This window comes from Plectropomus leopardus, chromosome 21, assembly GCF_008729295.1.
Source record: "Plectropomus leopardus isolate mb chromosome 21, YSFRI_Pleo_2.0, whole genome shotgun sequence".
NCBI lineage: Eukaryota > Metazoa > Chordata > Actinopteri > Perciformes > Serranidae > Plectropomus > Plectropomus leopardus.
This window is the reverse complement of record NC_056483.1, coordinates 12,640,140-12,928,497: the sequence shown is the minus strand read 5'-3', so window position 1 is coordinate 12,928,497 and position 288,358 is coordinate 12,640,140. Positions and strand designations below refer to the sequence as shown.

The 288,358-nt window shown below is 40.1% G+C and overlaps 5 protein-coding genes across 8 annotated transcripts; 4 read left to right on the top strand and 1 right to left on the bottom strand.

Moving 5' to 3' along the window:
* Positions 1-1,915: 1,915 nt before the first annotated feature.
* Positions 1,916-82,151, top strand: neto1l (neuropilin (NRP) and tolloid (TLL)-like 1, like). Its single transcript, XM_042510658.1, has 11 exons — positions 1,916-1,966; positions 3,318-3,374; positions 3,481-3,615; positions 4,005-4,253; positions 55,374-55,415; positions 55,686-55,813; positions 64,992-65,074; positions 65,916-66,061; positions 75,049-75,162; positions 79,524-80,148; positions 82,064-82,151. The coding sequence occupies exons 1-11, from the start codon at positions 1,939-1,941 to the stop codon at positions 82,149-82,151; spliced, it is 1,695 nt and encodes a 564-aa protein (XP_042366592.1). The 5' UTR covers positions 1,916-1,938.
* A 4,492-nt stretch (positions 82,152-86,643) lies between these two features.
* timm21 (translocase of inner mitochondrial membrane 21) lies at positions 86,644-90,347 on the top strand. The gene is made up of 6 exons (XM_042510664.1): positions 86,644-87,217; positions 88,543-88,605; positions 88,700-88,797; positions 89,017-89,090; positions 89,230-89,335; positions 89,900-90,347. The coding sequence occupies exons 1-6, from the start codon at positions 86,890-86,892 to the stop codon at positions 89,990-89,992; spliced, it is 762 nt and encodes a 253-aa protein (XP_042366598.1). The 5' UTR covers positions 86,644-86,889; the 3' UTR covers positions 89,993-90,347.
* Positions 90,348-91,490: 1,143 nt separating this feature from the next.
* si:dkey-118j18.2 lies at positions 91,491-105,399 on the top strand. The gene is made up of 5 exons (XM_042510373.1): positions 91,491-91,829; positions 92,097-92,199; positions 93,320-93,479; positions 99,431-99,563; positions 102,643-105,399. Exons 2-5 carry the CDS (start codon positions 92,180-92,182, stop codon positions 102,861-102,863), a joined length of 534 nt encoding a protein of 177 aa, XP_042366307.1. The 5' UTR covers positions 91,491-91,829; positions 92,097-92,179; the 3' UTR covers positions 102,864-105,399.
* Positions 105,400-127,610: 22,211 nt separating this feature from the next.
* Positions 127,611-274,216, top strand: sema5a (sema domain, seven thrombospondin repeats (type 1 and type 1-like), transmembrane domain (TM) and short cytoplasmic domain, (semaphorin) 5A). Of its 4 annotated transcripts, none has more exons than XR_006107011.1 (24): positions 127,611-128,110; positions 167,446-167,657; positions 179,160-179,259; positions 182,561-182,606; positions 194,187-194,249; positions 198,199-198,297; positions 201,931-201,963; positions 205,700-205,913; positions 208,453-208,738; positions 210,456-210,591; positions 216,336-216,540; positions 220,978-221,185; positions 222,982-223,099; positions 226,963-227,144; positions 228,776-228,919; positions 234,040-234,187; positions 243,993-244,218; positions 260,960-261,169; positions 263,656-263,826; positions 264,080-264,235; positions 266,574-266,618; positions 268,285-268,496; positions 271,400-271,630; positions 272,796-272,853. XR_006107011.1 is itself a non-coding variant. In XM_042510743.1 (24 exons), the coding sequence occupies exons 3-24, from the start codon at positions 167,510-167,512 to the stop codon at positions 272,913-272,915; spliced, it is 3,270 nt and encodes a 1,089-aa protein (XP_042366677.1). In that variant the 5' UTR covers positions 162,064-162,073; positions 162,702-162,703; positions 167,446-167,509; the 3' UTR covers positions 272,916-274,216. The 4 variants fall into 4 exon arrangements, 3 of the variants coding, with proteins under 3 accessions (XP_042366676.1, XP_042366678.1, XP_042366677.1); XM_042510743.1 differs by lacking the exons at positions 127,611-128,110; positions 271,400-271,630 and adding exons at positions 162,064-162,073; positions 162,702-162,703 and having other exon boundaries at positions 272,796-274,216; XM_042510742.1 differs by lacking the exon at positions 271,400-271,630 and having other exon boundaries at positions 272,796-274,216.
* Positions 274,217-281,485: 7,269 nt separating this feature from the next.
* Positions 281,486-285,004, bottom strand: LOC121960844 (heavy metal-binding protein HIP-like). The gene is made up of 5 exons (XM_042510722.1): positions 284,670-285,004; positions 283,361-283,528; positions 282,749-282,916; positions 281,957-282,073; positions 281,486-281,860 (listed from the first exon to the last, which is right to left on the bottom strand). The coding sequence occupies exons 1-5, from the start codon at positions 285,001-285,003 to the stop codon at positions 281,577-281,579; spliced, it is 1,071 nt and encodes a 356-aa protein (XP_042366656.1). The 5' UTR covers position 285,004; the 3' UTR covers positions 281,486-281,576.
* Between the last annotated feature and the right edge of the window lie 3,354 nt (positions 285,005-288,358).

The following is a 288,358-nucleotide window of genomic DNA, read 5'->3' as shown; positions in this document are numbered from 1 at the left end:
GAGAGCCTGCTGTTCACTTTCATTATGAATGTAGAGCCAAACCATAATGTTTTTCTCCAAACCTAACCACTCGTGCCTTTGTTAACCATGGTCTTTTGTTGCCTTCCTGGCATTGATTGCCATGTGTTTTTGTTGACATACCGGCATTGGTTGCGGCATACAGGAATGTTAACAGCAGTTGCAGGAGGATACCTAGAAGCAAAAGCCCACTTACAAAGCGGAGATATGTGGCGATTTTGGATGAGAATGTGTTGCAAATAGCTAATCGAAGCAGCAGTTGACCAGCAGCTTCCATGTTCAGGGAACTACAACTGTTTTTCTCAATGCAGTCTGGCGACTTTGACAAGAGTGTAGATGAGGAACTGCAGCTGTTAACGGCTTCCCCATTGGAATGGGCTGTCTGACAGAAAGGATAAAGTAATGAAAATACTCTCAATATAGCACACACTTAAGTGCACTTGATATTGATTTTTTTAAGGTAGCTTTAATAAACATTGTTGCTTACCCTCATGCACAGTTGTAGATTGCATAGGGTCCACTTTGGACTCCAGCCTGTTTCTCCAAACTGGGGGATGCTGACTCACATCTGCTGTATGTAATACACTGACTTTGGCTAGATACCTCTAAAAAAAAATCCCTTTAACTCTGTAAAAATTGTAAACACGGAGAGGCAATAGATCATCCATGATAACCTCTGACTGTTTGGCACTTTTGCTTTATTTCAGGGTACATCCCAAATATGAGAAATACATTAAAATGCTGGTAAAAGCTTAAGCATTGGATGGTTTTAACCAGAAACAAAGCTCTGCGTATGGATAGGCAAAAGCAGGATGAAAAACGTGCTTTGATGCTTCTTGTTTATAGATAACAGTGCTGTTTTTCTCCAGTCTGTTTCATCCTGCAGCTTTTCCCATGTTTGATCAGGCTGATAAAACTCTCACGTGTGTGCGTTTGCGCTTGTTTATTTCATTTCATATCTCATTGCTTTTTTTCTGCTTACCTTTCAATTTTTCCATTGCGCGGCAGATCTCCGCGAGCTGAAATGAATTCTGCGGCGCTTGCTTATTGTTCCAACACACACTCATTTACACACATAAAAAGCGCTTCTTTCTCTACTCTTTCTGGTGCGTGTTGGTGCGTTTGTGTGTGCGGATCAAGTCCTATCCTGGAGAAGTTTTCACTGCGTGCTTCAGAAGTACGTGCGGATTGTGGCGCATTGGACGGCTGTAGTGTTGAGTGAGCGGAAGGAGGAGGGAGATCATACATTAACTCCTGCTGGCTGCGGGGACTCTCCAGTTGATAGAAGCCAACACAGGGATGGGATGCGCTCAGAACAACAGTGACAGCTTTTGGAGCAGAAGGGACAAATGAGACCCAAAAGAAAACCTACTTAATTTTTTGCTTTCTTTTGGGCAACCCCGTGTTTTCCAGGGGATTTTACGCAGCGCAAAAAGAGTGGAGAAAACGCCGCAGAGATGAGTGTTGCGTGGTTTTACATGCTCCTGAAGGATCCCCTCTCCTGATAAAGGGACCAAAGAGGACAAAACAAGGCTGTCCATGATATTTTCCCAAAAAAGATTGCAAAGGTGGAGCGATTAGAGAAGGGCTGATGACGGGACTATTAATCCTTTCAGTGCATCAAAAGCACCAAAGGGTTTTAGAAACGCTTGGATGGAAATCGGGCGAGTGTTTAGAACTGTTTTTGGTTTTGTATGAAACTGGTGATTAGTTCATCTGCAAGGATCATTGTTTCCCACTGAAGATTTTACTAAGGAGTAAATTTGCTTTTTTTTTGTTTCACGGAGAGGTTGTATTGTATGAGCGGTTTCCCGGTGTGAATTTTCAGAAACTCTCGTCTCAATCTTTTTTTCTTCTTCAAGTATTCCCAAATCTAAATGGAATTAGTTGAGTCTGAAGCCGTTTGTGAAAGGAACAGACATGGTACATGGGCACAGCTTCCATCACGGTAAGACATCCGTGTTCATCAGCTGAAGCACACTTGCTCAAAGCTCTTATTGCTTAACGAAAGAGAAGTATAGTAATCCTTTAATCGGCGTTAAAGGACGCGAAATATCAGAGCAACAGATTAAACTAAATAAAAGGAGCAGAGTGGCGACTAAACAAATATGATGAGGTGACACAGACACACTGCATCTTACAACCTGTGAACTCAGTTGAAGGTCACACTGTAAGTTGGTGTAGGTTTTTCTTCTTTCTTTTATTGGAAATACATTTTTATTGAAAAAAAAATGTGACAACTCATGCTACAGATGTTTTGGCAGTCTTTCTTTATCATTTTTAAAGTTATTTTTCATAATTTGTGTTGTTTTTTTTTACATTTTCTATAATGTCTGATAATTTCTTGGTCATTTGTAAAAAAAAAAATGTATTTTTTTCCCCCTTTCAAGTTTTTTTTTCATGTTTTGATTATCTGTAGTCATTTTTCATTTATATTTTTATCATTTTTGGGTTATTTTTAGAATTTTTTCAGTCATCTGTATAGTTGTTTATAGCATTTGTGTTCATCTTTGGTTTTATTTTTATCCCTTTACATCTAGTTATTTTTTTTTATCATTTGCAGTCATTTCTCGGCATCTTTTAATCATGGTATTATTTTGGCTATTTTTAGTCATTGTGTGAGCATTTGTAGTCCTAGTCCTATGTTATTTGCTGGCATTTGTTATCATGCTATGGTCATTTTTGTCATCTTTTATTTTTTAAAATAAATTTTGATCATTTTTAGTTATTTATGCAATTTTAGTAACTAATCATTTTAAGTAATTTTTGGTAATATGTTGATAGTTCATTGGTTAAATTTGAGTTATTTCTAAAAATCTCATCATGTTTTTAAGCACTTTGGTTAAAGCTTATGGCTGATAAATAGTAGAAATCGGAGCCATTCAGACTATGTGGTTGCCCAAAGTTACAGTGCAGGCCTATAGAGGTTACGTTTAGAGCTATTTGACTCTATTAGCATTATAAAGTCTTTTATATTTTTACATTACAGAATACATAAATCACCATAGTTGGCAATATGCTGAGAATTCCCTCTTATTCTAATTGTTTCAGATGTTGTGTGCTGGGTTTTTTTTTTTTTGGTGATTCTTTAAGGTTACAGTCAGGCACAGTTTTAGCATTAGCATAATGCTGATGTACAGTGCATGAAATCCAAAACCTGAAATGTGTTCCTCGCTGACTCAACCCTCCCTCAGCTGAAATCAAGCTGTGCACAAAACAAAGGAAATAAAAGAAAATAAACAATATATCCATGTCACAGTCCTCCTTCAAAAATGTATTTGTCTTTCTGTTCTCACCAGTTGTTGCAAGTCTTCTCATACTTGGGTTGTCTGGGGCAACAAGGAAGGATACAGCAGGTAATCTCCATCACTGCAGCTGCACATCTTTACTCCCTAAATATCCTCTCTTCAAAGCTTTAATCTCACACTTTTTTTCTTTTCTCTATGCTGGGTGTTTTTCTAGTGAAGAACAACTCTGGAGTGAAGCCTGCAGGTCAATGTGGAACGTGGGTGAAAGAACCAGAAGGAGGTCTCTTCACTTCTCCCAATTACCCAAACAAATACCCCCCAAACACAGAGTGTGTTTACATCCTTGAAGGTAAATATTCTCTTTTTTTAAAAAGCAGCGTGATTCAGTTATTTGTTCTCTCTGGGCTTATCCTGAGGGGGAAATCATAGGGTCGTCTCAGAGGCTGATGAGATGCGTCGTTTCATTAGACAGGCTGGTATTTTTCACATTAGGTGGTGGTATATTATTGATCAGCGCAGATAATCGGGTTAATAAAATCACCAAAGTGAACGTAGAGGCTAATATCTTTCACAGCTCTGGTATTTTAGAGATGAATTGACTCACAGCCAGGGCTGGAGGTATTGAGCGTGTGGGCGTGCTGATATTGAAACAGGTTGAATGTTCATCAATGGAAGCATGACTAATATTTCACTCCCTATGGTGTGCTAGGTGGTAATTATTTTCATTGTGTCCTCCAGCACCTCCAAGGCAGTGTATTGATCTACACTTTGAGGAGAATTATTCAATCGAGTCCTCTTGGGAATGTAAATTTGACAACATCGAGGTTCGGGATGGACCGTTTGCCTTCTCCCCGATGCTCGGACGGTACTGCGGTCAGCACAGCCCGCCTGATATCAGGAGTAGCGGCCGATATCTCTGGATAAAATTTGTTACGGATGGTGAACTGGAAGGAGTGGGATTTTCAGCAAGTTACAACTTCACTGCAGGTACATTTTTTAAGTTGTTTTGCCTTACTGCTCTTGTCAATTCACTTCTTTCTTTGTAAGCACTTCCCTGCTTTATAGCTCTAACTGCAAGGCTCCAAATGAATAACAAACATCATCCAGGGAACTCGCCCTTGTGGGAGCCTCTTGCAGTGTTATTGATTGTCTGTCTGCACACACTCAGTATTTCCATTGGCAATATACTGTCATTGGCTGAGACACTCTTGTGATGGGGCTAGGCTGCTATTTCTTTTCTCTCTATATCTGGAGCGACGTGGAGCAGTGTCAGATTTTAATTCAGTTCAGCAGCACCACTCCACTCTACAGCTTACAGCGCTCGAAGAAGCTGAGAGAGCGTAGCAAACTAATCGGTGTTGTCGAACACAATTGTGGCAATTACGGTTGTGTGTAAAACCTTGGCTTTCTTAATTTGCCTCATCTTAGGTTGAGATCCCATTACTGAAGCAACGTGAGGATTGATGACAAGGAATCAGGGCATAACCACGATTTAATATTCCTTCACCTACACTCGACTGGGTTTAATAACACTGTCAACTTTTTTAGTGTGTTTGAGCCTTGAAAGGCACAGTGCCAGGAAGCACGAGCGCTATGCCAATTTGTCTTCACATCAACTGCACCTTCAGGGGCATTTTTACCGCTGGAGGTTTGAGTGTGTCATTGTTTATATGATGAACACTTATACAGTACATCGACCTTTCTTCCGAAAAACATGCTACTAGCTATAGGCTGTTAAAAAGAAAGCTATCGAGGTGAAGAGGGACTGCAGATTCATCTCCGAAGGCTTTTTGTATATGCTGTTATCAAGAAATCAGGATGGTGAAGCCCTTCATGGGAAATTGCAGTGAAGAGGTGCAGTCAGTAGGAATAAAATCTACAGAGGAATCAAGTGAAGGGCTTCATACCATGGATTGTTAGGCAGAGAGGCTGCTACTTCTCTGATATTTCCAAGTAGAAGTTAAATCGCTTATGTAAAACTACACTAAGGTAAAACTGCTCAGTGCATTCAGTGTAAAAGCTACAGAGTGTTACACTGTCAGATCCGATAGTTTTCATCCAATTCAGAAAGGAGTTGGAGGGGGAAAAAGAATAATAAAACATGAATCGACACAAATTTCAAGAGAGTGCCAGGCTTGGATATGTTCTGTGTTATGGAGGCTGCTGTCTGCTGAGGCACGAATCTCTTATCCTGCAGCTGTTATACACATCAGCTCTATCAACTTTGATTAAGTTGTACTATTTAAAGTACTGCATACAGTATGTGTTACTTGGTGCTCTTCAGCAGCAAGGCCAGTTGAGTAGCTGAACATTTTCCAGACAATTATGTCATTGGATGGATGGCGTTTTAATGCATTTTAAAGGGACAGTTCACCCCAAAAATCTAAAATACAGGTTTCCTCTTACCTTTAGTGCCATTTGTCATTCAAAATTGTTTTGATGTGCATTGCAAAGTGTTGGAGAAATCAGCAATAGAGATGTCTGCCTTCTCTCGAATATAATAAAATCAGATGGAATTCAGCATGTGGTGCTCAAAGCTCCAAAAAATACAGTTGAAACACTCAACAGCAATGTGTCTTTCCAAAAATCATGACCTGGTTACTTAAGATAATCCCCAGACCTTGTGAGCAGATTCATGCAGGAACTTTTTCTTTCTACCAAGCTGCACCCACCAACCGAATCATTACGCTGAAGGAAGCGTGCATCTATTCATGGAGAAGAGGCTTGTGCTTGTGACAGATGTAAATATTAATGACTTCCTCCTTAGCTGAGCTGTAACATTAATTAGTTTAGCGATGCCAGGTGAACAAGCAATGCTGTGCTACCATTAAAGAAATACTTCAACATTTCTGAATTGAAAATTTGCTATTTTTCTAAGAGTTAGCCTGTTTGAATCAAACCCTTACTGCCCAAAGGGGAATGTGCTTTTGTGCAAAGGCATAAAAGAGTTAACAATAACAACAATACATACCCTAAAAACAAACACTGGGAATTTGATGAAGGACATTAAGTTTAGTGCCAGTTGCAGATCAGGTGATCAAAGCTTGCTCAGCAGCTGAATGCTGTGTGGAACAAATTCTGATGCCTCTTTTGACTCATATCCTGGGCATGCTATACCTGCACCCTGAAAGGATGCAGTGGATCTGCTTTGATCTGACTCGTGAGTGTCAGCTGCAGAGAAACTCATCCATGAATTTGAAGATCGATATTGATATTCCCCTATTCTTATTTTAAAATTGTCAAATACTGCCACTTTGTCAGTAATTCAGTGTAAGATACTGGTATGATTCACCTTTTGCGGTGTTATAAAACGCTGCCGGTTGGCTGGACAGCACCTGGTGCGACAGTATAATACGCTGATGGGACAGAACGTGTCATGGCCATATCACACACCACTGGATATTGTCAGGTTGAAATGCTGCCGATTACAATGTAGTGTAAGGAGCTGGAAGGTCTGCGTAGGTAGGGTGGGATGGGTGGTGGATGGGTCCAACAAATCCAGGACCCAGGAGCCCAATGTTTGCTTCCTATATGAATGTAGAGCGAAACCATGATGCTTTTTTCTAGACCTACCCACGCACCTTTGTTGCCTAATCCTAACCACCAACCTTTGTTGACGTTCTGGTGTTGGTGGATAAAGGAGCTATCTGGGCTTCATTAGATAACAGATGGTAACAAAATCTGCCTACCAGACAGGAATTTTTGAATCTTCACTTTGCAACATTCAACCTTTTGAACAGTTTGTGTTGATTCCCCCTAAAGAGCCCATATACCAGCTGCACAGTTGGTAGCTAGAAATGTACACACAAAACCTTTGTTTAATAGTTTGTGCGATCTGGCTAAGCAGTCTCTCCAGGTTTTTAAGGGGTTGTTTTTGCATTTGTTTTGGCCTGAAATGCCTGAATTCACAGCAGCTTTTTCTAAAAAGTTGCATTGCTTACTTGTACAAGTATCAGTATCAGTGCTTAAGCATTTTTTCCAAAATGTTGCACTATTTCTTCAATAAATATGAGCATTTATTATAACTTTATTTTTATGTTGACATCTACATATCATGCTTACCCTGATGTAGTTGGGGACAGTCTCCAAAACTGTCTTCCCTGAAGGATGGCAATAAAAAATTTAAGCACAGAATAATAATGCAAGAAACATCGGTAGAAAAAAAATACTTGGATAAAAATACATGGAAAGGATAATTTGTTATTTCCAGCCCTTGATAGTCAGAGATAAAGAACCCAGACCACATTTTCTGTAATGTGTAGTTGAAGTATTGTTTCCTCTGCCTGCTCCTCTTGGGAATCTCATTGAAAATTTGCTGAGAGGAAAGAAAAAAGCCCTGCCTCTCGACTTGATAGGAAATATCTGTGGCATATGATTTACATAATTAAAGAAGATAAAAGTCCTGAATTCACTCGACTTGATACTCTGAAATCTGGCAATGTGAATAGTGCCTCACATCTGCAGCTGCTCTGCTAACCGTGCTAATTCACACAGCCCTCCTCTGATGAATGGGAGAGAGAGAGACTGAAAAAAAAGCAACAAAGGTGACATGAATCAGCTCCCTTCTTTCCTCAGTCATTTTCGGAGCGGAGAGATAAAAACTCACATGCCTCTCCTTCACATTCTGCCAGTGTCCTCTCGGAGGCTCGTGCTCTTGGTGACTAATGTGGTTAGTACAGCAGCCAGTGGAGAAAGCAGTGACTCGAATCTCACAATATCCAGAGTCACATTAAATGTTCAAGTACTTCAGTGAAGCACTTGAAGTCTGCAGATGCTATGTATTCACTTTGTATGTGGCACCAGAGGAAGCAAGAGACGCTGGCGTCTTAGACACCAGAGATTCACTCAGAACAGTGACTAAATGAAGTTGGCTGTCTCGGTGATGCGATGCACAATTTATTTGTCAAACAAATTACACCCAGATGCCTCATGATTGGTCTTTTCTTGCACCACAGAACTTCTGCATCAGTTTTTTTTAACTGCTGCCAAATACATTGTAGCTTATTTTTTCAAGAGTTTGAAGCCTTTTCAGTACATATTTGGAAAGCATATATGTAAATCTATCTACTATTGAGATGATTCAGCTACAAAGACACACTTTCAGCGATGACTGTGCAACTGTGTGAGGATCAGCACACGAAAGCTTACCAGGCCGTGGAGTCCATCTGGCAGGCTGATTGTGTGACTCACTTTAGTTACCTGACTGAATGAGCATATCTTACGCTGCAGTGAGGAAATACCTCTGCCCACCACACACATTTCAGGTGAATCATAGTTACAGCTTATGCAGCCCAGTGTAAGGACAACTTTATAATACTCAGTTCAGCAAAATAAAATTATTTGTTTTATTTGCTAAAAGTTAGATGACAAGCTCAATACCACTTTACATCTGAACAGTAAATAGAAAGCTGCTGCCAGCAGCCAGTTAGCTTAGCTTAGCATAAAGAGGGAAAACCTGGCTCTGTCATATAGCCAAATCTGCCTACTGGCACCTCTAAAGCTCAACAACACGTTTTATCTCCTTTTTAAAAAGCGTTCATCCAGTTAAAAAAATTTTACAGACAGTTTTACTTTTTAAGACATATACTTTTCCCCAGATAGTAATTGTTCTTTGTACAAATTAAACTAACAAAACATTATATGTTAAGTAGCGGGCTTTGCACCCCGTTAACACCTTGCATTAGGGTACAGTCTGTATGTGAATATTTGATCAGGATAAGCAAAAACGCATGTTATAGCAAAGAGTTAATGCACACATTGGCATTGGAATGCGATCAGACCTTGAGGTTGGGGTTAGGATCAAAGACTGGGTAAACAGTTTTCTGACAAAAGTTTTTTTAAAAAAAGTCCTAATTTGAAAATACACCCTGCTCCCTGCAGCTTCCCCCTCTCGGTCCTAAGCCGCTAGACAAGCATAAGCATATGCACGCGCTTTCCAGTGTTTCCCATACAGTGATTCACTTCATCTTTTTTGATTATAGAGGTGCGTGCAGCACATTTTCTTGCCCAGCTTTAGCTTTCTCTGTTTATACAACAAATGAGACTAGAATACAGTCCCTTCAGCTCGATTCCTGCCGCTGTGGACTGAGCAGCAGTCTGGAAATGGACCTTTGGTCAGCATAGACAGTTGTTGTCAATGCTCAAATAGCAACGTTTTAAAACCTCATTGATATTTCTGAGTTGAAATACTGTGTAAAAGAAATAGCCATGGAATATTTAGCAGAAACCTGCATTAGCCAATGACAGCGAGCTGACCAAGAAGCATCACCAAACATAAGTAACATAGGTTACGATTGTAGAACAGCCCGAGTAAGACTTTTTGTCTCTGTAGAATAGGAGGACAAGCTTGTGGAATTACAGCAACAGTATGAGTGCTTGTTTAAACTACTAAGTATATACGGTAAGTGTAAAAACTGGCATCTTGACTGAATCATCTGGTGTGTGCATTCTTACAGTTAAAACATTAAAAAGTGGTCATTATGTCTGCGGTCTTGCACATTTTATAAAACCAGTTAAAAGTTGAAAATCCTCTAGTGTGCACCGGGTATCATGAGTCTCTCATAAATGCCAATATGCAGTGCACTTAACCTCAACATATTATCCTGATGTGACTTTAAAACGTCATGCAGCGTCTGTAGTGTAAGTGTATCATTGGGGTCATCACGTTCTATTACTCCACACTCATGTCTACATATAAAAGGCAGTTCAATCGATTAGGTGGGGAAAGCCGGGGATGGAGCAAACCACCCATGAGAGGTGTAATGAGGGAAAAAGGCAGGAACTCTTAGGTATGTTTGGATTTGCTAAATAAAGCTTTGGAATGATTTCTGGTTTTGGTTTTTTTTTATTTTTTAAATCTTTATGTTAATATTCTGCCCAAGATATTCATGGTGGAATGATAAATCAGTTGAAATAGTGGCAATTTGAAAGTAAAAGCGTGATGTTTAGCCGCTGTCTACGTGCTAATGTGATGTTGTGAGGCAAAAAAGGAACATAAGAATAATGACATTGAAATGAAATGAAATTCAGCTGTCCGTCGTTAAAGCCCGAACAGTTTCTTATTGTTCACAGCACATGTGAGGTTGCCTCCTGTAAATTCACATCATCTCTGGCGGTCAGCGACAAAGCTAAGGTGTTATATTGTGACAGACAGCCCTATAATTCACACATAATATCAAATTGCAGGGTGAATAGTTGAATACAGCATGTGCAGCAGGGAAAATTACAGAGTGGAGGTAGCATGGTGTGCATATTTCTGTGTGTGTGTGCAAGGCTGTTTGGGGATTTGAGCAGCATTCTGCTTTTCAGGTCGTCCTAGGGCGCCGTGACCTTAGAACCCTGTGGACTGGTAGATTAAGTGGTGTTTCAGCACCTTAAGCCAAAGCCAGAGCAAATAAAAGCTGCAAGTTCTCCCTGTCTTGCGCTCTGCTCTCTGATCGCAGACTGTATGCCGAGCCAAAACCTGGTGCTGAGGCAGATGCTACTCTATGGAGACCGCTCCATGGAGTATTTGTGCATTTCCTTGACCCAAGAACTAGTTATATACTGTGTCTTTACCTAAAATATTGTGGGGATGTGTAAAGAATATATATACAACATACTCATGTGGCCCATTAGGTTTTCTGCCGCTGTGGGTATGAGAATACATTTAAAGATGAAAGATGAAGACTTTTCTGTGTTCCTTCAAGAAATATTAAATTCTATATTGACTTTGTGTAGTTTTTACGGGATCATTTAGTTTTTTTTTAAGTGGGGTTGTAAGTACTACTTATCCATGGACAGCATATTACTGTAGCGTACCTGTCGAATTAAACAAGCCTGGAGTGATGGTCTAATGTAGTTTATTTTGTCCTTTATGGTGACCATAGACCAACGTAAGAGCTGAATGTAAATTAAATAGCGTATATGTTAGACTCCAGCCTGTTTCTCCAAAGTAGGCTGAGTCTACTGTATGTAACTTATTTTATGAAGTATTTTTCATCATATTATTGGTTGTCAGGTGTGGACGTGGGAAAAGTTTGTTAAGGTTCCCCAGACCTTTACTCAAACATTTGTGCCTAACACAAACACTTATTAACTCTAGTGAAAAAAATGTATTCATATTTTTCTCTGATGGATAGAAATGGCAACCAGTCAGCATGCCATTCATCTTCGCATACTACTCATGCACCTTCAGTGGCACTGCTACTGTATGTTTTCTACTATTAAGAATTCAGGCCATGACTAATGTATCTATGATCAGGATGACACTGATTGATCTAAGTGCCTTATCGCCCCAACCAAGCTCTAACTGGACTGAGAATCATTTTGGAATGAAATGAGTCAAATGGCATTTAAGATTATCGCTGGAAGAGGATATATGGGCCTATCATAAAGGAGGCAGGGCCATGAGATTGAACCTAGATGGACTTAAACTGGAAAATTGAAAATTGAACCATGGAGATCGACTCTTTGCTCTTGGAAGGAAGGAACTGACTTTGGCAGCACCATGGCCAGGGTTGGAAAGAAAGTTCAGCAAATCCCAGTTTCACATCTGCCTCCAAAGTCATTCGCCAGTGGCAACATTCGACATTTTAATGTTTGAGTAGTTCAGTTGCATCAACTGAACTCACAGAATGCAATGTCCAAAGACACTGACATTCAGCAGATTGGCAGAGGGTATATTGTAATCCATGATGATTGTCATATACTGTATTTTAGGACAGAATTGAACATATTCCCAAGCCTAACATAGTGAGACAGAAGTAGCTTTAGGTAAGCAGGCCAATGCATAGACCAAAGGGTTAAATTAGCCAAGGAGATGATGGATTAAGATCTGGGGCTTTTATGTTTTATAAACAGTCAAGATATGGGTGAAAGAGCAATAGAAAGTGTCAAAAAATACCATATACGGTATAAAATAATGGCTGTAGTCACTGTGATGTCACCCATTGCTTCATGGACTTACTTTTTGAAGCCTTGAGTTTGGCATTTTGGCCAAATCACCAGCTTGGATTTCAGAGCCAGAAATGACCATATTTGAATAAGAAAGTTAAACTGACCCTGAAACTAGCTGCTGGCATAGTTGCATTAACAGCTATGGTTATTGGGGTAGTGCGTCCAGCCCTTAAATATATGCATGTTTTAGCTGTAATGAAATGTAAACAGGTGAATTTGCTGCAAATTTGGGCACTGAAACATGGAAGCCTCTGTGAATTTACTCTGTTTTGGAGCCAGTCTCAAGTGGCTGTTTGATGAATTGCAGTTTTGGTACTTCTGCTTTGGCTTCATTTCTCACCTTCAGAGTTTGCTGCTTGCCCTCTGCTCTGCCTCTGCTCCTAGTGGAAACTGTTCCTGTGATCTGTGGTCCGGCTTTTTCCACTGTGATACCTCTCAAACTAAATCCAATAAAGACACTGTCAAAGCTTTGTCCCACACGGCTACAGCACCTAAGGCACTGGGAGTAAAATTTCATTTTCCATGGCCTAACACCGGTAGGGATTCAGATTCAAGGAGCACAGAGAAATGGTAGATGTAATTCATGAGAAAGAAATCTCCTGTGGTGCATTTTCTGCTGTCCTCCCGAGATCTCAGTGAAGAGCGTGCTTGCCTGAATGAGCTGCTTGCATATAGTCACTCCTCCATGAATCAAAAAAAAAAAAAGAAAAAAATATCCCAATTGTTGTTGGCAATGTTTTGCTCTAATGCTTATTGTCATCAGTGCTCCCTACAGTGCAAGTCACATTCTCTTGGAGTTTTCCTCCTGATTGTTCACTGCTGCCTACTGTTTCTCTGATTGTTATGGGCCTGTCTTTTCTCAACTGGGAAAATGTGTAGGTGTACATTGCTCACTGCGAAGGTATGCTCCTCATGTGTAATGCAATTTCTCCAAAGTAATAGCCAAAGGGACTTTGGCAAAAAGAAAATGAGCAGGTCTGTGTTTGTGTTTATTCTTCAGATGACTCATTTCGATGTTAGAAAAAAAAAGCTGATAGTGATCTAGACAAAAAAAAAACAACCTGTGTTTAGAGAACAGGCTCTCTCTTTTAGTTTTCCCGTGGAGTCCCTCATCTGGCTCTGTGTTTTTTAGTTCTGGCTGCCCACATCAATCTCATTTCCAAAAGAACCTCCTATGCTCGCATGTGGGTGAAGAAGAATGACAGTTGCTGCGTTTGAGCTCAGCTGAAGACACCCGTCCCTCGACACTGCCTCTGTTTTTAGCAAAACGAGATGGATGGAGCGAGTTAGCATTGCAGGCACACCTCTTGCAGCTGTGGAAGAGAGCGGTCTCACCCTCACTCTCCTCACTCATCTCTCTGTCTCTCCTCTTTTCAGCTAACACTGCCTCTTTTCTTCTATTCTTGCCTCTCTCCCTGACATGCCTGGCTCATGCTCTCTGTGTGTTATGTACCAGATTCATGTGAAGCGAGATTTCCCATTTACTCATCCTGGCATACATGTTTTACACGATATCTGTGGTTCAGCTATGCAAACCCCAATGTCCACATTAAAGGATACTTTCAGTTCATTACAACCTTATTATTATAGTTTGCCCATCATTTCTATCTGCTATAATAACATTGTACTTCAAAAACATTCTTTGATAAAGATTCATCACAGTTTTTCATTTCCAGTTTCGACTTTTGTATGTGCACAGACTATACTCTTTCACTTTTTCCTTTTAACCCTTTAAAACTTCATTTGACATCACTGTTCTTGATGTCTCCCACAAGCTATGTAACCCCTTAAAACCTGAGCAATTTGGTTTTATTTCTTTTAAAAACTTGTTGAAAAAAAGAAATGTCCCACAAACTTTGAAACTGCAAGATATTACGTTAAAAGGTGCTTATTTTCTGGTAATGTTTTGTAGGTTTTTACTCATTTCGTGCTATTTTTTGGGCCATGTGGGCCAAGCATACATACACAGACAGAGCCATTTTTCCATTCTCTGCATTCATTTGTCCGTATTTGTGCTTATTTCCTGGAAGCTTCTGGATTCGGGTGAAATGGAGCAGTACCACTGGAGATTGTGTGTGCAGTGTAGCATAGTTCAGGTGTGATACAACCATAGGAGAAGACAAAGACATCTAAAAAATGGCGGAACCAAGTGAATCAGTAATATAGTGAAAAGAATTCTCCGTCCACATGTTGCAGTGTATTTAGTGGCCTCACAAATCACTGCGATCTACAACGCCGCCTCTGTTAAAAGGTACATTATTACAACCTCCTCCACCATTGCCTCATTTGTTGTATGAAACTTTTGACCCTGTCTTTTAGTGCCATGTATTGGCTGTGTCTGTGCTACCTTCGAGGACACATGGAAGAATTAGGGGGTTGATGTTTAAAGCACATGTATTTTTGTATCAAAGGGGTGCATAAATGAGCCTGACTGACCAACACAAGCATGTTCCCAGCTGAGTGGCAGGTTAGCAATTAGCCGGCGAGCTGCAGTGGTTTACCTACCAGTCCTGCAAGTTGTAAGTATAAAAGTAAATTTATATAGATGAATTTCATTTCACAGTCTCTGGTGTGTCTGCACTTTTATTCTTTTTCCTCTCCTATCTGACATCACACCTCAGCCCATCCGGCTCAGCAGAGAAGTCCCAGCACAAAATGTTCACCATCTAATCAAACAACAAGCCTTCACTCAGGGGACAAGCAGTCAGAGATCATCACCTAGTGGAACTTAACTCACTATCCAACAGGATTGTTGATATTTACGTCCTTTGGCTGTTTGAGCCGCTCCCAGCCAATTACCCTGCAGATCAATCAGTGGCTCTGCCTGCCTCCTGCCTCCATCCTCTGTGGCACTTTGTTAGCCAGGCCTGCTGTTCAGCTACAGATGCTGTGGGGGTCAGGGCTCCGCTCTGTTGTAGCTGGAAGACTGCAGTCGTGTAAACCATGCTGGCTGTGGGGGTTGATTTGTGGCTTGGTTTGGGGATTGGAGTGAAGCATTTGTGTGTGTATCTACCGTATACACACACCATATGTATCAATATCTGTGTGTACATACAGTATGGTGGAACATGTGTATTTTTCTGTGTGTTTACACCGTGCATCTCTCCAATCTGTAACTGAATTTTGGCTGCCTTCCTGTTCAAACCCCAGTGTCCTTCCTGTGCTACAACCACAATAGAGCAACCTATTGTGTATTCACGTGGTGTCTGCTAGATTGTACACATGATGCATATGGTTTAAGCACTCAGACCTGCATTGAAAATTAGCTGGGTTGTTGTAAGTGTGTTTTCCCCCTCGCGCCTGTGCTCTGTAGGCATAACAGCTCGCCTAGGGCTCTTTGTTTCATTAGCCTATCACCATGGTGGATCCTTGGCTGTCATGCTGAGAGCCTGACTCTCTCCATTATGCTGTATTAGGCAGTGGTGAGATTGAGCTGTGTGTTTTATCTCTGCACACATTAAGGCCTCAACCCATTGAAAACGTCTTGGAGAATTATTCTCTTAAGAGTTGATTGAAAAGGTCTTTTCATTTTTGGAAGGTGAACCAGTTGCGTTTGCTCATCGCTCCTGATTTGTACCTCTGATTTTCGAAGGACGTTGCCGAGCAGATTGCCTTCCATGCTTGACAAGTTTGTTTTCATCTCCTCGTCAGTGAGATGCATCCTTAGGGAGTTCCTGTATTAACATACAAGGATGAAAAAGTCTAATAAGTCCTTCAAAAGGAGCATGAATGATGAATGGTCTCGTCTGATTATCTACACGTTGCTCCCCGGTTTTCTTACATCGTTTTTGGCAGCGGGTTGGACTCTACATTCCCAGCTTATCATCTAAGAGCAAATGTCTGATTCCAAAGGGATTTAAATCACATTTGGCATCAGGGTAATCTAATAGGTAATGGCAAGCTTTTGTTTTGCCGCTGGGAGAATGATGTCAACGTTCAACAACAAAGGAGGGCAAGACGGTGATGGGATTATGAGATGTGGAATTTGAGTAATCCTCACAACAATTCAGAATGATAAAACTGTTGTAGATTCAGGCATACGCCCACAACAACATATAACACTCCCATATAGGAAATGACAATAAAATGAGTTGATGGGACATTTCATGAAATGAAAGAGCCACTTGGGTCATACACTGCTGGGACTGTGTTGGAGTGTTAATGCATATCATTACCATTTGATAGGCTTATAGAAAAGCCATGACAAGTGGTTTATGGTTGACAAACTGACTGTAATTCTCCGGCTCTTCTCACTCCATCATGTTTTATTTATTTGCAGGTTCCCTGGGTTCAACCAAGGAAGAAATATTCCAATGTAATAATAATGGAATAAAATTTTTATACAAAGCAGGACAGAATAGTGTGCATCGATGTGTATCTGTGCCAGGTTTGGAGAGGTTGTTGAATTGATGCTTGCTCATTCATAACCATAATGGCCAAATTTCGAGGCAGGCCAAGGCAAAATTTTCCACAGAGGGACCTGCTTAGTTCACCTGCCTGCTCCCCCGCCTGTGTGAAGGATTACTATTGCACCCAGAGGATCTATTATGTGAGCTTGCAGGCTGCTAAACGGCTCCTAAAGGAAAGACCAGGTTAAATTTGAATGTCTGCCGTTTGTCGTCTTAAAGGTGCGCGCGACATTTGGTTTTCTTGCGGCTGTGAAACAGATTGCACGATGTTCTATGCTGGTGTTTTCAGTTCGCTTTGCTGGAGGTGTCAAGCATGTCTTTGGCTCCGAAGCCTTGAGTCACTAAAGCTGAAAGAACTATCAGCGTCACAAACATAAACACGTTCTTCGGGAGGTGTTGGTTCCCATCAGCTTTTCTCGCACATTTTCGTCATCTTTCATCCCTGTCAGAAGCTTGAATTGCTCATCCATCTGTGATTATTGAGGTGCTGGGGGATCCGAGAGAACATTTTTATTTCCTTCTCAGACCACTGACTGAACGCTGATGTCCAAGCAAGTCAATTAAGGCCATCGTCTTCCATTGGGCATTTGAAATCTCTCTGGCAGATTGCCAAGAGCAAGGACCTGGAAAAGTCAGGGACTCCATCATGTGTGTTCATCTCTTTCTTCTCTCTCAAACAAACACTAACAGCCTTCTGAACAGCATGGCCTTGCTGGCATTTCATTTTCCATTTGGCAAGCTCGATTAATCACAGAACTCCTATACAATGCGACGCACATGACCACCCACGACTGCTGGCTCTCATTATTCCCCAACGCTGGAAAATGCACAGCTAGGGGAAGCTTAGGTGGAGCAAGAACGACGAGAACGCCATATACTGCCGCATGTATGGAGCGAGGCAAAGAGACAAAGAGGAAAAGAAGAATCCAGCGATACACAGAAGATTTGGATTGCTCTGAATAGCTTACGACCACGCTGTGAGGAAGACCGATAAAAGATTGGGTCTGCTCCATGTCCCCTCAAGGCTCTGCCTCTATCTGAATATTCATTGAGCTGACACTGGCTTTTCTCGCCACCGTCTATAAAAGGATGCCAATTGGCTTTTACCTTGTGGCCACTAATAAGCCTCTGTGCCTAACATGCATACAAACGACTCTTCATGATACACAGACGCGTAGTGATTTCTGCACTACACATAAACAGCCATTGCCCTAACAGTTTACTCTCTGTGTGTTTAGATTGCCGTGCATGGAAAACGCATTACTAAACAGCAGTTTTTCTGTGACAGTTGCTTTAAATCTCTGGGATTGAAGTCAAGATGTGCTGACTTTATATTTCATGCATACACTATGATTATTTCATTCATTCTGTATATATATATATCTATTCTGTAATATCACATCTGCTGCAGGGGGATGAAGTTGTTTTGTTTTGTCATCCATATAGCACATTTATATATTTTTTATTCAGTTATGATGCACCATAGTCATGTTTGCAGTTATAAGATTGTAATTTTGCACAGGTCAGATGTATTCTTTGCTGACAATCTGTTTTCTGGAAAATCTGCAGATACAACATCCTGCAATGATCACCCATGAGTCCGGCTGTGTAAACAAGAGTTGAGTTCACTTGTGGAAAAAGACGGGTTTTTTTTTTTAACATATGCTCACTGCGCACATGTATAGATTCATGCAAAATACAAGGCTTCTTTTATTTCTGTGTCTTCATGTACGGAGAGGACGCTTCTCATCCAAGTCAAGCTGGATTCTAGCTGCGGGAAACTACTCAAATCTGTATGCTACTCCTAATCCCTGCGCACAAACACAGACGCACACACTGGACCTCCGCTGAGCAGCTACATCTGAGCCCTCAGATCAAAAAATCCTTTTCATTCTCTACTCCAGTTTGTTTGTAGAGGTGACGTTGGTTCGTATGCTGGCTGTAAAAACGGGTTTGTGAGGTAGAGAAAATAATATCTTTCCAAATACTTATTCATAACCAACCTCACCATGTATAGCAATCTTAAATATTCAGGCATAATCCTTTTGGGGCTCTTCTGGTAAGATGTAGAATTCAAGTGAGATTGAAATCACCATCCCGTCCCTAGATAGCTGTGTGCCACAAGGACATAATTTTCTTTTTCTTAAATTAGAAAAGATTAGGTTGAATCTTTGAGGCTCGGCTGAGAATTTTGTTGCCCTCTGGGCAACACTTTATTTCCTAGTATCTCAAAAGTCTGCTAACTTTACCTTCTGATTTAGTTGATATTTCGCAGTCTCCCTCTAACTCTGTCTCTTTGTTATAGGATGTGAAAATGTGTGCTGCTTGTGCAGGTGATTCATATCAGAGAAAAACAATTTGTCTGTGTGCAAAATGAACTTCACTTATCATTTCAAAGACCTTTGACGTGCTTGACTCTGGTGTTTGACATGGAACAAAATGCCGTACTATTAATTCTGTTTAAAATCACACGCAAAAGGCCTTTCCACCACACGCATGGAGCATAATTTATTGTGTTCGTAATCACACATCAGTGAACTAATCTCCACTGCCACCACATTTATTTCCCCATCGCACAGAGCGAGGTAAGAGGGCCTGAAACAGAATCCCAGGGACATACATTAGACAGAGAAATAAAGAAAAGTGTGGGGTAGGAGATGGCGGCGGGATTAGCTTGAAATCACCCTAAAAAAAAACTCATTGTGTGTTTATAGTTTATAGGAGATTGACTGATCAGGAGTGAAGTTGAGTCATTGATTTTATCGTGCTCTGCCTCTGAAGAGACGAGGCTTTGTGGAAATTTAGATTGTGCTAGAAGGAGCTCAGTGAAAATGCTTAAATTGAGTGTGCAGAGAGGAGGGCTTTGGTGTGGCTTAAATATTCATTTGCTGGTGGCACTTGCTCTGGAGTGAGGTTTTAGCTCCTAGCGGTGGATCTCTTGACACGCTACTTGTCAAACATCTGTGATTTTCAGCTGACACAAAGGTGATTTTAGAAAAACTGGCATTTTGGTTGCTCAGTTGCATTTATTGTTTTTCTGTTAAAAGTGAGGAAGGCCTTTTAAGGAAGGCCTCTCACGAGTGTGAAGCTTGTGAACATGTGTGGTCAGCTCTGATTATTTTCTGTTGCAGCTGTACTGTTGCATAAAGAAGTAGTTAACTTCTCAGCAATAGCTCAGTAAACCTCTATTATATAGAATAGGGAAGCTATGAACCACACATTTCCACATTTGTTTCAACCTTTGAAACCTAAGCAAATTGGTTTTGTTTCTTTCAAAAACATGGGAAGAAGGCAATGAAGGCGTACAAACATACAAGGAAATGACCTCAGAAAAGCTCTTAAAGGTTATAATAATTCTGTGACGTGATTTTAAATGTTAAATTAGGAGAGATAGAAATATAGTTATTCCTTTTTTATTTTTTCCCTAGACATTTTTCCTTGTTTTTTTTTTTATAGAATTTTGTAAATTCATGTATTTCTTGCAATTTTTGGAACAAGTCTTACCAAGTTGCTCACTGTCTTTTTATCTATCCTTTTGAACGAAATCGCACTAGGTGTAAATACCTGTGAAAGCCGTCTGAAATCAGCACAAGAAAACTGATGCCACTCCAGGTTTCAAAGGGTTAAAGTACTTTTTAGAGTTGAGTTGCAGTAAAAGAAAACAGCCGGGCTTTTGTTTCCTAAGAATATAAAAACAAGTGTGATTGGTTGTCACTCCCACACTTTTGAGATGTTATTTTGAGGCTCCATTCGCATTGACTGACAGCCTGCTGTGCCTCGAGTGTTTGAGGCTGTATGTAGCAGGTTGACACCAACCATCAAGACACCACCCCCTCAACTAACCAAGAGGAGTAGCTAGTGCAGTGCCAAGTAAGTGATCCCGCACTGGCTTCCTAAAATTTGATCACAATCACTTCTGTTTGTTGAAGCCAAGCCTGAGAGCTGATGATGATGAACTGTGCCTTCACTGTGCCTCTTATAAAGCTTTATGTGAAGGTTAAATCAACAACTTTCCACACATCGTTGCCTTCTTGAGTATTAAGGGCAGTTTCCATAGGTGCATTAATATTACTTCAGGCCCTGGGGCTACACATGTTTTTGGAAGCTCGTTCCTGTCTTCACAAAATGTCGCTGCAACAAGATTTCAGAACCTCCCGATCAATGGACGGCAACAAACAGTAGACAGAGTGCCCCCTAATAAGTAAACAGAATATGAAACTCATTAATGGCAATACATCAACAATAAGTCAAGACAAAGCGAAGTTATCAGTAAGAAGGCCTGTGTACACAGCTGCAACTCGAGGAGATCAGTCTTCTAAGTTTAAAACTTGCAGTCATCACAAGCAAAGGACTGGTATAAACACTGTTTTAAAACCGGCTATTTTCTTACCTTCAGAAGTGTTTTCTCTTGGTCGTCTTCACTGCAAATTCCTTAGTTGTATCTGTAACCGTCATAAAAACCGACTGGGGTCCCTGTGGTGCCCAAGGATAAACTACTGTAAAAACTGCCCATTTTTTCCCCCCAAAAAATTAGTTATGTTATTAATGTTAATGTGGGTGAAAAGAACAAATTATTGTAATTATTTCATGACAGTTGCAGTGAAGTTACAGTTAATTTGACTTTTTAAATCTGGTTTAAGCTCATGACTGCTGTGGCCCCTGGTACTCAGGCAGAGGCCTCAGGATTTAAGCCCCGGGAAGCCCATGCTTCAAGGCACCACTGGCAGTTGCAATTATGTTATAATATCATCTACAGCAATGATGGCAGCTGTTGACTTGCTGTTAGAGTTTTGCAATTTTGCTGCTTAACTGTGCTAAAATATTGTTGTTTATTTTGGGGGTGGGGGGGGTGGGTGTTGGGGGGGGGTGTTATCAGTGAAGGTGATAATTCTTGGCACAGCTTGTGTTTTGTCAACACCTCTCAAAATCTCTTTTGGGTATTCTCGATGCAGTACTGATTGGGATTGGGGTTTTTCATTTCATTAAATGTGAGAGGGATTTCATCAGCTGGAGGCAACAGCTTGCCTCTGGTTCAGATGTGTGAAGCAACAGAAATTACAGTATTTCCCTCCCATAAACTAACAGATGGGATTATGAAAGAGGTTTTAGATATGAAGTGACAAAAGAGTTTACACAAGGGCTGAACATGTCCAACAATGAGCCTGTCTTTTGTGCCAAAGGTTTCATTACATGTTTCATAACAGAGGAACAGTGCATCCATCTTAATCACTTTACCACCTCTGTCATTGCACCCTTTTTTTCGCTTTGAGCGATCTGTGCTGCAACTCGGCCGACATGATTAGCCAGCTCACCAAAGAGCAGCGTTTCATTACATTGGAGTGAGATCTTTATTTGATCCTACTCTTTTAGCACATTTCCCTGTTAATACCCCTTCTGATGTCTGATTAAAACTCTCACAGTAATGTGACTACAACCCCCACACACCCCCACGCACGCATGCACACACACACACACTCATACACTCACACTCCTTCTATCAGACACAAAAAGCCAATTTGAGAAAATTAAAAATCTTTTAAAAGGATGTAGTTATCTCACCCTTTTCCAACCGACATTTTTATGTAACTCAATTGATGCATGACTGCTTCCATTAACTTCTGATCCCTAAGTTGGTATAAATACTCTTTTCAATTTAGATAGTGGCGAGTGGTGAATGGGGCATTGCTTTGCCGTGCATGTAGAGTACCGACCTCCGTCAGACTTCTTGACGAATCATTCATTCTTTTATGATGGAGCTTGTGTTCGCTTACCGCAGCTCTGCTGGCACATTCAAAGAACCAGCTGTCTCCGGTGACGTGGCGATACACATCTCTCAATCTTTTACGGCGACTAAGGCCTAAAATTGCATATGTAAATCTTTTCTAACACCACCCCCTGCCACTATCTGATTTTTTTCACTCATACTGAGTAATCTCAATCAATTTAACTTCCCTTTCTATAAGCATATGCCAGTTATTTATCTTCTCTGTCATCCACTCCTTCACTCACTTACTCAGGTTTTATGCAGTGCCGGAGCAACCTTGTATTTTGCCCTCACACCCAATCCTCTGAGGCTCATAGCTTGTAAGTGTGTGCGCGAGAGAGAGAGAGCGAGAGAGGGAGAGAGATAGCGACACTCTAATGGGGTTTATCAAAGTCAACCTGAATACTCTAACAGTCTGGGCCTGAACATCAAAGCCGAGTCTCCACTCCACTGCCAACTACTCTGGACATCCATCAAACACCCAGGCAGGGGAAAGCCTAAATTGACTAAATTGGATGACGGAAATGTTTGCATTGTAAGGACAAATACTCTGATGGTCTAATCCCAGCGTGTCAGTGGGACTGTGATAAAACCTGAAATTGTGTGGGGGAGTTATCTCGATGGTGTCGCAAGAAGCTCCTCTCTATTTCAGACTGTGCAAAAGAATGAAGAAGCAGTCATCCTCGTCAGTAAATTATGCCAGAATGCTGCAAGGTCTGCTCCAACATACTTTATGACATGCTATCGATTCAAGAGAAGATGAAAGGAAATGCTGTGTGATTTGATTTCTCATTCAGGGGTCTTAATTCCCCCTGACACGCATTGAGAAACAGACGGTCCTTTTGATTGCAGCGAATCTGACCAACAGGGTTATTCTCTCTGGGAGATCAGAGTGTTTCTCCCCATTTTTTATTAGACTTCAAAGGTTACATACAGAAATAAATGCAGTGTATATACAGTATATATATTCATCTTTTTGATAGGTTTGGACACACTTTAATCCATCATGAATCTGTATGTGGTGTGCATGTGAGACTCTGTCCATCTGGATTTAGAGTAATGTTTGCATACTCTCCCGGCAATTATAAATGAAAGTATATTTTTCTCTCTCACACACACACACACACACACACACACACACACATACACACACACACACACACACACACACACACACAAACAAACTGACACTCTGCACAGTAATTCCATGTAAGGGATGGAAATCCATTATGTGAATTGCACTTTACATTCTCCACTGGTCACAGAAACAGATATTTGCATAAAGCTGATCATGCCTCACTTTGAATTGCACAGTTACATATCATCTTCAGCCATATGTTGCCACTCTTAAATGGAGCTTTCTGGTTAGGACTGCGCACCATATAGAAATGGATTTTGGTATTATGCTGCTGTGCCGTAAGATTACAGCCCCCACTTTCTGGGTGTATTTATGGCCATAGTACTGTGAAAAGAGAAGTTACAGATGAGATAAAGGCACCATATTGACCACGTGCTTTGGTTTGTAGCCCAGTGGAACAGCAAACTGCACGGTGTTGATGATAAGTGATGTAAAGTGTCCTAATCAATTAAAGTGATTTCCTATAAGTGCTTACAAATCAATGTCAAAGAACAGGCATGGCAGTGATGCTTCATCATGAAAATGTTAATTCACCTGTGTGCAACTACAGGAGTCTACAACAATGGTAGCAGCTCTGTGAGGCTGCACTTAGGCACAGTGGTGCTTTGAGCTAAATGCTGAATTTAATGTTCACCATGGTTACCATGCGGATTTGGCATGGTGGCATGCTAACATGTACTAATTAGCCCGAAACACAAAACACATCTGCGGCGGATGGGATTGTCATTAGTTTTCGGTCATAAGCCGAAAGACACGAACACATTTGGAGCTGATGGTGATGCAGTGTAAAGTTTAGGGATCACCAGAGTTACAATTTATCCTGAAAGGCGCATGAAGGTATGCACCAAGTGTTCACAGGATGAAAGGTAAAATGTCAGTGGAAAAGTCATTTTGATTTATCCTCTGGGCAACATGACCATCTGTAACAAATATCACCAGTTGTCAAGTTTTTGTTTTTTTTCCTAAGAACCAAAAACTGTCAACTGACTGATGATTCTAGAGTAAAAGCCAGAGGAGCACTAAAATAATAGGATCATCTGCTGGGGACCCTGAATAGTAGCTGTTAATGTTTATCGAGTGCTAAATCAGTAAATCATCCAATATTTGATTATTGCAACAATATTGGTATCAGTGTATATGTTGTCTGATAAAAAACAACAAATAGCCGAACTGAGGTGCCATTTAAAAACAGTGTCACTATATCATAGTTTGGCCACCAGAGAGAGCTGACAAGTTGTTGTTTTTTTACCGTAAAATGTCCCACATGGACTCATGGGTAGAACCCACTTTCATTCAGATATTTGGAGGTCAAAGGTCAAGGAACCCCTGTGAAATGAGCATTTAATATTTCCATAGCCAAATTTATAACGTTGTTATTCAGCCCCTTACTGAGAAGCTAGAATGACTTTGTTGGTACCACTGTATTCCTTAGATCTGCTATCATCACTTGTACAGCCTCTTAAAGACAGGAAATTCAGCCGGCAATTAACATGATCAAGAAAAAGTAACACATTATGTATGGACCTTAATTGCATCGTGACTAACACATTAACGCTGACAGCCTTAATAAATATATAATATTGTCTGAGATTTAGTTATCTGTTGTTTTTTCTCACAATTTGCTGTGGAAGATTGTACTAATTGACAGTAGACTCATACTAAAGTAATCCCACCCAGTCATCACTTATGACCCGCTAGAAGTGTGTGGCGCTGTACATATTTCCAGAGACTCTGCCCTCCTCCTGGATTTTCTTATTTTCTTCTTATTTTGTCATGTTCAGGATGATTAATGGCAAAACACACAGGTCAGGTTAGGATTTTATATTTAAAATGTAGCAATCAGGCGCCGGACTGTAAGCAGTACGCATCCAGGAAGCTGTGAAAGTCACAATCATATAGTGACCCCAAATATAGCAATTCTGTTGTAGTACTTTTACTTTTGCTAGCAATACTGATTACAAAAAGTACTCAAAAATTCCTGCGTAGAATACATGTCAGAGATAGCAACATACATTTGTATTTGCCCCAAAAAATCCAGTGATTGTCAGGCATGCTCACATGTATATATCATTCATATACCATATGTTTCTACCAAAATGAAGCGGTGTCGATGCAGTGTAAGCAAACTGCAAAGGCCAATGCACCAGTGACACACATACACATGCACACACACCTTAACTGTATAGTTATTGATTGCTCCTCTCTATTTTGCTGAGACAGATGCTGTTTCTCCCAGGATGGTACTAGACCACTTGGCTGGTGGCCTTCCTCTCTCCCCCTCTTCTCTTCCTCTCTTCTTGCTAGATAGCTATTCTTCATCAGCAGCCACATGCGCACATACACATACACATACACACACACTCACGTCAAGTCATCACATCACTACTAATCACCTGCCTCTCTTGCTTGAATTTAGACAGCTTGCAGTCCTCCACATTTGTCTTTTTACCCATCTCTCTCTGCTTCTGTCAGCCTCTGTTTTGCCCATTCCCCATCACTTGCTTTTTTTCTTCCATTTCACAATACTGTTTAATAGCATGTATTCTTTCACTTTCCTGTTTCTCTCCAGCCCCTGCCATTTCTCCACCATCTGCTGTTTCCTTATTCTCTTTCTACTCCAAAACCCCCCTCCATGTCTCTGTCTCTCTCGTTGTCTCACTTTCTCGACAGCCAGGACCAATTTCTCTCACCCGTGTCAGTCTTTGTGTGTCAGCCTGTTATTCCTGCCATTTTGCAGCGGACAGGTTGTACCCTGCCTCCGTCTCTTAGCACCATGCTGGGCGTCTCACTGACTTACCACTCACCCTCAGTGAATACTGTCTGTGTCATACTAGATTATTTACAAAGCTGCTGCACTGTTTATCTTACTTTTTGCTACTTTACTGCCAAACTTCATTATAGTTTAAAAAAGTTTGGAAAAATACTTTATTACAAATGATGATTGTTTTGTGCTGATTATTGACTAAATAAGGATGCAACTCACGGTTATTTTGACCATTGATTAAACTGTTGATTATTTTTTTAAATCATGCAATCAATCAATAAGTCCATAAAATGATTTCATTTCCTTGTAATGTCCTACCAACAGTATTACATTTCTAAGATATTCAGTTTCTAAAGACATAAAACGGAAAAGAAGTAGTAAACTCCACTTTTAAGATGTCTGAATTGGAAAATATTTGATATATTTCCCTTGTAAATTACTTAAATGATCAATCAGTTATCAGCTGATTCATGATTAACACAGCCATAAATGGTTATGTGTCTCAGCTGTCGACTTATGTTTAGATCAATGAAACACATGTAAACAACAGGTACAAAAACAGGCCCCATGTGACACACCAGGCTTCAGCCAAGCCCAGTGTAAACCCAATTATGTCATTATTATAATAATACTAGTATAACATAGTATAAAGAGCACGAAAGTCTGCTTGGGGATGGGTCCAACAAGCACAGGACTTAAACTCAGGAGACAGTTTTTTGTATCCTGTGTGAGTCTAAAATCAACATTGAGCTTTTTGTCACATCATTTGTTAGTCAGTCTTAAGTTATGTTAGTTAGCTGATGTGACTAACATCTAACACAATCTTTTTCATACCCCAAATTTGTTGCCTAAACCTAACCACGACCCACTGCGTCAAAACACATGGAAGATACTGCCCCCGACATCACTGCCCAAGCATCAAAATATAACAAGGACGCATGAGATACATTGGCTCAGCTACAGCAGCCCTGTGATCTATGGAATACATGGAAAGTTTAGATTTGTGTTCTGGCAGCACAAAGGCGTACACAAGAGTACAGGCCTTTGGGATGCAGGAGTGAAAACACCACCAGTTTTTGTTCTTGTGGTTTGTTTATTTTTTCCATTAGGCTGTTTTTGGAGAAATTAGCTGTGGAGGAAATGGAGCTTCGTAATGAATTCAAATGAATATTGAATGCTGTTCTTTAAAAATTGCATTTAACACAAGAAAGCGGTTTCAAAATTTAACCTCACTAATGCAGCGTTAGTGGGATTTTAATGAAGTCACAAACAAAGTGCACACGGCAAAATGATGTTGCTGCAGAACCATTCGGCGCGGATAAAACTCCTTATTAAAAAGTCGCTGTTAATCTTAACCATTGACAGAGCTTTAAATGATGTTTTAGGCATCCTTCTCATTCCCAGAAGGCTCCCTTGTTTTTCGAACAAGTGAACTGTGACCTGTTGAGTAATTTGGTTGTGGGAACCTCAGTCAGAACAGCTTAACAAGCAGTAATCTCCTCATCTGGCACTATGCGCTGTGTCAAGCACAAGTGGGCTTTATTTCACTTATTCGTTGGCACCCATCAAAAATAGATTTAACTATTTTTAACTTGGCACCTGTGAAATAATGCATGTGAGGAAAGGATAATGAATGATCATAGCAGGTGTCAGAAGTATTCTGGTTTAAAGCCTCTGGGCTGAGAGGAAAATTGGACAGATCTTGCTGTGTTTATTTATTCATGCTCGAATCTGGCAGACATGTAGCAAAAGCTATGTTGCGGTACAGCCTCCCTGCTGCTTAGACCCCTACAGCTAGTGCTGAGAGCTAGTGTTTGGCTAGCGTCCTGTTGCCTTCTTATTGTGCTGGTGGCAGGCGAGAAAACCACTGCCAAGTAGGCCTTATCCTCCCTTAAAGCTGCAAGTATTATTTGAAAAAAAAAGTACCATCACTGGTTATAAATGAGGTTGGAGAAGATTTGAACTCCTTCAGATTCAAATTGTTTCATCTTCAAAAAGAGTGTAAAATCAAATTCTCTTTACAAATTATACACTTGTTAACTTTTACTTGTGTGTGTTCTCTGAGCTCCAATGAACTCTTACTTCAAATAGCAACTGCTAACAAATTTGAATTTCCATTGACAGTGAGAGCGGCCTAATTTGAATTTATGAATGTTTTTAACCAAATGCTCAAGAAAGCCTAGGGAGGAAAAACATTTTAGTTGTACTTGCCCATTAGCTTTTCTCAGCTGGCAAATAGCTGCACTTCTTTTTTTTTTTCTGTTGTACGCCCTACTACTCGCCTCACAAACAAGCACGCACTGCACACACCTGCAGTAAAACACGCACAGGGAGGAGAGCCTGTCACAGGAGCCGCATCCGCATCGGCTCTGACAGAAGGCAGATATTTGCAGATCTTGTGTTCGTAATGATAAAATGCATGTCTCTCTCAGTGGAGGAGGTTGTAAATGTTTTTAACTTCAAATAGTTTTTCCCCGGGATCTCTCCAGTGGAGGTCCAGCGATGTGCACAAGGTGCTCCTATGTGTTTTGAGCAAGAGCTCAGAGAGGAAACCTTAAACTTCAAGCTGATGTTGATGTGGAGAGGGGAGCTGGTGATGCATTTAAATGGATATTCACAAACAAACGCCAAAAGCTCGGTAAATTCATATCCTAAACTAACCAGCTTTATCTATACGGCCACATTGTGTGCATACTGTATGTGCTGTTAAACACACACAGATGCTCACGCTAATGCCATGCAACAGTGCTTTCCCATAAAGCCCTCACAAACAAACGCTGATATAAAGTTGCTCATTTACACTCCGTGCTGTACTCTGCGGTGAAATTGTAATGACGTGCAAGAATATCTATATATACATGTTTAGGTGGACTTAATTGGTCTGCGAAACACGTGCAGAACAATAACGCACATCCGTTTGATCTAAGAGAATTTGCCATAGCAGGAAACTCGAGGCACTTCAGGCGAGTTATCACCCAGTGTTTGTTTATTTTTAATTTTAATTTCAAAGGCAATTTCTTTTCTTTGTGAAACCCAAAACAAGCAGTTACAACGCACCATAAAGTTGCAGCAGAATTTAAGCTGCCATCTGGTTATGACAAGAGTGTGTGATAGTGCGACACTGTGGTTTGCGATGAAAAACATGATGTGATAAACACACTCTCATTGTGAGATGAAGATATATAGACCTGAAGGCAATAAGGAAGAGTCTTCATGGTTTTGGAGGTCATTTGAAAAGTGTGTTGTTGATGCAATCTACCCACCACCTTCTGTGAGCTACTAGATGAGAACTGCAGAATCAAAGATCTAAATTATTTGCACAGATACAGAACCTGTGAGGACCCACAGGAGGAGCATGTAAGGGGCACGTTTGCCTTAATTTGGATTTTTGTGCACATTATGTTATTGCTAAGCATTGTGTTATGATTGTAGCTTTATTTTCATTCTCATTTTTTGTGTGTATAATCACACTTCCATAATTGGAATTAAATTGCAAACAGCTAAATTGTCTTGACAGTTCAGCCACTTACCCTAATGAAATGGTCTCTGCTGATATAAGATTTAATTAAAGGTGCCCTGTGGAGTTTTTGACCACTAGTTGCACTGTGTAGCGCTTTCATGAGTAGGTCCCCATTTTATTGAATCATTTGCACATGAGAACACATGTGGGAGACACACATCCTCCTGTTGTTTTCATGCTATTTGACTCATCAAATTCACAAAGTTGGAAAAACAGAATCAGAATTTAGGAAAAAAATATCTTTGCAAACGTTTTATGAGACAGGAAATTCATTTGACACATTGATTATACCTCAAGGGTACATACATTACGATTTGGTGAGTAACACTAAATGTAAACATTACTTTTGTTTGCTTACAAGAAACTCTGCAGGGAGCCTATATAGCTTCTATACATGCAATTTTGAACATCAGTGTCGCAGCAAACCACTGTTGGCTATGTAAATGTGTAGCAGAGAACAAAGTCACGCTACGCCTGTGTGTGTTGTAATCCGAGCTTCTCTGTTTTTTGTTTTGGTAGACAGGCCAGCTGCAGAGATCATGACAATACAGCGCTCTAATACTAAAATTCAAATAAGAGAATAACAACTTTTGAGTCTCCTTTTCTATAGAAAATTTAATTTACAGTACTAACTGTTGTGTGCACATATACAGTTTATATAGGCCCAAGCGCATATAACATCTGATGTTTGGGTGAAAGTGTTAATGTTTGTATGACTTAACTTTAAAAAAAAGAAACAGCCATTGCACCCTGATGCATCACACTGACATTGTTGCTCATTAAGTTGCTTCTCTTGACACAGATGTCACATCACTAACAAGGCAACATCCCTGATTCAAAGTGATACCAGGCATGTGTGCGACATGTCAGAATGATGCAAACCTCAGGGTGTGAGGGTTGTGTCTTTGTTTTTTGGCTGTCACCACTCTCATGAGTCCAAGGCTAGTGACCTTCGACCCTCACAGTGACAGAGGAGCACAGGGACCACAGATGCAGAGACCTAGATATTGTTTATGTCTACCCCAAGATGTTGGATTTGGATGTTAAACAGTCACCAATACCACGCGTGTGTCGGACACTCGATTTGATGGGTGGAAAATTTGACAGTGTGTCACACAATGGTTCAGTGACAGCCGGTTTGACGTTTCTAACACAAGAGTGATGGGCAAAGGCTGGAAGATGAAGGAGAGGGAGGGAATGAGAGGCTTTCCTAACCCCTCTCTGTTCTGCACCATGGGATAGAAAGCAAAAGCGGGGAGAGTTTGACAGGACAGGAGAGAGGGGAGCTGGCATTTTGACAGCTCTGCTCTCTCCCTCATACACACACACACACACACACACCCACACACACAGTATGCATATACGCTATACATAAACAAAAAAGGACTGATTTTAATACAAAAATCTGCACTGTCTAACAACTGTCAGGGGTCAGGTGTACAGCCCTTTTCATCTAATTTGTTCAAAAAGAAGTTGGTGCCCTGTCAACACTATCACCTTGACAAGTGAACTATAAAGTTAGGTTTTAGGATGCAAAGTGTGCGAGGAGCTCCCTGCGGAGCATTGTTAAAATATTGTAGCTGGATAACATTAAAAGTGTACTGCAGGAGCTGATAGAGGGCAAAGCCATCAAAAAGTCTGCATAGCCACTTTAGAGGATCTGGCAAGAATTATAGTCCTTTTTTCATTGTTTTCCAGATTAAAATCAACCAAACCTTTACTGCAAAGTGTAGATGATAAATAAGTAATTTGTGTTGTTTGTGGCTCATAGCGATTGAAAGGAAATCCAAAATGTGTAAAACAAAAAACAACGAAATATAGCCTTGAGACCTTTTTTTTTCATCTTTTTAATGCAATTGTGTTATCCTATTATAATCTGCCTCCATGGTATAAGCTACAGTAAAAAATCTGCAATCTTAATATATTTGCACATACAGATTACTCTATTGATAGCCACTGCAACAGTTTCTCTCCTTTTATCCATAAAAGAAGCGGATATTTCAGTGAGGTGTCGGGGGGTGGGGGGTGGGGGTGGGGGGTTCAGTTCAATAGATGGATACTGAGGAACGAGGCCATGAGAAAAAAAAGACACAGGATATGAATAAGATCCAAAAGAGACAGAGCAACAATTCAGTTATTAGACCTTTCCCCCTTGCTCTCATCCCTCAGAGTGCTCTGAGTGTCCAGGCATGATGTCGCAACATTTCATGGACATCCTAAGCGCCAGGGACACATATAGATTAGCCCTCAAGGGCAGTCTCACACTGAGCCCATTGGTACTGACTGATTATAGATTCAGCCTGACTATTCTGCCCCGGCATCGACTAAGGATATCAGTGGAAGGGGGACAGTGGCACTGGATACTTCCTCAAGTCACAATAAAGATTATAGAGGATTTTTCACTAAATGCTATCACTGGTGTCCCACAGAAACTTTAATTCACTATTGACCCATTTTTCACTTTCAGTAACACCCTACTTTACATGCATACATAGTTATAGAGATTCCCCCATTGGAAATGCAGTCTTCTGCTGTTTGCACTGTGCAGCTCCAGTTTGCACTCTTTGTCTTGACATTGCTTCCCCTGTGGAAACAAGAGTCCACAGCTGTGTGCTTGCAGCTCTGTAAGACTTAGGCACTGCAGTAATTTGAGCTAATGCTAACATCAGCATGCTAACATGCTCACAATGACAATGAGGTAGTGTTTACTATTATAACCATAGTTTAGCATGTTAGCATGCTAGAATGTGCACACTAACAAAGCTGAGGCTATAGCATTAGTTTTTTTCTGGTATTTCAGCCCATTCTTATTCCCAGGTCATCAAATACATTAAATACATTGGGGTCATTGTCACGCCCCCAGCATCTCCTGCCATCACAACACACAGGGCAACCTTTAGTGTATCTATTTAAAACACACTGTAAGACATGTTAAATGTTGTGAAACAATTTCGGTTAGGTTTAGGCAACAAAACTTCTCGGTTAATTTTAGACTAAAGATCATGTTTTTGGTTAAAATATGTATGTTTGTTACATAATATAACATGGCATTCAGACATCACATGATTGAGGCCAGTGCGCCATGACCATTTGTAAATTGCATAATGTTATATTTAAGCAACAGTGACTTTTGGTTTCACACAGGACACAAACTGTGTTCTCCAGAATGAAAGTCTGGCTTTGTTTGATTTTTCCACCTTACTTACTTCCCATCTGCCCTATGCAGACTTTATTGCTCTTAACAATACATCAGTTGCTCTTGCACCAAGTTTTGTCATGGATGGGTGTACATGCAGTTACTTGAAAGCCCTGTGCATCACATAAAGAATCAAGAGGGTGCTTTTGGCTTCAATATGAGACCCTGAGGGCTGTGACAAACTGGCATTTGGGCCAGAAGAAGGCACTAGTTTAGATATAAACAGGTCACAAAATTATTAGGCAATTTATCCTAGGGGGGATGTGGATGTGCTCTTTCATGCCAATCCATCCAGTAGTTATAGGATTCATCCTCTGGACATCATAGATACCGTGTATGCATCAAATTTCATGGCAAACCATTAAATAGTTGAGATTTTTCATTTTGGAGCATGGCTGAAAATGTTTCCTTCAAATGGTAAAACAAGCAAACCGTAATATATAGTGAGAAATATAGTGAGAATATTGGCCCCTATATAGTGAGAAATCGGTGGACTATGCTAAAGCTGTGCCTGCATTTCATCAAGGACTCTATTTTAATTTATTGCTCTCTTTGTTATTCCAATAAGGTTTTATTCTTCTTTTTTCTCTTCTACATGGAGGTCAGACTTAAGGGTCAGCAACAAAGTGGCGCATGTTAAGAAGCTTGCAGCGCCTTGACCAGACACATGACTTTAAACCCCTGCCTTGTAGCTCTTCATTATACACTGTGAATTTTCTGCCTAACATCAGCAATATGCCAACTACTATAGAAATTAAAGGAGAAAAGGTATCATCATTTTTTTCTTTGTGCGAGTGTTTATCAGATTGTCAGACAGGCAACACTGAACAGAGCTGGATGTGACTGTCCATCCGTGGTTACAGTGTGGACTCTGGCAGCAGTCCAGTCTTATTAGAAGACATTTCAGTGGCCTTCGCTGGCTGAAATGATGAGCCTGTCACCAAAGAGCTGTCCATGTGGGCGCATGTCAAAGCAATCATGAAAGCACTGATGGCAAGCAGTGCGGCAAAATGGAACATTTCGACATTCCTGCATGAAAATCTTGAATATACACACGTAGTGTAGGTAATAATGTATGCACAGATAGTCCTCACATGTACATACATCACACATACAGATAAATACAGAGCCCTCCATGAACTCTCCCTCTAGGATCTCAGTGTGATCGACCACAACACCATAACAACCTAATTTCTCAACCTCCTCAATGAAATCTGTCAGTGCCGCCAGTGATCAGTCATGTGCCGGGATGAGAGTGGACTGAAATTTACTGTGTGACACTGAAGCTGCTCTCCCTTATAGCATGATGAGGGAGAGGCTGCAGGAGACGGACACAGCAGTGTGGATGGGTAACAGTTGATGGGTCATCAGTAACTCAATGTGCATGCTGATATTTGTTGCTTTGCCAACAGGGACTTAATCAAGTGTGACTCATGGAGGTATATTTATGTGTGAACCTATTTGTGTCTGTGTGAGAGAGTGGAGGGATTTAACACCTTGTTTTGCAGTTGCGAATAAATCTAACTACAAGAGAAGAGTGTTGTTTCTAAGGAACAGTTGTATGGGAAATATGCTTATTTGTTGTCTTGTCTGAACAATGACTATGAAGCTGCAGAAAGCAGCTGATTAGCTGAACTTCAGCAGTTGAAAGTAACAAATTACATTTACTTTTGGACTGTACTTTTGTTTGTACTGTTTTAGTATCTGCATTTTACTAGGGTGTTATTTTTTTGGAAACGTATTGCTCCACTTTATTAAAATGACAGATATTTTACTTTTGAATCCAACTATATTTCTATGAATTATCTCATTATTTCTTACATTTGCTTTGACGTCTCCATACTGGCAGACACTGATAGCCTGCTGTTACTATTGAAAAAGGAAACCAGAAGATCATCCTGACACTTGATAGCCACAATCCGGTGTTGAACAAAGCATATTTACCTTACCCCAGTGAAGAAGAAGAAGAAGAAAAAGAAGAAGAAATTTGTTTCGACCTCACTTCCTCTTGGCTTTAGCCATTTGTTTACTTTCCTGATGTTCATTTCTCTTCTCTGGCGCTGAGCTGAACTGTAAATAGAGTAATTTGATTCACCAACGGGCTCTGCCTTCTCTGACATCGATTCAGCATGCTGAATCGGTCACATCACAGTGACTAGGGCAACAGATACTCACCAAAGGCCCAATATTGACCGACAGCTGGCCATTGGGTTGGCGTGTCAGGGCCCTTAAACATAACAAGGCAAGCTGTTAATGCATTCTATAGCTTACAATGGAACTAAACACACATTCACACTTCACATAAAATATTCATTGTATTTTCAGTGACACAGTATACGTGTACATGCATGTGTGCATTTGTGCACTCACTGACTTTGAAGTGCTGATATCTCAGTACCGAGTTATTGACTATCGGCTCCCAGTGCCATCAGTAAGTGAGATTGCAGTCGAAGATGAAAGCAAAGAAACCATGATTGTAAAAGTATAGAAGTGCTGAGCTTTTAGACCTGGATCAGTATGATAGAGGAATTGACAGATACTCAAACATTCTGACCTGCTCTGCTCCGCTGTGAGTCCGCGTAGGAAATGCATTACTCAGCTTCTTTTAAAACACAGTAGCAGCAGTGGAAGAAGTCTTTTCCCTCTGCGTTTATGTTTTTTTTCCTTGCGAAACACCTGCTGGATTTTGAAGTCCCCTTGGGAATGAAGCAACAGTTAAGAAAGTGTGCGAAATGTGGGAGTTCTACTGTTGCTTGTTTATTTTATAGTGTCTCTGCTGCATGGATTGGCTCTCGGTGGACATTTAGCACATACAGTATTAATCTCAAGTGAATTTGAGATGAGGTGAATGCATGCTTGAGAACTTACTGTTGCTCTAAACCTGCCTGGAGGCATAGGATGTTGTACAGTAAGGTGAAACAAGAAAGATTCCTCATTGCACAGAAACTTTGATGACAAATTCTTTTGTCAAATCTCAAGTATTACCCGTTAAATGGGATAATGCAAAGAGGAAAATGCAAATAATAGCGGGGTTGAAATTATTGTTATACTTAAGGGTGTGGATTTCTAAAGCCACCCCCATTTCATTTCAGTGTTAAGGCATTTCAGCTGTTTCATTGTTCCCAAATCGTTGGCGAAATGAAGTCCAACACTGCGGTCACCCTCCATTACCCTCTAGTCTACTCTGCTGGGAGTTGTTTGGAACAGTAAAACCTGAGGTTGCAAGTGTAAATGCAGCTTTCAGTGTGCAGATAGAAATTTAATTTCTATTAGTATGTGACTACAGTGCCCTACTCTCCTCCACCATTGCTCCTCTCTCTCTTTCCCTGTTGATTGCATTTACTTATTTGGATGTTATGGCCACAGCTTGAAAATATGCTGTGCTGCAAGGAAAGCACTCAGTGGGGGTATTTGCCATCATTATGTTTAACCACTCTGGGTGATTACTTACCTGGCAATTTCATGCGATTTCATACTTAATGTAGCATTTTGGGGAGAGCTGACACAATCTTTGATGTACACAAAGTGAATTTTCTTTCTCTCCAAATAACATCCAATGAAATGAGCATTCTGGTTGGTGTGAAGCCAAATTCAGCAGTTTGCTGCCAGTCACTCTGTCAAGCAGTCTCTCCAAGAATAATTTGCTGACTGGCGTAAATATTTTTCTGCCTGTTATGGCCTTAATGCACAATCAGGATTGGTTGGCTAAATTTAGCAGGAAGGGTGTTTTGGAAATAGACTGCAGAGAGAGAGGCGGGGAGGGTAAGAGCAAGAGAGTAGGGGAAAGACAATGGCAATGAACAATGACTACAGTATATCACTTTTACTATGAGCTTATGATTTTGTAGAGAGGATATGAATCCAACAAATCCAATTCAAACTGATCAAACCTACTTTTATTATCGAGGACAAATGATTACGTAAAAATACTAAACACAAAAGAGGAAATTAATCCAGTTCAGTTTGATCAAATGTGGAATGATTCAACAAGAGAGTCAAAAATGGCCTCATGTATCCCTATACAGCTGCTGCTTCCAATACTGGTTGAAGAGACACCAGCCCTGCATGGATTATCTCTGGGCTCAATGGAGAGAGACTCAGTCAGACCGAACACAGGTTGCCCACTACACTGAATATTTCCATTCTGATTCAGCTAATTTAACACCCGGTGTATCCCAACAGACAGGGGTCAAAGTAAAGACGACAGGAGATCGAAGCTTGTGGGTTTGTGCACGTCAGGGTCCAGCAGCCAGCTTCACTTCATCTTTCCCCATGACATGCTCGCTAGGCCTGGTTACCTGCAGTGTTTTTGTGTTCACAGAGGCCGCTGTTGGGGCTTTGAAAAAAAGCGGCATCTCCTTGGTGACGACTGAAAGCAGCAGCCTGCTGACATGTGTGAAGAAAGTGTGGTGGTTATTAGTTGTGAGTCATTAGAGGTGTTGCTAAGGGTAAAAAAAGTCCCTCACAAGCCTTGAGGCAGCTTAACATGAAATCAGGTGGGAAGAAGCTACAGTATCGGCAGAGGTGGGGCTGATATATAGCTTGTAGAACTCTTGAATCGATCTTGATCTCAGGTGACATAAGGAATGTTTTCCAACCTGACTGCAAGCTATACACAAGATGTTATCCTTGTTTTGATGTAGTGTGATATACAGCTAAAGGCCCAATTTGATTTCCAGTTTCATTGATACAAAAAATTTCGTCATATACCAATGCATTTTTTTTTGTTTCTTGTATTAACTCTGCATGCCTTATGTAATTGTGATACACATTCTGTCTATATCATCTGTCTGTGCTTTGTATGCATCTGCTGTGGAAAAGCAGTTCTTCTTTAAGCTATCTACCTGTATCTGTCTGTCTGTCTTTTTATTCTAACAGTTGATCACATGACTAAGTATAGGGGTCATTTGTAATGATGAACTCACATATTCTGCAGTTCCCTCAGTTCTACCAAATATTTCAGCATCTTTCAGCTGTTGTTTTTTCTCGGTCACAACGTTACTGGTTTAGTCTCTTAGCGCCAATATTGTTTACAGCAGACATTTGTTATTAGCAAAAAGGCTCTAAAACTTACTATACACCACCTGCCCATCACCATCTAGCACATAAAGTTAGAAAGTTAGCACCTAAAATAAGTGAATATTGAACTTAAATATATTAGTGGTGCCTCTTTTTGCTGTCCCAAAGTAGCCAAAAAAGGTTGTCAGGTTTAGAGGTTTACAAATGAGTTATTTAGCATTGCAAAGGTTGAAGGTTTTGCAATAAAGAATTCATGTAGTAGAGGCCAAGATTGCCCGTATTTTAGTATTGATAAAGGATAAGGGCAAGGTCTCATGGGAGAATATTTGCCTCTCGTTTACTTTCATTAAATGTGAGCAGAGGGGCATATAAAACATTGCTTCTGGTGGCAAAGCAAATTTGGAAATTTGCATCATCACATCTTGTGAACTTTGGTGAACTTTGACTGGCACAGTCGGTGCCTCAACCAATACAAAGAATTAGCCTATGTGTGGAGGAGACTTTGACTGTTGCCATGTCTAACCAGCCAATAATTTATGGAATTTGGCAAGGAAAAATACAAACTGCCCCACATGAGATATGCTGCCTTGCTGGCAGATAGTCGGGAGATAAGCAAGGAATGTAAGAAAATGGAAAATGTACCAACAACATCATATTCTGCATTGTTAATTGACGTATAGCAAGCTGGCTTTCTGTGTTCATCACACCCAGCACTGCCCACATGATGCATTTAAAGCAGAAGAGAGAAGATAATGTTATCTCAGAGCCTTACAGTGCAAGTCATTTCTCTTCTGTGCTGCTGCATCATGTCCGCATCTCCCTGTACCAAAAACTAGTGTGAACGTCGAAAGTGCACACCCCACAGCAAATCTGGAGAGCAAATTGTCCTCAAGCGTACACTACACAGCACACTGACAAGCAAAAGCAAAAACAAAAAAGGGACTGCTTGACTTAAAGCAATCTAGGTCAACAGAGGAGTCTCTGACTGATGATTCGACTCTCTGACCTTCAAGGGGCAGCACTAGACTTAACAAGGGTTAATAACTTGGGCTTGATATAGCTCTTTTTATAGCCAGAGAAGACAATACCTTTTTTCACAAGCTGACTATGACTTGTGAACTGACTCTGCATTAGCCAAGTTCTTAAAATGTTACAATTTAATGTAAGAAATGCGTTTCAGTATGAAAGTCTGATTTGCTGCAGCTGGTCTCAATGATTACTTTAGCTTACTCATTGATCTATTCTCCAAAATGCTTCTAGCAATGCAGATTTTAACAGCAATTCTACAAAGCCAATGTCAAATTAAATCCTCACATTCTTTATTGTTTTTTTTTTTAAAGTCAACATCTGCTGTTTTGTCAAGTGCTCAACATTCAAAATCTCTTTGATTACTCCTCAAAGGAAATGTGTCACTCAAAAAATGGTCCACTTGTGTACAACGGTAGTAAACTGCACTCCATACTGCCAGCCTTGTTCCAGAAACAGACATTAGAAGTAGCTGTAGTAGTAGCCCATGTGTTGTAGGGATTATGTTATCAAAGGGAACATGAATGTTGGAAATGTATCCAGCACAGCTGACAGTTGTGATTGTTACCAGAACTGTAGGTTTTATAGCTTGCTCTGCCTCTGGTCTAATGACCAGCTCCCCATAGAGCTCTTGTTGTGCTACACAGCTGCACTGCTGGTGTAATATTCTTAATGCAGCTGTAAATCCTTTTACAGTACTTTTCAACAATTTGTCAGTCACTTTAGTGATGGAAAGTGAAAGAAAGCTTGGAGCTCAGAGACCAAAGTCTCAATCTGCATCTATCCCCCTGTTTCTTAATCTCTCTCATAATCCCTCTCTCTGCCTCAAGCCCCGTAAACACTGTGCGATTTTTGGCTGTCTCAGACGAAAGAAAACGACTGTGGCAGAAACGTATAGCGATGGTCGTGGCTCTAAAATGATGGTCCTATGTCGCACAGTAAGAGAGGGTGCAAAGACAGCCGTTGTCTTGGCCGGCAATCAAAGACAGCCTGGGATAAATATGACAGTGTCGTTTGGGATGAGTATCTCACAGTGCGACTGCTGTTACGACTAACCAGCCAACAGAAATGCAGCATGAAATGACGCACTGACCAGTGCGACACTACTAAACGCTTACAGAGCTAGAGCTCTTGTTGCAAAACTGGTGTGCCAAGTTGGCCTTTTTCCCCCAGCCATGACCGTGTCCACATTCCCTTCCTCCTCCTCTTCTTTAGATTTTTCCTGACACACATAAATGCCGCTACGGCAAAGATTCGATTTGTTTGTTTTACATTTTTCTCTACAACTACAGCGGCGTAGATGAATGACGCCCGCCGACAACCCTCTGTTGTTGATGCCGATGGACGTGGGTCGTAGGCTGCGATTCAGTAGGTGATATCATCGCACAGTCTGCACACATCAAACTTGATGTCGTACCCATTATTAAGATCCATGTCACACAGTGTGGCTTGCGCTAAATTTATAAGCTTGCAAAAATCTCACAGTCTGCAGGAGGCTTTAGTCAGTCTCTCCATTTCTCTCTATAACCACAGATTTAAAGACCTTTCCCCACTCACCCCTTTATTTATCCTGCACTCCCTGATTCAGTGTATATAAAGGCTAATATTACCCACAATTTCACCTTGAAATCACATTATTTCAAATCTAAAACCATGTTACCGTAACTGTTACTCTGCTAACATGGCAAACAATTTGTTCTGCATTCTCCCCTTAAATCCACTTGTGTTTGTATTGGCCACTAGCTAAAGTGTGTTTGGCTGCAGTTTATCACCCCACTGGGTCAAATTGTAGCCTGTTGTTGGCATAGGAAAGTCTGTGAGCCATTGATTCCCCCCTGGGCCCGCTGGAACAGATGCAGAGCGGCAGTGAAAATTGAAACAGGAGCCTGCTACCTCTCATAATTCCATGACAGCGAAATGAAACACTATCTCAAGAAAGCAATCAGACTCTCAAATTACCTTTCTTGGGGGTGCATTGTTTGCAGATCAGCAGATCTGTCCTCGCTCTGTCCCTTTATGTCATTGTATCTCTCTCTCTTTTCCTCTCAGACACTCGGTGTGCAGTAATGAGTGGCAGAGTGGCGATGTTGTGTTGATTTATTGCATGGTTGCCCAAATGGAACCTGGATGGAATGTGTCTGTCATTGTGGCCTGAAACACCTGTGATGCCTTGGGACAACTAACTGCTCCATCAGGAATGGGTTCCCGCCCGAGCCATCAGTGCACCCTGCACACACGCGCACACAGAGTGGTTTATACAGATACACAATCGAATGCACAAGCACTCAGAACAAAACGTGTGCTAATCTGCTTCGACAAAGCTGCACAGTCATTCTCACAGATTGGCTTGCAGTCAGATTTAGCTGCTTATACAGTATACCAGAGGTGTGGTGGTGTGTATAAGCAGAAGTATAATCTATGGCATTGATACAGTATTTCACCAGTGAAGCACTACAATAATACAATGTCTGACTTGCAATAGACCTTTAAAATAACTGTCAAAATAGATGCAGCAATTTCTCCATTATACATTCTTCTTGTCCACATCTGGTGCCTCCTATTACCAACAATGCAACTTAAGTGCTGAAAGTTCAGAAGGACATTTGGGTGTTTGATGCAGCTAAGGGGTAATGTAGCCTTGAGTTTTAAGCACAGTTGTGCAGCAAGCCACAGATGTCCGGTAAACTCACTTCTTTCAAGCTCAACACCCATAGATTTTTTTTTTTTCATTTGCAAACTTGTAGACCTCAGCCCCCACTGATGCTGCCTTAAGTGACATCGCTTGAGGCAATCTATCAGATTTTGCACATGTTCTATATTTTATGTTTATTGTGTTACGTTTATTTCACTATAAACGTTTTACACAATTTGCAAAATGAAGATCATGATGTCTTCAAGAGGACTTGACACGGGGGACTGAGATAATAACTCATTAAAAAAATGTTTATTTAGGTAAGAAATCAAGTATGAAGTAGGGTCATTTTCTCAAAGATTTGCATGCAATCAGACCCCGTTTTGCAACCAGTGGAATCGGCCCCTGCAGGCAGTTAGAAAGAATGCAGGTTTTAAGACTCTTCCACATTGACTTCATGTTTTAAACCCTGAGATAACCCCTTGACTTTGATGTGCAAATTCAGTGTTGTTCCCCCTTAGCTGTGGATAGGAGACTTTTGTTCCCAGAATTTCCCCTTTCAGGCAGTGCCTCCGTCCACGCAATTGTTGTATTGATTGAAGTGCTGTCTCCTGAATAAACTCAAGAATGACACAAGCGCGCTATTCCTGCACATGCTCGGTTAAATATGAAGCCAGTGCACCAAAATGTATTAATAATTAACTATCTGACAACTCTGACATTAACAACAAGCTATAGGAAGGAAACCCAGATGGAAGAACATTAGTTAACAACTCTACACCAGCAGCTGCTGAACCACAGGATTTCACAAGTGTTGTTGATCAATGCCATTCATCACACTGTTACCCAAACATCTGCTGAGATTTTAAAATGTCTTTATATGAAAGCTGCCTCTTTGCTTTGGTCTGTGAAAACACAAGAGGTGGAAAATGACTACATACAAAAAATATGATCTGCTTAATGATGCACCAGTACAAATAAAACTACCAACATTAAACTCAGCAGCATACCCACCTACCAAGACACCCCTACACAGTATACCAATAGTCACACACGCACACACACGTAGGATGAGGTACATTGTTCAAAAGTGCTGGAGTAGCGTTGCTTTGTGCCATTGTCATTGTTTCCCAGAGGCATTCTGGGAGGAAGGAAGGAGGAGAGAAGGAAGAGAGCAGATGTAGGTTTGACCAGTAAAAGAGATGGAAGAGCTCTCTCTCACACAACTGTGAACACACACACTCACACACACACACAAAATATGGACACATACACACACACGCAACCATAAACAGATTTCTCAAATCCATCACTGTGAATAAAGGTGCAAAATGAAGTGAAACTCCATCCCAGCGAACAAATTCCCTGCTTGCCTCTCAGAGCAAAAATCTTGATGGACGCTTTTATTCAACGTGGCACACAAACAGTGAGTGTATCGGTAACTGCAGTGTGCGCTGTATTCTGACCCGCAAAAATGAGCAAAGAAATGAGCAAAAATGTATTTGTGGACATAGAAATGGATTAATTGACTGTTTGATCAAGCTAATGAATGGATTGGTTTTTTTCTTGCAAAGCCAAAATGTTCAATGGTCTGGAGACAAGAGTGACATTTGATTCAATGAAATCAAAACCACTTAAGGAAGTAAATGAACAAAAGACATAATTAAGGACATTATACCACATTGGTATATCATAAGAGTGCAATATATTTTACCCATATGGAAAATTATTTCAAGTATGAAAACATCACATTTGTAATGTATTTACATATACTAGAATACTATATATGCCCCTATTCAAAAATTTGAACAATTTAATATATGTACATATACAGTATGTTATACTAATATAGATATCATGAAAAAGTATAAAACATACCTTATGTGTCAGTTTAGTATATATTTTTTTGAACTATGCTTTCATACTTTTTACATTTTTCATACATTTACTAATATACACTGTATGACAGTGATACCAAAGTACATTTATTTAAAATGTTTTTAACAATATGCTGTTTTTCTTTGGGGTTCAAATCTTTGAATCCGTTCACTCCACTGGGTTTAACAAGTTGACAGTTTTTTTTTTATATATCAGGCAACATTTTCTTGTATTTGGCAGATGTATCATCCAACAGTTAGACAAAATATATATATTTTAACATTAGAGATCATGAACTTTTGTGAAAAACAACTGCATTTCGGCAGAAGACATGCCTGTCAAACCTCTCAGCTCTTTCTCCAGTTTGTAACTATGTAACCATAGCAACACCTGACGCACGCTAACAGAGGGGGAGAGAAAAGACTCCAGTGCTATCGCTCAAGTTTGCCTGTCCATCACAATTATAATTAAACTGATTCATCTGTTAACGCTATTTTTATTTGGATCCTAAGAGGTCAGAAATTCAGAAGAAACTCATTAACTTGTTTTAGTGCAGATACCGTTAGACTGTAACATGGTGAACGACAGTATTTTGACACCAAAGTTTATATTCAAGGAAACAACGCAACTCAACTCAACTGTTTTGCCATCTAGTATTAATCACTATTGTCAAGACCACACACACACACACACATGTTCACACACAAGCCAGATATGAGCCCATGTAATTTTCAAAAACATTCTCAACTTCTCAAATACCAATGCTTTGTGTGGTGGACCTACACGTCAAATGGTGATGCTCAAGGTACCCCTCCAGCACTAAGTCCTACAGTATAGGGAGGTGGATTCTCACCATCTGACATCCTTTTTCTCTTGAGTGATGGCAAATTGCACGCTGTGTTGCACCTGACTCCCCCCTGGGCATTATAGTACATCTACATCTTTCTGTGCTCCTTGATGATTTTGGAAATGTGTGCACGGTGTCTATGCTGTCTTTCCACCCCGGCAAGGTTAGGCTAAAACTCCACCCACCCAGTTCAGTTGCTTACCACGGGGGTTTGCTTGGGCCCACCGCTTCTCTGCTGCTTTAGCTGGTCGGGATCAGTATGACTGTGTCAATTTTACATCGTGTCAGGGCGTTCATTCATCAGGCTCCACCCACTTTACACAACAAATCCATTAGAGGGAGGAGCCTGTGTGAGATAGAATGATAGGATATTGTAACCCTAGTTCTGTTAGCACAGGTGGAGCTCTCTACCTATGGGCCTCATTGCTCCTACGCCTTTCATTGAAAGAGTGTCTGATGGACCGAATCTGCCTCTCTATAGACTGTAGGGTCTGCTTGTATTCGGGAAGGCATGTCCTGATTGGCTGGCTGCGTTTATGCTTTTCTCTGTGTACCAATGTGTGCCTGTGATTAGAGCATTACTACTCAAAGAGTCCAACAGGGGACTCCACCTGTGCTAACAGAACAAGGGTAACAGTATCGTATACTTCGTTACATGCATTGTGTCCTTTCAAAATAAACCCCCATTTTCACAGGAAAAGTACAGTATCCGCTTATTATATGCGTACAGTGTCTTTTTAAAATGAACTGTAAAAATGGTAAAAGTCTTGTTTTTAGGTTTTCTTTCTTAGGTGCAGGCAATATATGTACATGGTTAGGTTTAGAAAAAAACATTATGGTTTGGCTTAAAATATATACATTTGTAACTAAATTATTGCCATTTAATGTGACATACTGTATGTTACTAGCACAAAAGCGGTCTCACAAAATCCTGTTGTACTATACATTGTATTATTCTAAATTATGTATATATATATAATTTATCAGTCGTACACATCAAAGTCATATACAGTATATATACAATATAAATGGGAAATTGTAAAAAATATCAGAAAGTAACAGGAATCCAGTTTCCAGTTGAAATTATGATGTTACTATCTACATTTACATACTGAATATGTTTGGTGTTGATGGAAGGGTTCTTTATTTCATCTGACGGGTCTGTGGGGGTACATCGTGAACGACTGGTTTAGAGATTAAAGATGAACCAGATGACCCTGAGTGTCACATGTTTGCCCGGCTGAGCTGTCCTTGAGCGAGTCACTCTATACCCATCTGCTTCAAGAAGTGTCCTATAGCTGCTTTCCTTATGGAGATCAATAATGTATCGCATGAATCATTACTTCACACACAAGGGCAGAGATTGCACATTGCACACAGATTCTTGTAATCTATCTGAAATGCTGCGACAGTCCGTCCTCCAAGCTCCGACAGATGATCTCATTTTTTTTTTAAAACTGATATTTCTGGAAACTGGACACCTCCACTGGGACATACAGTATTGGGGTTAAGTGCCTTGCTCAAGGGCACTTGAACCATTGATGGGTGAGATAGAAGTTGAGATTACTCAGCAGCTTTTCCCCACTGACATTCCCAGCTACACACTATATTTTGCTTTCAGTGTATTATAGTTTTGGTGGCCGCTGTGATGAATACAGGTCAGTGGGAGGCTGTATTACTTCCTGTATTAAAGTGGAGCAATGTGAGTTATTCTTCCTTTGATAAACAGACAAATTGCAATCGACAAGACACACTCCCTTTCTCCTTCTCTTTCTCTATGCATAGTAGTTCAGTGCAGTTCATAGCAGGATCGCTGGTGTGTAGCTGGTATTGCTTGTGGCGTGGCGGTGGGGGTACACATCGCTGCTAATCGCTGTTCGGGGCATGGACCCAGCTCACTGGCCATGACACCCAGGGTGTGGTGAATCCTATCAGTCCCCAGCAGATCCTGTGGCCTCCTGATTTCACAGCTACTGTCCTGTGTAGTTGGGCTGTCATCCGCAGGGTCAACAAAGCCCTGTGTCAAGTGGGTATGAGCTATATAGCTAATCTTTACAGTGCCATTTGATCGAAAAGAGGTTTTCACAATAGCCTTTTGTTTGCTCAGGCAGTAATTTTGAATAGTCATGTATGTTTGTTTTGGGAGTTGAAAGCCGGATGACTTGCTAGATTGAAAACTGCAGACTCGCACTCAAGACAGGGCGCTGTGGAAATATGACAGAGACAATCACCTCTGCCAAAATTGTGCTTTAGCTGTGATTGAAAGAGCTGCAAGTAATCAAACTGTGGAAAAGGCTTCCTTCTCCTTCCCCATCTCTCTACCTCTTCCCCCGTCTGCCTCACCAACTTCATCCACAGCTGTGCCTGGTGTGATTAATGACAGCCATTCATTAGCTTGATCAACCACTTTAGCAGAGATTATTAATCAGATGCTTATTTAAATGTCACTGCCGAGCAGCTGAGAGGAAATGAGGCCACTGGGAAATTGAGTTTTTTGTGTGTGGGCTGCTTATGTGTGTGTGCATGTTTGTGTCCTTTGGTTCCTGGAATGTTGCCACACACTGATAACCATGAGCCTCATTCATATGCTGTTTAACATACATTGGGCTCGGCAGTTAATACTGAAGGGAGGCAGCGGAGCCTAATGCTCAATTCCGAATGAGACCTAGTGTGTCTCATTAATAAAACATAGTGTTGTGCCTGTATTATGAAGAGCAATACGGTACTTTTGGGACTGTACAGTTACTAGAAATTTACATCTCCTGACACTTCCGCAGTGTTCTGCTCCATTTGTGTGTGTTGGTGCTTGTATAATATTTCCCACTACAAACAGAGCTAATCAGGGCCTACTCATCATTTGTTTCAGAATTTTTTACCAGAACAAATTCCTAATGATTATTTTTGTGTCTGGCTGCCAAACTGAATTACCGTCGCCGCACTGCAAGCGTTATAGACATGTTTTTGAAGCAATGTGTTGAGCAAATTTAAGCTGGCATTTGCAAGCTGCTCGTGTTTGCTTCCGGAGGCATTTGCACATAACTTCTGTAAATTCTGTTCTGTCTGTGCAGCTCTCTGGCTTTCATACACAGTTATACACCTGCTGTACATTGGTATGAACATTGTTTCGTGTTGTCGGATGATGACAGTGTTTTGTGTGCATGAACTGTGCTGCAGGGCAACTTAAAGTCTGAGTCCCAGGGCTTTAAAGTGAGCATTTTCTGTGTTGCAAAGGGTAAATACAGTAAGCCCCAGAAGATTACACTCTTAGTCGAGCTTTATGAAGAGAGGAGAGGGTGTGGCCATGTGTGGATGTGCTCTGAATTCAGCTCAGTCAGGCAAAGCCATTTATACGATGCAGTGGAGAGAGCGTGCAGCTATAGAGGAGCTGCAGTGTGAATACAATGGCAGCACGTCAGCACATACTGTGGTGAAATTTCTTTTTGTGCTCACCTTGGTACGTTTTCATGATATTTATTATTCATCATAGCAACATGCAGCGATGCTTTTGAAGTTTCATGTTCATCCTGTAATCAAATGTTACACGTGTCCAGCATCCAGCATATAAATAACAAGGTGAAATCACCGCTGTGGAAAGAGTACACGTACTTTATAGTTCATCCATCATCTTATCAATCCATGTAATTGATTGGATCAATTAATCAAGGAGGGCAGCGAAGGAGAGGGGGTGATTGATGGCGGAGGGGATGGAACTCACCTGATTGAAATTCAGGAGCCGGAGTCTAAAAAGGTCAGGGGTCGCAGGAGAGGCATTTATAGGCAGAGCAGCCTCTTAGCGCTACCTTTGTTGCCATGTTAAGAATAGCCTTTATCAAAAGTGTATGTGCGTGTGTGTGTGTGTGTGTGTGTGTGTGTGTGTGTGTGTGTGTGTGTGTGTGTGTGTGTGTGTGTGCACGCCTGCATACATCATGCATCTATTCCTCAGAGGTTTCTTGGCCTTGTGATCGCGGTGGGTTAAGTGATGCCGAAGCCCAATAATAAATCTCTGGCGCAACCAGCAGAGATGACCTGAAGGTCACTGTTTCATTAACTGTCTTCCACTTTGATTTTTTCTTACCTCTTTCCTGTCTGCTTCCCCGCCTGGCTACCTGCTCACTACACACACCTGCAGTAAACATTTCAAGGAGGGTAACATGGATAGACATAGGAAGGTGACTTAAGTATAAGGTATAAATAAACATGCTAACAGGAATAGGTTGACATTTTTAGGAGAAGCTAATTCACTTTCTTGCTGAGAGCTAGATGAGAAGATCGATACCAGTATTTAATCTATATGCTCAATATGAAGCTACAGCAAGAAGACTGTTAGCTTAGCCTAGCACAAGGACAGCTTCTCTCTGCCCAAAGGTAAAATCCACCTACTAGCAACTCTAAAGCTAAAAAAATGACACATTGCATCTTGTTTATTTAATTGATACAAAAACTAAAGTATAAAATGACAGGTTGTAGTTATATAGGAAAAAAGCAGTTCAATTAATGAGCTTTAAAGATGCTGGGAGGGATTTTTTTAAATTCTTCTTTTCTGTTAAACTCTTAGACAGAGAAAAGCTTTTCCTTTATTTCCACTGTCTCCTTGCTCTAGCACATAGACTGTGTTTTAAAGATGGAAAACATTTCAGCATTTCAGTTGGTGTATCTATGATCATTTTGGCTTCATTTTTGTACATTTCATCTTTATATACAGTGTACGGTCTATTTACCATACAGATATGAGAGTGGTATCAGTGTCCTCATTTGATTCAGTTGAAAAGAAATTAAGATTTGTCAGAATGTCAAAATATGCCTTCATTAGGTTTACAGCTAAAATGTTAAGTCAATTTGTCAGCATAAAATGAAATTACAACTCTTAAAATAATCAGTTAATCATTAGTCAAGTCTTCGTTTAAGCTAAAATTCTACATATTTCAGTGGGTCTAGCATCTCGTGTGAATATTTGCTGGAATTATTCATCTTTTGTAGTATTAAATTGAACATTTTTCACTTTTTGTACATTTAGTGACTAAAGTATTAATTGCTCAATGGAAAAAATAATTAAGATTAAGCAGATTAAGTAATCAGGAAAATAATTTTCAGGTGCATCCCTAACAGTGGCGTTTGTGCTGCCTCACTCAAATATGCAGTCCGATGTGTTCATATAGTTACACTCATGAGTCACTTTTAATCAATGAGTGACATCAATATTGTCTCATCATCTGTCTGTAGAAAGTAGCTAGACAAGTTTCATTTACCTCTTTGAAAAACCAATAGACAAGAAATCACATTAGATGTCTGTTTTTTACTCTTGAAACAACAAAAAAATCACTTTCCATGTCGACATTTACAACTCACCAGCTCTCCAGATGGAGAGCGGCTTCATGGTTGAATTTGCTTGAGTTGTAGCCTACAAGCAAAGCACTGCTCTCCCTAAAGACAAATAAAATGTTGTCACTTTCAGTTAGTTTTCCAAGGACAGAGGAGCCATGTGTAATCTTAAAATGCACAGTGTTCCCCATTCAGCTTTTTACAAGTCGAATCATTTGAGTCTTAGTTAAAAGCAACAATTAATCATGAGGGAATTGTAGTGAAAGTCTTTTGAGTGGACTCTTAGCACTTCTCCTGACTGCTTTTGTGTTCACATGAATGTTTTACTATGTCCCTGTTTAAAAATGCCAAGGAGAGAAGGTTTCTGCAGTGCTGCTAGATTTGTCACAGGTATTCAGTGGGCTCTCCTTCTTTCCACCATAAGGGGAGTTTCACCTCTTCTGAATCCCCACTAGAGCACGGCTCAAATCGGGCCAAGAATCTCTCTCCTTTGATTATAGGTTTTATGCAGCAAGTGTCATCATCAAACCCACCGAATGCTCATCCTCTCTCACCCTCCATTTCATTTACTTTTTTTCATGTGTTGTTCTGTCATCGCTGCCAGGTATTCAGGGCTTGCTCCTCATGTCCAGCGTACACACACTGAAGCTCTGACTCATGTCTAGACAGAAAAATTAGGGCATACATACAGACAAAAAAACTGTGACATTTAGGCAAGGTGTTCATGCTGTGCAATCAGACCTCATTTTCCACACTGAGCTCCGTCTGTGGTAGCCATGTCTCGATTTGGCAAGGAACAATCAGATTTAATGTGAAGCCTTTTTTGTGTTTCCTATTTCCGCAGGCTCTGTCCTCAAATGAATGCAGCCCAGAGCGCACAGCTAAGGGCATATCTTTGAAAGCACAACTGCTCTGTCACGAGGCTGGAATAAAATGGTATCAGCAAGGTATTGAATGTTGAGGATTTTTTCTGTGCCAAAGACAATGCTGTATGTCACAGCATGGCATCACGATGACATGCTGTGTCATTATAGTGAAATTCTTGCTCAAAAATGATTCTAGGGACAGCTATCCTATTATGGTTTTCTGTATTGTGTCTTAAATATAGTATGGAAAACTTTAGGTTTCCTACAGTTCCAACATCTTTTCTACTCTGGCTTCAGCATTATATTAAAGTGTGCTAGATTTTATTATATTGTCATCTGCTCCAGGCATGCATATGTAAGTGTTGACATTATGCAGCCAACATTTTTCCCGATATTTGATCATATTCCAGAGGAAACAGTTGTATTGAGAAGCTCTTGTCTGTGATTTTTTACAATAGAAACTGTCACCATACTCTGTTACGGTCATTCCCGAGCTGCAAGTAAACAGCAAACATATATGTGGCTACATGCTAACATCAGGGAAACATAAACTTGGTTGCCGATGTCTTTAATGTCTTCCAGATTTTAGATCTTATTCCTGATGGAACATGTCTAGTTTTGTTTAGAAGCTTATATTGGTGATTTTCCATGGAAAGTGTTTCTATTTTACAGTACCGTCATTTTCCAGCTTCAAATAAACAGCAAAAGTACATGTGTTACATGCAAAAGTAATGGGATAATGTAATCTTGGTTGCTGTTCTGTTTCTCCCTGTTTGTGGTTCATATTCCTGCTGGAACATGTCATGGTAGAAAGTGCCGCTCCTGTGTTACATTTATTCCCTGGCTGCAATTAATATTAATAGATTATTGGACTGCCGTGATGGTGAAGAGACACTAATACCCCTTTCCCACTAAATATTGCATGTGCATGCGGGTTTTTTAAATATGTGTAAACCCACAAAATATAAGTGTTTGGCTTCATTGTCCCTGCCACCGAACTCACCGCTGGAGAGCGAGTTGTCCTTTCTGTCAGCTTGTGTGTTACATGTTGTCTTGTGGGTGTGTCCATGCGACGTCACAGACATGCAGCAGAACAGAAACACACCAGAGAGCAGCAGGAACAGAGGTCTATGAAAACTTTTCAGGGGTTTCTTCTCTTTATGTATCTCATACTTATGAAGTCCCCCTTTCAAACTCGGTGCAGATGTATTCGGATCGGTGTTTTAGCGCTGTTTAGGAGGAGATTGAAGGTAATTAGTGACTGCGTATCATTGCATTTTGCTGGTTAAGGAGCAGAAATTAACGCATTCACCTGGGTGTTGTATTTCTATCAATGCCGAAACCTGTGTCTACGGCAGGCATTTGCCCCCGATGTGAATGCCGATTATACGCATTCCTGTTGCATTTAAAAGCCAGATGTTAGCAGGTGATAGTGTTTTTTTGTGCATTGGAAATGAGGTTTAAAATACAGAGGACATGAAAACACTAACCAATCAGAGCAAATTTGTTTTTTTCTGGAGGGCAGCTTAAAGAGACAGGCGCTAAACAGAGCGTGAATACAAAGACAAAGTGAAAAGGTGTTCCAGCACAGGAAATATGAGGACAATAAAAAAAGTTTTACCATTAAAGCATATAAACATGTTGTGGTACACTGGATTCAAGAAAAACCTGAAAATGAGCATAATGGGTCAGTTTTCATCATGACTTCACATAATACCATTCACAGCTCAGACGGAACAATAAGGAAGTTTTGAATGAGTGACACGAAGGCTCATAACAAGAATCAATCCTTTTGTCTTTGTAAAATTACAATTCACCTTAACTTCAAAGTCATTTATCCCTTAGTCACTGCTGATATATCTGAAACTGTGCCAGAGTGTGGTGAATAAAGCACACAAACGTCCCTGCACAGCGCACACACAGAAATGATGACGTGAAAAGAACAGTAGAGATTGTTCAAGAGTCGATTTCTGTCTTGTGTGAAGTCATCTGAGGAGTGATATTGAATCTATGGGGATAAGAGACGAGACTGTGATGTTTCACTAGCAAGACGAGGTAACACACCTCAGCGAGGACGGGCCTGTTGATGTAATTTATTGCAACATTATACAGAAAAAAAAAGTGTTCAAGCTGACTTTCAAAACTTCACCAGACACTTCCCTTATCTTATTTAGCTGACAAAACGTAGACTATGGACCCTGCTTTGTTGAAGTTTCTGTTTTATTCTCAGTGTGTAAAAGTTTCGTTGAGGATTAGATCCACAGTCCCCTACGGTCTGCTAAAATTTTCTGAAACCTCATGGATATTTCCAGTGTTTTTGCTTTTCCATTTATCTCTCTTAAGCTCCAGTTCTTTTTTTGTTCTGACTCTGCAAAAGGGAACAAAGATAAGACTTACACTTAGCCTATTTAGTGAGCTCAGAGGAGTTTTCACACATATTCTGTATGTCAGTCCCAAAAACATTATCCCTGGTGTATTCTTATTGAGACTGGTGTAATCATACCTGTAAGTCAGCAGTGATGTGACAGTGACATTGCCTTTACTTGAATAGCTGTTATTCCCTTCCAGAAAACAACATACTGAAGGTTTTCACAGCTACTGTGTCTAAGAAAATGCATTTGGTCTTATTATGCTAAACCCAATTAAACCAAATTACTGTCAGAGTTGCTGTAAAATACAGCTGCACTTTCTAGTGATTAGCATGTTAAATGAAACCCCACAAGAGCATCTACTGCACAAGAGTTTGACCTTGATCCTCTAAATTTGCTTGCAAAGCCTTAATTACCAGTAAATTTGGTTGATTCCATATTTTGACAAATATAGCTCTAATGAGGGTCTTTTACATAATTTTGGAAAAGTGGGGCTTGCTGTGGTGAGCTCATTCTCTTCATTTGGTTAGCATAAGAGCAAATTAGAGTTGTCGCTTTAAAATGTGTTTTTCAGTTAATGTAATGTACTTCAACAGACTTAACATAGAGGAGACTTTTGTGCACATATACCTCAAGTATTATAATGCAACTAAGAAATATAGGGTTTAATTACCTCAGTAAATGCATTCAGTACACATGCAAAATGTCACATGGAGGTAACATTTTTACCATGCTAGCATCAGCACTTTGGTCCAGGCAGTGGCAACCCCAAAGAGGGGCAAGGAGGGGCTTGATCAATTTGAGGCCAACATTACTGTTTTTATGAAGCTGTTGTACACTCGTTTTTTTTATTAAGCACAATAGTGATGGTGTGTTATGAAACTCCATTGGTACCAACTGTGTCGGTAGCCCCTTTACCATAGCTTGAAGGTAACAACATTTTGTACAGGAAGCAAGAGGCATGGCCATCTCCAAAGCAGTCTCTTGAACTCTCATTTCAAGATAGCAGAGTCAAAATGGCTTCTATGGCTACCAACAATTCTCCCCTAAACTTGAGAAGGCTGGTTCCCAGTAAATGCAAAAAAAATAAGAGACCAAAGTACTCTATAGCAGTATGTGATTCCTTAACTGTCATGTTGACACTGTTTTCAACTGGCCTTATGTAACAGCATAAGCATTTTCCTGAAATTCAGTTATGGCTTTTGTTTTTGGTGTGCCGCCCCAAGATTTTCAGTGGCCCCATCTTGTTACCCCTATGACAAGTTTCTGTGGGTACCACTGAGTCCAGACTCAAATATCTCAACAACTCTCAGAGGGATTGTTATTAGATTTGGTACAGACATTGATGCCTCTCTCATGATCAGTTTAAATAAGTTTGTTAATCCTCTGATATTTCATGCAGTGCCATCATTGGAGTAAAAATTGAACTTTCCAAATATTTTTGTTTAAGTGTGTACTGTACATACTTGAAAAAGTAATGATATTCCCATCATCCTGAGCTGAGCTGAGGCTAAACAGAGATCATGATCACAGTAAACATTGTATCTGTTTAACATCAGTAAGATTTAGTTGGATAGAAGGATTTTGGTAAATGTGTAGTGCAGAGATGTGTTTTAAAAAAAAGCAGCCTGCCCTCTCTTTTGATGCACCAATAGTCCAAAAGTGGGCCATTGGACACACACTCTGGTAACCTGAAAACAAACACGTATAGCTCCCAAACAGAAGCACATTGCTAAATATTATGCAGAATGATGGCTAGTACTTGTTGCCCTCAGTGGCCGATGTTGTTAGATTTAGACTTGAGGAGTTAGATTGGCTTTAGGATTATGGTTAATATTTCAGTGTAAGCCCCATCAGAGGTGAAGTAGGGCGGGTCTTGTCTTTGCCATAGTAGGAAGGTCCATTGACACAATTCTTCATTATAATTAGCCATGTGCTCATGTTTGGGAGAGTGCCATTGGACAAATGGGCCATCAGAACAATGCATGTTTGTTTTTGGGATACCAGGCTGTCAGACAAATGGGCTTTCTGTCCAATGGTACAGTTTTCCACTACTGGGCCTTCCAAACTATCAACCATGGGAACAATTGCATGGCGCTGTTCAAAAAATGCAACAGTCATGCATACGTTTAAATGAAAAATATCACACTCAGAGGCTTATGGCCCCAGAAGTTTGTACTTGTGGCCATCACAGAAGACGACATGGCCAGCAGCCAACATGCCAACTGCTTTTTTTCAAGCGACAGCAAAGAAAAGAGAGTAGCAAAGCATCTAAGAGTGCCAAAATGATTTAGGAGTGAGCTCTGCAATATGTAGTTCCTCGGCACATTGTTATACCTGGTTGTTTTTGCCTTTGTGAAGATCCTGATTTTGTAATCATGTATTAAAAATGAATGCCCCCTCCTCTTCTGCTCTCTCCTCAGATCCGGACTTTGCAGACTTGGGAGTCCCCCCACCTCTGCCCTGTAGGTATACTCCCTCCCTCTCTCTCTCTTTCTGCCTCTGTATCTTCCTTTTTCTCTCTTTGTCTTTGTCTCACTTGCTCTCACATTCACTCCGTTTTATCTTTACAAATCCTCTTTATATTGTGCTTTCTCCAGTGATACACGGTCTAAAGTATGTATTTGTGTGTCACTCTCTGGTATTTGTGAGTCCATGTGTTTTCTTGAAGCCCATTTTTGTATATACGCATGTTTTTGTGTTTTTATGTTTTTATGCATATGCGTGTGTTTCAGCCTGTCAGTATGACATGGTTGGTCCAGAAGGTATCGTTGAGTCACATCAGATCACCAGAGACGGGAAGGCTGGCGCCACCGAGGCCGTCGACTGTAAATGGTACATCCATGCGCCGCCACGCTCCAAGGTTAGTGACGCTAAGCTACGCTCCCATCCAACTGTGAATTAGATTTACTGCCAAATTTTGAAATGTCACAGAGAATAAAGTGGAAGTGAAATTGTGTTCCCATCAGCTGGGTTGATGACAGCAGAGCATAGTTACATCTTACAATAAATCAAGAAAAACAGATGCTGCAAGATTGTTTGTCTTCGCTCCTTGTGAAATGTAAAACCCCAGCTTTGAGACTGTGTTGCGATATTGAGTATTTTTGCCTATTAATTTGGTGTTTCAATTCAGCGTTACCGCACGCATGCAGTCAGATCAGGGCGTTTCATCAGGAAGCTTTGATATTGCATGTGGGTTTGTCTGCAGCTGTCAGCAGTATCCCAATGTGAGTGCTTGAGGCTGTGAGAGGGACTTGTTCCTCTGCTAGGGTCAGACAGATAGGCAGAAGGGTTTACTTGGGGTCAGGCCCATTTTTTTAATCAGCAAGCTGTTGCCAAGAGGAATAGAGGGATGGAAGGAGAAGGAGGGAGGGAGATGAGTGAGGGCAGACCGGACAGACAGAGAGAGAGAGAGAGAGAGTCAGTGCTGATGAAATAGCATTGCCATGCAGTTTGACCCTGAGGCCTGCTGTAGCCTGTGTTTGTTTTCTCTTCCAGTTGCCATCTGGCATGCATAAACATATACTGACATGCATTCACCCACATCCACACCTTTTACATACTCTAAAACACACACTACACATGCTTCCTTATCTACCAGAGGTACCCCTGCTGTAGTAATGCTACAGGATTAAAAGTTTCCCGAGGGCAGAGCAGCAGTGCAGCAAAAGGCCACATTTTATAAACGCTATAACTTCTCGTATAACTCTATATGGTCTGATCATATACGCAGGCACACAGTCCAGTCCATGACTGCAGTAAATCTACTCCTGAAATAGTGTTGGCTCTCTTCTGAGAACGTTTGCTGAGTTTGATTTAATAGAATAAGGCCACATTTTTACTTTGACTTTTATGGTTAGAACAATTCAGTCAAGGGCAGAAGGTATTATGAGGCAAGCATTTTGAAGATTGAAAGGGTCCGGTCATATCTATCACTGTAACTGTAATTGGTGATGTAAAATAAACCTGTAATTTATGCTATAATGGCTTAAGGATGATCAACGTTTTACTGCAGACAGTTTAGCTTATGTGACAATTTCAAACGTACAGAAAAACCACATGAAGTCAGTTTATATGAAACAGTGATTTAGGCCCAGCTCCAGTACAACCCTTGACCCTACTACAAAGCCCTTACCTCCAAACGTAGATTTTTCAAAGGCATGCGAGTGTTAACAGAAATCATCAAGATGGCTGCATAGGCAAGAAAAAAAAACACTGATTAATTTATTTTTGTTAATAAAGATTAAAAAAATACAGTAACCACCATATTATCTCAGTTTAATGTTGTTTCAATGTATTATGGTCATTTTCTTCACAACAAGCATAACAAAAAAAAAAAAACCCAAAACATCAATGTCTCAGTAGCTAGCTAACATACATTGTAGGGTTTCCTACACATTCATTTATTTTTGGCAGCCTGCCATGATAACAACATCTGCCACCAATTATTGATTTCTTAGCTGGGAGCTGGCATGTTCATTAGGACTGCTATTGAAATATATACAGTTCGGTTATTCATTGCACCAGACCCTCAGAGTGCAGAGCATACTGTGGGCACAGACAGCAACAGAACATCAGGCACAGTAAAACTTAACCATTCACTGTACTGGGTCTGAAAGTTCTCTTCCAATCACAGCAGCTGCTCCTCTCATCCATCGATCTGATACGATCAGCTCTGAATTGATTAACTTATCAGTTATCCACCCTGCATCTCAAAAAGAGCTGCTGAGGGAAAAAAAGAACTTATGGATAGCTCTGTGCTGTGTTCACTGACCTGCAAATACCTCTGAATTTATAGAGGGGACACAGAATGATACAAAGGGACACACACACACACACACACACACACACACACACACAGAAACCTGAAAAAGTTTGCTGACCCCTCTCTCCCCGTGTCATCAGCTACTGCCACACATAGACTATAATTCGGTTGGAAATACTGCACTGTTGGGGCACCCAGTAGTTCAGTTCGTAGAGAAAGTGCCCCATATACAGAGGCTACGTCCTTGCCACAGCGGCTGCGGGTTCAATTCCAGTCTCGGCCCCTTGCTGCATGTCTTCCCCTCTCTCTCCCCCCTTCATGCTTTAGATGTCCTATCTCCAATAAAGGCAAAAGACAAAAAATCTTAAAAATACTGCACTGTTATTGCTGATTTGTACAAAATCCCACATTTTAACATATTTCCATGTTGTGCCCCGTCACAATGGCATATAACGCCCGAAATTTAACTAAAGTCAAACAGTGAAGTTACTGTAGACTCGCAGGGTATGAGCACAAGCTGCTAACATTAGCTAACAGAGCACAGCTGATGGTCTTGTCTAAAAGTCTGCCTGTAACCCATGTAAGAGAAAACACCACAGTGCAAGGTGCCAATATCGCTATGTCTGGCAGCACTTGTCGTTTACATTAACAGCAGCATACCGATGACGTATTAGGGTCTTGAGTGGTTGTCTCATTTCATAGGGGAACTTTTCAACCCACACCTCTTGTTTCTTTACTCTGAGGGCAAAGTGGTGCTCAAAAACATGGGGTATGGATAAAAATATGAAATGGGATTTGGCCTCAGTGTATCTGATTTTATTACTGGGGTTCAGTTCAGTTCAGAGTGTGTGCCTTCTCCCAGGAGTGAGATAAGGCAGCTGCAATGTCAGCTCAATGGTGTCACTGTTTGTTTCACTAATTCAGCACTTGTTAATGTTACAAGATGTTATCCTTGGCCACCATAGAGAGCTTTTTAAAGTCATACACTTCAAATTAGGGAAGCTATTAAACTTTGTTCCACCCCTGATGGAGAGTCTGATGTGGTTAACGGTACTTTTTCATGTAGGTTTTTCATATCATGCTGCCAGCTCTTACACTGTCCACACACACACACACACACACACTTGTGATCTGCCCTGATGATAATATTGGTGCAACTGTGATTCATGGCCACTGCAGTTTCTTAGCTCTTATCTGACATATTCTTCAGGTCGCACTTTTCCAGCTAACGCCCTTGTTTCCCTTCAGAGGTGTCCTTCGGATACAGCTACTTAAAGTCCCAAGGCCACAGGAAGTCAGAGACTGCGTCATCCACCTAGAGCCATTCTCTTCATCATCAGCACTCATGTGGAGCCATACAATAAATGTAACTTTGGTATTAGGAGGGACCCTGGCCTCGGTTAAATGTTACGGTCGATGCAAAAAAGCAGCATTGATTCCTCAGGCCCTCTAAGTGGAGTGCGTGAGTCAGCCTCACGGCTAAAAGTGGACCATAAGTCAATTTTGAGTGTGTGGCATGCATGCATCCGTATGTGTGTTAGGCTGAGGCTGGATGTGTGCATGAAGGAGCGACAGAGCGATCAAGCCTGGCAGTATGATGTATTTTCCTTGGTCTGAATCAGTGTCATTTTTTGCCCTGCAGTAGTGTCTCACAAGGCAAGTCATGGGCCAAAGGCTGACAGTCATTGGCATTGATGGACAAGGCTGCAAATAAAATTTTTAGCACAAATCTATCACCCAGTCCTGAAGCTCCCACCTTCACGCCACTGTTCACACTCACTTATACTTGATACATAAAACTTATTGTCCTCTCTTTTTTAACATGCTCACATGTTACTGCAGCCAAGGAGGTGCAGAGGATGCCACCCACCGCATCACTGTGCATGTGCTGCGTGCTTTCATTTCCTTATGCTGATACAGTACTGCACTGTGCCCAGTGTGCCAGAAACAGCAGAGAGATAATGACATCCTATACCGGAGGCTCTAATTAGACTGCACCGGAGCGCTCCAGAGAGAAGGGAGGAGAGGGGGGTACAGAGGAGGAGAAAAAATGGGAAAAGGAGGGGATAAGGGAAATATATACTTAATTATGCATTTTATCAAAGATCTAAATGTATAGGGAGAAGGTTTAGGGGTGAGATGGCAGATGGCAGAGAGAGGGATGGCGTGAAAGGGGAGACCAACTGAGAGATATACCTGCAAGTAAGCAATAATGACCATGTGTTGTTGCCAGAAGTGACAGCACTGCACCAATTTTAAGGCCATGATGTGATTGCTTTACACAACCATGTGTCATTTTAATTCTTATGCCTCCGCGACGGTGACAGCCTTGGCGGGAGGCATTATGTTTTTAGGTTGTCTGTCTGTCCACACATCCATATGTTCCTTTCTTGTCTTGACTCGACCCGAGTGATTTTGAAATGTCTAATTGGACTCAGCAGTGAATTTAATTTGTGGAAGTGGATTTTAGTAGTGATAGGTTAAAGTTCAAGGTTAGTGTGATCTCGTCTGTCTAATTGTTATGACGGTGATATCTTATCAAATTGAGGGCATTTTTTTTTCTAATTTTTCACAAATATCCAACTCAGTGATAAACGGATTCGATTTTGGTGTATCACAGTTCAAGGTCACTGTGACCTTGCCTGTCTTCTTCTCATGAACACGAAATTTTAGGAATTTTAGGAAGTTACATCCAAAAGGTCACTGAAAAAACAGAGATTTTATCCAACTTAAAAGAATTACTTCACTTGGCAACACATATGAATTAAGTTTTCTTAACTCAATTTCAAAGCAGTTGTGTTTGTCTAACTTGATAAAAAATGTAATTCATTTGCGGGCTACCGGTTGAATTATTATTTTAAGTTGGTTAACAATTCTTTTGTTTTTTTCAGAGGTCAAAGGTCTTTTTCTCATGGATGAAACTGTAAGTGCAACCTGACTGGTTTGTGGAAGCATACAACCACGAGGTGGTCGTTCCTTTTTACTATAAAAAGATTTTGCTTAGACCACCTTTAATAAAAAATAATTAGCTTTTACTGGTATCCATCATAACATAAAAAACAACAACATGTAGTTAGTGGCAAAGCAGTGCAACACAATATCAGCTTTTATATACATACATAAAATTACAGCTCTCGTCAGCTGCATTCTGTGTTGTTCTAGTATCATTTCTTCTTCTTGGCATTTCTGTTTGGACAGCTGTCTGAGTTTGGCTGACAGCTGTTAGTTGTCGGGGAATATTTTCAGTTGCCTCGTTTTGACTCATAACAGCAACTGCATTTCCCACAGACATCATTTGTGTCTTGTCTGTTTTACACTGTCTGGATTTTTCCACCATACCTGTCTGACACCCTCCTGCCTGACACCTTCCTGCGTCTTTTCACGAAGATAATGGCCAAAATATGGACCTTCATTCTGACTGTAATGAACAGCACATACACGCTTACAGGCACCTTTTAGCAACAGGGAGAACATATTCTTCCCCCAGTCAGTGATGGATTCTGCGTCATTATTGGGCGCTGCTGAATCAATGAAGAGGCAGCCTATTTTCCTGCTGGAGCCAATCTCTCGCCTTACAAATTGGTGATTGTATCTATCTGATCCATTGCCGTCATTTGGCTTTGGGATGCCATCTGCAGTCTGATTTTTCTTCATCATTGGTCAGTTAGAAGAGTTCGGCAATGAGAGCAAACAGCTTTTATTTATGTAGCTGTTTGTTGATGTCTCTCTCACATAATGAGGCCTTATGATGGCATTTCCAGTCAAATCTAGCGACTGGCATCCATCAGACATTGCTTTAGTGAATGCAAAAGTAGTGCAAAGATAACACAGGCATGAAAAATTGCAGTTATTTTTCCATGCTTGAACTCAGCAGGATGCATATGAGTGAAATGGGAACAACTGCAGTCTGCGATACCATTTCCACCATTTCATGTCGTAAAAACCATACATTTTGATCCAAAACCATAAGGCTGTCATCTTTTACAGCATAAAAGGGTGTATGTGACAGTATGTTGTAAAGGCTTTTTCTTTTATCTTCAAGTTCGCCCCCTTCCGTCAAATAACAATCATTGAAAATGCTTTTGTTTCTTGTTTCTTTCAAGTTTACCCTGCAACTATCAGCACTTACAATGGTAGCCATGTCCAGAGGCTGCATTTCTATCTGTCCTGCACTAGTGTTTCAGGTTTTACACTTTACACTGGCAGCAGGAAAACAGCTCTGTAGTAGAATTTTTGGATACAGCAGTGCATCGGTGGTGCTTATCATCTAGATAAAGGGTAAAAAATAAATAGATTTAGTGAGCTGTGCTGTTCTTCCAGATATAGTTCAAGTGCCAGACTGGTTTACTTTGCATGAATACATTAAAAATGATCATCTCTTTGTCATACTGTTCCTTCAGCACCACAACGCCATTTTACTAAAATCATCCTGGAAAATACATCCGTGAAGGACAAAAACATTAGCTGCTTTATCATGTGGCTACAGCAAGAGGAGAGTCCTAATTATTCTTATCTTTTTTTAAAAAAAGAATAATTATTACCCATTAAGTTCATGTTAAGCTGCATGAGGAGTCACCAACACCTGCAGCTCATCACAAATCTTAATGCAAAGCTCTTATCAGCTGTTAAAAGACCTTGAGTTTAGTCAGATGGATCACATTTGGCCTTAACTGGTATAGCAAGTAGGCTAATGCACTGGTGCATTAGTGCAGCTCTGAAATATGTCAAGATGACAACAATACCAAGTGTCAACAGCCACATTAGCGGGTCTGTAACACTCTATAAAAAACAACAGTGCTTGGAGCTAGATGCTAATGTTAGCAGTCTGAGATGCTCACTGCCAGGCTGGTTGGAATTTTATTATGTTTTGTTGTATTTGATTATAAACCAAAGTATTGGACAAATCAGAATTACACAAAAAATATACATTAATAATTTTTGAGACAGTCTTTGTGTGTAGAGATAAAACTGAAAGGTCCAGTTTGTAGGATTTAGGGGGAAATATTGGTTTACTTAAGAAAGTATGTTCTTTTTAGTGTATAATCACCTGAGAATAAAAATCCTGGCACTGTCATATTTAAACAGTAGCCCAGATTGGACAAAACCAAATACTGGCTCTAGATAGGACGATTCTTGTTTTCTTGTTTTGTTGTTTTCTCGTTTTCTCATTTTCTTTTATAAAGCATAATGCAAATACCCTAGATTCATACTTAAGTACAGCACTAGAGTGAATGTAGTTACATTACACTACTGGGCATTGTACATTTATGCAACCGAAGAATTTGTTCCATTTGCACATTTTATTTCATATCAGTGTTTCTCAAGAGACGTGGTACTGTATATGAACTGACTTTGTCATCAGGAGCAGGATGGATGGTGGATTGCAAGATAAACAATAAAACGAGTTGTGTGTTAGTGAGTCATTGCTGTGTTTCCTGTGGCTTTTTAGTCATTAAAGTGAGTGTTTTTTAGCAGCCTGTTGTTGTTTGTCCTGCAGCTGTTAAGGCATCAAACATTGGTGTTTGGCAAATTGCAGCTGTGTTTCCAGCTGCTTTTTAGTCATCAAGGTGGTAGTTTTGTAGTAACATGTCTCTGTTTTTCCACCGGGAATAGTTAGCACTTTTTTACAGAGACATTGCTTAATTTCCTGCTGTGATAATGCCATGAAAAAATGATTGTATTGTGCACAGGCATAGCTGCCTTTTAAGTGGGGATTTTGCACCTAAACCTTTGTATTATAAGCTTATCTTTTCCTAGACATAACCAACTGTAACCACACATCTTCCAGAGTATTGCTGAAACATACAGTTTTAATGTATCCATTACATACTAACATGGAAATGTAACTTATCCGTGGTTTGCAGAAACGATACCAACATTTATCTTGGCGATTGGTTTGTACTTCCTACATTGTCAAGTGATCTTCCTCTCACACCGCTGAGTTAATCATCATGTCTGTCTGAGTTCATCCAGTTTGGCCAGAAACCAAATTTTATGTCCACCATCTCAACATTTCAATTACATTTAAGAGACACTGTACTGGAAATTCATGCAGTATTCAATAGACCACAACAGCACTCCACAGTGACGTCTGAGAAGAAATTATCCTCAGAGCCTCTTCCGTCTTCCAGCCCTTACTGTAGGGATCAAGACATTAATATCAATACAAAGCCATACACATAAATTATAGGAAAGGCATATACTCCCCATTCACAGTATATGTTTATATACATTCATCTTTGCATTCTGAAGCCCGCTGTGACATTGAGTAGTATTTCATTCAGTATCACAGCATAGAATACAGATATGCCCTGATTCTTATGACAGAGCCAATACAGCCAAAAGAGTAGCTGAATATGACAAATCTTTACTAGATGGAAGATTATTGACACCTGTATGAAATCGCAGAGGGGGATTTGCTAGCTTGTTTTCCCCCTCCGATCCATTTCACTTGTCATGTTGTTGGAGCTGAGTTGACATTGCGAGGTCCATTATCCTGCTCCATCTGTAGCTTTCGTCTTTGGGCATTTGAAGCGTCACATTTCCCTGTCACAGTTCTGGAGCGGCCTACTCATTAAACATAATGATGGCGAGTGCTGTGCCCAGCCGACCGGAACCATAGCTGTGATTGGGCGATGTTGGCCTGATGAATGAGTGACAGACAATGATGCAAAGGCAGAAAGGAAGTGTTAGTTTCACCCAGGATAGCTGCTGTGAAGAGTCAAGGTGGGTAGCAAGGTGGATATTTCACTCAACAAGGGATTGTTAGGGTAATAAAATAGTCCATATACCTGTCATGGTTTGAAAGTCTTTGTTATCTACTTTAGTGTTTGGAGTCCATGAATTTCAAAGGAAGGGTCTTTGTGTAAAATAAACTATAAGTGGGTGACATTTTGTCTCTTGAGCATTCAAAGCTTGTGGCAAAATGTCCAAGGTCTCCTTAAAGTATAACAAGGTTGTAGGTTTTGTGTAATGCTTTATCTCAACAGATATGGATAATGAGTCTAAAGCTAATAGACTCTGTCTGTCTCTGAGTCCTCATTTGATATGCGTGTGTAATGACTTTGTACAAGCTGCAGTCTGTCAGTCTTATTTCATTACAGAGCTGCTATATCAGGCACTGGGATAATGAGTAAGATGCACAGGCCATAATGGGATAGAGCTGAAATCTTTTCTGTTCACCTTTTTCTTATCTGTCAAGTCCACATCTTTAACTATCCTCATTTGATGTCTTATATTTCTCTCTGTATTTCCCCTCCTCTCTGCCAACGGACAGATCTACCTGCGTTTTCTCGACTATGAGATGGCCAATTCCAACGAATGCAAGCGCAACTTTGTGGCAGTGTACGATGGTGGCAGGTGTGACATTTTAACCTTTCATTTTGCCAAATTACACAGAGGCTCCAAGTGGCTGTAATGAGTTATTATTTTTTAGGCCCTTTATCTAATAATAATGAATAAATCATCCCCTTATCTTGAGATAACAACTTACAATTGTGCTTTTAGATACTGTTCCTTTGCCCTAGTCTGTCCATGTCAGGATGGCCTCACATGACTTACTGGGTAACACACTGGGAACTAAAGACCAATGTCTCAACTCAGATCCTTCTGTCAGGTACTGACAGAAGGATCTGACTCTGCACCTGGCCAAATAATAATCAAACACAAACATAACTCTGTGTAAAACCACAGCATGACGTCTCTCCACTTGTTTTTTGTATTGATTAAAAAATAATAATAATAATGTGTTAATAAGGGAGCTTATTCAAAAGTAGTGGGTGGGTTTAGTTACCTTTGGACAGAGTCTTGCTTGCATTTTTCTCCTGTCTCCAGAGTTAATGTTAAGCTAAGCTATTGAATAGACAGATATTAGAAAGCTATTGATCTTTTCATTAAATTTCTAAATCACACTATTCCTGCAAAACAGCAACTTGATTTTATGTCCAGATAAGGAGATACTAAAATCTCAAAGAAAACAATATTCCATATTTTGAGATAAGCATATTATTAAAGTATTAATGGTATGCTTTGAAACAAATATGAGCTCCCCAGCACTATAGTTAATATCTTGTGATAATTTAGATATAAAGTTGTGATCCCACGATAACAGGCCAAAAAAAGAGTACATTGTGGATTATTGAGATTCACAGCAAATGTTATTTGATAATAAGCTATCTTATCTCATCCTGTCTCGTCTCAGTTCGGTGGAAGACCTGAAGAGCAAGTTCTGCTCCACGGTGGCCAATGACATCATGCTGGTTTCCACGCTGGGTGTCATCCGCATGTGGGCGGACGAGGCCAGCCGCAGGAGCCGCTTCCGGATCCTTTTCACCACCTACCAAGAGCGTAAGATATCTGCCCTCACACATGTGCTTTTTATCATAAAGAGGTTTACTGCAGCATGACCAACCAAGTGAAGGAAACTGATTAGCTTTATTAATAAGGCTGCTACTCCGTGACAACGACATTGACGTCAAAATAAAACAGGTCTGGTCTTTAGTGGTTGCCGTTAAAGGAAGATGGAGGCACAGTGACCACGTTTATGGCAAGTTATATCCAATGTCGTTAATAGAAAAGGTGCTGTCAGAGGTTTCCATTTAGTTTTATGAGCATTTAAACAGAGACAAGCCGGAAAGCAAGAAATGTGATTTCCATTATATGGAATATTGCCTGTGGGTTATTGTGAATATGACAGTATTGCTGGATTTTTTTTAGTTCAGCTCTGCAGCACTACCTTAATAGATAGATAGAAAAATGGAGTGAGAGACTGAGACAAAGGAATATCTGGGTGAGCTACAGTATGTTCACAGCTACCCATTTTCTTTCTCCCGGAGAGATTTGAATCCACACATACACACACACATTCAACAGAATCACACCTTCTTCCTCCCTCTCATTCAGCGGCTCCTCATTGATAGAGCTTGTAGCCTGACAGGGGTTGCAGAGGGCATTCTTTGTACCAGTGAGGTGAATGGAGCTTGTGAGTATACAGTATGTCAGTGTCATTCAGCATCTTTTAATGCCACACACTCACACACACATACACACACTGCAAAACTGAACATTGCATCTCCATTTTTGGAACTTTAAGAGGAATCTCTCGCAGTAAACTGGATGAGAAAGAAAAAAAACTCTAACAATAACGAGCAGCCTAAAAACTGTATTACATAAAGTAGATAGAAGAAATGTGTTAAATTAATTCACTGAGTTTGCAGTTAGGCCCGGTTCCAGAACAAAACGACATAGGGTGCATCTGAAATTAGTGGAAGTGAGTTAGTAGCTACAATGTGGGCTTGAAACAGCACTAAAAACAATAGAGAGTATGAAATATAAATAATATATTTCAATCAAAAACTCAAAATCAGCACACAAAAGAACATGTATGGCTAAAGCAGGGAAGTCCATCTGTATTGATCCATGAATGAATGTATGTGATTCTACAGAATTTGTTGTCGACAGCTGCTTAACGTTGTATGACAAGCTTCTCCTTCAGTTCATGAAATCCCTGCAGCAACTGAAGGCAGCATGATTGATATGTTGATAAATCTGCAGCCTCTGAGAAATGCCATACCAGAGTTGTTGTGTCATAGTGCACGAAAGTTCACTGTGTTTGCTTTCATCAAATCACCTTAAAAAGAAACTTAGGTGCTACAGTATAGTTACACAGACCTCTACACACTATTATGCTTATGAATAAGACATGCAGTTATCAGGGCTCTATCAACTCTTATTATCAACTTTATTTACAGCAAAAGTACCTTCTCGTGTTTATCCTTGAACACGCAGTGCAACCACTGTTGTGTACATTTAACTATGTGACTGTGTAAGAGATTAGATGGTTGTATAAAAGTGTTGTTACTAATTCAATATATCATTTTAAAGGTCCAGTGTGTAGGATTTAGAGGAATATTTTCGCAGACATTGATTATAATATAATAAGTATGTTTTCTTTAGTTTATAATAACCTGAAAATAAGAATTGTTGTGTTTTTGTTAACTTAGAATGAGCTGTTTATATCGACACAGGGAGCGTTTCCTTATATATGGAAACACCGCCATGTTTCTACAGTAGCCCAGAACAGACAAACCAAATACTTGCTCTAGTTGGAGCCATTAGCGTTCTTACGTTTTTGTGTTGACCATCTTAGTTTGAAGCCCAACTGCAACGAGAAGCGGCAAAAAAAACACTGATTTGCTAGTCAAATTGCTTCATTATTGCTTCAAGTGTTTTTGACTGGTTTAAATCACTGGGTCTGTTTGTTTTGGAGAGAAGGACCTCCTGTAAAAACCTCCTGAACAATGAACACTAAAGGAATCTTCACCGGGAGAAGTTTCAGCTGGTTGCAATCTGCAATTCTCAGTACTGGACACCACCTAATCCCCCTAAATCTTACACACTTCGCCTTCAAAACTCTTTTTGTGCCCTGCATGATAAACCTGTCCATGGGCACATCCAATCAATATGAAGTTAGTTATAAGAACATTTGTAGATGCATTCAGTGTTGCCCCTATTACAGCATTAGAGGTCAAATTCTGTTGTCCTTGTGTCATGAAAATGTGACAGGTCGATAGATTAAGCTTTACAATGATACATGACGACATGATTTTCTGTGAAGGTTATCCACTTTTTAACTGGCTTTATGTGTAAAATGGCAAGAAAAAACTGTAATGATCAAGGGATGAAAAATGAGTGATAGCACATAGAAAGCTACCATTGTAGCCATGCTATCATGCATTTTCCAACACTTTGGACCTTTTAGAAAATGCATACCAACATACTGGCTCACAGACTAATTACAATGATTACTAAAATAGCATTGGTTCTATATAGTCAGATAAACAGTTTCACAAAATCAGTTTCTTTCTTTTATTTTAGTTTTTATTTCTATAGTTTCTATAGTAACTACCTGATGGAAAATCATACTCCGTCTGTCTTTGGGGTGCAGATTTGTAGGGATGTGTGCTCATGTTGTGATGCTCTGAACCATCCTGACATTTCCTGAGGTAAAGCTTTCCATTTGCTGAGCTGTCATTATCATGTTTAACTGTAATTGGCACAGCTGTTTCAGAGCTATGAAACCACTGATGAGGGTATTTAATAATCACCACACCCGCTGATCTGTGTTCACCTTCAGCCAGACCTCTTGCACATTGCGCTGCTGTGCATACATAAACCTAAATAGAAGGTGCACTCACAGACGCTCAAACAGTTCATGTGCCTAAGACCTACCAATCAGTTGTCACTCCTTACATACCTACAACATGTCTTCATTGGTTGTGTGTGTATATTGTACTGATAAGACACTATTCCACAGAATAGGCGACAACATTAGTGGTGGACCTGTTTGTGTTGTGAAGTCAGCGTCCCCTTTTGTAAGGCCTTTTCACCAAGCAGAGCCAGGATGTGCTGTTGCCGGGGCAACGCTTCTGCCTAAGTCACTCAGGCGATCCCCAGCCAGACCTCAGCCTTTAGAGCAGCATCCACCACAGCTCAGCAGCACTGCACCAACCCAGTCAACACAGTGAATGAACAGGTGTACCAGAGAACTGGGAAGCAGCACAAACAAGTAATTCAGTCTAGTGTTTCTATCTGAAGTTGCTGCTAGTGCAAATCAACTTGTTTTGAGTAGTTTAAAAAAGTAAAACTCACTATCGTACATTGTTAATAGTGGAGTAAGGCAGCTTATTTAAGTCTGCAGCGTCATTTTATCACAGGGTGAGACTTGTGTTCAAATGTAATGACATGTAAATCTTATGTACATGGTTTTGACTACATGTGTGCACTATTTACCTATATGCACAAAACGCTGATATGATGAGAATTAAAAATAAGCTGACTTTATTAAACAAAACAAGTGCATTAAAAAAAGAAAGGCTACAGTTATCATTTGAAACTCTAAAAGCACAAAACAATCATGAGTTCCATCTGCGCTGCATTTCCAGACCCACAAAAATGTCAGATTTTAGAGAGGGGACACAGAATGATTAAACAACTGGACACACACACGAAAAAACATGGAATATTGAACCTGTTTTGAAAACTACGAAGTTGGCGTGTAAATGTGATTCACACAACATGAGGTTGTATTTCTTTTTAAACGTTCAATAATTTCAGACGAAGAATACTGACTTGGTGTCTATCAAACATTCATTTGACTTAGCCAAATAGAAAAAAAAATGTGTTTTTTTCACAGCAAGCATTGGACTTTGTTGGTTCACATACCTTCTATTTACTTGTACCAGAACAAATTTGGGAAAAAGACAGAGTATGTAATGCTGAAGTACCTCTCGCACTGTGTGCTACAGACACACAGGAAGTTAAGAAATTCCTCTTGTCAAGTGAAAGAAAGACAACGTGTAACTACTTCGAGTGTGTGTACTCTGTTACAGGTGCACTATCAGGGTTTGCAGCTTATAGGGCAATTTTTACAATAAGTGTTCCCTTGACACAGTAGATCCCAAGCCTTTATATGTTTGTTCACAGCTGCTGGTTCCCAGTGGGACCAACAGCTTTTAGAGAACTATTCACAGCTGCTGACTCCCAGCGAGATGCTCCGATGGGGAGAGCGATGTTCCCAAACGCAAACATCCACCTTCATCGCCTGTGCTGGGTTCACACCTGCTGATACTACTGATCTTGTGCTGTTTTCAGGCTCAAACACATACAAACACACACATGCTATGCAGAACTACAGTGTACGATTACCAATGTGAAGTATAAGAAAGTGAAGCCTATCTTTACCCAAGAAGCAATTATGTCTTCGGTGATAAATGTGCTTGTGTGACATCTTGGCTGTCAGCATTGTTCCGCCTCATCAACAGATACCCGTCTCAGGGGTTGCAGATGGAAATTTGCTTCACTATACACATCACTTCTCGTTTCTTACAAAGCTTCTTTGCTGAATGCATGAAAGCGTTTGAGAACAAAACAGTATGCTAATGTCTATCAGCATATGGATCTTTGCTAGGTCTTAGACCTGATTATATCATCTCTACACACTTGTTATCTTGGTTACTTTGGGATTAAAGAGACTAGTGTGGGGATATTAGATTGTTGCATAGTACAGAAACGTACAGTGAGATAAGAAGCATGGATGGATGGATGGATTGATGGATTGTACAATATCCCGGGTTTTGAAACTGGGATTTAATTACATAACAAAAGTAGAAAATGTAATCCACTTAATCATCCTACAAAGCCCGCTGTTTTTGCTCAGTGTATTTAGATTACATACAGTATTGCAATGCTTAGTTTAAATTTCTCATGAGAACCACTAGGGTTTTGACTAAGATGTGTTAATTAAGTCAAGGCAATTATATTTAAATTGAAAGTGTTTAACAAAGAACTTAACAAACAAAATATAAAATGCAATGCAATATTTTCGATGACAATAAATAGGTAAATAACAGTAAGAGACCAAACTAAAATACTTTTAAAGTTATATCTAAAATTAATGGTCATTTGCAAAAAGATGGTTCTTTAGCCGGTATTTAAAAGAAGTAATAAATCAACCCCACTTCTGGGATAAATGTTGGCATTGTACATTTCTGCAAACCACAGATATATATAATGTTTGCACTTCAATATGCGCAGATATATTGAACTATACCTTTCTTCAGGTTTCAAAACGCTGGTCAATGTGTGGTTTCGTTTAAGCACAAAAAAACAATTGTTTATGGTTAGGAAAAAACATGCTTTGGCCTAAAATATGCAGTTTTTTTGGTACAATCCCCGCTGTAAACACAGCAATGGCTCGCTAAAAAAGAACTGGTTTTCGTGTTTGTTGGTCTTGAGCAGTGGTCTGCTGCTGTCTGCAGCCTGGCAGCAGTTTCATCTTGGTGTGACACTGTCCATCATCCCATCCACTTTCAGATGACAAAGTCAGCTTATATGCATGTAATCAAAACTAGGTCACTAAATTGACATTGAAATGCTACATAATAAAATGTACAAATGTGGCATGTTAGTGCTTTGCAGAAATGTACAATGCCAACATTTCATTCTGGTCACTGGGCTGAAGAAATGGGGGAGGAAAAGTAGTAAACTAGCGACTAAAGATATACACCCTTTACATATCAAAATAGATACATCCATTAAACTACACTGTCCCCACAATCTCTGGTGGTACTGCTCTGTTTTGTTCGTATCCATAAGCTTTCAGAAAACATGCACAAATACTAACAAAATTAACACAGACAAAATGCCTCATTAGTCTCTGTCTTTTTGATATCAGTCAGGAACACTTTGATTGAGCTGCAGGCAAGATAGGGATGATGGACTGACTCCCACATTACTGTATTTAATATCAACCATATTATTATAATTCAGCATAGACAATGATGGAAGGAGGTTATAAAATATATTGCCAAAAAGGGACATTATGATCAAAGACAATAATCATGAGTGCAAAACCAGTAACTGACAGTAATGTTCCAAATTAGGCGAGTGATTACATGACTGCAGGTGTGAGCGCAAAAAATAACATCACATCAGACAAAATAAAGAATCATTCTCATCTACCAGACATAGCCTAACTACACCCCTGTGCAACAAAAACACAGCTCTAAAATTGTTTTTTGATGACAAACATTGGTGTAAACCATGTGTTGCTTCTAGCGCTTCACTGCAGAAGAGTCTTCACTCTCGGAGCCTCTGCAGAGACACCCAGACTATTTTTCATCAGCCACTCATTTAGGAGTTAATTTATGCTTCCAGCAGTGAGTTGGGGATGTTTCTGTGTGGGCAAAAGGGCACTTTTATCACAGAATGTCTTGAAAATTAATTTCGTATGAGATTAGTGTGGATCTCACTCTTTATATCGTCTGGTCTGTGGTGTGTGAAGGAGGCAAAAGGAGAAGGAGTGAGCTCCCTCTGCTGGCTATTAACAAAAAAAAAAACAGCGTTACATCTTTGGCATATGGTGTATGAGAGAAAAAGCATGAGAAAGAGGGAAAGGGGGAGAAAATGGGAAGAGGAGTATCAGAACACACACAGAGAGCCAATATGACTCAGGAAATGCTGGCAAAGGCCCAGGCAGGACGGGATACAGAGAGAGAGATAGAGATAAGTCACTCTAATTTGGTGTGTTATTATTCACTTGGGATGAGTGCTGGAATGAAAACAGCCATACATCACAGTGGTAACACTGTCAAATAGTCCCCAGCTCTGCCATACCACTGGCAAGCTGCTTTAGTACCCAGTGCCAGTGTTATGTGTGAGAGGAGAGAGACTGGGAGATAAAGAGAGAGGATGAGAGACACACAAGAGAGAGAGAAAGAGAGAGTGAGAGAGAGCGGCTAAATAAAGCCATTTGTTATAGTCACACATCTGTGGCAAATAAGTAACGTTTCGAATGTCCAGAAAATGAAAGTGGTCTCAAAATACTTTTACTATTTATATACTTGTCTACAAAACTGTGTGCATAATGGATAGTCTGTGTACTGATGAAAAGCACTTACCATGGGTAATTCTTTAATTCCAGTCTGCAGTCGTGATATAATTAGTTAGATACATTTTCTCAAGTATTGCACTTAAAGGGACAGGTCACCCCAAAATGAAAAATACCTACTTTTCCTCTTACCTGCAGTGCTGTTTATCCATCTAGATACACGTTGTAAAGTGTCAGAGATATCAACCGTAGAGAGGCTTCACTCTGATATAATGGAACAAGATGGCACTCTGCTTTTTTTGCTTAAAACACCCATAAAATACATTAAAAAAAAAAAAAACTACCAGCCATGTCTCTTTTCATAGATAATGATCAGGTTACTCAGGATAATTCACAGTACTTGTTGAGCAGTTTCATGTCGGAACTATTTTCTTTCTACAGAACTATACCTGCTAATTGTATTACCGCTAAGACGGAGGCATGGATCTACTGCTAGCTAACCTAGAACCACTGAGCTGGCTAATGCTACAGCTCAGCTGAGGAGGACGCCATTAATGTTTATATCTTGCGCTGTCAAAAGCCTCTTTTACATGAGTAGATGCACACTTCCCTCTGTGCAGTGATACGATTGCCAGGCATAGATCAGTGGAAAGAAAATTGTTCATATATGGAAAATATTACTATTACACTCATACTATATCCAGTACTTTTACTTGTGATGGAGTATTTTTACCTTGTGGTCTGAGTACTTCTTCTACCACTGTTTTTCTAACCTTGTGAGTGCACATTTCTTCCTTGGACAATATTGCAACTTCTTTTACCAAAAAAGGTGTTTCATATGGCAATATTGAGTAGTACCTTGATTCAATAGATTTTTTAGAAATACTATAACCACATGGGAAAATTTATATTTTGGCCAATAAAATATGTCATGTCACATTGATGGAAATATCCAGTGTTGCCACATTTTTGCCATTGTCTGCAATGTCCTTGTATAATACAACCAAGGATATAAAAGAGATATCTTCTGCTGTATACAAAGCCTATAATAAAACCTCTATTATTGCACACTGTAGATTGAATGGTACAAACTGTTACCCTGTCGCTAGCTTGTTGTGGCACTCTTTCTCTTTGTAACTGACAGTAGGAGGCAGTGAATTGGCCAATCAGCGGGCTTATGCATTAGTTTGATTGGTTGTTGAGAGCAAGGGCACCTTGGCTTTAAATTATCTCGCTCCGTTGTCATGCTTATATACCATGGAGCAGTAACATTATCACACTGGTTTTACGATCATGTCTTGCTGATGGGTGACTCTTCTTCTTGAGACGTGAAGGCAGTGCTGCGTCTCAGGCCACACTGGGAGGTGCTGGTGCCATGATGAATCACATGCTAATGTTTATGGCCTGGTTTAAATTTCTGTTGACAAGGCCTGTGCACCAAGGAGGAATAAACAACATCTCGCATAAATAGGAGGAATTTGTTTGGGGTTTGTTATGTGAAATGTCACGGCTATCTTTCTGGTCACCACACACACGCACACATACAGTACAAACACATTCTAAGAAATGCATTCATATCCACAAGTTGTCTGTGCAAATGTTTGAAGAGGAGGATGAGGATGAAAATTCATGAAGAACAGATGGGTTTGGGGGGGATAGGTCTGATTTGAGTAATGCCCATCCAAATTTATTTCCTCAAAATCTGGCGCACTGGAAGATCTCATCAGCCGTACTTCAAATACTGATTTGTGCTGCAGCATCTCTAAAGGGTCCTACACATTTTTTGTTGTTAACGAGCTGGAATTCACTGAAATGTACTCAACTGTTTCTGTGGCTTCTGATTAGATGCAAGTGAGTAAGTACAAGATAATGATTTTAGCAAAGTGAAGACATTACTGCAGACATTTAAAGTAACTTTATGTTTATTTGCTTCATCCCTTTCTAGCTCCATGTGATGCAGATGCCTTCTTCTGTCACAGTAACATGTGCATAAACAACACACTGGTGTGTAACGGCATGCAGAACTGTGTCTACCCCTGGGATGAGAACCAATGCAAAGGTGAGATGTTACTTTTTAGCATCATCAAAAGAGACACAAAGGTTTCATTCATGTTTGAAGTGACCCCAACCTGACAGATCTCTGCCCCTAAACAGTTCACATGCAACCAATATAGCGAAAGACGTTCCATTTGCCAAACAGGCATTTGGGTTAAAAATGGACATACTGGTACAAGTGAATGATCGCCATAATTGGAAGGTCTGATAATGTCATGCTGCATTATAATAGCCATGTGCTTCTGTTTGAGAGAGTGTGTAGCATAATTTCGGAGAAATGCCCTTTGAGCGATGGGCATTTGTTTTCGAGATAACAGGCTGTAGTGCCAATGGACTTTCAGGCCACTTACTCTATTAGCAACTACTGCTTGTAGTTCTGTGGCGAGAGAGTAGGTGTGAGAGGAGTTGGGAGTGGTGGGGCTGCTATGTGTCAGGTTACATGAAGGAATGGTTTGATTGGGGGAAAAAAACACATTTATATGCCCACACTATTCTGAATAAATAATAATCTGTGTCACATTAGACCAAAAAAACGTATATGGGACAGATGTGTTTGTAATGTGAACATAGCCTTGGAGAGACTGTGTTTGAAAGTTTCAGCACCATGGAGAGCGACAGGGAAAAGAGTGGGTTTAAACAGTACTGTACTTTTAGTATGATCATGGTTGGAAAAATAGTTATGGCATTTGTGTCTGTGCACCAATCAGGATTTTTTTTTTACTGTGATTCATAATGATTTATTCTACAATGGTTAAGATAAATATTTAAAAAATAAAAGCCAAGTTTTCATGGGCTTCATTTGTGTGTGTTAGTTTTATGAATTAGAAATTCCCAGATTAACAGAGCAAATTAACATAATCAGGATTACTTTGTTGACTTGTTGTGTTGGTTTTTGTTACTATTTAATCATATTGTATTAAGATCTAAGCAAATGGAGAAAACCAAATATCGCAATATTTTTGACCAAATACCTCAATATCACTGTTTTAGGGTTGACCATTGGTGCTTTAATATATATTTAAACAACATTTTTTTGATACCTAATAATCCATAATATGGATAAAAATGATTGTGTGGGTAAAAGCAAATAATAAAAGATCTAGAATACTCTGGTAAGGTCAGAAAATTACATCATTTTACTGTAATGCAGCATTTAATACCAGAAAGAGACAACACTTACTATTTTAGGATATTGAAATTTAAGACGATATTTAGTCTCAAATCACAATATCATATAATATCAATATATTGTTCAGCCATAGTTGTTAGATAATAAATTGTATAATATAGAAAAACAGATTTTATGTGACTCAGCTGATCCTGTTCTTGGTCCAGGTTCTCCGTTTCTGTTCTTTCAAGGTGCCTTACTTTGTTTCCATGCCTCAAGGCAAACAAGGTCCTGTGTATTCTGTCAATTTCTTCATTTCCTCTATAGTTTGATCCCTCGCTGCACTGAATTTTAAAGCCACTCGATCTATACATTGATCCCCGGTGTCTCTCTACTGACAGCTCCATAATTTATTACACCTCTAACGCAGAATTTCTTATTGAAGCATCTTCGTACGGTACATGATGCCATTCCAATAATTAGTGGGGACGTGTGAAGGGGACTCTGGGGATGAGCCAGTTTTTCTCTGCATTATATTGCCAATTAATTAGTCTTCTGTTCCTCGACCTTTCATCGTCCATCACTGTATTTCAGGCAGATAAGATGAGATCTATACTGTAACTCCCCTGAGTTGAGCCCTCTAGTATTGAGACTCCCACATCAATAAATACAATGTGTTTTTGATGTTCATTATGCTGTTGTGCTTGGCTTGCAATTAAGATCTGTTCTAGTTTTTCCTTTTAACATACACACACATACACACTAACTCTCCCGCCTGCTTCAGTTTCTCTTCAGGTGCAGTTAGCAGGAAACTCCCAGCTTTGCAGATAGAAAAGCTGCACACAGATATGCCTGTTCATTCTGTGTGCACAGTACTGTAACTCTCTCTGAAACAGCGCAGATGACATATTGCATCAATTAATTAAACTCTGCATGGTCTATACCTCACTCAGACTAAGATACCTCTCACCCCGACAGTAAGAGTTTGAAAATGTGCAGCGCTCAGCAAGAAGAAGCCATGTTTCTCAGCCTGTTAACTCCATCTTCCCGCCTTTTCTCTGCTCTAGTAATGCACAGGGCCACCATAGTGCCCACATTTGTCCTCATTAGTGGTAAAATGTCAAGTTTTATTCCTTTCTCCTTTACCCTTCTCAATGTAACAATTTAACTGTCATTGAAACTCCGTGTGCTGTGCTACATGTTCATTCAGCATTTAAATGTCACAGATCTCCCCACAGATCACCTCACTACACACACTTAGTCAATGCTACTCATTGTTTTCCCTTGTGATAAATGGACTATAGCTATGACCCAATGTGACCTTGTATCCATTTCTTTGATAGCTCATGAAAATGGTTGCCTTAATCTTGTACATGATGAGGTCCATCTGTTAGAGATTTCTTTACACATGAGCAATGGTGTCTCCTTTGAGCTGTTGCTAAGGAAATCTTCATGACCATTTGCTAATCCTCAACCCCCGTAATACTGTTGCTATGCCTTTCTAGCTTTCCATTCTTGCATGGCATATGGCATGGCATATGCATTTTACATGTAGCAATGGTGGCAGATTACCTCATTCTGTTGAATGTCTGAATTATGGGCCCCTGATTTCAAACAGGCATAGACAACAGCAGGCTTTTCTCTTTTTTTTAATTACCATAGATTTTGTTGGCAGAAATTAAACTGTCATGACATGAGTCAACCAAATTTATTAAGATAACATTAGCTTTATAAGTTGGGTGTAAACCCAGTGGCAAACTTCGGGACTGAAAAATTAGGCTAATACAGAAGTGTCAGAAACTGCAGTTTCTCAAATGGCCACCTGAGCCTGGCTCCTGAAGTAAGTTAATCCCCATAGACCCTCATGTTAAAATGCCCAACAGGAGATATAACATGTTTATAGCCTGGTGCAAAAAATGTTTTGGCTAGGTTCTTGAATGAGATCCACCCTTCTCTCTCCCACAGCTGTACCACTTTTTGCTCCAAAAAAGAAGGTAGAAGAAGGTAGAGGGTAGATTTATTAGTCATTGTTTAAAAAGTCAATCTTTGAAGTTGAAGGGTGAGTTGATTAAAATCACCAGCTACTGTGAAAATTCTATCCGGTTGCTTGGGCATGTTGGCTTCATTCCTTGCAGTGCATTTTTTGAATTTGCATCAGTTTTGTGTCCTTATGGCTCCCAACAAGGTCTGCCAATCCAGGGCAATAGCTTGATCCAGGATGATAGGGGTTAACCATGTCTCCGTCAAGATGTGCGCAGAGAAGTCCCCAATCTCATCCACTTTATTCTCCTGCAACCGGACATTAGCCACAAGAAGGCTTGGTAGAGGAACAGCTCTTGGTCCAAGTCGGATCAGCCTTGCCCTGATGTCGGCTCTCCCCCCTCTCTTTGACTGGCACTTTTGGTTTTATTTCTCTGCTCTGGTCTAACTTGCTGCTCGGCATATGCCATTGATGGGGATCCTCCTGCAATCTGCTGTATTCAGTCCAAAACCCACACAACTTTTCCTGATGTTGATAAATGCTTCTCTATTGTAGAAAAGTCATGCTTCAGCAGAAGCTGTACATTTGAAAGTTTTTTTAAAAAAAGACACTGTGCATATAATGGGCATGAAAGTATTAGGAAAACTGGATACAGCATTGGGCCCCTTTAATTCCTATTAAAGATTCTCAGTGGCACATGATGCCAAACAAAATTTGATTTCTCAAGTGTAAAATTACTTAGATCATCCGCATCGTTGGGCCAATGGAGCAAGCCCACAACAGACTTTCCAAGCCGAGGGGCTAACTTCCGCCGTCCAAGTGGCTTACTTCCGGTCTAGCACTCAGCTAATTTGAATGGGGATGAAATTATATATTATATAATTTGTTGGACCAAATGGTTCAAATCACATTTCACAGGGGGTGTGATGCTAAAAAAATGCATCCTCTGATTTTTCAGTGTGAGTGTATGTGAAAAAGGCTTTTGGGGCCCAATGGCATCATGTGACAGAGCCAAAAGTTGTTATTCCACTGTTTGGCCAGAACAAAAATTGGCTTCAAACCCTGGCGCACTCCTTGGGGCTTGGCAGTAAGCAAAAACTGATTCCCTCTCCCCAAGCATCCAAAACTGACGCTAAAGGGGTACCGAGAGTTTGGAGTGTAGGGCCACTAACCATGTGTTGGTATTTGACGAGTTGGGAATGAGAATATGTAGCGAGGCCATATAGTTCATATTCTCTTGTAAGTTCCCTGTCTGTTGTGCTGTCTCTGTGTACAGAGAAGAGGAAAGCCAACATCCTGGACAACCTAAACAACACAAACGGGACCATAATTGGTGTCACCTGTTGCATTGTCCTCATCCTCCTCATCGTGTCTGTCATCGTCCAGATCAAGCAGCCACGCAAAAAGTACATCCTGCGGCGTGAGGACTTTGACCCTACCATGTTCCAAGAGGTCTTTGAGCCGCCTCACTATGAGCTGTGTACTTTACGGAGTGCCACCACAGCTGCGGCGGCCTCAGCAGACTTAGTCGACCTGGCGGAAGACTTTGAGAACTACCACGCCCTCCGTCGTGCCTCCTCACGGTGCGTCCACGATCACCACTGTGGCTCCTCTTCCAACCCTGGCTCCGCTCACATATCCCAGCTCTCACTCAGTGGCCGAGGAAGCCGCGGGAACTTGAGCAGAGACGCAGCAGCCGCCACTCTGCTCACAGACCTTCCACAGCCGCCCATGGCAGTGCGGCCCTTGCTACCATCCACTGGAAACCGCAGGAGCATCTTGGTCATGAAGCACAGCTATTCGCAAGAGGCAGCGGACAATGGATGCGACCTGGACGACGACCTGGAAGAAGTTCCCACCACCAGCCACCGGCTTTCACGCCACGAAAAGGCAGTACAGCGGTCAGTATCCATAGATTTCTGATGAGGAAAGAGCAACAACTATAGAGTTAACTATGGGGATGTTTGTGTGTGGGATACTTAGGCCTACATTTATTTTTGTTTTCCTCTTATTTTAGCTTTGTTCTTCCTCTTCCTCTCATTATTTTTTTAAGATTATAATAAGCTTCTTTTTTTGCATTGACCCTTGTTCTTTCTCCCCTTTTCTATCATTACAAACTTCTTTCACAAAGGGCTAAATTATGATTGCCCCCTCTTGCATGCTCATCCTTGAACATGTCAAGTGCCCCACGCTAGTTTTCCCAAATTGTGCTTTAGAGCTTAAATCTATGAGCTCTGTTGTCCTTTGAGGTTTGTCAGAGCTCTTTAAGCAAATACAGACCTCATTTTAAAAGATATTAATTCTGTAATCAGTCCATTTTTGACTGTTAACACAAGGGCTTGAATTGGTGCCTCATAGAGATGACTAACTTCATTGACATTAATGCAAATTATTATAAAATATGCATTTCTATTCTTAACTGTGATACTAAAAAATATATGACTTATATTCTATATAGCTCCATATTTTGGCATGAATAAGATTTTCTATAATAGAAGAGTATTTTACTGTGTACTTGCACCTTGACTGCTTGAAAAGTAACTGTATATGTTTACAAAAACACCATGTGAAGGTACCAGAGTACATTTTTGGAGAAAAATACTTTCCTGCATGCACTTTCTATGTGCTCTTTCCAGAGTGTTCTTGACTGTTTATTCATTTTCTACAAGATTGCATGCGAGGCTCCCAGAGACTACGCACTAATGAAGTTTCACTGCTGTTATGTAGCACATTATGCATTCTGACCTCTCTATGCAAAAGGAGTTTGATATTAAATATAAGAGCCATGACATTTCAGGTTCTGCCTCATTGGCTCTTTGAGCAAACATGAATCAGAGTACAACACAACTAGGGTCTAAGAGACAATCTCAAGGTAAGCACCCTTATCCAACAATCAATTATATGTTGTTGTGTAGTCATCATTTGCCCAGTCAGTATATATTTTTATGTAAGTTCTTTTTTTCCTTTTCTGTGATCTTTGCGCGGGTTTATATTTTGTTTGTTTTTTATGTTTGTTTGTTTTTTTATTTGTTCATTTTCACCAAGATGGTTTTCTTGCTTGCAGCCATCTTGCCCTCCTAGTGAGTTTGTTTGAAGTGTTTGTGATGCTCAAGTTTACTGTATGTCCCCTTGGGGACATATTGTATCACTCAGTGGATATTCATTAGCATGGACTTTTTCAATCATCTTTAGTTGAAGCTGTTATCAGATAATGTGTCTAACCTCTGCACTTTTTTCTCCCAGTAGGCCTACAGCAATTCATAATAATCGTGTAAAGACACTTGCTAAGTCAACGTAAAAGCACAAATTTGAAGGCAGACACACTCCCACGTTTTTTTTTTTATTGAATTAAATCAGTGGGATTTTTTTTGCACACATTTAAAAAAAAGCACACTGAGATCATTTAAATCTCTGTCATTTACAAGTCTTAACTGATGACGCACATACAGAGTTTTGCATGATTTATGTCACTTGTAGTATTTGATTTTGTGTTTTGTTAATTGTGAAGCATAGTATTTATGCCTGTGTGTAACAATTCATGTGTATGCTCCAAGACTGTGCTTCCATGAGGTTGCCATAAGCACTTAAAAAAATTTAGACAAATAAATTTGAGATGTAAATAAGTGATGAGAGCAACTTGTTCATTAAAAAGTACGTTGGGAAGTTCACGCCTGCAGCTTTATGCTTGCATATAACGGAGCAGTCACATAAAGTGCTACCCATTGTTTTGTCTCTTAGTGTGAAAAATGTGCTGTCCTGTTGTGTGTGTGCGTCTGCTTATGTTCTACATTATGTTGCATTGTCTCCATCATGTAGACTTCTTGAGAATAGTGCAATCCTGGATCAGTACGAACGGGCGTCACTGACATATGAGAAAGCGGAGCGGAGATTTACACCAGCATGATGCTGATGATGATGATGAAGGGACACTTTGACGAAAGGATATTAAATATGTATTCATGTGCAAAGATGAACACAAAGGACTAGATGCAAATACTTGATGCTGTGAAACGTACGCTGTACGTACTGTAGTCAATCCAGATTTTTTTTGTCTAACTGGAAAGAAATGGACCTTTAGAATGATCATTATTATCCATTATTAAACTTTAAATCGGAGATGTTAGTCAGAAACATCTGTCACTGTCTTAGGTTCCTCACTAATAACAAAATTATTGTGATCCAACATATTTAAGTTATTTTTTAAGCATGTGAAGCATACATATTATGATTTTTATAGCAAATTATAGATGCTTGCAGTTTGTTAAATGTAGGAAGATTTATTTTTAGAGAAAATTGGAATTAATTACTAACCTCTAAATTAAATTTAATAAAGTTGGAATAACCAGAAGCTATTTAATTTGGATAATAGCCTGAGACCGAGTTGTATGACTTGTGCATGCTTCTTTTATATCCATCAAAACATCAACATACTAACATTAAAATATGAAAAGCCCCCATCTACTAATATATAAGTCATAGGACATAAAAAAGTAGTGCAAAAAAAGCATCTCCAGAATTAGCATTGCATGCTGTGCTTAGCAAAATCATTAGGTAAAGAGAATTGTGCAAATAATATCACCATTTTCATTTTAACACAAACTGTTTAACTATGCTGACTAACTTTTTGACAGGCATTTTTATTTTAGAATATGTTTTTTTTTTTGGCAAACATATTTACTTAAAGTCTGTTTGTCTTCTAACTCTCTTCTACTGTAGGGGCTTAATATCTTTGTATTAAAACAGACTTTTATACTAGGGCAAATTGAAAGGATGACACTTTTTACAGTTACTCAAATTATCTTTCAGGGCTGATTTTACTGATGCTTTGTAAAATAAATAACAATAAAGCTTCACCTTTTTTTTCTTTGTTTTATTGCCTTTTGGTCAGCAGTTCCTCTGTCCTTTTAGTGTGTCTCACATTCATGCATTTTTAGATGTCTGTTTATTTGTTGTGGCTGATTTGCTTTAGAGAAGGACCAGACCAGAACCAAAAGGATTTGTTTCACCAAGCAGGACAATAAAATGAGTCCTGGATGGTTCAAGTAATCGCAGGTATCTGACAGCCAGGTTAATTGACTTTTTGTGTTTGTCCTGATGAGATTAACCCCATGTATACTGCAGGGGGGATGGATCAGCCTCACACTCTTAATCACACTCACTGTTGGCAGACTGCTTTTGCAGGAAAAACAACCTGCAATATGAAGAAAAAGAATAGTATATCAGCTGTGAGCACAACGACAAACAATTCACGCACACGCTCGCATTTTATAGGGCTGGGCGATATAGAGAAAATCAAATATCACAATATTTTTGATCAAAAACCTTGATTTGTGACTGTACTATAGGGTTTACTCATGGTGCTTTCACAAAACATTTACACATTGACATTTTTTCATATTTAATTATCAATAATGTAGATATAATCACTAATAGCTCATTTATGCCAAATGTTAGATACATACATTGACATGGATGGAGCCTTCTGTCAATGCTCTGTGTACATTTTCTAAAAGCGTAAGGATACAGACAAAACGAAGCAGTACCATCTGAGATCATGGGGGCAGTATAGCGTAGTTCAGGTACGATAAGACCATAGGACACCTTTAAAAATGACGGAAAGGAAGGAATCGGACATATGTCAACATAAAGGACGCATGGAGGTATGCGGACACTGACGGTCACAATGTTTGAAATTACGGGATTTATTTTTGTGAGTAAAGGGAGTATAAATGAGCCTTAAATGGTTAAAGGAAAATAAGAGACCAGCTAGAACAGCCTTTTAAAGACTTACATTATATTACTGTAAAGCAGCCCCCTCAAAACTAGAAAAAAGACAGGACTATATCAAAAATCTAAGATGTTACCTACTCTCATATCCCGAAATTGATATATTGCTCAGCCCTTCTTACATATGATGTCTTTTTTCATATGCTGTGTCACTGTGAGTTTCTGTTTTCTTCTCACTGTGTCAGTTTTTATGGTATTTACCATCTATGTGTACATCATTTTCTGTATTCAGTGTCATGTATGCATTATTTACAACCATGCTCTCCACTCTCCTTTTCTTACACACACACACACACACATACACAGACACATATCTCTGCACACACTGAATAAAATATGTTTCTTTTCTATGCACACACTGCACTCATGTCTGTGTTGTCTCTTTGCTTTACAGTTGTCCCGATGCTTCTGTTATAGATCTTTCAAAACAGCTCACACAAACACTCATCTCTTCCTCTCTTTTCTCTCTCTCTCTCCCGCTTGAGCACACACACGCTCACACACAAATTCACAAATTTATCTGCCAGTATAGCGATGGAGGCAGACGCCTCAGTAATTAAGTAAGTCTGAACCAATTCGGTCGCAGGCAGCCCAGGCAGCAGATGAGAAAAGTGTAGGGCCCAGAACAGACTTAAAGTAATAGTGTTTTCATTTCTCTGCAGATACATCAGACAGATGCATCATTCCTCTGCATCTTGCCAAGTTTGACAGCATTCGGAGCTAAGGTTTCTCTCCCTTGCATCTTGAGTGAACTGTTGCCCTGAGCAACTTTACCAATGTAGAGTGTTGTGATGAGAAAAATTTAAAGAAAAAAAAAAAAGGTTTGTGGTGTGACGCAAGTTTTTCTTCTTTCCTTTGGGACCGCAGAGGTGCATTTTCCCCACTCTGTACCTGTGCTCCTCAAGTGGCCGGGATTGATGAGCCATGGAACACTGATAATTTCAGATACGGGACTGAAAACGTTGGTTTTTGAAAAATAGAGTACCTTTAATGTAAAGTTGTTCTTGGAAGAAAAAAATAGAATCAGGTTTTTTAAATCATTTTCATGTAACCCTATCTCAGCTGCTGATTTCACATTATATTTCTTATTTTGATGTCATTTCTTTACAGTAGAGTATCAGGTTGTTTTTATATCCAAACAAGTACAGAAAGCCTTGTTGAGAAGACAGAAACGCTGAATGTTTGAAATAAAGTGATGTTAAACTTCAAATAGGTGCATATACATGATTCTACTAACCCATCAACTAATGTTTTATTCCCACTTTCACCCATGTCTGAGCATTATTTACTTACTTTCTCTTTGTCAAACTTCTTTGAATTGTGGTGTTTGTTTTTTTTTAACCTGTTTGCATATTTATTTAATAACAGAAAATGCTGGACAGAATGTTTTCAATAAACTAATGTTTACTGATTTTATTGGGATTTATTTTGTCAATAACGTGTAATTTTCTATTCCTTTCAGGGCTATTGAAGATGCTAAAATCATGTACTTAATAATTCCTTTGAGGATGTATAGATCCAGTTATCCAGATATATTGGAAGAAAGTGAATAATAAGTATGTTTTATAATAACTTAAAAAATAAGAATCACTGTGTCTTTGTTGCCTTAGAGTGAGTTGTTTATATCTACATAGGGAGCGGGTCCTTTTCCTTGGTGTTTACCATGTTGTTCTACAGAAGCCCAGAATGGACAAACACTAGCTCTAGCTAGGGCCAATTGCCTTTTTTTGCATTAGCCACTGTATTTTTATACACTTGGCAAATGGGAGAAGTTTTAGTTGGTTTCAATCTGCAACCTCAGCCACTAGATGCCACTAAATCCTACACACTAGACCTTTAAAAAAAATTGGGGTGATTTATGTTAAACAGTTTCAACAATTCAAAACCACAGAGTGGATATTTTATGTACATATATAACATATACAGACCAGGAAGAGACTCAAAATAATCACAATGAGATGCAAAGGAGCTACCAAGAGACACAAAATAACCATTAAGAGAAAACAAAAATAACCAAGAAAAGACACAAAATAACACAAAAGCACAAAGGATGCATAATGACTCAGAGATACAAAACAACAACAAAAAGGTGGTTGGGCCTTTTGCATATCTGTGCCCAGGGGCCCATCATTGCATAATCCAGCCATGCCTAAACCAGCAAACAAATAAGTGAAAGGGTGTGGTATAACCCCACCAGAATTCGTAGCAGTGAAGCACCCCATTTATATTGGAAAATAAAATTTACAAAAAACAAAATTGGTAGAGACTAAAAACAGAGCTAAAGGACATCAAATGTACAAGTAGCCGACATGACAATGAACACTAATATTGCTCAGATTCTTCTGATTGTGAAACACTAGATTTTCATATCAACTTAAAAAGTGTGCTCTGACTCAAGAACATGTGTAAGTAAATTATACCTCTCACCATTTCAATGTTACTAACAACTAATAATAATACAATGAATGTCCTTTTTCTCCAGTCTGTGAACGTGTACCAACTGTTTTCTGCTTTATGGGCATGCTACGTTTGTTTTTGCATTAAAAACTCAGTCACCCATGATTCCCATCATAGTGTGACGACAACAGTAGGCGCCGCAGGAATAGGAATACAAAACACGATTGGCTTTGCTTGACACGCCGCCCGTGCACGGCATGTCAGAGCAAATAATATAATGTTGTGAGTTGTAAATTCATAAGTCGCTTTATATTATTACCGCCTGCGGTACGTTACTGTATGTTAGTTTTAACAGCTTTAACAAGCTGTTGACCGTGATAAAGAACGTGCTAACTCGGCTAGCTAGCTGTATGAGCACAGATAACTACATTTCAAGCTAACCCGCAGAGGACATAACAATGGCTTACATGCAGATATTAAAAGCTCTGCACCGGAACCTACAGCAAACGGTGACACAGTACAGCGCGCAGAAATGCAAACTGACACCAGTGAGTTTGCTCATCCATACACACAGGACAGCGTCCACAGTGTCCAGACTGACCGTCCACAGAAGAGTCGAGCCCCCTTCATGTTTCATGCCAAGGCTGAGCTGCTTCATGCAGGCACACAGTCTGCGGGGGATTTCACTCAAATCCACGGCCAGAAACCAAAGCAACCCAGAACAGAGAGACAAGTCTGTGTCCAGGTACCAGAGCGGGAGCCCAAAGCCCTCAGCTGCACAGAAAGGTGAGCAAACACTAAAATCCAGATGAGTAGCGTCCTCTCTATGTGCTCTCTCCTCTCAGTGCGCCAAACTGCATGATCACAAAAGTTACAATGTCAAATGTCAATGTCAAACAGACTATTGCAATAAAAACTCAAAAAACAGGTCGACTTTTCGCAAATGCTAAGTAGAGTAACGCTCGAGACATGACATAGTTAACCCTTTGAAACCTGAGCATTTGATTTCTTTCAAAAAAAAAAAAAAAACACGAAGAAGGCAATAAGCAATGAAAGGAGAAATGACCCAAAAATTGGTAAAGAAAAAGTAGAAAATTTCCTGAATTAGTAAAAATAAGCACAGAAGAGAAAAAGCTTGAATTTCTAATACATATGTAACAGAATTTTGAAATATGTAATTATGATAATTATAAATATAGTTTTTCCTTTTTTCCCCCTTGGCATTTTTAAATGTATTTTAAATCTAATAATTTACTGCAATTTGTGGAACAGACTTTTTCTCTATGTTTTTGAAATGAATTTCACCAATTTCCTCGGGTTTCAAAGGTTTAATTACTTGTGAAAGCTGAGAGTTTAATGTAAAGAAAAGTGTTGTTGCTGTAGATGTCAAAGGGTTAAATGAAGCAAGACAATTATTACCCGTATTTTATGGATTCATATTTTACTGTTCAGTAGGTATTTTAGATCTTTGAAACACTGTCTTAACTATGTAATTATTACAGCAATACTTTGTGCAATTACTCAACAGAGAAATACTCTTCATTATCCTAATTTATTCTTACCAGCACAACTCTTAAATGTATCTGAAATATGTTTCACATAATTTATTTCTTATCCTTATTTATGTTTTTGTACATATTGTGTTGTACATTGTTGCATGATGCACTTTTTTCTAGGAATAAGGTGCCTTTTTATATTTCTACATTTTTACACACATACATATCTCTTGTTTTTCATGCTGGTGACACATAATGCACATTATATATGTGTACATACATATGTGTATATATCATTTCATTTCAGATTTTTACTTATTTCTTATTTTCATACTTCTTATTTATACAAAAGTAACTGTAAGGAATCACTATAATTATTGATCTAAAATGATATCTGAATCAAGACAAATCATCATCACAAGTGACCAGAATCCAATACAGTGTCTATATATCTGATCAAGGAGCCAAATAACGCATTAGTTATTTATTGATTAAAGCATCCCCTGGTTGAATTTGTAAGCCTGTAACCAACTCATGTCTCGTAATTCTACGATTGCAGTTGACATTAAACAGTTGACAGATTGTCTAATAATTCCCGCCGTCAATGTCTTCCAGTAAAAGAAGCTGGCAGAGACTTCACCTATTTGATAGTTGTACTCATCGGGCTTGGAGTGACAGGTAACTACAAGATTTCAAGCAGATTTACCATCTCATCACAACTCAAATATTGGATATGAGCACAAATATGTGTTGTTCTGGGTGTGTTTTTCAGGCGGGCTGTTATATGTGGTGTTCCAGGAGCTGTTTTCTTCATCAAGTCCAAATAAAGTTTATGGGAAAGCCTTCAACAAAGTCAGGTTGGACCCAGAGGTAAGACTGAGATCACAGATTGCCGACGAGGTCAAACATTATCTCTTTTCTTATGTCCTAACGACAACAACTTCAACAGTTCGTGACTTTACTCTCGAGTGTGCAGCATTACCCTGAATGCATGAGTTTAATGTGTAATATTTGTTGTATTACCCATTCCACACTTAGTTCAGTGCAAATATGAAGATAAGATAAACATTTTATTTATTGAAAATGTAGGTGATTGGTGCATTTGGGGAGCCAATCAAGTGTTATGGTGAGACTACCCGTCGAGGAAGGAGGCAGCAAGTCAGGTGGGAATGATGTTTTTATATCCAAATAAGCAGTTGATTATTAGTACATAAGGTAATGAATATTTTGCACCTTTCTGTCCAGAGTTTTTAATTTTATTTTTATCTGATTTTGTGTGTGTGTGTCTTTTTTTCATCTTAGTCATCTGGAGTACCTGAAGGATGGACTGAAGCACATGAGACTTAAGTTTTACATTGAAGGCTCTGAGCCAGGCCTCAAAGGAACAGTACATTCAGAGTCAAAAGAGGTTGGTATTGTCTTTGTGCAGTTTATAAAATGGATGTGACATTTCACAGCTGTGCTATTCATGCTTGGCTATCCCAGTATTTAAACAAGGTTTCCACAATCATGAAAAATCTGGAAAAATCATGCAATTAGCAAGAATCGTTGGAAGTTTTGCAAAAGTCATAGAATGATGTTGTGTGTTAAAAAATTGTTGCATTCATTTTCAGTGAATAACCTTCCATGGCAAATATATGTGCTGAAGCTGTAACGTAGCTCTAATCTAATCTGATGCGTCGGTGTGGGACGGTTTTGTTTACCATGAAGTACATTTCACTTTGCTAGCTAGCTGTTACATTTGAATAGAGTCAATTTAATATGTTTGAAAACTGTTAGTAGGGCAAGAAAATGTATCTTATCGTGGGTCCTTGAATAGTCATGAAAAATTCTGATATTTTCTCAGGAAAATGTGTGGGAACCCCTGTGAACCGTGTTTAAATACACAATTTCACATGAGACAGCAGACAGAAACTAAATGCACAGTGGTAACAGACTGTACTGAAGTACTGTTTAATTTGTTATTTCACAGAATCCTGAAACTGGAAAATATGAGTTTCGTTACATATTTGTGGAAGTGGACACCTACCCAAGACGAACCATCATTGTGGAAGACAACCGATGAGAAAGATAACAGACTCAACCGTGTCAATTCGCTGCATGGTGAAATATGTGTTTGTGTTATTAGAAAAAATAGCTGAAAATTCACTGTCAGTGTAACTGTAATTTACCATGATGAGCTTTTTATGATAAACATAAAGAGTTTGGGCTGATTGAAATGTTGCCACAATAATGTAGCATTTGGTGAAAAGCTTTGCAAAGTGCAGTGTGTTTCACAGAAAATGATGTTAATGTGTCATTGTTTTATAAATAATACACATGTACCACAAATTGTTTCTTGACTAAAAGTCTACTGGATGACCTGAATTTTGCAATAAACTACAATCAAAGATGCTTTTAAATTGTAATAAAAATGTTTGTTATATGCAGACATACAGAATGTGTGATTTTTCTCTGAGAGTGATAGATAGAAACTATGGTTGTCACTTTGATTGATCTTTCAGCTGTATCAAATTGGATGTTTGGTTTAATTGAGGCATTAGCAGTTATTTCAACAAACCTTAACCCTTAAAGACTCTTTAAAATACTATATCAAATCTATCTCATATTACACCTTTAAAATGTGGTAGATTCCTTTTGTTCTTCTTAGAAATAAGCTCAGTCATATTCACTTACTGTGCATTTTCATAGGTGTCCTTTCCTTGTAAATTTACATATTGATTTTTCGTCGTACTGCACAAATCTGTATTTGGTTGTCTTTTAGACTGCGTTATGGCACTATGACCACTGGGTGGAGTCAAAGAGTCGATAGATATGAGCAACCTGATATGACCTTTTAGATTATTTGTTATCATTTTCATGTATTTACTTTACTATATGTATTAAAATTTACATTTTGCAGAGGTTTTCAATACGTTTTCGGGGAAATCAGAGGGGAAGAGACCTTTAAAACTCAACATTAACTGAAATCTAATATTAAACAGTTCACACCGAGGTTACTCTTTGAATAATTTCGCCTCTTAACATGTTTTTGACGCGTTGATATACATAAATGGTATAATAACACCATTAAAATGGTATTTATTTGGTAACATTTTTACCGTTTTGTGCGGCGAACCTGTGCTACCTTCAAAGACCTTCGGATCAGAATTGTTGATGGACCTCAATGAAACACCTCAACAATAACCTGAAAAATGGCAGTTTTGATTAGATCTAATCTTCGAAGTGTTTGACAACTTACCGGTAATTTAAATCATTTGACATTGCTACTTTTTACGATGCTTTTTTAAAATGAGAAACACTATTTTGGTTCATAAAACGTCAACTTAGAACCTAACTGGAATGATCTTTCTAATCTCCGTTTTCCTACGGAAAAGCAGCTCCGCATTGCTTGACTTTAATAAAACAGCAAACACATTATTCATACGTTTTTCTGTGACTGCAACAATAGCACTTGAACGTAAAAAAAAAAAAAATTGAGCAATTTACGGGAGGCAAGTGAAGGCACCAGTCCCGTGAACCCGCCCACTGTTAAACCAAGGAGAGCGTGAACGCGCAGGGGTGTGCTAAGTCAGTAAACGCTAGCTAGAACTCTGTAGGACTAGTTTAGTTGTTTCTTCAATGTTAAGTTAACGAGTAGCGTGTCTTGTAACTAGCTAGTAATCTTGTATATAACACCAAGAAGCTATGTTCCTAAAGCGAGTCTGTTTTAGTCGTTGTTTTGTTCGCGGCGTGGGTAAATAGAGAAGCGGCTGTTGTTGTTGTTGTGGCCTGCTACACGTTAGCTTAGCTAAACTAGCTGTAGCCTCAGCTGGTTGCTGCAGCTCTACTCATCTCATCTCCGAAACGACAAGGGAAATGACACATCTTCCAGCTATCTAAGGCTGAGCTTTCGCTTTATAGTAAGTAAAAATTAACGTCGTTGTGTTTGCACTTAGCTATACAGCTAAATCAACTAAGGAGCTTTCGTGCTAAACTTACCATCTGTTTTAAGTTACCGAAAGTGCTTTAACATTAACCTATAGCTCAGGCGGTGAGATGCTCTGAGCTTCTGGGTTTATTAAAGCGATCTGGTTGTTGATTCTAACATTTGTTACATTTGTTTGAATTGAGCAAAATAAAGATTGCCTTTATGCGAAGAAATTGCTCAACATGTTTACTGTTTTCAGGAGAAGTTGTGGTTTTGGCCAGGGATCAGCAAGTAGTTCCCCAGCTATGAGAACCTCCACTCACTGACTTACATCTCACAAAAATGGAGCTGTACTGGTACATGTGAGTACAACTTAATTCAGTTATAATTACAATACAGCGCTAAAGTCTTAGGCTATCATGTATGTTATGTTAGTAAGGTTGTAATGCGGGTATATACACATTTATTTATCAGTCTCTTTGTTAAGAATAAAACAAAGAATATAGAGAATATGTACTATGTATTAAAACACCAACAAAAAAAGTCAGAACAAACCTCTCTGAAGTCAATCTTTAGTTGTAAAACATGGAATTATACAACCATAACAAAAGGTAGCTCAAACAATCAATATTGAGCTTTGGGCATGTCTTGAATGCAACCTGGTATAAAAACACCAGAAGTTTTGTGTTGTAAATCTCATGTTGTCAGACCAGGAGAGTTCAAGACATGCTAAGTGAAAAGGAAGGTTACACTAAAAACGTACAACTTTAGCCTGTTAAAGTAGTTTTATTCTCAGATGTTTGTGTTTTTAATACTGCATACATATGCTCTATATTTTCTGGTTGTATTGTAGTATGGAGATTTCTGAGAAATAAATATGTATGATTATTATAACCTTGCCAAAATAAGAGTTTAAGGTGGCCTAAGGCTTTCACACAGTACTGTTATCTCCTGTATTTATTTATTTTTATTTTATGTTTTGTAAAAGTAGAGTTAAAATCTTATGACTTGGGTCTTTTTTCCACACCTTCCATAGTATTATCACCTTTTCCCCATAATATGTATTAATAGCATATAATGGCTGCACAAGCTGTTATGATTATTTACCATCATATTAACATTATTATAAAAAATGTTGTTGTATTATCATTTTACTTTAAACTATTTTGTCTTTCAGTTGTTTTTCCCCTTGCTCACACACAAATATCATAAACATGGGTGCCATATTTGACAAATTTAAAGTGCTTTTAAAAGATATTATAATTAGATTTTTGTCATTGTTTATGTCCTACACATGTATATTATGTTAAATTTAGTATGTCTCCTTGTCTTTCTTTATGTGTCCTTTGATCATTTCCCACCTTTCATATCATGGTTGTACCCATAAATTCACTACTATTAAAAAAAAACAAACAAAAAAAAAAACCTGATGTATAAAGCTGTCCATCCCTGTCTTATCCTGCTCTCCTCTTTACTCCACAGAGTTGTTATTATATTCATTATTATCAAGATATTCTTCTATGTGTGCTGGTACCGATCAAGACAGAGGCAGCTGGCAGCATACTTGAGCAACCCACGCAATGCTCAGATAGTCATTGTCGGAGGAAGGGCCTACCTCCATCAGATGTGTGAAAGACAGAGTGTAAGTGCATACCCCCACATACACACAAACACATCCTACATTTGAAACGTATAATCTAGCTGTCAGCTACTGGAGTGGTTTTGCGCCTCCGGGATATGTCTTTATTATGGAGTATAAGGTTTTGGTAATAAAGAGAATCTTTTTATGTTGGCTGACTTCAGTATGGTACACTGAGCAGAGAGAATTTGTAACATAGCAGCAAAGTCGTCTCCTTTCAACAAAATTGGCCGTTTTGAATGAAAAATGTGGTACCTTTGTGATTTGTGTACATCCAAAGAATATTCTTTCATCTTGGGGATAGGGAGGGTGTGCGTGCTCTTTCAGGGCAGACACATTGCACTTTAAAACACAACCCTGCTTGACTTCATGTTTGCTTTGAAACTGTTTTCCATTGCTGTAGCTTTACATGTTGCTGTTTAACTGAGCTTTAGTAAACAACCGTGTTCAAATTGAGCTTAAAGAGCGACTACACCCTCAAATTCTCAGAATCAGAAATACTTTATTGATCCCAGAGGTAAAATTGTGAAAGAACTGCTAGAATCCTCTCTCTCAGCATATTTAAGTGACAGACTGTGACTTTTGGTGGTGTGGTAGTGTGTGGTCAGCGAACTGGGGGACACCGACCGACTGACCACCACCCGATACATGAATAGAGCTGGTAATCAGAGCTATCAAACCTTGAGAAGCTGCTGTCACTCTCTGTTTCTCTGCTGGAAAACCTGATGTCTCGTGCACCTTTGAGATGAACAAGAAGCACATTTATGGTCCTTTGAGAGAGTCAAGGAGTCACGCGCACAAAATATTCAGTTTTTTGCTCTTATTCTGAAAAAGACAATATTCCTACTAAGATGTTTACATGTCTAATGAAAATGAGTATTCCACTAACACTCCTGTGTACATGCAGCCGTGCATATTCCAAATTATGTGCCCTGATGTGCTGCGTATCACATTCACATATGGAGAAGTAGGACAGCTGGAGACGCTTGTCATTTTTCTTCTTTGCATCAAAAAAGGATTTTTTCACAGTTTCCTACCGGTGGCTAACATGTTCGACTCCCACTTTCCTTACTTCACCTTCTTGAAAAGTTGATATTTTATCAACCAGAAATGTGGGATTTTCTTTTGCGTGCATCTCTACCCCACAGCTTTGCAAACAGTTGGCGAATTGGTTTGTGTACCACGTACCCTTGACGACACAGAGCCTACCGTAAACAGTAAAAACTACAGTAAAATCCCTGGTTGAGGCAAATATTCCAAATTGGCTGTATACATGCCCAAAAAATGCTCCTAAAATTCAAATAATACCAGCATATCCCATGTCTTAATCGGAAAATGCAAAATTCAGAAAACAGGCTAATTCGGAATATTTAAGGAATATCATAAGGAATATGCTGTTTCCATCAAATTCAGAATATTTTCATAATAAATGTGAAATACGGGTGTGCATGTGGCTGTAGCCACTGTTGAGGTAACAGTGTTGTGGCTGAGCTAGTAGCAGCTCTACGATAAGAGACTCCAGTGTTGTGGGGGAGTGTCGGTACAGTACAGAGCGTTACTGTGCTTTTTATCACAGTTAACACAACTGTCGTTATAATATCTTTTTATATCTTAACATACGTAATAGACCTCGGAGTCCTTCCTATTTTGTGACAGTTTGGTGGTTGGGAATTCAGCTGAATCAGACGTTAAAATCCAAGTGGACCCCACAAGCTAATTTTAAGCAGAAAAAGCAGGTTTTTACATAAACAGTGTGTTGGAAAAATCAGTTTAACACCATATGCCAACAAGAATCTGTGTAATAATTTGTACTGTGATAACAACCATTTTGCATGTAGTTCCCCTTTAACTTCTTCAGTATTTTTTGGCCCAGCGGCAGACACACTGAAAGTGGTGCGTCACTAAGCGAAGTTCAGCCCTATTCTCAGAACTGTCGCTGTTTTTATCCAATCGGAGTATGCAGCCCCGGAGTAAGGGAAAGTCAAATAAGGTCACAGTTGTGTTACATTTTTGCAGAGGAGTTGTTTGCTCTCTCGAGAGAGGACATGTGGTTTTCAGTCACTTTCACTTTGAGTAGAATGATGAAAAAGGCTACATTCCACTTTCAGTGACATGCTGAGCGAGTTTGTGGACGTGTATTAATAGCTACACATTTCTGGTTTGCATGTGTCTGCTTACATTTTTCTGTTAAGTTGGTTTGACCTTGTTGACAACAGATGTCTGGCAGGACAGGTTACAGCTTGACAGTTATTCAGTTAATAGGCTTTTTTGAACAAGTTTGTAAAATTTCAACCATGCATGTGAGATTTTTCTGTGCAGATATCACCAGTCAGGCAGAAATGTATGAATCTTAGAAGGTCTTGTATTTCCTTTATCTGACAAAGTCCAGTTGTCAGTCACTGATGTTCTTTATGCTGCCCTTTTTTTCTTGAAATCTCACAGTTTATATCTTTTGTCCCATGTGACTCATGAGATAGATTGGAGAAAAAGAATGGTCTGCCCTGGTGTTTAATTTTTTTGAGATTGTTATGAGTTTATGTGGTTAGTTCGAGCTGCCCTTAAGAGTAATTTGACACTGCTATGACCTTCGTAGTGTTTTTCTGTTTGCTTTGAAACTTTCTGCATATTGCTGACACACATGCTTTTTATACATATTTGAAATTGGCTACAAACTGCAGGCTTATCTTTTATTGTTCCCCTCAAGTGCCACTTGAATTTACCAACATTATTGTGTTTATGTTCTCAGTGGTATGTGTAGAATAGTAATGCCTTTCCTTGAAATCAGTTTGTTTGGAGTCTTTTCTGTGGGCTAAGCCACAGGTTTAGACAGCCATCATGATCGTGCTTCCCCCTGGGCCTTTCTGCTTTACTGCCTCTCTAAAACACCTGGAAGCAATCGCCATGATTCAGAACCATCCCAAAATATGCTCTGTGAATCATATAAAACAGGTTTCTGTGACGTCTTTCCAACTCAGATCCAACTTTTGCCCACTTCGCCCACTTCTTGGTAGATATTGCAGAAAATACTGCAAGAATGAAAGCGACATCCACACATTTCTCAAAGAAATGATTCATTTAAATGGAAGTCTGCATTAAAATTCAGTTTAGTCATTTCCCGATACTGCCCCAGTGTCTGAGATATTAATCAATGCAGTGTTTTCATCTAAGAGGCACAGATGTGATATTTTTAGCGTTGTTTGGAACATTTGTGCAACAGGAAATGCCCCATTTGTGAAAGAATAAGTAAATAAATGATACAGTTGAAACTGAGAGTTGCCAGGACTTTTGACCTTGAGTTTTCCCCAGACCAGTTATAATATCCTGTGTTCTATGGGAAATGCTGTCTGACTTTAAGAGGAAGTCCGGTCAAGTTTGATATCACCATTCTCAGTGTGTATACAATTGAGTCCACTCGGGTTGCAGCGATATACTGGTTTTGAGGTATACAGTGATATGAAATTTGACTATTATCATACAGTGTACATTTGCTTATCTAGGTTATGTTTTTAAAAAATGCAACTGGATTTATAATCTCACCTTTAGTTAAGTTATTTTCAAAAGGGAGACTTAATAATTGTTTCACTTCTTAATTATAGGGATAAAACATTTGTTCGACCAAAACTAAACCTTCTGTTTTCATTCTCTCACGGGTCACTCTGACTGATAATCATAGTAATTCTGTAATACCATGATACCATGGAACTGCAGTATTTTCTGAGATGTCTACATACCGTGAAAATCTCATACGGTTTCAACCCTAAAGTCCACACAATTTGTGAAAGGCTACCCTAAGCTGGTTTCAGTGAACCAGTTAAAAGGCATCGTCACCAAATTCTGACAGTGTATTTAACCTTTCTGACCCTCTGAAAATCTGTTCTTGTGAATAAAGCTGAAATAAATGCCCTTCTTGGCTATTATTTTGAAATGATCTCTTATGGACATAGCATACATGCTTAACACAAGGAATGTATGGTAACATGAAATATGTAGAGTTGTAAAAAAATTGGATTTTAATGTCTCTTGCCTCAGTGTATTTACATATATGTTCTTTCTGCTTTACATACAGGCTAGTTACATGTCTAGTACAGAAGCCCTTGTACCTCCTCTTTACATTTATCTTTCTCTTTTTCGGTCTTCTACCTCTCCCTCCTCCCCTCCTCCAGTCTGTAATCTGTCCTTATTCCACAGCTTCTCTCTTTGCTCCTGCGTTCTCTCCTACGTCCCTCTCTCTTCCCCTTTTTGTTTTTTTTCCCTTCCCCTCTTCTTTTCTCTTTTCCCCCCGTGTTCCCTCTGCCGTCTCTGGTGTATAATGTTCCCTGTTTAGATTTTAATGGAATCTGCAGCAGGGAGGCCCCACGGTCATCCATAACCCGGCACCCTGAAAGTTTTCTGGAGAGACGCCAAGACAACTTGAGTCCCGGGCTTAAATGAATCAAACATAGTGGAGAGAAAAAGTCTTGATGTAGTATCACTCACTAAACCTCTCGGACAGTCTTATTCACGGCTACCTGAGAAGATAAAGTGAAGCCAGAAAAGCAATGAGGGAAAACTTTTGATACATGTAGGCCCTAGAGAGAGATAGAAGAGATGGATGTTTATAGATTATTTGACATCATCTTGTGTGGTTTAGCTTTTTAGGCCTACAGGAATAAGGGTGATTATTATAGGTTATTTGTGGTTTTGTGTTTTAATTAAATGAATGCATCATTCTCCATCATTACCACAATAACAGGATGGCAATTTTAAGTAACAAAGTACTTTGCAGTTCCCAGTTTTTGCACGTTCTCAACAAGTATTTGTTCGTAACTACAATAGTACAAGTAATATTCTATGAGGAGCTGTTTTTAGTTAATATGCTGCTAAGAAGCCAGCCAGATCACTCAGGTACAGCTCCATTGTTCAGAAGAGATCATACTTTATGATGTTACTCTATGATGTGTCATTTGTGTCCTCTGTTGGAGCTTTACGCAAAGATATGAATCATTCTTTAAACCTATAGGCTATCTAGTGTTGTCAAAAATATGGATTTTTAATTTTTATTTATTTATCAATTCTGAATATTTGCAATAATTTCAGTACTCAATTTCCACAGTATCAATACACCAGTACCAGTGGCGCTTTCTCACTCTTATTATCAATATCTACAGAAGTTATTATGCTCTTCTCTGCTACTAACAAAGGAAAGAAAAGTCGCTGTCATGTTACAGCCTTTTTATATTTATCTTTTAAGAAAAAAGTTAGGTTTTATGCCCTCAATGTCAGTTTGTCCCTGTGGTATCGAAATTGGTATCAAATATCAATATTTTTCAGGGTATTGTTGAGGCTAGAATTTCAACACCAAACACTAAGGCTATCATTTCAGTCTTTCTTTTTTTTTAAAGGAGCTGAAAGTAGAAATATATATTGGAAAATTATATTAACGCAGCGAGTGTTACAGCCTAATGTAATGTAGAAGACCACTGCCTATTTCTGTGGTTCACTGGCAGACTGCTCGCTCCTGCGATTTGTGTAAACGACTTTATTGGGGGGGGGGTTAACATGGATCATCAACTCTGGGGATTAAAATGTTCCATGCTGGTCGGAAAAACACATGTTGAAACACAGAAAAGGGGTATAACATGGGCAGCTCGGCACACTTACAGTATCATTAATTCCTCTTCAAGAATATTGTCTTGCTGTTTGTTTTTTGATGTTTGCACTTCAGTGTGTGTACAGACTTGCTTGTCAGTCTTGAAGCAGTGAGTTAACAAGAAGTACAATATTATCATAAGCAGCAATGTCTTCTTTGGAAATGTGTACAGTAAAACCAGCATAGTTAGTATCCTAATAGTGCTAGCAGTGTTGACACTTGTACTGTTGGCTTTTGCTTATTGATTTATGAGCACTTGTGTATTTACACATGTTTCTGCTTCTTTTGTGTGAGTCATTAACTCTGTGTCTCCTTCCTTTTTTAGCAAACGTCTGTCTGGCCTAGTTGGTATGGTGTTCAGGATGACCTGTCAATAGAAGAGCCCTCCACAGCTCTGCCACCAGCTGCATCCTTCTCCCAATTGGACATGCCACCACCATATGAGGCAGTCTCTGGAGGTAGCACACACACACACACACACACACACACACACACACACACACACACACACACACACTCTTTCCCTTAGTGCGATACACTTTGTCTGATGCTTCTTTGTTCACCCGGCGGTTGAAAAGTTCAGCAAGGGGGACATTTTTACCCCTCTTCTTCGTCAGTCCTGGAAGCCACAGCTTGTGGGTGCTAACCACTCATATTATTTCCTCTCAGTTGTTTCCGTCATCACAGCACCCAGTAAAGTAAAGCTTGATGCAAAGGGTTAACAGGAGTGTCACTGCAAATACTGACGTTGTAGGTTGTGATTCAATGTCGAATTTCGCCCGTGCATAGCGTGACCGCAACACTAAAACAGCGTATCAAATGTGTGTTTAATTCACATTCCCCACAGTTACTACAGTTACATTTTTTCATTCACTGTGTAACGAGCGTCAGTGGGGAAAGTCCGCCTCGTATTGTCACTGAACATTCCCTGCGGTTGTGGTATTTACATAGTTTCACTTACTGTGATAGAGAGCAGAGGTCAGTGTGAGAAGGTTTGCAGTGGAGATGGTTTGCAAGATGTGTTGCTAAGAAGGAGGCAAGAACCGAACCTTAATTTAAATATGATAAATAGCTCCTATTGTTATCATTTTCAGGATCATGTTTGTATTTGATACTACAATATGTATACATACTCTGATGTTCAAAAACTTTGAATTGTCTTCATACTGTGTGTGCTGGGAATTCAGTATTTACCCTCTGTCTGAAACACTTTTTATCGCCTGTCTCTTTAAGCCCCTCTCCTGAAAAAAGCCCAGTCTGCTCTGATTGGTCAGTGTTTTCAGGTCTTTCACATCTAGGCTGCAAAAGAATGCAACCAAGTTATATGTTTTGCTGACCTTAGCATGTAGTGTCATGTAGTATTGTAGGGTATGCACTTTGAAAGCAGATGACAGATTTAAAGAAATCTGTCACTATCTGATGCTAAAGTAAAAAAAAAACATTCAGAAAGAGTGTTCACAATGGTCCACGGCCTGTGCTCTTTGCTTAAAGGGACTTCCTTAGCTTTCTTCCATTTTTTCCCCCGTTATAGGGTTTTTTGGGGGAGTTTTTCCATAGTCAATGTTAAGGTCTAAAGACAGAAGGATGTTGTATGTTGTAAAGCAATCTGAGGCAAATTGTGATTTGTGATAATGAGCTTCAGAAATAAACTTGACTTGACTTGACTTTGGCAAAGTTTACCATGATCATCTCACACTGAACAATTTCTACGTATAGTAGCAACTTGTAGGAAAAATACAAGAAACCTTAAGTGCACATCAGTTATGTTGTAGCCTACTGCGTGACACAGCCTATGCACACTGCCATTGTGGGTGCAGCGAAACCCCCTAACACAGAAGTACAAGTCCACCTAAAGACTAAAACTACCACTCCTTTGCCCTAATCAACATAAAACCCAGTCACTGATAAGAGTACAGTTAATTCATCCAGTTATCTGAACTTAATGTGCACAGGTTGAAACTACTCCTGACAAAAACTTGCCATCGCACCTCTCTGACTGTAGGGGTCATTGCCACGACCAGCAAATGAACACCAGATGGAGTCTGAACTGCTACTCTAAAATGTAGTACTTCTATCGATAAACTTGTCTCTTCTGATTAAAATGAGCTCACACATGTACGCACACGCAGAGTACTGTTTGCTCTAAAAAGAGAGCGTACACTGTGAGTCAGTAACTTAATCATAATGAAAGCCATCGCTTCAAGGTTTTCTTTTTATACCAGACAGACATGCCTTGATATGTACTGCTCATGTGTCAGTCAAGTCAAGAGTTAACTCATTTCTGTTGTCTGTTTTTGGCAGAGCTGGTAAGGGAAAAAACAAGTCCAACTCTTTTCACTAAGAGTATGTACTTAATGTACTACTGGTGCTTTAGGAGCCATTATGAGTTTCTTTATTCTATGTTTCCCCATTTATGTTTCTCATGTCATTGTGAGTTTTTGAAAGATGAGAGAAGCTAGCAAGGTCAGGTGTTGAATCTTCCATATCAAGATTCAGAGTGTCCTCTTTTGCGAGCGGTATCTAATTTGATCTGAAGGGCTCTTTCTGTGTGACAGCAGGATGTGGTTACAGAACGCAGAAGTAGTGACATTTCAGCTCTATTTGTAGTACAGTACACAATGTTGCATCCTGAGTTTTTGCCCTCACATATGAAAAGTTTTTCGATCTGAGATACCAGACGGTTTCTCAGGGCTTTCTGTTCAACTGTGTTCATGCTTGAATGTATACTTAGTGCTTTTGGTGAAGTCTTACAACATTGAGTCTTACACTTTCCTCATGTGTCTACGCAGACACAATTTTGCATACTGTCGTTATCAAATTGTAATTGTGCAACCATTAAGATATCAAATATACAATATTAAAAAAGTCACAGTCCAGTGCTCATGCAGAACTTCTAAAACAAATAATGAGGGTACGGCAAACATACTGGAATTGCGAAGGTGATTTGGGAATGTGAAATTTTGTAACGAGAGCACGGCAAACAAGGAATATGGATGAGCGGACAGTAAAGAGACTACGATAACACCTTTGCGACAAGAAGATGTTTGAAAGAGAAGAAGCGCTGCAAACATAATTTTTTATTTGAGAGCGACGAAGAGGATTCAGGATTCCACGACTCTGGGTCAGTTTTTAACAACATCGTTTTGATCTGTACTTCCTCACCGTCACTGGGTTTCAGGGATTTTTACACGTTTTTGTTGTTTCTGGAAAAGGGTGTTGACTTCCACTGCATTTCGCTCCTGAGTCTCTCACACACCTAAGATTTATTGATATTAAGGCTTTTTTTTCACGTGGTGTAGCACACACTTTGGTGATGCAGCTTAGGGAGAAATTGTAAGCATTTGATTTGATGCAGAGGACCTCAGTGTTAGTGCAAACATGTCAGAATCATTGTCACAAAATTTGATTGCAGTTCGAAGTTTGTAATCTTGTATTGATTCGTTGTACAGCCCCAATGTTGAAGCTTATGTAACATAATGCTCATATTTCTTAAACTGCTGGTAAACTTGTTGACCTGTTTTCTCTTTTTCCTTGCAGAGGACGATCTGAAGCCCCCGCCCTACAGCGAGTGTGCTCACAGCGACGAGGCGGACGCTCCTCGTCCCTCCCATCACCCTCCTCTCATTTCTGAGGGAGGAGACACCATTAGCGTAAACGAAGCCCCACCCCCCTACACGCCATCTCCCCCGACACAAGTCAGTCAGCAAGACGTCTCTGTTAGCCACAGTGAGCCCCAATCAGACAGCAGGTCCACCTAATCAACCCCCCAATGCCAGTTTGCCTTTTCCATGCACTGCCTTTCTATATTCAACCTCAGTGATCGTTGCCAGCCTAACTCTCATCACATGAGAGCAAATGTGTATTTGGATGTGAGTATGAGTGAGTGTGTGTGTGTGTGTGTGTGTGTGTGTGTCTGTGTGTCTGTGTGTGTCTGTGTGTGGTGGTTTTTAGATCCAAGTTGTTTTTCTACTTTGTATTGTTTAAAAAAAAAGTGGTAATCTGATGAGTTTGGCAATAACAGATCACATCAGCAAGCCTGTGTGCCTCAGTCAGGACCACAGAACTGCCTCCCAGCTAGGATGAGGATAAAATACCCTTGACCTCGAAGCTCAAAGAGAATCAGTGAGACGCAGACAAGCAGAACGACAGATACTTAAAAGCGTGTTGCTCCTGATGTCCGAGCTCGCTTCCTTTCACAGATCTAATTTAACTGACCCGTTCTACAAGCATGATTTGGGGAAATGAGAAGTTTTTAGTTCCTGCTACTGTGGTGGATAAAACGTGGGAAATTACTTGGTCTGTGTGTCTATAGACATTTTTCTGAGCAAAGCAACTTAATAGTGCGTGATGGACAATTCATAGTGCAGACAGTCTAATTAGATTTCAGTGTACCTAGCTGCGTTCATATTGAATAAAAAGTTAAATGTTTCAACTTCTGCAAACTGTTATTACTCTCAACGCCTCATTAATACTGCACGTGAGTTATCTGAAGACAAAGTATGTTGACGGAGAGCTATTTGATAATGAATGCTCTAATTGTCTTAAATAATTACCTCATTAGCATAACTGGTTATGTTTAATATATCACGGTGATTATACGGAGACATTAGGCAATTCAAGTGCCTATTACATCTGTGAATGGAAGTGAGAGAGGACAAGCGGAACAAGTGAGTGGAATTAATGAACATTTTATGGCAGCAGACAAGAGATTGTTCTCTGTTGATTTTCACCTCTGCTGCTGGATTCTGTCTGTGGCTGCTTTACAAGAGCACCTATATGCCAGAAAGCAGGACTCTGTGCGAACAGTATGAACCAGAATTTTGTTATTTTTTCTTTAAAGATATACTATGCAGGATTTTCTTTAAAAAAACAAAAACACACAATCTCAGTCATCACTTATGACCCACTAGTTATTTGGCGGTGTATTTATCTGCAGAGACTCTGCCCTCTAGCTGTATGCTCTTATTTTCTGAGTTTGGGAATGTTATGGGCGTGTACCCCACCAGTGCTCAAGCGAGGTCGGAGCTAAACAACAAGTAGCAACCAGGTGCCAGACCGTAAGCAGGAGGCATCCAAGAGACACAGCGTGGAAAAAAATGCAAGAATAGCGAGGCAAAATGCCAAAGGAGAATGAATTTGGGGTTGGCTTTTACTTTCACTTTCTCTGGCACACGTGTTTACAGACAGTAACTGACAATCCTGCATAGTGTACCTTTTTAAAAAGTTGTGGAATAGGACAAAAGGTCTTCAAAAGAAGTCTGAGGAAAAATCGTTGCGCTGTCCCTCATCAAGTATGAAAACATTTTCTCTAGTTTTAGATCCAGCTGTGGGATAATCAGATCAGTTATAAATGGTATTGTTGAGTTAAAGGCTTTAATTGAGTGAAATATCAAATGAAAACTGTAAAACAACCCTGAAAAATTACTCACAGGGTTGTGAGGCTCAAACTATTTCTGGAGCTGAAGGCTTAACAGTCATCAACAAACTCAGTTATTACTTTTTTTTAATTGTTGCAAAATGAAGACTAACCAAAAAATATTTTTTAACATTTGTGTCTGTTCTTTGTTATCTTTATGTTAATCTGCCACAAGCAGGCAGACGTCAGCCAACTTCGTGCATTTCTTGTGTTTGTTTCTGATATAGTATTGCTTTGGGAAAGCTTGTTACTGCGCTTTCTGCTCTTTTTGTATCACTGCATTTCAGATAATCTGTGAAAAACACTGTAAGAAGATGCCCCCAAATGATCCACCTCCTGAGTTAGTTTCAGCAACAATTTAATTATTTTACACTTTCTGAACATTCAAAAAACTGAGAGAAAGATAAACAAAATGACTGCATAAATGACACTGCATAAATGTATTTGGGGCTTTTAGGAAAGAATATGCAGAAAAGGGTCTGGTCTTCATTGGGTATCAGAATTAAAATTGTAATTTCTTTCAATGATAATCCTTCGCTGTGAAGACAAATCGAGGAGCATCCGTCACTGATGCCTTTAAAGAATCTAAACTTTGGATTTAAAATCTAAAGGATGCTGCATGGTGCAAATCTCATGTAGCTTTGAACTCTGTTGATATCACTAACATGGCAGATGCATGATGACAATTGACTACCCGAACCACAGTGTTACAGGCTCCCACTGTAATGTACGTTCCTGTTTGTTAACTTCATGTTCATTCCCATGGTGGGTGACATATCAGATCTCTCCACTTCGTAGCTTGTGAGTTGGGGGGAATTGACTTATTGTGTTTTGATTTGGCGGAAAATCCGTCTTCTGTATTAAAATGTTGTTCATAATTGTGCTCATGTTGTTTTCTTTCACTTTGTGCATGGAGTGGCTTATAGACAATGTCCTCATGCTCTAGAGGAACAATTGTTGCACTCTGGTTCCAAAATACACTGTCTTTACCTAATTTAAAACTGTTAATAGTTATTCCGCTTATATTTTTAAGCAGAGTTGAAAACAATTTTCTGTTTTATTTTTGTTTGAAGTCTCAAGCTCAAACTGAGACAACCTTGATGACATCATCAGGGTTATTTCTAAAACTTTAGAAACCACACAACGTTACGTCAAGTCAAGTAAACAACTGCATGTCTAAAATAGAGTTAATAAAATGTACATCAAAGTAACCCTGTAGTATTTTAAGTTTTAACTTTTTGCTACAGGTAACATATTAGACAAGTTTATTTGAAAGTCTTTTTAGTAAAAAAAAAAAAAAAATCGCCTTATTTTTTAAAATAACAACAGGAGGACAGTGTTGTCGTACTGGAGATCGGTCTCACAAGCAGCCTCCAGACCGCTTTGTGATGGTCTCAACCGTGTCTCGCAATCAACCTAATTTTTACTCAGTCTTGTCTCAAAGAAGACCATCTGGACCACAACGGCTCGGATTTTACTAATTTTCCGTGAGCACAAAAGGACTGTTGAATAAAAATGGTTACGCTGATTTTAGTTCCTAAGTGTTTACATTGTTTAAACATGGAAAACAAAGGAAAATTCAGGTCTGCAATGCCTTTTGATTATTTTATATCATATATATATATATTAAAGCACAAGCATATATCAAGGTATCTTCAATGCCTTCTGTGGGTGGTTTCTATGGAAATGCAGATCTTTCAGATCAATTTGAGGAGTGTCTGGTTTGCCTTGTCCACATTCATTAGTGTCATGCAGTGTTGCAATTGTCCTGCCTTGGTCTTTCTCTCTGTTCTCAACCCCCCAAAAGTCATGGTTTTGTCTTGGTCTTTCCTAACTACAGTACTGATAGAGGGACACACAAAGAAGACATTTTGTAAAAAAAGAAATTAACTTTGGATGATACTTCTTTGATATGTCTAACTAGAGAGCTGTACTGCACTGATTTAGTCCCCCAGCTTTTGTAGCTGTAGAAAATCTGTCATGAATTGAAATCTTAAATCTGTATAGACACAAGCATGGGTAGATTATGACACAATGGGCCCCTTAGACATGCAAAAGGCCCCACTGCCTCTTTTGCATCGGAGCAAGAAACATAGACCTTCAAGTTGTTTAGCCTCTGGTTTTGTGGTTTTGCATTTCTCTGTAGTCATCACACATCTCTGCAGTTTTGTATCTCTTCTTCATTTTTTTCTCTTGGTAGTCATTTTCTGTTCCTTCACCAGATGCTTTGCATTTCTTTGTTGGATTTTTTGGGTCTTTTTTATGGTATTTTTAAGTCTCTGTGGTTGTTTTGCCCCTCTTTGTGGTCATTTTGAGTCTTTACCTTGTCAGTACATGTCTCTTCAAGTATCATTTGCAGAAAAGGGCCACGGGGGGGCCAAACAGTTTGGGCTGCTGGACTTGTGTCATGACGTCCTGTTCAGGAATCACTTCATGGACATGAAGAATGATACAAAGATGAAAAACTGTTGAAAGCACACAGTAACAAGTGAATATTGTTTTGACACAAACTTTTTAAAAAGTAGTCCTATGATGTGCCACTAGAGAGCAGTGTTGCACCATTTCAGCCCCATGTTTCAGGACAGCCTGCACCTGTTGCTGAGCCGTGTGCTGACGGCAGCAATGCTGTCAGTTGGTATCATTCCAGTATTGATTGATGGCTTTTATTACACATTTTGTGACAGAAAATGGCACCGACATTTGCTCCAAAGTTTCATGCTTTAGATGGAAAAAAAAAATAATTGGGCTCGATCAAGATCAATTGTACAGCCCTCTTGTGGAATGTATAGCAGAGTAGATACTCAAGGACATTCATTTTTCACATCCTAGCCTCTCAGCTGCCGCATCACTAAGCTGCATACAAATCAGCCGAGCATGAACAATTCGCAATGTGTGTACTCTTGATTACGAACCTTTTTTGGTAAGCGAAATATTGTGCATGAGACAAATCAGATCCATTTGACAGCCGACTGCAAAAACAAGCCACGAAAGGGAAATAAATAAATGTGGAACTATTGGGATTATGATAGAAGATGTTCTCATTCTCCTGCATTAAAAAACATTTATTAGGAATTATAATGTACCTGTCTGCTATATCGACTGTATTATTTATTGTTTTTGAAGCCGATGTCGCTCTACCTGTGAAATGAAGGCAATCCATCAAGAATACAGCCTTCATTCATTCATGTATTCATGTGCAAGAGTCTGTCGGGTGTCAGTGTTAAATATAGTTGGATAAGCTCTCGGTGTTTGTCACTCCTGTATGCAGTGCACTGGTTTTGCTGTGAGTAATTGATGCTTTCAGGGGAAATATTTGCATTTTGGGAAACAGGCAACAATCCATCATTTAAACTGCTTTACTAATCATTACATCTTGGTATAAACAGTTGTATAATGGATACAACACAGAACACACACTCCTCAGGGATATTAACTGAACCCCTTCCAAGATTGTTGGGGTCTTCGAGGCTGTTCGAGAAGCAGAATAGACAGCTCAATAACCCGTTGTTGTCTGTCAAATGTCTATTGCACTTCCAAGCCTTGCATATGTGCCTATCACATGACTAGTAATCTGAGGGCAGTATGCATGCAGTGGTCATGAAAAGGAAAAACGCTCCACCTTTTGAATTCAGCAAGAAAGGCACATTCCAGGCATGGGTGAGGATGGATAAGATGTCAAAACATATGCCTGTTATTGATTTCCAACCTCAAAGTCATTTCAGGAGGGGATACCCGTCAGCACGCTGACTAAAGGAGTTATTTTACACTCTTTAAATTTTTATCTCCCCACAAATTCATATTGCATCCTTGTGCGGGCACTGTATAACATCACAACAGAGGGAATGTTAATGAGTTTTGCAGGTCATTTAACGGCTAACAGATTACCCTCTTTTCTGTGTTTGAACACCATCACTTTTTGTTCTAGTTTCTTACTTGTTAGTTTGGTTCAGTGTGATGAAGCCAAATATCCAGTTAACTACAGTCTATAATACATTTAAAGTACATTAAATAATATGGAAATGGAACCACGTCTGCTGTAATTATATGTCGAAAGCTGAGTGTGCCTGATCAGCTTCAGTTCTTCAACGTCGCCTCTGGCAAGAGGCCATCTTCTTTAAATCGTATTTGTTTCAGAAATGTAGTTTGTGGGTTTAATAGTAAACAAGATTTGTCCATTTATCAGCTGCCGTGACCTGTTTACAGAGAAGGTGGTTTCCCGCTACGCATCTGTAAGGTGTCCAAACATGAACATCAGCTTGAATAAGATCAGAAATCACAGTGAATGGTGAATCATGTCAGTGTCTATGCATGTAGCATGTCAGTTTAAATGTAAACCGCCCACTAAACTGTTGAGCTGAACAGTTCGTCTGGCATTTCAATGGCACGCAAAAGCAATATTAGCATAGACGTCTGTTTGCTTTTCATTTGAGGGATTTGAGTGATGATAAACAGCAGTGAAAAGTGACAAAGTACATTTAATCAAGCACTGCTCCTAGATGCAATTTTGAAGTATTCACACTTTAGATCACCATCTTATCCTGCTTTATACTTCTATTCAAGTACAAATCAGAGGGGAACATTTGACTCTCTACTCAACTGCTGACATATGGTTTAAAGTGGAAATAAGCACAGTTATTTGCTTAATTTATTAAGCAATTGTTGATTGCACAATGTTATGGCAATAGAATGACACCATCAGCATTTAGATATGTTCTCTATAAGCCTCGCTTTCGCTGTCCAATTCTGTCTAACACCATTTATGTGTGTCACTGCCCAGTCAGTACCAGAAACCCAATATGTTCTATGGATGTGCAAAGATGGTTGGATGTTTGGCATTGACCTCAAATAGTTAGGGTCAGGACAGCCCATTGGTCTGGGGATAGGCCATGAACCTTTCAGGTTTCTGGTACAGATCAGCCTGTGCCAACAATTTCCAGCGAAAATGAAGGCTTGATTGATGGCACAAAATTGTGCCTCTCAGATGTTACATTTGAATAACTGTCTGAGGTTCAAAGAGGTAAAACTCAAATATTTCACAAACACACAAAAAAGCAAATATTAGAGAATATTCCAAAACATTATCACAACTTTTGTGACAGAACTTTTTCTTTTTCCCATACCATGAATCACTTTTTATACTCTAAAAGTATTTAGCTGACAGTACTTCTGTCTATTAAATTAGGATTAAATTCAAGCCCTTTACTTGTAACAAGGGCTTGAGACCTTAAGGTGTCAACCAAAATAACTCAGCCAGTGCTAAACTCTTCTTGTCAAACGTTATTCTTTTTGTACCCCGATCTGGAAAAAAATGACTTATTTGTGTGCTTTTACTTGTAGCCAGTTACTGCAAGCGTTGTTTGATTTAATGTGGCTTGTGATTGGCCCACAACCAAAGCAGTCTGTGGTGTGGTGAAGTGGAGTGCAGTAATTCAGCGTCTGGAGATGCCATCAAAATGTTCAAAAGTGTGGCTATACTATATGCCTGTTGCATCTGGTGGCATTTTACACAACTGGATGTTTCCATTCACATGACTGTTATTGAATGAGGGACCCTTCCCATATTCTACAAAAGCAACTGCAACAAACTCTCCCTCCTTCCAACTTCCAAAGTTCTGCTCAACAAGCAACCTGCCCGATTTTAGCATTTTTTTTTTTAAGATTATTTTTTGGCATTTTTGCCTTTATTAGATAGGACAGATCAGCAGTGTGAAGGGGGGAGAGAGAGGGGATGACATGCAGCAAAGGGCTGCGAGCTGGACTCGAACCTGCGACTGCTGTGGCATGGCAGTGCCATTATGCATGGGGTGCCTGCTCAATCCACTAAGCCACTGGATGCCCAAATTTTAGCATTTTTTATGGTTCTAGTGACCCTAGTAATTTTATCTTCTTGGTGTGCAATTATTTAATTTTATTATTTCCTTGTGTTATTCACTGATATTTTTCTCTCCCGGTGTAGTAGCTATGCTTCTTTTAAATTATATTGCTGTAATTGTTGTTATTTTACCTCACTTTATCCTTGTATAACAGCTGCTATTTTGTATTTTGTTATTTTATCTCGCACATTATTCATGCAAGACATTTCCATTATTTTTTACTTTACACTTCTTGTCATTATCATTGATATTTCTTTTTTTTTTATCCTTGTGCAATTACATTGCTCTTAAGAGGCTGATGCAATATTATAGGGCAGGTGCAATCCATATGAAGGCCATATAACTTTCCTTCCTTATCCATAGGTAATATTTAATTTGTGTCATCAGTGAAGACCGTTTTTCTGTGTGTGTCACCTCACTGTATTGATTGATCATCTTTGTGGTATAGCTGTAATTGAAGCTTTTGTTGTGTTCTGTAGCCAGAGACAAATTTCCCTCAGGGGTTCACTAGGGGTTATCTTAATCTTGAAGTCTGGAAAAAAAGTATCAAAAATTACTCTGTTGGTTATTGGTATCACTTTAAAGGCAATGGTATCCTAAAATGACACCCAACCCTACTTGTGAAGTAGTGTTTTTACATTGTTTTATTGATATTTTTCCCATAATTTCAGGATGTGGGTACATCTTCCTCCACTGATGAAAGAGACATGTTGGAAAAGTGTGATGTTAAATGAGGTAAACCAAGTTCATCAGAGGCCTGAGCATATGTTTTGCTTCACACAGCTTTTTAAAATACTGCTGTCCATACTAGCTTTCATTAACATCAAGTGTCAGCAGCGTGATAAGCAGGTTCATCATGTCTCCTTGGCCCACCACTACAGATGTAATCTAGAGGGCAGGGACAGGTCTGCTCATGTGTCTGTGTGATGACAGGATAAGTGAGGGTGTCTGAATGTCAGGAAAGAAGGATGAGCACCTGGTGCAGACAGGTATTTGTTTGGGCATATTGAGGTGGCAGTTAGGTTGTTAAGTTTCAAGAATTTATTATAACCTGCTGGATATAATCATTTTTAATGTCTCCAGTAGGTATTGTAGTCGCACCAAATGCCAAGCAAGCAGTGCACTCTTCCCAGAGGTAATTTGTTGGTCACTGGATTCAATATGTTTTGCATTTTTAATCTTGGAGAATTTCTCCAAATGGAAAGCTGTCATCCAGGCAAGTGAGTTTGTGACATATATCCACCGCTGGCTTAATCTGAACGATGAAAAGTGAAAATTAGAAACTCTCTCCTCAGCTGAGAGTTGGTGCAGAAACACTTTGGAAATATTTATCTGACTTGCAGAAATGTTGTAATACTCATCTGCAGTCAGTGTTCCACAGTGTTGCATTTGCCCTTCAGCATATTGGGTTTGACGTGACGCGCACATTTGCTTTTTTTTTTTTTTTGGTGAAAGTACCACGAATCGAAGAAGTGTGTCAGCTCCTTGCAAACAATGTCTCCCCGCTTGTGCAGTTTGTAGAGAAACTTCAAAGGTGCAGGTGCAGACCAGATTGAGTTTTTCTGGGAGCTGTCAATACACCAGACAAAGACCTGCAATACACAGAAGATCAGTGTTGTGCAGGAAGCAAGTGAAGCTGCGAGGGAAACAGCAGTCTGTAAATCCCTCTGAATGGTCCGAATTGTGCCGACCTCCGACCTTATGTTAATTTCAACTTTTTTCCTGCCAGGCCTTTCTGCTCACCTGCTGTCCCACAAAACAACTTCCAAGGCTCTTTGTAAAAAGACGCCTTCCGTCTGGTGCCTGAGAAACCGAGAGGACTGTTGTTACCGTTTATCAGCTTAGCCAGAATTTACATTTTAATTGAATCCTGATGTTTGGGCCAAACTATACTCGCTGAGTAACTGGAGCTCCTCCACAGAAAACAACTCACAGGCTTGAAGCGTGAGTCCACAGAAGATGACAGGCAGTCAGACCCATTCACATTGACTATGCAGAATTCAACTTCATGTGCCAAGATTGCTCATGCTGCCATCACCTGGAATACTCTCAGATTGTGTGTGTGTGTGTGTATGTGTGTGTGTGTGTGTGCGTGTGTGTGTGTGTGTGTGTGTAGGAATGTCCCAAAACTACATCTGGGCTTTGTGTGCACGTATTTATACATCAGCATCTATGTATTTTAATGAGTTTGAGTGTGCCAAGATTTTTCATGCTTTCATTGCAGGTATATAGTTGTGTACAGACAGCAGTAGGGGAGTCAGAGTTGGGCCCAAGGTGTATAAGCGTGTGTGCGTTCTCAGATCACTCACAGATCAGCTCTCTATCATACTAATTAGGACGGACCCGTCCACACCTACACTCCCTTTGATGTGGCATGTTGGCCAACTCTGCTGATGTTGGAGATTCAGTCTAATAAGATATGAGATAAAACGGTATGATTTGTCAGCACCTGTCTTTGTTTGGTCCAACCTTTTACATCTAATTAGAATATTATATCAGACAGGAAGGGGGTGCATGATGCAGAGCCCTAGTTGATTTTGCAATGCCTGGTGGGTTAGTGGTGTTTACATTATTAGACTTGTTGTGTATTAACAGATCTGCTGAGTTTTGAAACTCATTTCAGTTTGGAAAAGTTCATTCAAGTTTGTCTTTAATAAAATTTAAAAAATATCAGCTTGGCCAGATTTAAAAGTAAAATGCAGACTGCATGTCTTGAAGCTTTTCAACAGCTAGATTAGAGGGCTGCAACTAACAATTATTTTCAGTATAACTCATCTGCTGGTTAGTTTCTTGATGAATCAATAATAATTTGGTCTTCTAATCTGGGGCGGGGGAGGTTCAGGCTGGGTTCATACTGGACCTGGTATGGTCGCTAAGTATGCTGGTATTCAGTGGAGTGCCAGCTGTTTGCTTTCAGCACGTGATGAGCCGCAAAAAAATCTTGCAGGAAAACAAACTAAATACTTTATTATGACACCATATATTACATGTGATATATATGATCTGACCATAATAACTGATAAAATATGCATCCAGTGCTTCCACAATGCTTGTAGGTTGTGTTTTATCACAGAAGGAGGGGGCAAGCAGACACACAGAGACAGACACACAAGCAAGCAGGGACAGTGAGACAGGGGCAAAGCTCTCCATGTGATTAGAGAGGAGCAAAGACGCAGAATTGCTACTGACTGGTGTGGAAAGATGCGTTACTGGTGTGAACAAGCAGGTGACTGCTGTCGGGCAGCTGCACATCTATGAAAATATCAGGGTGCTTCTGCGTCCAGTGTAATCCCGGCATCAGGATGCATGCTCCCTGAGGATTTTTTTTCCTGTTTACAGCCGCTAATTTACAAGCCACTTGAGATAATTTAATGCCCTAAAAATCTGTACATCATTTGGAAAAAGAACATGATCGTTGCCAAGGAAAAATATCATCCTGTAGAGTCTTCATCCTGTTTTATATCTAATTGTTGTCCGGCTAGCTTCATCATTTTGAAACCATAATGAATGTTTAGGATGACTAATTTTCATTCCTGCCACCAAAGAAGAGGCTAACATTGTCTGATGTTACTATTTTAAAGTTACAGGTAGGGAAGGCATTTAGCATACACAGCATTACTAATCTTGAAAACCCATTTTTGTTTAACTATGTATTAGTGGAGTTCACAGAGGGAATGTTTAGACAAATCTGCTTCATTTGAGTCAATGCCATAGTTTTTTGGACTGCTCCAACAGCAAATCAAGGATCCCCAACAATGCCAAGTAAATATGAGCTTCATATTAAGCCAACAGAAGAATATTTACTTTTTTCTTGAGGGAATAACATAGATTCAGGGGCTTTTGAGAATACTTTTGGGGCTAGAGCCCTGGAAATCACACCCTGTTACCTTGTTTTGTCTCACCAACAGACCAAAGGCCAACGATCTTCAATGTACTCTTATATGTGACACAGAAAAACATACTCATAGCAGCTATACTGACATGCTGCAGTCTAGCAGGTAAAATATTTGCCATGTTTACTATCTTAGCTTAGCATGTTAGCATGCTAACATTTGCTAATCAGCAGATATGACAAAGTTTAGCTGGAGCTGATGGGAATGTCATGAGTATTGCAGATATTCAGTCATAAAACAATAGTTGGACAAACTACATTTTTGACCCAATCAAAGCACTTAAAGAAATGTTGCTGTATCACCAGCTATTATTGATTTCCCTTGAATTTACTCTAAATACATTTTTGCCAACTGGTTTTCTGTGAGGGGCTTTGTGGTTAGCACTGTTGCCTCACAGCAAGAGGGTCCCTGGTTCGAATCCCGGTTGGAACGGGGTTCGGTCCGGGCGGGGGCCCTTCTGTGTGGAGTTTGCATGTTCTCCCCGTGTCCGCGTGGGTTCTCTCCGGGGTCTCCGGCTTCCTCCCACAGTCCAAAGACATGCAGCTCAGGTTAATTGATGACTCTAAATTGCCCTTAGGTGTGACTGTGAGTGTGTATGGTTGTTCGTCTATGTGTCGGCCCTGTGATAGTCTGGCGAACTGTCCAGGGTGTACCCCGCCTTCCGCCCAATGACAGCTGGGATTGGCTCCAGCCCCCCCTTACGAGGACAAGCGGTTACAGAAAATGACTGACTGACTGGTTTTCTGTGAATCAATCGAAAGGTTCATAAACTTGCTTCACTAAGGCTATTAGCTTTTTATCATGGACCCAATACAGGGTTAGCTTTAGGGTTAGCTTTACCCTCGTTCTCTTGTCTAAAAGCCAATGGGATTTTTCTATTGTTTTTTGGAACATTATAGAAAATAAAAAAATAATCTGTGGCAAAATAAGGTTAATGATACATTTTGTTCAGCAAGATAATCTCCAAACTTGAATACCACTTGCAGGGTTTTTGAAGCCTAAATGTAATCGGCAAAAGTGACAATCTAGTCTTTTAGGCTATAAACAAACTACACTATAGTCACACAATTTAACAAATCCACCACAACAAGGTTGTAAGGCTGTGCTCGCCGCAACTCAGCTTGATGACATTCTGTAGTCTCCTTTAGCCACTTGTGAACAACCTCCTTTTTAAAGACAGAGATTAAAGCTTCTAGAGTGGGGTATTTACTTATGTATTTTATGTTGTAGAACAAAACGGGAAAGTCTTTTAAGCTAGTGTTAACCATAGCCCTTATTTCAGGCATCTAACCAAAAAGCAATACAAAAAAACAATGGACTACTTTGAGACAAGGGAACTTGGGGGGCTGAAATGCTTATTCATTTCTGGGTTATAGGACTCATTCCTAGGGTACTCTGTTACTTTAAAAAAAAGAAAATTCTCTGTTCTGTCTTTTGTCTCTTTAAGTCTTCTGGTATTGCGAGGCCTAATATCAGCTGATTTCAGTCATGTCTTAATAGTTGGAATGAAGCTGGTGCAAACTCTGTTTACCCTCTCCCCTTCAAAATTGAATCAAGGCATAGTATTCTGTTTGAAAACATCTGCTCTTCCAATTTTCTAATTAAACTAGTACCAGTACTATTTCAAAGGCACTGCTGTGTGTTTTTGCTGTCCACACAAAAGACCAGGTAAAGGACCATACTTACTCTATGTCTAATTTGCACTGGTGTGGACGGAAGCCCAGCCCATTACAATGCAATTAAAATGCATTAAAATGCAAATTTCAATTGTTATTATTACACTATTTCCAGACTGTGGCACCTGCAGCTTCCATCCAAGTGCTGCTCATTGTAACGAGATAGTGATTAACTTCTGCATTATCGCACTGATAAAGAGCAACTGAAAAGTCAAGAGCATAAATTGAACGACAGGCTGCCAGCGCCAGTTTCCAAAAGAAGTCATTAGGATTCTGACTAATTACATCTAGTCTGACCTTCCAGTCTTATTGCTTCAACCCGAACAAATAGATGTTCTTCTCGCTGCTCGTACCTCGTGCATATGGAAATTAAAATAAAGTTGTGGCAGTAGATGGCAGCAGCATAACTTATGCTTTGGCGTGACACTGGAAAGTATTATCATCGTAACATTGAAGCAGATAAGAGTTAATTAACTGATAATGGCACTCTATTCACCGAGATGAAAGTCAGAGAATAGAAATGAAAGGGTTGGAGTCAAAGAGAAAAATGGACATTCTGTAGATCTCAAAGAAAAGCAGATAATTTTATTCCTCCTGATTAAGTTTCACATTGAGATGGCATGAATGCCAAGAATGCTGAGTAATCTTCATCACAGCTGCCACAACAATGCGCTAAACCAAAGAGTATGAATTTCATCATGTCTATTTCTATACAAATTGCACGACAGGCTTCTTGGAGGAAAACACTACACCTGTCACATCGGAGACTTTGATCTCTTGATGATGACCTCTTTCATTCACTCCCACTCTTGTTCCAAAACCCTGCAGAAGACAGCAGAGCAAATCAATAGCTGCAGCACCAAGAAACCCAAATATGTACTGTTTTGGGGGAAGTAAACTAAACAAGAGGGTGAAAGAAACGCATTTCCTCCTTCCTGTGTGCACCGCTTTTGATCAACTTTCCAGCTGGGCAAGTCGGCGGGTTTTATCGGCTCTATCCTCCTCTCTCACAGATGAGAAACAATGTGCTTTATTCCATTACACTGTAAATCCAATCTCATGCTTCACGCTCTGCAGAAGAGTAGCAGAAAGAGGGAATGAATGAGACGGCATGGGGAAATGTTGACACAATCCCACAATCCCTAAGGCGACACCAGCCGGTCATCGGGGTACAGTTGAGGGATTTGAAGCAATTAACCAATCAATCAGGGCGCTGATGGGGCCCCGTGTAGCTATTATGGTAATACATGTGTCGATGAAGTGAGAAGCGTGCACTTGGCTCGACAAAGTCAGGCTGTTTATTCATTTTGGTGCCAACCAAGAGGTCACACTTGGGAAATCAGTGCCCCTCCTGAGGGGAAGCTTTCAAGTATACAATTAAGAAATAATTAGCATTTCAATGCTTAAAATGTAGCCTTGCACAGATAAAGTCTGTTTTGTTATCACCATAGAGGACATTACAGTACATCCTGGTCTTATAAAAGCAAATGAGAATATCTGAACATGGTAGGCTCGGAAAAGAACGTCTGCGTTTCTGTTGTTGAATCTCGCAGACATCTGATGAACGCCGGAATTAATAATAGATCGGGAAGAAATAAATATTTAATCCTTTAAATCTGTTGCAAACAGCTTGTAATATTCACTGATCTATCTTGTGCATGATTCACGCAGCGATATAATACCTTTAAAAAGCCCAGAAGCTACATGCCTTCGCCACTCATGAAGACCAGAGTGGCATTCATCTCCTGGCATCAGTTGACAAAATGTCTTGCATATGGAACAGACTCCGTAAGGTGTTGCGTGCAGAGGAAGCTGATTATGACTAATTGCTGTAGAAGCTGTTATCTCTGCAAAAAAAAAACCTGCTCAAGATCTAATATTGAATATTGCAACATAAAAGCAAGCTGCAAATATCATCCAACATAATCGACATCTTCGCTGATTGATGCCACCTAACTCGCTCCAGGGTTTAAACTAATTTTTAAATATTGGAGACTGTGGGCTCGAATGTCTCTTCTGTGGTTAATCATATTTTGTAATTACACTGTTGATATAGTTAGTCTGCGATGTTTTAATTATTCAGAAATTCTTGTTGAGGCTGAGATCTCTAAAATCTCAACTATTAGGATGTTTTCACTCATCCTGTGAAATATCTCAACATGCAGATGGGGGATTGGCGCAACATTTTGTACAGACATTCATGGTTCCCACATGATCAGCCCTGATGACTTTGGTGATCCCCTGACTTTTCCACTAGTGCTACTATAAGGTTGACATCTGTGGCTTTGAGTGAAATTTCTCAACAACTATTAGAAAGACTGTCATGACATTTGGTCGAGGAGTACATGTTCCCATCAGGATGGAGTGTGATCACTTTGATTCTGTCACTTTTCATCGAGTGCTTTCATCAGATTTGAACATGCTAAAAACTTTTGTGTGTGATTAAATACCTGTAAAGCTAATCATATTCAGCCTCAGCTCTATTTTGAGTTTAGTGCTTACTAGCAAGTGTTCACATTTAGACATTAGCATTTAACCCTTTGAAACCTGAATTATCATGCTACATTCAGATGCTTTTCACAAGCATGACAAAAGCAATCAGTAACTTAGCATGAATCGTCTCAGAAACTGCGAGAAAAAGACAAGAAAATGATCTGTAAAAAAGAGAGAATCATTATTATCATTTATTATTATTATTATTATTATTACTAGGGAAAAATATAATTCAATTTGTTGGTCATTTCTCGTTCTGTTACACGTTGCTTTTTTTCAGCGTTTTTTTGGGGGGGGGTTAAAAATCAAGTCAATTAACTCCAGATTAAGTCATACCATCGCTACCTACCAACTGCTGAGAGAGAGGCAAAGTCCCTCTCCTTGCGATGTCCCTTGGCACCTTTTTACCATGAATTACACGTTTGTCAATTTAAAAGAATGTTGAAGTTTGTTGTAGATCTATCAAAGTACTATTTAGTTTAGTGTGAAACCACACAGTGAACTACGTCTCTCATCTTGCACAATATACACACCTTCACCAGCTAGTTTGCTAACTGTTCCCTGCAAAAATTTTGCAACTTACTTGATGTGTTTGATGCACTGACTCGTGTATTTTGTCCAATTATATATTTGAACAGTCTTACACTTCAACAGTTTAACAACAAACTGTGTATATGCAATATTATTTTTTAAATTGAAAAACATCATAATTATCATCAAGTGGGTAATTCATGGCAGATTCAAACAGGAGTTATTATTTTTCTCTCCCCAGTGACTACCACGTTTTGTTTTACAGAAATAATGTCCCATGTTGGTCCATTGGAAGGAGAGAGACCTTGCCTCCCTGTACAGCTCCCAGCCAAAGATTGGACTCAGACTAAATATAGCCCTGCACTGAAATAATACAGGGGCATGTTGTTTAACCCTTTGAAACCTGAAGCGACATCACTTTTCTTGTGCTGCTTTCAGAAACCTTTCACAGGTTATATTAACCATTGAACCCTGAGCAAGTAAATGCAATTTCTTTCAAAAACATGGGGGGAAAGGCAACGACCAACTTGGTATGAAATGTTCAACAAATTGTAAGAAATTAGCAGATTTAGAAAATGATTTTTTTCTAGTGAAAAATATTAATAATTATCATAATTACATATTTAAAATTATGTTACAGAATCGCTATAATTTTTTAACCAATCACAATACCTCGCATGTTTACGTAACCAGTGACATCACCTGCCAATTACCAGAATTGATAAGTTCCGCGACTTCATCAGTAAGCAGTGCGTATTGCCTCTGCCCAAGAGAGTATGTTGCTTTTAAAAATCTTCTTCCTCTGTGTGATGATGCGTCTTCAATTTAGTGAAAAGCATGCAGTCTGGCCAATACCATTAAACCATTATAAACTGTCGGTAGTCTCTTGTTCTCCTTTGAATTCTTGCTTTTAGAGGCACTTTACTTCACATGAGCTGTCTCCATATAGTTTGTCTAGCGTACCCTGACTGAAGTGTTCAGACTTTTGCTTTCATCTCGTCCAAAGGCATGCCTCAAAGATGGGAAAAGGTGAAAGTGACTCCGGGAGGTGGGGAGAAAAAAAAGCCTTGTTCAAAGCCGAAGCAAAACAGTTTCTTCCTTTTTGCCGAGTGGCCTAAATTTCCTGAAAACAAGCAGGTGCTTCCATCTTCTAATGCCATTTTGACGGTTCCCGTTCGACTGTGTGCAGACAGCTAGACTCTCATGAGCTCACTCTCTCATATCAGTAGGCAGAGCAGCTCTTAAGACAACTTCAGAGAGAAGTGTGTCTAAATATACTCCCAGGTAAATCGGCACCTTGGCGTAGAGTTATGTTTTCTTTGATAAATGGAAAAAATAAATACCAGACTCCTCCACACAGCCTGGTCCGGCATTGACATCTAACCTCCAGCTGGAGAGCTGCCAGTAATTGAAATTAATTAACTTGTCCAAAGTGAAGCAAAAACAATTACCCAAGCACCCCCTTGCTTGTCAACAAAGTTCGTTTCTCATGAGAAGAATGGGCAGCGTGTTGCAGCTCTTTGCAGTTGGCCCCTACAGGAGACGTGCAGGGATGATGGATGTGTGTGTTTCCGATGGTGCCTTCTTTCTAATGAGTTCCTGAGCCATATTGCAGGCTCATTATATAAAAAAAAAAACAGGATCTGCATTACTGAGAATAATAAGAAACGATAATATCCCGGTAATGAGTATGATTATTATCAGTTAATGCAAGTTTTGGTTGCTGTTGTCAGCCTCGCTGCTTATTTTCCTTCCTTTAATGGGGCGGTTTATGAAAGTCAATGTTATGTAAGGGATATAAAAATCAGCTCGGGCCCACAAAGGCAGTGATGTGCTACATTTACCAGGAGCATACATATTTTAATGTAAGTTAAACATTTCTTTTTCAAAGCTGTTCAATTTCTTCACTCTGTGTGCATCTGTTAGACTAGCAAACTGTGAAAGCCCCTTAGATTTTTTTGACATTTTTCCTTTTCCCTCTGCAGACCTAGGAAGCACACATAAATCACGGTTTTCAAAACTCCTGAGATAGAAATGCAGCCTAGCGAGAAGACCAATCTTGATTTCCTGTGCACACCTGCTTAGAGTGCATCACGGTTCATGCATATATGAACTCCCTCTATGTCTGTCGCTTTCCAAGCGTCGCTCTGTTTTTGTTTGCATGCGAGTGTGAGACAGAAGGACACAAAGCATCTCATGCACATTTCATTAATCTAGTGTTTGTGTAAGTAATATTGGAGTGTGTGATGTCTGTGCCCTCAGTTATTGGGGACACTCTTGTGCGTTGAGAGAACAGACAGCACCATGCGGCGATAGGCCAGTGAAGTCACCCTGAAACACATGATGGTGTTGAAAGAAACAAATTGCTTCTGCTGAGTTAGAAATTGGGGGATTTATTCCTGTTTCCTACGACAGTTTGGGCAAGTGCTGGTGAACAATCGCTTGTGTCCCCTGTGGCCACGAAGAGCAGTGTGCAGTTTATTTGTCTGCTTAATCTGGGATGTAAACCTCCACTGACTATGAAGTGGGAAAGTGGCTGTGACTGCAGGATGATTTGCTGCAGATAAGGTGATATTTTTAGCTGATAGCATTGTCATTTAAAAAAAGAATAACACACAACACAGTGTGGTGGTTTATGTGATATGACTGGACAATTTCAAGCTTTTTAAATGAAATATGAATTCTTTAATTGAGTGGTACTCCCCTTTTAACTCCGGGTCTGCCTTCAGAAGATTACAATGCGCAGGAGATGGTGGTAGTTTTCCCCACTGTGGCTTCTCTGGATTATACGCGCCTTGAGTACTTACATAAGTGGCTTTATTTTTCTATCCATTTAGCCATGGGTAGCTTTTGCCTACTTTATCTACACTTAAATTGCTTTTGGCTTCTCAAAATTACTGACTGGGAATAAAATATCTTCTTAACACAGAGGAAAATCAGCCGACTGCACTCTTTTCTGTGAATGGCGAACACCATGCCCAGCAGTCACATACATAATTGTCCTCTACAGCCTCACCCTCTCCATTTTGACATTAATTAATCTGAAGCAATCTCCAAACTGCCCATGGGGCCAAGACCTCACGCCTCCAAACCTTCAATTCCCATGATTGAATTTCACAGAGTTCATCTCTCCAGCCCTTAACTTTGCCACTTCGCTAATGGTGATCGGAAAAAAAGAAGACACTAAAAAAGAAGAAGAGCTGAAGAAGAAGAAAAAAAAAACTCTCACCATCAGCCATATTCTTTTTGCTATCCATCATGGGCCATAGAGGGGAGGACAAAGACAAATACAGCCAGCCAGAATCTGGGCAGAAAGCGAGAAAGATGACCCCCCTGGACTCTGGTGCTGCATTTCATTATCTCCTGCAGTCCATTCATTCACAACCTCTGGATGGACTGGGCCCCAAAAACACTCGATCACACCTCTACACTGCACTGTAACGGGCTTGATCTGAACTGTGACCCACAAGAATGAGATAAAGATGGAGTAAACGTCCATAATGATGTTAGAAGTGAGAACAGGGAGTATACACTTCACTCTATTTTACAACAGACTCTGACCTTATTTTAAATTTAAAAACAAGAGAAAGACTCTGCAGCTACAGCTCTGTAAGGCTGTACTTAGACACAGTGGTGCTTGAAACGGAATGCTATGCTAACATGCTCATTATGGCAGCACTGACATGAGATGCTAAGATGTTTAGCAGGTATAATTTGGTAAAGAAACGTATTGGAGAAATATGTTTTGACTTGATGATAGATGAAAAGTGAATGGATCACCAGCGTCAGGGCCGGCTCTTGGCATAGGAGATATAGGCGGCCGCCTAGGGCGCCATCTGCTGGAGGGGCGCCGCCACGCCACCAGTCCCCCTTGGCCTCGAGGGAAAATAATAATAAAATAATAATTTTCTATGCCCACTGGCGCCCTCACTTAGTGATTTCTGTCTAGAAAAAAATAGATATATTAACATTACAAATAAATAAACAGTGACATGCTCCTAAATTATGTGTGAGCACGTGATGTGTCGTTATTGGGTGCGGAGGTGTGGGTTAGGGTTAGGGCGCCTAGGGCACCAAATTGGGTAGAGCTGGCCCTGACCAGAGTTGTTATTATTAGGCCTAATACCAAGAGGCCAAGAACGTGTGCACCTACCATCATGGCAATCCATCCAATAGTTATTGAGATATTTCTCAAAAAAACCCAAAATATGCATCTGCTGGTGGCGCTTGAGGAAAAATCTGGGGATCATGAAAGTCTAAATGAGTCATCATCTGGTAGTCGTGAATGTCCTTACTTAATTTTGTGCTGATTCAGCTAGCAGTTGTGGGCCGGCTGTGGTTCAGGTAGCAGAGCAGACCATCCAGTAACAGGAAGTTAGATCGATCTCTGGCTCTTCTGCTCTGCATGTCGATGTATTCTTTCACTTGGGATACTACACCCTAAAGTGCATGTGAATGTTTAACTTTGTAGTGTATGGTAGCATTGCCACCTGTATGTAAATGGTTAAATGTGACAAGAAGTGTAAAAGTGCTTTACTTGGTCAGTAGATGATAGAGGTGCTATACAAGTGCAGGTCCATTTACCATTCATCATGTTGAGATTTTTCATAGGCTCAGTGAAAACTTTTGATCTGCTGGTGGTTCCACAGAAAAGGTCAAGAGATCACCAAAGTAATTAGGATTCACACTCTGAGGACCATGCATATCTATGCCAAATTCCATGGATATCAAACCTATAGTTGCTGAGATTTCAGTCTGGACCAAAGCAGTGGACTGACAGTTAAACTGATCCTTAGAGATGCTACTGGCTGAAAAAAGTAAAGGGTCAAAGTATCAATAAGTATTATTTCAGGTCTGATAAACTTCAGCCTCTAAATAATCCTGCTGAGTCTGTCACCTCCAAAACTGCTGTCCCCGCTGTCGCAGGCATACTTCCTCTGACACTGTGACAGTAACGGCATCATTGCCCAATCCTTCCTCCTGTGGAGCGTGGCAGGGAAAGTAGACTTTGTGGAGTCCTGGCACTACAAGGCCCTGGATGCCACTGCTGCAGGGGCGCAGTAAGGCTGAGTAAGCCTGAGAAATCGCATGGCTTTGGCCCTGCTGCAGCGTGGGATGGCTCATTGAGTCTGCAGGTATGGAGCTCAGAGTGAGGAATGACTGCAGTCTCTCACAGCTGGCCAGCTTTCCTCTCTTTCTCTCACCCATGCTATCTTTTCATCTCCTTCCTCCCTCCCAGGCTCCTTTGCTCCTGGGAAACGAACCACCCTCACCTGTGCTCTCACCTCTCGAAGTCACTCCGTCATTCCTGCACACTCATGTGAAAACAGCGCACTCGTATCTCAACCCCCACATGTGAAAATGTTGCATTTATGTGTCAGTGAGCGTGTGTGTTTTGCGTGTCCCAGTGGCTGGCTGGTTGACTGCCTGTGTTTGCAAGGTGTGAGCTGACCTGAGGCTGGAAAACGACAGAGAAACTGCATGACAGATGGCCTGTTTGAGAGAGGGATTTGGGGGCTCGGCTACAGTCAACCGAGGTTTGGCACCAAAGCAAGAGGGCTTGGCCTTCTGTTAGCATCTCCCCTCCTACCATCACTATAGACAGACACACATGACATGCAAACAAGCAATTACACATTCAAAAGAAGCAATCACAGCACTAAATAGACATGCCAGGAAATACTCTCCAATTAGTTTTTTGTCCTTTCTGGTAGCTTTATTCCCTCTATGGATAAAGGTTGGCCTTCAGTTTCTTTTACTATGACATTACTTTGAAAATATTATTTGGTCATTGCACTTAGTAGACTAAAAAGAATATAAAAAATCCTATTTCTTCAAAAAAGCTGAGAGATGAAATGCTATGCAAACACACTCACACACAGGGACACACACCAAATACACCCTACTGAGATCTTATACAACCAGGTGAAATATAGGAGGCTCCTTCTGAAACTGGATTTTTTTGTGGTTGCCTGGCAACTTGACTTTCTTTTGCTTGACATCAAAACAGGAATGCTGAGCAACAATGGTAGCCACACATACACACACAACAGAGGAGACTTTAATGTCAGTGTCGCTTTGATTCATTCTGTCTCAGGCCTCCCATCATGAACTAATGTACTCAAAACCATCCATCACCAGCTCTGATGGCTCATTCGGAGACATTGCATTTTACTTTTTTACTGATGAAACTTGCTTGCTCGGCACAGCTCAGGCAACTGAAGCCTCGCGCCGTCTGAAGCTTAGCTGGAGCTCTGTGGGTTACGCTTTTGAAACATCTATTGTACAGGAGAGCAAACCGTGCAGAGTAAAAGAGAGTCTGCAACTCCTGAAGCGTGGAGGAAAAAAAAAGTTCTGGAGGTCACAGTGCACTGTCTGTGGTTGAAACTGTATTTGATGATTTCCTAACTAACATTTGAGAACTTGGTTTGTTTTGTCAAACTGTGTCACGGCCTTTGGCGTGCTGTACCTTCATCCAATCTGTTCTGATATTTTAAGAAAGCTCCCTTTGCGCAGCAAGAGAAAAGAAAAGGTTACCCACGCATTTCCCAGAGTTGCATGGTGGCCACTTGAAATGTAAATCTCAGCTTTACCCCCCCCCCCCCTTGTGGGTAGCTACATTTTTATGAAAATTACCTGATTTGAATATAGATGTGGGTATACAGGAGCCGGGGCATTCACGGAAGCACGTTCCTGTTGAACGCAGAGGCGTATGAACAGGCTGTTGTTGACTTCACTACGTGTCTGTCAAAAAGACAGACAAACACTTGCTGTCAAAACCCTAAAGCTGTGTATGACACTCTTTGGGCTTTTGGAGCTTTATAGAGGCTGACTTCATTCACCGAAGGATAAACAGGTAATTGAACTGAGGATGTCACTATTAAAATACACAAAGGCACAGAGACACAGCACTGTCGGTCTCTATCTAGCTCCCCACTCTTCACGCACAAACACAAAAACACATCTGACATGACATATATTTACTTTCTAAAAAGCAGTGGTGCCCCCATAAATGTTTCATGGGGGTGGCCACATGGGGCCACTGAAAATATTGAGAGGCACACCAAAAGCAGAAGATATAACTGAATTTCAGGAATTCAATTACGCTGTTTTAGTTTAAAGACTAGTTGAAAACTATAGACTTTTTTACACAGAGATTGTGCTACAAGGCCGCTTCGAAGTCCTTTCTTTATGCTGCCTCTTTATTTTCGCACAGAGCCAAACAATGTCTGCATCATGTCACTCCAGTGTTTTTTATTTTTATTTATTGGTTTATTTGACAGGAACAATGTAGTGAACATAGTAGCAAGTTCCAAAACCATTTATTGATGTGTTGCATATAGGGCCTCTAGCCAAGGCTAGAGGTTGGGTTTTTCTGTGTGTGTGATTACAGATTGACAGGCATGACTTTTAATACAACAGTGTCTGCCTCTAGTGTGACATAACATATGCGTTGGCAGCGCTTTATAAACAATAATAGTGGCATACCCCGGCAATGATAATCAGCTACTGTCCCTGTTTTATGACAGCTGATCTTGTTTTCTACCCATAAAACCAATTTTTATTTAGAAATGTGCGATGACAGTTCAAGAGACTTTAAAAATGTCCATGCCAGTTGTTCTCTCCCCAAAGTTAGCTTAAATTTGAAGCATTAAGTCAATTTTCCACAGCACAAAAAAAAAACCCCAAACCCAGTTTTCCTACCTAAATGTAACATTGGGTGTAACACACCAGAAAAAAGTACACATACTGAAACACATACTCATCTACTGCAGAGCTGTGTACACAGCTCTGTTCTGCTGGCAATGAGAAAGAAGTCTATCGCCTATTTTAGCTGGATTTCTCCTGTTTAAAAAAACCTGTGTACACCTGCTAAATTTGGTGGAAAAGGAGTTTTATTTAGCCCCCTTCCTGACATGCCATGCCAACATGGTTGGTACCAATGGATGCTTTAGATTGTCTAATTTTACATGATACCACTACTTTTGCACTTGCTTAAAATTGGCATACCACAGCCTCAAAGCAATTGCCCTCCAATTCATTTTGCTGGGGGCCAGCAATTGTATTATGGTGGCATGTACCCCCCGCCTAGGGGCACTGCGAAAAAAGATCAGTTGGAATTGTGGAAGAATACATCTCTCTTAACTGCCTATTTTCTCTGTTAAAATGTTTTTTGCTGTGTGTAGCAGTTACAAAAACACTTCGTCCACAATATTGGACGGCTGGTTCCCGGTGGTCACAGATATGCATGATGGAGTTCAAGCCCCCCTTTCAGGAAAACATCCTCTCTGTTCAAGTGTCCTTGAAGCTAAATCCTTATCATCTCTGACTGTCACGCAGAGCACGGTGTTGAGGATTTGCAGGAGAAAATAAAATAAAATGAAAGTTTTTGGATGTTGACCTCTGCTATTCTGGAATGAAGAATTTAGCTGCTGGAATCAACAGTTCAAAACAGCTCCAACTATCCAAATCTCAGCCATCCCACTTGTAGCGCGCGGTTAGTGGGTTATATTCCTCTCCTCCACCTGCAGGACAGCTGTGCGATGCTGCCACGTTTCTCCTCGCTGCTGGAGTGGACGCGCGAAGTGGGGGCGCACTCCTCAGCCATCAAAACCCAGCTCGTGAGATGCGCAGCTGTGACTGAGAGCAGCATCGGACACATCGCCCACCACCTCCACTCCGGCTTGGCTTTCCGTGCACAAGCTCCGATTGTTTTCACTTGAAGGACAGTTTTGTTTTTGTTTTTTTCCGGCGCATTTGCGTTTTTTTGGGCACCCGCGTCCAGCCCCCAAGAGCGGAGGCACATTGTCTGTGGCGCAGCGCGACAGTGCGGTGTCCGATTACAAACCGTGCGCCGAGGAGCCACCGGCACAGAGCGCTTCTCTGTGGGGCAGAAATAGCACACAGGAGTCCGGAGGGACGAGAGAGAGCTCAGAGGAATCTCTGCAGGGAGAGGGAGTTTTACTGAGGTCGACTTCTGGCAAGAGACGCAGCAGAACGGAGGATATATCATCTTGAGCTCATCTTTATCTTTTGTTTCTCCGTAACACTGACTCTTCTCACCGGGACAAGACAAGCAGCTTCGCTCCCTACTAGATGAACGGGAGTTGGGCACCTCACTTGGTAAGACTAAGAGTATTTTATTATAAAACGCGCACCATTTTTATTTAGATATGTACACATTCAATTTCCAAACGCGAGGTTTTTGTTTATCCCCAATATCGACTTTTACTGTTTGTCATATACTCTATTTTACGGTCATATCATAATTTAGAATAAGTTGAAACATTTTGCGGAATGGAAATGTATGCCATAATCTTGAAGGAGCCGCACAATAATCTACTAATCCAAAATCCCACAGTTAAATAATCAGTTTTACAACTTTTGCATTGTGCTTTGCCATGTCTGACCACTTGGTGGTGCTGGTAGAGTGCAACCATCACCTGTTCCCCCATCATCAGATCCTTATATTTCACAAATTCCCGTCCTCTTTCAATATCTTATGACAATTGATTAGGCTCTGGTATCTTAAGAGAAAAGTCCCAGTAGCACAAGTGTTCTGAATTCACTGCAGCAAGTGCACAAGTACAAGTGTGGAAAATCTGACTGGTCATGATTGTAAAGTAGTCCAGAAAAAAAACCCTGTGCTGAAATGTCAGTGCCTTTAAAGCCCCAATGCAAATTGGGAAATATTCATGCTCAGTTCTTAATCGTGTTCAGATTTCAGAATATGATAACAGCAGTGTTTCATCAGTGGCTGTTGTTTCAGCTTTTATATGTGACCTTTAAAGTGTAATTGCTGCTATGTTTAGTTTGAATTCTAATTGCTTTCGGTAAAATAATGACATTGTTTCGAGGAGATGAACACCATCATGTGCCCTTCAAGAGACATGCTGGATGTGTACACTTATATCCATATTTCATGCTGAATGAAAGTAACTACGTGTCAAGTTTCTTTTATTCTGCATATCTCTTTGTTGAGCTTTTCAGACCTTCCAACTCAAACAGAAGGCTTCCCACACAATGCTAGAGCCAGAGCTGAGTCCTTGAAGGTTTCTAAGGTTTGTAAAACTATGAAAAAAAAGTTATTTCACAAATAGCAGAAGAGATTCTCTTGAACTTTCTTTACATTCCAAATGAAACCAGAGTATTTCTCTTACAGAAAAGACTTTTGGACATAGCTTTTGATGCATTTGTCTGTGAGCAGGTTTAGGAAGATTAGACAATGTAAGCGCACAATGTCGAAGCTGTTTTTGTGCTGTAGGTGAAAAACGTGATTGGTGTTGTGGAGGAGATAAAATATGTGGTTCGTGTGCTCCTCAGTTACCCTGCGGCTTTGTCCTTGGCTCTTACGGGCCCCTGCAGCAGGTTTAGATGAATGCTAATCTCCAACCCCGATCGTGCAGATTGGTGTACGATTAACTGGACATAATTGGTAACTAAGTCACTTATTCGCCATTGTTTTTGCAAGCCTCAGGCAAGCACCTTTTTAGAGAACATGCAAATTCTTACTCCGATGTCGTGTCCAGAGTATAAAGCACCCAGAGCACTCTGTTCCATTTCACTGGAATTCATATGGGTCGGTGGCTGTTTTGGTCATTCAATCTTTTGGGACTTGAAAGCTGTAGTTCTGATAAACACAGCCAGCTTCTTCTGATCTTATGGCCTCACACCCATGAGGATGCTGTGGCTCATCCATGCTGTCACACTGTTCTTACCAATAGAGGAAAAAAAAAGGACCTTTATCCAGATGGTAGAATTACTTTGGACTCACAGTGTCCAGGCCTTTATTGGACGTCGGATGCCAAAATCCCCCAGGAAAATGGAGGAAAGGAGATGAAAAAGAAATACAAAACTACAGAGAAAGAGAGGGGTGAAAATGCTGAATCAAAGAATCATGGGACATGATGCCTTTTGGCAAAGGTTGCCAGTTTATATTGCAGCTGAAGTGCTGGAGAAACACTGCAAGGAGAAAAAAACACATTAGAGTTGCAACGATTGGTAGATTTCAGACCATTTTGAAGCTAAAAAAAATTCCATGCATTATCTGTTTGCAGCTTCTCTGATGTGAGACTTTGCTCCTTTTTTCAGTTTTTATAGCACTATAAACTGAATATCTGTAGTGTTTGGACTGTCAGTCAGATGGACATTTGAAAATGTCACCTTGGGCTCTTGGATAGACATAAATCATTTCATGAGAAAGTGACTTGGCAACAATTTAAAGTCAATTTTTTATCTTGAATTAGGACTGAGTAATATGAAGAAAATTCAATAAGATATATTTAACCAAATACCTTAATATCAATATTGTGACAAAACTGTAAGATTGGTTCTTTAAGAAATATTGTCACAATGAGATTTTTGCTATATAATTATTAGTTATGTCGATATAATGACTAAGTTACATCACTTTACTGTAATTTAGCTTTTTAAACCTTTAAAACCATCAGATAGGGCTGGGCAATATATCCATTTTATATCAATATCATGATGCAAGATGTATGAGATATGATATGGCCTTAGATTTTGGATATTGTAACATCCTACATGGTTTATTTTGCTGATTTTAAAGGCTAAATTACAGTAAAACTGATGCCATTTTCTGAACATGCCAGACAATTCTCGCTGTTCTATTATTTGTCTTTATCCACTTTGTTATTCTATCCAAATAACTGATGATTACTTGTAAAAAAATTTTGTTGCACAAATGCTTTGTGAAAGTGTCAAAAGTCAGCCCTACAATATTTTTGCAATATTGATGTCACGGTATTAGGCAAAGATGATTTTCTTGATTCTTGATTTCTTCTTCATCTTGCTCTGATATCACAATGTCAATATAATATCCATATATTGTCCAACCTTAGCTAGAATACCAATTCTCTGGCTCTAGCTTTGCAGATGTGAATTTTTGCTGGTTTCCTTCCTATCTTTTACAATGATAAAACAATGATATATCTTTTGGTTTTGGACTGTTGGTTAGACAAAAGTAGAAGATTAAATTTGTCAACTCTGGCTATGGGAAACTGTCATGTGAGATTAATGTACAATGGAAATAATTATTATTTGCAGCCCTAAATAACACAAACATGTGCCCTCCTGCACAGTAGAGTCATAACCCAGCGATGTGCAGCAGATACAGATGAGCCCGCCGTAATGTAAACCAGCCACACATCCCAGCGCCGAGTGAAAAGCAGCATATGATTAGCGTGATTGATATTTGCACTGTGTTGGGAATTTGCCCGAGCACTGACACAGAACACCGGCACAAACACAGCAATTAGTCCCAGCCAGGAGGATTCCATGATGAAAATGACCCTGGCGGCCTCAGCGGGCAGTGTGGTCACTATGGATACCAGTTGAATGACAAGCCCCATTGTTGTCGACCTTTGTGATTCGGCGTCCCCTCGGGGGTCGAGCCCTGTTGGGAGTGAAAGTGGAAGGCATTATCATGCACGTGTAAACCAAACGGCTATTACCCTCTGGCCCCTTGGTGCTCTTTAAGGGCCCTTTGGTTACTTATTTATCTGACACCAGCAAGATGGGGCTTGGGGATAGGTTGTCCCTGTACACACAGCATCACAAAAGATCTGACTTTATTGGCTGTGAGTTGCATGGAAGCCCTGATTGTACAGATCCTCCTCAACGGATGATTTATTGCTCTTATGCAAGTAAACTTGGAGACTCAAACAATAGCTGAAGTGGTTTGCTGCTCTTCCCCGCTGTGCTTTGTCCTCTCAACTACCACAAGCTATTTATACATCACAACCACTTTACCATTATCGCATCCTTCCCTTGTTCATGCTGCCACTTCTGATTTCAAGACTGTAGCTATTGAGGATCATTGCACATTTAAGGAGACGCTGGTTCAAAATATTTATGCAATTTTTTTTTCAGTGGGATTTTGTGCATATTTATTCCAGTAGCAGCGTTTTCAGATACTTTTCTCTCCCTACGTAACAGAGAAAGTTGCCAGGTTGCAAGTAAACAATTCAACCAGATATTTAGTGAGATGGTGCGAGGTTGCCATGGCTACTTCAAGGTTTCCTGCAGGGGATTTTAGTGCCCCGTCCCTCACAAAAGAACAGAAAATGTTGGCAAAAATGAAAGTTTATCATCCGTGGCACTTCTGTTCTCTAAAGGCCAAAGTGTCGCGACAGTTGCCATAGAGATTGTGAGGAAGCGATCAAGTGGGATGCACAATGCGACCCAGCAGCATCTGTTGTTTATCCTCACAAAAGTCTGTATGTCATAGAGATAAAACAGAGTAACATCTCTTTCCGTCAAGGTCAGCTCTGAAAGGTTTGTTGCTCGCGCTGTGGCATTATTTCAAAAACACACATTGTGAGTTTCATTTCCTGCCAGGAACATAACAATGTGATGCCACACAGCTGGAGTCAAGTGATTTGAAGTGAAAATACACTGCATGCACATACAAAGTGAGGACAAATTCCAGAAAAAGACTAGAAATGAAGTGATAGAAAGTGTAGAAACACACATACGCAGCAGTTCTCTGATGGGACAGATTCTTGTAAAGCAGGCACGAGGAAGCTGTGATAATTTCACACTGCATGCTAAACAGCCAAAACAGCAGCACTGGAGCAGGTGTAGGGAATAATTTGAGTTCACGGTGCGGTAGTGAAACAAAGGCAAGCGATATGTGATCTTGGATGCGCTATTACTTGTGCTGCTTGGATCCCAAGAATAAATGTGGTTTGAGTAAAACATCCAGTTTCATGTCCACACGTCAAAGGGAATTAGCAGCGGCAAAGCAGCCTTCACTCTCTGCCACTGTTACACTACATTAGCTCTGTCCCTCGCTCCGCTACAACCTCAAAACCCCACTCAAATAGCAGAGGAATCTGTCTTTTAACCACCAGTACAGGAAGAAGAGGGAGACTCTATTTGGGTCACGATTAAATAATCCCCAAAGCCTCTTTTTCACTGGGGATCAAGCCAAGAGGATGTTTGAAAGGTTAAACAGAGATGGATCCAAACTTCTGTGACAACAGGAGAAGCGATTATTGTAAACTTATTTAAGTTTGGAGTTTGTTGTATTACTGAGGCGAGGCAGAGTGCAGTCGAGGAGAGGAGAAGAAGTGAGAAAAGAGAGAGGTGTAATGAGTCAGGGGGGAAAAGAGGTGAAAAGAAGGATTTTAAAATGAGAGATCGAGGATGAGAGAGTGAAGAGGCTTTGCTGGTCTTTGTTTATTGACTGAATGAGCGCCACAGGGCCATTTGAAGGGTGAAATGAGTCATGAGTTGTCACCAAACACACGCAGAGAGAAACACACACTTTTTTCCCCCCTCTCTGGGCCGTCACCCAGCTGTATTTCTCTGGAAGATGAATGACTTTGAAGCATGAATGAGAGGATCATTTGATAGCAGCGCTCGGCTCGTATATTTCTCTTTTATAGGAGCTTCTTCTTTCGGGCTTCGGCTTGTACCTCTGAGGTGAGAGCAGACTGGACTGCCTCCTGCGAGACTTTGACACTCATCGCCATGTATAGTCGCGGCTACATTTGCAGCCTGTCTAAAGCAGGTGTCTAGATCTGCGCTTTCTGCGTGTTTACTCGTTTGTCAATGTTTTGCCATGTGTTTTTTATATCAGCGGGAGGTAATGTAGCTGTAAGTCTTTCGTGGGTTTGAGTTTTTTTGCCCCTCATGGGACGTGCATCGTGGCGTCTTATCTTTATAGAGCATATCATTATACGATAAGAAGCTCTTTTGATGTGATGTGTTTAGAAGTATCAGAGCTTCATCTATCGCACCGCTGCAAACAGCCAGAGAAGCTCTAATTTGATCAATGAGAGGGTATAAATGCAGAAAATCCTTTAATCTTCAGCAAATGAAAACATTTATCTCTACTTTGAAATCATTACGAAGGGCTAATCAGAGCAATATCCTCGAAAAAAAGAGAGAAATATTCAAGTTGCAAGAGGATGCTTCCCTCAGCAGATGAATGAGAAAATTACAGAGCGCGCTGCATTCTTTTTATCCGACCTTATATGAAAGTTTACGATAACATCTAAGAGATAACAGCTTGTAGTTCGGCCACGCAGGGAAAAAAATGGGAGCGGAAGAGAGATACAGAGAGAGATTTGAGGAGAGATATAAGGAGAGGAAGGGAGATGGAGGTGAAAAGATAAGAACTTAAATTTCCCAGACAAAGAGGGGCGGCGCCTGCTTTTTGAATAGAAAAAGAAAAGAAAAAAGAAAGAGGAATTATGCAGAGATGGAATCTGAGATACGAGGATTGACGAGCAGACAGGCCGGGCCGAGAAGGTTTGAAGGAAACCGTTAAATATACAAGGAGGAGTTTCTCTCAAGAGGCGCCGGTCTAGTCGGTCCCCAGATGAATCCGTCTGTTGGATTCATCTGTCAGTGCCAGGGGTCCTTAGAGAGGGATGGACAGACAGACAGGACAGGACAGGACAGGGAAGAGAAAAGTAGGCACAGGCAGAAAGAGTAGGGAAGACAGGAGAGGAGAAGGGAGAATTGACAGAAAAGAGGAAAAACATGTTGAAGAGAAAATGAAGGCGCAGTTTCCGCCAGGGATGTCTTTCTCACTTTTCTGTTTGCCTTAGAATCCGTCTCCAACCAATGTCCTCTTACTGTCAACACACGGAAATTCAAATTTTGTTGCCACCAAAGTTCTAAAGCGCCCTACCTTGGACTCAAAGCAAATATTTGGAGCTTTTTTTTGCCCTGAGTTTCACCTCTTAGCAGTCATTGAAAGTAACTGATTACGTTTCAGTTTTTAAAATACTTGTACCATACTCTAGTTTTTCCTTTCAAAGATACTTTATACTTCTATACACTGCACATCAAACAAAAATACATACTGCAGCAGTTTACAGGTTACGTTTCAGGTTCAGATATTAGATAAAAAAAACATGTCATGTCCTTTTATAAATACAAAAATGGTGCAAGAAATAAACCAGCCGTTCCCTTTTGCCTTGTGACTCCTCACAAACTGGGACTCCTTGTTATATTTCAAATGTTCCTCTAGTAGTTCTATCAGAGACATTTTCCCCTAATGCTGCATTCCCACTGCATGGTGCAGCACGTCTCTACTCAACTTGACCCAATCTTTGTTAGTTTTTCCTAAAAAAAAGGTGTAGATAGTTTCTTGTGCTTCTTTTGGTACATGTGCTGAGCCGATACTAAAAGGTAGAGTTAAAACACTGCAGACTGCTCAGACAGAATCATCGCTAGAGTTGTCAGTTGCCCAGTGTGACATCCTGTGTAAATCCCCCATTTTTAAATAGCCAAGCTACCATCAGTAGTGACCGCAATTTTTTAATTAGGTCGACCAAGATTTAAAAAAAAAAATAGCAGCCTGAAAAACTACACTACAATTGGGAAAGTGCAGACTTTGTTGCAGATAAAAGGATTCAGAGGGTGTCACATTAAAGATGATGTCATGTCAGTTTACTGTGGTGTTGATGTGGGTATCAGCTGAGAATCCTTCCTACACTGAGGGGGTACTTTCCACAGTGGAAAAGGAAATGGAGAAAAAGACCTGGTACCAAAGTGAGTCAAGTCAGCCGAGCCGAACGATGCAGTGTAAATGAGACATACGTTTCTCAGATGGTTTCATTTAGATAATTAGTGGAGGCACAAAAAAGGTTGAGTTATCCACTTTTTCCCAAAAAATGAATTAGAGAATAGTTCAAACACTGCATAGAACTTTGCATACAACTTTTTTTCTTCTTTCCTACACCATTAATCATCTCAAAACTCCTCAGATTTATCAAGGGACTCTTTGGAGGGGCCCGACTCCAAGCTTGGAAGACAACAGGACTAAAATACCAAAGTATTTATAAAGAACTTAAAAACAACTCCAATATATCAGTCACAAGGGCCACAGCATGTTTTGCTCAAAATACTCACAATATTGTACTTTTATTTAGTACAATGCTACTTTCAATTGAGTATTTTCATGTTGTACTGGTGCTTTTAGAGCTTTTTCAACACCGCTCTTCTATTGCAGGAAGTTGTTTGGGCACTACACAAGCACTTCCACTTCCTCTGCATTATTTTTTTCATGTAAAATAATAAAACAATAAGTGTAAAAATAATAGTCAAGAAAAAAAACATGTTTTTTTCCACAGGTAATATTCTCCTTAAAACTTTCTAGAACTGAACATCAGTCAAGAAAAGCAAAGTCTCAAGTTTCTAACAATGACCCAAAATGTGATTTTAAGAAGGTTCCGCAATAGAAATGCAGCAGTTTAAATAGTAGTTCATTGAAGGACTTCATTGTATATCTGAAACCAAAGCTATGCCCTTGACAGAAAGGCAAAGAAAAAAAGTGAGGAACACGTAAGAAAACACAGTCGTGTGGTCTTTCCTTCACACACACACACAAAACACCACATGTTTTTGTTTTCCAAAAACACAGCACACACTCCAGACATGAGACTCTCATGAGTCATGCCTCTCGCTGCTCTGCGTATAATGTGAATGTGTAGTCTACGCCGTTTGGTAGACACAATGCTGCCTCAGTTCTGAAGGTGAAACCACACAGAGGATGTGTGGTCTGATCTAAACCACCAGCAGTGAATAACAAACCACTTATTATTCCTCCTGAATAACATCTCATTCTTCCTTGAATAAACCATCGGGAAGAATGAGCCCTCAGTTAGAAACCTGCCTGGCTGCCTGCCAGTGGCAAACACCTTATTTTCTTGATTGCACACTTACAGTATGCTAAACTGAGTTGACTTTGACTCTTTTAAGCTCTTTGCACATGAAGAAGTGGTCATATGGAGTTAAATACTATTGTACACAAGTGGGAGTTTGGTTTCAAGGGATATTTTGTTATGGAACATTAAGTCTGTTAAAAGTCTAGCCAGGTACTGGGCCTCGGCGATAAGGATATCAGTTGCTGGAAAAGACAATGGAGTAATTCTAGAGGTATTGCCAGGAGTGTCCTTTTTTTTGCATACTTAGTGTTGGTTGGCTAATACAGTGGTGTGATTATACTGTTCATGAAATAGGAGATTGTTTCTATTCTACTGCTCTGACTCTATTGTCTTCTCCCTGAAAAGTGAGTTACGTTCAAGTGCTGCGCTGACTCTCTGCCTGCCTGCGCTTCTCCCTGCCCTGTTGGGACTTAAGTGGATTGTTTAAAGATTCTCTGGGATGTGTTTTTTCTCTGCCTGCTCTGTCTGGAATAGAAAACTCAAATACAAATAAACACCAAAGCGCCTAAAAACACACATTCCAGTGTACACACACACTCACACACACACACACACACACACACACACACACACACGTTCGGTGGTTGTGTTGCCTTAACAGAGGAGCTTTAAACTTTGCAGAATTGTAGAATGCAGACTGGGATTTGGAGGAAGAGGCGGTCAGATAGACAGAAACATGATATCAATAAATAAATTCCCAAGAATAACAGCTACAGTGAGTCAAAAATATCCCTGTGTTCAAATATGACAGCATTAAAGGGATACCTTACCGATTTCCAACCAGCTTTGTATCAAAACAGTGTGGGTAGTATGTGTAAATGAACTTTGGTAAACTTTCCTCCATCTTATCATTGCTTAGATCTCCCTCCTCCTCTGTGGCAAAACTCCACAGGATGACGCCAGTTGATGCTAAAAACGTCATCTGGTAGAGTTTCGCTGGCTCTACTGGGCTGTTGAAAGATTTTAATTTTCATTGTAAATGCATATCGATTCCAACTATCTGTTATCAGTCTCATTAACTCTGGTATAATCTGTATCGGTTTTGGCCCTGAAAAAAACAATATTGGTCGACCCCGAGAATATACTTCAAGATTACATCACTACGTTGTTTCTGTGGTCATGAAGAACCAATTTTTAAAAGTACTTGCATCTTTCTATGCCATAGACACTCTTTCATTAAAAGGCCACCTTTCCAGCAGTAAAACACTTTTTAATGTTTCACATGCAGCTCTGCTCTCAGGTGCATGTGTCAGGCCTCTGGGGGTCAGCAGGGTGACTGAGAGGAACGGATCTAGTTTCACTTTCTCAGAGATGAGGCTGCCCTCATTGGCTGACCTCAGCCTGACCAGACATGACCCCCAAATTCACTGCGGCTGCCCTTTCACAAGAGCTACAGGTGTGCAAGAAAGGTGCAGGAAAGCACTCGACTGGAGACAGAAAGAAGAAAGGACTATTCCATTTTTTGCTTAATGAGGATATGCCGAGATCAGCTTACTCAAATCAGTTTAAATGAAGGATAAAATGGATTTTGTTGCAGGAAACCTTTGCAGTTGTTTTTCACTCAAGTTGTTGCAGAACTCTTTAGACAGGCGCAGCGAGGGAGGAACTCCTACGCAGCGGATAAATTTCCCCTGGACTTGCCCTACCACAACACTTTGTTGCAGTGCTCTTGTTGTCATTAAAAATAGACCTCTGCCCTTCCGAAGCAAGGGCCCCGTAGCATCCTGATCTATTTTGTGCTCCACGCTGTTCCCCAAAGGCTTTCTGGGTAGAAAAGTACTCCCTTCTCTGCAGCAGTTAAGGGCAAAAGGGGATTCTTTCCTGCAGGGTCGACGTCTTTTTATTGACTTAAGAAAAAGCACACAAAAAGGAGTTGTATTTCACACTGTGAAGAGGAAACTGTTGCTAGAGACCATCAAGCAGCTGATACTCGGGAGGTAATTGTGCGAGTAAAGATTTTTGCTTGTTTTATATGCCTCTGTTGGTGTTACTAAAAAACCTAAAATTTGTAGCTGGTGATCCACAAACCATCCAAAATATTTTTTTCCTTCAACCCCCGTCGCAGCTTCCACCCACCCTCTCACTCTGTATAGCATAATATTAGCACAATACTTCATTTATCCCCTGAGGGACGTAATCTTTTTGGCTCACCCTCCCCCTTATAGGGGAAGGTCAGAGTGCAGGGGCAGCTGGATCTGCGAGGGATGCAGTAACTTACTCAAGGACTCTAAAAAACCCTCGTGTTTAGTTTTACGGTCAGTGTTGTGTCCTAATAGGCATGAAACAACAGTGGTTTCGGCTTCCTGGAACTGTTTCAGTCCCACAGGCGGTGGCAGGTCTCTCTGCTACACACAGTGAGACATGTCATTGTCCTCAATGCTTCACACCCACTCTGCCTCCCTCTGGGCCCCATATATCATAATTAACCCTTTTCTGCTTCTTCATAGTCTAAAAAAGAATATTTTTCAAGTAATTGCATACGAGCACATGTGTGATTTCTCACACTCTTAGATGTTCAGAGTTCATCAATTCAAGCTGAGGCAATTATAGTAATTGGCAGGTTACAGTCACTCTGTCTCATCTTTGATTCTCACTCTAAAGCGCTTCTCATCCTCTTTCACAGTTTGGATCGCTGACACTAAGACTTCTCCCTGAACTAGTCGCTTTTCAGGAGCAGCAAAGGACTTTTAGGTGTTGGTGAAATTATATAAAAAGCAGAAAAGCGAAAAAAAATGTTCCTACCACAAATGATCTTGATCAATCATTATATTTAGCCGCAGAGCATGAGGAGGGAACGGATGTTAATTGTAGTGTATGGTCGCATGATTTAAAGCTTTTGTTGTGTAGCAGTGGTAGTACCTAAAAGAAACAATTACACAAATCACGCCGTTACTTCTGCCTCAGCGGCCGGACTGCAATTTAACCACATGTCTGATTCTGCGTCTGCCCCCACACACTCTGCCACTCAAAATTACCTGTTTCTCCCCTCTCTTCTCTCTCTTTGCAAGCATCTTTCACACACTCTCCGCATACGGAGGAATGCGACATGACGGGTTGATTAATGCAGATCATCCAGCTGAATCATTCCCCTGAGAACAGAACGCTTTCACACATATTAGATACATATTTCTACAACTGCAACAACGCTCACACAGGAAACAATATATTCTTGAGATGGATATGCAGCAATGGCAGGATAACAAAAGGTTGACTGGGTCAAAGATGGACGTCCATGGCGAGTTGGGATGTTAAGAAGTAGTAGAGATGGAGTTGAGCGCACCTGGAGGCCACATGTGCGTCACCCTGTCTGCCCCACACCCGGCTTGGAAAACTCCATTGTCATCATTATAGCAAAGGGTGGAGGGGATCATTAAGTCATTATTTATGTGCTTTCTGCTGTTTTATCACCTCCAGACACAGTCTCACTATGCAGACACCCACACTCACAGCCCCAGAAGAATAACATAATTGTATGAGGCAGCCAGGGGGTCCTGTCTAATAGAAAAAATGCAGGCATTAACAGTCTGAGCCAGCTGCAGAAACGACTAACCCAACTTTTTTTTGTCTCCTGTTAGGCTCGTTTACACCTAGTGTTGTTTATGTTTATTTATGCTCCCACAATGGACCTCAACTTCCAGATTTTCTCCAGGTTTAGGCATGAGGTAGCAGAGTTTTTACAGGCAATTTCCTCTTTACAATACCAGTAGTTGCTTGATGAAGCCAGATAAAAAAAAAAAAAAAACCCAGAGCACTTTAAACTCCCTCTCACACAATTTTGGCTTCTTTCCGGCATATAAAAGCAGCAAGGTTTGTTAAAAGTATTTTTTATGTGTGAACTGGTTTGTTTCAGTCTGCCTTTTCTTGTTAGAGGGTGAGTTTGAATCAATTTTCACCTGTTTTGTCATCATTTCACACAGTGATGGACAATTACAGTTGTATGATTGCAGTTTACATAAAACAACAACAAAAAAAGCATAGCGTGTTGGTCAAAACAGAGACATATGGGATAGAGTCGGGCTAAAACAAATAAAAGACATGGGGCATTGCAATAGAATTAGATGTTAAACAGACCTGCCCTGTGTTGCACCTGGAGCTGTGGCTCCTGTGAAAGGCCATGTAGAGTCAGCTCTCTGAATACCGCAGTCCCCGGTGTTTCCCCTCCCTTTACTTTGAAAGGGGGGGACTGTTGCTTTTCCAGCTGTGCCTGTCCACCTCAGCCTGAATCTGTTCCCCTGTTGTTTTCATGTCCTGATTCAATTACCTCTGTGGGACCACTTTCCTGACACATGACATACACTCACCGGCCTTGAGATGTAAGGAATTGCAGTTTTATGGCCATGGTAGGATTATGAGACAATGGGCACCTGGGCACAGACATACAAAAGGCCCCACCACCTCTCCTACATAAGAGCAAGACATGCAAATTTTGTGCTGGTTTGGCATCTTTTTGTTTTAGTTTTGTATCTTTGTCAGCATTTTTGTGGTTTCGTTTCTCTTTGTGGTAATTTTGTGTGTCCTTGTAGTTGTTGTGTGTCTTTTGGTTCCATTTTGTGTCTGTTACGGGTAAATTTGTATCCTTTGTTTTTTTGTTGTTTTTTTTTATTGCAGTTGGTCTGTGCCTCTTTGTAGTTCCTTTGCATCTCCTTGTTGTCATTTTATGTCTATTTGAAGTTGTTTATGTCTCTATGGAGTTCCCTTGAATGTCTTTGTTGTCAATTTGTGCCTCTTCAGGTCAGTTTGTGTGTCTTGAGGTATATTCGTGTCTTTTTTAGGCATTTTATGACTCCTTTTGGTTCTTGTGCATGTGTCATGTCTGTGTTCATTTTATGTCTCTTTGAAGTCATTTTGTGCCTCTTTGTAGTTCCTTTGGATTTCTTTATAATCATTTTATATCAATTTAACTGTGTCTTTTTGAAGTTTTTTGCATACCTCTGTGGTCATTTTATGTCTCTTTGGAGTTGTTTTGTGCATCTTTGTTCCTTTGCATCTCTCTGTAGTCATTTGGTGCCAATTTATATCTCTTTGAGGTTTATTTGTAGCTTTTTTGGTTGTTTTGTGTCTCTTTGTAGTTCATTTTTATCTCTATGTGGTCATTTTGAGTTTCCTACTGGACAATACATGTTAATTTAAGTGATGTTTTGCAGGTGAAGGTCAGGGGACCCTGACACTTTGGGCCCCCTATACCTCTGCCCCGGTGGCCCCATTCAGTAATCCATCAATATTTATGGCATGCGTTATTCATGAAGACCCTGGCCACTCTTCATAGCAAAGCTGCACTCTCCAACCTCCTTCCTCTGAAGTGCCTCTAAACTCCTCAGCCTTTTTCTGTCTTTCCATCTTCTATTAATCCTCTCCATTCTCCTCCTTACTCACCGCTCCTTTTGTTCCTGCCTAACCTCTTTAACACCCCTCTCCTTTTTCCTCCAACCTCCTCTATCCAAGACTGTCCCTTAATTTCATCTCATCCAACCTCTTACTCTTCATCCTCTACTGCATCTCCTCCATCCTTTGTTCCTCTATTCCTCTCATTATTACCGGCCTCCCACCAGTAATCTACCTCAAGTGACCCTAAATGGCTTTCTCGCCACCTTCCTCTCCAGTCTTTTGCACCTCTCTTCACGTTTTGAAGAGCGGGTCAGTGGCAGTCTGAAAGCCATTACTCCACCATGTTTTGGTCCCAGAAAGCTTTGCAGCAGCCCGGTGCCTGCAAGAATATGTGTGTGTGTGTGTGCATATATATATATATATATATATATACATGGACATGTGTGTGTGTGTGTGCATATATATATATATATATATATATATATATATATATATATATATATATATATATATATATATATATATATATATATATATATATATGCATTTTTACTTGAACAAAACTAATACATGCAGCAAATATATGCAGGTATCCAGACAAACTCACTGGAGTGTTCAGCCGGAGCATGAATCACAGCACAGTTATAACGTGTCGTCACGCACGTACACACTTAAATTTGTTCTGGCTGTGTCCACCGACTGCACGCAGTGGAACAATGCAAGCCAGTGTGACCATGTGATAATGCACGTTAGGATTTTCTGACAGAAACTAATAACAGGACAGAAAGTGAGAAGAACTCAAAATTTCCATCAGCCTGCTAATATTTCAATACAAGAATAACTTTATTTTGACTTTTTACAATTGGGAATATGGCAGAGATTAAAGTATTATAGGAGGGTAATCACAGAAAGCAGAATATCTGTATTTAATACTTCTAAATTGCTGCTAATCTGCAACTCATGTTGACACAATAAGAGGGATTTTTCTTAGATTCAGATGCATTAAGAAAAAGAAAAACAGGAATTAGGCCTTAAAGATGCAAAAATGTTCAATTATAATGGCTCTAGTCGGGAAATTGTCGCCATATTGTAATCAAATGAGCTTAAGAATAAATGTTTGTCATTTTGTCTAAGATGAAAAAGAGAAGTAAAGTAGTCAAATCCAAATTATCCCAAAACCCTACTGAGAAATCCTCACAGTCAAGCTATTATCCCTCTGTGGAGTTTCTACACAGAGAAGGGTGTTATAGGTAACTATAGGTCACACACCTCCAAAATCTCAACACACAGTGCAGACCTACGTGTCAAGCAAGCTGATTAGTTGATCCAACTTTCTGACTTTGTTTTTCTTTTTGCTATTTTGGCATATTGTCCTATGGCATACATTGATTAGTCAGTTAATTGGTATGTCCATATAATGTCAGAAAATGTTAAAAATTCCCATTAGAATTTCAAGGCACCCATTGTTATGTCTTGTAATTCCTTATTTTATTGACCATCAGATGCAAAAGATAGTTAAAAGTAACAGCAGTGAGTCCTCTCACTTTAAGGGATGTGACATAACATGAGATGCTTATCTATAGTCAGCGTATTCCTACATCAGACCGCAGTGGGCAAACATCCAGTTTGTAGAAGCAGACAGGAGAATAGCCATGTTGAAAGGCGCAGAGGCAAAATTAATTTTGGTCACCTAAAAAAGGGCCATCACCAGAGTTCATTGATAAAAACACTAATTTTACCTCACAGAACATGGGACTGGCTGTTAGTGTTTTTGCGTTACTGTATGACTTTGGTGAATCCAAACTAATCCTTTTAAACAGCAGCTCCTGCTGTCTATGAGGTAAAATTATTATTTTTGTCACTGGAGTCTAGTGGTTTTGAAAGAAGCATTGTTAAGTTCCAGTTCAGTTTCCATCTGAAAGATCTGTCTGATGGCAGCTTAAAGCTGTGAAAATATTCTGAATGCAGTGTGTACATAAATTGATGTGGATTTTATTAGCTTGTCTCTTTTTAGGTAGGTAAAATATGTTTTGCTGCCCCCGTCTACAACACTAGATTGCTTAGTTTCCATGGCAGCACTCCTGTTTACTTCTCCAAACTAGGGACATGCCAAACACCATCAACTGTAGGTAATACATTGACTATAGATTACCTTGCTTCAAAGAAATTAGAGATAACACTTTAAAACATCAAAGTCACCAGCAGCTCCTATGTTCAGCAAGGTATAATTATTACTTTTGTCCATGGATTGTGGCAGCTTTGAAGAGAGGATATAACGGCTTTCGTTTCCCATCAGAAAGGGCTGACTGATGGGAAGGATGGAAAGGTAAAACTGGGAAAATATAAATGTTGTGTAAACCTTAAGTGATAATGATTTTTTAATAATAAGTAAAAATAATTAGAAAATACAATTTTGTTGCCGTCCCCATCTAGAGCAGAACATAGCTTAGCTTCTGTTGTGGTATTTATGTCTGTTTTTCCAAACAACCCCACTTCAAAAAAATCTAAATTATTTTCTGTTTAATTACCTTCATGATGCTGGAATCAGAGACTGTTTGGCATTTTGAAATGATTAATCGTTATCCAAATAGTTGCACAGACTATCCAATTAATGGTTTCAGCTCAACAAAACATGCAAACACTTTCCTCGGGGTTTATATACGTTACTGCAAACATGGAAGACACACAAATATCACATTTTATGGCACATACCACATTCACACATGGAGGAAGAGGCATGTAAATACCAATAAATAGAATCGCATAAGCAGCTGTTCACACTGTTATGATACAACACAAAAATAAATACGAGGAGGCACAGATACAAAATCGTACTCACAGAGGAACAAGTAAACTGATACAAGTGGGTCACGCATACTCACACTAACAAAGAGGTATTTCAGCAGTAAGAGATACATTTGGGTCAGGTAGACAGCTTTGCATACACATATTCTGCAGACACATACTTTAAAATGGTGAAGAAAACACACACACAGGGGCAGGAACATCTGTTTTTGGCCTACAATCAAGCCCAGATGGACCCCAGGGCTGGTGCGTCAACACCAGTAGAGACCACACATTATATCCACCTAGTATTCTTTGGGACTGACTCCTGGGGATTTAGAGCAGTGGAGGGGTATTAACCAGAACCACAACCTGTAATTGTTATCATAATGGCACAGGAAGGTATTTCCAAATTAATACATGGGATAGTTTCTGGGAAATAGTGGGTCAGTCGACCAAAATCAAACGAGTTGGCATCTTATGTGGCTGTTCAGTGTTGTAATGTGTGTACGCTGCATGAATATGCATTGCATTTTTTTTTTTTTTTATCTTTGCAGCAATATGAGGCCGAACCTAAACATAGAAAGTGAATTAATATATTGGAGTTAAAAGTGGTGATATTCAGCTTTGATGTTGAGCCATCAAAGGCGTCATGAAACTGGGTTCAGAGGGGCAGCGTTGCACTGTGCTGTATATTTAGCCGTGAGCTTAAATTAGACCTGTCACAGCTATAGACACATGCCATACGGGCTTGTGTGTCTCTTCATCTCGGGGAGGTTGATGCTGTTGCTGCTGATTAGATGGTATTGTTTTTGCTCTTGGGTGGAGTTGTGGCGGCATGTATGTTTTTAAAAAGAAAGACGAAAGAAGGACTGTGTGCGTGTGTGTGTGTGTGTGTGTGTGTGTGTGTGTGTGTGTGTGTGTGTGTCTGTCCCTTTTGTGTGCTAATGTGTATGTTCCTGTCAGCTTGCCCTTGCGCGAGCCTTCACTTCAGTGAAGAGAGGGCACAAAGCACCTGGCCCATACCTGCCTAATCAAGTTAGCAGAAGAGCCTGCAGCAATGAAGGCTCGGAGAGTTAATACTGGCCCAAATAGAGACTACAGAGTCTCACTTTTATCCCGGAAACCTTGGAGTTTCCCCCACAAAACTCATTAAACACCAACATGAAGCCTGAAGCCACACACACACACACACACACACACACACACACACACACACACACACACACACACGCACACACACACACACACACACACACCTCTGCTCTCTTACTGTATACCTGCTGACACACGCATTCTTATAACAATTATAGACCTTGCACCACCCTCCTAGCGAGACGGAGGGCTGAGTTTTTGATAATTCTATCTCTGTAGTTTCTACCCAGACGAAAGAATGTTAAAGATACACTGCATCTGTGATATGTGGCAATTTACAACTTTATACATGCGTTTGATATGTGATTTGTCCCGACAGATATCGTTGCGAGCGCACACTCACGCTCGCTCTTTTTATTGGACTCGCAGACAGACAGACAGGATGTGTTTTCTCACTCTTTGTAGCTTCTAATCCCTGTCGCTCTTTCGGTTTTTCTGAAGGAAGTGATGACACATTATCAAAGTGATTTCTGTTTGTTACATGGCTCATTTGGGTCAATTAGAGGGAACTTGCTTTGTGTTGCCAGTGTTTCGGGGGGCAACAGTGGCACCGTACCCCAAAGACGTGCAATTAGCTGTCTGTGACTGTGACATTCCTCAAATATTCACAAATGTTTGTCGTATGGAGCCTTTAACAGGATGTGTTTGTCGCTACAAGGCAGTTTTGACATGAGCTGAGACGAGCATTGTTGTTTTGAAGACTCCCTGTGTGTGGGTGTGTGTTTGTGGTGTGTATGCAAGTTGTTGTACAACTGTGCAAACGCACTTTATAATATCAGTCACAGTCACTCCTTGGCTTTTCACTGTGACATTATGTTTGCATTCTGCAAAGTAACCACTGTCATAAATGGCTTTAAGGTGCGATGTATAGTATTTAGGGGCATCTGTTGTCAGAAATTGTATATAATATTCATATTTATGTTCTCATTAATCTTTAACCACCTGAAAATAAGAATCGTTTTATTCTTGCTACCTAAGAATGAGCGATTATATCTACATATGGAGCAGATTTGGACATGTTGTTTTAAAAGTAACCCACAATGGACAAACCAAACTATGTAGTTTTTAGCTACTGGAGGGCTTCAATGGCTGGAGGGCTGCAGATCTGCACTAGGAGAGAATAAGATAGAGCCCTCATATAAAAAAAAAAAAAAAGTATTTAGCTTCGAGATACCTGTGCAGGCTAGTGAAGCTTCTAGGCAGTGCATAGACTGTATAAATAATGGACATAGCTACCATGACGTTACCCATTGGTTCGTAAACTCACATTCTGAAGCCTCGAGTTTGACATTTTGGCTGTTGTCATCTTGGAGCCAGAAGTGAGCATAACTGGGGAAGACATTGGAGCAGTGGAGGAGCTAAGTTCGTATGCATGCATTACTTTGGGCCTTAACTTAAATGTTAACAGGTAAATAAAAAAAAAGCTCTACAGTTGCCATAAATATTGAAATTAACTATAAAGCATAAAAGATTTTTTTGTAGCAGGCTGTAAACATGTTTATTTCTGCTGTAAAGTTGGGCATTTTAACAAGTGGCCATTTGAGGAACTGCAGTTTATTGCACTTTCACATTGGGCTCATTTTTCAGCCAAGAGGTTGCTGCTCTATTATAATAGACGTGCCCTGCTGTGGGCATGCTTTAACTTTCGTCACCAAAGTCTGTTGTTTATCAGATGTAAAACCAGCCTCTATTTACTGAGCCTGAATCTAATGTTACCTTGTCCATATGGTGTTTCAAAATGACTTTCTAACAACATTACATTGAAACATACAGCTGACTCACTGGTCCTATTGTTGCAGTTTCATCGGAAAGGCTTACTGCTATGTTCACATTAAAATGCATTCATTGTAAAGCACAAGGAAGATTTAGTATCACATTTAGTGTTTATTATGTAAAAATTGCAGAGCCCAAAGCTATATTTAATATGGATCTGTCATGTGTGTTTGATACCTGATCTTCTTCACGTGGTCAGACAATTACCACTTGTGTGCCACAGTGTGTGTATGTGTGCGTGTGTGTGATTATTTATGCCCAGCTGCGACCTAAACTTTGGCTGCTTTACATTCCCCCGCCCCTCTGTCCATCTAATGCGGCATGTTGATGATTTAGCAGCACACCGGCGGAGTGGATTAACAGTGCAGTTCACGCTTTCTGTCTGAAGTTTCATGCTTTTAAAGGAGGGCAGAGTGTCATTGATCAGAGAAAGAGACAGTGTGGAAACATTATAGTGAGACCTGATTAGTAAGGGTGTAGCGTGACGCGCCGGGGGATCAGCATCAATAATGTCACCCGCAGAAAATCTGCCTCAGCCTCAGTTTTCTGTTTCCCTCAGAAGTTTGATGTCTCATCTCCTGTCCTTGTCTATAAAGTGTGGCAGTTTCTAAAATGCAACACCCCCCACCTCCACGCTGTTATGACAGTGTGTCACATAATAGGAACGTTATGGATTCCTGTGTAAATGCTGCAAAGAGAAATTTAAATCTAACACTGAAGTTAATAGTTCACCTTTGGTTTCGTTAACATATGCTGCCATTTTCGATATCACCACGAGCGCCTCCTTATAAGAGGCCAAACCCCTCATTTAACCGCTATGTCTTTCTTGGCACTCTGTCAAAGTGTGCTCTAATTCACTGCTTCTTTTGACCTTCCAATTGGCATTTACAGAGGAAATCTACCTGCACAAAAGGCTTTGTCACAGTGGTTAATGAGCACATAGTGAAGGACAACCTGATCATTAAGCCTTTGGACCTAAGCATGTAGATAATGGCACCCATTGATGTGGGAGAGATAATGGTGGGGGCTATATGTGGTGTGGTTTTATGCTTTCTACCTTACAGTAGCACAGTAGCCGTCAGCTGTATATAAATAGTGAGTTGTGAATATTCATGCTGCGCTGGGGAGGGTGGCATTAAGGTTAACAAGTTATTTTTTACCAAAAAAAAATAAAGTAAGAAGAGAAGAAGTGAGCTGACATCATAAGGCAATTTGTAGTCTGCAGAGGTTATTATGAATAAAATGTGTTGACTGATGTTTTGCGGGCTATCATTAGGGACAGCGTTGGAGTGAATTACAGTTACCATCCTCAAGTGAAAAACTTATTACACTGACATCATGCTGCAGCTCTGTAATGATGGACATCTCCCAAATCTATTAATATTTCTTATTGTTGCCCCTGCTCTTCCTCGCTTTCGCGGTTTTACCCCTCAGAGAGTGTGTTGCACGTTGTTGTGCTTCTTCAAAAACAGCCTGGCCTCTCTCATGGGGAAAATACACTGGATCATGCAGAAGGAAATGCAATTACCGCCTCCCAGCAGACTCTTAATCACTGAGCCCTGATGTTAAAAGTTAGCCTCTTTTAATGTGTTGAATTTCAAAGACACAACACAAATCATTTGATTTACTCACTCCCATCTTCACAGGATGTAAATAAGCTTATTAAGCAGCCATTTTTAATGTGGGCATCTCATGACCTCAAGAGTAGCTACTGACTTTATTCAAATAGAATCTCTAAAGATAGACCAGTGAAATGAATATATTTACAGTGGATGTGTTTATTTAAACCTGAAAAAATGTGCTGGTGTAGAAGATCTGGATGGCAGTTTGGTTATCTCTGTGTGCGTGAACCCTGTTCCCCTTTTTGTGCATCAAATACGACAGCTTGGTCCATGGCTGTCAGTGGCTGATTCTGATGCACCCTTTAGCATCTGTATGAGTTGTTCAAAGTCAATAATGGGCAGGGTGTAGTGGCAGTGGATCAGTCAAATAAGTGATGAACTTTCACCCAAGAGATAGTTGTTTGTGTCCTGTGTGAGTGTTTAACATAGTTATTGTCATGTAACATACATTATTTCACACAGTTGTTAACTTAACCTATTGTATCACAAACTGATTTTTTTTTTTTACTTTTAAAAGTAACTTTTTTTCACATAAATTGACAGCAATGGCGAAGCACTTATGACAGTGCATTGTAATAGTTGCCCAGTTGAAAAGAACCAAGAAATACAAAACATAGAAACTATACAGAAAACATAACAATGGTCAAGTGGTCATATTTCACTCATTACAGTCAAGATTACAAACTCGCCCTCTACGTCAGAAACAAAATAAAGATAATAAAGATAAAAAATGGTTAAATAGGATTTTATTCAGGGATAGCTGGGAAGGTAATTTTCTCTGCATGAGCAAAAAGCATTCACATGCAGGTGTCTGATTACATTTTTCATATATTTTTCATAAGTCTTCAAAAACTTAACTTTCGTCCAATGAGTTTGTTGAACAATTTTACATCAAGCAGTTTTGTTGTCTAAACCTAAAGTAGTTTTGGTGATGAAACCTAAGTTTCCCCTAAGCCTCCAAAACTGATGCTAAATGGGTGCTTAGAGCGACATAATTTGAAGCGCAGGACGATCAAGCTGCTGTATTTGCAACACATTTGATCCCAAGTCGTTACATGCTGCAGCTTTGTCAGTGTACTTCTGTGTTAACATATTACACTCTACGTATCTTTGTGCATCGTCTGCCGCAAAAAGTGGCTTTTGGTGTCAGGATCTTATGCTAAAGTCACTGCAAAAGTGGCTGTATTTGAGGATTTCAGAATGAGAATAGGCTGGTATTTGATGAGTTGGGAGTAAGAGGTATGTGTGTGTGTTTGTGTGTAAGAATTGCACCTAAATAATACCACTTCCTCGAACACAGCACTTAGAACTAGTTAACTTTAGGGTTTAATGTTGACGCAACATATTCCTGAAGGCACAGTTGTTTGCAATATGTCATATCTGTTACTATGCATAAAGTATGTGCAGTGCATTTAACGTATATGCAGAATCAATATGTTTCAAGTCCAGTACCTCCTAATTGCACAACTGACTAATAAAGCCCTCTTCTGGAGCTCAACTGGGAATCAAATACCCAATTAAAGCCTTTCCCCTTAGGCCCTGCTCTAGTAGAAGTGAGCAAAAAAGAGGAAGTAGAAGAAGAATCACTGAAGTAGTGCATTTCATAGAAGTTTTTTGCCTTAACATAGCCTTAATAGATCCAGAGACATGAGTTGCCTAGGGCTAAGGTGTGTAGGCCGGCTCTGAAAGTGGCTTCAAGTCTCAGGTGTCTATATTTTTGAGAAGGTTCACTGTTAGAGCAGACTAGTCCATTCAGCTCTCGGTGTAACACAATCCTTCAGACTGCTCACGAACACGCATACAGACAGAGGGAGAAAGAGAGAGGCGAGACAGAGGGAGATAGACCTACATCTGTTTGCTTGGTCTAGCAGAGACACGATCACATCGGATGCCTGCAGGCTCTGTCTCCGACTCCGCTGCTCTGTTGTTCCACTTCACCCCCGAGAGACATATTCGGGGGAGATGGAGACTCTGGCAGGCGCACACTTGCACAAACACAAACACACTAAGACCACTTCTGCTGCGTCCTTTCTGGTGATAAAACAGCTGCTGCTAACCAAACCCATCTCTCACTCTCATTAATGCTATAACTTTCCGCTATTGTGCCCGTCTCTGGTGTTAACGGGACAAATTGCCAAGGCCAGGCACTCAACAGACACACACAGACACGCACACATGCACACGCACGGGTAATTAATTGGTTCCAGTGGAGCCAAGAGCTAATTTACTATCCCTCCTGCCACATTGCTTCAGATACAGTAAGACGACTCATCTCGTGGCAGCTTCCTTATGGCTCCCTCCCCATCTGTAGGTCCTTTATGTCTGTAGAAGTATATGTGGGTATGATTTTTTTTTCTGCCAAAGAGGTGGTTGTTGTTGTTTTTCAGGCATATAATTACTGAGCTGTAGGAGTTGGCAGCCTGTTGGGCTTGTTATCCTGGATGTGTTGATTGTAAGAAACATGTGGAAAGATTGATTATGGTTCACTTCTCCCCGCCTCCCTTTGGGTTTGACCGATTGGAACTTCTGACAGTGATAGGGCAGATTTTTAAAGGAAGATGATACTGCCACGGAGTTCACCAACCTTGTTAGACTTATCCAAGCAACTGATATGGCAATCAACTAGTTTTGTACTTAAAAGAATAAAATATATTGAACAGCACAAAAAAGCAGTCTGCAATAAGTGCATTTAATGTTGTAGCTGACCTAATTTCACCAGTAAGTTTGTTCCTGAAGTGTTATACACATTGAAATGGGGGAAAAAAAGACAAGACGGACAAAATAAACTAAATGAGCATGTTTCCCTGTCGAGGAAGTCCATACAAATTAGATGATTATTGACAGATTAAAGCTTAGCAAAAATCAAGCAAGATACTTTGTAAAATCTTAAAGATTTTTAACTGACTTCAAAAACTAACATTTCTATGAAGCCAAAATCTTATGTCATATTGCCAATATTTAACCATAACAATCCATCGTTCTTTAGCATATCTTATAGTGCATATGTAAAGTCTTAAACCAGCAATAAGTGATTTTTTTGGCCATTTGGGAGCATAAGCTGTTAACACAACACTGACATATTATCACATTTCATGTTGATATTCTGAACTTCTTAATAAACAGCTGGTTATTTACACATTATCATTCATTTAGAGTTGTCTTTCTGGCCTCATAGAGAATATTTCCTTGGCTTTGTTAACAGCCCTGGCATCAAGCGAAAATGTTGCCATTATACATTTCTGCAAACTAGGGATATGTATTTGTTTTATACATATCTTATCAACATTTCTCAAGTGACATAGTTCAAATTACATGAACAGTATATGAGCTGACAGTCATCAGGATGTTGAGGCAAGCGTGGATGGCATGAAACTTTGGTGAGACAGCCTCCAAGCTGCTTTTTTTTCTAAATATTCAGGTTGCTGTCATAGAGGAAGAAAGACAGTTGAAAATATTCACATTAAAGAAGCTTGAATTAGAATATTTTGGCTTTGTTTCATAAAAAGTGTTACTCCAACCAATTCATTAATTATTAAATTAGTTACCAATTAATTTAATAGTTGGCAACTCGAACAAACGACACATATCCACTGCTTGCAGAAACGTACATTGCCAACATTTATGCTGGTGTCTGAGTTGCTACCAACTGCCAGGAAAATATCTGTCTCTTAAACCAAATGCTCCACTGTGTTTACTAGGTAGAGGCTAAATTCATCTGTTTGCCATTTACGCTAGGGAGGATAGCATACAGTGGGATTTCAGAGCTTTTTGGCTGAAAACAGCTGCCTGCTATGGTCAAAAATGGTACATTAAGAGTGTTGAGAGCGAAAAACAATGAGTTAAAAGAAGTTAAAAAGCTCCTTTGTCACTATGAGCAACATCTTTCCTACCACACATAGTGATTTGATCCATTTTCAATATAAAAGTATTGATTTCAGCTGCTTTAAAGTAACAGGCATGCATAATAAAAAACTAAAAAGTACAAAATTTAGCCTGCCTCTGGAATGTAGTGGAGAACAGATATAAACCTGACATAATGTTGAAGTTCGGTCCCTGAGTGTGTGTACTTTTAAACCCTCCATCTCTGCTGTAGAAAATCCAACAGTACATACATTTGAAAGCTTTGTACAGTACAGCTTTAGTAGGCTTTATAGCAAGTATAACTAGAGAGACTGGAGCTCCCCTGCAGTGGATTCCTATCTGAAAGAGATTTCATCCATCATTCCCCAAGTCATATCCTGTCATCGCTAAAGCTGATATGATTGATTATGATATTAATAATTGGATGATTCAAAACTGCAGTATTCTGTACAGAACAAAAAAAAAGCAGTCTCCACTCACTGATCCCACATTCTCCGCTGAATGAGAGGAATTTACCCTTGGATGACTGTAATTTTCTCTTCATTTGGAGTCTGGTTAGCATCAAGGTAGTATTTCATTCATCTGTGGAGCGCGTCTGTGCCCTTTCGAAAGGATAGATCAATGAGCTGGTCCTGTATTTAGTAGTCACCCTTGATATTGGCAGAGCAGTGAGTGCAATCGCTTTGCTTCTTCACCTCAGAGGTGCAGAGGGCAGGTGTGTTTGTGTGAATGGCAAGTCAGTTTTAGACTCGCGCCTGTGCACAGCTGAAGACTGTGATCGTGCAATTTTGCACCCAGTGAGACAGTCGGCTACCCGTTAGCCAAGCATGTAATTAAAGCTTTAAAAATGTCACCATTCCTCAGTGGTGGGCTTTATGCCCCTCATCGCTGCAGTCTCCAGTGAGTGTATATGTGCTGCTACGAGTTTAGTGTTTGTATTTCCTGCATGTGTGGCACGTTATTTTGCTGTGAGTCTTGAAGTGTTGTGGCCATCCTCGCACCGCTGCCTTGATCAGGCATCAGATGACACTGCTCCACTCGTGTGGATCGACCCTGCTAATACACCACACGGAGTACAAAGGCTTTGAAGTGCAAGAAATCTTTTATGCTGATGCATTACCCTGGCAGTTAAATGTTGAGAAAATGACAGAAATTTTTTCAAACATCCATGAGGGGACTGTTTTGATCATCTCCAGAGTGAAAAAGAACCTGATCCTGTGCTTGCAAATCAGTTTAGGGTTTTGGGGTCTGTGTAAATCTTCAGTGCTAGTTGTTAAGTCAAAGTCATCGATGACATTGGAACAGAAAAAGCACCCCGAAACCTTGTAGAAGTGAGCTTGTAGCAGCCTAACACTTGCTTTCCTGTCAGAGAGGTAACTTTGTAGTACCTTGCTGAGGTTGTCATGGAAATATCAACTCTCAGTGAGATGTCGTTTTGGGACAGGGGTGACAAACTCTTGGTTTCTTCTCTGAGATTTAAACCACTGAAGAGCTGCGAGGTTGTTGTGAGAATTTGCTCCTTGTGAACAGTGCTTTCTTGTCACTGAGAGCAGCTCAGACAGTAGCCTGAGGGTCTGGGCTGAGCCGCTGTCTCAACAGCCGATCGGTGCCTGGGTCGACCACAGGATTTTTTTTGAAGTTGACACTGTGCTATGTAGACATCTCTCAGCAGCAGTGGCAGCAGCACCCTGGCCATAGAGGTAGAGAGAGGGCTGGGATAATGTTAATGAAAGGTGAAAGGCAGATTGTGTGCTGTTCTATCACTATGAAGCTGATTTTTTTTCTGCTGTCTCTGCTGCATGTGGCCGTGTTTAATTTCTGATGATTATACACTCATGAAAAAAAGAGCTTTGAATATTATATGCTATTTCTGCTAGTAGATAACCCAAATCTTACACACTGGACCTTTAGAAGAATAAAAACAAAAGGTTACTTTTGGCTGAACAAATGCTTTATCATAATTAAAACTTGAGACCATTTTTTGAAAATGTAAGTATGTGTGAAAAGTCTGACAGGCATTCGGGGAGGAAAGGAGATGTGCACATGCAGGTGACATTCTCCATTTGGTTCCTTTTTTTTTCCAATACTGTAAAGAAGCAAATGTACACTGTATTATCACTGTCAGTTTTCATACCATAGCCATAAAAGCAGTGTGCCACCGAGACTTTACTGTATGCTAAATACAGTATAAAGCTACAGCCAGCAGCAGGCTAACTTAGCTTAGCAGAGAGACTAAAAATGAACATTAATTGACATATGTTGTTTTGTTTCATTAGCATAAAGACTGAAGTGTAAAAACCAACAAATCAGTGTTTTTCAGGGTGGTGTGATATGTCAAACTATTTCCATCAAAATGCAGCTGCCAGGCAAACAGCGGTAACACAATAAATTTACCAGTCCCGACCAAGGATGTACTCCTGCATATAACACTCTTTAGAGCAGCGATTTGTCGTTTTTACACTTGGGTTTTTGTATTAATGAGATAAATGAGATGTAATATGTTGATTGGTGAGCTTAAAAGGTGCTGGTAGGCAGATTTTGTCACCTTTGGATGAACCACACAAGCCATACCCCCCCGTTTCCTGTCTGTGTGCTTATATATATTAGCTGGCAGCTAATGATAGCTTAATATTTAGTGTACAGACATGAAAGTGCAAACAATACTCTCAGCTAAGTCTTGGCAAGAAAACGAAGGCATATATTTCCCAAAATGTCAAACTTTTCCTTTAAGAATAAGGCACAGTATTTAAAAGAAATGAATACAAATGAAAAGATTACACAGTGTATCTATTTTCATTGTACCCTTGTCAAAAGTCAAAAAAAGAAACCAGCCAACCTTAGAAATGATTAATTCTCTGCAATTAGGAAGTTGGCTGTGTAGGGAGCAAGTCCTGACTCTGCCTTACCTTGACCTAAATGTAGAAGTGAACCATTTTTAAAGCCTTGCTCTGTATTATAAAGGGCAATCCTGCCTGGAGTTCTGTAATGGTTTTAAGTCAAGGGTCAAATTAAAGTACATCCAGCAAGACACAGGCCACGTCATGTTGGTAATCTGTGTGTAGTGTAGTGGCGTGTGAGAGCTTTCACACGGATGTTTCTTCTTTTCAGGCATGATGTCACTTTTTTTGCCACATATTGCATGTTGTTTAAGCCTTTCTTCATCTGGAGATGTGTTGTGTAGAAACACTCACGCCGACCGCATTCAGGCACGTGGTAGTGCATCAGCATGAGTGCTAGAGGGTAAGCCGGTTGAGTAAAAATAACAGCAGGATTTGGGAAGCTCTGGAGAGTTAGGGTGGGACTCGGATGAAATTGCTGGGTGTGTTTTTGAGCAAGACAGTGGAGAGTCAGTGCATGTGTGTGTTTCTGTGGCTCTGTGTGTGTGTGTGTGTGTGTGTGTGTGTGTGTGTGTGTGTGTATGAGTGAGTGAGTGAGTGATGAACGTCCCAGATTTAACTGGACCAAAGCTATGGTTGTGGTCAGGGGAGTCATCAGGGCTGGTTAAAAAAAAAAGAAAGAAGCCTTTTCACCTCAGTACAGTATGCACAGACTTTGGTATTTTCAAGATTCATTGTGTTTTTCAGTATGTACAAAAAAAATAAAAAAATATGAAAGGTTGTGGTGTTTACAACCATTACTCAGGGGCAGAGGCGGGTGACATTTTCTTAAATTGACCCGCAAGCACTATTTACTGTAAAAGTTTCAGCAGAAGTTTTGCGGAACAACAAACTGAACAAAGTTGAGTACCTGCGATGTTTCAGTCCAGCACCAAAGAAGCTCTCCTCTGCCCCTGCTGCCGCACCCCCAGCGCCTGTGTTTCATCAGCTGTATAACTTCCCTCCATATGCTGCGAGCAGAAAATACACAGCTCTGTTTTCCCAATCTTCTACAGCAATCGCAAACCAACAACAGATTTGAATCTCAGAGCGTCATTCCAACAGGCGGAAAGTGATCCAGCATTTGTTCGATTTAATGTTTACTCCGATATAGAGCTGTCTGTGAAACATACTGGACTCGGAGTCAGATTATGTGCAGGCAAAAATATAGCATTATGGCACAGAAATATGCGTTATCGAAGAGGGATTTTTTTAAAGACTGCGAAAACCTTTCTTGGTGAAAGAGTATTCTCTTGGCTTTAAAAGTAGTGAAATTAGAAATGCCCATACATTTTGCACCAGGAAATATCAGCTGCAATGATTCTGTTGCTATTGTGCATATTCTGCTAACTGTCCTGCACTCACATAACAAAGGGAATTAACTTGCTTTTGGTTAAAGTATTACTTTACCCACAAAATGATCATTTGTATGTCGATTACTAACAACAGGTTGAGTTGAAATCGGGAAGAAAACTTTGTTTTTCTTGTGTGACTCCACAGTGAACAGAGAATCCAAAATCAAAGACGATTGTTGATGAATGGGAGTAAAAGGGTTCCGTATTTAACAAGAGCAAAACTATCCATTCACAAACTCTCACACAGCTCATGCAGTATAAGCCACGTCTCATTTACCCGGTCGTATGCTGAGAACTTCCTAAAACGTTGCTTTTTAGACCACACACGCTTGTCTAGACATGCTACTTATATATTTTGAATCATAATCAAAAATGCATGTGTTACTGAGTGGATGTCTGCGTAAATGGACTTGGATTTTGTGTGAGAGTTTATAAATGGATGTTTTGATGTAGTTTTGCTGTTGTTAAATGCGGCATGCTAAAAAAAACAAAACATTTCTTCATGAATTAATTGTAACACGAGGGGAAGAATTGACATACAAATTGACATTTTGTTGGTGAAGTTTTTCTTTAATTAAAGCGTCCGGCCCACTAGCTTTTTAACTGCCTGCGGGACTTGATATTACCAACCAATCACATAAATATTGTGCCAGTCAAATTCAGCCTGAATAAAAATTTACATACCCTGGAGAGCACTTTTATAGGGGGCACTGTGACTGCACAAAAATAATAAAACTTTAATTTCTTCTTTTTTGACCAAAGGAGTGCAAAGTAAAAACAGATAGCAAGGATATACCATTATAATTTTAAAGCAAAACATTATTTAAACTTCAGTTTGAATTGAAAATTAATTCATAGAACCAGAAGAAAACATGGCAGCATGAAAATATATAAGAATGATTACTGATAATAATAACAAAAAGAAAAATAATACAAGCTTCATAGTTTTATACAAAGACTGCAGCAAAATAATGTAGTTCAGAAAGCTTTAGAATGCGGAAAACAAAAAAAAAAATGGATGAGCAAACAGTCACTAAGTAAGGTCTGTGACAGCAGCAAAGTAGCATATATAATACATAATAACATGCTCATGCTCAATGCAGAGAAATGTCAGCAGTAGGAGGAAGCTGGAGTGTGAAATGCATTCTGGGCTGGAGGGAAAACTGAAAGAGCTCTTTACTCACCACTGTGTGTGTGTGTGTGTGTGTGTATGTGTGTGTGTGTGTGTGTATCTGTGTGTTGTGTGTCTGTCTGACAGAGAAAGAGAGAGACACAGAAAGAATGTGAAAGACTGAAGACGACAAACAGCACATGTGCACATTTGATTTGCGCATCAAAAGCCATACTGTGAACCGCAGATAAGCTTTTGAAACAAACAAGCCATCTGATCCTTTTCAATCTCACTCTTGGAGAGACACAAACATTTCGCTTCGTGCGGAATTAACCTGCCCCCCGATCCGGGGGTCGTGAAGCGGAAAGGACCCTGCTGTGCAGCAATGAGCCTTTGATGGCGATAGCATCACACTGTCATTCTCTCTGTCATCCTCTGCTGAGCCTGTGAGACACCCGGTGGACTGAGGTGGACTGAAAGCATAAATAGTGAAGGAAAAGGTCAATGGCGGGTAGAGACAGAAAGGGGTAGGGGATGGATAACGGTGGAGGAAATCCGAGAGGTGGCTGTGGAAAGAAAATCCTCATGACAACCTGAGGAGAAGAAAAGTCAGTCAGTCGGCCACTCGGCCTGTCAATCATGTTGTGTTTTACGCAGCAGTCATTCACTCATTCAGGCATCTCATCAGTCTCTCTGTCAGTCACCTAGTTCCTTATTTTGTCAGACTGTCTGTCATTCAGTTCAACATCCTGACTGTCACACGGTCATCTAGTTTGTCGGTCAGTTGTTCATTCGGCCACACAATCAGCAAGTTGGGAAGTCGTGCTCAGACTTCATAGTAATCATTTTAATCTTTCATCAATCAGAAACTTAGTTCAGCCACAGACTAATCACTCAGTCTCTGCTGTCCTTTTCCAACACACAGGCAGCAAAGCAACGAGCAAACATCTCTGTCATTTCTGTGTGTGCTTTGGTCTAAAGCATAAGATGCCAAAATCACAGATACCAATTGGCAGACAGAGACTCAGAACAACAAACAAAAACTGGCAATAACCCATCTGATAGACAGAGTGATAAACAGGCAAACACCCAGTCAATCGCATCCAAACACACACACACACACACACACATATAAGCGCTCTGCCTGACAAACATACAGCTTTATGAAGCAGCCCTGCAGTGTCTTTGTGTGTTGTGGTCTAAAGCAAAGTCTGGGTTGATTTTACTGGTGTCTGGCCGGAGAGAGAGAAGTGAGCATCTATCAGCACTGTGTTGTGACCTCGAACTCACACTCCCCTGACTGTGTTTGGACAGATGGATCATCACTGCACCACTCACATTTGACAAACGTGCTTGAATGTGAGCCTGTATGCGTGTGCATGTATCTGTGCATGTATGTGTCAGCGTGATGGGTACAAAGCCGGCGTTTATTTGGGAGCGTATTCATTATGTATAGTGTAATTCAACCATCATGAAGTCCCCCTCAGACAAAATCAATACTGCTGTTAATATGATCCTCTCTCCACTCGTTACTGCAGGAAGACTTCAATTGATTAGTTAGCTGACACCTCAGCTCCCACAATGCAAAGATGCAGAGACTTGTGTGTGTGTGCGTGCGCTTGCGTGTGTGTGTGTGTGTGATACTGTCTATACGCAGCTGAATGTGCCGTTATATAACTTTCCAAAACTAAGAAGCAAACAGCTATTGACTGTCTGAGCATATCCATTATTCTGCTTGATACCTTTTACAGCAAGTAGACTTTGCATCTGCATTATTCTTCTTCTGCTTTTTGGGAGGTTGATATTTAATATGTTGTCTGTAATTGCAGGTTTTTAGGGGATATTAGATTATGAAAATTGAACAAACCTGATATTTCAGTGGTTAATATTTAAATGAATAAGACGAGTCTCAAATATTCTTGCATGTGAGGAGTTACACGACGAGGATGTTGATGAACATGACAGAGTTGCACAGATCATTAGAGAAGCGGTGTAATTAATTTTGACCATTAAGACTAACTCAATGCATCACTGGATCACTTGAAGAGGGGGAAAGGGAGAAATGCTTTGAGATTTCGGATATTCTCATTAATAAGTTATGTTCATCATTAGGAGATGAAAGATGTTTAGTCTTTGTTTTGAACTCTAAAGTTGAAAAAGTTTTTAAAAATTCAACCATTTTACCTGTTAGTGGAAGGTAGTGATTACAGTAATTATTTTTGTTTAAAATCCAAAAGATTTCAAAGATGTAATAATGTTTTGTAGGTCTTGTCTTTAAGGCAATGTATATTTATGTTGTAAAGTCAGTGATCAACTAAAGGGAGCAGACAAAACCTCAGACATCACCCTCATAAAGTCAAGATAGCCAAAAACATGTAGGTAACAAAACATATTGATGAAGGACTTGACTTTGTTCTAACAACCTATTGTTACTCCCATGTCACCAAATACCAACACTATATCACACCCCTCAGTGTCTGATGGCAATACACAAGGCTCCCTGTAGCGTCTGTATGTGACGCACTTCGCTTGTAAACCCATCTGTGGCAACACCGGACACTCAGAGCAACTGATGTAGTATAAAGAACAAGAAAGTCAACAAAAGGAGTAGTACAGGGTGTATGGATGGATCAAACAAACACAGGACTATGACCTAGGAGAATGCTGTTTGTCTCCTGTCTAAAAACATAAGTCATCAATGAGCTATTTGAACTACATAAGTCAAGTGATTATGCAGTGGAGGATAACTTACCTTAAAACCATACTTAAGTAAAAGAACAGTGTATTACCAGAAAATGATTTTTGAAAAAGTCGCCTATTAGAATATTACCTCAGTAAAAGTCTTAAAATATCTGTTATTTGCTACACTTAAAAATCAAAAGTATTTTTATGATATTAAATGTACTTGAGTTTTGAAATTGAAAGTAAAAGTATATGACGCTAAAAAAGATGTATGTTTCTTTGTAACATACACCACCTTAAGAATGGCAAGTAAATTACACTTGAAGAAAAACAAGGTCCTCGTCACAACTTGCACAACTTTCACAGCAAAATCCAGTTTTTCCCTTCCCTCTCATTCCTTCATTCACCCATATGTCCCCTCCTTCCTTCCTAATTACTTCCCTATTTTGAAGTAAGTAACTAAATGGCTTAGGAGAAATGTAGTGGAGTAAAAGTGAAAGATTACAGAAATAGAAAAACTCATGTAGCGTACACAAGTACTGTAACTAAGTATAAATAACTTTGTTAAATTACACCACTGTGATTATGTATCAGTTTAGTTACTTAAGAAACATACTTTAAAAAAAAATCAAACCATGTTTATTTTTCCTGAACCTTACAAAGTAGGCCTGGTTTCTAAACCCAAGTTTATTTTGAAAAGACACTGTCCAGTAACAAGTGGAAGCTGTTCATTTCATCTGAAAGTTACGCTTTAGGGGTAACTATAGCTTCATAGTTTGAAGCATATAGGGCCACTGACCAAGTGAGTGATAACTTGTTGGTCTGCACCTCACTGTCTGTGTGCTCTCACAATTTAAAAAAGAACATAAGAGCTTAACACTGACATTTTGCCAGGAATATTGTACTTTACTGTTATTATCAGTTCTGTACATGCATTTCAAATGGCAACACAGCTTACACCATGTTATTTATTTTTGTACGTGTGGTTCGTGCTCCCTGTGCTAAGTGCCTTGAATGCAACGGTGTGTTATTCATCACCAGGTCCCAGGGTGATTTCTGTGTGTGCATGTGTGTTTGCTGTGAATGCACTGGTACTGTAGGTGTGTTTTTGTGTGTCCATATTTGCAGAGGTGTGAAACAGAGACAGAGAAAGAGGTAGGAGTGGGAGCAGGAAGAGGTGGTGGAGGAGGCTTGTACTAATGCCCTGGAGATGATTTAGAGTTTAGACCACCGAACAGCTCAGAAAGCTCCTCCAGTTTTCTCCCACAGGACCAGTCGGTGGCTTGTGGTGAGCTAAAGAGAAAATACGATGCACCAGAGATCACTTCAGGGGGATGAAACAACAGTTCAAATGGTTTGGTTTTAAATCAAGTCACAGCTGTTTGTCTGGGCTCTGTTACTTAAAAGGCATGATGCAAATGCATGTGTGGGCATAAATCAGATTATCTGTGGGTCTTGAAAGTGGTGCTTTTTTTTATTTTTTATTTGTGGCTTATAAATATTTACAGTATCTTAGATTTTAGTTCTTAATTGTTTCTCCATATAATTTCAGGTTTTCATTAGTTCATGAAAATACAGAGATGGAAGTATTTGGAGATTTGTTAAATCCAGATGGTGAAAGGGAGGCAAAATCTATGAGGACCCACTATGATCTTAAATATGCAAATTTTTTTTGTGTGTATTCATTCAGTGGCTAAATCAAAGATACCCTGTGAAGTTTTTGGCCACTAGTGGTGCTATGGAGCAATTTCTTTCTGATTGAGGCCTCACTAGGTATTACAAATTGTATAAAAAAAATGGACATAGCCACTGTGATATCACCCACTGGTTTGTAGACTCTTGTTTTAAAGTCTCAAAATTGGGAATTTGGCCACCACCATGTTGGATTTTTAGAGGGTGGTGGAGCTCACTGTAACGCTAGCTGCTAGTATGGTTGGTGCATTTACAACGATGGTTTGCAAGTTCACTCAAAGTGGCAGTGCCCTTAATTATAAGTAAGTTTAGGCACAGTTGTCATGGGGGGGGGGGGGTAGCTGTAGAGACGCAATCAGTTTTTTGTATCACGTTGTAAACATGTTTATTCATGCTGTAAAGTTGGACATTTTAACATAGGAGTTTGTGGAGACTGACTCTGTTTTGAAGCCAGCTTCAAGTGGCCATTTGAGGAACTGCAGTTCCTGGCACTTCAACGTTGGGTTAATTTTTCAATCCTGACAGTTGCAGCTTGGGTTTCACACACTATTGCAATTGTTAACTTTTGCTTCCAGCAATAGCATTAATAGTGGGACGTAATTTCTGCGACACGCATGAGGTGCCACTAGTTGCCATGCAATTGTTAGCTGTCTACAAATTGTCATCCCTAACCTTGCGCTTTTTAGGGGATGCAGCTTGCTGCAGTCTCCTAGTAAACTATTGTATGAGATGTAAGGTACTGAAATGGACTGTGAATAATTAAAATATAATGCATGCATTTTATGTCATGTTCTGGGGTCGCCATTAGCCTGCGGGCTTCACTTTAAGCAACAATGTTTTAACATATTCAAAATTTTGCTTTGCTAGTGTTTTATACATAGGGAAATATATTTTTAACACATTTGTTTGACCTCAAGGCTGCACACAATGTGCTTTGGTGGTGCTTTTGTTTTTTTTTTTTACTTGAAATCTCCACAGGGCAGCTTTAATATTAATTACAACTACAACGGAAAGGTTTAAAAACACGCTGTGACTCAGTAAAACAACAAGAAAGAGATGGAGAAACTGATATTGAGAAGGAAAGGTTGCTTGTTGTTTAAATAGCATTACAAATTGTGCATATATATGAGATGGTGTAAGTGTGTTTACAGATCATGCGCGCACACATGCATTTTGTGTGTGCAGACATGACAGGAGGTCATGTGCAGGGCTGTTGCAGAGGGAGTGAGGTCAACAAAGAGCACACAGTTCAGTGACTCCTACTTCTGTCATCCAGCCCTCTGCATATATCTCTGTGTGAGCGTGTGTGTGTGTGTGTACGTGTGTGTGTGTACGTGTGTGTGAGGACAGACACATATGCACAATACTGCAGCCTTTTCTGACTATACATACACTCGCACACAACTATAAAAACATGAATAATCTAATTTCCTATGTCTGGTTCCCCTCTGTGCCCAGCATATTATGAAATATTTTCCCTAAGTGAATGCAGACATAAAAGTTTATACAACTGAATTAAAAATGACAAGAGGAACGTACCAGCTAGAGACTACCTGGGGAAAATGACTTGCCGGCTTTCAGCTGCAACAGGTAAAATGGCTTTTTGGTGAGGGGAAAAAAAAGTCAGACTGTCAAGAAAACTAGCAGACAAAGAAAAGTGACATGTAAAACGACAGGTTGACTAAAGGAAAGCTGCACAGGAGCACAGAAGCTGATGTGTGAACCGTCAAGACGAAAGGGAAAAAGAACAGAGAGAGAGGAAACTGGCACTGGCTGTCACTTGCTTTCCCCACTGTGGATGACAGGTGTTTTACATTACTCTGTGGGTGAAGGCAAACCACATATCCCCGCTGCCTGTACATTTATACACTGGACTTTGAATGAATTCCATATAGGCCCCAAGGTCAGGGAGCCTATTCATGCACACTGACGGCAGAGTAAACTTTCCATTCAAGGAGAAAATGAAATAAAACCACCACACTCACAGCATTAGGGTTTTTCATTTGAAAGTAGAGAGGTGCCTTCTGTTCTACCCCAGAGCCGCTCAAAGCTTTCCAGCACTGAGGGGGATTCATACTTCAGAGAGAGGTGGAGAGTGGTTTGTCTGAGGAGAGCAAATGCTCACACCTTTTTCTTTCTTTGCTCTTTTCAGTCTTTTTTCCAGCTTGCAGATTTTTTCAATATTTCGCTTCCTTCCCACAACAAACACAGTATTAATAGTTTTTGCTTATTTGCAACCCTCCATCCACACTAAATCAACTGCCATGGAGGCAGGATTGTTCTGTTCTTGCTCTACAAAGCCCCATTTATTTCCACCGACTGGACAACAGATGAAAAGCCTATTTCACATGCAATAAAATAATAAGAATGCTCCACAGGTTTCGCCTGCACAACACATTTTCGGTTTTGAAAAGTTAAGCTTGCACTTTACAGCTGAGATCCCCAGTATCTTTCCTCACTCCGCCACACACACTGCTCAAAATGTGGTGTACAGTCAGCGAGGCTTATTCTTCTGTTTCGCACAGCATGAATCATTCTCCGTAATAGCATCACATAAATGATTAAAAAGTAATGATGTAGATGGTCTAGACCGCTCATCAATTCACCCCCACAAAGAAAAGAAATCATGAACAATTGAGTTGTGAAAACGGCTTTGTTGTTCTTGCAGCGAATGACTTTTCGGGGAAGCATGAATCTGCAGTAAGCATTATATAATAGTCACATCCAGTTATTGGTGGGCTTAGTTGTGAATAAAAACTTATCAGATTTACAGCAGCTATAGGGTTTAATTGACCCACAAGGAGTGCTGTGCAGTGCAACTCCATATACGTATATCAGTCACATATATGCACAAACAAATAGACTCTTAATTAGGAAAAACACATTCACACATACACATAGCGCACACTGAACGACTGCTGCCCACCATTATTTCATACAGACAGTAAAGTTCCTCTGCCAGCCCTGTCCTCAAGAAATTCAGTATATGATTAATTTGAAAAAGCAAATACGCTTTGAGGGAAACTTTATGCCTGAAGAATTAAGTTTTTTATTATATAGTGAGACAAAAACGCCACCGGCAAGTCAGAAAAATGTTAACACTGAATGTGTCAGCAAAATGTTCAGTAAAAACATAATTCAGTTGTTTTTCACTCCAATCGGCAATCTTACAATACAGCATCCAGTTGCAGTGACTACAGCATTATTTTCTAATTCCGTAGGTCTGTTAAAATTTAAAAGAAATTGCAGTCTTTCCCTAACGTTAGCCAAAGTGGTTTTCTTCATAAACCAAATCTCCTTTTTACACAGAGATTTTGCATTTGGGCTGCAATGAAGTCCCTTCATTATGCCGCTTTGCATTTTTACACAGAACCAAACAGTGGCGTCATCATTCTGCCCCTGTGTGTGATTTGAAACAACATGCAAGAGTAACGGAAGCACAAGTAGCTTAAAGTTGAATACAACAGTGACTGCCTCTAGTGTGACAACTGCATGGGCAGCGCTTTCTTAACAGTTACAATGGCATAACTTGGCAATAACAATAATTTTTTCGTAACAAGCTCCCGGACCTATTGTTTTCCCAATTTGTGGACATTTTTGGCTGCTGGTCTAACAGCTAACACCATGTAATACATACAGTATCAAAATGAAAATTAGCTGCAGGGAGATTATTAGATTTTATCCAAAAAATGTCCAGAGAAAAATATATTCCCAATTTTTTAAATTATTTATTCAAAATTATACACATTAAAAAATATCTTTTTTTACTTTTGTTTTTACTTCATTTCAGATATTTTAGTTGTGATGTTTTGCAAATTTCTTGCTAACTTTTGGGCCATGTCTTGTTAATTTGCTTATTGCCTTCTTGCGGTTCTTTCGGGAAAAAAATCAAGCCACTTTGCTCAGGTTTCAAAGGTTTAAAGGAACTTGAGCTAGAAGTCTGCATGGGAACCCGAGATTTTGGTGTCAAGGTCTTGCACTTTGTCACTCCCCATCCTCCCCAACCACCTCTTTGTGGCACATTAATGTGGCACTTTGTTACTGGAAAGAAACAATTTCTCTAAACATGTAAAACAAAAGTAATTTATAGGAGATAGTGTTGCCTCTGCAGTAGGAGCAAAGACATGCAGAAAGGGCTCTTAATTTCAGATATTCGAAGACACACAAACACCCACATTAGGTGTTTGAGATAATGCAATGCAGAGCCATGTCTGATTCATGCACTTGGTGTCAGAGGTGAGAGTTGTGAGGTCTTGTGGGGCTCACAGTCTGCTGTTGCTCTGCAAAACTCCTAACACTTTTTTCCCCAATCTGTCACACTCTCTCTTCTTTGCACCTCTCTTCCTTGATTTTTTTGTAAGGATTTATTTTTGTTGCTTTTCATCTCCCGGAGTGAGCCCTTGGTGATTATAGCGAGGTGCTGTACTGTATCGAGCGTTTCAGCGCTTTGATTAAAACTAATGTGACATAAGTCTTTGTTTGAACCCAAATCTGTCTCTTTCTCTTCCTTTCAGGTGTGTCTCTCCAATGCTCTTGGCCCCTGAGGCCTGAGGAGAAGTGAGCGAAGCGCAGGCCCCCATGGGACGCCCTGTCACCCAGCATGCACTGCTGCTGCTGCAGTGCATGCTGGTCCTGCGGCCCGGAGGTGTGGCCAGTAGGAGAGGGCCGGTGCTGCTGCCTGAATCGCCCTGTCACAAGACGGAGCACCCGCTCATCCCACATTCAGGTAAGAAACACTCACAAAAATGCACATGCACCATGGTGACATTGTCAGTTCGACTCATTAGGTTCTTAATTTCCCTCCATAATTATGTGAACTTTTCTGTGTGCAGTATGTAATTACTTTATATGCTTTCTCTCTACATATCTCCATTCCTTTGCTCTAAACTTAATAACATTGCTTCCTCTATTGACATCTCCTTCCCTGCATTCATTTTTCACAAGGTTAGATTTGTGGACCATATACGGACACTTACTGGACCGTTTCATCAGGACATTTTACTGTTGCTAGGAGACATAAACATTCTTGGACACATGCGGTCAGCTCTTAGTTGTAAGAAAATTGATGACAACGAGAAGAAAAAGTACACAAATGCAATACCTTGATGATTTTATTGAGTATCTAATTAGCAATTAGCGGTTTGTCCGATGGTTTTATGTCACTTCCCCCTGCCAAAAACTGCAAACAAGATATTGACTGAAATGTTTATATTGCATGCTGATATCTAAAATGAAAATGAAGTGTTTTTTTTTTTTTTTTAATTTAGAGTCACTCCTTAGAAAGGACTGTCATCACATTTGCTACTCATAAATAACACACACACACACACACACACACACACACACACACACACACATTGTGGTAAAATCTGCTAGAACCTGTCTGAACACAATTAATGTAAACCTTTGATTGCAATAATGTAAACATGTGGCTGTTGAATATGTCTAATAGGTAAATCTAGGCTCTGTTTGATCTAAGTTTTGGTCTTTTGGTTACACGCAAAGGGAGTTTTGGGTCACAAAGTGACTTTTGAAAATGCCTTCTAATGAGTAGTTTTTTCCAAAACTCTGGTTCCTTTGTATCTGTGTGGGTGTGTAAAAAAGGAGCATTTGGGAAACAATGATGTCTCCTCAAATTGTGTATGCAAATTGCTGCTTTGTGTGATGAGCCTGCGCCAGAGAAAACAACGAAAATAGCAGACTGCTCTACGTTTTATTAGCACTGCTATGTCTAAAAACTACTTTACTTCTTAACTCTGTATTGCTGCACCACGTTAAGAACCAACATCTACTGCGCCTGATGTTATTTGGATCGCCTCAGCTTCCTTGGTTTAAAGTCCATCAGAAACGATACTTTTGGGTCAGGCTGGCAAAGAAATATAAACTCACTTCGAATGCCCAGAATTTTTGTCTGGTATTTGACGTATCCTTGAAGTAGACTTTGTTGCAATCTACTGACCTCAGTTTTGCATTCCAGTGTGGACAACAGAAATATTTTTCAAAATTAAGTTTATGTCTGTTGATTTTTTTTTTTTTAATGGAGGGGAAAAGCATCCATATTCAAAAATATCTTAATGCGGGTAGACAGACTTGTTCATGTCTGCTGAACCTCTACGTTGAATTGTGATTATCCGGTTACAACGTAGCAACCGTAACTACAGTCGGCACTGTATTGCTTGTCATTTGTTGAAATGTTGTTTAAATGCAGAGCGATACTGTGCATTTAAAGCGTTTGGAAGGTGGTGTCCAAAACCAAAAACACAAAAGAAAAAATTTAAGGAATGATGAAACAAAGTGTTGTCTGTTCTAATATAAGATGCTATCATTAGCATGTCTGGGTAACTACTACCTATTCTTACCACCATTGTCTGGAACATGGCACTTTGGCCTCATACTTTAAGCACAGTATCATGGTGGCACAGCGGTGCAGCTGCTCCAGATTCCTCCAATAGTCCAAAGACATGTAGGTCAGGTTATGTGAATGTGAATGATTGTCCATCTCTGTGTGTCATCCTTGTGATAAGCTGGCGACAAATGTTAAGTGATTACAGGAGGTCAATCATAAACATGTATGAAGTCATCAAGCGCATATTCAAGACCCCTTTATAATGATTCTAAAAAAATAAAAATACAGTTTTTAAATGAGGAGAACTTAAGAAGTCAGCAGCAGATTGTATTTCCAAACAACTTAACTTCAGCTTAATTAGCCAGATAACTAAAGCTGATACCCTTTCCTCTTTGTCCCTTCCCTTGAGACACAGAGCAGGCACAACCTGCCTCGTATACCTTTACTACATGGCTCTGCAGTTTTCAGATACAGCACTTTCCGCATCAGATTTCATTGCCCTTACCCTTTATCTTACATTGCTATTGAACGACTAAAGTGTAATGAAATGATGTGAAACTTAGTCGAAAGAAAGTATCAATAGCGATCAATGCAGTTCTGTCTACCTTGTGCAAAGCAGCGAAATGTCATTGAGCTGTTTTCAGTCCAGCAGAGTCACAGTCAGATAACCACATAAGTTTCTGTATAGGGAAAAATGGACTAGAAGACCAAGGTCACTGCGTGTGTCCAAAGATCCTCAAGCATGCAAAGACTCATATTCAGTAACACAACTCAGTAGACACAAGGACTGTCTTTCTTTGCCGTCTTTGTCACTTCATGGTTAGCTGAGGTGGCACTCTTCCCTCTGCGCCAATTGAGTGCAATGATGATGACTAATAGCCCAGCTAACGTAATGCGTTCCTGCCGTGTGCTTTCTGCATGAGGGGGATCACACACCAGCCAGTGGGTCAGCTGTGGTCAACGCGTTTGTGTTCTCTAATGTACCAGAATGGCCCATTAAGCTCGGGTGGCTTAATGCTTTGGTTGAAATATAGGCGCATTAATAGAAGGGGTCGACGTTTCAGTTAGTAATCAGACATGGTTCACTAACACAAAAGCTACTGTAGAGAAGAAGAGAAAAGGAAGAGGTTTCACTGTCCGTGGGTCAGTGTCTGAATGATCAGCTGTGATGAAACAGTGGTTTCTGGCAGGACGGTGGATAAAAGACTCCACTGGAGATATGTTATATCATAGATCTGTACTGTAGGGGAGAATGAGGTTGGCTGTCACGTGGTTAGGTTGTCACGTACATTAGATCCTGCTCCCCTAGAGGGCATAGTTAAAAATGATGATGCTGAAATTTTCAGAACTGAAGTCAGAGGTCACCTACAAGGTCATTTCAGGAGTAAGTCGATTAACAATGAGGTGAAAGGACTTTTGTAGGGTTACAGTGAGGACTTGGGGTTAGGAATAGGAGGTTAGGGTTCCAGCTCTACTGTGTCTCTTCTATGCATTTATAGAAAGTGTTTATAATAAAACAGTTGTTAACATAAAATAGTATGAAAGGAGGGCTATAATGTAGGATTTATATATATTTTCTAGGGTTTTTCTTAGCTAGACAACAACATGAGGTTGTTAACTTGGTTGCTAGCAAAAATATCCCAGTTGGGGATGCTTGTCACATTCTTTTCAGTGTTGGTTATCACATGTATTGCTCTTTATATAGCTATGTAAGGACACATCTGCATTGAAACTGTGAAAAGGTGAAATAATTGTTTATGAAATAAAGTTGCTCCGAGGCTGAAACATGTACAGTATGTATGTAAATTTTATTGGCCTATTAAGGTTGTTGACCCCTAAAAGTTTCTGAACTCACAAGCTTTGGGATCTGTCTACATATTAGCTTTGTTGGAGAGCTTTGTAAGTTTTTCTTTGTTGTTTTTTTTCCCGCTGTCATGTGGGGACAGAAAGCGCAAGACGTTTCCCTGCAACACAGTTTCTATCATCATGCTTTGTTTACTTACATCCCAATCTAATTTATTCTCACCTTGTGTAAGAATCAGCACCTTTGCAGAGCAGCTGCTATTTCCCATGCTCTCATGGAGATGTTCATTTTTCTTTGCCTTCACGCTATATTTATGCTCAGTTTTTTAATAACTCGCCTTTCATGACCTGATGATAGTTTTTGTAAGGCTCAAACACATCTCATTGTTCCCAGGCACACAGTACACAAAGCTTTTTTGGACACTGCCAAATTACAGCCCTTGCTTTTTTGCAATGAACGCAAAAAAGCTATGAGTCATTACAGCATATGCCGACACACACACATATGCACGCAAATGTGTGAGGGAAGAGAAACCTCTTGTTAAACCTATTATCATTCTCCTTTGTGTGTCATTGTGCTCCATGTAATGTAGTGTAATCCCTGGTTGTTGAGAATGTGTGGAGCGAGGCTGCCATGGCTCCTCTTCAGCCGAGCTGGGAGGACTACAAACACATTAAACATACCCCTGTGGATCACAACAGTACAATGCTCCCACTCGGCTCAGGCGAACCTTTTCCCATTTGGACATACACAGACATACATTTAGAGATTTGGCTTGAGTGTTACAGCTGTTACGTATATGCATGGTTAATTGAGGAAACAGTTTGATGGTTAACTATCTTGCTCAAAGTTAGTTGGCAAGATTAAAACTGCTCTTGTTTCTGTTTGCCAAAAAATGAAGCTATAACCAACATCTGGTTAGCTTAAAGTGACAAAGGGGCAAAACAGCTTGCCTGGCTCTGTTAACATAATCTGTCTGCCAGCACCTCTAAACCTCAATTAACACAAAAACACAAATTGTTGCCTTTATACTAGGCTTGGGCAATATCTATTTTTTTCATATCTTAATAACTTCCTGACATTTCACCATGGTATACAGTATATTATGTTATATCTGTTAAAAACAAACAAAAATATATACAAGCATAGTGATAGAAGCCATTGTAACATGCATGTTATTGTCTCGCCTACAATGCAGTGTGTCTAATATGCAATTAGCCTATTACAAGGCTTGTTTGGTTATGCTTATGGCCCATAGAACAAGCACCCTTCTTCTAAGAGTACGAAAGGATGCTTGTTGCCTCATATACCTACACAATGGAGATGATGTCTTGAATAAAATGCTGTGGCTTATAAACTGCCTCTGAAGCTGGAAGAAGTCATCTCAAGATAAAGTTATATGTGGCAATACCCTCAAACAGGGGCAGACATTCTTTTTGTACTAGTTCTGTAACGTTATCCCCACTACTTGCAGTCGCCATTTTTCTTTTAGCTTGGCTGCCTGGTCCACCTAGAGACTGACCTCTGGTGGCACATGCTTTGCACTATATCACCTCACTACAGCATATCTGTATCAGAGCATAAAGAGGAGTATTTGTATTTTTGATGGTTTTGTAAATGTACCTTTTGGGATTTCTAAACCCCAGTTTACTCTATTACCTTAATACCGAATTAGCAAGTGATTACCATGCCTTGTATAGTAACCTTGGCCACCAGTGTATTAACGTGTGTGTGAATGGGCACATGTGACAAGTAGTGTTAAAGCACTTTGAATGGTCAGAAGACTAGAAGGTGGTATACAAGTGAAAGTCCAACCATTTACCAGGCCTAATTCCCTGCAAACTATTCAGGAGATGTTACTTAGATTTTCCAAATTTGTGAAATGAAAGAAGTTATTTATCAAGCAAATATTCAAAAAATATAAATCTTGTTCAACTCTTTCAAGTATGAGCTTTCTTGGCTTTTCTTTATCGAAGTATTTTAGGATTGAGGATTTTGACAAACATCACCTTGGACTCTGGGACACTGAGACATTTTTCACAATTTTCTGCCACTTAAGAGTTTAAGCAATTTAAAGCAACAAGGAATAAGCAATTAATTAATCAGCTTCAGTTAGATTAATCTATTCTGGCATCAGATAGAAAACAAGTCTTTTTGTATTCAAGGTTAGGTCGATTGGAAGGTGAAGGGGGAAAAAAGAGTGATATGCTGCTTTCTCTCTCGTGCCACCGGATCTGCAGCTACTCCATTGTGGGTGTCTGGCTCACTAAACCGCTCTAGTTTCAGCTAAACTAAAAAAAAAAAGAGTTAAACAATACAGAGCCCAAAGAGTGGTTGTGACCCATCACAGAAGCCAAGGTCAAGGTTTGTCTGAGTGGGCTTCAGTGACAGCGTTTCTTTCTCTCTGTGTGATTGCGGCCTGACTGTGGAAGGGCGTGCCTCACATGGGTTTGACCCCACTGGGGACTGTGGTTTTCTGACTTGGCACAACACTTGGCTGACAGAACTGCTACTGTGGTGCAAGGATGCTATAGTCTAAAGACCACTTTCTGCTTTGTATGGCGGTTTCAGAAATGGAGGGTTTGAGAAAGAAAGTGCACTTTACAGTTCGGCAGCTATATTGAAAATGTTTACCCAAAAGGTATGCCTTTGCGAAAACAGGGTCTGAATATAGCTCCAGCAGAGGTCCAATGTAAATGTGTTTCATATATAGATTTATTTTAGGAGGGGCGTTGAGAGACTTTCTGGTAAAGGACTGGTTTTTGCAAAGGTTTCCCTCTTGTGTTATTGTAGCTTACACCCCTGAGAAATACTGTATTAATAAAGTGTTATATTTAACAAGTGTTCCTGGGTGTAGGCTTGAAGGCTTTTAAAGGTTATAAACTGTGGTGTAAACAATGCCTTCACAGGTCAAGCTGAGGGCCACATCCCTGTGGAGTGGAACCAGCAGACTTGTTTTACAGCCACAGACTGAGCTCAGCTTTTATCATCCCCGAACGGCCGACACATCGTTAGAGAGAGGGGAGTGGAAGCAAGAAAATAAACAAATGGCCTCATAGCATTCATAAATGCAACAGGCCACAACTGGTATCAGAGATCTTTTAATTAGTCATTTGGGGCTGATTCCTCTAAATTGAAGGCCCTCCAAGGTCTTCGAAGCTTAAATCACAAAACATTAAGTCTAATTGTGTCCAAGGTCAGCTATGTTCTAGCCATGTTTTATTTCTGTGGATGACAGGCTGCCAATGACATGAAGAGCAGCCTGACCATATTTTCGTCTGTCTTTCATGTACCCGCAGCAATAAAAGTTCTGCATCTCATTTCCCTACATATATTTTAATCTTTTTTTTTCCAAAGTGGCCCGAAGAGATTTGGTCATCTTGTTAAAAAGGTTGTCTCTTCTTCCGCACCCCCTTAGAACCAAATGACTCCTAAATACACATTAGATTTAAATATTTTATTGCTCACTTATTTGTGGCTTCACGGTGGTTTGTTTTGCATGATTCACTCGCTGCCCTGGGGCCACGGCAGGACTTTTTAGCTGCAAAATGTGCTTGTTTTTCTTGCTCGGAATAACATAATAAGGAGGAAACCTTGGAGCGCAGAGCCGCGGTGCGCTAAGGACCCAACCGACCTTGCCTTTAGCTTTGGATTTTTTTGAGCAGGTGTTTGCTTTTTCGACCACTCAGCCAGATCGTTTCCTTACAACTTAACCGAAGAGTTGCCATTCTTCTTCTGTCCATTAGCTGCATTTTGAGTGAATTGGTTCATCATTTATGTGCACGCCTGCTTCCACACTCTATTTACACCACTCACAGACAAACCATTCACATTTCCGAATTGGTTCCACATGTTGCCATCATTGCCGGGCCTGGCAGAACTGTAGAACGCTAACTTTGAGCGCTGGCAGACCGAAGACTGGCCTCTGATGCTGAGTGTAAATATTTATATATCCTGTCATTTTGTCTTTGTGTCAACTGCTCCGTGTCAGAGCGGGGAATAACAAGCGGGATGTGAGTGATGGGCTGTTCTATTTTGAGTAGGAGGGAGACAGGGGTTAAGGGGATAAGAGGGGACTGAGAAAGGGGGGGAGGGGTGTGTGAGTGTGTGTGTTCGCTGGTTTCATGTTGGCTCAGAGCCCCGGCTGCTCTCTGAATTTTCATCCCAATCTGTATGTGTGTGTAAGTGTGTCTGTAACGCGTGTGTGTGATTACGCCTTCGTCTCATCGGCAGCCAATCCTCTGATTCAGACAGCTGCTGTACAAGCACGGCTGTGATGTGATTACATTATCACATGCATTTAAAGTTAAAGCGCAGCTGATATGAACATATGTAACATGTAAAGGAGGTTGAAAATCTAGAGAGAATCGAGTGGGATTTTTAAATTTTTTTTTTAGGGATTATTATTAGCTGTGTTTCCTTTTTTTAATGGATTAAGATCACAAAAACCTCCTTGGGTGCCACTAAAATTAGCCATTACTCCCCATAGAAAAACAAATAAATATCACAAGTTTAACCCCTTAAAACCTTGCGCAACATCACTTTTGTTGTGCTGCTTTCAGATGCCTTCGAACTCTGAGAAAATTTGTGCAATTTCTTTCAAAAACATGGGTAGAAAGGCAATGGGCAACTTTGTAAGACATGTTCCACAAACTGCAAGAAATTAGTAGATTTAGAAAACTATTTTATAAAAGCTAAATGTCTAGGGAAAGGGACAAAAGCTAAGGAAACATTATATTCATATAGAATTCTCTAGGCACTTTTCACAGGTCACATTCTTGGTTTTAAACTTTCTTTTTCATTTTTTTAGGTCATTTTCTTGTACTTATTTTTCTTTTTTAAATTTCTTGCTTATTTTTGGTTGATTTCTTCTGTTGTGGATTGCCTTCTTCCCATTAGGAATAATTATTGACTGGGGGCTTCCTTTTTTATTGGATTAAAACTGATTTCACTGGATCACAAAAACATTCATGGGTGCCACTAAAATTAGCTATTACCAACTGTCTAGAACAAATAAATATCACAAGTTTAATCTGAGTTCAAATCAGTTGGATATGTGTCTGCAGTTAAGCTATTCTGCGGTGTTCTTTTTGAAAATCTTTTCAAGTGTGTCACATCTTCGCATCCCCAACTCTGATCTGCTAACCCCCGACGAGTTTGACTTTGTGGAGCTCTGTATATTTAGCTCCACAGCCTTGGGAGGGCCCATCCATGCTGGTTATGAATGTTTATGAATGGTCCTTGGCCCCCGTCACAAAAGGCCATAAATCCTTTGAGTGCTGTTATGTTCAATTAAAACCTTTTGCCCCTTTTCCGCACTCCAACAGATATCCTTTCTCCTCTGTTTCTGTCTCACACATACACACACACAACCGGGCACACGCACTCTCACACACTCCATCACCCCGTTAGCAAGCCTCCCCTGGTGAGTCAGGGAGATTTATGGGGAGAAGCTGGGTTCGTCAAGCGGCGTCTTCCCTAGGGGGGGTGTCACAGCTACATTTGTATGCCAGGGATCCTCTCGATGGCGTGAAAAACAAGCCCAGTGGAGCCAAAGGATTGCCACATCCAAAACTTTGTGTCTCCCTCAAGAAAATGCTGAGCAGCAGCCATTAACCAAAATGAAATCTTCGGGGTGAAGTTGGTGGTGATCTTCCAGATATTTATTTCCCCTCTGCTAATGAAAATGTATTAGTGCTTTGAAACCTAGAGTCAGACGCCAAGATGCTTTTTTCTTCCCGCACTCCCCTTGTACTCGTCGCTGGAGACTTGAAAGAGAACAAGGGAACACGTCTTTGCATACAGTGGCGCTGTCTCGCTGCAGATGATATTGTTTTGTTCGGAGAGTTGGAGTTTGGTCCCTCTACGTGAGCTGGAGGAGGCAGATGTTCTTTGGAAGCTCCCAGTTTTCTTGCTCTGTTTGTCTTCGAAACACCGAGAAATCCCACGTTTGTCACCGAAACCCGAAAGTACTCGCTTTTGATGCAGTCAAGGGAGAGCGTGCTTTTATTTGAAATGCTGTCTGACAGGTGTGCCTGAAGAAGCAGATAATGTGTTTCAGGGAGGATATTCAAGCTGTCCTCTCCCTCTGTTCCGGCCCTGATGGAAAGCTCCCTGGTAAATTAAAAAAGTCCCTTTGAAATTTTTAGTCTGGAAATAGCTTGCAAATGTAGTGATGAATGATTTTAAATCACTGGAGCAACCACTGCGTAAAACTCTGCAGGAGTTCTGGCACAAAATTTCTAGTTATCTGGAGAAAATATGCCATTCATGGTGATGATCAGTAGTACCAGGATCTGTTATTATGACTGCAGATCAAGCATGTGAAGAGTGATGGGGAAAACACGTCACCATAATGACCAATTGACCACCCTTGACTAAACCTATCGAATAACCTGACAGCAGACAGGCTGTCCTCATCGCTCGGCAACCACCTGGGGTCTGTGATTCGATTGGTCAAGGGTTAATGGGTTGGGCGCCATGAGAACAAGCGTGTTGTGGATAAGATGTCAGTGTCTGTCTGGGATGTCTCTCTGTCTCTCTCTTCATGTATGCATGTATCCAACATACCAAGGTCAATCTCCATAAAAAGTCTCATTGGTCTTCATCGTTCATCCACAGTATTAATTTACATGAACACGGTCAATGAGCAGTAGTGATGGTTTACATAAATCAAAGTCACAAGCAGCTAGATTTCACTATTTTGTACACATTCAGTTATGAATGGAGGTCTCAGGTTTCACTTTTGTTTTGGCGAGGCTGAGAAACTGCAATGTAAGAGTACTTTGATCCGTGGAAAGGGATTTTTTTGAATGAGTGACCTTATCAACTGCAACGACAGCTCCAAGTGTTTTGTTCTCTTTATTCAATCTCGCCTTCATTTCCTTCAGTTGTAGGGTTCATATTTGCACCATGGCAGACATTCTTCATAACACAGCCAAATAATGATTAATTATTATATATTATGCAGAAGGAATGTAAATCTATTTCTTTTCAAAAGGACTTTATTAACAATATAATGCAAATGAGTCAATCAGGTCAGATTGAAATGAAACTGTCAAGAGGACAATCTTTACAAAAGACTGTAAAAAGGAAGAAAACATACTTTCTGTCTCAATTTTTTTTTATTGCTTTTATTTTTGGACAATAACAATGACGAACAATGATGAATGTCAGAATGACCTGGTCGCTGATTTGACATACAGTTCATACAAACATGAAGAACTCAAACTAAACTATTTCTTTGAACTCCTGCCTATATCCATTCAGGATTCCCGTGGATGTGTAAAAACTCTAAAAACACAAATTCATTAAACTATAAATAAGGCCTTACTTAGTATTAAAATATCTTAAATTCAAAAGGTCTTAAAAAGCTCAGACATGGGAAGTAGCATATTATGAACCAAAATAACTGATATTATCTGTTTTTTAAATAATTTACCAAATATAACATCAAGCAACTAAGGACAAAAGAACCAACCAAAATCATCCAAAACATCCATTCAAATGAAAAATGACCAAGCTTTTTTCAAGGAATGGATACTTTATGATAACCTAATTCCATTGTTTAAACTAAAACTTTACCAGTGGGAAGTAACATTATGTTTAACTGGAATAACGGTTCATGATATCATTGACTTACTGTATGTAAGTAGGTACACGCAAACCCCATGCCTATTATTTTTAATGAGCCCCAACTCTTCATTTTGTTGCAACAAGCGTTTACACCTGCCGCTAATGGAGCATTAGTGCCCTTTAAGTTGAGGCCAACTCCTCTATGAATTTTTGTCCCTGTAAATTCATTGTAATGCAAAACATAAGTGCCATAGTTGTAGTATTTACATCATAAATGCCACTAAAGGTAGGAGGAAAGGTAAGAATCTGAACAAAGGCAGTGGTGGAAAGACTTGCTGCTATTCCAGCTTTGCCCTTTAAGGCCCCGGCTCTTTGAGTGTGTCGAGAAAAGTTACAGCAGCCCTTTGAACGCAGCTCATTCATCAGCACAGCTGTCATCTGCAGCCATAAACTCAACGCTCCGATTGGCTCATGCTTTTTGTGTCCTGTGGTGTCGTTGGCAGAGATGGAGCCGTGGATCTTCAGGTTCAAGGCGGAGGGCACAGTGGATTACTCACAGCTGACCTTCGACCCCGGCCAGAACGAGCTGATCGTCGGTGCCAGGTAACTCATATCCGGGTGCAGTTTTCTAGCTCTTTCTTTAGCATCTCTGCCTCCCCTCCTGTTTCTTTGTCTTGTTGTCTCTCTTTTTGTTGCCTTGTCTCTCATTCCCCTTTTTTCTGTGTTGGTTCATTGCATGAGTAATGATCAGTTTCTCTATAGATGTCTTCAAAAACCAGAGAAAAAATGGCTTTGGAGATTGTTTCCAAGTCTATTGTCTTTGTAAGGCCCAGCCAAGTGTGAGTGTGTATGTGTGTGTGTATGTGTTTGCTGTATCTTTGTGACTGAGACACTGAATGGGAAAGCAATTGCATTCATTAACAAACAATTCTGCTTGTAACAGTGTGTTTTTGTGTATGTTCGTGCCTACATGTGAATAATTGTTAAAGCATGTGCCGTGTGTTCTTTAATATGTTTGTGAATGTTTGTGTGCATGCGTGTGTGTATGATGGGTGTATACATTCACGCTGTGTGAGTCTCCAGCCGATTCCAGATGAAGTGCGCTCTGCACTTCTCTTAATGGCTTAGTTGTCAATAGAGAGAAACACTCACCACAATGTGAACAAGAGATAACAGAGGAGCCAGCAGGAAGGTGAACAGCACAACAAACAGAATCAAAGTGAGCCCAGGGAATTTACTAATGCACCCCAGGAAACTCAGATGGAAATAGCTAATCAGGGATGGTGTGTGTGTGTGGGGACAGAAGAAGAGCAAAGGTCACAGAGGCGAGTGGATTCTCAGTTAAACTGCTCGCAATATTGTGATAATGTAACAGGCACACAATGTTTTTGTGCTTGCAATCTTTTATTTTTACCCACACAATTCTACCAACACATGGTCTTTGGAGCGCTCAAAGGAATGAAATGAGAGATTCAGTTCAATTCTCTGTTCCAACTTGATGACTGCCGAGTGTCTCGCTGTGAAAGGTGTTGTGTTGCTGGATGGATGGCTGCAGGCTGGGTTAGAAGTATGAGTGATAATGGAAGGAAAGAGGGATCGATGCAAATATCAATACAGTAAAACAGGGGGCCGCGGCCACACTGAGACCTGGCTGATAGCCACTCTTCAGGAGATTGATAGATCACAGAAAAAGTGTTTGTGTGTGTGTGTGTGTGTGTGTGTGTGTGTGTGTGTGTGCGCGTGAACATGCTTTAAAATTTGAGCCCCGAAATTAGATATCTACTTTAATGTGAAAAAAACAAAACAAAACAATGCTTGCTCTTTGAAAATGATTGCTGATATGAAAGAGAAAAACACATTATGGCTCATTGTGAAAGCTGTTGCAAGAAAGAAATTGTTTTTTAAGCAATATTAAAAAAAAAATCATTTGGGTTGATATCTAAATAAGGTATTTGCTGTCAATTGCACTAAACTTACCAAATGTTTAAAACAATTTTCTTTTGCTGGCATAGACTAACAGTAATCTTGGATCATGATTGCCCCATGGAATGAAAACTACAAAATATGGATAATACAGAAGTCTCAAAGGGGAAAAAAATCACAATAAATAATGCTTTTAGTCCTAATTGTCAGCTTTCATGTGATCGTATTCTGGTAATGGTGTATAATGGTTTTAGTAGACAGCCCGAGACATCGTTAGTCAATATACTGAATATTCCTCTTGAGGGGACATTCATTAGAACCTAATGTTTCTTGAAAAGTTGTAAATGCCAATGAAACCGTTTTGTTTGTGCTGTGCAAATTTAAAAGGCCTCAGGCAAAGCGGCATAGGCACTTATTAGAGTGAAGTTTCACCGCCAGGCTTTGATTTTCTTTCTTTCTCTGTCCCTGTTTCACATATAGACAAAGCTCCAGAGATAGGAGCGTACTGTAAAACTTTTTAGTGCTTCTTTATCCAGTCTTTCTTGTCTCCTAATTATGAGCTGAGGAAGCCTAGAGGTCCATCATTTCCTGCAGTGGTTGAATCTAAACATCCATAGAAATCTGGTCCCCAGTACCCTGTCAAACTCTAACAACTCCTTTTGCCACCAATGAAAGGGTCAAATATAACTTCTGAGAGGAGAAATCTTCAGACAGAAACTCCACCAATTTTACAAATCAAAGTCTGTTACAGGTCTTGGGGAGTACTACTGCTTATGTGAAAGATGTGAACTACAAGTCACCAGGATTAAATGTCAGTATTGTACATTTCTGCAAACCACAGATATGTTACATTTGTACATTTCATACAAATCACATCAACATTTTTAAAGTGATGTAATTCAGATAACATGAACTTACCAGCAGGAGGAAGGAATGGTGGATGATCAGCAGCAGACAGCAGCATACCAGTGTTTGTGACCAGCAAACAACAAAAACGGCTATTTTTTTCAACCATAAGTTGGTACATTTCCAGTTGTGGTTATGGCAAAGAGTATTTTGGCCCTATTTATGGCGAAAAAACAAACAAACAAATATTGTTTTATTTAGTGTAACCATATTTTTAATAGAAAGTTGGGATGTTTCCAACCATGTTTGTGGTGACAAAACTGCATATTTTTTAACAACATGTTGGGATATTTCCAGCTGAGTTTCTAAAGAAAAAACAGGTATATTTTAATGACATATTGTGACATTTTTAGCCATCTTTGTGGTTACAAAACTGTGTTTTTTTGATGGCACATTCAGACACTGTCAGCCATGTTTAGGGCAATAAAAGTAGTATTGTGCTTTTGTGCCTTAACCTAACCATGTGAACCACAGGGCTGTCACAACATAATATTGAAAATTGAAACATAAGCAACATAAGCATAAGCAAATGCAAGTTTTCAACATATCTGCCGCACATGAAACAACAATTCAACATAATGGTTTGCAGAAATGTACAATGCCAACATTTACTCTGGCCATTCGGTTGATTGTGGGTAATGCAGGTGCCAGATTTTCGCAAGGAAGAAGAATGAGTAAAAAGACATGATCTCTGGTTTTGCTGCATCAGTTTTAATCATTTTTTAAACTGTCTATCATGAGTTTTGACAATGTTATTGAAGTGCAGTGCTACATCAGTAAAAAAAAAAAAAAAAAAAAAAAAAAAAACTCTTTTAAGTGTGTTGAAATCTTCTGAACCTTTTTCACCCCCAACTTGCTGTTAAAGCAGTTTAAGTCTGTATGGTCCCTTTTGGAGGGGGAAATCCCTTTGTACTAGTTGCACTATGGGTAGCAGAGTGAAGATGAAAGAACTACAGAGTGAACACAGATAAAAACTGTACAGAGCTTTAGCCTTGGAGATGCTGTGAAATCCACACATTTTGGTTTATTTAGAGAAAATGTCTCCATCAGCTCACATGCTTCCTTTTTTTCACAGAAATCACCTCTTCAGACTCAATTTGGAAGACCTGACACTGATCCAGGTGAGTGTTAATTCTCTCTTGCTCTGTCTTTCTGATTCTCCCTCAGTCTGATTCACCTACTTTTCTGAGTGAATATGTGCTCACTGTGTCTGCTCTTACAGTCACGCTGGCACAGGCATCCAGAGCGCTGCCTGCGTCCAAACAAACTCCGCGCTATAGTCGTAGTGTGCTGCCAGCTCCCACAACTTAAAGCTGTTACAGTAAAATGGTTTAGCATTTCAGATGTCACAACAACTTCCCATCCGGTGGAGTGACAGTGGGTTCGGTCGACGGCGCTGTGGGTTGATACACAGACGCAAGGAAAGAGTCATGATTTAAAGTGTAGACAGCGTAAATACCCTGCGTGTTTAAATCCAATTTGAAACTGTATTTGATACATATACTCTAGAGCTGTACTTTTCCACATTTACTAGGGTATTAACATCTTGTGCAATTTCTTTAACACGATTTTTGGTGCTCTTCTCGAGGTAGAGAGAGAATCAAATGATCTGAAAAACAGAAATTAAAGAATGCTTACTTCAGGGCTAGAGTTCTGCCGATGGTAACATGTTGTAAAATTTGCACCAAACATGCATAACTAGAAGTTTGCTTAAGGTAGCAATTATTCTTTTTTTTCAGTCTGACGTTCAATCCCTCTCTCCCACGTGTTGTCATTCTAATTTTCTTCCTGCATCCCCTCATTTTTCTTTCTTTCATTACACTTGCATGAGCCCACATCCCCCCCTGCGGAGCTAAGCATTTTGTGACCTGCTGAGCTCCCATACAAACATTGACATATCGAGGGGTTTATTTCTAGGTGGTAGCAGCAAGGCGTCTTTGATGGTTTGACAACTCTTGATGTTTGCCTTTTACACCCTGGAAAACCACAGGAGAGGATGAGGTGAGGAGAAACAGTGGAGCAAGCATGGTTGGATGGAACAAAAGGGAGAGTAAGGGGGGGGTGCTGTTGATATAAATCCGCCTGGAAAGTGAAAATGAGAAAAACGGTCCGACGAAAAGGAGAGGCAAGACTGAATTTGTTGGATGGGAGGGAGCGGAGGGCAGCACGTACAAAGGAATCTGGGAGCAGTGAGACAGCGCACAGACAGAGGGAAGAAACCCCCCACGGAGGGAGACGAGGATTCATGCAGAGCCGGTCTTTTGTGGCCGCTCACTGGGACACAGATGCTTTTTAAAAAATGCTCTGTGCCATCCGTGCACCCAATCATCCCTCCTTCTTTATTTCATCCTGCGCTAGGCTGCGCTAGGAGATTCCACCGACCCAATCAACCCCTCATCTCCAAGACATCTTCTCTTAAGATAATAGGATCTGGAAATTCCCTGCCAAGGCCTGGCGCCAGTTTAAGATGACCTGTGCACTAGTGCCTGCTTTGCATTTGATTGGACCAGGGCTCTAGAGTCGATGGGAAGGCGAAGTTCAACTGCTGAAGTGCTAGTCTTCTATTCACCTCCCTCTGAAAATCTTTTTTCTCTTTCCTACGTATTCATCCTGGCATGAAACGGGAGATTAATTGCACAGAGATTTGGTTGCCTCTGTGGCTGGGTTTACATATATTTGTCAGTCTTATTGTTGTTGGATATGAAAGACTTGAATGAATTTCCCCTTTGGCACCATTGCTCCACTCACATTACATGCATTGCTGATTGATCAAATAGATTTACAAGGGAATGTGGGGCTGAGAGTGTCAGAGTGAACAAAGAAAGTTTGAGCACAAACAGTCGTTAGCAGCTCAGCGCGTTTTATTTCGGTTGCACCACCGTTCAAAAGAGTTGCATGAGGTTCTTTTTTTTTCCTTTCCGGCAGAAGGAAAACAAGCTAAAAGCTACACCTACGCTTGTCTTTGTGATTTCACCCCATCCCCATGCATCAGCCATGTCAGATAATGCCCAGTGGCAGTGATTTGTTCTTGCATGGCTGGCAGCGCTAAGAGTCGGGCTGTGTATGGTTTTGACAGAGCACAAGGCTTAGAGTCGCTGTAATACAAACAGCCTATAATACGCTAAAGAGGTGGATATAATTACCATATGATCGATGACGGGCTGATCTCATCGCGTATGTGCATGCATGAAACATTTATGAAAACAACAGACAAGGTCTTCTGCTGCGTGAAGGCAAAATTAATCCCACCCACTTCCCCTGCCCTTGGTTGTTGTTATGAGTTGTTTTCAAGCATTGTGCAAGGCAGAGGATAAACTCTGAATACTCAGTAGTCTTACGATTGTATTATGGAGGGTTTAGAGTGTAGTGACACTTAGGGTGGTAGCTAAACACCACTGGTCTAACTCACTCTATTGCACATATCGAGTTGAGACTCACAGATCGATAGAGCCTGAGCCCAGCAACCATAATCTGCTCAGTAAATGCCCTCCTAGCTTGGAGGTAATAAAAAAAATAAAAAGAAAGCCGAGAACATCAGAAGCTGTAGATAGAGGGGACCTTTGTTAAAAGAGTTGATGTCAAGCCATCTGTGAACTTCTACGCTTTCACTGCCCTTTTCGCAGCCACCCCTCATATTTGTTCTTCAGTAAGTCCTGGGAGTGGAAAGGGTTCAGTCACTTGGGGGCCATGTCCACCAAAGTTTTTTTTGTGAGGCCTGCAGAGACCTTTTAAAAAATGCTTTGCAATAGGAGCACTGTGTATTTGTGCTACACAATAAACACCAACAGAGGGACGAGGCGCTGAGCGTGTATTCTGAGCTGAGTGCTGCCGGTTGGCTGTTTTTTTACTGAGCGCCAAGAGTTGAAAAATGTTCGACCTTGGGTAAAAATGCTGCACTAATTGCTGTCAGTTCATCTGTTCTTGTGTATTGGCAGATGTTACTTTTAAAAAAATCTAGGAAACCCACTGCCTTGAAAAATATAAGTAAATGTAACTACAAATCTTCATTTACTTTGTTTACTTCATATCTAAGTGTTTATGTACAATTTAGTTAGTTTTACTTAACTTTGTGAAGTTTAATTAAATCAGTCTTTCTAAGTTTTTGCAACTTCAGTGAACCAAGTTTAGTGTGCTATACATATGTATTCTGCAAATAGTCAGTCATATTTATATATTCAGTTATCTCTTTACAAAGCAGGTAATTTCACTCTTTTTTACAAACAACAACATCTAAAGATTAAGTAACTGCAGCTAAATTTTAAGTAAACATAACAATTAGATATAAAGCAGGGCTGTCAGCGTTAACACGTGAGTCAGGATTAACTAGTTAATTTTTTTGTTTTTTGACATTAGTTGCCAGCTGACGTTCCTGTTCTTGAGAGGCTGTACCAGGGTGAGTTTTGAGTGAGACTGATGATACTGGTATTATATGAAACTAGAAGAATTAAAATCCTGTGGTACCAACCCTGTCGTACTAGCTTCTCAGGAAGGGGGCTAAATAAAGCTCCACAGTTAGGCAAAATTTTGGTAATAGAAACACAGTATGATCATCTCACAGGAGTCCCTTGACCTCTGACCTCAAGATATCTGAATGAAAATGGGTTCTGTGGGTACCCATGAGTCTCCTCTTCACAGACAAGCCCACTTGTTATGCTTATCTCGTGTTCTTCCTGTATGCTTCAGCCTTCCCTTTATTCAAAGCAAGTAGTCCAGCTTGTGCCACCATGCTCATTTCCGTCCATATTATGTATCATAGCAACGAGACGCAACCAACTAAAAAAAAATGCTGCACCTCCAAAGTGTTCTCAAACACTACCAGGAGCGTTTGGTGTTTTCGGCTGAAAAAAAAAACAACTTTAGTGAACATGGAGCCTTAAACCATTTTCTCAGGTGAACTCTGGACAATATCTAGACAGTCAGGTCCAAACATTGTCTAGAGTTTCCCTTTCACACATGTAGCACACAAGAGATATCAGAAGAGGTCTTACCTGCTGGAAATACTCGTTCGGTTTAGGCGAGGGGTGGCAAGCAGGAGGCAGGACCTGGCGCAGATTACATTGCAGTCATGTAGCCAGTTTTGGTTTTTAGTAGTTTTGTCATAAACAACACAGTCCTTTGCCATTCCTTGACTTTGTCTGACAATATCGCCTTATGCTCTTACCGACGGAAAATTCCCAAATCTAGTCATCTCTCCATTTATTCTTTTTTTATTGCCGTCTTCATGTAAATGACTCTATTTCTTCACCCTCAGGTGTTTGTTTTCTTCCAGTTTCATGCAAGCCACATGATAGACACATCATCAGCATGCCCACTTACCCACTTGCCATGAATTTTTGGACCATTACCTGCTGTATTCACACATGAACTGAATCTGACATTAAATGGCCAATCCAACTGCTTTGGACAGTTGTGTTCTCATCTTCAGATCTCCCGGGTAATGCGTGGATAATTTTAGCTTTGCAGTGTGTGAAAAGGGCTTTATATACAGGTTTGTCTAAGGGACTATTTACACAACAGGAGGACACTTTTAGAACCATAAAGAGAAAATCTTCCACCTGACTGTACATGAACTTGCCAGCATGTACTCGAGCTGAATGGCAATCAGGGGGTTGAGATGGGAATCAGGCGCTGAAACATGAGTCAGCCCTCCCTGTGGCCTTGATTGGAGTTAATATCGGGCACTTATAGTTTTTTTTCTGCAGTGTCTCAACAGCCTGAGGAGGCCTTCCTCCCCCCTGTCAACCTCTACCCTCATCCTCACTGATCTGGAAAATACTGTCAAGAACAAAAGGTGGATACTTTCCTCCTTGCTCCACTTTCAAACTTGTGCAGCTCAAGTTAAAAAAAAAAAAGACAGGGACTTAACTCTGCAGCATGCACAAATAATGAGTCTTTTAGAATGAATGCAGCTAAAGAACTGTCTTTGAAAACAGCAGCCAAAAAGCGCAATATCTTTCTTCCATCTACAGGTGAATCCCACTTCTTATCTCCTATCTGTTTGGTATTGTCCTCCTACCCCCTCTATCCGTCATTCAGCTCCCTGCTCTCGTCTGCTGCCAACTTTGTACAGGCAAATCAACGCTGGCATCACTGTTATCCAGCCTCCGTGGCCCACTGCAGAGAGGGGACAAACACTGATGAATTGGCCCTTCTGCATTTGCATTGTGTTCAATTTCCCATTGTGCTGCCAGGGCTGATGAATGGCCAAACCAGCTCGATGTACCCCTCAGCCTTGTGTTTCTTTCTGCCCGTGATCTCCTCAAATAATGACCTTTGTCAGCGTTGAATACCCTAATGTAGTGATCCCCACTTCCCGTGTTAGCTCCGTCTTTACCCTTGCACACCTGGTCTATTAGCAAGCCACGCACTTTTCATGCTGGTCCTGATAACTGAAGTATCTAATTTGCAGGCACAATAAGAGCTTGTGAATTCACAACATGCTAATGTAAGAAGAAATTAAAAATAAAAAAAACACCTCCTCCTGTAAGAATCCAATATTAGCTTGCTGTTTCCATGCTAAATCGAAACAGGATGCAGACACTGAGACGGAGTTTCAACAGAAACACTGTGGCATAGCATTAGTCAATAAGCACTGGGGTGAGGAGGATCAGTGGCATTGTTCACCATTCGATACAGCACCAGAGGAGGAGAAAAATAGGGGATATTCACTGTAGCCTCTCCTATGAAAACACTATCCATAACAACTCCCCTTGGCAACAGTCACTGTATGGTGTTGAGATGTATATTGTGCTTCCATTTTTCTTCACTTCCTCTCGTATTGTTGTGCCGTTCCGAAGGAGAGGAGACTCCAAAGAAAACAAAAGGCTCTCTCCCAGTCACACATGTTGTATTTCATGGGCCTGCCTCTTGCAATTACGCTTCGTCAGACAGACAATTAGCCCTGCTAATCAGCGGCTTACAGAAACTGTCCTCCATAGCTCTGGAAGCATTGCTAATTCAATTACTAGAGCCCACTAACTCGGCCATTTACATGCACAGAGTGAATCGCATCAGTGGGATTGGAGATACCAGCACGCTTAGTGATATCATGGACTTTGATGCCATGTTTAAGCAAGTAGTAAGAGGCGTTGCAGGGGGTCACTACAACCAACTTATCTTTTCATGGCATATGATGATACGTGTAGTGACTCAGCCCGACACACTCGGCGAGACATAACATCAAGACCAATTTCACGTGTAAATCTTTCAGCAGCTTACATCAGCAGACATCAGTCTGAATAGTAAATATTGTGCCAGCACATCAAAAGGCAATATCAGCTATTCATAAGACAGATTAGATTTCCCCGGCAGGATTTGTCCAGCTCTCACTCTCACCCCGCCGTCCCCTTGTAATGAGACACACAGCCAGTCGTTTCATAGAGCTAGACAGCTGTCAGCATCGAGTGCGTTCTCCGGACCCTCTTTATGCAAAATATATTCAGTATCATGTCTGGAAACAGTGGTGTTTTGGAATTCTGCGCCTCACTCCCTCATTCATTTCACTGACTACTTCTCTCTGCCCACACTGTCTCCGTTGTTCTGGCTGACTCCTAAGTTGGACTCTCTTTGTTGTTTTTTCTATCAGTTTGTTCCATATTTTCCTTTTTCTGTCCTCTCCTCTGTCTCTGTCTATCTCTCTCGCTGCCCACTCTCTCCCTTGGTATCTGTCCTGAACCCACCTCATAGTGACAATAGCCCCTCAGTGTGAGGGCTGACAAGAGGCCTGAGAACAATGGTTCATCTCTGAGGATTGCACCCATTACAGGGGACAGTGGAGAGGGCGGACACATGGGACATACCATCTTAGGAATTTCTTCTTCAGCCTCCCTAACGCAACAAATTACTGCTACCAACTGTTTCAAATCCCTCTGCCTCTTTCTTAGGGCGATTCACACCTAAAGGTCCAGTTCCTGAATCGAACCAATGTGAAGGGGATATATTCTTTCAGTTTTCGACTGGTCCGGTTTACTTTTAAAAAGGAAATACTCAAACAGTCCAGGAATTGCAAACAAAGGTGATGGAGATATCATTCAATCATTGGTCATGTTCTGGAATAAAAAGACAACAAAGTCCTTTCTATTTCCAGGTCGATATCGAACATCAGTGATACTCTACCGATAGCCTGCAGGCCCCTGATAAGGTGCCTGGTAGACCCCTGTTCATTTTCTAATTCCCAATAAAAATATTGAGATTCACACAAGAATTATTTCTGTACTTTTAGTATAGTGTCAGGGTATAGTATCAAAATAGAGCTTGTTTATTAAAAGAAGTGCCAGTAGAGGATCCCTTGCACCCCCAGACAGAGGTCCTAGCAAACCCCTAATGTCCTAAAATCCTAGAAATGTCCAGAAATCCTAGAAATGTCCTAAAATCCTAGAAATGTTGACTCAGTCTGACTCCTTGTGACAGGGATTTGCATCTTCATTACCACTGGACTACCCCCCTATAGATGTGTCTTTACGTGATAATGCGTTGTCTTGGATTGATGAAGATTTTAAAGCAGCAAAGGTCGTCTGTTATTGGCTGCAAAGAAGTGTACCTGTTGGAAGTGAGCTGTTTGCAGAAGTGCAGTAAAAGCCTTTTGTATGCAGCCCTTCATCTAACATCTCACTGTGGCTGTTTCTGATTGTAACTTTCTCCCTGCGGTATTGGTAGCCACAAACAAAGTTCTGCTAATACAGTAATTAACACATTAAATTTCTCATATATTCTTCATTATAGAAGTACCCTGTTATTTTGTTATGTAAAAGCTATTTATTGTAAAACAGCAAAATAAGGCAGCACCTCATATACAACTGAAAGCGAACGTGCAACAATAAAATGAAGCAGATATCTGAGAGTACGAGCAGAGATGCAGAAGAGAAGCTAAACTTCAAACCACAGAGATTTAATTAGACACTACAAAAGTACAGAGAGCTGAACACACAGAGACTTTTAAAAATGCCTTTCTCTCTGCTCCCCTACACAGACATGAGTTGATTTTTGCACACACGCTTGCTTCAGGGGAGAAGGGGGACGTCAGGGGTTGGCTGCATTTGGAAAGACGTCCCCACTACTTGCTTGGTTGAGACAATCTTGATAAACTTCTGGCTCACAATCTGATTATCATGTTGGACTTCATTGTACTAGTATCAGTTGTTTCCAAATCTTTCTGGTTTACATACTTTGGTGAGTACAATGTTATCATGCCCAATGAAAATGATGAAAATAAATAGTTGTAATAAACTATAATTATCCTTTAACAGCTGTGTATCGCTGCCTTCTCCACAACATCCAATGGTTGCTTTTCTCCAGAGATGATTACAGTGCCATGATGGATATTTATTTTCCTTTCAGGCCAATTCGCCACCACGCTCAGCTCACTAAATTTAATCCTGGTCCCCTCTTATTCTCTCATCTTCTTTGTTTCCTCTCTAAGTCTCTATTTCAGTTTCTTCTAGGTGACAAAGGCACAGAAAATGGTCTTTGTAACGCAGCTTCCTCTGATAAAGCCAAGAATTATTATTTAACGACGGCGCATTCCAGACATATTTCGGTTCAAGACACATTCATCTTAGGAGCACAGTGGCTGAACAAAAGCATGTTAATGAGCTTTTAATGTTTCTTAATGACACCGGCACTTGCCTTTGCATGGCTGTGATTCTGTTCTTTACTCTGGACCATTTGAGGCAGGGTAGTCAGATAGGGTGGCTTTAGTGGTCAATGATGCCAGCACATCCCCCACTTACAGGCTCATAGACATCAGCGCTCATAAAGTTGATGTCTTAAAGATGTAATAGGAATATATACGACTCTGAAAATCTGCTTTGAACTATTTCAGATGACGATAAATCACATAATCGCTCCGTAGTGATAAAAGCAACCACTTTGCTCTCATTAATGTGATCTCAAGTTGTAATTTTGCATCGTATTATGATTGATTTTTTCCCTGAACATGAGTGAGGGAGGTTTCGGGCCATTAACAGGTTTCCCCCTACCCTCCACCCCCTGCGATTAGTGAAAGCACTTTTGAGCGCCTACATTCAATTCAGCTGGGACACGCTGTGGTGCTGTGTGTGCAGGCTGTGCCGCTTGTGCTGATGTGTGTGGTTTGTGGCTGCGTGGCCCCAGAATAGCCCGCTTTGGCCTGGAATGTGAACTGACACACACATACACACACACACAGCGAAGAGCAGGAGAAGCCGGCTCACATTAATACTCCATATCTTATCCTCCCTGAATAGTACCCCACACCCCAAGCTCTCTCTCTCTCTCTCTAAGCTCCCTCCTGTTACACTGTAAAATCTGACAAGTTGATCTTACTTAAAATAATCTTGGAAAACGATTGCTTTGAAAAAGAAAAGTAAATATAACTATTAATCTCAGTTTATGTTTACTTTGTATTAGGACTCTTAGACAATTAATTATTTTAATTGTGATTAATCACTGAATTTCATCAAATGTTTTCAGTGCCATTATTTGGCATTTCAGAACAGTTTTGAAGTCCATGTTGACAAGATTGTCTTGATTAGGAGTCAAATGGCAGCAAGAAAACTGCATGGGACTAGCATAAAGTGACGATGTCTGTAAAGGGGAGACTTATGGGTTCAAGTAGAGCCCATTTTTATTCAGATATCTGGCGGTCAGAGGCCAAGGGACCCCTGTGAAATGACCATGCTGATTTTTCATCAACAAAATTTAGCCTAGAAATTGTTCCACCCACTCACTCAGAGACTAGCATTACACGGTTGGCACCGTTCTATTTCTTAGGTTTTTTCATTTTATATGATGCCCGTTATCATCACTCTCTCTTCAAAACTCAGCCCGTACAGCCTCTTAAGAACAGTAAAGTCAGCCAGCAATTAACATGATTAAAGAAAACTAACGTGTTAATTACAGACCTTTATTGCATCGCGATTAATGCATTAATGCAGACAGCCCTACTTTATATCTAATTGTTATGTTTACTTAAAATTTAGCTGTATTTACTTAATCTTTTGATGTTCTTGGAACTTAAGAATGACAAATGAATTTACCTTGTGCCTTTATATGTATACAACTTCCATAAATCAAGCTTGGTCTGAACTTGATCATAACAAAGAGGTTTTAGCTAATGATGAAGTTAGGAGATCTGCAAGTATTGTTTTTTAAACATAATTAAGAGTATGCAAATATGACTGACTCATTTGCAGCCAGCAGAGTACAGATATATGGCACAGTTGCTACAACTTCACACAATTAAGTAAAAATAACTACATTTTTAAAAAAACTTAGCAATTAGATACAAAGTATATATAAATTAAGTCTAATAGTTATATTTGCTTATATTTTTCAAAGCCATTGGTTTCCTATATTTTTTAAAAGTAAGATCATCTTATGGGATTTTACAGTGAACTGCCTATGTGTGCATTTATGTGTGTACATACGGGTGTTTCTAGGCCTCCCAAAGGCGAGTGAGGCGGGAAGCATTGTCATAAAACACACAGAGGAAACTCCAAGAGCCTTCTCAAAGAGGAAATGAAAGAAGTTCTCCTAAGTGCTGAGGGGGGCTCAGCTTTCGTTTCCCCTCTTGTCCTGGCATAAAAAAGCCCTGATACCAAGGTGAAATCTAATATTCTCTTTCAGTTAGCGATATTTACTATATTCCCACTGAGAATGAATTCCTGTGCCTCTGGCCACTCGCCAGGTTATTGCTGCAGGAAACCTGTGTCTCTGTAGCCAGAAAAGAAGTTGAATACTTTTAGAGACTTTTCATTACTTAATGTTAAGAGTAATATTGCACCAGCCAGTTTTTCTGATAAGTATTCCTCTCTGTGCCAGTCACACGGAGCTGGTGGCGGTGATGGCTAATTCGGCCTGTCACGAGCACGAGTGTCTTAGTGGCCCGGTGCTGTCCTGAGGCCAACACTCATTTCATGAATCGAGAACTTTTATCAATGAGAAAGCCCCCCTGAGGTCACGCTGAAATTAAACGGCAGAAATTGGAGCACGCTGGTGTCTTCACCCTCGAAGCAGACGAGTCGAGGTTTTATCTCCGCACTCCTCTCCCTCTTGTAGTAAAATGTAAAAGGCGCCCCTCTGTTTCTGCCTTACATGTAAATCACGCTGACATCCTACTCTGGGGACTCGCGTGTTATGTCTTAAGATGCCTCTTTTCCCTCACACATAAATCAAATCGGGCATTCAGCTCTGCTCAGACGTGTCACTCGTTTCGAGAGGTCTCAGCTTGGTATGCACCTTAATTGGATTCTGTGTCTGTATTTACCATGTTTTATAAACTTGAAAAAAAAACAACTGTGTGTGTATGTGAGCATTTTGGGATTGAGAGTACAGTGATGTAAAATTCAAATTCATTTACTGTTCGCCTATGTTCTAATCCACTCCTCCCACTCAAGTCAAAGAATAGTCAGCAACCAGAAATCAGTGCATCAGTCAGCGTGTCTACCTTATTACAGTATAATTTTCTATCACATTTCTGTTACTATGTTTTCATGTCTACTCTGGCATTTTTATTGCCCCTGCTATCTCAGACTAAGTCACACATCAAATTGACTTCAAAAAGGTTGGATTTTTGCCATAGTTGAGAGTCAGACATTGTTTTGTTTGGGTTCCCTGAGTGCTTTTTAAAGTGGTTCATGGTGACATGGCGCCAAATGTTTTTGATGTTTGCTTCTTCTTGATGGTTTATTGGAGCCTTGTGCTGCTTTTCTCTCTCTCCGCAGGAGGCTGAGTGGCACTGTGATGAGTTTACCAAGGGAGCCTGCTTCAGCCGTGGAAAATCTGAGGTGAGTTTAAGTGATGTCTGAGCATTTCAAATGTCACGCTTTTATATTGCTTTATCAGACACTTGTCACCATATTCAGGCAAAACAGGTTTTAGTGTCATATTGTAAAAAAAAACAACAACCCAAAAAAAACATCCTGTCATCAGTAAAAGGTGTACTTCATGATACTTTGCAGTCAATGCAAGATATATTTGTTTTAATAAAGTCAGTGAAAGGGATATTTAGTATTTGATTAAACAAAAACCCTACAACCTACGCTTCCCACGATGCAACTAAATAAAATCTTTGTTAGACTCTCTGCGTTTGGAAAATGCCAACATATTTCACACTCCACACCTTTTTTGTAATGCAAGAGTCTACAGCCAATCTAGCAGATCTATATAAGGTGCTAAATGCTAATGTCAGCATACTCAAAAGCTCAGAGATAACATACTGATGTCTATGTTTAACATGGCATCATCTTAGTTTAGAGTGTAGCAAGCTAATGTTTGTGCAGAACACAAAATACAGCTAAGAATGATATGTCACTGGTTTTGCAGGTTGGTTCATAAAACAAAGTATTCAACAAATAAAAATGTTTAAGGTAGTCAGGGGATTGACCAAACCACCGGCTGACACTGCCATTCCTCAAGCCATGCTGCCAACATGGCTAAAAGGGGTTCTAGCCATCAAATATCCAGGTCAAGATTTTCTCTTTCATGGCCACTTGTTTTGGCTAATCTTTAGAAACAGATAGCTGCATATGAATGCAGATAAAAAAGAACAAGGTAATACAGCTTAAGATGTTGTCAGATGATAGCTAACAGGTTCTGAGACTGCCTCTTTTGGTCTCCATGCAGACTGTTTAGCTGGTGTTAAAATGTATTTGATCAGTACTACTTGGACTTAGGGGTGGGGGGAAAATCAGTACAGCATATTGTTTTGGCAATATTGTATCCATGGATACAATACATGGTATAATTTATTAATATTTAATATACAAATTACACTTATGGTGGCTTACAATAAAGAAACTGACTGCCTTTTTAGTACACTAGATACATGTTGCTGTAATAAAATCGACTGAAAGATTGAAGTAAGATGAACAGACTAAAAAGTTATCTTTTACATTTTTTCCGTAATATGAAGTTGAAAAAAGGTAACAAAACACTATATATCGTAATATTTGTTATTGCAATATATGTTATCGCAATACTTGACATATTGCAATACATTTAATTACAATGATATGGTATTGTAACTTAAGTATCCTGACAGTATTGTATCAGGGGGCCACTGGTGATTCCGACCTTTACTCGTACTGACAACAGAAAAAAAAGATGCTTGCACTATCAAAATCTTGTGCGTTATTCTGCGTACATATGGCGATATCTGTTTATAGAGATTAAACCCAAAATGACCTTGATGAAATCACAAGGGTTAATTTCTCAGATATGACAAAGCTCCATCTAGTTCCCTGAAAGAATTGGGAAAATTTACTTTTACAAAATAATTGTACAACAAAGCAACTACTAACAAGAAAGCAAACCTCCACCACTGCTGAACACTTTCCTAAATTGCAAAGCTGCAGCCTTCAAAACTACTTATGACTGTTCGACATTTTTTCCTGTGGCTTTGGTTATCTACAAAAATAACACACGAATGAACGCTGTCTGCCAGTGGAACTGAAGGCCCCAGATGTCGGACTTTCCCACCAGTGAATCAGTGCCGCATAACGGTGAGACAAAATGTAATCTTAAAGACACAAATCACTGATCTCCCTTCATTTTTACAGGCAGTGTTGAATCAGCTTCAGAGAACACATCAAATAGCACACGCAAAAAAAGAAGCGAAGTTATGATGAAACATATTGAAGCCTGAAAGCAACATGGAGCTCTTTATTCTTAACATACAGTCTCACTGGGAATTCCTGCTTTCTACATGGGATTATCCTCAAAAAGGTTATAAATCAACATGTCGTGAAGTTAAAAGCTTCCCCAACCACTTATTTAAAGGCCTTGCATAATGGGAGTTCCTATTGTTTTTCTGTAGTTTCTTTTGGTGCAGGAGCGTATGTTTTTGTATGTGGTTAACTGGCATACTCCTGTCTAAACAGCTGCTTTCGAGCTGAACTTGACTTGAAGGTGAACTGCCCAGCCCTGATCCCTGTGTGTGTGTGTGCACCGCTGTGTATTTATCCTCCTGTGAAAGGTGGTTAGGGACCCATAATAGGCATGCACGGGCTGGCCAGCACAAGATAGCTGTTGTGAATTACAGACCAAAGCTACCTCAGTCCTTGAGAGTCGCTGCTGTCTCCCAGAGTCGAATTGTTTTGCTCACTGTTCCCTTTTGAGGATCAGCTGCTGTGATGTACACTAAGAATAGCATTAAAAGACTTCATTCTCCTGCGGTTGACAGGGCTTTCGATGGTTTATTACCTAGCTCAGCGCACAGCAATATACCATCGCTTAAGCTATTACACAGATACCGTGCCTGTGCTTTGAGTGAATTTACAAGTGATTGTATTTTTTTTTCCCATTGCACGCGTCCGCTCTTCTCTTGTGTATTTGATTTATTTCAACCGGGAGAAGAAAGGAGAGTTAAATTGACTTGACAGGACTTGATTGCTGCCTCTGTTTTGTTTTATAATGCGAGAGCCAAGCATAACAGCCTCTGTATTACAGTACGGACGTGGAACATTTGTCAGGAAGTTTTTGTAAACAAGTCAAGACTGTTAGGCTGGGCAAATATTAAATATGCCGTTATTTACTGTAGACACAAGCTGCAAAGAAGAATTGAATTATACAGACCCCTTACAACCACCCCCCCCCAACTCCTGCGCCCCTGTGCACACATATACAGTACACAACAAGCTGTACAATCAGCACAGATATATAGACATACATAACAAGTTTTACTACACACACAGTTTTGAACACGCATGACCACATACACACATACTTAGGCTGTGCTTAGCACCAGGAAACGAGTTGTTTTATGAGTCAACCTTCATCTTGATAGGGGGGAATAAAAGTCTTTCCTCTCCTCTTCCCTCCATCTTTCCTACTGTGCCCTCCACTCCTAAATCAGACCCTCGAGAGGGAGAGGAGGGGGAGGTGGTGTCGCCCTGGGCACCTCGAGTGACTCAGACACTACCAGATTTACAGGGTGTTAAATTTCTACGAGGGTCCCAACCCAGCCGTGGCCCCTTTCAGATGGAGGGGACCCTATAAGTTTATTACCTTGTCCTAGGACAAAAACAAATGCCACTCTCTGACATGAATACTGACTGCTGTTGTTTCATTTGCTCCGAGTTTTGTTGATGGAAATCCCCAGTAAACCTGCACGAAAGCCCGACGGCAACGTGAAGAGTTCATGAGCGGCAATCAATCATTCAATCAATCATTCACCACGTCTGTCCCGCTGTATTCGCCGTGCGCTTTTAACCAAGTGCTGAGCGGTTTGCTAGAAACCCAGGCCAAAACCTCAGAGGAGGAGCAAGCCAAGAAAAGAGTGGTGAACGTGTACTTCACCATAATTTAGAGAAAAGTGGTTTGGATTGATTAATGTAGAGAGCAGCCCAAAAAGAAACGTGCTTTAATGAAGCATATGAGAGGCTACACTTTAATTTCACTTTTTGACCAGTCAACAAAGCTGAGGCAATTTTTTAAACCAATCCTGAGTGGTCCTCTCCCACGCCTGCTGCATTTATCTGTTCTCCACCTCATCCAGATCCCTCTCTAATCTCGTCCCTGTTGAATTAAGATGTGACGTGGCTGAGCTATGCGAGCATTAGCCTTGATTTGACTCTGTCAAGCTTGGTCACGTTTTAGAGTAGCCCTCCCGCCGTTGCAGGTGTTTGTCTCATTTATTGGCATAAAGTGTAATTTCGTCCCTCTGCCTAATGCTGCTGCTTGTCGATGAATAGATAATGGAGTTGTGGCTAACTGTTTGCTGGTGTGTTTCCACAGGAGGAGTGCCAGAACTACATCAGGGTGCTGCTGGTGAATGGGAACAGGCTGTTCACCTGTGGAACCAACGCCTTCACGCCCATCTGCACCAACCGAACGGTACGAACACCAGCAGAGTTTCTCTTTCTAACCCCCTTTTTCTGTCTTTTCCTACCATGATACTGTTTTTTGGCCAGGTTCTCACAAATGCTAAATAATCTTTAGCCTATACAACAGTAGAACTTCTATTTCTATTTAGATTCATGTTAACTCTTTTGTCTAATTCAAGTGGAGTCAGCAAATCATTTTACAAATTAATGTTGGGGACAGTTACAAAACAAAGGCAGTTGCAGTGCTCTAGGGATAAAGTTTTTCTGTAGGTCAGCCAGGAGGCTAACATCGCCCTGATTCCCCTGTCAAAAAGCATATGGGATTTTTCCATTGGATTTTGAATCATTGCAGAAAATAAGCTCCATGGTAAACAAATGTTGATGATGCTTACAAGTTGTGTTCAGCAAGATAATCTTCACAAATGAACAACACTTTCAGGTTTTCTGAAGCCTAAATGTTATTGACCGAAGTAAAAAAATATTGTTAGTCAAAATGTTCACATCACCACTGCTACAAGGCGGTTCGGTGTGATGATGTTCTGTAGTGTCATTAAGCAACTTCTTGGTGACCACCTTTTTTAAGACACATAAAAGCTTCAAAGTTTGTGAGTGGGATATTTACTGACATATTTTACACATATACAAACCCATTCAACAAACATACTAACTTTGAAACCAGGGAACCGAAGATGCTGAAATACTAATTCATTTCCGGGCTTTATGGGTCATTACTGGGATTCTATATGGTTGGGGTAGTACTAAAGCTAACAAGCTAATCTACTAGCATGTTTGCGGTTGGCCTGGAAAGCTAAAATTACAGTGTTATCTTACATAAAGCACACTGGCTGTGGGTTTAAATATTGTTTTATTCTTTATTTATGTCACAAAGGATTTATAGGTCCTGGAATTTCACATATTTTGTCCTCCTACATTGTGTTCAACCCGACACAGCTGAACAGTCTTGGTTAATTAAACATTAAAGTGAGACAATGTCATTTTTTAAAGAAGACCTAACACATTCTTCCTCTTATACATGGAAGGGAAAATTATGAGCAATAGAAGAAAGGTTTTCTCTGTTCAGTACTCTCACAGGTTTTGCCAGTACAGCACTGGTGTGGGCTTATTCCCCCAGATTTATATGGCACATAATGAAAACATGACAAAGGGTCCTATGTTCGCCATTTCTACATATGTGCTCTCCAAGGGCCCTATTTTCCCCAGCTCCATAGTACACAAAATGTAAACCTGAAAAAGATTTTCCTCAGCTCTATATTCACATTATATGGCATAGGCTAGGATTAGGTTCACGGACTGTAATCATGACTCTGAGAGTCATGAAATTTTCCTATTGACCTAGCTCCCGAACGACACAAGCCAATCACATTTTGTGCAGCTACACAATGCACCATGTTATCCTGCCCATAGACCTCCATAGAAAAGGATCAGAAATTTTGATTTTCCTGATATTTTATTTAAATTGATGAAATTTTAACTTATAAAAAGATCAAACGATGTGCATGGGGTATATGCAACACTGTTACGAGGTATCCTGAAAGCCTAAACAAACAAGGATGTCTACATTTGTTCTAAGGTAAAGCAGCATAGTGTTGGCAAAATTTGCTGCAAAGTGAAAAGTATATGTAACCTCATATGCTATATCTTGTATGATGTTACCTTTAGCAAACTTTGCGAGGTAACGTTAGCTTAAGTAAGCCCACCCATTTGAAAACCATTAATGTTAACTTTAATGTTACAAAGAAAGCAAAAGCTGGCTAACGCTAACACCACGGCATAGCTTCTGATGACGACTTTCACCCAAAAGTTCTGTATAGCATCTTTGGATATATTTTTTGACACACTGACAGCCACCATTGTTAGTTTAGGCAGTACAAAGAAAAAAAACTCTCCATATATGTTAGCCCTGAAAAAAACAAAACAAAACCTCAGCCATTCAGTTAAAGGAAAGAAAGGAAATTAAAATATATATATATTAAAAGAGAAAAGAAGAAGTTATTTTAAATTGTTGCTATTGCCAACTTCTAACTGTTTAAGATCAAGAGATTAAGCTTTTTGGCTGATAGGTGAGTATAGTTTAAACAGCCAGAAAAAGAGATGGATTTACCTCATATACTTGCATATATTCTCCACTACACCACTACATATGTCACATATGTTTGTCAGTGCTTACTGAAAATCTATAAAAAAAAACAAAACATGTCTTGATAAGTCATTATCCTTCAGTAACAGTAATATTTCAAGCTGGGTGAGCCTGATAACTTTGGGAAAATGAATTGAAGTGTTATTGATCAAACTGACAATGTCAGGAGGAAAAGCCAAGGTTGATCAACACATTTAATCGAGATGTGATGGAGCTGTGATCCTGATATCACAGGATTTATTGTATGAGCTTGCGTGTTGCTGTTCTCGCCTCCTCTGTTGTGCAGTCAGGGATGTAGACTAATTATAAGATGAATCTTATTAAGCTTGGTTATTTAGGAAGTTGTGTTTCCTCAAACTTGTTAAACGTCGTAATCAAAATATTGCCTTAAGCTCATTACTCCTGATAATCATGATGTCGGCCTACAAGTAAATATATCCCTGTCTCATCTGTGCTTCTTTGCCCTTCGTCCTGAGTCATTGGAGTTATTTCGTTTTAATTCTTTGTATCAAATCCTTTTCTTCTTCTAAATTTAATTCTAGTGCAATGCAATGTTTTCACTTCTCTCTCTTTCATGCTTCTACAAATTCCTTCTAGCTCTTAATCCCATGTTTTAAAGGGATGTTTAGTCAGACTTTTCAGTTTGAGTTTCATCAGGTTTTTGAATCATGAGGGCAACACTTCCACAACTTTTTTTGTGTCTATTAACCACCAGTTTGTAACTTGCTGCTACCCTTTCTTTTGTATTATTGTGCCAATAACCATGTTTCTCAGGAATGAAGTGTCTTTTCTTGTGCTGTTGTTAATGACAAGTGGCCATTGAAGTTAAGTATAGAGCAACATTTAAAATGTCAGACTGTTGTGCTTACCTCAGAACATATCAAATATCTACGTCTCCCTCTGTGGGATTTTAGAGGAGGAGGCGGCAGGAGTTTACTATTATGATGACATTTGTTTTGGTCCAAAAGCACTGCACCCAAAGGTCATGGGCTCATAATGACTGTTTACCGCTGTGAAAATACATATAGTTGAAATGTCATGACATTATTATAGCAGTATTTCATCAGGCGCTGTCAAATTTACCCACTGAATGTCCGTTAATGTGAAACACTGGTCGGGCACAGCAACAGCAAAGGAATCACGCTCTGACAGATTTACTATCAGATGTGATGGATGAACAGAGAAGGAGCAGAATATTCTATTCGTTTAATAAGTGCTCGGAGGTTATAGATTAAACAGCTGTTAATTTCTCTGACTTTTCGCCATGCTGCCACTGATGGTGACTGTGATGATGGGGATAATGAGAATAGCAGACAGGAGGATGTCTTGAAACGAAAACATCAAAAAGGAGCCCATATCACTTCAGCTTCCTGTTATTTTTTTTTATCACAGAGTACTGAATTTATATATCAGCATTTGTTGATAGAATATTTTGCCAATTAAAATTAATTAAATACTTTTCTCTTTTCTTGTTTTTTTACTTAGATACAAGCCAAAAAGCACATTCTTCAAACACAAGTTAGTAATGAAGTACTACTGCATGTTATCTGTTAAGAATGCTGTAATGTAGCTCCATAATAATTTGAAATATGGACCAAATAAAATCTGATAATAATGAAAAAGATTCCAGGTGCCTCTTAAAAATATTTTATATATATTTGTATATGGTAAGCTTTATATGAATTTCTATATTGTGTGTGTATATTACTGTGACTGGATGCCAATAGACACCATTACTTGGAATATACAGGAAAGACTGCTATGATTACAGCAACAACACGCTCCTGGCTCAAAAAGGGGGTTGCCTTTGCATGACAGCATGATCAGTCTGCGTACAGTAAAGACAATGAGTCAGTATTGCCTTATTTGGCACAAATGTATGCATTTTCCTGTTGTTTTTTTTTTTACCATTTTATACACAAAAATGTCTATTATACTTGAGTAAATGAAACCCCAATTGACAAAACTGGTTATAAAAATAGTTTATTACAAAGTTGTAAGGTGGGAAGGAAATTAGTTTGAGGGAGAGGGGTGTGGGGTTGGAAGATTGGAGGCAGTCAATGTCGGTCAATTTTATAATGTCCAGAGAATCAGGTCCAGATATTTTCTGGTGTTCTGCTGTCACACATGTAGCACACAACAGGAGACTGTCGTGTTGGACTTTTTCTCACCTACTGGAAATACTCTGATAAACATAAGGGGTGCAGGAGTCAGGACATGATGCAAAAAGGATGCTGCAGTTGTAATTCAATTTTTTTTTCTAAAGAGGAATCACAAGAATACAGAGCACTGGCTTATCCAACCACATGTATTACGTATAGTATTTCTGGATGAAAAGAGAGTTGACTGCTAGAAGTCAAAGACATTTGTTTTTTAAGTTTACATTCTGTTTGTTTAGCTGTTTGTTAAATTGCTATTAAACACATTTGGAGAGGATTTGAATTGCTATTTTCATTTAAAATTTGTATAATTTGTGCACTGGAAATTTTTCTTTGGCACTGGCTTAAACCTGGAAGGCATGAAAAAGTTCATGCAGGAAAAACTCTGCCACATAAAAGTTTTTCATTTTAGGAAATACACTTTTTCACCCTCTTTATGAGAGTTAGATAAAAAATTAATACCACTCTCGTGTCTTTATGTTAGATATGAAGCTGCAGCCAGCTGCCAGTTACCTTAGTTTAGCATAAAGATTGGAAACAGGGAGAAACAGCTCACCTGACTCTGTCCAGAGGTAACAGAGGTCACCTCCCTGCACATGTAAAGCTCACTAATTAATAGGTGTGGGAACCATCAGAGGCCCCACAATACAGTATTGGCATTATGCTTAATATGCTGAGTATTGCGATAACATATTGAGATACATTGCAATTTATTACTTTTTTTTAACTGCTAACTATGTAATAGGTAACGTTTTCAGTCTGTTCATCTCAGTTTGGTCATTATTATTGCAAAAACTGTATCTACTGGATGGAATTACCAATTGTTTATATTGTTCTAGTGGGCTGCCAAAAGTTTGATTTGTATTTAGAATATTGATCATTTACACAAAAAAGATACATGGTGTTCATATAATGATACAATATTGCCACACAAAATGTCTCTAATATCCCCACCCCTACTAATTAACACATTATATCCTGGAGTCTAGTCATTACAATGTGGCAGCCAGGCAATCCGTGACTAAAACTTACCATTCTGACACTTTTGCTTTTGTATTTTACTGCAGTTTTACTATTTCGGAGCCAGTAGCAACACAATTTCATTTTATGTGCACTGTTGTGTATAGTTGGAATGACTGTAAAGTCAATCTTAGTCTAAGTTAACGAGATATAACATCCTAGTTAGTAGCTTTAGATGTCCTGATGGGTGTACTTTTTTTTAACCTTTGTACAGAGACAGACTAGCCATTTCCCTGTTTCTTGTCTTTTTGTTACAGTAAGACAATCTGCTGGCAGTTGCAGTGACAGGAGTCAGTAATTGTGGAGCTTGTGACAAAAACAGTTGATGATAGTGATGCTGTTTTGACTTGCTTGGTGTGAGTGTGTTGAAAATGACAGCTGCTTGGATTTGTCATTTTGCCATCCACATTGAAATATCGATGAAAATCCTGTCGCAGCAGGTGAAAAAAGCTTGTGGCTAGATTTCCTGTCAGAGTGGGGAGTTAAAAATTCTCCCAACAGCAACAATAGCGTCTCAGTAACACCATACATAGCACCCAACTGGCTCTCACAGCGGTCTATCTGAGCTGTGAGTTGTCTCTTTCTAAAAAGTGTCTATTAGAGGCATTCTGAGTCACCTCAGTGTCCCACTCGCACAGCTGCTGGGTGCACTATAGAGGCGACTTTCACCCCACATCCTCAAAATGCAACGGATGCGCCGCAGTCTATCTATTTATCACTCCACTTTTTGTTTTTCTAAATGACCCAATTGACCTAAAAACAGCTAATCCGGCCCACAGAATGAATCCCGTCAATACTGGGCTTTCATCTTGGGCTGGCAGAGCTCAGACAGGGCTGCTCTGTTTTGTTGTGGTTAAGGTGGAGCAGAGGTGGCGGGAGTTAACAGAACCCTTGATCCAAATCGACCGGCTCCAGGAAATTGGCTAAAAAAGCGGGCCGTTTCCCCCAACACATGCCCTGAATGGAGTCTGGCCATAGAGTTGTCAACAGATTATTCAGTCTATTTAGTCAACTCTTGAAACTCCAGAGTCAAAAACGTGGAGTCCTGATTGATAGAAAAGTAATTGCATGTAGAAGAATTTTAATTATCATCTGTGGATTTCAAAACTTGAGATTAGTGCAATCTTTTTTACTTTGCGTCATGCGTGTGCTCTCAGAACGACGGATGGAGGCATGAACCATGAGTTAATCCTCGTATACAGTGTTTACTTTTGCACCATAAAATATAATTACATCTTGGATTTAAAAAAATGCACAACTCCTTTTTGGTATTCTAGGCTGAGTCACTGAGCTATGGCCTGTGATTTTTTTTTGTAACTAAAAACCAGCGCAGTGTGTCAGGGCTAAGCCAGGGTCATGCTGTAAAGTATTTTTAAAAAGCGGGTAGTTGGATTTGGCCTCATGTTCAAAGGCAGAATGCATGGACGACTGTATCTCACATCAAGCCTCTTTTGAACTTAAAGAGGCTTCTTGAAGATGTGGTATAATAATGTTATAAGCAGACAAACAGCTGCTTGTCCTATAGATACATCAGAAACCAAACCAAAAAACACTGCAGCCAGAGTACATTGATACACTGTTTTAGTAATTTTATTGCTTTCTTGACATCCTTACTCGTAACACTGGACTTTAGGCAGCTGCTCTGTTTGTGTGTTCTCGGCTGCTAATGATTCTAAATGCGTTCTCTGATTATGTTTACTGCTCCTGAAGGTTTTGCTCATATATATTGCTGAGAGAGTAGATGTAAACCAAACAAAACATAATGAGATGGAGTATATTTTTTTTAGTCTGCACCATTTACATATTGGCAGGAACAAACAAAACATTATCAGACCTCTTCGGTTTGCATGCTAATGTTGCCCTTTGATACTCTGTCCTATATTTTTAATGCAGGACCATTATTTAGAAAAAAAAAGAAGAAAATGCATCTTATTGTTTTTGCTTCTTAACTCAGGGGATACTCCTGTTACAAACAATCAAAATCAGTTCCTTTTAGCAGTACGCCTACAGCCTCTCAATGTCTATTTTTTCCTCTTTTGCCCCCAACCTCATCTTCTTGTTTTTCTGTGTTGCAGCTGACAAATTTGACAGAGATCCATGATCAGATTAGCGGGATGGCTCGGTGTCCCTACAACCCCCTCCACAACTCCACCGCCCTCATCACCTCCAGCGGGGAGCTTTACGCTGCCACGGCCATGGATTTCTCTGGGCGAGACCCCGCCATTTACCGCAGCCTGGGCGGGCTTCCACCGCTGCGCACTGCCCAGTACAACTCCAAGTGGCTGAACGGTAGGGGGCTGCCAAAGTCTGGGGTCCAGATATAGCTACAGTAGATAGAGATGTTACTGTTAAAGCTGTTCATACTCACTGTTTGTTAATACACCTTTGAGCCAGCTGTCTTGTGTGGTAGCTGTAAATGGGCCCGAATAATTCAGAAAGTATTTTGTTACAAATATAAATAGTTCCAAATCTATCAAAACTGAAATATAAGATACTGGTTTGATAAACAGCATTGTAATAAAAATGTGGGTGTTTTATGGTTGCACATTCTATCCAAACTGATATTATGACATTTTAGGCATTTAGGAGCCTCAATATGGGTCTGACATTGAAAAATTAGCTCTGCTAACTTCCCACATTATAGATTTCAGTGGCTAGTCAGGACTAAAGGAGGGAGGCTGTGAATTCAGGGTTGCATGCTGGGTGCTTTCTGTCAGTCAAAGTCACCACTGACTGACTGAGTGAATAGCCAATTAAAATGCAATCAAGGGAACTGAACATTTAGGCCACAGTGATGCACTAGTTCATTTAGATGAAAACAAGACTGGGCATTTAGCAGATGTCCTTTTCAAAAAATGCGTAAATAAATAAATGTAAATGTAATTAATTTTTTTATTTATTAAATAGATAAATGTAAATGTAGTGAAGTAAGTACATTTGTAAGAACTCCCAACTTTACAAGCAACCAATTGAAAGACTTATATACAAAAAAGTAATCCAGTGAACCACACATGAAATAGGGCAGCTCTCAATAAGCATGTTGCTGGACCCGGAAGGAAACGTTTTTTTATACTTTAAACCTGGAGATAGAAGACGTCTTATTTAAGAAAAAAATGACAAATTAAACAATGCATTTAAGTATCTGAAATACACACACACACACAGTCCTCAAGGTATTTTGTTACAAATTTGAACCAATTCTTTCCTCTCCAACAAAAAATATGAAATACTCAAAGGTAATGAAATATGTATTTTGAATTCATTCAACAGAAATACTGCCCATCCCTGATGGTAGCAAAGGAGGCAGTCAGGTGTTGTAGTATGAAGAGCTACAAAGTCCACCTAGGAAGGCAATTAAGGGTGGATAGATGAGTAAAACAAACACAGGACTTAAACCCAAGAGACTGCTGTTTGTGTCCCATTTGAAACCAAAAGTCAGCTTTATTTTAAGTGACTTACATATTTCATGTCATGTCTTCATGTCACCTTGTGATTATGCTCAACCATGATTCTTGCCCTTAACCTATACTAAGTGCGAGGGACACTGATATTTTTGTAGATATCATATGAACTGTTGTATGAGGATACTGTTGCTGTTGTACAGTTTATGTGTAAAAATCATTACTTAATGATGGGCCTTTCAAATACAAAGAATCACAATTAAGTAGAAAATGTCCTTTTTGATTTCCTCTGTCCCAGCTTATGAACATCAGAACTGCAGCTTGTGGAGATTCAGAGTTGGATACATAGGCATTGCAGATGCTTATCTTAGCACAGAGTAGGAATCTGTTTTTCTTGGTCGAAGGGTTATATTCCTCCTCAAGTCACCATTGTGGGAGCAAAGTAGTGCAGAGAATGATGATTATCTCTGTAATTATTGCATTTCATCAGTATAACAATTATTTCTAAAGTAACTAACCAACTGGAAAATCTATATATTTATCTCACTCTTTCTTTGAGGAGCATGAAATTGTGAAATTGGCTCAAATCAATGTCTTTTTCCCTGAAAGCTCAGATGCACTTCAAGCACAAACCACCTCAGTGCAGATTAGAGAACTTCAGATGGCTTAAAGTGTCCAGCCTACAGAGCATCGGGTCAATCAGTATCTTGTCAGCAAGTGACTTCTATCTGATCCACATTTAAGCTAAATTGAAAAAATAAATTAAAAGTCACCACATACATTGCTTTGCAGCAACCTTCTGGGAAAAAGTTTAATAACTAATTTTATGGCGAATTGATTTTTTTTTCCTGTGTCTCCCCCTGCACTGCCCTCCAAAGGTGCAAAGGAGAGGAGGGTAGAAATGAGGAGGGGGGGGGTGGGGGGGGGTCACTTTCATTTAAAGGTGAATTAAATCTCTGTCAGCAAGAATAAAGTGTGCGGTTTAGATCCAATAATGTCATACATAAAGACGAACGCCTTAGCTGTGACAGTGTCATGGAGGTCGCGTGTTCCAGATAGGGTGAGAGCTATTACGCTACACCTGTTTTGGTCATTTCTCATCCTAACCTTTACGTTTGGGGAGTGAAAAATGAGTTTTCTTATTACAACACAACGCCATTAATAACATGGCCTGTAGTTATTAATCCTGATCACCTGCTGTTGTGTGGGCCTCACGCTCACACACACACTGTGAGTCAATCAGTCATCACACATACCCATTCGCTCTCCCACTCCCTCTTACTCCCACAGCCTTAAATATTGTTCTTTCGGCATTTCTTCTTCCTCTCCCCGCACTTCATCTGTCTCTTAGCTCTCTTCATTTTTTCTTTCTCATGTTTCTTACTCCTACTCATTTTCCTTGTCTCTTGCCACCTCTCCTTCAACAGAACCCAACTTTGTCTCCTCCTATGATATCGGCAACTTCACCTACTTTTTCTTCCGGGAAAACGCAGTGGAGCATGACTGTGGCCGGACAGTGTTTTCCAGAGCAGGGCGTGTCTGTAAGAACGACATTGGTGGACGCTTCCTCCTGGAGGACACATGGACCACCTTCATGAAGGCCAGGCTGAACTGCTCCAGACCGGGCGAAATCCCCTTTAACTACAACGAGCTGCAGGGAACGTTTTACCTGCCGGAGCTGGAGCTGCTCTACGGCATTTTCACTACCAATGTGTGAGTAACATAATATTTTAGTACAGGTGTGGACTCAAGTCACATTGAACTGATGATGACAAAATCCAAAAAGACTGGCAACCTGATTAAGACTTGCACTTTAATATTTATTTTTGGCAGAGACAGATGAAAGCAGCTTCTCATTTCTAGCCAACAAGGTCTATTTTACCTGAATTACAACCAAACTCAGCAGATTTATCAGTTCTAGCAAGGCCTATATAGCGAACAAAGCTAACGTTAGCTCCATGACTTTTCCCAGTTGATGTAAACAAGAACGCTGTAAAATTTGCATTTAAAATTTGTTTGTGATAAATTGCTTTTCTTTTCCACCCTGAGTGATTTTTACAAATTGTTTTCGTATTCCCAGAGTCCTTATTATAGTCTATTTTGTATCATAATTTGCATACAATTTATCTGAAAGAAATCTAGCCTTTGTAAATAATCAGATTAATCCAATTATTAAGTTGTTGGATTCAAACTTTTAAAAAGTTTAAGTCTTTCAAAGTTATTTTCCACAATCACCCCTGTTCCATTTCTATATTTGACAGTCTGTATAATTTGCATCGTGAAGGATGAACCAAAGTGAGCTCCAGCTCACAGCGCGTTGATACCCAAAAATGCCAACTTATATCATCAGAAATTTCTTTCATTCTTTGTTGTTTTTAATGCACCCACAGAATAGCTTCATGTATAATTCACAGTGTTTTTGGCATCACATTGTCAGCTGTGTAAACAAAAACACTTTGACTGCATCTGCGTTAACTTAGCATGTGACCTTTTCTCAACACTCACACTGAGCATATAAAATTGAGTGATATATGACAGCAATGTTTACATGGCCAAGTGCGTCTCAAATTGAATTTCCAGCAGAAGTCTCCTCCCATGAACACTCAAACCAGCCACTCATTTTAGTACCATCTGACATTTAAATCCCATGAAAGAAGCTTATCATCACTTATTGAAATGTGCACTGTATCATGCTCATGGCAGATGTAATAGATGGGATGCATTCATAGATAAAAGCTATTATTTTCTATTTTCACAAACACCCTTTTATTTTTTTGTCTCTCTATCTTGTTTTAAACTTTCTCATACTCACAAACACATGTGCACGCACACACACACGTGCACAGACCATTATTAAAAGCTGAGTAATCTATTCTTTATGGTCAGTGCCTTCACATTGCTGAAAAAGAAGTCTTTTGAAGGGTATTGGAAACATTTCCCCCTGCAGGCACAGAGTTTAATGAACAGCCGCATTGGATTATAATTCACATCGCCCAAGTCTCTCAGTTTAAGTTGAGAGTTAATACTCTCATTCTTTACTTTCTCTTCGGAGGGAGGAGAGTGGTACTTGTTGAAACTGACAGCTTAAAAAGTCAAAGCTGTATTTCAGGCCCGAGATCTGTACAGTTAATCAGACAAGTCGAACAGCTTAATTGTGTCCTGTTGCTGAATTTATAATCCAATAATGACGATGTGTTCTGTTCGGTGTTTGATTTGTATTGTTAGCTGAAAGCAAAACAAACACGCGGAGGTCAGCTGTACAAATACCAACAAAATTTCAAGTTGCCTACTTGTGCTGTGGTGTCCTTTCTTAAATTTCTTTCATCCAATACTTACCTCTGTTTCTCCCTCTGTCATCCATCATCCCCTCTATCCTCTCATCCCCTGCTGTTGGGTCTCTCTTTCCTTTTTTTCTCTTCCTGACATTTAGAAACAGCATTGCTGCATCTGCGGTGTGTGCCTTCAATCTCAGTGCCATATCACAGGTTTTCAACGGGCCCTTCAAGTTCCAGGAGAACTCACGGTCAGCGTGGCTACCCTACCCCAACCCCAACCCCGACTTTCAGGTAAAAAAACTATACAAAAGAGTATTGGTCTTTTGTTTGTTTGTTTTTTAATAGCAAAAAAATCCATTCAATCCATTGTAGGTGGTAGAGGAAAACTCAGGGGATTGCTAAAGTCAGTTGGATTCATCCTTTGAGGACCATGAATGTGTCTGCTGAGGGATATTTATAAAAAATGGAAATTAAAGACAAGCCCATCCCTGTGTAAAACGAAATAGGTGGTGGATCAAAGAAACATCACAAGAAACAGCAGAGTAGAAAACAGATTTGCACACCAAAAAGTTCCAGCAAGAAGAAACTTTACAGTATTGAAATCCCTTTAATGGGACTTTTTGGTGTGCAGATCTAATTTTCTCTATTCTCAGATATTTCAGACAAAAAAAACAATCCACAGCCCAACAGCTAAAATCACAGTCATTAAGACAGTTTATGAAGTGTGTGTGTGGACTTAAGTTCAGAAATAAACCTTAAAGGTGCAATGTGTAATACATGGCCACAAGCTCCATACAAAAAAGGAGCAGCATTTCACCTGACAGCCAACTACTCTTTAATAGCAGTGCAAGAATATGCAAAAAATCCGCCAAAAAGCTGAAACTCTGAGACATTCAAAATAACACTACAATCTCAATATCTTCACATTTGACCAGAGTAGCAAGAAATCAGCCTCCAATGGTGGAAAGCCTACAGCTTTCACTTTTGTTTTGCTTCTTTTTCTTTCACTTCTTGGCTGCTGAATGTGTATACTTGCTGGAGGTGACTGGGATGGTAATAAAGTCACTTGCCAAGAGCCTCAGCCATCTTTGTGTTTACTGTGCCACTAATCAGGGGGTGTAGATGTACTTCTTCATCTTCTCATATTGGAATTAGGGCTACTGGACGCTACAGTGACTCTGCTGGCTGGTTAGTCTTTGATATGTCTTTGATATAACATCAAACTGTTGCTGCTTTACATTCTGTTGATAATGTATGTTCATATTTTCAAGTTTTAAACTAAAGTTTTGCCTGTATCTTACACATTGCACCTTATATGATAATTTGCTCGTGCTTGAGGTGATTTGGCCCCAAACACACTGCCAAACAAACCAAACAATGCGCGTGGCTGGTTGCGTGCCTGAGGAAATTTATGCATGTGGTATGTGTGTTCACCCTGATGAGCCTGTCTTAGAGTCCCGGCGAGCTCTTCACTCTCATTAATTTCTTCCTTTCAATCATCCCTCTCTCTCTACTCGTGAGCAGACACATTACGACCGCTCGTTATAAAATCCAGTGATTTTTACAGTGGCCCGATCATTCCTTTAAGATGTTTATAGCCTCGTTCTCTGAACTGTAGTCCCTTTCTAATAAACTGTCCTTGTTTTGCACAAGTGGCACTTTATGTTTATACTCTGTCCTAAAACTCTGAGGCACAAACCAAGCAGTGGCAGGGCTTCTTGTCCTTATTTTAAGCGCTTCTACACTGATGACACTGAGGGAATGTTTTATTAGCTGAAGTGGCTCTCAGTTGTTACGGGCTTAGCTGATAGTGAGGGAGCTAATCCACGCAGCTCTCCATGAGGGATTGAATTCCCTCTGCTGTTTGGCTGCCAATGGGTGACACACGCCTCACTTCTGCACGTGTTTCCCATCACGGGCTCTCGATCATGTTTCTGTCAAGCCAGCAGCTGCGTGAGCATTGGCGATGGCTGCTATCGAGAAGTAACACACCCATTATCTATAATGACATGCCGAAAAAGTGGATAAAATGTTCGAGCGGAAAAAGTGCTAGCTGTGACAGTTTGCTAAGTAAAGCACATACACATGAATCTGGAACTTTGAAAGCAGTGCAGTGCCGTCATACGTTCATATATCTACATGTCTGAAATTCACTTACCTTCAAGAAAACCAATTTCCTCTATCTGGCCAGTGCTGACCACAGATTTATCCTGCTCAGCATACTGTAGGTACATCGCATAAAGGTGTCTATATACCATAGGCTTTTATGAGGCTGTGTTCCTCAAGGATAAAGCAGGATCAGTTCTTGCCTTTCCACCTGCATCCCTCCACTTAAGCTCAGGCACAATAGCTGCTCCTCACCGCTGGACCGATGCACACTTTATCTAGGTTTCAGTGACATCTTCATCAAGCATTTGTCAATGTTGGAGGATTAGATTTACGAGCGCAGGATTTATGGCCTGCTGGATTTTTTTTTTTTTTTTTGCAGTCCTTTGTGCACACACCTACACACATGCAACATACACCTACAGGGGAGCAGCACTTATAAAAGCAATGTACATATATACTGTACACAAAAACGCCCACTAAAATAGAGGGTTGTTGATTGCTGCCAAATAGGGATAATTATCACTGTGAGCTCATCACTCAACACACACACTAGTCATTGATTGAGAGCTTAATTCCCTGTCTGTCTGCAGAGAAAATCCCCCCATTTATTTGAACCACACGGATTGATCCTGCTGGGTTTATTCAGCCTATGAGTCATGTTCGCTGGGCGTTAGGAGCTAATACCGTCTCTGTGTTGTATAGGTTTTCTGTCACGCTGTAATTGCTCACTGTACAAGCGCATTCATTATTATGCTACATGTGTAGGAAAATATGTACAGTAATGAGTTTGAGCCAAATGCTGCTGGAAAGTTTTGTTATTTTAAATATTTGAAATGCAACAAATAAGAGATGTTGGTTTTCTTGCTTTCCTTTCAAAGTTATGTGTGACCATTTGGAGTTGCCTGATGTTGGACAGGGGTAGGGGGGTTTGATTTTCCCAAACCAGTCAGTAAAGACCAATGTGTACACCTGAGTGTAACATAATTTTAAAGGGCAGGTCCCTTTACGTTCTTTTCAGTGTTTCTCAAATGGAATCTCCCACTCCGTTGTTATCAAAGACCTGTGTGTGTGTGTAGGTTAAAATGCTGAAAAATTCAATATAAGTTTGAGTGTACGTTATATTAGGTTATTTTACTGCTTTACCTAGCTCTCAGAGTCTCTCAGAAGCCACCAGATTCTATTAACAGGAACAGTAATTTTATATCCCAGCATGTGGGAGTTGCTGGTTTACCACTAACTCAACAGTTTAGGCTGTGTTTCCACCAAAAACCTTCAGTGTCATACCTTTAGAACCAAAAGTAACCCCTATGAACACATACCTAGACCCCATCCGTTCACCGGACCCTATTCTGTGATTTAGACCTGCCTCAATAGAAGCGCCTATCTTGTCTATAGTGCTCGCCATTTTTATTGTTAGACCTCATTGGTTCTGGAATGCCCCTTGACAATGCTTGACATCATCTTGACAACAACATTAGACCCACCTCTGGCACTGATTGACTAATTGTTTGTCCCTCTGTGGCGCTCATTGGTCATTTTTTATTTTAACAGAAAAACAGCTGTTTCATGTCACAGTGCTAGACAAATCAGTCAGCTGGGTGGAATAGGGAATTCCAAGGTCTGGACCCAGGCAAAATTTTGAGCCAAAAGTGATAAAATATTATATTCAGATGTAACCGGGATGCTGAAATTCTAAACAACCAGGGACACATTTTAAACAAAAGCCCATTTGGCGCACAACCTGCTGTGATACAACCATATTTCTCAGAGGTACTTATCATCCTGGCAGAGCACAGGGCATTGATGATGAGCGGGACAGCTGAGTGTTGGATGGGCCCTCAGCCAAATGACGGTTCTGTCCCTCACCTTGACTGTACCAAGGAAATCGCTACATCCGTCTCTGGGTACATTCACAGATGTCATCGACCCTCACTGGTCAGCGCCTAACTTCGTCTCACTGTAGCAGAAATACAATCATGCAGACACCGAGACACTTTGGGATTGACACACATGCAAGGACAAACCACAAAAGGAAACCTTAGACATATGTTTCTATACAGCCACACACACACACACACACACACACACACACACACACACATGCTACACATTTCTGCCATAAGCCAGAGGGACACTGAAAGCACACAAGCACATACACACAAAGTTGCATTTTCCTGTCCTTCGGGGCTTTAATTTCCCATCTCCTGATGTGGCGAGGGCACTGATCCGTTGCCCATCCCGGGGAAGCCCACCATGATTCTCATCTGTCAGCCCAGGGAAGGCCAGGGATTGATCTGTATAAAGCGTCCATGCTGTTGCTACTGTAGCTAGTCGGCAGGAACTAATCGCCACCCAAGGTCCAGTCTCAGCTTAGTATGCTGAGGATGTGCACGGTTAGCCCGGAGCAAATCCGTGCAGTGCATTTGCAATACTATGTTCAAAACAAAAACAGTACCAGTCATTTAGGTTAGTTTAATTGTCAAGCTTTGCTTATTTTTCTGTCCTCTGCTCTGTGTGCCTTGAAGTAAGCCTATTCTTTGTGGATGGGGCCTCAATCCACAATCCTGACCCCAGCCAGGGACCTCTTTTACTGAGAAGGACATGCATGGTTAGCTTTACTCATCCAACTCTGCCTCAGCTGGCCTGGCTTTGTGCCTCACTTAGTCCCGTTCTGCTCGGTGGAAAAAAGGCTCTACATTCCCACCCTGAAAAAGCATGAATATTATCACTGTTATGTGATTATGAAAATCCAGTTGGTTTCTAAATGGTTTCTTTACTCTAAGAAGTAGGAGATATACTAGGAAAAAGGTCCATTCTAGAGCCAGTGTTTTCTTTGTCCATTCTGGGCTACTGTAGAAACAACATAACAGAATCTGTGGAAAATTACCTGCTTTGTATGTTGATATAAAATTTATCATTCTAAAGTAACTAAAACACGATGATAATAATTTTGAGGTTAAAATAAATAATGAAAACATCAGTATGAATATTATACACAATTTCTGCCAAGAGATGCCCCTATATCCTTCACACATGACCTTTAAAAAGAGTTACATAAGACTCCACTTTCAAAAAACATACTACAGCTATACTTTTGATTCTGTAATATTTTCCTCTTTTAACTCCCATTTGGAGACAGTTCACTTTATTGAACTTCCACTAATAAATGAAGACAGGGAAATATCTTCCATATTAGATACTGTATTTCACATTATAACCAAGTGCTGCAGCAATGCACGGAAACTCAACTGGGATACAGACCCTAAAGTCAACATACCTGATAAAACCAAATTAATCTTGTTTTTATGAAAATCTACCTATTTATATGACTATCTATCTGTACTTCTGTTATTACAGTTGGGCTGTTTTCAGCAGGTCCAAACAGTTTGTCTAAAAAAATTTTAAAAAAATTATTTTTATACTTTGTCCTGTGTTTAAAAGATAAAGCAACATTTAGAAAATTCCTTTTTTCTGTACGATTATGAATAGTAACATTGAAGCTCTGAAGATGAAAACATTTTTTTTAAAGATTTTTTTTGGGTGTAAAGAAAAATGAGCAGTCAGAGACATTACTATTAGAGTACCAACAAAACTCACCAGCAATATATATGCATATGAGGAAAAAATCTAATAAAAGAGCTAACTACTTGCTCAGTCAAACATTCATTCAGTCGTCTTCCATCAGCCGCGGTGTATTGACTACAAAGCCTCAAGGTTGCGAGGATGGCGAACCATCACAACGAGGCGGCAATCGACTTTAAAGGCTTGTTCATTTAATCATTCAATCCCTCTCTTTTCTCATCTCTGGTGGTATTTCTAGACAAAAATCTTAAGCATATTAGCGTAGCTGTTCATCCCAAAGAGCTCAGAGCTTTTATTAATGTAGTCAGTCAATCTTTTCCTTTATGTCCTCCCCACCTCCACAGTGCGGCACCATTGACTCCGGCTCCTATGTTAACCTGACTGAAAGAAACCTGCAGGACGCGCAGAAGTTTCTACTGATGCATGAGGTGGTCCAGCCCGTGGTTCCTGTGCCCTACTTCATGGAGGACAATGTGCGCTTTACTCATGTGGCAGTGGATGTGGTGCAGGGGAAAGACATGCTGTTTCACATCATTTACTTGGCGACTGGTAGGTACTTGGCACATGTGTATGCATTGTGTTGCCTTTTTCACAGGTTTAATGTGGGCAGGAAAATTTTGATGTTATATAAATCCAAGGCCCAATCAGGATTAAGCAATATTGTATCCAAAATGTAATGACAGTTGAAGGGTTGTTTACCTTTTTAGCCAACACTGTCAGTCAAATTGGATCAAATCACACCTACACAGTGTTTGAGCACCTGATTATCATAGATTAGCATTTTAGGAGTGTTAATAAATAACATCTAATGTAGCTTTCCAAACTGGATGTTTAACTGTTGCCATCCAGTTGGCACGTTTACATGCACACTAATATTCCACCATTATTCCAGAGATGACAAAATTGATTTTGAATTTGATTCTGTTTGGAATAAGGCCTTATTCCACTTTCCGAGTCAAACATACTTTATTTGGGTTTAAGGGGCACTCTTTGGACATCTCTGTGTGTTGTCATGGATACATTGTACACAAATCAACTTGCCAACAGATTGCAAAGCTGGGGTAGACATACACGCCCAAAGGAAAAGCCCACATTTCTTGTTGGAAGAGGAAACACACCTACTTTTAAATATTATAAAAAACTTGGATATCAACAAATACCAATTATCGCAATCCCAACCTTTTCTAGAAGGAGGTTGAAGGAATGAAAGGCAGAGACTGTGTTTGTGCAGTTAAACCACCTTTCCTATGCACTCAGTGAGGCATGAGGTCAAAATGCTTCATCTGCTGTGTAAGAATTACCGGATGAGCAGCATTGCTTCGACACTATGTGGCCCATAGAGCAGAAATGCTTGAGACGTCCGCCGGCCAAGCTACATATTTCCGGTTTAGCACTAACTTGTTTGAGGATAAAATGATTCAACTGATTTGCTCCTCTAGACTTTCCAATTCTTATCGAATTAAATCCTTATGGTAAATTAAGTCATGTTGCTTGGGTTATGATGCTCAAAAATTGTTATCCACTGTTTTATAGATGTCTCCCTTTTGATGTTAGTCAATTGGAAAAAATGTTTTTAGCTGCAGGGCATCATGTGAGGGTGTAATTACACCGTTTAGCCGCTACAAAAATTGGCTTCAAAGCCCTGTGCACTTCCTGGGGTCTTGGGTTGAACAAGTCCGCCATCAGTGGAAAGCTTTGAGAAAATCCTTGCACGAGCAAAAGCATTCCACTTTTTTTATATTTTGACTTGATAAATGACGTGGTAGGGCATGTGAATCATTGTATGCCCGGCTGCGTGTAAACATTAATATTAGTGGAATATTAATTTAAATTAGCCATGCAAACAGATTAGTAGGAAGATTGTCCTTTTTGAAAGGGAAGAAAACTCTATATTTTATGCATGTAAACATAGGTAGCGCCATAAATATTGATTGTTCTTTATAGATACTTAAAACCAAGTTTTGAAGGGCTTTACGCCCTTTGAAGTGTAGTCTTTGCACATAAAAAGGTCCTGTATGAAGAACAATGAAACCAATAGATCTGTACTTCTGAGGAGGCATCAAAGCTCTGTCATCTGACCCAAGTTTGATTACTCTTTCCCTCCATATGTCCTCCATATGCACTGACAGTGCACACACCACATATCACTCCCATGCAAACCCTCACTAAGAGATCGTAGACACCATGAAACAGCCAAAAGCCATGAGTCAAAAGAAAACAGACGGGTAATTAATAACACACGCTTACAGCTCTGATTTAACCCTTACGCATTTCCCCTGTCTGAACTGCATGGCACCACCTGCTTATCAGTAGACTGTTTGATCACACTGGTGTGACAATCTGTGATGTTAGACTTGGCAAAGTGCTGAGAACAGTATCAGCTAGACACCACCAGCGTTTGGTGTCTGTGCTGTATTATGATATAACACATTATGGATTATGAACCGAGGCACTGAACAGAATTGAACGTAGTGACCCACTTCACTGTGCTAATGTACCATAGCCCCACTGGGAAATGTCAACATGATCTTCCTGTTGTTAGTCAGTGTTATTTTAGGATATCACACATGCAAGCACACACTTTCTCCCACACACTCACACACACACACACACGCACACACACACACACACACACACACACACAAAAAAAACCTGTTCCAGTTCACTGGCTCTATGCTTGGCATCTCCCTCAAAAACTCCCCTCTCATTGTTTGCATGGTGCTGTGATCAATGTAGCGTCGGACCAGAGCTGCCCACACTGCAAGTTCCCCAGACACTAACCAGATGCTAATGAAAACATCTGAAACCCTGCCAAGGCCATTGGGTAGCGCACATACTGTACCTAATCACACGCTATTATTAACGCTTAAACGCACCATGCTGATTGGGGCCATTGTGGAAAACGAGATGGCTCAAACTGGGACTCCAAAGATGTCAAGGTGTAGGATTCTATTATTCAAACATGTGGCATGCAGCACATTTCCCCTCTCTTGTTATTCAGCCCTCATTAGTAATTTTAGCCCCGCAGCAGTATTTTTCTCCTGCAGTTATCATGAACAGAATTCAGTTTAATGCAAAAAAATGTTCCTGGAAGTCCCCACTTCACCAAAATATCAATGTAGTCGTGGAGCAGAGAGTAAGTGAAGGTACGTGCCTTGAGAAAAACAGCAAAATTCATCACTCATTACATTTCACTCAGTGAAAAAGTGATTATTTAACAACAAAAGTAATTAGTTCACCCGATGTAGGATTAGATAAATCTTAAGTGTGTTGCAGCAGCACAAAGGTAATTAGTAGGCCTACAAATAAATAGAGAAAAAGTTGTACAATAAATATTGTAATGCTATGTTGTATTGTATTGTAAGAGTAATGTGATGCAAACTACTTTATGGTTAAAAAAGCATTCAGACTACTTTTTGGAGCAGAGCATCATTCATTGCTCTCCACTGACCTTGTGTTACGTGATGTTGCCTCCTTGTCATTAATGTCTTCTAGCAAACAACACAAAATTATCTGAAAGCTGTTTTGTAGTGGGATACACTTCCAATGTGGTAAAGAATCTGTAACTAAATTTTCACAAGCTGCCAAACCGAAAAACTGAACTTTAAAGCAATACAATGTGAGGCATCAGCAGGAAGTTATGGGAAAACTGACACTCTATGTGCCGGCGTGCAGTGAGCATTTCGCTCACATGGCCAAACAAACTGTAGAGGTTGAAGCTAAGTTAAGTATGTGATGCCTGGTTTTGATCTTTGTTAAATAATTATCTTACCTGATGATGTTGTAAAAATCAAAGTATGTTACTTCCCGCCACTCATTGGGATAATTTCTCCAAGACTGACAAAAATAAGGAGAAGGGACACTGAGATAAATCGACAATATTTAGTTTGTCAGTATAACTTTTTCTCTCTGCACATAGCACAAGGTGCAATCCTTTGACATGTTAGCCCTTAGTTGCATATTGCAGCATTGAGAGTACCACCCCTCACCAGTAATGACATTTTGTTGTGTGTAATAAAATAATTGTTACAGCAATTAGGTTGGAGGCTGGAGATAACCTTCCATGTAATGGAACATAACAGCAAAATTATTTTCTGTAAGTTAGCCATTTTGCATAGTGTAGATCTAATGGGTGTCGACTCAGGGCAGCACTCGATATCATTTCGGCATCAACTTTGCAATGCATAGTATTTTTAGTTATTTGCTGCTTGATACAAATGGAAAACAGTTTTGAAATTTTGTCCATGAAATGTTTTTTGTTAGCACTTTGAACACTAAAAGCCGATTGCCCGCATCTAGTTCCATAATTTGCTAGAGAAGGCAGATACAGCCAATGTCTCCAACACTCGGAAACTTTTGGGTGAACTGTCCCTTTAACTTTTACATTCCTTATTTTGAAACTTTGTATTAGCAATTCAGCCTTCTTCCCTCAGCATCACTATGCACCTAATTACTTTTTCCTCACCCAGGGGATTGCATGTATAATAGATTATGTTTGTTTTAACTCTCCCAAAAGAAAAGTGCCTCCAACTTCATCTCGCGGGGCCTACCTTACATAAAATAAAGGTCGGTACAATGACACGGGTTTCCTCACTCTTCTCTCTCAGAACTACAAAGTGGTTTCTTCCTTTGGAATAGCCCCTCAAAGAAAAGTAGGACAGAAATCATGTATTCAAGTGCCATACAATACCAATTCCCTGGTTGCGTTGACAGCACTGCATGTTGATGGTGTAACCGAGCTTGGCACGCCAGCCACCACCAGTCTCTTTGACAGAGTTATTTTAGAGCCTCTCTGTTCGGAAGTGATTGTTGTGTGGTTCACACTGAGTTCACATTGGCTTGTGTGCAGTTTTCATCCAAGATATATGTTTTTTGTTGTTTTTCCCCTCATCAAACTCTTCCACTACTTTACCTTTTCTTGTGCAGATAAATACCCGCCTTCTCCTTTGTGACCGAATCCTCTCTTCACTCCTCTTTCTCTTCTAGATTACGGTACTATCAGGAAAGTGCTTTCCCCTCTCAATCAGTCTACGGGGAGCTGCCTACTGGAGGAGATCGAGCTGTTCCCGCCCAGGAAGAGGCAGCCGATCCGAAGCCTGCTGATCCTGCACAGCCGCAGCGAGCTTTATGTGGGTGTAAGAGACCAGGTCATCAAGATCCCACTTAAGAGATGCAGCTACCACAAGAGCAGAGAGTGAGTACATGCACAAACTGGCACCATTTATCTCAATGGAAACTGTCAAAAGCAAATATTTACACATCGAAGTTTCAAAGCTCCCCTTTTTCATAAGATGCTCTTTATCTGAGAGGGCCAGGCCTGCGTGTTGGTCAGGGGCCTTTGCTGAGATTTAAAACCCTGTAAATCAGCTTTTGTCTGAGCCACTGGACGTGCCCAGGGCTGCCCTCTGTCTGTCTCACTGTCTTCCACTCATCATCAAATCGTGCGTTTTCCTGCCTTGCGTGCACAGCTCTGTTGCAACTCTGTGTGTGTGTGTGTGTGTGTGTGTGTGTGTGTGTGTGTGTGTGTGTTTAGCAGATATATTGAGTTTCTGTCTGTCTAGAAGACGCTCCATCAAGGCATAAATATTGGCAAAGAAAAACCCGAGACAGAGGCCAGGGTGTGAAAACTCACCACAAGATTGGGATCCCATCCATCATCGCACGCAGAAAAGGAGTCACACCTGCATTCCTTATCTGTCACACAATGAGCTGTTATTGGAATGCACAGAAGAATTAAGGCTACGTGTTACAGCTGTGGCTCTGTGATATATGCTGCAGCCATTACAGCATTTCATCACCTCTTTTTTTAAGAGCGCTAGAGAGAGTCAGAAGAAACAAAACAGATAAAAGAAAGAAACACAGACTGGCAGCTACAGTACAGGGAGAGTTACCGGGTTCATCACTGACATTTCTTTGAGGCGTACCTGTTTGAAATATTAGAAGGCTGCCTCTCTGTTTGTGTGCTGTGTGGTTCACTGATGGTTGGTGTATAATCAGCAAGGCCCTTAAGGCCCTCTGAAAGACAGGTATTATCTTGTTCTTTCTCCCTTTCATTGGTGCTGCTGTCGTCACCCCTGGTAACCCTGTCCATACAGATGCAGCTCATCACTTTCTGCTTTTTGTTAGCCACCCAGACGCTATGTCAGCCTCCCCGTGTGTGAGCAAGCAAGCACGAGTGTTTGCCGTTTTGCATTTTCACACGCACGGATGCGTATGATCTTGTGCCCTTGCTCTTGTGCTTCATTGTTATGAAACCTGTGGACAACTTTGGTTACATTTCAGTAGGGGCATGTCAGGCTCCATTGATGCTTGTGGCTCAGAGATATGTCACTGTGCTGTCACCCCAGACACGTATTTGCATGAAAAGAGTAACATCAGGCTTTTTATTGCACTCAATAAACCACCTGAAGCAGATACGCCAAAGACAGATCCAGCTATCTTTGCCACAGTATCCTCACAGTGAATATTTGTAGGGCTGATAAGCTATTTGAGTCAGAAATGTATGTGTGTGTGTGTGGACACGAAACTATAATCCCAGTGCTTGGCTGGAGATTACCTGAGAAATCAGTCAGCACATTGTGTTAAGACGCAATTTTAGGATGCTGACGCAATGTAAGCATTGTAGAGAACTGCAATACTCTTATTAACATTTTTCTCCTGCCTTACTTATCTCTCCTTTCTTCTCTGTCACTTGAGGAGCTTCTCTCCTATGTTAATTTGCTTTGCTCTCGCCTCTCTTTCTACACCTCTACACAATCTCTTTCCCTCCTGTTTCCCTGTCTCTCCTTTGCTGCTGTCTCCCATCTTATCTCTGCCATTTCCTATTTTTCCATCCATCATTTCTCTGAACACCTTATCTCCCAGCTTTCTCCACTATCTTTGTCTCAACCTGACATTAGATTTCATGTCCTGTCACAAAGAAGAGCTGTCTGTATCCACATGTGACTGGTTATTAAAAGCACATTAAAGGTGAATTTATTGTCCTTCCAGAGCCTGTGTTGGAGCCAGGGACCCATACTGTGGTTGGGACCTGTTATTGAAGAAATGCACCACGCTGGAGGAAAGTGTCAGGATGAGCCAATGGGAACAGAGCATCTCAAAATGCCCTGTGAGTATCAAAGAGCTGCTGCTTCATCTGTAGTTGACTTGCTTTTTACGTGCCTCCTTTGTTGTCTCTGCTTTGAAACTTTTAAGTTTGGAGGAAACACAATTATCCTTACTCCATGGTCGCTCTCTCCTCCACATGAATTTAATACTTACATTCATCGTTGCTCCTCTCCTTTGAGCGCTACAGCCTGCTCTGTATTCTCTCCAAACGCTCACAACTTACAAGCAACATCCCCTAAAACCAGCCTGCCAAACATACATCTTCGCCAAAGAAAAGCATCTTGGGGGCTCAACAACTTGACTTTAAGGCAGCGACGTGTACGCCGGGAATGATCTAGAGGGCTGCCTCAATCATTCACCTCTGACTGCTTGTTCATTAGAAGAACAGCTCTTCCATTTATTTTAACGCGTACCAAATTTGGGAGCAGTATTAGGGGGGTGGTAAGCCTATCAATTCCAGCATGGCTCCGCTCTTTTTTTTCTTTCAACGTTTCACAGACATCATTTTCAAGCCAGTCACAGCGGAGAGTGCTGTGTGCTTCCATGCCCTTTTATGTGGCTTCATGTTCAGAGGAATATTTGGCAGTCAAGCCACTGAGCACCCAGTGGCATCTGTCAGCAGAGCTGTGGCAGAAACTTGGCTAACATCGCATCCTCACATGCATTCAAATATACAGTAAACATGGCCACACACAATCATGCATGCTCATGAACAGGCACAGGCGTTATTATTTCGCCAAGTTACCACTGGCTGCAACTCGACTTTTTTTTTTCCTAAGCCAGAGACTGAAATTAATCAGAGTAATACTGTAGTCATTACTACGTCAAACGTGGTCATACCTTCATTTAAGGTATCTCGTCCTAAATCTAAGTCTTTTTTTGTCTCGATGTTCCAACAAAATAGAACTCAAAATTAATATTACCAAAAGTTTTAAATCTTGGCTCATGAAAATACTGCATTTCAAAAATAAACTTTGATACATTTTTGTCTGTATAGCACTTTTCAAAACATAGTTACAAACTGCTTTACTGAACAAAATAAAAAAAGCATACCTTCAAAATGTAAACAGCAATAGCATAATTATAAACTAAATAAAAACACTGGACATGGGCCTAGACCAGTAAAAAAATGGATAAAAAAGGATAGAAACTAGGCAAACAACAGATTTACTATTTAAAGAAGTCGTCTTGTAAAAATTGGTAACATTTGTCAACAATAACCAGCTGTTCTCTACCCAGCTCCAAACAAGAAGCAGCAAACTTGACAAGAGTCATAGTTTAATTCAGTGTGTATCTGATCCAGCAACCAGCATTTATTTTTGAGAGAAATCTTAATTATTTAAATGGTTCCCCTCTCATTTCCATGATCTCCTTCCACTAAAATAGTGCAGCTAACCAGCGGATGCTTGAAGTGAGTTGAAGCGACAAATTGTAAAGCTTTTACACAAATGTGTTAACTCTTTACGGATTATATTGATGCTGAATTCACAAGAATACTATTGATATAACACCTTTTATCTTGTGTTTCTAGTTACATGTTTTTCCGGAAAGTTATGGAATTCTTATTATTTTGTAATTCTTAAAGGTAGTTTGGTGTAATTTTCCACCAGGGGCAAGATGGAAAATTATATCAAAGGGGTTGTATTCTTGTAATAGAGACCCAGCAGGATCACGAGTCTTTAATCTCATAGTGAGTAAAAACTATTTTTTAAATGTGACAGGGTGTCAGACTAGTCAACACTAGTCTTTTCAAAGTATTTTGAAGGAATAGTTCAACGTTTTGCTCTCTTCCAAAAGTTAAATGATATAAATACCACTCTCGTGACTGTACTGTGAGCATGAAGCTGGACCTCGTTGACAGTTAGCTTGGCATAAAGACTGAAAACGGGAAAAAGCTAGCTTGGCTTTGTCTAAATATGAATAAATCCACCTATCAGCATCTTAGGCTCATTAAGCAATATGTTAATTAGTGAACTTTAGATGTGCCAGAAGGTTTTTCATACTGCTGCTCAGTCTTTATGCTAAGCTTAAATAACTTTCAAAAAAACTGTTACTTTGAATGCATGATCTGATCAGAGACGATGTCCATGTTTCCATCAGCAGTGAAGCCACCAACTTTAGTTTTGATGTACTTTCATTTGGCCGCATACCACTGCCCACACCAGTGATGGAATATGTATTTACTCACTTAACCTTGGTCTAACCAGGTCCAGTCTGTTTAGAGTGAGCATGAATTAACTTTGGCAGTAATAATTTTGTATGCAGACAGAGAAAAATGGCGGTACAATGGGGCTTGTGAAGCCAGACCAGAAACGGGAAAATTGTCTGCCTGCAGGGATTCAATGCTAAAATGTGAAGACTGAAAAACAAGAAGTTGTCTTTTATCACAGTTACTGTTTCACTCCCTATGAGTCTAGTAACAGTTTTGAAAGTGGTTAAACTGGCTCAATGTCTGCTCTGCTGCTTTCTCCCGCAAAGCAGAAGAGTGGAGCTGGAGGCCAGTTATGGCTCTGCACACTGAGTTACGTTGTGTAGGCAGACAGGCGATAAGCTTTACCAACTTATTCACTAACGCCATCTGGCTCCACAGCTCCACGTCTATATGAAAACAAGCAGAAATTAGTTTCTCTGTAGTTTTAGGGAAGGTACAAGTCTCATTCGCTTTGCTGTATGTTTCCACTCACATAAAATGGAAATTTCAACTCAATAAATGTTTTTGTGAAGAACCCACTTTGCCTAAAAGTAATTTTAATCAACCCCCACTCCAAAAACATGATGTTACAATATTCTGTAGAATAAAAAAAGAGACAGCTGTTGTAATTTCAGCCTGTGAAAACAACTTTTACTGTTATAAGCGGCATTAAGCATGAGTGCTTTTCATCATCCTTCACACTTCTCTATCATCCTGTTTCTGGTATCCTTTCATTTCTGTTTTCCTATTTTAATAAAATAAATTACAAATGTACTCTCTCAATTTGAAAAAGAGTCCTTTATCTGTTTTTATAGGTATTTTTTATTACTTTTCAGAGACAAATAGCATAAAATAAATGTCATATAGATGCACTATATTATGGTTTTAGTTGTAAATGATTTGTGAAAGAGATGTGATACTGTCTGCCTCATTCTAGTTGTTTGCTTTCTAGGCAGCCTTTGATGCAAATGTTGTCTGTCTTAGCCAAGCGTCCCCCATTTAGGCACACGGCAGAGTTCAATTACCACAAAGAGCATAGGGCAGATGTTATTTCTGCTTCTGCCAAAGCAGCTGATGATCACGCTCTCTTTTCTCTGTGTATGAAAGAGTTCTTTGCATTTTTAAATCACCCTGAAATGTAGCAGCGACATGGCTCATATCATCTGCGGCGCTGAATCTCACACCGCTGCGTTTTTGTATTTAGCTCGTGTGCCCAGGACATCACTCGTAATTCATAGCTCCTGTAATATCTGAGCCTTCCTGTTTCATTCTGTTTTGCCTCAGATGTCTATTTATGCTGCCACTTTTATTTCCTCGTATTTCTGTCCTTTGAATGTGTCCATTCACGGCTTTCATTTCCCTTTCTGAATCTCTCTTTTGCCGTTCTAGAATCTCATCATATCCGGAGACAATTTTCATATATCTTCCTCGTGTTTACAGCACATTTTTGTCCGTATAACTTCACAATTTCGGATGTGCTGCAGATGATGTAATGCCGTTATTTTTGCATCTATTTGAGGGAAATTGATTTCTGTTTGCATCCACCATAGCCATGGGCTGCGTTTCCCAGAGCAATACATTCCTGAGAGCATCCAGTGTAATGCAATGACCAGTTTCTCAGAAAAGCCATTACTCTCAAACATTTTATTTTTGGCCCTTTTCATTGCTTACAGATCCGTAATGTTACTGTTGATGGAGGCTTTGGTGCCTGGTCAGGCTGGTCCACATGTAGTCATAATGACGGAGGCAGCGCTGGGTCGTGTCTGTGTCGCACACGAGCCTGTGATAACCCCGCTCCTCAGTGTGGTGGCCAGCAATGCTACGGCATCAGCGTCGAGGTCGCCAACTGCTCAAGGTACATTTTTGGTTGATACACATCTCTAATTCTTTCTTCTCTTTGTCTATAGTCTATGAATATGTATGTTCCTGTCTCAGTAAAAGAGAGGGTGATGGAGGGGTAAAGGGATAAGTGTAAAAATGTGTTTGTGTTAATTCCTGCACCCTCACACCTACAAGTCAGTAATCATACACATTTAATTGTCCTGTGCTGCCTTTTCTGTGTCAGTTATTTAGGGCTAACAAGTGTTGATTGGGTGTTTTTTTTTTTCACTCTCTCAGCTGACTTATTCCTGATTTTGACACTTTCGGAGTTAAAATTAACTGTTGCCAGTGGGCATTAAACATACTCTAAAAATGAAAGATACATGTAAGTCGATGAGGGGAAGCAAATACATATAGTCTTCTTTATTAAAGAAGTATTTCACTGCTGAAAAGAAGGTCTTTTGATAAAACTAGGCCATCTTTGCAGTAGAGAGACACAAATACTTTTAAAATTGGTGCTACATGACCAGAGAAAACATAGAAGAGAACTGTGGCATTCACATTTGCTTAAGAGGCAGAAAACCTCCAACTTCTAAAATGCAATGTGCCTCACCAGACCACTAAATGTTCCTGCTGGCAGGTGTCGTAATGAGAACTTGTCCATTTGACACAATGACTGGTAACAAACAACCTCGTATTACAGCTAAACAGGAAGCTAAAGCATGTTTGAAAACATATGAAGCAAGAAATATGCAACTCAATGACAGAATTTTCTTTTCTTTTTCAAACTGAGCTGTTTAGTTTTACAGTTTGATCTTTTAGTTTTTTCGGCCTCTGTTTTTACTGTGTCTCAAATTCTAGCTAATAGAACTAAACAGTGCATTATAATATTTTTCTGAAACATTTTAGAAGAGAAATAGGCAGTACAGTGACAGTTAATCAATCAGAACTGCCTATTTTGTACCATTTGATCCGAGTCTGGCAGTGGCAGAGGGGGGTGGGTCTGTGTCTTGGACCACCTCTATACCCTTTGTTTCCATGGTGGTGACATGGGCAGCTGGCAGCACTAAATACAGCCTGTAGTTCGAGCAACAGCCCTGAGAGCCAGTGCAACTCTGCCAGATGACACGTTTTGCGTCCTCTGGCAGCGTTTTGCTGGTTGAAATGGGGATAACTAGGCGTTGGTTAGATGGAGGGAAGTTTACCACAATTAAATTACACATACATTGTTATGATACAAAGCTGACTGAAAATTGGTTAAGTATCCCTCTAATTCATTTATCAGTTCTTTTTCTTCCAACATTAAATTAATCTTTCAGTCTAATCCATGTGTGAAAGTAGTAACCTGAGGCCAAATGAAATACCTTAAATCATTTCATCTGACTAGCAGTAACAAACATGTGAAATTAAAACTGAAACAGGAGCAGGAAAAAAACAGCTAATCAATATGTACGAAAGCCGTACCACAGAAATGCTTTGTGTGTCTTCTTTATTCATCTCTTGAAATAAGAGGTAACAGACATTTCATCAACTACTGAGATTAATGTGATTTAATAGTTAAAATCCTCTTGCTTTAAACATGTTTTTGTGTTCTTCCAGCTGTCATCACCTCTCCATCAGTAGCTAAGATAGCTAAGACTGATGTTGCTCTCTGTTTTTCCATAGAAACGGAGCGTGGACTCCCTGGACTTCCTGGTCTCCCTGCAGCACCAGCTGTGGCATTGGCTTCCAGGTCCGTCAACGCTCCTGCAGCAACCCGACCCCTCGCCACGGCGGACGAGTGTGTGTGGGCCAGAATCGCGAAGAGAGGTACAGCAAACATCCACCCACAGACGCTTACATGTTTATACATTCATTTACATGTACTGATTAAAGCAAATGCGAGATGTACATGTGTTTGTGTTTCTGTGTGTGTGTTGAAAGAAGCTGTTTTGCTCCATAAATCTGCAACCTGCATTTTCTGAACTGCAGGTTGCAAATTAAGGAACAAAATGACTTTCACTGTGACTTTTTCTTTTCTTTTTTTCCCCTCACTTCTGTCCAACTTTGTGACAGCCAATTAAGGAATGAGTGGGATAGGCCTGCGCTTGGGTAATTATCTGGCTTTCACACACAGGCCGAGTCCACGTTTTGAAGCTTTGGAGGCTTTGCCGTTGAATAATCGCCTTTTTAAAGATGTGTTTGTGTGGTTTCTAAGCAACCTTCAAGGCCTGAAAAAAAACCTGTTTTTCAAGGAGAAAGTATGAGAAGAAGCACAAAGAGACATGCAAAGCAACCCAGGTAGAGCAGGTCAAGAGATTCTTGCAGTTAAAGTTCTCTCAATTTATTCTGGTTGCCTCAAACTTAAGTTTAACGTTTGCCGAATCAGAAAAAACGACTGAGGAAAACTGTGACAGCTTCCATGGTGTTTGAAAATTAGTCAACTGTGGCTATATTACAATATTTCAATTCCATCTTAATAGAGACTGGTGTTTCTTTATGAACTGAGGCATTCTTTGTCTGTGTCCATCATCCTTGTTTCTCCAAGCGTGGTATCCTGCTGATGTTTTTCATCCAACTCCTGCTGGTAGCCAGAGGTGGAGGCAGAAAAAAAGTGCAAATAAATACAGTTCAGAGGGTACAGGGAAGGAAAAGGGAGAAATAAATTGTTACCAATCGTTACCACGGCAACGGAAACAGCATTGCGACGGACGAGTAATTGGATACGGCCTTCAAGGATGAACCTTATATTACATCCTTTTTTTCGCTTCTTTCTCTGCACTTTTTCATTTCCTCTCTCCCTCCTTTAACCTTCCACTTTCCTCTTTCTTACTCACTCAAGCTCCTGGTGGAGCAGTTCTTTTCTCAAGGACTGCTCCACCAGGGGCTCTGAGAAAAAAAAATATATGGAGTAACAGCCACAGCTCGGTTACTCACGTACCTCACCAAAATTTTTTTTTTTTAAAAAATCGCTGGCTGGCACTAAAGACCACAGGAGGCCAGAGGCAGGTTCTGCCACCCCCTCTCTTTCTCTTTAGTCCCCTTTGTTTCATCTCCCCTTCCTGCTCTCCGTACTTGCTCTGTTCAGCTATTTAAAACACCTTAGGCCAGTTAGGGGCCAGCTGTGAGGGCTGGAAGAGGATCTTTGCATGGGAGGAGCGAGAGTCTTTGTGTGCTTCAGTGTGTGTGTGTTAGAGAGAGAGAGACAGATGGACAGTAAGGTAGAGCGACAGAAAGAGAAAATGTGTTAACAGATGAATTATGCTTTGTCAGTTTGAGTCTGCCTGAGGGAGTAAAGGATCGGGATGCTAGAAAAATGTTTTTGTGTGTGTTCAATATGAGCACATCCAGGTGTGTCAGGCATGTATATCCCCATTGCTCTTGAAGAAATGAGAAAAGCTTCTCATTTTAAGTTAAACCCGTGTAATGTTGTCCAAAAACTTCCACCACATCTGTTGTTTATAGTTGCCCATGTGTGAAATCGGTCTTCTGTAAAGACTTCAGTCCGCATGGCATGAAAAAGACTGGCACTTTATCAGTTTTTTGCGCACTGAACGATTCTTTTAATGCTGTGAAAGAGTTTTATTTTATGGGGCGCAGGCCTCCTTTTAGAGGTGTTAGGCGTCTGCATTAAACCTCGCTACTCTCTTTGTTCTTCCCAAGTTGCCTCGAATACCCTGTTCGGATTAATGCTCAAGACTTATGTCAAAACATGCATGCATACGGCGTGAGCTCGTGTGTACACGTATTTGTAAGGAAGGCTAAATCTAAACCTCTTCTCTCACCTCTTCTTTCTTTAGCCAACAGCCTTCTCATAAGTTTGGCCCTGATTGTTTGCAGCAGGCAGAGCTTTTAAAGATAAAGCAAATGTTCTGAAACCGGCCGTGCACGACAGCGCTATGGGCTTAAATCTGGCTGGTTAATGCCTGCATTTATGAACCTTCTGTTGGTATTTCCCTCAGCACACTGACACCGTCCACTATGCTTACTCAGCCTATAGCGAGTAATTAGGAGCGTTTTAGTCTGATCAGCTCTGTGTGTTTTTAGAGTGAGGAGACAAGGATATGATGGACTAAAGCTATGACTTGTCTGGGGTGATTAAAGTGGTTATGATGATTATTTTAGGCTCTAAATCTGCTTCACATTAATCGCCATGGTTTTTCATTGTGCTAGGGTGCAGCAGGGCTTTTGGGTCTGCATACAAGTCTGTGTGCATCTGTGTATGTGCATCTTTCTTCTCCTCTCAGTTTTACACAAGATTGTAATCCACACCTCCCCTGACTTCTCCACACTCCTGTTTCCCCACTGTATCATCCCACTACAAGGGTGCAGATTAGTAAAAGTGAAAAGAGAAGACACTGCTCTGAGGATTTTTACAACCAGGGTATACAGAATGTAGCTTTTGATTTGCCGCGAACAATAGCAGAATATTTGGGAATAGTACAATGGAAATACCCAGCCTGAGCCTCTGGAGGAAGGGTATAAAGTTAAAGCTATTTTAGCACAAGAAGACTCAGTTTTCCTCAAAAGGCACCCATGTGCCAAAACACAACAAAATAGCAATAAAAGCAATTTTATAGTATGCGTAAAAGTTATAAAATACATTATATGGCTCTAATAAGGCTGGCAATCGTCTGTCGTTATTGTATAATGAGGACTGAGTAATTAAGTATTTTAGACATCGCAGTAATCCTGTCTTGTAAAACGATGTAATTAGAGATGATGCATGCATCTTTGTGGCTTTTTTAATAGGCTGTATCAATGAATTATGCAAAATGCATATGCACGTTCATTAAGATTTGAGATGGAATTTTCTTAGATGTGCTTTTATGCAACACTAGCCATTACGCCATGAACAGAAATACACCACTGAGCCGTCTTTGGTGGCATGATTCAATCAGATGTTCTGGTTCACAGTGCACCGTGTTCTCTGTAAGGCAAGGCCACATCAAAGAAACATGTTGGGTTTGTTCAAGTTTTTTTTTTTCTAAAGAGAAGTTTACATGCCTTTTCAGACATCCCTGTCTTGTGGTATGAGCTCTTTGTAGCTATTTCAATTCCGTGGCAAGGTTTCAGAAGTGTGGTGACGTCCCCAGTGCCCCTCACATATAATTTGAGTGTTCTGACAGATAAAGTAGCTATTCCATGTTCCACACACCACTCAGAGGACACTTTCATACATGATCAACTTACACGCACCAAGTATAAGCTAAGCTCTATAGACAAAGCTTGCAAACCACCTTACATCACTTCGTAGTTAAACTTGTAACTACAGTGCACAATCTGGTAATTACATTAGGGACATTTAATCAAAAATGCACATTTTTCCTCTTACCTATAGTGCTATTTATCAGTCTATATTTTTGTTTGAGTTGTAGAGTGTTAGAGATATCGGCAATAGAGATGTCTGCCTTCTCTCCAACAAAATGGAACTAGATGGCCCTCAACTTGTGGTACTAAAAAAAAATACATTTGAAAAACTCAACAGCAATGTCTCTTTCCAGAAATCATGACCCAGTCACTCAAGATAATCTGCAGACCTTGTTGTGAACAATTTCACGTAGTAACTATTTTCTTGCTACCAAACTACACCAACCAATCATACTGGATATGCTTTGTGGGATGAAAATATTTCCAGTGGCCAGCTGCATTAGATTTTTTGTGTTACTTTTATCAAAAAAGACAACAGCAGTCCTTCAGAGTTCAATGCGAAATACTGAGAGTCTTCAAAGTTTGCACACAGAAAACTGAGCTGGTCCCAGGAGCTGACTGAACTGTCTCAATATTACATTCACCTTTATGCTGTTCACATTCCCCTCCTGTTGTGGGCCTTGTTGGTAGTGCCCTCCTACTGCTACGCCCTCTGATCTCTACTCCCTACTCTTGCCACAATTGTTTCTTATCCTCTGAACATCATGAAATCACCTGAGTGCAGATGGCACACACACGCACAAACTTGAGTATAGACTGTGGCGGATCTATAAGCAAATAGGCAGCTGTTGCAACGACCCATAAGGGAAATGGTGGAGTGTATGTGGAGCGCATTGTAATACGAGAAAATGAAAGGGTAAAACCATTCTGGGGCGCAGTACAAAACAAAACAAAACAAAACAAAATAAGAAGAAGATAAAAATCTGCAGGTTAGTACACACATATTATTATTATTATTATTATTATTATTATTATTATTATTATTATTATTACTATTGTTGTTTTATTGTTGTTGTTGTTTTTAATATCATATTTTTATTTTATTATTATTATTATTATTTCATTTATTTTTACTGTTTTTGTTTTATACTTATTTGTTCGCTAAGTCATTTATTTGTGTTGTTTTCTTAAGATTCTCTTTACTTTAACGCGTTTGTTCCGAAACTGAGTGCAGATTGTGAATGTATTATCTTTTAGCTCACATCTTGATTAACAACAACAACAACAAAAAAGATAAATGATAATTATGTTTATTGATTGACTGAATTTATTGATACATTTATTTGAGTAAAAAGTTTAATAAATGTTTCCCACATTTATATCTCGCACTGTGAAGAGCATTAGCCTCTTGCTTCCTTCTGACAGGTCTAATTTGGTAAAAAGAAAATAAATCCTCTATGCAACTGCTCACAACAAGGTCTGTGGATTATCTTGGGTAACTGGGTCATGATTTCTGGAAAGAAACATTGCTGTTGATTTTTTTTAAAATGTATTATATAGTATTATATTGGAGAGAAGGCAGACATCTCTACGGCCGATATCTCCAGAACTGTGCAACTCACACCAAAACAATCTAGACTGATAAATAGCATTACAGGCAAGAGAAAAAATATGTATGTTTGATTTGGTGCTGAACTGTCCTTTAAAAGATGCATTTTTTTTTAAATAATAACAATAGATTGAATCAATTGAATCAACAATTGAAAGAGTTTCCAACATATCTCACTCTTCCTTCCTAGGTACTGTAATGAACACCTTCCCTGCCCACCCCATGTGTACTGGTCGGCCTGGTCGGCATGGGAACGCTGCACCGTGCCCTGTGGCGGTGGCATCCAGTCACGACGCAGAACCTGTGAGAATGGCAACGACTGTCCCGGGTGTGGTCAGGTATGTCACACAGAACAATAGCCATCACATCCTCATATCCGCCTCTCTCTATCTGTCTCTTCATTGTTTAGGAAGTCATCCTAAGCCATTTGATGCGATGAGCAGTCAGCGGTGATGAAATTGGAACATCTAACACAACCAAATCCCCTGGCTATATTTATATACAGTGGCAGCAGCCATCAGATTTATTACCAAGACATATTTAATACCACACACACACACAGTAATCACTCCTCATATGAATAGGCTTATTTTCTGCCACAAAGCTTTCTCCAAAGCGCGGATGATGCAAGGAAGTGTTGAAATATGAGCGTCCTCCTTGTTGACAGAATTATGTGATGCTCGTGTTATTTCTGCTGCTATTTTCACACACAAACTCATTCCCACAGTCCTGGTAAAAATAAGCAAGAATGAACATGATAGCTGTAGTGTCTCATGTCCCTCTTGGAAATGGATTAAAGAATGTGGGTCAGGGTCTTGTGGATGCATGGGGATCCTTGAAGTGTGTTTTTTGCTTGTTTGTTGCCTCTTTTTTCCATCATTTTGATAGAAATTTGAGTTTTTGTTGGATTGGGGATAAAATGATCCTTAAACCTGACTTTTTCTAAATGGCTAGTTTAAATTTAGAGTTTAGATTCAAGAGTAAAATCAGGATTTGACATGTGTTGGAAGCTGTTTAAATTCACGTTAATATGTGCGCCTTCACAGTCTGTATGTATGCCGAATACATTTTCAAACACAGGCATTTTGTGTAAAATTAAAAGCATGTTAGATTAAAGAAAAATGCTGAAAAAGCATTCAATGACCCAAATCACATTAAGCTAAAAGAGCACATCCCACAGGTTGTGTAATGGCCCGTTGTGCTGCTAAATAACACACTGCCAGCACTATGAAACATCCCACACACAGGCCTTACAACCTCAACAGCATATATAGTATCTGATAATTGCCCATGACACATTAGTAGCTGCAGAACACCCCAAATGAAAAGACTGACCTCCCATTAAGTAGCAATTGAGCAGTTGCAACGTATCATCTCATGCACATTCCCATCAGATGGCAGCTGTCTTTTTTCTGTCAATGCGCAGAGACCATTATCCTCACAGAAGCATCCTGGGAATGCATCGACATTCCTGGAGGAGCTCAGTTCAGAAAAGGAAAGAGATGACGAGCACGAGGAGTCTCAGCACCTCGTCACTGCTGTCTCCAAAAGGGGAAGCCTGAGTGTCTGTAGTTGTGGGTATTTTTGATGTTTGAGCTCACTGAGCAAGAGATGTTAGAGATGGTTGTTTTTCGGTGTCAGGGGAGGGGACAGTTTTCACAGTGATTACAAACAAAGAAGTTACATTCCCTTTTGTTTTGTTTTGTTCCCTCGTGACTCCTTGTCTTTGGCCACTGCGACATGGACTTAATTGGGGCCATCTCAGCCACCAGAGTTTGTAATTACATGCAGATTTCAGAGACTCCTTTCCAGGGGGGGGACTTTATTTGGACAGCTTGGCTAACTTGTAATTATAGCTGCATATTTACTCTGATCAAAGAAACATTTGCCGCCTTCCATTTACAACCCTGATAAGGTGCTTTAAGGCACAGCTGTCAATGTTTAACAAATTACTTCCATGCACTTAAGCCCCTTAAGAAGTAAAGCTCAAGTGTTCAAGACAGGAAACTGTTTGAAAAAGCATACACCTTTCCAATAAAGTTTGTGATGCTGTGATTTGTATTCAGCACTTGAAGATCAAGGATGATGGGAATACGTTTTTTTAATTTCATCAAGGACCACCCCCACCCCCCCAAAAAAAGTGAAAAGTGTGATGTAGTTGGTTTTTTATGTGCCATCTGTCTGTGCGCTCTTCCCCTGGACAGATCCATGTTTAATTAAACAGAAGGAGACCACGCACACATAATCACACACACAGGTTGCAGCTTCTGTCATCACAGCTACTTTTTTAGGCCAGACACCCTGCAGAGACCTAAAAAGCTGAGCCCTGTGTAGGTCTTTGACGCTAGAGCGGCGTATCTACGTGTGTGCATTCATGTTTACCTGTCAGGATTGATATCGCGGCAGCCACCTGTGATCAGCTCCCGGCGTTTGCCAGACATTAATCGACAGCGATAAGCTAACATCTGCTCGGTGTTTTACAGGGGTGTCATGCAGGGAATTTGCAGGAAATACTAACTTTTTGAACTTATTTTGAAAAGTATCAAAGATGAACTGAAGTTGGAGATAACATTCTGGTCAAAACTCCCAGCATGAACTGCTGAGCAAAACATCTATTCAGTTGTTACTTTTTTGTGATTCTCTATTGATCCCTGAAGCAAAATCTATGTTTATACCCCCTCCACAGGGAGCTCACAGCACATAGTCACAGACAAAATAGTTCAAGTGAAGCTAGTAGGGATTCGGGTCAAGGGCACTTTCATTTAAATAAAAGTGTCTCTATTCACTATGCAACCCTGGTACCCTTAAAACAAAATGTTGTCACATGCATGATTAAAAGAACAAACTCTGTGGCTGCTTTATTTCCATGAAACCTGCCCTGTTTGCCCTGCAAGTCATTGACTGAAGCCTCAGCAGTCTTATCATCATGGAAGTATTTAGTCCTGAGGGGCTCTGTGCTTCATTTTGCTGACGCAAAAGGCCACATGACTGCAACTTCATCAGTCTGAGCCATGGTCCGTGCAGCGCTGCTCCGTCTCTCTCGTTTCACTGTATCTGCATTACAGGTTTGAATCCCCAGAGGAGCCAGCAAAATCTGGGCTGGAAATAAACAAGCAAGGCTCTGGTGGCCCAGCAGTAAAATACTGTACCAAGAGTACAGCACTCAACCCCATCCTCTCCTAAAAAAGAGGATGTTTGCTCAGTCTGGCAGTCTTTGGATAAATTGGAAGAAAAACGATTTTTTTCCCCAAACCATGAAGCAGTGATTCATTACAGCTTCATTAAGCAATATTGTTAATATAAAATGTAATATTTTTAATATCAAAAACTTGAGTTGGTAAATTGCAATCTTGCTAAAAGAAAATTATTATTTATATGAACCTCCTGATGATGACCACACGTTGAAACCCACATGCTGTTAATTAAACGACTGACTGAGGAGTTGATTAAGAAAGAATCATTGTTCATGAGCATAAAAAGAAAAAAATACAGACAGAAAGATATCAGTTTACTCTTATTAATAGAGTTATCGTCAGCTTGGTTATCAGCCATGAGGACTTCTTTTTTCAACCTCTAGAAGCAGAAATTAACATAGAAAAACCTCCACAGACTTGTCCAACCTACATAATGCTTAAAAGAAAACATTTTTCAGTGCTTTTCCCAAGAAATCTGTTCAGCAGACCCTGTACAATTTGTTAGATGTATTGTAAATGTAGTCATCAAATGGCATTAAAAAGATCCTAAGCCAAAAACTTAAATTTCAGCTCAACATGCAATGATTATTTATTACAGAGCAGTCTACATAGGGCCGGGGGGAGCCGTCACCCCTTTAATCTCATAAAGCTTGATAATACATTTGACAAAAAAATCATGTACTTTTGTTGATATTGATTTATTGACACATCAAATCTAAATACAGGAAATGGTTTCAATACTCATTTTCTGCAGTATTGATACACCGGTACCAGCTGCGCTTTCTCACTCCCTTTATTGTTATTTTTAACAGTCATTCTGCTGTTCTCTGCTACAAACCAAGAAAGAAAATTCTTCATCATCATGTTATAGTTTTGTCATATATATTAAGCTTTTCCAAAAAAAAAAAAAAATCTTTCTCCATGGTATTGAAAAATGTATCAAATATTGATATTTTTCAAGGCGGGTTATTGTATAGAAGGTAGATTCCAGAATAGTGACAACTCTATTATAGTTTTTTGAATTTTATTAAACACATTTCTCATGATGACAAAGCAAGGAATCATGGAGTTTGGTTTCAATTATAAGCTACAGTACTGTGTTGCTGTATAACTAGCTCGTTCCTCCACACTTTCTCATCCAGTCTGTGGAGATCGGATAGAAGTGGTACATTAACTGGATTTGTCAAAATCACATCATTCACATGCTTAATTTAATAGTATCAGTTGAAAGAAGGTCTGCTCCAGAGGTCTCTGTGACATTCACTGAGGTATTCTTTACTTTATACAGTGAAGTACATCAAATATTTCTCAGATCCCAGGATCAAAAAGCACCATTATTCTCGGCTGAACTGCACATCTTGACTCTGCCTCTCTCAGTTAAATAAGTCAAATATGGGCCATGCAGGCCTGACGATGCACAGAGCTGCTTAATGACACCAAGAGCTGTTCTATTTACCTGCCAGTCGTGCCGCCAGACTGCGAAATGAAAGTTAAGTACCCGCTGTTTGTGTAGGCAGACTGACGTATGAACACACTTGTGTGTTTTTTGCATTGTTCACTGTTTGTGTGTGTGTGTGCGTGCGCGGGTGCATTGGCGTGTAGCCGGGAGACCTGCTCCTGGCCGACAGCAGGCTTCATTATGGAGTCAGACTGGTGGGGGAGACAGAGAGAGAGAGAAGTCAGAGTTTGACAAAGTGTGTTTTGGTCGGCACTGCTAATTGAACTGATGTGTCATGGAGACTTGAGGAACATTAGGGCCTCTGTCTTAGTGGACTTGACCACAATAGATAAAGACGTATGCCCTGGAGAGGATTAGTCCCCTCATATCTCACATCTGGACCATTCGTGTGTACATGTAGGCATCCTTATATACACACACATGCTTCCTTCTACCTCTCACTCTCTCTCTCCTACAGCTCTCCTAGTCCAATAAGGAGTATAATGAGTGTAATGACGGTAGGAGGCTAGAGAGGCACAGTTCCTTATTATTCACCTCCCACAACTGGCCGGACACCATAGAGAGCTTTTTGTACCTTCATACTCTCTCCTCCATACACACACACACACAAACACACAGACACACAGAGTCACACACGGGAGTAAAGATATACAGTGTATTTCACCCTCCACTCCACATTCATACATTCTTCAATAAAAATAAGGAGAAGCTGAGGGCTTACTTCCCCAGCACTCAGACACTATTCTGAGACACACACACACACTCACACACACACACACTCTCTTTCCGCAGCTTGTATCCCCTCAGCCTATAACACCTAAAAAAAATAAGCAGAAAGGTCTGCGGATGGAGACAGAGTGAGATAGGAGTTGCCTGAATCCATAACTCGCCATGCATAAACTTATAAACATGCACGCGCTACACACACAAATCAGTGCCAAAGTGCCAGTAAAGTCAAACTTTTGCTCCACAGACACCCTTACACATTTGCACACACAAACAGCCTGACCACCACTTCCATACTGACCAACCGCGTTTTCGTGCGAGGCAGTAACGATGCTATCAGGCGTCCTCCTCCCACCCAGCTCTCCTGAGCTCCAGCCAGAAACACATTACAGAGCTGCCCGTCTCTGAGCAGCTGCCTGTTAAAGGTGTTGCACAGCATAAAATCGCTGCTCTCCATTTGCCCATAATGCATACCACTGCCCCCGCGGGGGGGGGGGGGGGGGGCTACAGATATGAGTCGAAATCAGCAGACTAATTGAATCCAATTTTGTGTTCCACATGCCACTTGTCACATTCGACTGCTTTCCGCCATGTTTTCACTTTCGGTTAATTTCTCCGAAATTGAGATGTGAGTGTGGCTGAGTGAAGAACACAGCAAATGTTTCCTCGTTTTTGTTGTTTTCCTGTAGTTTTATTACTTTGTTTTATTAGCTCGCCATATCGACTGGAAAGAATGAAGTGAGACATTTAAAACGGCTCATTTTGATCAGCTTCTTTTATTCTTTCATTTAATTCAAATACAGTGCTGCTCTTTCATTTTGTTCACAGGCACATTCACATGGCCAACATGTAATATATGCCTAAGATGACCTATTCACTGCTGTGGCTCACTGAATGTCATTTGAATGGAGTTATGGTTTTTTGCTTGTGTTTGTGTGTGTGTGTGCGTGTGTGTGTGTGTGTGTGTGTGTGTTTAGTTTATGGGTTTTTATGGGCAGAGCTATACTGATGTTTATTTCACATCCTCAGGTCCATTTTGAATGCATTATTCAAAACATGTTATAAAAATTGCTGCTCGTAAAGCGGGGGGACTGTTTTTGTTTTTGTTATTATGCCAGATTTTGAATTCACATGCCTACCCGCAATAACAAGGCTCCTTTATTGCAGGAAAAGACAATAAGCTGTCCACTGTCCTTCAACATTTGTTATTGGATGAAATAGTCCACAGCAGGGGTTCTTAACCCTTTTTCATATTATGGACCCCTCAGGTGGTACAGGGTTGATATACTGGGGACTGCCACCATATCTTCACGGCATTACGTCATATTCTCACCGTCCCACTTTAGTCATTCAGTTTATGAGCATTACTACCAGCATAATAATACCTAGTCTTTAACAAACACCTGTTTCCTTCACATAAATAAATGACTGAGGAATAAGTAAGGAAAAAATCCTGTGTGTTCCATTATTGTAATGGGTGACCTAGAGGACAACGCCACTTTGCATCAGGTGGTTTTTGTGCAGCCCAGTCACTAAAATAAAATGTTTGCATTGTATGGCAAACCACAGGTATGTTACATTTGTACATTTCATATGTGTCACATTAATATTTCTAAAATGATGTAGATCAGATTAAGAGCTGATTTCTAATCTGGAGTGGGAGGGGATGGCAGATGGCATGACATCTAGGCGAGACTATTGTTCAAAACCATGGTTTTTATGAGAGCTGAAAAATTTCCAATTAATATTGTGGCAACCAAACCAGATATTTTTTATTGTGAGGTTGGGAAATTCCCGGCCATATTTGTGACAACCAATACGAGTATTGTTTAACAGGAGGTTGAAGCTTCAACCACATTTACCATGGTGTTTTCACAACATTAGACTGAAGCCAAAAGAAACGTTAAATTTCAACATATCTGATACATTTAAAATGTACAAATGTAATAAACTTGTTTTCAGAAATGTACTATTCCTACATTTATTCTGTTAATGGGGTTGGTGTGAGTTTTGAGCATCTTATCCAAACAGTCATTTTTCCCTCTCAGATTGAATCCTGAGGAAGTAAAAGTATGCACCACTTCATTACAAAGACAGAAAAAATTAGACAAGAAAAATAAATCAATTGGACGCCCCCGTTTGAAAGCCAGGGATCTACTTTGAAAATATTTACGTAAAGTGGCAGTGCATAGATTTCCATTCAAAGTTTGTCCTTTCAACAAGCCACAGAGCTTTTTAGATTTGTTCAGTCAGTGGGACGTCTTTGTTACATAAACGCTGACCACCTTGCTGTAAACTGCATATACTTTAGCTGTAGTTGTCTTGGGAGACCTTGAATGAGGTTTAGCTTTAAAACCAGTAATTATCTCCTTAGCCCTCTGCATCGACACTAATCCTCAGAGAGTGCAGGAAGAAACGCTTACCAGACAAGCCTCATTAAATATTTACTGTGTTTAGCCACCATCAACAACTCACACAACAAACACCCACAGATCGTTTGCCTTTCCCCCCTATTCATGCCATGTGTTGCTTTTTTTTTTTTTTTGTCACTGTAGGCGGTGGCGAGACGCTGAGGTGAACTCTTTTTTTTTTTCCATCCTTTTTGTTATTGGCTGATAATCACAGATTGTGGGCCGGTCTGTGATGTGTGATGATGTTAAATATTAATGTCTGGAGATGATTACTGTGCTAGATGGAGAGAGGCAGGAAGTGCGGTGGAGGTGACACCCTCATTCATCACGGGGCCCTAACAGAATCTAAATCCTCCCTGTGTTTTTAACCTTGGTACCCCGGGGAAGAGAGGCAGGGGGAGCGAGGGAGAGGAGGAGACAGAAACAAGGGCGGATGGGAAGAGACAGAGAGGGATGAAGCTGAGGCACAGATGGAAAAAAGAAACAAGGGGAGGGAGAAAGAGAGCTGACACAAAGCGGGTTATGAACAGTGTGTGAAGAAGAGGGTGAAAGGAATATAAAGATAGATAGATGGATGGAAAGTGAGACCAAGAGAGAGCATAAGAGAGGAGGCAAGATGGTGAAAAATAGACCTGCATACTGTATAATGTAAAGCGCTCCTCTCCTCAGCTGACCTGTCAGCCGATCCCATGTGACAGGCTGACGGATGTGCAGAAAGGAACTCTTATCTTATTTTGTCAAGGTCTGGCAGTCACTCAAGGCCTATTCAGCATAAATAAACAAGCGGTGAGGAAAATGGCAGCCGTCTCACCTCCTCTTCTGCGGTGTCATTTTCTCCAGACGTATCTCTACCTCCACCTCCTTATTTATTTAACTGGGCACAAAAGGGGTCTGGACCGCCTATTACCCACCTATTATCCTCCTGAATCGTATCATCAAAAATAGCACGACAGAAGAAGAATACTTTTTTTTCAACCACTAGTCTAAATAAAAGTTAGCCGAGAGACACAGAGGCAAAATATATACTCATGGCACTTCTGAATGAGACTCGCATATCATACTGTAGGAGCGTCAGTGCTGTGTTTTTCATTTTTATTGCCCGGCTCTTAAAGCCAGATGCAGAGAGGAGAAAGAGTTGCCATTATTGCCTTCTTTTTGCTCTTTTTCTATCAACACCACCTCCTCCTCTCCTCCAGCCTTTCCCCTCGGTTATGAATTAAACTTGACGAATGACCTTTTCTGCCTGGCTTGTTTGCCTCTTGCCATGTTCAGCAAGTGGTCTAAAGGGAATGTATCCTTAGTCAGTGTGTGCAGGCAGAATGACAGGTATGTTGGGGCCAGGCAAACAGGGCTTGGTTGTTGTGTGAGGGATGTTTTGGGGGGATGAGTGGTGCCGGATCTCGTGGCACACGGTACAGTACCCCAGCCAAAACTGGAATCAAGAGGCTTTCAAGGATGAATGATGATGAAAGCTTTGAAAAGGCTGTTTGTTTTCTCTTAAAATAAGCTGTTTAATTTCATATTAGTCACTGCTGAGAATTTCAAAAGGCATTGTCCTGTCCATTATTATACCAGGGAAATACACCACATATTTCTGTCTGAGCTTGTCATGTTTAATTATGACTTTAATGATTTTTGATTATCTCTTCCTACGCTGGACGTGGCGCATCCACCTGCCTGCAGACGTGCTTGCAATAAAATAACACTTTATGTGAAAGGGACGTTTTGTAGGATTTAGGAGGACCTGTTGGCAGAAATTGAATATAAGTATGTTTTCTTTAGTATATAGTCACCTGAAAGTAAGTAATTTTATGAAAATGTTCTGATACAGGATAAGAATTATCCACACCAACAACAATCAAACCATCCAGTAAAACTATATCACAATATACAATGTTGAAATATCAATAATATATATTATATAAAATATCCTTATTTGTCCAGAATTGATCTGAAGGAGCCCGCACTGCATCATCTGACAGCTTGTTCCGAGCTTTTACTGTAGGAAGTGTGAAGTAGTTTTTTCCTCTTTTCATTAGAAATACCCTATTAGAAATAATTTCAAGATGACAGGCTCAGCCATATATCATATATTCTTTGATCAAGCTTCCAGATCTCAATCATGTCACCTCTGTGTCTCCTGTATGCTGGAGTTGTAATAAATAAGATGAGATAAATAAGAATCATTGTGTTTTCTTAACCTTAGAATGAGCTGTTTATATCATATGGTTGTGGGTTGTCATCCACAGAGATCACCATGTTGCTCCACCGTGTTCCTGCAGTAGTTCAGAGGAAGAAATTCCAACTGGGAAAAAAAATTATGCAATAAAATGTTTTCTGCCTCTGGTTGCAGGAGTACCAGTCATGCAACACTCTACCATGTCCTGACCTGAAAAAGACCACACCCTGGACTCCCTGGACACCAGTTAACATCTCTGACAATGGTGGGCACTATGAGCAGCGCTTTCGCTACACTTGCAAAGCTCGCATCCCCGATCCCAGCCTGCTAGAGGTGGGCAGGCAGAGAATCGAGATGCGCTACTGCTCCAGCGATGGATCCACCGGCTGCTCCACTGACGGTGAGTGCAAGAGACAGATGGTCTCTTTCCAGCTATCCAGCCTCTGGATGTTTCTGTTATCTCACTCCAACTGGCTTTCCGCGTCTCTGCAGGCTAGTTATTGGCCTCCTTGCCTCAAGCCATTCCTTCTGTCTGTGTGTGTCTGTTGTTCATTAGATCTTTCTTGCTTTCCTTTTCAAACTTTTGCCCTCTCTGTCCTGCAAAAAGTTGAAGGAGCGCTATCTTAATCGGCGCTTGTGTTTACGGTCCCTCGACTTCATCAGAGGATCAAAGCGTCAGACATGTTAATGAACTTCCAATCCACAAAGCCGATCAGCAGTTTACAACTAATTTTAGCTCTCCCGCGCTATCTTTCACACTCACACACAAACACACACACACACACATGCATGCACAAAGTTCACTCATAGTCTTGCAAAGAAGCACAAACACACACTCCTCATCCATCATCCCAGCTATTCCCTTCTGCCTGAGTCGGTGTACCACAGAGTCTCATTCAGCCACACCCCTGGTGAATTAAACGCTGTAAACGTTTGTACAAACAGCCTGCTAATTGACAAGTTGTTTACGTTGTCAAGTGGAAGGATCCATATTAGAGTGGAGACAGGCGGGGTGGCACCACACCACAGCAAAGCGGCTTCGGATACAGATGCAGCAGTTAAAGTTTGTTTATGACTCTTTGCCTCAGAGGGAAAAAGCCTTTGGAGTTAGTGCCGGGCTACGATGCTGTTGCCTCCCATCACTTTGACTTCATCTATCATGTCTCTGGGTGGTCCGTCGCTACACCACTCACATGCCACACGCTGCGGTAATCACACAGGATAGCCCTAATGTACGGTATCAGTGGGGTTTTCTCTCTTTTGATCTCTCTTCTTCCTCATTTTTGATTATTAATCTCTGTCTTTCCTCCAGTGCTGTCGCTGGTACAACTTGTTCTCTTCACACTTTGAAGCCAACGCTTAAATGTTCCTGAAGGGCTTTACATGAGCGCTGGCAGGAACAGAGGAAACCTGACTGCTGCCTCAAAGCCTTAAGAGGAGTGACAGCCACACATCCAAGACATTAGTGAACAAAGACTAGAGCTTTAATAGGTCTGTCTTGTTTCTGATTAGCAGGAGGAAGTAACAGACACAATGTGTTTCATTAGAGGTTGTCACTAGAAGCCTGACATCAGATTAAGTTTAGTGTTAATTACACCAATTGAAAAGCGAAGGCTGAAGGTTCAGCAGTCACTTTTGGCAGTGAGTCGGTCGGTGTTGGAGGATGTAAGCAGCCTATAGGCTACAGCAGGCAGATGGTGATGTATGAGCCGAGCAGTACGAGCTTCAAATCCCTTCAACAACCGGTGTACAAACATGGGTGTTGTTTTCACCAATCTGCCATCAGGAAAAATGGGAAACACTGTTAACTCAGCTTATTGAGGTGCAAATGAGGAACAAGCAATGCTGCAGGTTATGTTCACACCTTTTGTACAAGGGGAGTCATAATTTCTCTGTTAATAGATGCAAACTTTATTAGTGTCAAAAACTATTAACAGCATTGATATGATGTTATAGCACTTCAGCCTATATTGGCATTTTAACTAGATGCGTAATTAATATCACTGCAGGTAAAATTGCTGGCCTGCATTGCTTCAAAGCACGACCTTGTACATAGACTGTCATTTTATATAAAATCCCAAATTAACTTGCTTTTTGTAAATGTTCAGTTGAAAAAAATTCTCCTCAAAATAAAAAGTCCGTCACTGAAAGATTCTTATTAAAAGCTCAACTGTACAGAAGCGCATTGATTTCACAAAAGAAAAAAACAATAGACTCCTTAACTCATAATTATGAGTTGCTCTCTCCTAATTAAAGAAAAGATCTTGTAATTACAAGAAAAGCTAAAGGGATACTTTGCAATTTTCAACCAGCTTTGTATCATAACAATGTGGGTAGTATGTGTAAATGACCTGCGGAAAATTCCCTCCTTTGTACCAGTACCCTGATCTCCCTGCTCCACTCTCAGCTCAAATACAGATGATCAGAACGATTTTGTCTTGCTCCACAGCTGTTGCTTGAACTACAGATTGTACTTGCACATTTTCGTATGCCCGCCACAGACCCCAGACCCCCAGATGGTAAAACTAGGCAGTGCTGATAAAATTTAAACCAAGATTCTGTTACTGTGTTGCCTATTTCTTGCCTAAAGTGATTCAGAAACATATTTTAGTTCACTGTTTAGCTGTAATTCGAGATTGTTTGTTGCCAGCTGGCTTCCATATTGTTTCCTGTTTCAAAAATGGCCAAGCCTGCACTATGTTATTGAGATCATATGTTATTGGTCCAGTGCAGCGAAGTGTATTCTGATAATGATATGTTGTCTAATTCCTGAACAAAAGCAAATGCCACAGTCTGTTTTTCTCTGGTAATGTAGCACCAGGTTTGTAATTATTTGTGTCATTATATACAGTCTAGTTTTATGAAAAGACCATCTTTCCAGCAGTTAAATAATTCTTTATGGCCCATCCTAGCTTACCTACGTTACAGGATAAGACAGTGGGCAAGCGTATGCATTTAATTTGCTTTTTTATTTCATTTTCTTTATGAGACACTAAGATTTTTAGAAGTTTTCCCTAATGTGGTTGGCATTAAAATAACTTTGTAAACACTGCACTGGGATTGTTCAGGCAGAAAACCAAGTCTAATGTGCTAGAGGTCACTCTCTTCCTGTAGGAAACAATACAGAATGGCTCTCACAGGATCTTTCTTCACAAATATAAAAAATCTAAGTGCTCTCTCTTTTGTAATTGCAAGAGAAAATCTCATGATTATGAGTAAAAGTGTCTATTTCTTTTTTCTTTTATGAATGGAATTTGATTCTGTGTACGTTTGAGGGGGAAAAAAAAAACTTCAATGAAGAATAAGGAACCTTTTCACCTTACTTTAAAAGAAACTGGTTCACTCTAGTTACAGTGTAAAGCGTGAGTGTAAACAAGATCTATTCGGTGTACGTGGCTTCTGTGTGCTGCACTCCTCTCACGTCCCACGCTGATTGTTCATCTAAAGAGTTCAATATGATTCACTTCTCGGAGGAGTTTTAGGTCATAACTGTCGAAAAAGAGGATGGACTCCAGTGATCCACTTCTTCATTTCAACCATTATCAAACTTGTCATCCATCTGGAGAGCACTGGTGTGTGTATTTGTGCGTGTGTGCCACTTTTGTGGGTGTGTAAACATGTGCATCTGTTTGTGTGTGTGCTTGCTCGTAGGTGTGTGTGATGACATTTTTCCAATTCGTCCCCCTCCCACCATCCACCTCTCATAGATGCATGAGGTGCCTGAGCCCTGGGAACATTAGTTAACTTTACTTAAAGCGAGAGGCCATTGCAGGATAATTAACACCACGGTGGTGGTGTGTATTGATGTCCACAAGCGAGGCAAAGGATGCCGAGATCCCTCCGAGATGATGAGAACCCAAAAGGAATGGTGTGTCACCCAATAAAGATTTACTATTTGCATCACGCGGCTTAGTTTCGATTAGCGCTCAACAAGAAATCTGTGCTTCTCCTGCGAGAGCTGTTAGAAAATAGGTTGCCATGTGAACAGCTTGATACAGCTTAATTACTCATTACGAAATACTGACTGAAAAATAATGACTTTATTTAATACTCAAAAGTAAAGGAACAGAAGTTAAACCACTAATTGCTTCACTTTTATTACATACACGTGTTGCATCTTATGTATTTAACATGTGTTGATAAGGAACAATACACTGCAGTTTACCAAGCAGCCGCTCGACAGTTTGGAGTCTCCAAATATAAGCACACTATCTTAATGTAGTTTAGGCTAATAGGCAGCTAAAAAAATAGAACCATAGACTGTTTATAAAGATGGACAACAACCAAAAACTTTTTAATCTCGATCACCCCCTGGTGTCAGGCTGCTGTATTGGTCATAAAGCTCGTCCCTCCACATTAGTGAATGTGACATAGGTCAAACTAAAAATCAAAAGTACATGCCAAATACATTTTTCCCAAAGATGGTTTCTGTCACTGAAGGTAGTTCTCATCATGCTGTTTTTTCAAGTGACTGTTTTTATAAGTTCAGTTTTAATGAGTTATTCAGTTCTACAAAAAGGGGATTTTCCACTATGAAATGCGTTTGCACTGCACTGGACTGCTCGTGATTGGTGGGGCAGGCGTTTTGGCGGGAACACCCCTAGCGAGGATATCGCTACTGCGCAGACTTTGGCTCCGAATGACTTGCCAAATGGGGGCATGTCAGCCTAAAATAAGACAACTTTGGAATTACATAGAGACTTACATCTCTTATTTTAGTTGAGACTATCCACCTCTTGCACTTCTGCTAACACATCCTGCAGCAGCTTTCTGTCCTATGAACGCACAGAGCAGAGATTGATAGCATCACTCCATTAAAGGTGCAATGTGTAATACCTAATGTTCCAAAGTAATGGAGGGCAGCATTTCCCCAGGGTTCGTCTGAGTTCATACTATCTAAGCCCTACCCTCACTAACAGCAGGGTAAGAATAGGCACAATTCAACCAAACAAATAGTTATCCCTTGGATCTCATTTGGGTAAACTGCAATGTGTTATTGCCATCACTGCATATGACTGTATGCAAAAAAAAAAGGAGCAGAGACAATCTCCCTGCAGCCAACACTGTCCTTCTTTTTATTTTCATTTGAAACAGACACATGAACTTTGAAAGACTGTTTTGCTGTCTCGTTGTCACACTGATGTCCCTCCCCCGCTACTCAATAAACAGCCCACTCTGCCATGTTGTCTGAGCTCTCCTTCATCTCCGCCTGTTCAGGCAGAATGTCACCATGTTTATAGCTTGAAGCATCAGAGCTATCAGATATACCTGACATTTGACAATTTGGATTGTATTCTGAGACGCGGTGCATGTTATTGACAAACGCCTGGAAGTCTCATCTGTGACGCATAGATATGGAGAATATTACCCCCCCCCCAATCAATGGAGAATAAATCGATGTTTCAGATTTGACTTTCCCAACCCCCTCCCCAGAATATCTTCTCCTTTGTCTCTCAATGTCTCTCACATTAAGATCTCTATCTGTCTTTATTATTAGACATAAATTATGAAAGATTTAGCCAAGCATTTACAATGAGCTTTTATAGAACATACTGACTTGTTTCATGTCAGTGATCATGACTTAATGATAGCAATGAGTTAATTAAGATCTGTAGTGATTTAAAGACACCCCCTGTGATATATGCCCAGTGTTTAGTTTTCTAGTGTTTGTAGCCATTTTTCTTTTTGTATCACATTTCACATAGCTGAATGAAAAACCAAACATTTATACCATTTGCATAATTGCCTGTATAGATATGTATTTTTAAACATCCATGACGCAAAGTCCTAGAGGTTATTTATAAATCATGGCTTTTTTTCCCACTCATTATGTGACTCTTCTTTTGACTCTGTGATACATTATGTCTTCATATAATATGTATGCATTTATGCACAATTTATATTACAAGATAGCTTACACGTGGCAGTTTGTTTTTTGCATATTCTCTATTATGCATGCCGCTCTAATCACATATGCACTTCTCTATAGATTGCTCAAAGAGTCTTCTGCAGTATTCATGTTATGAAGACACTTCCTGATACCTTTTGCTCTTGTGTTTGACTGTAGTTACATGATTTGGACTCGAGTCAGTATGGGACTTTGTGGGATTGCTAATTTGATCCCAGAAAGGATGACTAAAGGTCTTTGAAAGCACCCTTTATCACCACATAACTACACAAAAAGTCTTGCATCCAGACTTGAACTTGAACACCAAGATCTCATCACTTCACTTGGACTTCAGCCTTTTGATTTTAAGATGCTTTCAGAAAATGGCATTTATGACTTGTTTACGACTCTTGGACTTAACTAGGACTGGTCAGTCTTGATTTGCAGCTTGACTTGGGGCTTACTAGTCTTGACTTGGAACTTAAGAGGCAAGATGTACTTGTGTACTTGTGACTTGGAAGACAATGACTTGGTCACACCCACAGACTGTATATAAAGATTGCGCTGTGATGTAATTTGGAGCCAGAGTCTGTGCAGTTGTGATCTCCAGTAGTAGAGTTCCCGCCCAAACTCATCCGACCATTCGTGAGCTGTGCCATTGATGGCAGACACACTGTTTGGCACACATCTGCCAATCATGATGTCAAAACCCCTTTTTATAGCATCAAACTAATTAAACCCAAACTTATCAGAATAAGAATACTTGAACAAACATCAGCATGATATGAACTACCTAAAATGACAGGAACCATCTTTGGGAAAAAAATGATTTGTGTACTTTGATTTTTTAGTTTGGCCCATGTCCATCAACGAACATGGAGGTTTATGACCTACACTGCAGCCAACCAGGGGGTGGTTAAGATGTTTTGGCTTAACTTCTGGAGAGCTTTTATGCTGTCCATCTTTTATATACAGTCAATGGTTCCACCTCTGATTTTTGATTTTGGAAAAAACTAAAACTTCCACCAACCTCCCAAATCTTTAAATGCAGAGAAGCACTCTCACTGCAGCCCGGTGCACACCCATTCAGTGTGTTGAAAAATCAAAAGCTTGACAGGCCTGCTGTGCACACTTACAGTTGCTAAGCTATGACTGGACACTCACTGTTTAGGGGGATGGTTTTGAGAACAGACAGTTACTAGCCTGCCTGCTATAGTCTGCATACAGCTAGAATTAACACTCCCACTGTTGCCAGGATTGAAACCAGCTACTTGTCTATCATTAGTCAGCCTCCAACTAAAAAGTTCTCCATTATTAGTCACTCTGTCTGCAGCCATAGGCCAGCCCACCGCACAAACCAACAATTTAAATGATGATTCCTGTGAAGCCATATGTCTATGAAACAGATCTGCCTGTCTGATTTAATCAATATCTCTACATAATGAGTTAAAAGTTCAGACCCGCTACTTTTTTATGATGCAGCAGTAGTAACACGAGCTTTAAAGGGCTTTGCAATCAGGCAATCACTCTATTTTTTTTTTTTTTTCGCATTTGCATCTCGCAAAGACAGAGGCACACACACAGGGGGAAAAGAAAAGCACCGGAAAGATGAAAGACATTTCTGTAGAAGGCTGTGAGTTTGTAATTTTGCCAGCTTGTGTCGATGAGTGATGGCTTCATTTTTTTTTCCCTGGAAGAAACGGTGGCATGTCAGCAGCTTGATGTGTTTCACTTCAGCTGATTTGGAATCAAGGCCAGGGCCTTCTCATGGGCGACAGATTAGTTTCTCCCGCGCGGATGTCATGAGCAGACACTGAGTAGACACAGGACAGTGCTGAGGGACACTTCTGACCGATGACAGCTATTCCAGTATCCTTATTGTCTTTTTGTTCCTCTGTACTCCTCTCTCTCTCTTTCTCTCTGTCTCTGTATACATATATATATATATATATATAATATATATATATATATATATATATATATATATACACACACTTTGTTTTTCACTGTAGACGTCTCTTTTTTTTCACAAAAGACACAATTGAGCTAATAAGTGAACTCACAGCTGAGTCAAGTTACACAGCATGTGTCTTGTCCCTGAGGTATGTTACAATAACGAGAGTCGATTATGCATATCAATAATTATTGAGATAGAGAGGGGCTTTGGTGATTAGATATGACGGTGGAAGATAGGACACGATTCCCCTGGAGTCTAGACGCTGAGGTTAGTGGAGGTGGAGTGAAGCCAGTAGGTGGAAAATGGAAGCTTTCAGTTGAATCTCGCAAAAAGGAAGATGATGACAGGTTTCGTAATAGTACGTCTGAAAGAAAGATCCCAGACTTTTAATGATAAAACAGAAAACATGCCCCTCATCAAACCTCCGCCAACTCTTCATTAATACAGGGTCGCTTCCGAGAAGTGTGGAATTTGATATTTCCAGGTCTGAATAAATATGGGAAAAAAAAGAAAGCATGAAAAATATTGTTTCCAGATTATTTGCTCTGTTCTGTTTTCTGAAATATAAAATTTAAAAGGGCCAACTCGTCATTAAAAGCAAAGCAAGCTGTATGGCATGCAACTGAATGCAAACTACTACACAGAGCCACCTCTATGCCGGTATGTCACAGCCTGCAAAGCAGCTCTGCCCTGAGTGCCTTATGACTGTAACACATCCAGAAAGCAGCAACCAAATTCATCTGAATGAAAGTGCCCTAATATTTTTGAATTTCATCTAGCATAGCATCGCAAATAATCAAATACTGAGCTTGTCTTAACATTTCTGAGATATGCAGTGATCAGTAAATGGACTTTCTTTTCTGTGTAAGGAAGCCTTTATAGCTGTGTATAGACTTTTTTCAACTCACGTTCAGTTCTTATTTATAAGAGAGATGAAAATATATGGGGGGAACAATAATCTAATATTATTTATTCAATATGTGAAAATAATTTTATGTGTAGGTATCACTGGTTAGTGTACTTCAAGATGAACTTGTCTGGTTTTTGTGTTAGTTGATCTGTATGATCTTTCTGGCAGTTATTTGGCAACATAATAGCACACATTGTTGGAATATGAATATGTACATGTTAACAGTTGGATTTTAAACAATTTATATGCATAATAAACATCTGGCTTTGGCATCTGGTTTGTACGTCGGTATGTGTGAGTTGTGGCTTAATTTTGAAAAACAATGTACAAAATAATTCAGATATACATAGGGCCTATTCTCACCTGACAGTCTGATCCAAGGTCATATATTTTTATTATATTTCATATGTTCAATCTGGTTAGTTTTGTTTTTACATTGCATTTATGCCAGTGCACTAAATTACTATAGGTGATATACCTGTCTCATGTCTTGTCATCATCGCCTAGGTGACCTGCATGTCTCTTTACCTGACATGGATTAGTTTGTAGACAAGCTCCTCGGTCCTCTCATATCGCATCTCGCAATCCTCTTGGAAAATATTAAAAAGTGTCAGAGTTTTGTGAGTTTTTCTGACTGACTCTTTATACATTTGTCTCCTTTAGCTCCCATGCGCTACCATGGCTCATTTTGTTATGTTGTGCTATTAATGGACTCCTACACTGTACTTTTACTGCCACTGGACAACTTAACGGCTAATTTCTCCTCTGTCACGAACACCATCACCTGTCTGCTCGAAGCTCAGCCATCGTTCCTCTCTCTCTCTCCAAACCACACACACACACACACACACACACACACACACACACACACACACACACACAAACACACACAAACACTATGCACTGAGGCACTAAACACTACTCTTATCACTTGATGATAGCCTGACAAAACTTCCTGTAATTGTTTTGTAAGTCTGAACAATCAAAAAATGTTTTCACACCAGAAACAAAAAGAACAATGGTTCAGTTTAAGACCGCTTCTTTTCCTCAGACCCAAGCTCGGTTGCTTGGTTCAGATTATAGACCAGGAGAAGTCTCAAACCTGAAATTTTGGTTCGATCAAACTGAAATGTCCAAAAGTTTTGCACAACTGAGGTATGTGTGAAAGGGCTCTTAGATTATATACCTATAAATGAAATGCAGCTGCTTAAATTTCTTTCTGGGTTTTTTATGTACTTATATCTGTCTCTTGCCCAGTCGCTTGTCTCCACCTGGTCACTCAGTCTCTGTAATGCTGAATGGTTTAATTGGGATATTGCTGCATCGCTTATAACATGTTAGCTCATACTAAGCTGTTGATGACAGGATCTCTCCCTATATGTCTCTCTCTGTCTGTTATGCTTCACTTAAGTATGTAACCCATGACCTCTCCCAGATTACTGTCAGGTGGAGTTCATAACCTTATTGCAATTATCCTTGACACTGAAGTTGCAGGTTACCATTTGAGTGCCAGTGACACACAGCGTTTTTCACATTTGCCCTCAATGTGGCTCTCATAGAGTGGCACAAATTCTAATGCCATAGAGTCAACAATTTAGCGAAACTGCGTAGGCGTTGAAAAAACACAACTGCATGTCACAAAGAATCGACTTTGCTGGCAGGAGGCCGCCCCTTGCTCAACATGCCTGCATGAAATCATGGCTCTGTGCTCTCTTAAATACATCATAACAGCAGGTTCTGACAGATTAACAACACCCAAGAGAAGTTTCGAGTCTTACACGTTCTGACGTTATCATGATGAGCTTGTCTTCGCCTGTCTTCTCTGACATTGGTTCACTTTCCGCTTTGTTGCTTTTTTTTGGACCAATCAGACTGGATGTTACCTCAAAGTGGAGAGCAGAACTGCATTACTTTAAATGACCAGGGAGAAGGAGAGGGCTGTTTCTTTGATGGGAGCAAGTTTCCTCTGGTTGAGAAAAAAAAAATCAATCCTGTGTGTGCAGTTTGTTGGCAATGTCAGTTGTTGAAGTTACCTCATTCTTTTGAAAGCATCTACAATTACAACATGCACTTGAAGCCCACCACCACAGCAGGCAGTACCAGCTGGTATTGTGTGTTAGCTGTGATTGCAGTGGCAAGAGGGATAGATAAAGAGAAACTGGTCTTAAATTCCACCTCTTGATTTTTGCTTTTTCTGCCTTGTTCACTTAAACAACAACAGTTCAACAACAGCAGATCAATTTTGAAGAATTCGTCTTTGCCCAAAAAAGGGTGTAAATGGGTTTTACAACAATTTTCTTAAACCCATGTAGACTTATAGGTTAATTTCCAACCTTCTGGTTCCAGTTTACATCACCAGAATCTAAAAAATTAGCCTGTGGTGACTTGAAACCTGCATGTGGATGGTGATCCATCACAGGAAGCATTAACTCGCCTTAATTTCCATGTCAAAGTTATGTTATTGTTGCAGTTTGGAGTGGTGGGAATGATTTTCAGCACCTCCTGATGGCATATTCAAGGTAAAAATTGTCAGTCAGAAGCTGGAAATTATATCATGCAATGCTTAGTTATCCAGTCAGAAAATCTGACTCACCAGATAAACAATAATAATGATAATGATGTGGAAACAATAACATGAGATTGTTTGTTGCATTGAAAGGTTTCTGTTTGGCAGAAGACTGAAAGTTTGGATGTTAGATGTTGGCAGTGATGAAAACAGTACCTGATTTAAAGTAAATGTCTTAGAAAAACAACCAAACCGAACTTGAACCCACTGCAAATTGTTTTTAAGTACAATTCATGTAAGTGCTATTACATAAACAAGTATGATTGGTCATGTGTTCCAATAAACATACAGTGATGGAAGATGTAGCCTACACAAATCTTTTTCTTAAGCACAAGTAGCAACAGCATAGAAATACTTTGTTGAAATTAAAAGTCCTTCATTGGAAATATCAATCAACTCAACAAGAGTAGCATTAAAATGTAGTCTAAGTAAATACTTGTTATGTAAAATGGCCCGTTTCAGAATGATACCTGTAATATTATTGGATTATAATTACCGGTGAATTTATAATATATATATATATATATATATATATGTGTGTGTGTGTGTGTGTGTGTGTATATATACATATATATATATCATAATTTATTAGTCAGATTTTGTTATATTAATAACCTGAGGTGTAATTCATGGCTTATCCCAGGCTAGGTGTGTGTGTGTGTGTGTGTGTATATATATACATATATATATATCATAATTTATTAGTCAGATTTTGTTATATTAATAACCTGAAGTGTAATTCATGGCTTATCCAAGGCCAGGTCGGAGTGGCAGCCGGATGAGCATAGTACTCCGGACGTCCCTCTCCAAAAAAACAGTTTCCAGATCCTCCTGGGGAATCCTGAGGCATTCCCAGGCCAGATGAGTTATATAATCCTCCATCAAGATCTGGGTCTGCCCCAGGGTTTCCTACAGGGACGGGAGGCACCCAGAGGCATCCTGATCAGATGCCCAAACCACCTCAGCTGGGCCTGAGCTCCTCACCCTATCTTTAAGGCTAAGCCCAGCCACCCTATGGAACTAATTTCAGCTACTTGAGACTGTTGTCTCATTCTTTCATTCACTACCCAAAGCTCATGATCATAGATGAGAGCTGCTCAGCTTCGTCTTTTCCCTGATAGTTCAGGGCAGTACCAATATCACTGCTGATGCCGCATTAAACCGCCTGTCCATCTCACATTCTGTTTGACCCTCATTCATGAATGAGACACTGAGATACTTGAATTCTTTTATGTAGGGCAGTAACTCTCTCCCAACCCAGAGGGGGCAATCCACCGTTTTCCCGCCTCAGTCTTGCAGGCACTGACTGCTTCGCACTCATCTGTTTACCACCCAGTGCATGCTGGAGGTCACAGGGTTTTGACTCTAACAGAACTACATCATCTGCAAACAGCAAATATGCAATTCTGAGGTCCCTAAAAAGTCCCCGGTAGAAGTATAAACTACCTTAAAATGAAAATTCAAGTACAGGTACCTCAAAATTGTACTTGAGAAAATATGCTTGGTTACATTCAAAGTCTGCTCATGCTAGTAGTAGTGCTAATACTGTGATATGTCCTTAAAAGCCCAAAACATTACATACAGACTAAATAAAACCCTTTTAGTCCAAAAAACCTCTGCAATCAAACCTGTAAGTTGGAATTATTTTTAAGCAGAGGACAGTCTGAAGGTGTATGTTTGGCCTTTAATCCTCCTTTGAAAAAGCTGTCACACTAAAAAGTCTCGCCTCAATTCATGAAACATAACATTCACCAACTCCCTGTGCTTATATCAGGTTAGCATGCATATCCTTTATCTTGGCTATTTGTGCATCTGTGTTTCTATGTGATTGCTCAACAGGGCTGAGGTTATAATTGCACCCTTACAATTTAATTAGCTCTCTACCTCAGGACAGTACAAGGAGCACTGTAGTATTGTTCCTCAGCAAGTGACTAGAAAGCAGGGCATGACGTATGCAAAAATGTAATTTTTAGGTATAAATATGGCGTGTACACACACACACACACACACACACACACATATATATATATATTCGCATTGAAAGTAAAGGAGGAGGAGAGACGAGGGGTAATTGGAAATAAATGTGCAGTTTTGAATCTAGGACAGTCTGGAACAAGCACTTTTCCACTTTTCTCTCCCAGTGTGGTCCAGTGTTACTCTTACGTCAATAAAACTTTGTTCACACTTGACAGTGCATCTCTTCTCACTGCTGAAGGTTAGCGATTTTTCCACCTCTCCGTCTCTCACATCTGCCTGTCTCAAAGTGGAGTAGTCTCTCCGGTTTGCAGATGTCATCTCGTCTCCATCTCTGCCTCCATCTCTCTTTTTATTCCTTCCTTTCTTCTCACTTCCTTTGAGCACCCTTACAGTTGCCTATAGTGTACATTAGATTGCACGGCATTGCGTGTCTGTGTGGCCCCGCAGAGTCCTCTTATTCCCCACACATGCACACGTCTATACTCTCACACACAAGTTCATAAGTTTGTTTACAGTGTGTTTTGCCTTTGAGCAGGGTGTGAGGTTGAGCGAGGGGAGGGAGGAGGAGACTTTTTTCATGTCCTAGTTTCTTTGCAGCGGGGACTATTGGATGTTGCGCTGTGTCCTTCTTAGTTTTGGCTCGGCCCAGCTTGTCAGGAGAGCAAGGATTAATTCTCTCAGGCTGTGTGTGGTTCTTGTGCGGATCGATAGATCCAGTCGCTGCCTATTTGAGAGGGAGGGCACCACGCTGTTTGTTTTGGCGATGGGAGGGCAGTCCCTGTGAAGTAGCATTAACAATACGCAGAGCACACTGGAGAAGCCTCAGGCCACAGCTGGAGCAAGCAAAGTGGGCGAAGTGCTGCAGGCACTAAGTGTTTGCATTTGGATACCTGCATTGGTGTGTGCATGTATGAGAGGGTTGATTTTAAAGCACTCTGTGGCTGTTAGAGAAGAGCAGCAGCCCAGTCTCCTGGGCTACAGAGAGCTTGATAAAGACTACGGGTCACAGTGGCAGTGGGGGGACTGTCCGTGCCACTGCCTGCTCAGAATCGATAAAGAGCGGGAGCCTCGACGGGCCTGTCAACGCTCACGCCAGCTTGATGCTGGGGTGAGGCGGCCTGTGCACTGCCAAGGTCAGCCGTAGTTATGAAGAGGTCGAGGATTTGGGCTAGGTAAACACACTGTCCTCTCCCTGAGAATACAAAGCAGGCGCACCACGCTAACTGTCAGTGAAAAGAGCACGCTGACAAAACAGCAAGGCCAGGTTGGAGGACAGAGAGAAGAGAGCGAGACAGAAAGGGAGAGAAGGTTAATGGGAAAGATAGACAGAAAGGAAAAGCAGGATAAAGAGAAGCTGAGAGCATAATAGATGAGATAGTGATAAAACAAAAAGATAAATCAGGAGATAACTGGTTGAGTGGTTAAGACTCGGGATCCAGATGTGATTCTGCTGTCTGTTTCAGCAACTCAAAAAAGCTCTCCCCTTTTTTCCTCTAAAGACAAAGAGACTGAGACTGAGGAGCAGAATGATGCAAAGCAGAACCAGCATAGACACAGAATTAAGGCTTTAAGCCATTATCTGAAAAAGTAGATAATAGTCCAGTTTGTTGAATGAGTGAATCATCAGAGAAGTGCCTGGACACTGACTATAATTTCATTGGAGGTGATTATGATTCACTCAAACACATGAGTTCACTCTTTTCATTCAAAAAGGCCAGAAGCTTTCTCTCTCGCCCTGCGCTCATTCTGCTCAATTCCACGGCGCTGATTAATGCATGCAGTAATTATAGTTTAATAGAAACGACGGTTTCATATTTCATTAGGAATCCTCTATTCGACTCATTCCAGATGAGTGTACACAGATTAGTCAGCTGATGCTGTTTGATGAGGGGGAGCGTTCACATGTTGACAGGACACACTCAGCTCGCACTGAATCCATCTTTAGAGAGTGACAAGAGGCCTGTGAAGAATTAGATGATAAATTACATCTGTGCGGCTGACACCATCACCGTGGTATCTGTCTGTCTGTCTGTCTGTCTATGAACTGGATTTCTCTACTGTATCTTCTGCTCCATTCAAATTAAATCAGTAATTTTTAGTTAATTCAGTCACTTGAGAAAGTAACAGTACACGAATAAGACCATCACTGCCTTCTGAATTGCACTTCTTTTTACTTTCAGTATATTCTGCAGCCGCCCTCACAAAGTACATACTGTCGCACTGAATGTGCATATATTGCGATATACTACTTCATCAAAACATTGTGCCTTGACCTTTGATCCTCTTGGTCACCCATCTCAGTCCATAGCACATAGTTTGAATTAAAAAACATGTGATTTAAAAATTATCACTTAACTTTACCTTGGAGATACAATAAAACATCACTTGCAGAGCTTGCCAGAGACATCAGAGGTCGACCGTGAGCTCTGCTGTTGTTACTTTGCAATATATGAGGCCTACTTTAACCTTTAAGTTATAACTGCACACATATTATTTTTTTTCTTATTGAAGGATTTATTATAATCTTCAGTTAGTTGGAAATGTCAACAAGCTGTCATCAGTTTGTTGCTCAGTCGATGTGACGCGTCTTTAGCCGCACACAGGATTAAAGGTTAAATTGCCATAAAAGCATGCTTTAGTTTGCGCACTGCAAAATGCAACTAAATGCAGTAGGACATCCTAGAATTTTTGGAATGCTGCATTTGACATACTATGTTATGGAACATGCTTAATCTGTCGCCTGGCATACTAATAATATTGGAGTATGGGTATTGGTATGAGTGTACAGTCATGTCAGTGCGTCTGTGCGGCTGTACTTAGGCATCGTGGCCAGTGCTGGGAGGGGTACTTTTGAAATGTAAGAGGATACAGATTTACAGATTATTAGTTACCCTTTTAAAAATGTAATAAGTAATATTACTATTTAAACAGGGTTCCCATGGTCATGACAAATTCATACACATACGTTTCTCCATTTTCTCCATGTGTTCCATCTCTCCCTAGTAGGGCAGAAAAAAATGGTCCATGAAAATGTACGGGGACCCTGTTTTAATTACTCATCAAAGTAATGTGACTTTTTACATTTGATTCCTTTGTGATTCCTTTAAAAAAAAAAAAAAAAAGTTTTGAAATGGGCAATAAAGTTAAAAAGTCCTTAAAACACAGGTCAATAAGTGTTCAAATTCAAATTTGTGACAACAGCTTTACTTCTGCCTTGTCTGGAAATATGACAAAGGAAGGCGTTCCTGCACACCAAAAAGATCTAAAACAACAGAATTAATGATACCCTACATATCGGGTGTCAACTGAAAAGGATATATTTAGATGTAACCCATTTATATATATATTTCTTTGTGTTTCCATTAGCCTAGAATATCAGTATAAATTTAGGTATAATTTATTAAACAAGCAGAACTTAAGACTCACAGCGTGTACGAGCCTCTGCACTGTATTGCACATGCTGTTCCACCAGTTGATTTTTCATCAAATCTGCTGAATCGCTTTATAGCACTAAATTACTTAGCAACACAAAACATGTGGTGGGCTCTGCTCTTTTAGTACAAATCAAGTTCAAGCTTTTAAAGTATCTCAAAAAGCTTTGGAGTAACTGCTATGAAGAGCTGCTGTTGACTCTCTGCCCTCTTCTTGCTCTTCAAAACAAACATACACAGTAATGGGAGAAAGGGAGGAAAAGTATCATCCACTTTTGCACAAAAAAGCAGAGTATTATAGGAAATGTCTCAAAGCTGAGAAAGACTAACAATAGTATAGGCGTGACAAACAATGGAAGTTGTTTTGACAATGGTCTCATTTTTTTATGTTGTTCTCACACTATTCATATCAGGAGAGGTGCTTCGTCTTGGGAGGATCTCGGGCCACACGGTGAACGGCGGCTGGTCGTCCTGGAGCTCCTGGTCCCAGTGCAGCAGAGACTGCAGCCGGGGAATCCGCAGCCGGAAGAGGACATGTAGTAACCCAGAGCCCCGATATGGAGGTCAGACCTGCCTGGGGCCAGCACAGGAGTATCAAGAGTGTAACATCACCCCTTGTCCAGGTAAGAAATGCACACATTTATTCATACCTTTTTTTTGCAAAGACATAAAATGTATACAATCACCAAACAGAGGGCACATTGTGATAAGAACATTAACAAGAGCAGAAGTCAATTACAAAGCCACCTCTCTTTTTCACTCACACAGTGAGATAAATACACACTACACCACACCACAGTTAAGCTATGTTTTGCCGTGATTAATAGATAAAGAATTACGGTGACAAAATGACTTCAAATCATCAGGAACCACAAAAGAAATCAGTTGCAGATAAGAGGTGTGACGAGGCCCCAATTTACACCAGGAATCAAAGAGACAATCCCTGTGGTGCTCCAGTATGTAATTACATTGCTGGGTAATTATGCTGCCAGCTATGGGAGGCCTTATTCTGTTGTGAAAAGCCCTGAGACAATGCATTTTCAACACTCCTCTAACGGAAAACTGAGAGAGGAAGCTTTCTAATTAAAAGAATACTCTGTCTGACAAGGAAAGTAAGCTGTCTAAATGGAAATCCAGTGCTTAGTTTGGCATAAAGCGCACCTGGTATCCAGCACGGGCGCCAAGCAGACAAGCAGGAATGTTGTCTCAGATGATTATTAATCAAGCCCCCTGGAGTAGGACTTTAGGTATCTCGCTAAAAGCCTGGATCTGCCCGTCATCCCCAGCATCCGCGATCTGTCTTCATAACTGCTGTAACCAAGCAAAAGAGGCAAGCGAATGCATGGCCATCGATACTATTTTTTTTTACAGCCTGTTAATTCATTCAGCGAAAGTGCATGCCATTCAGCTCGCAACAGCTTGAGCGCAGTCGCTAACAGGGTAAGCTGTTATCAGCTGCGAGCTCAGATGAAGACTTTGGATCTAAGAGCATCAGATCTGCTTTGTTCAGAAAGGCTCTGCCTGTATAGTTGCTGCTAATGTTCCCCTTGAGTAAAATGTCGAGTGAATGCACTTTGATTTTCCAGCCCTGCGTCACTATGCTAATACATATAGTACACCTATTCTGGGCTGTTGACTGTAATAAGACCAAAGCTACAGTATGTTGATGAACAACTCCGCACTCATGTCCCCCAAAGGAGCCGACTTAACCCAGTCTGAGTAGTAATGAATACTAATGCATACTCAATTAGCACCCCTCTGAAAGTGAGATATTATTTTGAGGCAGGCAGACCGGGCTGGCAGACCAATTGTAATCCTCCTATGGCTAATCCTGCGGAGAAGAAGGAGAGAGAAGGTGTTTTGCCTACCATCCATCTGGTTTGGAAACAAATGAATCTGTGTTTTTCTTGCGTCTGCGCCCGAGATGAGATGATTCGTCATCGAGGGCCAGGAATCGACTTACGTGTCGCTTTGTGATAGAGAAATTTCACAGAGATGACAAAAAGCATCGGCAACTTCAATTACCCTACACTCTGCTGCCAGCCATCATCAGGTCTTTAAAAGTGATTCTCAAGTGGTTCCGAAAAGGTAATATCTCTCTGCCACAATGAAGTAAGGATTTACGCAGATGATTGGCAAAGTGTATTTCCCTCTGTTGTGATTCATGGCCAAAGATTTTCCCCATTTTATTGCTCTTTTCTCTCCCCTCTTTTAATTTTCAATCTTCTCTCCCTCTTTTCATCTATTTATGTCTTCTTTGTGTGCGGATGCTGTCATGAATTTTCACGTGTTTGCCGCTTGGCACCACATGAAGGGAAGAACAACAGCGGCGGATTGTGATGCTTCATTTATCTTTATTAATCAGAGGAGAGAATGTCGGGTTTGGTGGGGGTCAGGCGTTTGCTGTAACAGCTGGATGAAGCACACTTCCTGTCACTTCAAAACACACACACACACATCTCCAAATGGCCTCATATTTCTGTGTCACGCATGGCTGTTTGAAATGGCTTGGAATGACTTCCAATCACTCGATGTTCAGAGGAAATTGTCTTTTCAAATGACCTGGAACCTAAATCCTAGAAAACACAAAAACACACAATTTAAGGGGTATTCTCCAAGAAACCAAGTAACTGGGATATTTATTGAGCAGTTTCTGCTGTCCTACATCAATTTCAGTGGTCGACAAAGTTTGTATAAATATAATAATTCAGGTTTATTAATAATATGATCATAAAGGGTTTTTTAATTGCACTCATAGCACCTCAAAACCACTTAGAAAGTGCTTTTCTCATAAAAACTAATAAAACACACACACACAGGAAAATTAAAAGGAAAACAACACATACAACACAAATGAAAAATAGAAAAACAATGTTTGATTTTTAAAATCTAAAAGAGCAGTGCAAGTCCTAATTGCAATGTCAGGAGTAGCATACAGTGTAACTCACTGAGTAAACTGTACCCTAAGAATGAAAACAGACCTAAGAGAAATTTGAAAGAAACTATAGTAATTCGTCTTGATAAAATAAGTCTTCAAAAGTGATTTAAAAGAAGATAGTGATGTAGCAAGCCAGAGTTCCTAAATATGACACTGATGTCCTCGGTTTAGTGGACGGCAGCTGGTCATGCTGGTCTTCATGGTCCAAGTGCTCTGTGACGTGTGGAGGGGGACACTATATGAGGACACGCACCTGCAGCAACCCCCCGCCAGCTTACGGAGGGGACATCTGCCTGGGTCTGCACACAGAGGAGGCGCTGTGCAACACACAATCCTGCCCAGGTACACACACGCACACACACACACACACACACACACACACACACACACACACACACACACTCACTTCAGCGATAAGCAGCTTAAGGCTCTGACTTGACCACCAATCCATCAAAGGTTCATTGCTTATTTTCTTCAGTCTCTCTCGGCCCCTCAGAGGACACTCATGCATGACTAATATAAAGCTAAGGGCACACACGTATATGGACACACACTGGCCTGGCTATGACATGTGTACTGTCATTTCCTTTTCCAGAGAGCTGGTCCAGCTGGTCAGAGTGGTCCCACTGTGACTCCAACGGGGCCCAGATGCGCGTACGTCACTGTGATGTCCTGTTTCCCACTGGAAACCAGTGCACAGGAAACAACAGCGAGACTAGGCCATGCCCCCCTGACTCTAATTTTATACCAGGTGATCACTCACACACACACACACACACACACACACACACACACACACACACACACATATATACACAACTGCTTATGTGCACACTCCTCTCTGCAGGAATATCTTGGGTACTCATGCATGACTTAACAGCACACACAGTCATTCCGCACCACCCACCACCATATGCCCACAGCAGTAATTCAGTTAATTTCCAAGAATCCTATGATAATAAAATACGTTAGCGATCCCTCCGAGGGACTCGTCTCAGGTCGGAGGTCAGGTTCAGCGACAGGGCAGCAGTTTTGGGGATGGTTGGGATTAGTGTCTTGCTCAAGGACTCCAGAGAGCGGCAGGTGATTACACGGGGGCGTGAACCCGGGTGCTACACTTAAGGGCAGTCTCTCTTCTCATTCCAACAACCCTGCTGCTATATTAGTTTCATTATGAGCCTAGAAGTCTTGTCAGGCCATGCAAAAAGCACTTACACCAGCAGTTTTACTTTTTTATGTTGGAATGAAAGGTGGAAATGGCTCCTGTGTGCTATTTTCTGTGCCTGGTCATTTAAGCATTTGTATTTTTCTCTTTAATATTTTCTGGCATCTATGTACGTGATAATTTGCTACTTAATAACACAACCTTTCCCCCAATGAGAGTCATTTCAGTGTTAAGTAGACTCTCCTGCTGCTTTTCTGGTGTTTGTTTTAAATGCAAGTGCAGTTACCACCAGCGAACGCAAAACGTTCCCATAACATTCCTGGAAAATTCTAGGAACAAATCAATAACGTTAGTTTTATGTCAGGGAAACTTGCAGTTTTAACATCTAGGGAGCATTCAATAAATGTTACCAGACCCCCAAAGATGTTTCTAGAATGTTTAGAGAGCCTGTTTATGTGTATATATATATATATATATACTTTATTATTATATGAAAGTTATGTTCACATGTCACAGGTTGGGTGGCAATTACTCTATACATTGCACGAATACTGACAAGCACTTGAGTGCTCATGCCCATCCCTAGCAATAAGTGGTAAGATACTTTATTTTGTAGAACTACTAAGACAAGATAAAATAAGGTCATATTTATTGATTCCACCCACTGAAAATTTGAGTGTTTGCCAACCCTTGCCTGCACCACTTACTTTTGCTCTCAAGCTGTCCATTTTCACTAGAGACATTAAATCAGCACTAACTAATTAGATCAACATGTACTGTGTTTTTTAAAACGGACATTAGCTGCAGATTTCATGTCGATAAGGAAAATAAAACTCAGACACAGAGACAGGAATTATCCGCCGCATGTAAAGTACACCTTTTTGATTGCGGTGCACTTGAACGCTGTCTTTTTGATGTAACTATTTGATCTCTTTTTTAAGATATAATAAATCTCACAAGGAAAGGCTAAAATAAAAAAGACTTATGAAGCTAAGAGGGACAAAAGAAGACCCTCCCCTGCCCTGCACTCTCCAAAAAAGTCAGACTACCCTCCCTTTAGCAAAAATAAATATCTAAAACTAAATCTTAAGATCTTTTAATGCCAAGAATTGCTCTTACTACAGCTTGTGGCATGTGTTGTTACAGCTGCTAAGCTATCATAAGACAATCACTGGTCAGGGGAGGGGTTTAAAAACAGTCAAACAGTTAAATGAAAGTTCAGAAACTCCCTCTAAAACCTAAATACCCATACACGCACACACATACACATCTCACACACACCATTAGTACTGATAACTTCTTAGACTGGCATCTCCCTATTAACAGCCGGTAATGCGAGAAACATAGAGCATTGATCTGGTCTACACAGAGATCATTAAAACTCCACCCTTTAACAAAGGATGCACATGTTATAGATATTGGTTTACAGTGAAGACTGCTATAAAATGTTTGTATATTTCTGGAAATCGTTATATATTCATTGGTAGTCTTAAGCTACAGGAATCATTAATTATTAGATGAGAATAAACATTTGATTGAAACATAAATTTGTAATCTCTCTGTATTAATTAACAGGGGTGTAATAGTCATGAAAACCCTTCACAGGTCTTTGTAGAATTACACATTTGCCTTTATACCTTATCATCCATCCACTTTAATGGGAAAGGTAGTCCATTAAGGTTCATTAGATACGTCTTGTACTTCATTTCCTTTAATGAGAGCTGATACTTTTCATAAACCACTCCAGGTGCCACAGCCGCGATTAGCTTGTGGAGTTTTTACGATAATCTGTTCCATATTGAGCGCAGCTTTCATCTCCACGCTCACCTTCAAGGGTACAATTTGTCATGCTAACAGGGGCGTATGTGTATATGGTTTTTGGCCCTAATACTGCTGCCTTTTGCTGTTTCTTTTCCTTTGTCAGAAGTCTCGATTGCACGCTCCAGTCAGGAGGAGAGGCGCTGTGGAGGTAATTTATAATGTGTGTGTGTGTGTGTGCCTGTGTGTGTGCCTGTGTGTGTGTGTGTGTGTGTGTGTGTAAGAGAGAGAAGAGGGGATAACACCTAGTGTTGCACATGTACAGTTTGGCTATAAGATAGATTTCCAGTCCCGTTTAACATGTATAGATCCAGCTCTAAACACACCCAAGATATGTTTTTTTTAAAAAATTTTGGTAGTCTGATCACATCTGGTGGAGGTCAAAGATGCACTTGATCAATTTGACAAGTTCATCATCCATAAGGAGATGACAGTATATAACAACTCTGTGTATGTTGCGGTCTTATGTAAATAATTCTGTATGTAGTGCTGCTGATGGTGTAATTAACCTTATCTGTACTGTATAATAGTGGGTCTGAGAAACATGGTGTTTGACTAAAACAGTTTAATTTCTTAAGTTACAGTTTGACTTTGAGTGAATCAATAAAACAGGCACCCTGCACCCAGAGCAATAAGCTACATGAGGAGAAGCGAGGCTTCAGGGACCTTTAGTGCCCTGGGTTTTGCCTCTTACACAGGCTACAGGCTGCTCTCACTATCATTATTTAGCTTGTTGGAGGCTGTATGCAGTGAGAAGTTTTGTGGTGTGCAGACAGCGCTCAGGGCAAATAAACAAACAATTGCTTTCTCCTATATATGTTTTTCGAACACAAATAAAAGCCAATCGAGGAAAGCGTTCTGACCTGTGTTTCGTAAACTTATATTTTAGTTGATTTATGTCTCTATCGATGAAACATGATGTTCAGGAGATATAATGCATTAATAATAGAGAAACCATATGCAGCATATCCAGGGCTCCAGACTTATTTTTCCACTGCTAGCAATGGTGCTGCCAACTTTTTCAGTTGGTCCAGTGTGTAGGTATTAGGGGAGTATGTTGGCAGAAATGGAATAGAATATAAGACATACTTTTCTTTAGTGTAAAATCACCTGAAAATAAGAATCATTGTCATTTTGTTGCCTTGGAATGAGCTGTTTATTTCTACATAGGGAGTGGGCCCTCACCTGGAAATGGACACATTGCACCAACTTGTTTCTACAGAACGGACAAATCAAACACTAGCTTTAGATAGGGCCATTTGCATCTTTGCATCATCCACTATGGAAAGTAGCCCCTCCACAACAAGCAACAACAGAAAAACACTGATCATTCTGTGTGAAACTGCTTAATTCAGTGTTTTTACAAGTTCATCACCGTTCACTTTGTTTTTGAGAGGAGGAGACCTCTTTAGATGATTCGGCTCCCAGTAGTGGACACTGAAGGAATTCTAAGCGGGAGAAGGTTCAGCTGCTACTTACTTTTACTTTTTTTAAGGAAAAACAGATTAAATTCATATTTGACAGCTGAGGACAAATTTTTACTGTAATTCAAGTTTAAATTTAAATGTGTACAATCTTTGGATAAAAGCTGCATGTTAATGACGGGGAACAAAGAATACTTACACATCTTTCATTTGTGATATACAGAAGGCCTCACTAGCTCACAGTAAGGACAAAAAGCAAAGAGAAACATTTTTAATGTAGAACCCTGCATCATTACCATATGAATTGCAGCTTCAATTACCACTTTCACTTGTGTGAATTGACAGAGAATTACCTCCATTCTCCTTCTCCACCTCCCCTTTTTCTTCCTCCAGACTTCAACCTCTTCCACATGATCGCCGTGGGGCTCAGCAGCTCCATCCTTGGCTGCCTGGTTACCCTGCTGGTCTACTCGTATTGCCAGCGCTACCAGCAGCAGTCTCACGACGCCACTGTCATCCACCCCATTTCAGCTGCACCGCTCAACACCAGCATCACCAACCACATCAACAAACTGGACAAGTACGACTCGGTGGAAGCCATCAAGGTCAGTGGACAGATTTGCTCTGGGATTCACTACGTGTCACGCTTGACTGATGTCCAGATGTGTAGAGGCAAAGCAGTAGTTCGTAACATTTCCTTACTCTTTGACTTAATCAGCTGATGTCACACTCCCAGTCAGTGAGCAACGGTTTGCTTCTTCCTCCAGTGTCAGTTGTGATTAAATACACTTCTTACTGCATGACTCTCTCTGTCACACCACCTCCTGTCGTGCACTGACACTCTCTAGTCGTGTAACAGATAGGCAGTTGTGCGTACATCTTTTCTCCATGTGCCCTCTCCGCTGTGTGTCTCAGTGTGTGACTTTGTTCTGTGTCAGTGGTCATACACTGCTTTCTCATAACATACTAATGCAATTACTTATCGGTGCGTGGGTAGGTAATCAGAGAAGATGCTCTGCATCTGCGCATTTCCCTGCTTAGACAGGTCCTTTGTGTCATTATTGCATCCTAAATTGCAGACAGTCGGATGCAGCAGAGCCAGGGACAGAGATCAGCTACTCTGGTAGTACAAACAGCCTCTTATCCACTGATACATCAGGCCTTTAGTGCCAGACCGAGCTGGTGATTGGTGCTTGTCCATAGCTACTCTATGCCCCAGCTGGGCTTTTTTCAAGTATTCCCAGAGCTCTGTATTAAAGAGCATTTCAATCATTTTAACAGTTTGTTCATTTTTTACCCTTAAAAGGAGCCTAAGAAGTAATGAATCGGGTAATGAGGTTTTTATAACAATAAAAGAATTTGCCACAGAATATTCTTACAAATTACATTTGTTAGATAGTCTGGCACTAGTCAGCCATTTTAAGGCTCTGGCACTTATTGGTCTGCCTGCTGATTGGCAGCTATTGGATATGCAAGGCTTCTGTACATGACATGAATCATAGCTGTAGAGAAGCTAAGCTGCCCTTCTTTAGTTACTGTAGTTACTGTTGCAATACCTGTTAAGTTTGCATTGCATTGTAAGCATTGCAGATATGCAGTTTACAATAATGGTGGCAGAGTGAATTTTTGAAATTTGTAGCAATTTTTCGTAAATGATGGGTCTTTGATTTCAAACTAGCCTTCTTTTATTAGTTGTTAGTACTGTAGCTAGATTAATAAACTAACGTGTTGCTTGCCTCTCTGTTTCCAGCTGATTCACTTTAAAATAACTCTTCAGTGTGCACTTAACAGCTATATCACAGATGGGCACAAATACATCAAAAAGGGATCTTATTACAAATTACAAATACTTGCTCATCGAATGTATCTTATAGGCCTATGAGAAAATGTATTTAATTATCTGACTTAAGTTCTCAATATCACAGATTTGGATGGATTAGGTTGGGAATTCAGGGGCATATGCTGGTTGATTTTTGTTGGTCAAATGCTTCTGCTCTTCATTAATGGTACATTGTACAGCATAGTGTCTGGCATAGTTTTATGAGCCACCATTTTTAAATGTCTGGGGCGACTTAGTTAGGTTTTTGCAGGCTGCCTTTTGTCGCTCCAGTGAAGATTTTCTCTGACCAATCAGTGGTCTGCAGTGTTTTAACTCCACCCTCTAGTATCAACTTAGCGTGGAACCTTGACAAAAGGTGATACCAAGAAAAGAACCAGGTACTAGTGACAACTTTTGCGAATGGAAAACCAAAAATAAAGCGAGTCGAGTTGAGAAGAGTAGTGGAAATGCAGCAAAAGCAAGCATTGACTGGCTGAGTGAACAGCCAATTGAAATGCAACAGGGGGAACTGGATGATGAGGCTAAAGTATTGCATAGTTCTTTCTAATGACAATAAGATGGGGCATTTAGCCTGGCTACACAGTGGAGGTTCAAGTAACACTGCTGTAGGTAGTAAGATGAATAGCTGAGCATGCTAATGTTTGCAACTACTTTAGAGCAGAAGAACCATTTTCTCAAACCTTTCCTCTTGTCTTTGATTTTGAAAATGCTAGAAATACCTGAAATACTTCTACAGCCCCATATGCAAAACTTCAAATTGGACATAAATTCAAAGGTTGATAAACAAGGGGATTGGTAAGGCCATGACTGCACAATCGCTGGGAGGGGTTTAGCGTGCCGTCTGTCGTCAATGTTTTACACTAAGCTTGGTATTATAACTTGATTTTACTATAATGCTGATGAATCAGCAAATTTTTAGGCAAGTTTTCTTTTCATTTGTATTTGACATTCTGTCAGAGGAAGTCTTTAATACAGACATATTTTAGACTAAGTGGATACTTGGATCTCTGTTTGCAAAAACTAGCTCTTTGATATGAAAGTGTTTTGTAAAACTACCACCGAGTGAGAATAGAAGGCTCGGGGCAAACTTCTCCAAATGTAATTTCATTGCAGAATAAAGGTGTGAGGAGCGTTCATCTGTCATGCAATTAGAGTCAGGAGCACAGAGCATAATTCATTTAGTCCTATTGCAAATAGAGGCAGATATGAATATAGACAGACCATGTGAAAGTACAAAAGGAGCTGCATGACAAATGAACACTGTCTAATTTTCCAAAAGCACATTCTGCCTCCAACCTTCACTCACTGAGCCCAAAACCGTTTGGATGTTGCAGTGAATTTTCAACCACTAAATGTGGAAAACCGTAATATGCCTCTTTTGAGCATTTATAGGGAGGAATGATGAACACCTGATGCCATATTTGAGAGTTTTTGGCTCAAATCCTGATGTTGATGAGTCATTACTATTACACACAGTGAATCACAGATACCCTTCATACTGGTTTCTTGGCCAACTGGAGTATTTCCAGCCGGCTAGTTTATGATCTCAGTCCTAAGTAGCTGCAGTTTTATGTACAGTTTATCATATTTCCAGGCTTCCTGTTAAACAGAATATGGCCTTAGGGTTTCTTTGAGGATGACTCTTGCCCATTCCTCTCCTCCCTGCAGCCAGATGTGTCGGTACTCTTGCCCTTGGACGACCCCGCCATGCACCAGCCTCTCTCTGCTAACATGGGGGTGTCCATGCGTGGCCTGGAGATTTTCTACTAACCTCTGACCTCTACAGCATCTCGCCTCTTGATCCCCTCCCAACAACTCTTTGACCCCAACCTCTACTACTTCCTCTTCCCCACCGTGCCCCGCCCTTCCACTTCCTGTGGCACTTCCTGTGTGTGGCAGGTTGGAGTACAGACTCTCTTTCTCTGCTCAGACCCTTTCATCCCTCCATCCTTCCCTTCTCCCTCCCGGCTTGTGAGAAGGCAGTGTATCCCCCACCTTATTTTTCTCTTTCAAAAAGTGCCCCCATTTGCATGTTTTTTTCATGTTTGTCTTTCTTGTTTTGTCCTCAGTTTTTCCTTGGCGGCTTTTGATTTGATGGGTTTGAAAAGAAAATCCATTGTGATGCTGTTTTATTATGCTCCTCTGTTACCTCTCTATCACTTATGCCACTTCTTAGTTTAAGCACATTTTGTTTACCGCACCGCAAACTCAAATGTAATCATTCTTCAGCCAATTAAAGCGGTTTAAGGCAAGAAGACAAAGGAGATGATGCTAACAAGCATCGTAGCACAGCTGTTTAAAAGCAGCCATGGGGCCACCTGCGGAGACACATAACCATCTCCGGGGCTGCGGGAGTGTTGATTACATTCCCTTTGTGTGCAAATCACATAATGGGGAAGAAGCGAAATGTATGAGTTTTTCGTCCAGCACACTTGTTCCCTATCAGTGTCGAGTCGGAAGCATCCATCAATGGCAAATGCAGCATCATCAAGTGTTCAATTACACTGCCCCAAGGGACTTCCCAGCACACGCAACAGAATGCATATGAACACATCCATTTGCCAAATTGCTGATGTTGTATTGAGCACCACATCAGAAGCTCATTCCATGTTTACTATGTCACGCAGGGACAGAGAAGATGCCCCCATGGCTCTTCCTCATTGTTTAACAGAAAAGAGACTCACCCTTGATCGATTTTTATGGCTCAGATTGTCCTAGAGGACCAACAATTGGAGGGCCATAAAAACTGCTGATGCTGGGTATTAGAGATGACAGAGGTGGACATACGGACGCGCATCAAAATAATTTCGCCCTGTGGTGGCTTATCATTTTTCCAGCCTGTTTGCAAATGCTTTGACCTTGCTCCGTGAAATGTATGTTTCATTCACTGAGCGGCCTCCCCATTGATTTGTGTTGCTCCTTTTTTTTTCTTTTTGGGGCTAGATGGATTTGCTTTTACCTTGCCATCTGGGCTGAATAATCACTTGATCCATGTGTCGCAGGCAAGTCCATGCTGACTCCTTTCCCTTTTATCCTCTCCATTTTTTTTTTTTTTTATCCGCAGGCCTTCAACAAAAATAATCTGATTCTGGAGGAAAGAAATAAGTACTTCAACCCACAGCTTGCCGGGAAGACCTATACCAATGCATACTTCACCGACCTCAACACCTACGATGATTATTAAGCCTTGATTCGGCAGTTCAGACTCCATACCATAGGTGGGGACACCGACCCTATCATCCAGTTTGACTGTATTCTTTTCTTTGTGCTTTGTATTGAGATTCGTGACACCATGCGTGGGATAGTCCCACTCTCAGACTCTATGGCAGCTGGTATGTAATAAAAACAGACACACAGTGTTGCCAACAGAGGGAAATGCCCACTTTCTCTCAGGTGCCTTGGGGTACACTTGGAAAGCTCATTTTTGGGGGGCAAATCTTGCCTTGACTCTCTCTGAGAAATGGACAACTGGATTTCCCAAGTGGACAAAAAAGGGAAAAATAAGAACTCGAAGAGACAGTGGGAAACGTGATCCCCATTTAACTTTCCTGTGACGCCTCTAAAAACAGATCTGCATTTGTAATGATGGGAAATAACCACAAAACCGCTTTGCATGACTTCATTTGACGTGTTTTCTCTGCTGTTCTGTTTCATTTTTGCATGGTTGATCGCATTCCAGGGTTTGGGGAGTCGAAAGCAGCATTTTTTTTTGCTGGTCTTAAGTTCAGGACTGGTTTTGGAAGTCATAAAAACAAAGACTGTGGTGATGCCTGATGGCTTTTAGCATTCACGGCTGCAGCAGTCTCCAGATGGATCAATATCCACCCCCATTCCTAGAATCAGGATGTAGATATTTGAGGCCGTTGGTCAGGTTTGTCCACTTTTTTCTGTTGCAGGCTCTAGCAGCTCGCAGTGACTGAACTTTCAGTGTAACATTATTTTTGCTTTCTCTTTTTTTCCATTTTTTATTTTTTGCTTTGTACAGGATGTTAAGTTTAAAACCTACGTCTGTAGTTTTTTTCTAAATACATTTATTCAGTGTCTCAAGTGTTTAAAAAATAAAACATTTCCTTTTAAAAAAGAAAGTTTATGTGCATCCAGTCAAGTAATCAGGAGTATCCATGTCAGCCTGCATCAAGTTCAGTCTTTGTCACCGTACTTTTTATATTTTTTGTAAAAAAAAAAATAATAATAATGTTTTTGAATTTTGATAGTGTTCGCTATTCCTTTGGCTTCTGAGTTAAATATGTAATTTGTGAGAGCAGGATGTTAATGGCATTTACTGTACAGATGGAGCATAGCAGATGCTTCTTTCCTGAACCCCAACTGGAGCGCTACCCATATACTATACGATGAGATCCATTCATCAAGTTGAGATATTTCTGTTCAGAGTGTATAACCGAATATTAGGTTATTCAGTGGTTCAGTTGCAACTAACTCTTTTTACATGTTTGCTTGTGTTACTGTGCATAAATTAAAAACTGCTTCGTACACAACAGATTTGTCAGAGTGTGAGTTATACAGATTAATTTTTCCAATATCTCATTCAGTTGCCAGATAATGTTGGTATTGTTTATATCTGCAAACCACGGATATTTTACATTTGTACATTTCATCTATGTCATATCAGTGTTTCTAAAGTTGCATACATAAGCTAAATATCTCAACAGAGGGTTCTAAAATAGAAAAAAAATATCGAATGGAGTATTTTATTTGTACCATGTACAACTTTTGACAATGAAAATGTCAAACTAACTGTTCTAATGTGTAAACAAACTGTACTGAATTGGCAAGCTTGGTAGCAATGACGCTTAAGTGGGTTTTTGTGCCCAAAACTAACCAAGTTAACCACAGTTGTTGAAATGGAAATAAATGTAAATGTAGAGTAAATAACGTATGAATGTAACATATCCATTGTTTATAGAAACATACAATGCCAACATTTATTCTGATGATTGGGTTGTCTCTTTAGTAAAGCTTCGATGTTTTTGATCTAGTAAAATGTTATTTTCTCTGCAGCTCTTATAAATGACATGACCATGGCTTTAACTAGAGTGAAAGCAGCATTATAAAGCACTCAGTGTGTGGGGCACTTCTGTCCAGCGTGGGTTGTGCTGACAACTTTCGAGACTTTGATGTTCCTTGAGCAAGACACTGTAAAACCAGAGCACCGTGAGCATGCACCAGCACTTCATAAATCTCTCAAAAGCGGAACGGAAGACTCCCTCCACCCAATTTTTAAAGGAGTCCTCAGCATGGCCCCGTTTTGACAAATGACATCAGCAGTAGTGGAAGGATACCTGAAGGATACAAATTGCGCAAGGTGGCAGGGTAAAGGTGGAGGGGGCGCTGTCTGAAGTCCAAACTCTAATCTGTATGATGGGGTGTAACACCACACACCGCGCTGTTCTCCATCAACCTTCAACCTGACGTCCCATCTGTGTGCTGAGGGTAATGGAGGGGGTGTTATTAATCACCCTGCTGTTTGGTCAGTTGGAGGTGATGGGAGTCAGGGGGGCTGATCCAGCCCAATGTACGACCCAGCGCTGTCTGGCTCCAGGAGATCAATCTCTCTACCTTGAATTCATTCTTACTTCCTGAGAAAGCAGCAACAGCCACAGAGATGGCTGTATATAAACATACAGGGGATAGAGGACAGTGGGTGCATGTGCAAGTGTGTATGCACATAAGTGTGTGTTAAAGGTTGGAAATGTGGTGTGAGCTGCTGCAAAGTGTACACATTTCTTCCTCAATATTGTTTCCGTAAGACACTGACCTCACCAAACCTTGACTGATGAATCATCATTGGATGCACACGTGATGTATACTTTCTGCACACAGCCAGCAGAGTGGGACTGAAGCTTCCTTCAGCACTTTGCCGGCAATGTGAGCGATGCAGCTTGTAGTCAGTCAGACACATGTGACATTCCACTTTGACAGCAGGGCCGTGGACAATTAATGACTTTCCCAAAGTGGCATTTAGGGATGGCTAAAGGTCACAGCTAAAGGTCACAAGAGCAGGGCTTGTGCTTGTGTCAGGGAAACTGACTGTGTGAGAGCGTGCATGTGTATAAAGAAGTCAAAGTGTCATGAGATGTGACTTGCAGCATGAGATGGACTACCATCTGCATATTGTTTGTGTGTGTGCGTGTGGAAGATTTTAGTGAAATGGCAACAGCAAGGTTGGTCTGACAACCACTTTGGACTAGTTTGAAATTTCTCAGCAACTATTGGATTTGATTATAATCTAATTTTGTGTAGGCATTCTTGTTCCCTAGTGGATAAATCCTGCAGACTTTGGTGATCCCTTCACTTTTCCTTCTCCAGGATTTCACCTTTCCAGTAAAATATCGCAAATCTTAATAGATTAATAGATGGATTGGTGTAAAATTTGGTGAGGAGTTTCATTGTTCCAAGCTTATGTATCCTACTGACTTTAGCAATGCTCTAACTTTTCATCTAGGCTCATCATTAGGTCAAAGTTTCAGCAAACCTAATGGCATTTCCCTCAGTTGCATAATGTGTTTATAATTAACAAATGTTAGCATGCTAACATGCTACATTAAAACAGTGATTATGCTAAGCATCAGCATGATAGGATTGTCATTTTGAGCATGGTAACACACTGTCGTTTCCTAACCAACCATAGCCTACTTTTACCACACACATTTCTTTATTAAATTTGGCGGCTTTTTTTTTTTTTTTTTTTTACGACAGTAGTATCTCCTTCAGTTTTACAATGTTTTGTAAATTAAACATGAGCTAAAAGAATATATGAAATAATAATTACAAATAAAGGAATATGGGAAATTACCATTAAATGGACACTACTGTCTTGGTCAGGGGAAATTCTAACATTTGGTGAGTACAACAGTAACTATTAGTTGCTTCTCTGCTTTCTCTAATAGCTCTCGTATTTAAAGTTTATCCAGCTAGAAGGTGCTTGGCCACAAACCTTTCTCATTTTACAGCTAAACAGTACACTTTAATATGTTTCTGCAAACAACTGATGCAAGAAATAGGCAAACAGTAACAGAATCGTGATGAATATTTGATCAGTGCTACTTTGACAGTCTGATAGCAGTTCTTGAGCAGTGATTGACATGATTGACAGCAGTGTTAGAGTTCTCAGCTCTGATTGGTTGTTTCCCAAGAGCCACGGTTTATTGTAATGTCACTAGAAGCACTATAAGGAGTAAAAGTGACATGATTGTCCGTCTCGTGTACTTTCAGGATATAATGACATTTTCTGCAAATATTTTCCTAAAAGTTGCCAGCTGTAGCTTTTTTTTCAATTATATCTTTATTACTTTCAACATATTGCCATTAACAAACAAACAAACACACACACACACACACACACACACACACACGGTGTTATCACGGAAAACAGTTAAGGACAACAAAATAAATGAGTAGATTGTTATGATCTCTTGTATAAGACCATATTAATCAAATTATTGACCAACAAATTTCCCATTCAGGGTCTGAAAGCTCTGCTTCCCTATCAGATTTCTGAGTTCATGTTTGACTGATACCCTTAGGATGTGATTTGAATAGAAAATGCATTTACTATAAATAGATTTTTCCAAATATGAGCCAGACTTCTCTGAGTATGTAACCACTTGGCTCATGAAGCATTCAGGAGCTCTGTTAATTAGCAGCCTGTATACAGAGGCCACTGAGTGGCAAACAAGGTGAGTGAGGGAGATTGTTCCTGTCAGGCAGGTAACAGAGCGTGAACATCCCATTAAACACCTCTTTTTCCTCTCGAGACCAGATTTTCTCTCATTCACATGGATCACTGTGCTTTAGACCTGCCTTTTCTGCACCTCCTTGAGCAGATCCCCGACCCTGTCCGCACTGTAATATCAGCATGACTAACTATACAAATGCCCCCAAAATTAAGTCCCCAGACTACAAGTTGCAAATGCAGCTGCTGTTGTTATTCAGCACCAGTGATTAATCCTGCCATAACTATTCCGTCATTTGTTGTGGGGAGAATCAGAAGAAGTTATAGCTAAGTCTGGGACGAGACCCCATGCAGGCAGCGGCGCAGTGCACTCTGAAAAATGCTTTCAGGGGGAGAACCGAATGATGAATGTATGCTGATGTGTTATGTTTGTATGAGCTTTGAGGAGTGATTGAAGTAGATGTTGACTAAACAACCCCAGGGATGACTGAGGACTACTGAACAATTTATGAGCTGTCATGAAATTTTGTGGTTTTTTGCAGTGGGAAAATAACAGTGATTACCGACGCCTGTCATGTGGTGGAATCCTTGAGCAGTGGGGCTAACACTTAGTACGCGGTCATCTGTGAGATACTCTCCACAGCATAGCACCACAGAGGTGTAACTCACCTGACACTCTTTCTGTATCTGTTTCCACCAGAGGCCAAGGTGAAGCCCTGTGGATTTGCCACTTTATTTGTTGTTATGCCATAAATAGAGCAACTCAGACAGTAGATTCTTTAACTATCCCCCATTGCATCCCCTTAAGTATATTTTTCTGCGTTCTTGTATGTTTGGCAGCAAACATTCCTTAATGCAGCTTCAGCACAGATTTACATTACTACGTATTCAAAGCACACAGATGAGAGAGATTTCTCAAAGCAGCTCTGATCTCCATAACACCCTTGCTGCCACGTTTAAAGATAAATATTTTTCATATCAGTGATATCTTCTAGGAAAATGTGTTTTCGCCATGCGTATTAGGAATTCCATACTCATCACATTAGCATCTGGCGTCTGTTTAACTTTCCAAGTTTCCAAATAGCACAGCAGTTTCCTTCGCAAACTCGTCTTTTTCTTCATCCCAGACAAAAGGAAGCGCGACTTCCAGCAGCGCTCACTCAGACAGATATGTGTGGGTAGATAGGAAGCTGGCTTGCCGCTGCCAATTCCGTCATGCCAGACTGAGGGATGAATGTCACCGTAGGCACTAATGCCAGTTGAGAGATGCCACCATAGATTCCACCCCAAGACATCTGGAATCCCAGGTGCCTGTCCCGCCGATCCAGGTCTCAGCTGCAGGAAGCCAAGAGCCCCTCGTGGATGCCAAGAGCCTCGCAACACCAGCCAAGCCACACTGAAGCTTATCAGCTCCACCACAACCCCTTTATGGGCCTATTCACCTCAATCAAAGCTGTTATTTAGGTAACGAGCCAAGATGGCGGATATCGCTGCGCTCCAATTACCCACTATGTCTCCTCCATCTTTCCCTGCCAGCTTCCCCACAAGCCCTGATTCTCCTCAGCATGCGCAGCTGCTCTGGCGCTGCTCCGCTTCCTCGGTATCTGTGCATAGGGAGACCTTTCAGAACAGAAGGGCTCTGTCAGCGCTGGATTCACTCACAGGGGCTATTGATGACTACTGTGGTGTTTGGGACAGCAGGTCTTATCAATAGCAGGGAGACATCTCTCGAAGTGCAATGTCAGTGGCAAATAGGAGTGTTGAAATGAGCCTACTCAGAGCTATAATCTTTTTTTTTTAAACTAATAAGTTCATTTTAATGAACTTATTGGTTATTAAATTTAAATGATTGAAAACAGATTGATTATGATAATTTATTCAAAATTTATCTCAGACAGTGGTGGCAGAAGTACTCAAATCATTAACCTCAAGATATACTTTGCAGAATTTTTCTCAAAGCAATGTATAGACTTGCCTCCTTCCCCTATTCCTTACTATCCGAGGCAGCATGAACATTTGTTGACACTCAGGCGGTTGCCATGAGCTGTTTGTATAAACATAACCATGTGCAGCATAATGCCACCATGTGCTTGTGCTGACATCATGGTAACGATATCCTGGATACCAGAAGCAGAGAGATATCTACAGCATTATTTGTAGATGTGGAAGTCCACTGCAACAGGCAATGTGTGACGACTTGGGATGAGACCGTGTTTGTACTCTCTTATTCTTGTTTTCTGTGCTCAGGACCCTTTTTAAAAAAGGTGGTGACCAGATGCCAGTAGGTCTCCAGAAAAAAAGCAAATTTTCCATAGCACAACACCAAACAAGAGTGAATCTGCGAGTGAATCTGTCCGTTTTTGCATTCACTTTCACCAGCAAGCATGTTCACAAACAGTTACTGACAATTCTGCATAGTATACTTTTAAGTAAAAGTCGCAATAATACGTTTCAAAAATACTACTAACAGCTGGTCCTGCATTCAAAATTTGACCTAAGTTAATTTATGGAAGTAAAAGCAAAAACAAATGTACTTAAGATTGGCCAATTAAAAGTATTATGCGCAATAGCCTCTGTGAGTGTTAGATATCATATATGTGGATCATTATTATTATTGTATTACTACATAAGTGGTGCTGAATGGTAGTTGTTCGTGGTGGAACTGATTACTAGTCTACAATATTTCATATAGTAGTTGGGATATTTACACTATTTCAGCCTATTGCAACATATTTTATAAACTCATCATATGTTTGCACCATGTGGCAACCACGGGACAGAGAAACAAAGCCAACACAAAGTGCCAAAAACTGCAGTTCCTTTAATGGCCACTTGAGGCTGGCTCCAAAATTAAGTAAATCCCAGTAGACACCCATGTTAAAATGCCTTCCTTTACAGTTCACAGCCTGTTTCGGTCTCTATAGCTAATTTCAACACTTGTTGACAATTATGATGGCCTGAATTTTTATGCAACTCACACATTTACATTGTCCAAATATAGTCACTTCTGGCTCTAAGATCACAAGATGGCGACAGCCAAAATGCCAAACTCAAGACTTCAAACCAACAGCCTACAGCTATATTCATGATTTATATACTCAGTGGTTTGTACATTAAAAAAATCATCTAAAAGTAACTAGTCTATATCTGTCAGGAAAATATAATAATATAATGTCATTTTTTATATACACATGAAATGTAAAAGTATCAGGGCATAAAGTGGAAATACCTGAGTAAAATGGCCTACAATTTGGCCTCAGGATTAATTCTAATCACTTTTGTGATCCATAAACTTCAACACCATCATCATGTCAAAACTTCAGTTTGTCCAATAATTTCCCATCAGCCTAAGCTGTTCTTTGTGTTTTGTGCTAATTAGCAAAAGCTAGCACACTAAAATAAGATGGTAAACATGATAACTATTTACCTGCTTAGCATCAGTATATTAGCATTATTGCTGTGAGCATGTTGGCATGCTGGCATTAGCATTTAGCTCAATGTACAGCCTCACAGAGCTGTTGGCAGGGCTGTTGACTTGAGTTTTTCCATTTATTTTCAACTTTTTTAAGTACTTTGACTTGCTTTTATATGTGTTTGTGCTTCATAAAATTAATTTGAAACTTAAAACTTGAATTAATTTGCACAATTTGTTACATGGTCCATTTCCCTATCTTTATCTTATTTTACTAGATTTTCTTTTTATATGTGCATGTAGATATTTATTTTAGTATTCTGAGCATCACTGGCACTTGTTTTTATCTTGGCAAATAGAATCAAGTATAATCTCACTAAGCACACCTTTGATCAAGTGGGCCTACAGCAGTGTTTTTCATCTTGAGATGACTGCATGAAGGTTATTAGAAACTTAATCCAAACAAAGCAATCCATTTTGTTGTCTTCATTAACAGAAACAACAAAAGGATTTGTCTTTAATTTGACATGTTGTTCATATAACTTTTAAGATGAAATCTTTACTGCAAGCAATTTAGCTCAGAACTGGGTTATTTTAGGGCTTTTCATCAAAGTGTCAAAAAACAAATGAATACTTCAGGAGTCACTGGTCAAAAGCTGATCATTTATTATTTATTCATATATTCATGTCTTGGTTCGCCATAAACAAGTGGCACAATGTGATCACCGCATGACCATCGCTTACAAACTGAAAAGTAAAAAGCCACTGAAAGTGTTGTGATTATTTCTATCATCATAAAGAACATATCCGGAGGGAAGCTGCATGTAAATCAAATCTCCCTCATTTAATTGAAGAGTTAATGCATTGGACAGGTACAAATGGCCTTCATTCCTGTTGTGTTCCCAGTTTGTCATCATTTTCTGGTTATTGCGGTAAAAATGAAGTCCAAAATGTTTGTCATCGTGGTGGTCAAATGCTGTGAATCTGAAGTAGTAGACTCCTCTGACTGGTGCGATGAACTTGCCTTAATAATAAAATAAGTAAAAAGAGATCAGCAATGTGACAGTTAGAAAAGTGAGCACTTTATTTTGCTTGAAACAGTTTGTTGCTTGAACTGTACCTAATGTAGGATTATAAGCATTGCCAAAGTTGGTAAAGACTTTGTTGTACTTCACTTGGATTTCTGTATTGTATGGTCCCACCTGACTGTTCAAGCCAACAGAGAAAGCAATCTTGCCTGTAAAAGAAAAAAAAGTTTAAAAAAGTTTATCATGACAGGTTAAATTATTACTCATACAATCACTTTATTTATTTATTTATTTTTCTTTTATTAATCCTGTGAGGGAAATTGTTTGTTAGGGAGAGGCGATTACAACTTTGGTCCTAAAGTAATTTAGACTCTGAGCATACAGGTGGGTGCTGGGGTGGAGGTGGAGCTTTTAAAGGCTGTATGAAAAGCAGCAGTAGCAGCAGCTGTCGCAGCAAGTGATAGGAGTAGTTATAGCCTCGCTTTCAGGTGAACAGAGCAGACTCTGATGCGTATAATCGGTGCAGCTCCCCTTTAAGTACACTGCCATTTTCAAAGGGGAAATTGGATTTATGTTGCAACGAGAAGAGTAAGTCATGTCACAGTTCAAGTGGTCTCAAGTTGTCTGCCTGAATTAGCTGCTTCAGTGGCTCTATCCCAATATGTTGTAATTCTACAGGTATTTTGTGCGTGCAGTCACGATGCTTAAATGAAGAGCTGAAGTGTAATTTAAAGGAATACTTATTGTTTTATGACTTAGACTCAAAAAAGGTCATTAAAAATGTGACACTGACATAATTGCTACTTGTATCTTTGGTGGCTGATTCTGGCTTTGTAAAAAAGTGATATTCAACCTTCTGATTTAAAGTCACATATCTATGTTACCTGCAGTCTCTTTCTGCAGTCGCTTTATGTCATTGTTTTGGAGCTGCAGTTCAGCCATGGTGCTGTTCAGGTCCGCTTTTAGAGTCACTACATCCATCTTCTGCTCTTCTGCTTCTTTTTCATTGGCTGTCACTCTGGACTCCATCACATTTAATCTGGTTTCTTGCTCTGAGTTTGCACACAGGAAAGCAAGAACATATTTGAGGATGATGTTTGTGATCAATAGAGTAAATATTAGCAATAGTAGCAGAGGAAATACTAAAATGATGTTTTGCAATGAAATATTGAAGTGAATCCAATATTCATGTATTTTCATGAGGTTTTGTGTCTGGTGCTTCTTCCTCTTTATGTGTGAAGGACTGTATTCAGATAGTGTTTGCTGACATGAGCTATTTAAATAATATAATTCAGAAATTTCTTTTCCCATTGGTGTCTCTAATTAGATAATATGTGTCAGGAAAATTACTGACACATATACAAATACTTTTTTTTTTTAATTAACTGACCTGAAAATTCATGCAATGCTCATCATTTAGACACAAACCAAACTGGAAAGACACAAGCTTTTAGATCAGTCACAATTTAAGATAATGTTTGGTATGAACCAAGAACCTGTTTTTGCTTTCTCCAGGTCCTCTACAATTATCTTCTGCAGTAGCACTTGAGTTTCAGTGGTGCTTAACGCTCCTCTCAGAGTGGCTACCTCTCTGCCCTGATTGTCCAGGTCTTCCTCGCTGGCTGCCACTCTCTTTCCGACACCTTCCAGCTGTGCTGATAGCACTAGAATTATAAAGAAAAGCCATACGCTGCTAATATACATTCAACACGTTTATTCAACAACAATCTTCAAGCTTTTGTAAATACATTCACAACAAATCAAGTGAAAATATTCAGCATAGCCTTGAGCAAAATTCATTTATTCCTGAAAATAAAAACATTCAAATCAATATTTGAAAGAACAAACAGTGATAGAAGTCATAAAAATTGATTCCTTTAAACCAAACTTCAAACAAACCAAAATATTGACTCTGTGGAAACTTCTACATCAAAATGACTTATATGTCACCGCAGAGCTGACAGTTATGAAGTGGGAAATGTGCCCATATGCCTGTGAATCACTGTGGATATTATTTCTGTGTCCACAGAGTCAGAATCCCATTTATTGTCATCCACAGAAGAAGAAGCAATTCTTCGATGCTGCTGTGAATGATTTGTTTGTAATGTTTGTGAAAGTGTGTGAGATGTAACCGCTTTCCCTCAACTTTGTTTCTGTAGTCAGACATTAGGAAAAAACACATATAAGCTTATAAAATATAACTTATCAAAGAACTTGGATCGACATCAGTTTTCTTGAACAGCGTTCAGACACCTTTCAAAAGTATTTAAAACTTTGAAATTGATTTTTTTTTCTTTCAAGGGTAAAAAAGCTATAACTTTACATGAAATGTCCTATACAAAAAGAGTTTCATAGAAAAATGCCTATAAGAAAAATCAAGAAAACTATGTATGATGTTATTATAAAGAATTATTTTAAATTAGATTACAGAAGAACATTCTAATCTACATTTATCATTTTATTTCATTTTAGCATTTTTTTTTTTCTGGTCAGTTTCTTTTTTTTTTTTCTACCTTTTCTTTCCTTTTTTTGCTAATTGCAGGTTTTCTTGCAACTTTTTACAAATTTCTTGCTAATTGTCAGCTCATTTCTTGTTAAGTTGCTCATTGTCTTCATTCCATGATTTTCAAAGAAATCAAGCCTATTTGCTGAGGCTTCAAAGGGTTAAACTAATGTTTTCAAATTTTTGGCTTGTGACAAAAAAGCAGAGTCTAGCCAGAGCTCCTTGTCATGTTTCATCTGAGTCGTAAGCCAACCTACTAATTGCATTTTCTCATATAAATACACTGACATATGATCTTTTACCTGTGTTTTCCTTCTCCATCTGAGCAATCTTGTTATTAGCAACCACCAGCTCTGTTTTCTGCGCTTCAACCTCCTTCAAGATGTTCCTCAGGTCACTTGTCAGGAGCAAGACTTTGCCCCTCTCTTCTTCCGCCTGAAGCTCAGTGTCTCTCATTCTGGTCACTAGGCTCCTCAGCTCTACCCTCTGCTCTACCACTACTGTGCCCAGGGCATACACCATGTCTCTCAGCGTTTTCAGTTCATTCCAGATAGCAGTAATAGATGGATCGGGTGTTTGAGCCGTCACTGTTGACAGGAAGAAAAGCAGCACTATCTGACCGACTCGACCCCTCATTGTGGACAGATTTGAGAGATGATTAAAAGCAGCTCCCTTGCTTTATATACAATCGGCATCATGTTGTAAGCTGCTGGATGGGAATGTAGCAGGTGTCCAACAGAGAATATAAAGTTCATGCCAGAAGAATCAGTGATAGAAAACTGCTGGTAAACAGGTTTAATCTGAACAGTTATGGGAAGAACAGAAGCTGCTTTATGTGGCAGAGTGTCAATGTCACTTGCAGTTCAGAAACAGTCTCTATAATTCATACAAGGGCACCAAATCAACAGTCAGATATATTACAGTAGTATGATGCACAAATTTACAAAAATCTTTAGACATGAGTGGTATATCAGGGTTTGTTTCTGTTTTGGTTGTTTTACCCCAAATGATGGCAGTTAACTAAAATTCCTTTTTATTCCTGGTGTTTTTCTTGCTTGAGTTTGAAACATGAAGGTGAGCTGGCAGGAGTATAACAAAGACAAAAATCTAATTGAAAGTTAAATCAATAATGCTCTGCACTGCTCAGCAGATAAAATGGATACACAGTACAATGGAAAGCAATGAATGGGAGTAATTTGGGCTAAATGAAGTGTAGGCTGATTTAAAACATATTAGATAAAATGCAGTTTAAAGGAATAGTTCGAAATTTTGTTTGACATTTGTTTATTTGCTTCCTTACCAAGAGTTAGGTGAAGTTTTTGTTTGTTTGTTTGTATGTTTGTTTGTTTGTTTGTTTGTTTGTTTGTTTGTTTGTTTGTTTGGAGAGCCAAGCGAGTTGTCTCCCCCTACTTTTGACTGCTTTTTTATTTTGTGTACATACAAACATGAGAACGGCATCAATCTTCTAATCTAATTCACCACAAGAAAGCTAATTTTTGAGAATATTTTCCAAAATGCAACACTATTCCTTAGTTTACAAGATGAGAAGTGTTTGCTTTCATCTTTCCAAGAATATTATCAGGATCCTACAGTTTAAGGTCCCCAAAACTTACACTCACAAGTTAACAGTAAAGCCTGCAAATTCAGGTCCTGTGTCAAGGTGTGGGTATATGTACTGTGGCCCTGCCAGCTCTTGTTCAAACAAAGCTTATTGTATACTTACAGCACTCGGCTGTAACTAAATCCCGCTTAATGCCAGTGGCGAAAAAGAGCTGATTACATACTTCATGCTCTTTGTTTATTTGAGCCTGCAAATGTGATGTCATTTGATATTTCCAGGGGTCACCTAACCTGAACAACACCTCCCTCAGTCCCAGACACAGAGACGAGCTGGTAAACATAGTGGAGCATTTAGCAGCTAAAGAGACAGATATTTCCCTCAGGAGTTGGTAGAGACCGACAGATTTAAGTAAAAGGTATTAGCAAAAAAAAAATGCAAAAAGTAACCAAGACTACGCAGGTATCTAAATCACACTTATACTGTCCTTTTACATTTCTAGTTCTTTGGTGAATGTAGTATTTTCCACCCCTGCTGACATGTCGGATAATTACACCGATAGGAAAGATGTGTTTGTGCAAAAAATTATGTCATGAAAACATGTTTTAGGGGGTTAGGAGTTGATTTCAACCCTACAGGGGTAAATTATAACTCTTGTAAGTAATATGCTCCCACAGTACACATGGTCTTTATTTAGGTCTATTTGGAGCTTGGATTTCATCTGACATTTTCCCATAATCCCCTATCGCAGACCTACATTATTTTCGAGATAAGACTTTTCCCTTGGAGTTTATTTGCACTGGTTATTAAAAAAAAGAAAGAAAAAAAAGCCTTTTCACACATTCTGTGAAAGGACACAGATGGCCTTGTCTGTATCAATGTGCACCTGCAGTCCTTTTTAGAAAGTCTTTGAATGTTTCTGAGTTCAAGTTACATTTCCATTGACACTGATGTCCTAAAGCCAAAAAATATATATGTTTTTTTTAATTTCCCCAAAAGAGCTGCTATTCATTTTTCATTCCATTATAGCATCCGCTATCCTGCTGGTTTGCTTTTTGCTGTGACCAGACAAGTATAGAGGGAATGATTGAAACCGTGACGACTGACAGTGACAGGTTAGCTAAGACTTTTAACAAAAGAAAAGACTTGCGTCAGGATGATAGGCAAATACGTCTGGCTGTGAAGGCCTGAGGTGTGATATGAAAATTTTTCGACCCACAGTAGCTAATTTCCAGACACTGATGGCAGGGGACAGGGGATGTGATGTGTGAAGAGTAGGTGGTGAATATGACTGATGTAGCTGCGATTTAATAATTCTTTTATGTGTATAATACTGATGGTATGACTGTGTCAAACCTAAATGAATCAGTATTTCTTTTTTGATACCCTTTGGATTATTTTTAATACATCTTTTTGGTGTGTTTTTTTTTTTTCAATTACTTTATATATTCAGCTTGTTTTTTTAATCGATTCCTTTTTTTATGAAATCTTTGGGGGTGGTGTTATTTTCATTTTTTAAAATAATTTTAGTTTTTTTATTACCAATTTTACTAAAGTTTTAGAATTTTAAGGGTATTTATTTTTCCAATAATTTTGAGTATTAGTACTTTTACTCAAGTAAAGGATCTGAATATTTTGTCCACTCCTGACCATTCATTGAAGGTTCCCACGCAGACAGTCAATCACATCGAGCAGGCTTCAACAAACCAAAAAAGTGTGTTCATATATTATTTGACCCAGGTCTCAGTCTCGGTTGTGGGAGCATGAAGCAGCATAGCTTATTTCTCATTAGAGACGGAGTAGAGGTCAGGGTGAAAAACATTGCACTCGTCACCTGCTGGATGACAAATTTAGCCTTCCATGAGCCACAGGAAGTGAGGAGATTTGAGAGTGAAAAATAAAGTCAGAGAAAGAGAGAAGTCGACAGACAGGGGAGAAGTAATGCTGGAGAGGCATACAGGCAAGAGAGAAAACAAGACAGAGGGAGTTACTCCTGTTATCGCCTCCTTTCTTACATTAACATCTTTCATTTTTACACATTATGAAGTTTTTTTTCTTTTACTGCTGTCTTCAGAATTTACAGCACAAGACCGAGCATCCCTCCAAGGTATGGTTTGTCTACTTGATTAATGAAAGCACTCAGCATAGGCTGTGAAACACTTAAGGGATTCATGCTCATAAGAAAATTGATTACCTTTAACAAGAAAACAATGGACAATGAGGAAGTGTAATGACTGGGCAACTGTTTTACTTCACGATCATTACTTGATCCAGGAAAGCAATCACCATGTTTTGTAAAACTCTGGTATTAATGGCTCTTATATGTGAGAGTAAACCATTACTATAAAAAAACATTCATTTGTTCCCAGGGAAACTGATTACCTGCATACAGCTAAATGAAACATTCATATCACAAAGATGCTCTGTTTTGAT

What these genes read in the sequence shown, in the direction of transcription:
- neto1l (XM_042510658.1), top strand. Translation starts at nt 1,939, where the DNA reads ATGGTACATGGGCACAGCTTCCATCACG. An exon ending in TTTCACCACCTACCAAGAGC is followed by an intron (nt 66,062 to 75,048) that starts GTAAGATATCTG and finishes ATCCCTTTCTAG; the next exon opens with CTCCATGTGATGCAGATGCC. An exon ending in GGATGAGAACCAATGCAAAG is followed by an intron (nt 75,163 to 79,523) that starts GTGAGATGTTAC and finishes CTCTGTGTACAG; the next exon opens with AGAAGAGGAAAGCCAACATC.
- timm21 (XM_042510664.1), top strand. Translation starts at nt 86,890, where the DNA reads ATGGCTTACATGCAGATATTAAAAGCTCTGCACCGGAACCTACAGCAA. An exon ending in GGAAGGAGGCAGCAAGTCAG is followed by an intron (nt 89,091 to 89,229) that starts GTGGGAATGATG and finishes TTTTCATCTTAG; the next exon opens with TCATCTGGAGTACCTGAAGG. An exon ending in TACATTCAGAGTCAAAAGAG is followed by an intron (nt 89,336 to 89,899) that starts GTTGGTATTGTC and finishes GTTATTTCACAG; the next exon opens with AATCCTGAAACTGGAAAATA.
- si:dkey-118j18.2 (XM_042510373.1), top strand. Translation starts at nt 92,180, where the DNA reads ATGGAGCTGTACTGGTACAT. An exon ending in ATGGAGCTGTACTGGTACAT is followed by an intron (nt 92,200 to 93,319) that starts GTGAGTACAACT and finishes TTTACTCCACAG; the next exon opens with AGTTGTTATTATATTCATTA. An exon ending in ATATGAGGCAGTCTCTGGAG is followed by an intron (nt 99,564 to 102,642) that starts GTAGCACACACA and finishes TTTTCCTTGCAG; the next exon opens with AGGACGATCTGAAGCCCCCG.
- sema5a (XM_042510742.1), top strand. Translation starts at nt 167,510, where the DNA reads ATGGGACGCCCTGTCACCCAGCATGCACTGCTGCTGCTGCAGTGCATG. An exon ending in AGCACATTCTTCAAACACAA is followed by an intron (nt 201,964 to 205,699) that starts GTTAGTAATGAA and finishes TCTGTGTTGCAG; the next exon opens with CTGACAAATTTGACAGAGAT. An exon ending in GGCCAGAATCGCGAAGAGAG is followed by an intron (nt 228,920 to 234,039) that starts GTACAGCAAACA and finishes CTTCCTTCCTAG; the next exon opens with GTACTGTAATGAACACCTTC.
- LOC121960844 (XM_042510722.1), bottom strand. Translation starts at nt 285,003, where the DNA reads ATGAGGGGTCGAGTCGGTCAGATAGTGCTGCTTTTCTTCCTGTCAACA. An exon ending in GATGGAGAAGGAAAACACAG is followed by an intron (nt 283,529 to 284,669) that starts GTAAAAGATCAT and finishes TTATAATTCTAG; the next exon opens with TGCTATCAGCACAGCTGGAA. An exon ending in ACTGCAGAAAGAGACTGCAG is followed by an intron (nt 282,074 to 282,748) that starts GTAACATAGATA and finishes TTTCTTTTACAG; the next exon opens with GCAAGATTGCTTTCTCTGTT.